This window comes from Budorcas taxicolor, chromosome 1 (assembly GCF_023091745.1).
Source record: "Budorcas taxicolor isolate Tak-1 chromosome 1, Takin1.1, whole genome shotgun sequence".
In the NCBI taxonomy this organism is placed as follows: Eukaryota; Metazoa; Chordata; class Mammalia; order Artiodactyla; family Bovidae; genus Budorcas; species Budorcas taxicolor.
Window position 1 is genome coordinate 47,423,245 of NC_068910.1, and position 288,358 is coordinate 47,711,602.

At 44.5% G+C, this 288,358-nt stretch overlaps 1 protein-coding gene across 1 annotated transcript; it reads right to left on the reverse strand.

The window, feature by feature from the left end:
- Positions 1-3,998: 3,998 nt before the first annotated feature.
- Positions 3,999-223,278, reverse strand: MYRIP (myosin VIIA and Rab interacting protein). Its single transcript, XM_052641292.1, has 17 exons — positions 223,206-223,278; positions 193,607-193,750; positions 120,705-120,926; positions 82,288-82,424; positions 75,909-75,989; positions 71,003-71,100; positions 70,703-70,783; positions 69,241-69,384; positions 60,995-61,142; positions 58,463-59,091; positions 44,453-44,692; positions 24,063-24,257; positions 15,693-15,854; positions 10,903-11,007; positions 10,730-10,790; positions 9,238-9,356; positions 3,999-5,775 (listed from the first exon to the last, which is right to left on the reverse strand). Exons 2-17 carry the CDS (start codon positions 193,714-193,716, stop codon positions 5,743-5,745), a joined length of 2,565 nt encoding a protein of 854 aa, XP_052497252.1. The 5' UTR covers positions 193,717-193,750; positions 223,206-223,278; the 3' UTR covers positions 3,999-5,742.
- Between the last annotated feature and the right edge of the window lie 65,080 nt (positions 223,279-288,358).

A 288,358-nucleotide genomic window follows, 5' to 3' on the forward strand; every position in this document is an offset into this window, starting at 1 on the left:
AGGAATAAGCGTCTTTTAATTTCATGGCTGCAATCACCATCTGCCGTGATTTTGGAGCCCCCCAAAATAACGTCTGACACTGTTTCCACTGTTTCCCCATCTATTTCCCATGAAGTGATGGGACCAGATGCCATGATCTTAGTTTTCTGAATGTTGAGCTTTAAGCCAACTTTTTCACTCTCCTCTTTCACTTTCATCAAGAGGCTTTTTGTTCCTCATCACTTTCTGCCATAAGGGTGGTGTCATCTGCATATCTGAGGTTATTGATATTTCTCCCGGCAATCTTGATTCCGGCTTGTGCTTCTTCCAGCCCAGCGTTTCTCATGATGTACTCTGCATATAAGTTAAATAAGCAATGTGACAATATACAGCCTTGACATACTCCTTTTCCTATTTGGAACCAGTCTGTTGTTCCATGTCATGTTCTCATAGTGATTGGCAAATACAAATGGACCAACCCAACTCCATAAACATATTTCAAGTCCCTTATGTAGCTCTTCTTCTATTAATAACATCTCATAAGCCAAAGCAAGTCACATGACCAAGTCCAAACCAAGGGTTCAATAATGCTATTGTCTGGATGTTTGTGTCCTCTCAAAATTCACGTGTTGAAACCTAACCCCTGAGATGTGATATGAGGAGGTAAGGCCTCTGGGAGGTAATTAGGTCGGCTCCACTCTTTTGGCTGGGATTAGTGCCCTTTTAAAGGAGGCTCCAGTGAGAACCCTCTCCATGTGAGGACACATGAGAAGTCTGCGGCAGCCTTTCCCCACAACCAAATATGCTGGCACTCTGATCTTGGACTCTCGGCCTCCAGAGCTGTGGTAAATACATTTCTGTTGTTTATGAACTTCCCAGTCTTCGGTATTTTTGTTATAGCAGCCAGAGACAGAGAAGTGTGCTCCACCAACCACAAGGCAACGCCCAGCTCCAGTGGGGTGAGGCAGTGCACTCCTCCTAGAGTTAGGGGGATAAGGGAGTGAATATTTGCAGAAAAATAATCTCTTCTACGATGAGTAGAAAAATCGAGACATAGCATTTTGCAAAATAAAGCATTGGTGCTGATATGCAAATGTATTTCGTATTCCAAGAGAAAAAGGAGGACATTGAGGACCTATAGTTACCAAGCATTCTGCTGAGAATTTCCTTGTGTGTTACTTCATTGGACCTTTTATCTTTTAAAAAATATTTATTTATTTATCTGTCTTGGTGGGTCTTCGTGGCCACACACCAGCTTTCTCTAGGTGCAGTGAGCGGGGGCTACACTTCGCTGCGGTGCACGGGCTTCTCACTGCGGTGGTTTTGCTTGTTGTGGAGCATGGGCTGTGGGTGTGGGCTCAGCGGTTGTGGCGCATAGTCAGCTTAGTTGCTGCATGGCACGCGGGATCTTCCTGGAGCAGGGATCAAACCAGTGTTGCCAGGTGGATTCTGAACCACTGGACCACTGGGGAAGCCCTTCACTGAACCTTTTAACAATGCCACGAGGAAGCTGTTTTAACTCCATTTTACAGATGAGGTGATAGGTCACTGGGCTGGTTTGTGGGATGTCAGAGAGTGGAGCTGTGTTTTCTGGCAGCCTTCAAATACTATGAATACTGGGTGCCTTTTTTTTTTTGGCATGGCAAATCAAGCTCTTTTTTCTTAGGGGAAAATACTATCTTTACTCTGTTCCTATTTATTCTGGATACAAGAAGAGCTGTAAATTTTCTATAAGTTTAGTTGCCTATCACTCTTGACACCCTAATTGTTGATTCAGACTGGTTCTCTTGAATACTTGGATTGTCAACACACATTGGCTGCTCAATACAAATTTTCTGGGCTTCTGGGTTAGGGTAGCCAAATGCTTGGGTAACAGGAGTGTGTCTGAACCCTCTTAGCTGTTTCCATGTCTTGCTGTCCTATGGGAATGTGGTTGGGGATGGGAGGCAGTGTAGAGAAGTCAGGAATTCTGGTCTGGAAATGCTGCCCAGAGAATATCTCAGAGGGTCTCCTGGTGTTGTTCTCCTGGCCGGCCCCATCTGAAATGCCCCACCAACCTAAGTGTTAACTTGTTGTGAATGTTTAGCAAATATTGTGCCAGACTAATGGGAGCGTCGTCGTTGTTCACTCACCGAGTCGTGTCCATTCTTTGCGACCCCATGGACTACAGCACACCAGCCCTCCCTGTCCCTCACCTTTTCCTGAAGTTTGCCCAAGTCCATGTCCATTGCATCAGTGATGGCATCCAGCCATCCCATCCTCTGATGCCCTCCTCTCCGTCTGCCCCCAATCCTTCCCAGCATCAGGGATTTTTCCAGTAAGTCATCTGTTCACATCAGATGACCAAAATACTGGAGTTTCAGCTTCAGCATCAGTCCTTCCAACACGTATTCAGGGTTGATTTCCTTTAGGATTGACTGGTTTGATATCCTTGCTGTCCGTGGGAGCATAGAGGAAGGTAAACTGAGGATGGGAGGTGACTGGATTTATTCCCTGAATCTGTGTTTTTGCAGGGGATTGTGATGCCCACTCGAGCTTGAATACTGTTGTGTCAGCCTCTCGGGCAGAGAAGGCTCTCAGCTGCTGCTTTTTGTTTAAGCCATAGTTGATTTGCAGTATTATGTTAGTGTCAGGTGAGCAGCTTCAGATCCTTTTCCATTATAGATTATTGCAAGATATTGAGTATAGTTCCCTGTGCTATACAATAAGTCCTTGTTGTTTATTTTATGTACAGTGATTTGCATCTGTTAATCCCAAACTCCTAATGTATCCCTCCCCACCTTCCCCCTCGGTAACCATAAATTTGGCTTCTATGTCTGTGAATCTGTTTCGTTGCTTAGCTGATTTGCATCATTTTCTTTGGACTCCACGTGTAAGTGACATCATATGACATTTGTCTCTCTTTGTCTGATTTACTTCACTCAGTATGACCGTCTCTAGGTCCATCTGCTCTTTGCTGCTGTTTTATCCCCTCATTCATTGCAGTTTTGTTGTGGGCTCCTACTCCCATCCGGGGATAGGAGAGGCCAGTGTGTGAGCAGGCCAGCCTCAGGGGACCAACAGCTGCCTCTGAGCCTGTGAAAGGCTCTGAGAGAGTCACTGCCCTGCTTCCCACTCAGCCACACAGTCCCCGTGGAGGTGGGAGCGGCTTTTCCACAGGCGTCCGGGCTTCCCTCCAGGGTCTAACCCAGGGTTCTCAGACGCGGCACCATTGGCCTCTTGAGTTGGATGACTCTTTGTTTGGGGAGCTCCTATCCTGTGCGCTGGAGGGTGTTTAGCAGCATCCCTGACCGCTGTTTACTCTGTGCATGTCCTGCCCTCAGTAAGTTGTGACAGTGTCCCCTGAGGCACAAGAATCACACTGCCCCTCCTCCTGCTTTGAGAACTACTAGTCTTACCTGAGTGACCCCTCAGTAGAGGTGGTCCTGGGCGAGTCTGTTCTCAGGAAGACAAGCAGTGGAGAGGTGAGTGGTATAACCAGAAGGAACACGGGGTATGGGGCAACCATGGCTTTGAATCTTGGCCCTGCCAATGACTAGCCGTTGACTTCCCTACCCCTTCTTCATTCCCAGTCTTCTGTAACCAAAAAAACCAAAAACCAAACAAAACCAAACAAAAATCACACACCCACAAGCATTATTTTCATAAATGACTTTTACTTCTTTATCATTTTTCTTGACAGTATTTCTCGGCAATGTGCATATAACATGAAGGCAAGCATACTTTCAGAAGTCATCAAAGATATGGTCCTGTTGGCCTGATTTTCTTAAACCTTTAAAATATTTTCATTTATAAAAATTAATCTAAATATAAATATTGACACTGAAGATCAAAATCACTTGATGACAAAATAATTCTTCTGGAACTATAACATATGCTTATGGATTTTAATAGTAAATTAAATCTTTGCACTTATTTGGCACAAGGAAACCTTTATAAAAATTCAAATGCCATAGAGCAGGCTTCTTCTTTTTTTTTTTTTTTTTTGCAAGGCTTACACAGTACACATTTTTGTCAAGGAAAACTGAATATTTTAACACTATAACACAACAGTAGTTGCTTTTCATGCCTCTTAAAGAAAACGCTCTATTTGGAACTCAGATCTTTTTTGTTGTGTTTTAAAATTGTGTATTTGTTTGCTTTTAACCACACCAACAGAACAAAAAGCCAAAGATTTACTTTATTTCAAAGGACTCATTTCTGTTGGATAACACATACACAGCATCAGCAAGGAGTATTACTGGAAGATAGGTAGACCCCCATGAGGAATGGATCATAACACACATTTCAGCAGCAAGTCAGGTCTGGAAATGTGCACAGCAGCAAAAGAACATAGAAGTTGAAAACAACACAGAATGAGGCTTTGTCAGGCGTTCAAATTATACTTAGCTTAAAGGTCTGATTTTGGCAAAGTAATCACTCTGGCCCTCAGTCTCCTCATCTGAAAAATGGGGATACCCACTGAATAGGGCTGCTATAAGGATTAGAATGATAAGTCTATCACCTCCTTCAGAGCGGTCCCTTAATAAACATCAGTCATGCTATTTCTTTACTTCCCATCTTATACCTTCTTCCTCGGATTCAAAATATACAAGGAGAAAATTTTTTAAAAAGTTGCTAATACTCAATTAATTGAGTGAAATTCCAGTTCCATTTGCTTTTATAAACACACTCTGAACAGTCATGCGTTTGAGACCACACAAGGGGAGTTAGCTTCAACTCTTGCGTCTGTTGAATTCATAGTTTGTCCTTGCTTTATTCAGACATGCAAGTTTTCTTAGGGTGTTCCTTAACCATTTTTATCTTTAGGGTCATCTAACTACTTCAGCTGAATATTTACGGGGAGGTAAATTTTGGAGTACAGTATTTCCTTGTGTGGTTGTATTCTGCAATCATCCAGTTACCTAAAACCTCATTTAGACGTGGTCATTGCTAAACCACATCTTACTGATTCTGGACAATGCACTAAAGTTAAGCCAATGGTGGGCTTTCTCAGGCTCCTCTCCCCTTCAGAGCGGGGAGACTCTCAGCAAGTCCAAGGAAGAGCCCTGAACTCTTGATGAGACATTGTTTCAGACAGACCTGGGCATGGCACGGGTGAGTGAGAGCTTTCTGTCCTGTGGCTTCCGACTGTAAAGTGATGGGAGGAACTGGTGGTGTGGTGGGTGAGAAGCCAGCAGGAATGAGGCAGCTAGAGGGAGACTTTGACAGTTGAGGGCTCCCCAAGTTAGACAGTCCCTAGTGCTCACTACAGGGGCATTTCACTTTTCTCCTAAGCATTTGTGGGACAGACATGCCTGTGAGAGATGAATAAGAACTGATGACTTAGATGTTAATACCCTTCCCTTCACTATCCCCTGACCCCAGCACTGTATTTTGGGACAAATTGTTGACATGTAATTCTAGTTGAATCAAAAGGGTAAAAATAAAATAAAGTCTTAAAGACAACACACAGTAGCAAAGTGAACAGGGAAAGGATGCATCTTGAGAACAGGGAGCTCTGCTGCTGGAAGCCAGCGTCTTGGTTTTCTGTCTTGGGTTCCCCTGGGAGCCTAAGGCAGAGAGTAGGCAAGACCTTGGTGCTGACGTCTGGGTCTGCTTTCTGGCTGAGGTATCAGGACAGCCCTGTGCAGGGGTGCACTGCGGCCTCCCCAGGCCCTCTCCTCAGGTGGAAATCCGTACAGTAATTAGATGGCTGTTGGGTCAAGGCACTGTCGTGTATGGCCGGAGGCAGTGGGTCACTGGCAGTGGAGTTCCATGGTGCTAATACATCACAGCAGACTCCAGGGTGGGCTCCTGAGGTGAGAAAATGAGCAGATGCAATCAGCCACTTGGTGAAAGCAAAGCGAGGCCATCAGCAACGTCAGCTGCTTTTTTATGTCATAAAAGGTATGCATGCCCATTGCCCAGTGAAACAGTTCACAGTACTCAAAAAGTGATGCATTTCTTACATGTACTTCTTAATCTATCTGAAATTCATTTTGGTATATGGAATAAGACCAAACTGATTCCCTTCCGACTACATCCCATTGGCTAATTTGCCAAGCACAGCTTTTTTTTTTTTTTTTAATTATCTATACCTTCTCTACTGGTTCCTAAGGCTTAAAAAAAATCATAAAACAGATTTTCATATGTGCCTGTATCTATTTCTGAGCTTTCTATTCTATTTCATTAATCATCAATTTCTTTACAGTTTTTAATTTATTAAAAAATCTGGCAGAAAAACCATTTTAATGTTGCAAATTGCCCTTGTCTATTCATTCATATTTATTCCTAGATGAACTTTAGTTCCAAGAAAATCTCACTAAGAATTTTATGAGAATTAGATTAAACTATAAATTAATTTAGAAAGAAACAAATTTTTTGTGGGATTTTTAGTCATTATCTCAGTATTAAAGGTCTCGTTGCATTCCTGTAAAATTTATCTGGTAATTTATTATTTAAAGTACCCCTGCATTTAATTTGCGAATATTTTATTTAGCATGCCTCATCTCTCTGAAGAAGCACTACTGGTGTGTGATTTGTATGTGTCTGTGTGTGTAAGTAAGCATGGAGATGTGTACACATTTACCAGCCCCATCAGGCTTTGGTTGTTGGGGTTTTAACAGTTTCAGAACATGTGAGATCATTTTGAGGATTGGGGTCACAGAGGATAGTTTTATACTTTCTACCTGTGGGAATTTATTGAGGCTTTCTTTGTAGTCGGTATAAAATCAGTTTTTATAAATGGCCCATTGATGTTTGTAAAGAAAGTGAAAGCTCTGTTAAGTATAAAGTTAGATATGTTTTTTAGATATATTTATTAATTAAAGATTAATAATTACACTATTCCAAATTATCTAATTTGTACATATTTCTGGTGTACTGGGCTTCCAAGGGCTGATAAGAGAATTTTAAAGTCACTAACCATGGCACATTAAATTGCGTTGTTTGCCAGTTCAAGAAAGGCTCGTGATTTCCTTTATTTTATCAATATCTAAACATGCTCCCTCCCTGTTTCTTCTGTGTGCTTCCTGCCTTGGATACTACTTTGTTTGAAAGTAGCATTCCTGCCCTTTCTTTTTTGTTTCCATTTATTTAGCAAATATTGTCTATCCTTTCATTTTTAACCTTTCTGTGTTATTTAAAGCTAATTAATTTTAAAAAATAATTTACTGAGGTGAAATTCACAAACATAAAATTAACCATTTAAAAATGAACAATTCAGGGGCATTTAGGACATTCTCAATGTTACATAGCCACCAGCTCAGTCAAGTTTCAAAACATACCCTCACTCTACAGTAAAACCTCTTATCCTTAAGCATTTCTTTCTATGCTCCCTCCTCAGAGCCCCTGCTGCTGCTGCTGCTGCTGCTGCTGCTGCTAAGTCACTTCAGTCATGTCCGACTCTGTGTGACCCCATAGACGGCAGCCCACCAGGCTCCCCCGTCCCTGGGATCCTCCAGGCAAGAACACGGGAGTGGGTTGCCATTTCCTTCTCCAATGCATGAAAGTGAAAAGTGAAAGTGAAGTCACTCAGTCGTATCCGACTCTTTGCGACCCCATGGACTGCAGCCTACCAGGCTCCTCTGTCCGTGGGATTTTCCAGGCAAGAGTACTGGAGTGGGGTGCCATTTCCTTCTCCAATGCATGAAAGTGAAAAGTGAAAGTGAAGTCACTCAGTCGTATCCGACTCTTTGCGACCCCATGGACTGCAGCCTACCAGGCTCCTCTGTCCATGGGATTTTCCAAGCAAGAGTACTGGAGTGGGTTGCCATTGCCTTCTCCGAGCCCCTGGCAACCACTTATCTATGGAAGGTAATTTATTTATTGTTTTATTTTTAAAATAATTTTAAGAGAGGGGGACCTGGAGCTTTATTCTCTTTATTTTTTTGTTTGATTGAAGTATAGTTGATTTACGATGTTGTATTAGTTTCAGGTGTAGAGCAAAATGATTCAGGTATATAGGCGAGCTTCGGGCTCAGTCGCTCCAGTTGTGTCTGACTCTGTGTGACCCTATGGATTGTAGCTCACCAAGCTCTTCTGTCCATGGGATTCTCCAGGCAAGAATATTGGAGTGGGTTGCCATGCCCTCCTCCAGGGGATCTTCCTGACCCAGGGATTGAACCCAAGTCATGTCTCCTGCGTTGGCAGGTGGGTTCTTTACCACTAGCACCACCTCAGCAGCCCAGGTGCATGTATGTATATATATTTCAGGTTCTTTCCCCTTATAGGCTGAGTTCGGCTCCCTGTGCTATACAGCAGGTCCCTCTTGGTTGTCTATTTTTATATAAACTAGTGTGTATATGTTAATCTCAAACTCCTAATTTATCCCTCTTCCCCACCTCTGACTTTCCCCTAAGGTAATTTGTTTTTAACTGTCTTATTTATAACAGATTCCTTCCTTGGCCCTAGTGGTCTGCCCTTTTCGAGTAATAATGCATCTTTTTAGGTCTTTGCAGTAATGGCCAGGAGCCAGGTAATTGGACTTTGGAAGGTCGGGGTAATGGCTCGCCAGTGCAGCGAAGGCAGTGGGCAGCGCAGTTGCCATCTGGTGCCTAAGAGATGCAGTAACTTGTTATTCAAAAGAGCACGCCCTCCACTGTGCCGTTTCCTGGTGTCTGTGTGCTCACGACACAGGAACAGTGTAGGGGGTGTAAGGGAAGGGAGCAACGGGTGATGCATAAAAGGCGACCGAATAGGTTTGCCTGTGCTTCAGTCTTGTCACCAGCCATCTTCTGCCCCCTCAGCATCATCAGTATCTCAGGGACAGTTCAGCCGGATCTTTACCTCCCACGAAAGCAGCATCGAGCATTTGCAAAATTCTGAAGCGTGTGTTGGTATAATCCCTTAGCCCTCTTACATGATCTCCAGGTTTATGCAAAGTATCCATTATCCCTTCCTTTGCCACGTTTATGGGCAGCTGCTGACTTTTTTGTAGGAACACAAGTATTTAATGGCTAACAAGAAATTTAAGGAAGAGTGAATATGAACCAAAAGCAGAATAAAAACTTGTACAGCTCAATCAGACCTTACATTTTGTCTACATGTTTTTATTTCTCTTATATTAAACCTGGCTCCGAAAAGGAACTGGAGATATAGCTGAGAGAATGTATTCACATACCCAGGAGTTTAGCAATATAGGGAACCCTGTCATTTAACCAACAGACCATGAGATCATGCAGGAAGTTCTGACTGGGCATCTACAGAAAGAATGGCTGCAGAATGGAGGTGCCATCAATAGTGAAAGTAACTGGCATTAAGACAGAGATGACTTACTATCAAATCCTTGGGGTTGCTACTCCTTTCTTTAGTCCCGTTTGTTGAGGAGTCTTGGAGAACGAAGTTGCGGTTAAATGTTTTAATGGTGGTTGTTGAAGACGCCTCAATTTTTTCAGCTAAAAGGAAACACATAGGAATAAGTATCATCTGGAAGCTGGACTGATGGTTAAGGAAGAAGGAGCAGCTGTCCAGTCTACCAGATTTTTGTTCTAGACTTGGCATCTCATTCTGGGTCCATAGGCCTGACTGTGGAAACATTTTGTTCTGTTTATTTATTTTGGGGTGGATCAAATAAACCAAGGCATCATTCATTGGTGGCTTTCTGGCAAAAAGGTAGCTTGGAGATAATCCAATACAGTCTACTAACTCTTATTTGCAATTCTGAAATATAAAAGGCTAAAAAAAAAAAAAAAAGACAAATCTTTATCACTTTGGAGTCAAAACTGCCTAATGGCAAAACCTGACGTAAGCTGACAAGTGGCTGTTTCAGGTCCTTGTCCCACCCACAGAGCATGAGCATTCTCATACTTGGCTGCAGGGCTACTGATGTGTTTATCAGACACTACGCGACACCACAGCACACAGACCGCATTACCTTTCTAATGTCCAAATGATTCTGAAACACATATAGACTCAAGGCTTTCAAAGTAAGAGCTAATGGATCTGCAGTACGTTTTAATTGTTTGGGGCTCCATGGAATATAAAGTAGGCATTCAGTAAATGTTTGTTAAACAATGAAGGGTAGAGCCAGGACTCAAACATGTATCCACCGACTTTCCACTCTTTTACTTTGTAGGTCTAAATTTTTAGTTTGGCATCCCCACTCTGTGGCTTCTGAATCCAGGGAGATGGTTGAAAATGACCAGTAGATAAGGGTGATGGGACTGGCATTACTGGAATCCCTCTAAGTTGGGTTAGATGCCCTGAGTTAGATGCTTTCGGCGTGTGCTCACATCTCCCTGATGGTCACCGTCCCAGCCCACTCTGACAGCATCCTGCTGCAGGCACCACCACTCTCTCTTAGCCCATGAGTGATGGTCAGAAGTACCAGGGAGTCAATGTCCCTGCCCAAAATAACCTTCAAGCAAAGATGAGAGTTGAAAAACCTCATCTTCCTAATTCTTTGAGCAGGAAAGTAGGAGATACGGTTAATACTGTCTCCCAGAAGTCCCCATCAGGATTTAGCATCATTTGCACAAAGAAGCAAACTATTAATACTAATCAAAGTACACTGTATTGGCTTAATTTCCTTCCCTGAATCATTTCTCTCTTCCCATATCCGTGTTTCTTGGAGTTACCTCCCACATCACATCCTTGTCCCAGGGTCTGCCTCTTGGAGGAATCCAGATCAAGACAGACTCTCCACAAGGGTAATTCAGGGTGAAAACACCTCATTAGATCTAGTCCTCAAACTCAGATCTCTGAGTTACTCTAAGTGAATGAGTCAGGCTTGATTCTTGGGTGGCTCTGTGGTCTGATGTAAGCATACCTTTCACCGGTGGAGCAGGCAGTTTCCTCCTCTGCTGCCTCGATGTGTCTATGGTTTGTACCTACAAACGGAACACAGGCATCAGTAGGCCTTTGTGAAGCCACAGGTGTTTCATCTTCTGCATTTTCCAGGTCATGCGGTATTCCAGCAGATGGAGCAAGGGACAAACTCACCTGGTTCCTTTGCTTCTGGTTTCGTTTTCTGGTGAGGCGCCCACAGGGTGCTATATTCAACCCTGCATTGGTCAGGGCTGAAATCCGGCTCTCAATATCAGAAATCTTAATGCAACAGAAAGACAGAATCAGTAGGCACAGTGTCCAGGAGGAGAGAATCTTTATTAGAAGTGTTATGAACCTATAGAAAACAAATCTGCTTTGATATGTGCTCATTCATTCATTCATTCATTCAGCTTCTACCAGGCACGTCTCTACCTGGTACTGTAGTGGAGAAAATAAACCACGGATCCCTCTTTGTAAATTCAATTTTCTGGTTGTTAGCTCTAGAGCATGTCACCCCTGTCAGAGGTCCCTGAGGGATAAATGGAAGCCTGGGGCATGATGGGAACCCTGGCCCAGGGCCACCGGGCTCAGCATAGGGGTTGGGGTGCGGTCAAGGCGGGCTTCCCTGGGAGGCAACACGCTGTGAGTTTCGAAAGGCAAGTAGGAGCTGGAGATCCACCTTCCTTCTTCCATGACTCCGAGTTCAAAATCACAGTGCCAGGTCTTAGGTGGAGGCCCAGCAGCACCTGATTCAAGTCCGTTTCCTCTATGAAGAGGCCAAGTGGCTTTGAGAAACTTCCTCCAGTCTCTGGGCACCGGTTTCTTTCACTATAACATCGGAAGGTGAGAAGGAGCTCAGATTTCTTCTCCAACAATTTGTCTTAAGGTAGATACAGAGAACAAGAGTCCATTCAGTGCTAGGAAAGAATCCCCGTCCGTCCATGTCCCCAGGGGTGAAGAAGACATGGTCCCTGCTCTTAGAAAAGGGCATCACTGTGTGCCATCACCATGCCGAGTGCTTTAAATACGTGAACTCACTCATGCTTCGGTCATAATCCTGTGATGCAGGTACCGTCCTCTTGGTTTTACAGACGAGGAAACTGTGGCTCAGAGGGATGAGTGATGCACCCAACATCTCACAGCAGAGCTCAAAATTAATGCCAGTGCCCATGCCCGCACCATGCTGCCCCATCCTCAGAGCCCTCTTGCCAAGACCTGGCATGGGGGACACTGGAGGAGGCAGGAGGAGGCCGGCAGACCTGAGGGAGGAGGCTATGATGCAGCCTGAGTGTGCTGGGGCATCAGACCGGAGACCTGAAAGTGGGCCCAGCCCAACGTGTGGGCCCTCCACCCTGATGTCTTCACTGCCCTCCCTGTCAGTTGCTCAGTCGTGTCCGACTCTCTGTGACCCCATGGACTGTACCTGGCCAGGCTCCTCTGTCCATAGAATTCTCCAGGCAAGAGTACTGGAGTGATAGCTAGGACATGGAAGAAACCTAGATGTCCATTGGCAGATGAATGGATAAGAAAGCTGTGGTACCTATACACAATGGAATATTACTCAGCCATAAAAAAGAATGCATTTGAGTCAGGTCTAATGAGGTGGATGAAACTGGAGCCTATTATACAGAGTGAAGTAAGCCAGAAAGAAAAACACCAATACAGTATATTAATGCATATATATGGAATTTAGAAAGATGGTAACGATGATCCTATATGCGAGGCAGCAAAAGAGACACAGATGTAAAGAACAGACCGTTGGACTCTGTGGGAGAAGGCGAGGGTGGGATGATTTGAGAACAGCATTGAAACATGTATGTCACCACATGGGAAATAGATGACCAGTGCAAGTTCGATGCATGAAGCAGAGCGCTCAAAGCCAGTGCTCTGGGACAGCCCTGAGGGAGGGGCTGAGGAGGAAGGTGAGAGGGGGGTTCAGGATGGGGGTACACGTGTGCACCCGTGGCTGATTCATGTCACTGTACGGCAAAAACCACCTCAGTACTGTAAAGCAATTATCCTCCAATGTAAATAAATAAATAAATTAGGAAAAAAAGAATACTGGAGTGGGTTGCCATTTCCTTCTCCACGGGATCTTCCTAACCCAGGGACTGAACCTGGGACTCTTGCATTGCAAGCAGATTCTACTATCTGAGCCACCTGGAAAGTCCATTGCCTCCCCTGTCCCTAAGCTATTTCGTGCTGCGCAAGACAAATTCTAATTCCACTGTCATTTACGGAGGGCTTCTTTGGATGAAGCCTATGGAGAAAGCTGCTCTAGGAAATGCAGAGAGAAGATCTGAAAGGGCGGCAGATATGGGAGATGCTTCCCCTATCCCGGCAGTCTTACTCAGAGAGGGAGGAGGAGGCAGCTAAAGGCCAGGACGGTGGCAGCTGGTCAAAGAGCACTAGAGAAGCTGCCCAGCAGCCAGTCCCCATCAGGGGCCACTGTGCAGTCCTTGTCCCTCCCTGCCCCCCAGATGCCTTCCTATTCTGATTCCTCAAATTTCACACTGAGGAGGGCATTCCCTTGGTTTAGAGACAAATAGATTGCTAATAAACTTGTCAGTCATTAGCAACTGGTGTGAGTGAGATGCCCACACTCTCTCCTGGAAGCAGTTTTGATGGAGGGATTTGCTCAGAGGGCTCCGCTCAGAGGGCTCCTCCCCTTGAAGACAGCAAGTTGCTGATCTCCTGATTTGCTGACTGCCAGGCTCTGGAATAAGAAGGGTTAATTTTTCCTGCTTTAGTCCATGGGCAAAGGATGAAGAAAGAGGAAAGGAGATTGCTGAGGGTTGGTTTTGCCTGCATTTTATCTATCTATCTATCTGCCTATCTATCTATCATTTTCTGTCTAGTTGTGTTCCATTAATTCCTAAGACTGAATATCCAGGGACCCTTAACCTCACTCTTAACAGAAGGGGATGACCATTTCAGTTCTGAGTTTTCTGGGAGCCAAAGCAAAAAGATCAGTGTAGGACTCTGTGTTCACAGATAAAGACCAAGTATTTAGGAGAACAGCTTTTCCTGGTATTAAGAGTTAAGAGAGACTTTTCCCAGGAATGCTCACAGAGGTGACCCTGCAGGACACAGTGGCCAGCTGTTCTTAGCACGCTGCCCCGTGGATGGTCCTGCAGTCTCCTTGAGCACCAGGCAAGCCTGTCCCAAAGGTAAACTCCAAGGTGAAAGCGTCCCCGGAATCTGACCTAATCTAAGAACATAATTCAGCACATCTACCCTCCAGGCTGGCTTCCCTGGTGGCTCAGAGGTTAAAGCGTCTGCCTGCAATGCGGGAGACCTGGGTTCAATCCCTGAGTTTGGGAAGATCCCCTGGAGAAGGAAATGGCTACCCACTCCAGTATTCTTGCCTGGAAAGCCCCATGGACAGAGGAGCCTGGCAGGCTATAATCCATGGGGTTGCAAAGAGTCGGACACAACTGAGCTGCTAAACAACAACAACAAGGCACATTCAAACACATGGAAAATAGATATTTTGGATGCCAGGATTTTCTGCCATAAAACATGGCTCCAGTAATTTAAGCCTAGAAAAATTTGGAAGCACAAATAACTAATTATCCAATAAAACCCTCCCAGTCATCCATAAACAATATTACTTCCTGCCAAGCCACTTGAGAAATATTTGCTGCAAAATACACCCCCAGAAAACAAATGATTTGATTCTATTTTATATCACACTGTCTATAAATTGATTAAATGTTGAGGGGCATTTGTGGGAAATGATTTTTATTTGAGGTAATAAACAGTCAACAGGGTCATATGTGATGAGCCCATTCCCAGGCCATTCCTAGCACAGAACTGGTACCCTCCCATTCTCAAGAGTGCTTAATGGTATCAGCAGTTGTGATTTTTGACTCTTTAAAATAGAAATGTTTATTTAAAAATAATTATCACCCAAGACTGTTATCATCTCTGTCCAGAGATGGTTTCTACTGATGCCCATTCTCCAAAGGATGCAAGTTTTGAGATGCAGGGTCTACAAAAATATCAGTGAACCAGGGATCTACACTGAGCTTATGCTGCAGAGACCAGCATTTTTTGTGGGTCCCTGAATATGCATATGTTCACAGACCCCAGTCTGAGAATCAGTTACTTAGTTCACAGTTGATTCTGATCCAGAATCAGAGGCCAAGAGGCTATCCATGAAAACTGCAAACAAGCATCTTCAGAAAGTTACAGATAATATAGTAGTTAGTTCTAAAACAGCCACATTGAAAATCATGCAAAATACTGGTCTGAGAATTCTACACTTCATTTTCCATTCATTTATTCCTCTCAATGTTACTGGGCCCCAAACCCATGTTAGGCACTAGACTTATGGTGTTAAGCTAGATAGCCAGAGTCTTGTTCTCAAGACACTTTCAGTCTATCGTGGGGAACACTGGCATTAAATAGGTAATCCACAGTGTGATAAAGGCTAGGGAGGCTGGTCTTGGGGTGGGGTGGGAGCCTCTATAGCAAGGGTCAGAGAATTTGTCAAAGAGGAGGATGGCATAGGTTTGGAAGACAAATATTATCAAGGCTATAATTCGGGGAGAGGAGGGCTGTACTTTGAAAAGGAGGATTTGGTGGCATCCTGGGAGGACCATGCTGGGAGGGCTTCCCTGGTGGCTCAGACGGTAAAGCATCTGTCTACAATGCGGGAGACCCTGGTTCGATCCCTGGGTTGGGAAGATCCCCTGGAGAAGGAAATGGCAATCCACTCCAAAACTATTGCCTGGAAAATCCTATGGACAGAGGAGCCTGGTAGGCTACAGGCCATGGGGTCGCAAAGAGTTGGACATGACTGAGCAGCTTCACTTTCACTTCACTTTGAGAGGACCATGTCCACGAAGTCTGCTGGAGATGGCAGGAACGGACAGATACAAAGGCTTAGAGATGACTCTTGTGGGAGATGAGGTACCCCCTCTTTTTGCCTCCACCTGGGCGTAGAGGAGAGCTCTTACCTGGATCTCGGCGTGATGGACCTGGGCCGCTGCCGTGGCCACTTGGTCCTCCAGGTCCGCCAGCTCGGTCTCATCCGTGCCGCTGTGGATGCACCGGGCGGCATCCTCTAGCTCGCTCAGCTGGCCTTCAAGTCCGTACACAGTGCCTGCAGCCAGGTACACCTGCAGAGGAGGCATGGCCTTTGAGCTCAGGCCTGTGGGCCCGGGACTGGTGGGGCCCTTTCAGGGGATGCTACAATTCAGGGGAGTGAGAAAGAATTAGACTGAACGTTGGGAAAAAGAGACAGGGAATCCCCCATTTATAAACATTCTTTACACGTAAGTGGTAACATAAGGTCTTGCCACCCCCTCACTGTCAGCCACACCTCCTCTTCCCCCAACCTTTCCTGCAAGAAAAAATAGTTTGCAAATTCTAAAAATATGATAAAATTGTATAAAAATACACAATATAAGCTACATAAATGGTGAATTTGTCCAGCAACTATAACAACCATAGTATCAAGACAGAGGAAACAAGGAGAAAAACTCATGATGCAGTTTTTCCAATAAAAATTTTGCTTCATTTTAGTAATTTAGTTTTCCCAATTTAGTAATTGGGAAAAATTCAGAGAAGACAAAAGAGGTGAAATTAATTTCAAACAACCACAAATTTTGAGTGAATCCTCTCTGAACAGGTACTATTAGCCTGGTTGAATCAGGTTAAGGGAATGAAAAGGAACCTGAAATTTGTAATACTCTATTTCTGAGAAAATAGTATGATGTTGAGAAGCATGTACAATCTGTTTAATGTAAGACAGCTGGTAGCGAATCCGCCTGCAATGCCGGAGACCTGGGTTTGATCTCTGGGTTGGGAAGATCCCCTGGAGAAGGGAAAGGCTGCCCACTCCAGTATTCTGGCCTGGAGAATTCCATGGATTGTATAGTCCATGAGGTCACAAAGAGTCGAACACGACTGAGTGATTTCCACTTTCACTTACACTGAAAATTAAAGAGAAAATAAGATAAAGTAATTTGAGGGAAAATTAAAGGAAAAATTACTTTGGCTTATGAGTTTATAACGTGATTCTCATAAAAGTGGGCAAAGACTCCAAGCTTCCGCTGCAGGGGGCACAGGATTGATTCTGGGCCAGGGATCTAAGATCCTGAATCCTGCATACCACATGACGAGGCCAAAAAACAAAAACATAGGCAAACGGAAAATAAATCGCTGGAATAATTCAGGCCGAGGGATGCCGGACAGGGTGAATGAAACAAATGCCCCTTCAGCCTACTTAACAATGTGATGAAACAACAGACAACACAGGAACCAGATGTATCTAGAGAAGGTAATTAATTAGAGAGAGATTCATGAGGTTTAATCAATGTATATAAAGCTCTAAACATGGAGAAGGAAATGGCAGCCCACTCCAGTATTCTTGCCTGGAAAATCCCATGGATGGCAGAGCCTGGTAGGCTACTGTCCATGGGGTCGCAAAGAATCAGACACAACTGAGCAACTTCACTTCACTTCACTTCAAACATGTAATCACAGTCATTTTGAGTTGATCTGAATGATATGCACCGCCCCTTCTTTAATGGTTCTTTTAACTTGAGGTAAAAATATAACAGAGTTAGGCAAGCCAAGAGCCATGCACGGAGATCACTTGCAACTGAGTGATGCTGAGTGTTGACGAGGAGGGCAAAGACCCCTGAGATAGTCCAACTCAGTCAATTCCTTGGCATGATTCGTACATCTGTGTGAAAACTGGCAATTTGACAAAACTTTTCAGTGTGGAACGAAAGCAAGTGCAGGTGTGATGAAAGCAAATTTGACTGTGCACCGCCAGACACAACTAGCTGGGCTGTGGGAGCTTCCAGCGGTGACTGCGTCTGGCGTCACTCCGGGTGATTCACCGCTCACACCGGGGTCATACACTGAATGTCTGCTGGCCACCGCCCTATTGCAGTGTTCCCTTCGTGTCATATTTCTTTATCACAGGCAAGTATTAGAGAACTTCTGTTTCTAAGAGATCTTCACAGTTTAATACGGCCGTATGTTCTTCATCTTCAAAATAAGAAAAACTTTATTTTTGTCCAAAGAAGAAAATGATGAATATTTCAAAGCTATTTGAGGGGAGAAAAAGCTGTGAGCTTGAAAAATTACAGACAGAGAGAGAGGAAAGAAAAAGGAGGAGAAGAGGAAGAGGAGGAGGGAGGGAGGGGGAGAGAGGAGAAAGATCAGAGAGAAGGCCACGACAGTTTGAGTTTGGATATTCTATTTTTGGTACCCACACCCAAAACGGTGAGTTTATTTTGATATGACCATTTAAAACATAAACTGAGAGCTTTTCACAATGAGCCAAAATTTGTAATAATGATTTAAAGAAAATGAAGAATTTCAGTGTCTCAGTGGTTAAACATGACTTGACATAAGGTCTCATAACCTTGATATGTCCAGAAACATGGAAAACTAACTGTCGTCATACCCTATGGCCATATCAAACTCAACAGCATCTTGTTGTTCTCTCGCCAACATAGTCATCCACCAACATTCCGTATTTTCTCTGCCAAGACAAAGCAATATGAAATTGCTCCAAGTCCGCAGCAAGGCCAGGATGTTCATCTTTTACTCTGTGTTCCCTGAGAGCCTGCTTTCCCGGCACTAGTGGGGAGGTTCCGCGGTTTGGCACTGACGCCCGCTCCACAGGAACTTACAAGCACCTGAAGGATTAGAGGAGGGAGATGATGGTCATGACGGTGATGACGATCATCACAGGTATTTATTGAGCCAGACGGCTGGTGCCAGGTTTCATGCCTTTATCCACCCTGCCCTACAACGGTGTGCTCAGTCATGTCCAGCTCTTTGGGACCCCATGAACTGGAGCCCACCAGGCTCCACTGTCCTTGGGATTTCCCAGGCAAGGATACTGGAGTGGGTTGCCATTTCCTCCTCTAGGGGATCTTCCCAACCCAGGGGTCGATCCCCTGTTTCCCACATCTCCTGCACTGCAGGTGGATTCTTGACGACTGTGCCACTGGGGAATCTATGATTACCATGATACTTAATCTCTATTGGAATGTTATGACGATTTGCAGTTCAGACTTTGGCATAATGGCACTAGGGTCACTGTGGTTACAGACGGACATGATACTGGCTCTGTGGCCAGGCTGAAATGACAAAAATTAGCATGCTATATAATGAAAATGTTATTCTACTCTTAAAAATAACCCATTTGAAAACTGTTAACTTGGTATTGCTTGCTTAATTACGGTGCACTTTTGGCAAGAAATATGGTTACCACATCTGAGCAATCTATGTCCCCTCCAAACTCCAGTCACTGATGCCTGTGACCCCACTGACTGGCTCCTGGTTCAACAAGCCTTTCTTAAACCGTTCAATGGACAAGAATAAGTGTTTCATTAAGGAAGGACATTATGGTCAAAGCCCCTAGGATACAGAACATTAAACAGATTTCTTATTGTAGAACTTCTCAGAGTCTTTAATGTGCTAACATGTATCTCAAGTTTCCTAGAAAGAGTTTATGGGTTTCTCAAGTCTGTTTGACCTTAGAGCATCTTGTTGGACTTGGCTTCCATGAAATACACGTTAGGGGACTAAGGTTAAACAGTAGCAGATAGGATTTCTTTTCTTGTTCTCTGAGAGCAGAGAGCTATGATCACTTCCAGAAGTTCTGCCTCACCTGTGCTGTGGGGGCTGTTCAAGGGCTTTGAGAAGGAAGATCAACCTCCTCTGCGTGGTCTTAGATTGTGGGGCAGAGTGGAGTACCCCATGGCTGCCCCACTGAACCTGCTACCACTAATTGCATACTACAGAGTATTTGGTATTGCCAAAAGTTTTAGGGCAGAAGTAAAAAACTAAGATCATGGCACCCAGTCCCATCACTTCATGCCAGATAGATGGGGAAACAATGGAAACAATGACAGACTATTTTCTTGGGCTCCAAAATCACTGCAGATGGTGACTGCAGCCATGAAATTAAAAGATGGGTGCTCCTTGGAAGAAAAGCTATGCCCAACCTAGACAGCATTAAAAAGCAGAGACATTACTTTGTCAACAAAGGTCCATCTAGTCAAGGCTATGGTTTTTCCAGTAGTCGTGTATGGATGTGAGAGTTGGACTATAAAGAAAGCTGAGCACAGAAGAATTGATGCTTTTGAACTGTGCTGTTGGAGGAGACTCTTGAGAGTCCCTTGGACTGCAAGGAGATCAAGCCAGTCAATCCTAAAGGAAATCAACCCTGAATAGTCACTAGAAGGACTGAGGCTGAAGCTGAAGCTCCAATACTTTGGCCATCTGATGCAAAGAACTGACTTAATTGGAGAAGACCCTGATTCTGGGAAAGATTGAAGGCAGGAGGAGAAGGGGACAACAGAAGATGAGATGGTTGGACGGCATCACTGACTCAATGGACAAGCGTTTGAGCAAGCTCTGGGAGTTGCTGATGGACAAGGAAGTCTGGCATGCTGCAGTCCATGGAGTCACAAAGAGCCCAACATGACTGAGCGACTGAACTGAACTGAAAAGGAAGTTGAGGCTGTTCCTCCACTGGGTCTGTGGCTAGGAATTATGGGGTACCCCCGGTGGTCTCTGTCAGAGGAAGATCTTTAGATGGGGGTGTAATGGTGAGGGAGCCCACTCATCCTGCCCCCTCACAACCCTGCATAATCCCACAAGGTGGCCATGGTGGGTTCCCCCATTCACACCACAGGTTTGAGAATGGTCAAGCTGGTTATTCTCTGTTGATCCCTAGATCCATTTTCCATTCTTCTCTGCTCTGTTCTGTTCTCTGTGAGGCTGACTGATACAAACTTTACCATCAAGGATCCCTTGCTGGCAGGGATGGGTTTCGCCAATGAGAAGATCAAAGGCCGGAGGAGAAAGAAGTTGGAGCCTCCCCAGCCCCTTTCCTTCCTGGAGTCCATGGCAATAGCCCCCACTAGGGGGTGCTCTTCCAGGCTCCAGCTCTCCCGGGGCTATAACGGGGGTGGTGGCTGCTTCCTCCTACTGCTACTCTCTGGGCACTGTAGCATCTCTTAAGCTTACCCAGACCTGAGTCAGTACTCTCTTCCTGAAACTCTCCTCTCCCAGCCAGACCCCTACAGGTACAGTAGGACCCTGTGCTTCAGAGGTCCCCAGGCATTCAATCTGAGAAACTGAGTCTCCACCGTGTGTGTGCAGGGAAGGCTGGCATTGGTCTGAGGTTCCTCCCACCTTTAGGTGAGACAGAGCTGACTTTACAACCAGGCAGCAGGTTGGAAGTGTCAAAGTTAAGAGACAAAGGGAATTCTAAAATCTGTGTGTGGTTGTTCCGTCATGTCCAGCTCTTCGCAGCTTCATAGGCTGAAGCACGCTAGGCTCCCCTGTCTTTCACTGCCTCCTGGAGTTTGCTCAGTCTCATGTCCACTGAGTTGGCGATGCCAGCTAACCATCTCATACTTTGCCACCCCCGTCTCCTTTTGCCTTAAATCTTTCCCAGCATCAGGGTCTTTTCCAATGAGCCCATGCCCTGCTTCCTCCAATTAAGTGGATTAACAAGGCAGTTCATGAAACAGATTTCACATGTGGATGTGACATATTCCATTTTATGTAGCTCTGAAATCTTCCTAAGTCTACATAAAGGTGGACATTCTCTTGCAAATCTTCTCTTTTATCTCAGAGTCTTGGTCTGCAGAGGCCAGTGTTCAGAAAGCAGACCAAGTGTGGCCGTTTCTATTTCTGCTGGTCCCTGGGCTCCTTGACACAAAGGAGAAAGGCAGCAGAGGATGAGAGCAGGAGCGCTCTTTAGAACACAGACCGACGGAAGCCCTGGTTTAATTAAATCAGCTGCACCCAGAGGCCAGTTTAAGAGTCAGCTCTGCCCTTCTCCTGCTGCTCGACTGAATTCCATCCTGGAAACAGCAGAGCAAGCGACCTGCCCACGGCTCTGTGATCTGGAGAACTGAAGAGATAAAGAAAAAAATCATCCCTTCCATGACTCAAAGACCCACAGAATTCAAAGGAACACAGATGTAATAATCTCTTTAGAGGTGAAATTTGAAAAGCTGGATGGGGTAGGGAAGGAGGTGGAAGTAGGCAGTTAACTCTTTGTGAGCAAGAGATGCATCTTAGAGGGTCCGTACAGGGAGCAGGGAGCTGTAACCCCCAGCCTTCCACTGTTGGCCTTTCTGACATCCTGAATCAGTGGCTAAGAGGATGAGTTTTGGACTCAAAGTGTTAATGCACCCACGAAAAGAAACATGATGTACAATAAAAGTATCTTACATATGAAAACTCTGCCAAGGCCATTGTATTTTTCAATACACTCCTTAGAGGAAAAGAACAAGGCATGCTGTCTTTGTTTTCAATGTGCCATGGGGACTGGCCGTTGTCATTTAAATCTGGATTATTTCATGCATTGTAAGTTTTTTGACACCATACTTTGTAAAAAGAAAATTCATCCCTTCCTGGTTAACTACATCTTTAATCTTTTCAACTCTGTGTGTGCAGGATTAGGGCTACTTGAGGACGAACAGCACCTGAAAGCATTGTTACAGGCATGTTTAAAGAACAGAGACCTGCACATTAGAAGTAAAACAGTGCTTTTAAAAATGTACCATGTTCATCTGATGTAGTCATGTATTGGGCTTCCCAGGTGGCACTGGTGGTAAAGAGACCATGGGAGGGGCCAATGCAGGAAACATAAGAGCCTCAGGTTTGATCCCTGGGTTGGGAAGATCCCCTGGAGAAGGGCTTGGCAACTCACTGCAGTATTCTTGCCTGGAGCATCCCATGGATAGAGGAGCCTGGCAGGCTACAGTCCATAGGGTTGGACACGACTGAAGCGAATGAGTGCACAGGCACGCATGCAATCATGGATCAGATAAGCATTTCTCGGGCACCTCCTCTGTGTCAGGCGCAGGACCAAGGGCGAGGGCTATTGACAGGGAAGGCAGCAGGCCCAGTTCTGTGGGAATTTATATATCTGGTTTCCAACTTGGGCATGACCGTGCCATAGTCTTCTCTCATGCCCCCGCTAAGATTTGACAACGTCTGGAGACACTTTCGACTGTCAAATCTCGGAGGGTGCAGCTTCCAGCATTGAATGGGCAGAGACCATTGGATGCTGCCAAACATCCTGTCCTACAATGCACAGGACAGCCGCCACAACAAAGAATTAGCTGACCCAGAATGTCATTGGTGCTGATCTAATGGGAGATATATGAGTGAACTGAAAGGGCCATGAAGTGAGGCAGACACATGCGCAGGTTTTATGGGAATCCAAAGGGAGAGAGTCTTCCACTTTTCAAGTAAAACTAATCTGGTTTTTATTTTTATTTTTTTAACTTTGAGTCATTTAGATTTGTTGTTTCAACTTCTGGCAAAAAATCTTTCTAATAACATTTTCTGGTTTCTGAGAATGCCATTCATTAGAGCATCTCCAAATTAGGGTTGATTCTGCGGGTGGAAAGATAGAATCACCTGACTGGCTTTGATACTGGGACTATGCCAGTTGTGATGGTAATGGAAGGACAGAAAAATCCATTACAAGGAGACCTATCTGTGAAGCACAGCAGACCAGTTGCAGTAACCTAAGCCCTGTTGGCAACCACTCTTACTCTCTGCAGTGGCACTGGCAACATTCCACATGGATCCCCACGGATCCCTTATATAATTTCTGCTCACTGCCCTCCCCACTCTCAAGCTGGGGTGTGCTTTTTTTGTTCTAATAACTCAAACCTCTGCAGAAGACTACCTTTGAGCTACTGTAGACACTTTGAAAGTGAAAGTGTTCGTCACTCAGTCGTGTCCTACTCTTTGGGGCCCTTTGGACGGTAGCCGGCCAGGCTCTGCTGTCCATGGGATTCTCCAGGCAAGAATACTGGAGTGGGTTGCCATGCCCTTCTCCAGGGGATCTTCTTGACCCAGGGATCGAACCTGGGTCTCCCGCATTGCAGGAAGATTCTTTACTGTCTGAGTCACCAGGGAAGCAGACAGTTTGCCTGCATGCAGAGAGACTGAGGTGCCTGCTGGCTGTAGGAAGGGCGGGTTTCTTTGCCTTAGGTCAGGACAACTCTGAGATGCAACTCACACTCCCGAGAGTTGCCTGCAGGTTTGGGCTTACTTGCTAAAGACATAGCTTTGCTTGATTTCTTCCCTCTCCCTACTCCCTTATAAATAAGTCTTCCCTGGGAGCACTTCCCTAATAAATCAGTTGCATAGGAATCCTCATCTCGGGGTCTGCTTGCGGGGAACCCAGTCTAAGACCTTTCTGAGAATATATATGCTACGGCAGTGGTGTGTCTGTGTCCTTGGCCTCTGCAGTGAGTTACGTCATCAGCTCCTCCTTCACACATGTGTGCCCTAAGCAGAGCACATCCACATTGCCTTACATTTTCCTCCAGGGAAGTCAGCTGCTCATCCAGTCTCGCTTGGTCTGTCCCAAGAGGAAATGTCCCCTTCTCTCCATCAGGAGGGACAGGCGGGAACTCCCAGGGCCCTGCAGACTCAGCGATCAACTCCTCCGTGGCGTTGATGACTTTCAGGACTTCTGTGGAGATGTTGCAGAGAGAAACAGCAGAATACTTCTGTTTGGTCCAATAACAGAAGGGGACAGAAGACAAGAGCAACATTAACAATGACATGGAAATTCTGCATCATCATGGTGCTCATCATGAGACTGATTCTGTCATAACACACACCAACATCAATGCGCTGAAGGAATGAGGATCTCTAAAATATCTATCCAGTCTGAGGGGACTGAGAGGAGGCCTGATGTGACTTGGCTGAGCTTCTGTGGCTCACAGTGAATTATTTCAGATTCTTAGGGAGAGAGGAAGGGGAGCCCAAGTGGAAGTTACTAGGTCCTTTGCCCACTGCTGATAGTTTCATATTCATCACCTCATTTTCTGGATAATATTCTCTTTCCTCAGCAGACCTTCAGTCACAGACTCTGTCAAACTACATTCATGATGTAGTCCAATGGGTCGCTTTGTGGACAGGGAGTGAGGAGGCCTGGGCTCTAGATCTGGCTGCAATCTCATCCAGACATGGGACCTTGGTCAGGCTACTTCCCATTTCTGGAACTCAGTTGTGTCATCTGTTTATTGAGAGGATCAGAAAGAGTTTCTCTGCGGCCGCTTGGTAGCCACTGTGTTGTTAGCTCACCCACATCTATTCTCAAGCCTATTCCTCCTTGCCTTCCTTCACCACTGAGGCTGAACAAGAAATACACTCCATTTCCCAGCCTCCCCTGCAGCCAAGGGCAGTCATGTGACATGGTTCTGCCCAGTGAGCCTGCAGGGAAAGCCCACTGGGGTTTCTAGCAAAGCTTTTGTTTTCCTAATCAGGTGAACAGATGCAGATGCTTTCCTGCCCCTGCCTTGATCATAGGTGTGCAGTTAGGAAGTCAACATGAGTGAGGATGATATCAAAATGCTGAGTCAGGTGGATCAGAAAGACTGAAAGAGCCTGGCCCACATAGACCCTGGATCAGCTGTACTGCTGCGACTCTCCCTGCCTCTGAAAATGCATGAGAAAAATAATTCCCTGCCTGGTGGAACCCTTGTGGGCCAGATTTTCCATTATTTATGGTTGAACACATTTCTGACTGATGCAATTCACTTCTAGTTTTTGTGTTCGTGACTCAAAGTTATAATCAGTCCAGATCTGGGCCAAGGTCTTTGATGGAGTGGAGGTGCTTCAGCCACAGAGAATCATCTGCATCTTTGAGTTCATCTGAACATATAGCACCAAGAAATAAGAAGGAGATCAATGTGGCTTGGCAGTAATGGTGTCCATCTATAATCAGTTTCACTTAGCCCATCACAGGGTTTGCGAACTGGAAATTCAAATACTGCCCATTTCCAGGAAAGCCTGGAATTTTAATGCCTTTGGTACCTCTCAAGGTATCTATCTGATTCATATAATCTGGACCAAATATTAATGATAGCTCTGGCTTGATCTTGCAAAGTTTGTTTTCCCAAGTAAATTCTACTGCAGGTTTTATCTCACTAAAGGAGGTTTTCAGTGCCTCTGCAACTTCGCTAGGAAATCAAAGTGTCTAAGTGACAAGTCTGTGGCTGAGTTCACAGTCTAGAAGCTGGCTCTGGGCTCTGGCACATGGTCTCATACTAGAGTCTCACCCTGGCATCTATCAGCCAACCTAGGGTTAAGGCACATGTGCTCAGGGGGCAGCTCTCCAGTCAGTCTGTTCTATAATAGCTGCTTGACTCATCCAAGAGTTATGCTTCTTTTGGTTCAAGGGACTTCATTACATACCAAACAATCAGTCTGAGTTATCAGGAAAATGAGAGGGAGGGAAGGCAATGCAGATCCGCCAGACGAAGGGTAGTGTCCAAGCGAGAACCAAGCCAACTTTTCACCTTAGGAAAGACTTGCAAAGGCTGTACTCCATTATCCAGAATCCTGTCACTCAATGTTTTAGAGATGACCTGGACTCAAACTGTTTTGGCATGAAGTAACCACCATTGTTTGCTGAAGTCCATTTTAGAAAAGGCAGCACTGTACATATGAAAACAGACTTGTTACCCTTCTCATAATAGATAAAGCTTGTATTTAGAGAGCTTGCCCTTTATTTGGTAGAAGAGGTGCCTCTGTACATCTTTTGAGAGAAAGACATGTAACTAAGGGATTCAGAAAAAAAAAAAGGTTAGATGGTAGCATGATGGAAGGGCAAGTATGAACATTAACACACACCTCCCATTGGTCCCGGGTCATTAAAGGGTCAAGGACCTAAATGAGAAGGACATAAGAGGTGCTTAAACAGAGTTATCTGCGTCTTGACACCCGCAGAATACACAATATCAAAGTGATGAGCTGGACATCAGTGTTGCTTGGTAGGCATTTTTCCTTTCCATCCATAAATAGCCTTGTTTATTCAATCATAGGAGTTGCCAGCTGGAAGCCAAATAGTGCCTAGAGGCATGTGGGTTTTTTTTTTTTTTTCCCCTGACGAGAATGCTTTCTGTGAGATAAGCACCTCCCAGTTCTCTGCAGTCCCTGCCACTAATTCGTCTACATCTTTTATTGGGGGTTGGTGATGTGCTGACTCTACCCCAGGTGCTGGGAAAAAGCACTGAACAGTCGGTGAAGTCCCTGCCCCCATGGTGTGCCTTCAGCTCCACCCAGGTGACTTGACACGGTGACATACTTTCCTGACCCCCTGAAAGTATTTGGGTTTGTCATTAATTGAGAGTGAGCCGTCACTGGCAGTTGGTCTGTGGAGAGCGCCAGAGTTTCGCTCACAAGGTCTGTGGTCCCATTCAGAAGACAACTAGCCTCCAGCTTGGCAAGGGACTGAAAGAAAAAAATTACATGGAAACTGGACAAGATCACTCTGGTTGGTTGGTGTCCCAGTTCAGCTCTCTACTGGGAAACACAAACTGGAACCCATGAGCACTTGGAGGGAATTGATCCCATCTCTAGGAAATCGGATGTTTCTTGCCTGTTCTACAGGAGTGTTCCTGACTTGCTTAGACGTGAGCACAGGGCAACTACTGGGAGTGAAGATAAGTGGGATTTAATTAGCTGTGTGCTAGGAGCAGGGCACCCAGCCTCCTCATTCCTTAGTTAACTCACTAGCCCAAGAAGAGATTTGTCACAAGGCTCACACTGTCTTGTTATGTAAATGTCCCGTTCCCTGCTCAGTCTAGATTTAAAAGTCGCAAAGCACCGTCTACAATTGTGTGAAATAAAGCTATATTTAGCGCCGGACAGGGTTTTGTTCAGATGAAAAAGCTGGTGAGGATTCAGAGGTGCTGGCAGGGAGCCCTGTATGGGGGAGAAACGAAAATCTAAAGCAGCCTTCCTGCTTTATTGCTTACAGCCCCAGAGACATGAGCTGAATGGCACAAACAAAGCACGATCCCAGAGCCAGAGAGGGCTTTCTACGATGGCAGCTGACACTACTCCACACTTTCATTGTAAGATGGATCAAATGTGACAGGTCCATGGTATCAGATAACGGAGAGGGGAGAGTGTGGAGAAACTCAGCTGACAGAATAGGGGCCACTGCAGAACAGGAAGGCTGGACTCAAAGACACTCATGGCCAAGGGCCCCACAGATGGCAGAATGAAAACGGCCAGTGTGGGCAAGTTGTAACCAAATTCAATCTTCTGGCGATCAAAGAAACACCAACAACAAATTTACTAAGTGCCAGGTAGATGCAAGATTCCTTTTCAAATGCTCCGGGTAGCCAATCCTGCTTTTCCAGGGTGCAACAGGAGCTTTCAGGTGTTGACCTGGCAGATATGTATTTCTTGTGAGGCACCGACACTCCCCAGTCTCTTGACCACATGTCACCACTGAGAGCCTGGGTGTCCACCTCTAGGGTCTGGTTTGTGTCACAGCCCTTTGTGGAACACTGAATCCATAATATCAACTTCACAATCACCAGAGTATAACCAATAGTCGATGCTTGGGGTACAGAAGGTGATGAGAAACCTCCAGTGTTTCCTCCATCACTCACCAGTGAGGCAATGAAACAAGTGTCCATCTCAACAAAGACTCAGCTTCCTGCTTGACCATAACCAACAACAGGACCAGTTCAGACCTTTAAGGAGCCGATGTACCACTCTGAGGTGGGAGCCCGCCCCAGTGGCCATGTCAATGGACTGGAGGAAGAAGACCATGTCAGGACCCAGTCTTAAATCCCACCTGGATCGTTTCTCTTCTCTCTGAGGACCGTGGGGCAGAGCAGACTCTGCCTTTACTTTTTGTCTCAGTACCCACAAACTGATTTTTGCCTTTTCATACTGTTCATGGGGTTCTCAAGGCAAGAATACTGAAGTAGTTTGCCATTGGACCAGTGGACCTCGTTTTGTCAGAGAAGACTCTTGGAGTGCGAGGGGAGCAAACCACTCAATCCTAAATCAACCCTGAATATTCACTGGAAGGGCTGATGCTGAAGCTCATGCCCTTTTTCTTCCTATAAAAACATGTTTCTGGAACAAATTCTCCCTCCCTTTACTCTTCCTTATAAACAGTTTTCCAAAGACTCGCAGCATGTAAAGTGTCACCAGGCGGAGATTCTGAGTCTTTAGAATTCAAACGAAGAAAATATCTCCATCCTAAACACTAGATATCCCTGCTTATTTGCAACCCTTGCAAATTCTCCTAAGAATGTTCCAGTATCATCATTCATTTCAAAGCTTTGTGTTGGACAAAGAACTACAAACTCATTCCAAGCTGGGATAAGCGTGCATGCTCCTTGCCAGAGTGGCTCAAGTTTGTGAACGTGTGGGCAGCAGGGGCTCCTTAGGTGCCTGGCTTAATAGAAAGAGAATAGGGTGGAATGTCGGGGGGCTAATCCCAGGTCCAGCTCCACCCTTGGGTGTGTGCGTGCATGTGTGTCTGCCAGTCTCAGCTGCACCAAATCAGATCCAGTGTCTGGCTGTGTGGTGAACTGGGATAGTGACAAAGGCCTGGGGCATCTATTCATGTGACCTGATGTAAGCCTTGATATGACAGCGCTTAATACAATGTGGGGAAAAAATGCTTTGAGGATTAAATGATATGTTCAGATTTCTGGGGCAGAAGAGGGAATTTCTTAGTTCCACTTCAGGGATGGTTCTGACAACTATCAGTTCAGTTCAGTCACTCAGTTGTGTCCGACTCTTTGCGACCCCGTGAATCACAGCACGCCAGGCCTCCCTGTCCATCACCAACTCCCGGAGTTCACTCAGACTCACGTCCATCAAGTCGGTGATGCCATCCAGCCATCTCATCCTCTGTCGTCCCCTTCTCCTCCTGCCCCCAATCCCTCCCAGCATCAGAGTCTTTTCCAATGAGTCAACTCTTCGCATGAGGTGGCCAAAGTACTGGAGTTTCAGCTTTAGCATCATTCCTTCCAAAGAAATCCCAGGGCTGATCTCCTTCAGAATGGACTGGTTGGATCTCCTTGCAGTCCAAGGGACTCTCAAGAGTTTTCTCCAACACCACAGTTCAAAAGCACCAATTCTTCGGTGCTCAGCCTTCTTCACAGTCAAACTCTCACATCCATACATGACCACAGGAAAAACCATCTGACACCTATAATAAGCCCTAAACACGTAGAAGCTGAAGGGGCATTGATATTAGGGTTTTTGTGAGATTTAAAAGCGGGCAAAATGCTTTGCGGTCCATGGATCCATGACACATCAGCAAGGTCTTGCAACAGGCCTCCTTTATCCACTGGGCTCAGCAGGTATGGCACTTAGGGCCCATCATTCTTTTAGGGGGCCCATGAAAATGTCTTACCTTCTTTGAAAATCAGAAGGAAAAATGAATTCTTAGGTCTCAGCATGTGTCTTAAATACATTTTGTTGTTGTTCAGTTGCTCAGTCGTGTCTGATTCCTTGCAACATCATGGTGACTACAGCACACCAGGCTTTCCTGTCCTTCACATCTCCTGGACTTTGCTCAAACTCATATCCATCGAGTCGGTGATGCCATCCAACCATCTCATCCTCTGTAGTCCCCTTCTTTTCCTGCCTTCAATCTTGCCCAGCATCAGGGTCTTTTCCAGTGAAGTCAGTTCTTTGCATCAGGTGGCCAAAGTACTGGGGCTTCAGCTTCAGCATCACTCCTTCCCTTCCAGTGAATATTCAGGGTTGATTTCTTTTAGGATTGACTGGTTTGATCTCCTTGCTGCCCAAGGGACTCTCAAGCGTTTTCTCCAACACCACAGTTTGAAGGCATCAACTCTTCAGTGCTAAGTGTTTTTTATTGTCCAGCTCTCACATCTGTACATGACCACTGGAAAAACCATAGCTTTGACTAGATGGAACTTTGTTGGCAAAGCAATGTTTTTGCTTTTTAATATGCTATCTAGGTTTGTCATAGCTTTTCTTCTGAGGAGCAAGCGTCTTTTAATTTCATGGCTGCAGTCACCATCTGCAGTGATTTTGGAGCCCCAGAAAATAAAGTCTGTCACTGTTTCCATTGTTTCCCCATCTATTTGCCATGAAGTGATGAGACTGGATACCATGATCTTCGTTTTTTGAATGTTGAGTTTTAAGTCAGCTTTTTCACTCTCCACTTTCACCTTCATCAAGAGGCTCTTCAATTCCTCTTAGCTTTCTGCCATAATGGTGGTATCATCTACATATCTGAGGTTATTAATATTTCTCCTGGCAATATTGATTCCAGTTTGTGATTCATCCAGCCCAGCATACGTAATACATAGTATTGATCTTTATACCAACATAGTTGTAAAATATGGTTTTCAATGTTTTTTGTGGAGGAAAGTGTTCACAAAGGCAGAAGTGCTCAGGCCCACAGAAGTCATCAGCTGGCTCTGGTCCTGCTGATCTGGAGCCTCTGTGGAGGTGTCTAGCAGGGCCGGTTCCCGGGGTGGATGTGGGCAGCAACAGCCTAGTGAAGGCCCTGAGCAGGCGGGCCCCTAGAGGAGGATCATGAACACGTGGGAGACCCTCGCCCTAGATTCCCACACCTAATGGAGAGAGATAGTGGGAATGAGTGAGTGCACTGGTCTTGTGGTTTCCTAGTGGAGATGGATCCTAAGGTGACCTCCTCACTGTGTACACACCAGGCCATGAGGCTTAGGAAATTCAGGTTACGCTGTATGACTTCAGGGATATAATCTCTCTGAGCCTCAGCTGTGAAATGGAGATAACACCATCCAGCTCAAGGGGTTTTCCAGAAGATGGAATCAGTCCGAACACAGAGCTGTCCACATCTACGCAAACCTCTCCCCCGTGCCCTGCTGGCTCAAGGTGGGCATATGACTGGTAAGGGCTAGTGGCTTAGACACATTTTATTATGTACTGTGTTCTTGAAACAACTTTCCTTGCTTACTTGTCTTCTTTTTTTCTCAATACCTTTAAACATTATTTATTTGCTTATTTTGGTGCGTGGGCTTTCTCTAGCTGCGGCGAGCAGGGGCTACTCTCTAGTTGTAGAGTGTTGGCTGCCCATCGTGCTGGCTTCTCTTGCTGTGGCTCCCAGGCTCTAGAGCACAGGCTCAGTGGTTGTGGCACACGGGCTTAGTTGCCCCGCAGCACCTGGCATCTTCCCAACCAGGCATCAAACCGGTGCCTCCTGCATTAGCATGCAGATTCTTAACCACTGGACCACCACAGAAACCTTTACTTGGTGTTTCGAAAAATGCTTTTTAAAACTTTTTTTTACCAAAAAAAGTTACACTTTGCTGCTGTTTCCCAATTTTTTTCTCTTGCTGAGTAAGAATATTTCTTTAAAAAGCTGCCATGCTGTAGCACTGTCTGCCCTCAGCATAATTTCATAAAGAAGAGATACCATAACACCTGGAAGTGGAAGACGTAATATCAGAATACAGAACAGTCTGTCTTAAGAAGCAATAGGAGGCAACCTGCCACTGACACACACATGTGCGCAGGACCCCCTGTTTCCTGGTAGTGAGCACACAGAGCCGTGTGTGCTGACAGGCAAGAAAAACCAGGTACGCCATGGCCTAGCTGGGCAACTGAACAAGCCAGGCACTCAAACATCATCTGCTGTTTCCTATCATCACTAATTTAATTCAGGCCTTCAGGAGGCATCTGCTCTCTGCCAGGCACTGCCCTGGGCCCTGCAGGGGATGCAGAGTTGAGTAAGCATGGCCCCTGTCCTCAGGGGGCAGAGACAGGAGATGGGTAGGAAGACCCCCAGCAGACAGCAGGAGATAAGTCCTACTCTACCCTGGGAGCCACAGGCTGAGACCTGTAGAGAGACAAGCAGGTTCCGTTAGCATGTGTCTTTGGAGTGTGTCTGGAAGCACTAGAAAGATGAGCAGGATACTTCCGGCTGAAGGGAGGAAAGACCTTGGAGATGAGGTGGCATGACGCGCACCAGGAATGGCACCGCAGTCCAGGGTGTGCAGAGGATAACAGATGGGAAAAGAGAGGGAGGCCTGGTCCCACAGCACCCTGAAGGCCAGGCTCAGCGGTTTGCATCTTGAACAGCTGGCGATCCGGCGCCTTCGCAGGTTTCCGCTGCTGTTATCCAGAGCTGTCATTTTTGTGGTTTAGTCTCTCAGTCTGTCCGACTCTGCGACCCCGTGGACTGCAGCACGCCAGGCTTCCCTGTCCTTCACCATCTCCTGGAGTTTACTCAAACTCATCCATTGAGGTGGTGATGCCATCCAACCATCTTGTCCTCTGTCATCCCCTTCTCCTCCTGCCTTCTGTCGTTCCCAGCATCAGGCCCTTTTCCAATGAGTCAGCTCTTTGCATCAGAACTGAAGAATGAAGAGCTGTCATTTACTGAGTGCTTACTGCGTGCCAGGCTCTGAGAGCCTCATTTAATCTAGGAACCTCCCTATGATGTAGGAACTATGACTACTCTATCTTACAGATGAGGAACTGTGCTTAGAGAGGTGACGTGGTTTGCCCTGAAGGAGCCAAGACCCACACCCAGGTCTGCCCCATTTCAAAGCCTAAGTTCTTAACATGCCAGCTTGAGAGGCTGAGGCTTTAGGAAGGTAATTCGGATTGCTAAAGGAAGGACAGACTTAGGGCCTGGGAGAATCAGAGGCAGAGATGAGCGTAGGACATGATTGCTGCAGCTTGACTCCCAGGTTACAAGGGCTGAGGTGGGGCAGCTGCCGTGGGAAAAAATGGATGAAAGGTACACTGTTCTGTCAGGAGAACGGGAAGAATACTGTGGCCATGGACCGAACAGGGACAGGGCAAGATGCTGCTGTGCTTTCCAGCTGAGGGGTCTGGAAGAAACTCATGCCATTCAAGGAGATTTAAACATCGAGAGAGAGAAAATCTCATTAGACTTTTGAAATAAGCAAAAAAACATAATATTCCAAAGCTCCTTTCTCACAGCCCAGGAGGCAGAGTGATTGCCAGATGTCAAACTGGAATAACCCCCAAATCACTGATTCAGTCTGTATTTTGAATCTAGCTATTTTTCTCTCTGCCTGTACGGCATGCGGGATCCTAGTTCCCTGGCCAGGGATCAAACCCACAGCCCCTACATTGGAAGTATAGAGTCTTAACCACTGGACCACCAGAGGGAAGTCCCTGAATTCAGTAATTCTGATGTCAAGGCTTCTGTGCAGGTTTTGGGGGTAGGGGAACAGTCTTCGTAGTTGGCTTTAGTAAAATCAAGAACAGGGTACACAGGCGGGGCTCTCCAGTTTTCCTTTCAGCCCTGTGACAAATGGATGTTCTTTAAGGGGCGAGCAGGGGACTGTGGACATCCCAAGTAACAGAAAAAGCTTTAACAGAACCTTCTAAAGACATGTTGGCTCCCATGAAGGAATTATAGGCAGAGGAGAAAAGTCTTCAGTGTTCAGGTTGCGTAAAATGCATACAGGACCTCACCTTCTCTCCTGGGATATCTTGCTCCTGAGAAAGCCCTTTGAGGGGAAGCGAGAATGAAGGAAGGATGCCAGCTCAGCGTTAATGTACATCCCCGCTGTGCCGGGTCTGACCCCAGATTGTTCAAGGTTTCATGTAACCCTCACAACAACCTTACGTGGAGGCTGTTTTCATCCCATCTCGAGAGAGGAAGAAACCGTGGCTCAGGGAAGAAGACGCATGGCTGGGACTGGAGCCCAGAGACTCTGGTCTCTGAAGCCCACCCACGCTCCTTCCCACCAGCCACACCACCTCCTCCACCAGCATAATTCCCAGGATGTAACAGACTGCAGAAAGTGATGGAAGAACAGAATCTAACTGAATAATGAAATCCATGAACAACAGACAGACGGGCCTGCAGCCTCCACCAAGTGACACCAATCAGAATGAGCTTGTCGATTTGTACGTGCTGTGTGCTAAGTTGCTTCAGTTGTGTCCGACTCTTTGCGACCCTATTGTAACCCACCAGGCTCCTCTATCCATGGGATTACCCAGGCAAGAATACTGGAGTGGGTTGTCATGCCTTCCTCCAGAGGATCTTCCTGACCCAGGGATCGAACCTGAGTCTCTTACGTCCCCTGCATCGGCAGACAGGTTCTTTACCACTAGCACCATCACGAAAAAAGTGAAAGTGAAAGTCGCTCAGTGGTGTCTGACTCTTTGCGACCCCATGGACTATACAGTCCATGGAATTTCTCCAGGCCAGAATACTGGAGTGGGTAGCCTTTCCCTTCTCCAGGGATCTTCCCAATCCAGGGATCAGACCCAGGTCTCCCACACTGCAGGCAGATTCTTTACCAGCTGAGCCACAGGGAAGCCCATGTTGATTTGTACACCAATGAGCAAGCCACACACCCAAACCTGAGATCTCCTGAGGGACCAGCTCCTGCTCTGAGCCTTGCTGAGCCTCCCTGAGGTGGAGCCTCCAGGGCAACCAGAGTGAACGAGAATGTGGTGTCTGAGGAAACCTGCTCCAAATGTGATCCAGACTTCGCAGCCTGCTCATTACTGTTCTGTCCCACGTCGCAGGTGCTGCCTTGAGTCTCTGAAATGCTCCTATCAAACCACCAGAGCAAGCAAGGAAATTTGTCCAAATGCCCTGATTTCATGTATTTTTTCTTCCTCAAAGGTAAGAAAAGAAACTCCATATGTCATCCTAAATAGATGACAGAAATCTGTTAGAAAAATTCAGTGCAAATATGTTTCAGTTCTCATGAAACATAAGGCGCTCTGGCGATGCCTCTACCACCCGTCAAAATATATTCTCCATGAACAGACTCACGTCCCCAGAGAGTGACTTGATGAAAGAAGGTGGCACAGAATTGTGGAAAGAAATTGGAGCACGGACCTAATAAATTAGCATATGTAATCAAGTGCGGCATGAAATGTAACAGAGATTAGAGAATGGACCTCTAGGGGTGTTTGGGTTCTGAAATCATCTAGATTTTGATGGTCAAAGTTATATGTGAAAAAAGTAAGATTATTTTTGATGGTGATGATTGAAATGAAAATTTAAAAGTCTGTTATTTGCACATTTAGTTTAGTTACGGAGTTAAACCCACTGGTCTGTATGTCTCTCCGAGGTCATTTTCTCTCCCTTCCTGGGTGGAGTCCCTGTAGTCTGATGTAGGCACCTGAGCATGGCTGCTCCAGGACCTGGTGACGATGAGAGGGGAAGGGAACGCTGGGGCCACTGCCTTTGACCAAACCTGCCCGGGGCAAGTCTTCAGCAGCAGGACTCCCTCCCTGACCTCGGTACTCATGGTCATCCATCTCTTTCACTTTTTGCCCTCTGGCTGTTCTTCAGAAAATCAGTTCCTGATACTCACTGGAAACACTTCCCCATGGCTGTCGGTAAACAGGGTTCTTCCAGGGCGTGTGCTTGGCTCTGAAGTAGCCTGGTGACACAGGAAACCACCTTCCACGTTCACTTGGAAAGGAGGTGGCACCTGGCAACCAAGGGGATCTTCATAAATAATAGGATCCTCCTGCTGAAATCTTCCTGTCTCATGCAGAACAGAAGCTGATGTCCTCTGCACGGCCCACGTGGCTGGCTTGCTCTGGCCCCTATCTTCTCCTCATCTCTTTCCTTGGCTACGTTGCCCCAGCTACTCTTCATCTTTAGGCGGTTCCTTGAACTTGTCAAGGTCATTTCCACTTTAAGGCCTTGCATGTATTTGCCTGGAAAGCCTTTCCTTTAGATCTTTGCCTAATGTTTTTCTTCTTGTCCTTTGGGTTTCAGTGGAAAGCACAGTCGGTCAGAAAAGTCAGGACCATCCAGGACACATCCTCCTCCCAGCTCTATTCATGACTGTCCTGCTGAATCTTCTCTTGGGCACTGGTAACTGTGCACACCTTCCACTGTGTGTGTTTACATACTTCTCAGCTGTCACCCCTCAACAGCAGGGAAATTCCACCAGAGCAGGGACCTTTCCTCGCAAGTCCCTACTGTATTATTCTAGCTCTTAGAATAGTTCAACAATTATTTGTTGAACAAATGGTAAATGAATAGGGATTCAAACTCTAGAACTTGTGCTACCACTTCTCACGGGAAGTTGGCATCTTTTCCGTTAGTGTCTCCTGTACACAATGCTGGGCCTGCCAACCAGGGATGGCCATTCATTCCTTCGTTTGGGTGAACACTAAGGACCTTCCTCTCCTGCCACATCACGTCCTCCCAAAGAACAAGTGCACATATGTCTCAACACATTTATTAAAAATTGATCTCTGCCTGACCAGGGGTAAGAGGTGGGTGGGTGGTAAGTAGGAGATAAATCATGAGTTAAATTAAGAATATTCTAGACCATACTTCTGAACTAGTTCATTGCATCCTCTACTAATATCTCATAAGTTTAATTACTCTACCTTTAAAACAAAATGTACTATCGCAATAGGTCCTCTTTATTTTTCTAAAAATTTCTAAATTATTCTTTATTTTATCAGATGATTTTATGAATCCTTTTGAAAAGTTAAAAAACTTCTGGTTCAGATTTTTATTTGAATTACACTAAATGTCTATCCTCATTTTGGAAGAATTCTTCTTTGCATGGTCTTTCCTACCAGCAAACTGGTAGGTTTCTTAGAGATCTGCAGTTTTCTTGTGAAGTTTTAACTTCACTTTTTTTTTTTTTCCTATTATGGATGGATTGTTGTTTAGTTGCTAAGTCATGTCCAATTCTTTTGTGACCCCATAGGCTGTAGGCCCCCAGGCTCCTCTGTCCAGGAGAATTTCCAAGCAAGAATACTGGAGTGGGTTGCCATTTCCTTCTCCAGGGGATCTTCCTAACCCAGGGATTAAACCTATGTTTCCTGCATTGGCAGGCGGATTCTTTACCATTGAGCCACCAGGGAATTTCTGTTTTATCTCCCCACCCTTCCAATCTAGTTTGAGATTCATATCTGTAAATCTTAGTTATGAAATGGGGAGTTCTCATGGAAACCCCAGAACCCCTTGAGCTGTACTGTGTATTGTGCTGAATGATCTGGATTTGTGAATAGACCTGCTCCTACTAGACCTTTTCTTTGAATAAGATGAATTTTTGTTTTGCATTCATTTGCATCAAATTTGCTATATTCTATTTTTTTAAATTGAAGTTGATTTACAATGTTGTGTGAGTTTCAGGTATACAGCACAGTGCTTCAGTTAAACATATCTATCTATCCTTTCTCGGGTTCTTTTTCATTATAGGTTATTACAAGATATTGAATATAGTTCCTTGTGCTATATCGTAGGTCTGAATTGTTTGTCTATTTTATATTTAGAGCACAGAGTTGCTGTTTTCTTTTACAGGTTCTTTGTAACTCCGGTAAATGATTTTGATCTCTGATTTTACCCTGGGGATCCTTTATATTTCTCCACACAGTTTTCTCCCATTCTATGCAATAGCTATTTCAAACCCTCTCCACAATCCTGACAATCCAGTTTCACCATCACCTCACTTTCAGAAGGCAAACTTGCCTTCTAGTTTGGGGAGCTAGAGATGTAACCAAGCAGGTCCCTATGGGGAATTCCCAGGACAGACTCTCCCATGTCCTATGCCTGCCTCTCGTTTATAGAAAGACTTTACCTTCCTAAGCCAAACCTGAGTTCTAAAGAGTAAATTTAATACATTTAGAAGTGAGAAAATGCAGAAACAAAGGAAACCAGTCAAGCAAGACAAAATAATAGTTTAGCCATTAAACAAAGTCAAAGACCTTTAGTTCCTCTCAAGGGCTATAGATAATTTTCTGAGCCATGTCCTTTGAGCTGTTTTGCCGACACTAAAACCCCCGTCAGGTGGACCATGTTTACTGCGTGCTGACCACCATCATGAAGGCCCCAGACAGGATGGAGTCAGAGGGTTGATGATGTTGATTCCCGATTACCTCACCAACAACCAATCAGAAGAACGTATACGAGCCGATCATGCACCCTGCAACCCTCTCCCTCACCTTGTCTTTAAAAACCTTTCCCTGAAAGCCAGCGGGAGTTCCCGCCTTTTGAGCATTAGCCATCCCCACTCTTGCTTAGAGCTCTGCAATAAACACTAACTTTCTTTCACAACCCGGTGTCAGTGGGTTGGCTTTACTATGCATGTTGCTTCAATAAGTGGGGCAAGGGGTTCGGGGAGGCTTAGAACATAAAACAAATTTTGTTCATCTTTCTAAACATCAAATTTACCCACTTACTTATATCTGGACCATTCTGACTTTGGTGTTCCAATGCTGACACCCCGCCTGTGTTCTGGACCTCATCCCCTCCATTTTCCCAAAACTCCCTATTGTTGGACACTTAAGTTGCTCCAGAGTTTTCCTAATATAAAAGTATAACACTCAATGAACTGCATTGTGATATACCCTTGGCTGCTTGTCTAGTTATTCCTTAGGATAAATGATCGAAAGTCTATTTGCTGGATCAAAGGGTATGCACACTTTGATTGCTTTGAGTCACCAAGTCACCCGTGCTAATATGCACTACTTTCTGTGCATTAGACTGCCAGGTCCTCTGAACTCTTACCAACATAACTTATCGTCCTTTTTAATCACTGATTTGTTAGGCAAGTGGCATTTCATTATTTCAATTTGCATTTTTATTGCTTGTCTGAACAAATGCTAAACTTTGCCCTGTTCGTGGCTGCCTTCCCATTGCCTCAGTGTGCTTCTGCTGAATGGGAAACATGAGTGCATGTACAGAACATATGCCAAGTTCTGGGCTGGGTGGTGCATTGAATACAGTTGAGATATAATGAAAATTGAATACTTTTTCATATGCTTATTGGTCATTTACCTTATTCTTTTTTGTTTTTGGTCAATTGTCTGCTTATGTAGACTGCCCTTTTATCTACTAGCATTATGAGAATATTAATTCTCAAGGGCTTAGCTCATCTTTTGCCTAGAGAGGAAGATGTTCTGCTGAAGTCCTCATGATCCAGGAGAGAACCCAGAACTCTCTTCCCAACCTCAAAGTCCCCTACCCCAAACACAGAGGACAAGAGTGTGGGGATGAAGGAGGCCAGTGACAACCCGGTGAGATGAAACTTCATCTGTTCAAGCACTGTGGATAAAAGCTGTAGCTCTAAGTGGTAAAGCTTCTATTTTTCCCTACAGCCAGTTGTTTAATAGAATCTTAGAAAAGAGGTGTTGATTCCTCAACAGGCATAAGGCCTACTGAGATCAGTGCAGCTTGTAAGATACAAGTTAGGATTGAACCTTACATTCAAATTAGCACCAACTAAAGACGGAGACATGCTTCTCAAATAATGCTACCTCGAGTGAGAGACACTGAACCCTCATGTGGATGGTGAGCCGTTTTACAAGGATGAGACATGTGTGGACAGTTCTTGACTTTATGTCAACACTGTGATAGCAACAAGTGTTTCACAACATGTTAAGCTGCAGAGACCTTCAGCTCTGGGCTTCTTAGACAACAGTCAATCTGTCTGCTTGACCACTGACCACGACTGTGTTTCTATGTGACTTGATATAATCAAGGAGGAGTGGCAGTGAGAAGATGTACAGATTTATCTCTTATTTGCAGAGAAAGGCACTTATTACTTTTTGCTCAGTACTTTGATGAGAACTATTTCATGAAACTGTGGATAGGGGAGATACCTGCTGGTCTGTGACTCCCTTGTGAAAATAAAACACAATGATTCAGTTACCTGTGATAATTAATAAACAAAGACATTTAAATAATGCCTTTAAGACATTGCATGTATGGATTTGACTATAATGCAAGAAGTTACTAATCTGGGTCTTCAACAAACACTCATTTTCCAAAAGTTTGACATACAGGACATCTTCTGTCATATAAATAGTGTCATAAATGATGCTCGTTTCAGGAAACAAAAATGTATTTAATTCATGACATGTCTAGAGCCATGACTCTTTGGAGCCAGAAGGGACCTTGGGGGTCTCTGCTGTAAGCCTGGGAGATAAGGGGTTTGTGGGAGATCCAGCCCCGGCAGGTAGCCTCCAAACTCCGGCCAGGAGTTCCTGGTCCTTCTTTGCATCCTGCCCTCAGGAACGCAGCACCTACGTATCTAGAGGCAGATGGCTCTAGGAAGCACTTTAGCCAGCCCTTTCTCCCATAACCACGGTTACCTGCCTAGTGGTGGAGGAGAGCAGATGCTCATTCCTGGGCTTGAAGGATCCCAAGGTATGGAAGGTTGACCACTGAGGTTCAATGGAACCAAGATGGCTTCAGTTAAGAATATAACCCCCTAGGAGTCCAGGTTTCTGGACTAGCCCCAAGCTTTACAAGCTGGTTCTTCAGGTAGTTAAAACTCAGATGGCAGTGATCATCCTTAACTCATCCTCAGGCGTGGAACACCCAGCCAAACTGAATCATTTGTAGGGACCAGTTCTGTCTATAGCCAAGGGCTGACTCCCGTCCAGAAAAAACCTATCTCTAAAATGGTTCCTCTGCTGCTGGACAAGACTGTGAAGCCCTAATTGCTACATGGGTTGTCATACTAAGGACACTGACCTGCCGCTGATGTCTCTGTGTTGATGGGAATACGCACATTATTCTGCTATGGACCCCATATTGCAGAATCCGCGGTAGAGGCAGGAGGGACATGAAGTCTGGATGAGGCTCTGTCTGTGTGAGGGATCCTCTGGGTCAGGCAGAGGCTGCTAGCCATCAGCTAGGCTTTTAGATTTCCCCACTGCTCAGTCACACACACTGCAGGGAGTGTTTGTGACCTGGGGGCTCCATGTGTTCTCTGGTTTGGTTACTGTCTCAGTCTGGTTTCCCCAGAAGCAGATCCCAAGACATGGCTTCGAGTGCTTGGAGTTTATTTGAGAAGGGGACCCAGGAGCCAGTGGAGGAGTGGAGAAGAGAGGGAGGGAAGGGAAGACAGCCCGCTTGAGCTGGTCCTCACTGCGGGTGCCCAGAGCAAGATCTACTGGGGAAGTCAGGCATCAGTGGGCAGCATACATCCCAGGGTCATTGCCCCAGCAGAGGCGAAGGAGCTGGAGGATTTATACTCTATCAGTCACTGGATAGGGCTCTTTTCGGGGAGGGGAGCATGGCCTAGACTGTGCTTCTAGACCAGTGTCTAGAGTCTAGATGCTCCCAGCCTGCCTTCTGCACAGGAAGGGGCGCTCCTGCTGTGTCAGGGACCCCCACGCAGGTGGACCGTGGGCCAATGTGCAGCAGCACAGGAAAGAGATGAGGCGAGCACTAACAGCTTCTGGAACAGTTTCTCTAGCCCAGATCCACTCGCCAACCAAGCTGTGTGTGCGTCTGCATGTGTGCACTGCACAGACTAGCTGTGGTCGTACTACAAGGGAAGTCACATTTACTCCGATCCTGAAGGTGGGAGCCTGGGAGGTTCTGTTGCAGTATTTTCCCATCCCATTCTTCAGAGCAAGACAAAGCACCGCATGAGGTTAGAGACCTCTGGCTTGACACAGCATGCATGGATGGGAAACAGGCACTAAGCTCTTCCTTCAGTGCTAGCACAGGGGTGTCATTTCACAGCAGTGAAGTTTCTTTTCCTTGAGGTTGTTAAAGGGGCTCTGAGGTTATTCCTGTTTGCTGGGCTCCGGCTTTGTGTTACCCCTATGCTGTAAAATTCAGTTGTCTCAACTCTATAAGGGGGCATGGTTATACCCATTGTACAAATGAGGCCAACGTGCGTTTGTCCAATCAACCATGAAGACCCAGACAGGGTCCTAGGGACAGATATAAAAACAAGGTGCACATGGGCTTGTTGACATGCTGGGAGCAAGTTCAAGGGCCACAGGGCAGCTCCAGCCGCTGAGTGGAGAAAGGACTGGAGGGGCCACAGAGGGCAGCTAGGAGGCAGTGTAGTGAGCAGACAAGAAAAGGCCTAGACGTAGAACCGAAGTCCAGGGTTTGAAAGCTGGATGGTTGTGTTTCACATGCTGTCTAACCCTGAAGCCTCTCTCTACACCCTTCTGATTCTAAACAACCATCCATAGATGAACCTCTATTTCTGTTTTCCTTTAATCAGAGTAACCCATTCTTGATGGAGAAAGATATATTAATTTTCTCTTTTGGTTTGCTATCTGTGTTTTTATATACACTGATTCATGGTTGGTGGTGGGAAAGACTTTAACTTTGGGAAACTGGCACATTTGGGAGTTTGGATAAAAGCGACGCCCCTAATTTCCTACTCAGCGAGGGCACAGGGCAGGGTGGAGGCAGGAAGGGTCAAGGTGCCCAGGACTTTCCTCCATTTTCTGTTCACAGTCCACCCAGGAGAGCCCAGTACAGATGGGTGGCTGTGCCTCCAGAAGGTGAGGCTCGCAGTTGAATGGGGGTTGAATGTTCCGTACTCATCCCAGCCCAGCACCCCACTGGTACAGCGTGAGTTGGGACCACGAGGCAGAAAAGTCAGTAGGATGTGGAGTCATTGTAAGAAATAACACACTATGCTTCAGTTGCCATCTGGCTCTCGGCCCTAGCAGACAAAGTGTGACTGTAATGGGGCATCGGTTCAAGCAACAGAGAGGATCAAAGCTCATAACCGTAGAGGAGGCAAGGGATTGGAGCCCATGTGCTAGGGAAGGGCTGCTTGTGAAGGCCAGAATCTGCTCTCCACCCACAGACAGGCCAGGGGAAAGAGGGATACGCCATCCCCAGGCACAGGAACTGACTGGTTTATGAGGGAGGATTCAGTGGTTATGGAGGATGGGCTGGGCATGAGTGAAAGGCAGAGTGTGAGGTGTTGGAAGGTTCAGGGGCTCAGCCACAAAGGACGGTGCAGACTCCTCTGTGGTGGTCCCTGCTGGGCTGGCCAGCCCCCTGCTTAGCACCCCAGCTTGGCTGCTGAGCAGATGAAGGGGGCTCATGGACTATATATATGGGTTACCAGCTGTCATTAGCTTAGAGAGCCTACTCGCAGAACAGGGTAAAAATGGATCCTAAGTACAAAGAATTCGAGATATTACCAGACAAGATCTAATCTGAGTTTCAGAAGCAGCAGCTTATGAAGGAAGGTGCCTGTGACTTGAGGCTCCAAGAATCACTAGCTGTGGGCCTCGAGTGAGGACCTTCACTAGTCTCAATTTCTCCCTCTGCAGCACCGGGCTGTGTCTGCCGTAAAGGTTTTACATTAAATGAACTAACACACGCAAAGCACCAGACACATAGGAGACGCTGAACAAATGCTGGCTTCTCCCCTGCCACTGGAGGCAGCAGGGGTCAAGTCTAGGGTGGGAGACATAGGGAGGAGCTGTGGGGGGAACCCAGGCATGTCATGGAGGATGGTGGGAGAGAGGCGGGGATCCCCTTCTGCCAGAGGTAGGGTCTATTTTCTGTGGTTTTCACACCATGTCCCTTGGAACTCGGTGGCCTACTTGGGCTTGGAAGGAAGAGAGGATGGTGGGACTGAAGATCAAAGTGACTGGGGTTTTGGGGACCCCTCGGAGCAGCAGTGTTTGTATCTGATTAGAACCCTGGGATTCCATATAAGGTTTGTTTGGGTAAAGGTTCTAAGTAAGTCAAGGCCAGATCTGAAAACTGCAGAGATAGTGACCTAGAAGGCAACTTTCAGTGCAAAGACTTTATACTATGACATGAAGCTTTAGCACTGGTAAAACAGGGCTGGCTAAATGCCCTCATTCCACAGGAAACATTCCTTGGGGGGAGGGTGGTGTGAAATAACACGGCTCTTACCAGTAAGAGAGACTGTGGGTGCTACGTTACAGACTCGAAAGACAGCAAGGGCTGTCTTGATGAAAGATGGGATATGAGAGGTCTTGGGAGATATCCAAGGACACGCGGGGCTGTTTTCCTGATTGAATAACTCTGCATTAATCAAGTCAAGTTTTCCTGGGCTCTCCCAAGTGCACAGGGATGGGCATTTTAGAGAGTGCTCTTTGGGGTCTCAGCACATCTCAGCACAAATACAGAGCCTCACCCCAGCGGCAAGAGACCAGGCAGAGACTGGGCCGTGTGCTGTGACTGCGCAGCCCTTACCTTCTTCAGCTCTTCCTGGACACTCTGGCTGTTGTCTTCAGAGGACAGACTTTCCTTCTGGTTCTCAGACTCGGTCTTGGGCTCGGATTCCTGATCCTCCCCAGAAGAAGTCTCCTTCTCACTCATTTTCCTTGCTAGCTCGTACAGCCTGTTCCTCCGTTTCTCTTCTGTGGTGTCTGTGTCAGCCCGGGGATGCCGAGCCTCACTGCTGATGTCCATCTCTGGTAAATCACCCGGCACCTGAAGGAAAGCCAGAATCACGAGCTGAAGACCCTTTTTCTATAGCCATGTTGTTCCCGATAATCTCCGGGTAAAGGTCAGTCCTTTACATCAGGCCTCCCTGATGGCTCGGCGGATAAAGAATCTGCCTGCAAGGCGGGAGACATAGGAAACGTGGGTTCAGTCCCTGAGTTGGGAAGATCCTCATAAGAAAGAAATGACAACCCACTCCAGTATTCTTGCCTGGGAAATCCCATGAACAGAGGAGCCTTGTGGGCTCCAGTCCATGGGGTTGCAAGAGTCAGACATGATTTAGCGACTAAACCACCAAAGGTCAATGAAAATGAAGGTAAACTAAACCAGGAGAATGAAGCTCTTGCTTGATCTGCTTTCCCTATGGATGAGCTCTTACTTTTTATTCTTACTTTCTCAAACATATGCATCTTAACACTTTGTTAAAACTTTAGGCAGAACCAATGCAATACTGTAAAGCAATTATCCTTCAATTAAAAAAAAAACAAAAACTCTAGGCAGGTGAGCATCTGTAGTCAGAAAAGTGAATTCAGTGTTTTTCATTTGCAGAATACTTATCCAGTGGCTACTAGGGGCAACACTGTGCTGGTACTGAGGATGCAAGTCTGAGCAAACCTCCACCAGCTCCCAGTGGAAAAGACACTAAAACCCTGCTAAGTGCAGAGAAGCTGGGAGTTAGGGAAAGCTGGCTCGTGGAAGTGGTGTTTGAGTTGAGATTCAAAGTGCAGCAGTTACCCAGCTAAAAGGGAGAGAGGAAAGAACCGTATTCAGGACAGATCACAAAGATTTTGCGATGGTGTGAAGTTCTTGTGCACACGTAAGGAATACTACGCCACCTTCCCTTGATAGTCACACAATTACATCTCTGGCTCCTACCATCTCCTAGAGCTCCCTCTGTGAGCAGAGCCCTGACCGGGCCTGGGAAACTCCAGGAAGACATGGAAATCGTTAAGTCTCACTCCATTCTTCACCTCATGTTGGACAGACGTGTATGGAATTTTAACAAGATAACCCCCAGCGTACCATCAGGGTCCACTGCACACAATATTAGCTTTTGAATTTCCTCTTTGAGTTGTTTTATCTGTTTAAAAGGCTTGGTGTTTCATGACTTTTATTCTTTATTGAAGAACTCCCCAAGAACAAAGAGAAAATGTACTAATTCTGTAAACAAAACTCCTTCCATCTTGCAATTATTATCTGGGTTCATTGGACCCTTTTATAAATCTAAGACACATGATGAGATTTTCATGATCTCATTTTCCTTATCTTTGGAAATATTTTGCTGTTTTATCATCCCGGGAATTATCTTTCATCATTACTCATCAATTTTGCTTAAAAAGAGACTAGAATAACAAAAGAGAAAAATGGAATTACTTAGAAGGATGATTCAACATGGAAATAAATCATCACCATTTTGAGTCTGCTTTTAGCTCACTGTATACAGTTGGGAATTCAAAATTTTTCATAATGGCAAAGGAAAAAAACTGACAGAACAACATTTCACAATTATTAGATGACTCAGAAGATGAAGTTGGAGAGCAGCTCCACAGGCTCTAACGATGATGGAAGAAATTGGTTGTCTAAGTGAAATCTCAGACTAAGAGTCTTCAGATGACAGTGTCCTAAGTGAGTTTTCTCAAACCCAAGAACCAATAAGTAAATAAAGAATCGATGAGTAAGCAAAGAATCAATGCATAAACAATGTATCTATCAGGATAAGAGAAAAGATGGTATTTTCATTCAGTTCATCATTTGACAGGAATGGCTTCATCACACAACATTTCACAACAAGAATCTAGACCATCCTGTTCTGCTAAAAAGGTGTGGCAGATTCTTTATGAAGTTCATGTATCAAATTTGCTTGATTCAGTTTATAATTGGACAAATGCTTAAGGGAGCTGTTTATATAAAGGCAATTAAAAGGAGACAGTTGAAGTGAAGTGAAGACACTCAGTCGTGTCCGACTCTTAGCGACTTCATGGACTGTAGCCTACCAGGCTCCTCCCTCCATGGGATTCTCCAGGCAAGAGTACTGGAGTAGGTTGCCATTTCCTTCTCCAGGGGATCTTCCCAACCCAGGGATCAAACCCTGGTCTCCTGCATTCCAGGCAGACACTTTAACCTCTGAGCCGCCAGGGAAGTCCAGACAGATGATAGAAGTGGAAAAAAAAAAAATCACCGGACTGATAAACAGTGTCCCTTGGATGATGATTTTTTTTTTTTCTGGCCCTGAGTAAGAATCAATGGTGTGGACCTCATGAGAGGTGGCTGATGCCCCCAGGATGCTTGAGAAGGAGGAATCCTATGGTCTTAGGACTTGGGGGGAGCTCCACGGGAAGAATGGTCTCTGAGCAGGTTCTTGAGAGATGAGGAGCATTTTAATATGTTGACATGGGATAGGCATTGTTGGTGAGGAAGCAGCAGGACGGTTAAGACCCAAGGTGCATGAAGCTGCTCGGCACAGTTAGAGGAATAAGGCTCAGAGGTGGAGAGCATGGGGAGCTTTGGGGTGTGGAGAAAACAGGCCTGGGTCAGACTGCAGAGGAGTAAGCGTCTGCCAGGTAGAGCTAGTGGTAAAGAACCCACCTGCCAATGCAGGAGACGTAAGAGATGAGGGTTTGATCCCCGGGTTGGGAAGATCCCCTGGAGGAAGGCATGGCAACCCACTCCAGTATTCTTGCCTGGAGAATCCCATGGACAGAGGAGCCTGGAAGGCTACACTCCATGGGCTCACAGAGTCAGACACAAATGAAGCGACCTAGCACAGCACAGCAGGCGTCTGTCTAAGGAGTGAGCTTTACCTGTTAAGTATCTCCGGGCTCTTGGGTCTCCCCAGGCTGCTGGGTGGCACCAAGGGTACTCAGAAGCTGGCTCATGGAAGATCTTGGGTGTTCCTGGAAGGTGAGCACCCAGGAGCTCCCTAGGGTAGAAATGAGGTAGCTGACCAGGAGCTGCATGACAGGGTTGGAAGTGGATGAAAGTGAGAGCCGAGGTGGGGCCTGAGGGAGAGATCCAGGGTTCTAACTGAGCACACAAGGGGCGGAGCCTTAGACACTGGCGGGATGCCCAGGCTGGGGGGGCAGTGCAGGGGATGACTTGATGAACAGGGGCCCCATCACTGAGAGATCTGCAGGGACCAGGAACACTGCTCGGCTCTCAGAGGACACCAGAAGGCCCCTCACAACCCAAGATGGTGAAGGTGGAGAAAGTGGAGGGGTTGGATGACTGGTTATTTACTTTACAAATACAGCTTTAAACAGAAAGTTGCAAGCAGCTAAGCGTCTGTTGGATTGGCTGGTTTTACATTCCTGGCTCTTCAGATTGGGGAGACTGATGAGGAAATTTAAGGGAAAAAGTTGCCTTTTCTTTGCACACTTATATTTAGTGTGTGGAGTGCGTGTGTACATGCTCAGTCATGTCTGACTCTTTGTGACCTCATGCTCTGTAGCCCACCAGGAGCATGGGATTCTCCAGGCAAGAACACTGGAGTGGGTTGCCATTTCTTTCTCCAATGCGTGAAAGTGAAAAGTGAAAGTGAAGTCGCTCAGTCGTGTCCGACTCTTCGCGACCCCATGGACTGCAACCCATCAGGCTCCTCCGTCCATGGGATTTCCAGGCAAGAGTACTGGAGTGGGGTGCCATTGCCTTCTCCGCCTAATGTGGAGATTCTGGCTAAGTAAGGATGATGTTATTGTTGTTCAGTTGCTAAGTTGTGTCTGACTCTTTTCGACCTCATGGACTGTAGCCAGGTTCCTTTGTCCTCCACTATCTCCTGGAGTTGGCTCAAATTTATGTCCATTGAGTTGGTGATGTTATCTAATCCTCTGCCACCCCCTTTTCCTTTTGCCACCAGTCTTCCCCTGCATCAGGGTCTTTTCCAGTGAGTTGGCTCTTCATATTAAATGGCCAAAGTACCAGAGCTTCAGCTTCAGCATCAGTCCTTCCAATAAATATCTGGGGTTGATTTCCTTTAATATTTGATCACTGGTTTGATCTCCTTGCAGTCCAAGGGAGTCTCGAGAGTCTTGTTCAGCACCACAATTCAAAAGCATCAATTCTTCAGCGCTCAGCCCTCTTTTTGGTCCAACTCTCACCTTCGTACATGACTAATGGGAAAACCATAGCTTTGACTGTATGGAACTTTGTTGGCAAAGTGATGTCTCAGCTTTTTAATATGCTGTCTAGGTTGGTCATAGCTTTTCTTCCAAGGAGCAAGCGTCTTTTAATTTTGTGGCTACAGTCACTGTCCCCAGTGATTTTGGAGCCCAAGAAAATAAAATCTGTCATTGCTTCCATATTTTCCCCTTCTATTTGCCGTGAAGTGATGGGACCAGATGCCATGATCTTAGTGTTTTGAATGTTGAGTTTCAAGCCATCTTTTCACTCTCCTCTTTCACCCTCATCAAGAGGCTCTTTAGTTCCCCTTCACTTTCTGCCATTAGATGGTATCATCTTCATATCTGAGATTATTGATATTTCTCCTGGAAATCTTGATTCCAGCTTGTGATTCATCCAGCCTGGCATTTCTCATAATGTTCTCTGCATACAAGTTAAATAAGCAGGGTGACAATATACAGCCTTGTTGTACTCCTTTCCCAATTTTGAATGAGTCAGTTGTTCTATGTCTGGTTCTAACTCTTGGTTCTTGACCTGCATACAGGCTTCTCAGGAGACAGGTAAGGTGGGCTGGTACTCTCATCTCTTTACGAATTCTCCACAGCTTGTTGTGATCCACACAGTCAAAGTGTAGTCAATGAAGCAGAAGTAGATGTTTCTCTGGAACTCTCTTGCTTTTTCTATTATCCAATGAATGTTTGCAATTTGATCTCTGTCTCTTCCAAACCCAGCTTGTTCGTCTAGAAGTTCTTGGTTCCTGTACTAAGCCTAGCTTGAAAGATTTTGAGCATTACCTTGCTAGCATGTGAAATGAGTACAATTGTATGGTAAAATTTAAAATACCTGATGACAGAATACTCATTAAGATAAACTAGCATACCTTCTTTTCCAAGAGGTTCTCTGTGGTCTGCAAATTCTTTATACTAATCTTTAAATTTTTGTTTTTGTTTCATTGATACCCTAAAAAAAGCACATTGTGGGTTACCGGGGTAACCACCTTGCCACCGAGTGCTGCCAGGGGATTGCCATTCCTTTGATTTATGCTTCTGGTGGCGCTAACAGGTCTCTTACATTGACAGTATTTAAGTTTTAATGCAGCCATCCTCAAACCGGATACCCTCTGACAATTCTTGAGTAATCCATGAATTCCCAAGATCAAGAAACACAGAGGTGGACATAAATGGAGGCGATGGGGACGTGAGGGGTGGAGGAAGGAACTGGAGGGTTCCTGTGGCTGAGCACAGCCGTGTGGCGTGGGTGAACACTGCTCCGGGTGCTGCACACACAGAAGCTCATTCCAGAGGCCCAGTCGTTCCCTCTGTATCCCTGAGGACGCTAACATGAGTAGCCTGTCCAAGGTCACGTGGCTAGAGCATGGCTGAGCTGAAGACGGCCTGACCCTAAAGGCCAAGCTCTTTGCATTCTTCCAGGATAAAGCTAGAAGCTCCACACTAACCCACACTCCTTGGAGGGAGACCAGATTGCAGAACCACAGAGCAGGGGAAGAACCCGAGATGCAAAGGATTTAACCTCTTGTTTCATAAGGGGAAATTATAAAGGGGTGAGGAGATCCATTTTCTAGCGGCACTCTGGCGATGGTACTCTCAGATTTTCTCAGTCCCCTTTCCTTCAATCAGCCTAGTGGTCTGTCTTTATAGACCTTGGAATCCTGCCTGCCTTAGTTCAAAGCAGTTTTTCCCCACCTCAGCCTCATCACCATCATCATCCAGATTCTCCGCACGTTTTAAGGGAGGAAAGTCAATGTCTTCCAGGCTGGACAACCCCAGTCCTAGCATCACTTTCCCAGAGCTTGCCTTTCAACTGTCAGTCACTCGAGGTGGGGCGGTGGGAGCCTCTGGGTCTCCTCCCTCTTCTTCAAAGGAGCCCCGCTAAAGGATTACTCTCAGATGTCACACGTCAGCCTTCACTGAATATACCCGGGTGTCCTGGTGGCCCTCGTCAGCCCCTGACCTAAAAGTCAGCATTTCGGCAGCTTGCTTTTAGATATTATTTCAGTCAACTACAGAGGAAAGCCCCAACAGGCTAACTAACCCTAGAGACTCTTTACACAGCAAATGGCTGTGGTTCTACGTGCAAATTCCTTGGCATACACAGTGATCCCGAGTTCGAGAACAGCAGAAAGAGCCTGGGGCTGGCCGACTCCACCTATGTCCCGTTTCTTCTGCGGGCCTGGGAAAGCTCTTTCTCTGGTGCCTTAAGGTGGAGGTTTATCCTCTCCCAATGTATTGATGTTAACCCCAAAGTAGATTTATTCACATGCTGTACTCTGGTGAATAAGGCATTTTAAAAAATAACTGGTGTGATAAGAACAGTCATACCTACAAAAATATATGTCAAATCCTTGGTCAGCTTAAGAGGGTGGAAATGGGAAGGTGGAACCTGGAATTTTATTAGACTTAATACTGAAATACATCTGCCTGCCTCGAGGAGCACTCCTCCCCATGCGAGGGTCTGAGTTGGGCCAGTGGAGCCGCACAGGGCAGCCCGGGCCTTGGGGACCAGTCTGGTGAAGGGGTTATGTGAGCTCAGCATCTGGATGTCAGCTGGAAGGCTCAATTTTAACTTTTATAGTTACAGGTCGGTTGTCCTGATGTGATTCCCAAGCTGAGTCCTTCTTATTATAAAATTGACTTAAAAATAAACAAGAAAAATGAAAGTATTAGTCATCCAGTCGTGTCTGTCTCTGTGACCCCATGGACTGTAGCCCATCAGGCTCCTCTGTCCATGGGATTCTCCAGGCAAGAATACTGGAGTGAGTCATCACTTCCTCCTCCAGGAGAGTTTTCAGATGCAGGGACTGAACCCGGGTTTCCTGCATTACAGGTGGATTCTTTACTGTCTGAGGCACCAGGAAACCTCAATGAAATCTGGGACCCGGATCCCTCTTCCAGTGCCCAAATCCCTCTGACGGGTGGGCCGTGCCCCTGGTCTGCTTTCCCTCTGGAATCTCCTGTCTGGCAGAATTAACTACGCCATTTGTTGAAATAGCAGCCATTTGCTCCCTGGAATTACGGCAATCCGTACAAAATACCCAGAAAACCATTCGCCTGGACTTCTCAGGTCAGTGTTTATATGAGGAATAGGCATTTAAGTCACAGTTATTTTCATACTGACTACATTGGCCTGTCACTTTGTGGAAGCATCTTTTAGGAAGGAAGCAGCATTAACAGTGAACTTCATCTTTTTCTGTCTCTCTCTGACTCAGCATTGGAACTGGGTGTAGATTCAGTCACATGATCCTTGGATTTTGATAGTGATTCAGTACCTGGGTAGTAGTGCCAGCATGAGGGTCAGAATCTTAGAAGGGGCACGAAGAGGCTCCTAAAGAACCATGTGCTGAACTTCAGGCCAGGGGCGGGGATAGTGGGGCTGAGGGCTGTTCCCGATCCCCGTCTTTTCATTGCCAAGGACCTGCTGCCTGCTGTGAGTGGACTGGGTTCCAGCCCCTGCTGTATTGTCGTTGCTTAGTCACTCATCACGTCTGACTCTCTGGGACCCCATGGACTGTAGCCCTCCAGGCTCCTCTGTCCATGGGGTGCTCCAGGCAAGAACACTGGAGTGGGTTGCCACGCCCTCCTCCAGGGGATCTTCGCGACCCAGGGATAGAACTTGTGTCTCCTGCATTGGCAGGCAGATTCTTTACCACTGAGCCACCTGGGAAGCAGTCCCCACTCTAGAGAGAGCTCAACATTTCCCTCATGGGGTGAGCACGCCTTTACTGCCACAAGGAAGTAAAGGCTTTAACTGACAGGTAGCCCCGCTATTTAATATCCACCCAAAGTAGGGCCATAATTTAACTACAGCAAAACAAAAGTCATCATTTTTGGTCCGTCCATCCTAAGTCCCTTCAGTTGTGTCCAACTCTTTGCGACCCCATGGACTGTAGCCCACCAGGCTCCTCTGTCCATGGGATTCTCCAGGCAAGAATACTGCAGTGGGTTGTCATTTCCTTAATATCCAACAGAGTCCTGGTTAAAAATGTAAAGCTTTGAGCACTTGTGTTCATGCACATTTCTCTTCCCCACTGAGGAGAAAACTTAATAATTCATCAGGGCCTGTGACACAAGAATGTTAAAGAAAAACCATTATATACAGTAAATATCTCATTGCTTTCTAGACTTGTTCTCTGCAACCACCTAGTCATGGAGGCACCCAGAAATTCTCACTAACAAGGGGAATCACTTGACAGATCTTTGTCTAAGATTTTTCTTCTGTGCAGGGGGTATTTGATCATACAGCGCTCTGAACTGTTTCCAAGTTATGATCTGTACTTGTGGAGGCTGCTGTGGAGGTGGGAGTGAGAGGCATGAGGAACCGGCAGCCTTGTCTCAGAGCAGCTCTTTAAGTTTTCATGTAAAGGAAGGTTCCATGCTAACAAGCTATGAAAATCAACGGTAAAGAATTGGGGTGGAGAAGTGGGGACTCTCATCCTTTAGTCTGTGTATCAGAGGAAATTCAGATACAGTTTGAATTAGACCGAAGGGCTTGCTTGGGAGTGTTCTCTTAACACACCTCAGAGGTAGGTGGCTCTGACGGGTGGCTCATTGCTCACAGGTGTGGGGGGTGCTGTCACTCCACCACCAACATGCGTGGTCTTGCAAGATGTCTCAGGGTGCCTCTCTTTGAATTCAGAGCTGTATAGCACTCATGAACCAGGGCTCGGGGGAGGCAGCCATTCACTCCTTTACAGATCCCACAACCCGATCCAGGAGCAGCTCGGACCAGTAGAAGTCAGGTTATTTTGGCCCCTCATAGACCTGAGCTGACTGAGCTGTCCCTAGAGAGATGTACTGGCCCACACTGAGTGACGCCGTGAGAAGCAGCCTCCAAAGTGTGTGTTCCTTTGAAGCAGTTTATGGGGAGGGTGCTGTATTTATTCTGTGTTCTCTCCGTAAGGACCCATGGGATAAATTTCTCTGGGATCTCAGCTCCAGGAGCAGCATCTTTTAAGGAATGGATTTATGATTCTAATGTGACTTCCATGACTCAGAAAACTGCTCATGGTTTCCTGCAGATAGAAGCTTGATTATCCAATAATGATCTGATGACAACAACGTTAGATCTTACCTCATGCTGTGTGCGCGCTGTGCTTAGCTGCTAAGTCGTGCCCGACTCTTTTGCGACCCTTTGGACTATAGCCTGCCAGGCTCCTCTGGGATTTTTCAGGCAAAAACACTGGAGTGGGTTGACATGTTGTGACATTCCAACATGACACTTCCATGTTGGAATCTTCCCAACCCGGGGATCAAATTCGCGTTTCTTGAGTCTCCTGCCTTGCAGGCAGACTCTTTACCACTGAGCCACCAGAGAAACACTTCTCACCTCCCATTATCCCCGAAAGTAAAGTACAGATGGACTAAAGAGCTAAATGTAAAATTCAAAACTATAAATTATTAGAAAAAAAACAGGAAAACATTCTTGAAACCTTGGCAATTTAAAACTTTCTCAAACAAGATGCAAAATTTAAAGGAAGTGAAAATAACTGAGAAGTTATTAGTAACAAAATGTTTTGCCTGTAAAATATACTTAAAGTTAAGGTGAAAGTGATAGACAAGGGGAGAGTGTTTTCAGTGTGTAACCATCAAAGAACAAAGATCTACAGTGCATTAGAAAATAAAACTAATTTCTAAAAATCAAGAAGAAAAAGTCTGACAAAGTAATAGAAGAAACATAAATGTGTCTTTCACAGAAGAAAAAAAAGCAAATAGCTGTAAATATAGGAAAAAATATTCAATTTCAGTAGTAACTATGTCAACTAAAAAGAAATATATTTTTTTCCTCACATAAAGTTGGCAACAATGTAACAGACTGACAACACCAAGTATTGTTGACAGTATGAGAAAAATGTGCGCCACAGTGTGTGGCTCTGCAGACTGCTGGGAAGTTTGGAGAGTTTAATTTGGGGAGTACTCATTAAAATTAAAGATCCATTTCTCCCTCAAGTCGGCAAGTCTACTCCTGTACTTGTATAAAGAGGTTTGCACACTGGTGCTCTCTGCGGAATGTCCATCATTATAGGAACTACTGATTGTGGATTCCTCCCTGCCTTGGAACACTGGGGAACTGGGGGGTTGGGTGGGATGTTTGGAGCAACACTGGTAAAGCTCTTTTGTCATCAGCATGACTTACAATTGTCCGTGCCTGGTGCAAGGTGATCAGAGAAGGCAACGGCACCCCACTCCAGTCCTCTGGCCTGGAAAATCCCATGGACGGAGGAGCCTGGTGGGCTGCAGTCCATGGGGTCGCTAAGAGTCAGAGACGACTGAGCGACTTCACTTTCACTTTCCACTTTCATGCATTGGAGAAGGAAATGGCAACCCACTCCAGTGTTCTTGCCTGGAGAATCCCAGGGACAGGGAAGCCTGGCGGGCTGCCGTCTATGGGGTCGCACAGAGTCGGACACGACTGAAGTGACTTAGCAGCAGCAGCAGTGCAAGGTGATAATAAAAAGACTGACTTGGATTTGATTTATTATTGTTTTAAAATTCCCATCAGGCAATGCCCCCATATTGCTTGCATCCTGGACAAATTGCTCCCACTCCCACACTCCCCGCTGGGGACCACTGGGATGCAGAGATCTGTGTGCTCTGACCTCTCCATCGCTTACTGTTAGGAAGAAGCGGTGGAAGAATAGAGGGAGTAGGATGCCGATTTTGCTGAAACACAGATACATCTACAGAATAATATTTCTAAATGTGCTATACATATATGATGCACAAATACGACTGTAGCCATTTGGTGGGAGAGAGCAGGGATGTAGGGTTGTGGTCAAGGCAGACTATATCTGTGGTGGTGGTTTAGTCACTAAGTTGTGTCCGGCCCTTGGAACCCGATGTACTATAGCCCGCCACACTCCTCTGTCCATGGTATCTTCCAGGCAAGAATACTGGAGTGGGTTGCCATTTCCTTCTCCAGGGGATCCTCCCAACCCAGGGATCGAACTCGGCAGGCAGATTCTTTCCTGACTGAGCTGACAGGGAAGCCCGCCTATATCTGTGTGTTTTAATAACGCCTATGTTATTTATATATTTGCATATATACATATACGTATAAGTATGCGTGCGTGCGTACTAAGTCACTTCAGTCGTGTCTGACTCTGCGACCCCATGGACTGTAGCCCGCCAGACTCCTCTGTCCGTGGGGATTCTCCAGGCAAGAATACTGGAGTGGGTTGCCACGCCCTCCTCCGGGGACCTCCCCAACTTATGGATCGAACCTGCGTCTTGTGTGTCTCCGGCATCAGCAGGAGGGTTCTTTATCACTATGCCATCTGGGAAGCCCTTATAAGTACACAAATAGTTTAAAATATACATTTATATACCTTTTCTTTTTTGAGGGGCGAACTGCCTTAGTAAATTAAACAGAAGGGAGGACAGAGGAGGGCCAGGGTTTTGAAGTCCCCAGAAGTTCAATGCCATCGCCACCTAGTGGGGAGAAGAGGACACTGCCAGAGAGGCAGAGGGCATCGGTCCTGGGTCCTTTCAGCGGGCCCTCGCCTTCTCCCTGTTGATGCCTCCTAAGACTTATCAGCAGCAGACAACTTACAAGTCACCTTAGAATAAATAGGGAACTTCAGGCACCTAGTGGTGATGGATAGGTGGCGTTTTATACCTGCATTTCAATCAGGCAGACAACCTCCAAGAATATCCCTTGAGGCAAGTCACCCAGAGTCCCTGGAAAACTGTCTCGACTTGAGCTAGATGATACTGAATCACAGTTGAACAGAATTTTATAAATTTTTCACTTATGATCATGACAAACTCACATGGCAGATCTGTAATGATCTTATTTTACAGAGGAGAAAGTGAGAGCCTGGACCAAATTTCTAAGTAATATATTAGCAGTTCAGGCAGCACTGATGCTAAATTCTGTGACCTGAAGACCTCTGAGGTCACGACTACCTTAAGGGGGGCCCCGGGATCAGGGACCTGGCTGACACATTCATAGAAGCTGATACATTTACTGTAGCAGATGCTGGTGATGTCCCGGGCTGTATCCCCCTGGACCTACATGAGTTGCCCACAGCTATGGGGGACAATTTCTGACCCATTGATGGTTTTCCACCTCAGATCCAGTCTCTGTCTCCATCTGAGGGATTTCTCAGGCACCATTCATGTAAACCTGTGTATAAAGTTTAGGCCCACCCTGGGTGGGGCCTCTCTCTACCGGTGGGAGATAGGAGACTGGGCAACTGCTGCCCATCTTCTGGGGGCAGAATTCTGAGCTGTGACCCACGTGGCTTCTCAGCAGGTCCCTGGTGGGATGGAGCCCCAGTGGTCTATGTTGTATCTGCACCGGCCTTTCTCATTTCTTGGTTTCACTCTTGGGTTTCCTGGGATTGCTTCTCTCAAAATCTACAACCAGATTTTTAACCCTAGACCTGCTTTTTGTGGAACCCCAACTGAGAATGCAAGACACGGTAGCTGGGTACTATGGGAGACGCAATGATGTTCAGAAAGTGGGTGTGGTTTCCCTAGGGGCCTAAAATGCCGCATTGGTAGTAATGTGAGTGGCACTGATGCTGTGCCTACAGAAGACAGAGGCAGCCGGACAGATCTCCCATAGGCTCGCGGTTCCAAACGGCTCAAAAGGGCACTTGAACTTTCCAGGCTTCACCTGTGTCACTTTAGAAAACATTGCTATGGGGAGGCCTCCGTTGGCATCACAGAGTTTAATACTCAGTCCACGGTGATCACTGTGGAAGAGATCACCATGGAGGGCCAGGGAGAGGTGAGGGCAAGGTCACAGCATGATCTTAGACCCAGAGCTGGGGATGAGCGGGGTGTTTCCAGAGAATAGCAAGTTAATCTGGATGCGGGTCCACGAACTGCCTGACACTGTAAGTAAAAAAAGAGAGAGAGAGAGAGTGTGCATAGAGGAGCGCTTTTCTAGAGAGAGACTCTGTAGCTTTAATCAGATTCTCTAAGAGGGTTCATGAGCTAAACCATGAGGGAGGAGGCACTGAGGACTCTCGAGATGGCTTGTGATGGGAACCAAGAATCACAGAATGTTAGTAAACTGCGCCCTCAGTTATGAGATCGAAACGACACTGACTGTGCCCTTGTTTGTGTTCTAGGAGAGAGCTCAACTCTTTACAAACATATCCACTCATCACAGCCATTCTCTGAAGTGGGTTGTAATATCCCCATTTGACAGATGAGGAAACTGAGACCGAAGAAGATGCCTTGTCCAAAGTCACATGGCTGGATTTGAACACAGGCAGGCTGATGCTAGACCCCATCCCCTTAACTCCATGCCAGGGGCCCTCAGACTTTAACACACAGCAGAATCACCAAGACAGCTTGGGCTCCATCCCCAGAATGTTGGATTCAGCAGCTCTGGGGCAGGGCCCAAGGATGTGCATTTCTAATAAGTTCCTAGGTGCTATGGTTGCGGCTGGTCTGGGGGCCACACTTTGCAAGCCCACTTTGAACTCTAAGCTCTCATCTCCAGAGAGGAGGGTATGCCTCCAAGAGTTGTGACCTGTGTCAGCGGCAAAACCAAGATAAGAACCTGGGTCTATGGATTCAGAATCCAGGACTCTCCATGCCACTCTTGCTTGGAGAGGGGCACAGCTTACTTAAAAATGAGTGGGTGCTTATGTGCACCCTGCTTTATTACCTGATGTGTGTCCAGCTCCAGAAGATGGCCACTGGGGGAAGGCAATTCCTTGGTTAGCTCCTCAGAGCCCCCCCGGGCCCTCCTCCACCTTCTGGCCCTCCGATCTGCAGCGTGGGGGGCCTCCTCAGGCTCGCTGCTGTCTGAGGTCTCCCTGCCAGCTGCCTGAAGGTTGAAGTTCACATCAAGCTCTCCCTGCAGGCGCATCTTCTCGGCTGCGGGGTTCCGGGGGGCCTTCCTCTGCAACCAGGACAGCCTGGCCTGGTGCCCAGCTTCCCGGGATGAGCCCACCGAGGAGGTCTCCGAGTCGGACCACGTGGCCTCGGGGTTGGGCGAGGGCCCAGAGGAGGCAGAGGGGCCTTGATCTGAGCCCGGAGCCTGTGCGGGCTGAGTCTGGGGTTCCCCGGGCAGAGCCCGGGGCTGCAGGCACAGCGTGCTCAAGGCCTCCCTCCAGTCAAAGTCCTCCTCGCTGTCGGAGCCCAGATCATCGTAGGCTGATGCCACACTGGAGGCCGCCTCCAGGGCCTGAAACGTGCCGCTCTTAGGTTTGGGCAGCAGGCGGGTTGGGGGCAGAGCCCCATCCTTCAGGGCCATCCAGTTCCCATCGGGGCTCTGCAGAACTGGGGCCACAGCTGCGGGCAGGAGGGAGAGAGAAGCCAGAGAAGGACTGTCAGCACCTCAGAGCGAGGGGCCCCTCAGACAGCCCTCCTCCTCTGCGCCCCTCTTCCTAGAGCTCTTTCTGGTCTCCCCACCCAGAGTGGGCTCCTCCTTCCCTGAGTTGCTGTGACAGCCTTTCTGGTTCACTCCAGTATCCATCCTGGCTTCTGGCTGACCACGCACAGGGCTGGGCCCTCCTCCCTGGTGACGGGAGCCCTGTGGCAGGGGCTGGGTCTCAGTCATCCTGCACTGTCCCAAAGCCAGCTCGTGCGGAGGAAACAGCAGAGGCTGGGAAGGCTGTAGGGATGCTGTGGGCTGAGTAAACCCGTCTCCAACTCACACTGAGAAACTCAAGAGCAGGGGCTGCCCTCGGATCTTTATTTCCCCACACTGAGCACACATGGTGTGTATACGGCAGGTGCTCAGTCAAGGTCTGGGAAGTGAGAATGTGTCTGGGGGGATGTGAATTTGTCGAAGGCACTGTCAAGTCTGAAGACTGAAGGTGGGTTTACTCAGCGTCCCTACAGTTGACCTCAGCCGTGGACCAACAGGCTCCAGAGCCGGCCGTTTCCCTGAGGCATAAACAGAACCTCTGAAAATAGTCCAGGGACATTAACCTTCTGGGATGACCTCTGTGCCTCCTCTGTGGTACATTTCTGCTCTGCTGGGATGGAGCAGTGCCCCCAAGGAGTAATCTGCTTCCTGCGAAACAGATCAGACATCTTTCAAGACCTCTGGGGTTAGTCTGGACAGCTTAGCATGTCAAGGGCCAAGTGGGCCTCAGAAAAACCAGCTGTTTTCTACGCAAGTGCTTTCTGTTCTTTAAGTCTTCATCCTGAGAGGTGCATGGCGTTTTGAGCTGCAGGTGAAATCATTTTTTGCGTGTGGTGTTGTTGAGCTAAATTTTGTGTTTTAATGCAATGATAAAATTACACATAGGTGCCTTAGTTTAGAGAAATTTATGCACAAAACATGTTTTGAAAACCAAGATCCTTTACAAATTTATTTGGAATGCTCATAACCCAGCAGAAACTGTTTTGCGAAATGGACTGTCTGCTAGAAATGCTTATAAAACCTCCTAAGTTTGTCAGTTTCTTAGTCTAAATTTTGAAATGCTCTTTCTTTGTTGTTTGTTTGCTGTGGAGACACTTGTTAACATGAGTAATTGAAGAGTCCTGACGCTTGGGTCTGGGGGCCATATTAGCTGTGGTATCTTGGACGCTGAAATGAATGCTAGGTTGGATTGGTGTCCCTGGGAAAGTGAAAGTGTCTCAGTCATGTCCGACTCATTGTGACCCCATGGACTATACAGCCCATGGAATTCTCCAGGCCAGAATACTGGAGTGGGTAGCCTTTCCCTTCTCCAGGGGATCTTCCCAACCGAGGGATCGAACCCAGGTTTCCTGCATTGCAGGTGGATTCTTTTCCAGCTGAGCCACCAGGGAAATCCGAGAATACTGGAGTGGGTAGCCTATCCCAACTCCAGGGGACCTTCCCGACCCAGGAATTGAACTGGGGTCTCCTGCCTTGCAGGCGGATTCTTTACCAACTGAGCTGTCTGGGAAGCCCTGGTGCTCCTGGCCTACATATCATAAGACACCTGCTCCTAGTACACACAGAACAGGCAGCTGAAGTGGGGCTGTGCAGCCAGGTGGGCTCTGAACCCACCTGCCCACTGCCTCACAGGTCTCAGCAAGCAAACTGCCCACATGGGAAGCATGCCCGCCTTATATACAGTGTGCTGTGTGAGAGACCTTGGTGGCCCCGCTGTCCCAGATGGGCACACCCCCACCCAGACTGATGGTAGGAGGGGCTGAGCAACCTCACGTCAGCCAAGCAGCCTCCCAACAGCATTTGTGAACCCCGCAGAACAGTTACTTGTCTGGTTCAGCCTGTCCACGCTCTTCCAGCTGGGCAACGCCTCCTCCTCCCTCGGCTGCTGCTCCCTTGGCTGCCTTGACGCAGCCTCCAGCGAAGGGGTCCTCGGGGCATCTTCTCTGCTGAGTGAGAATGCAGACTGCGACCGCTGTGCAAAGAAAAGAGGGGAAGGGGTGACCTCATCAGGCACAGTTCCCAGGGGGGCTGCCTTCCGATCTGTAGGCACCCCACTGCATGGAGATGACACAGCTGATGGTAATGGCTTTTCTCATCTTGAGGTTCAGAAGCTTCACATCAGTACATCCTGCTGTGAAAGTATTAGCTGCTGTTGTGTCTGTCTACAATCCCGTGGACTGTAGCCTGCCAGGCTCCTCTGTCCATGGAATTCTCCAGGCAAGAATACTGGAGTGGGTAGCCAGGTCCTTCTCAAGGGGATCTTTCTGACCCAGGGATTGAACCCAGGTCTCCTGCATTGCAGGCAGATTCTTTACCGTCTCGGCCACCAGGGATGCTACATCACGCCATATAATGGCACAGATGGTTCCCCGTTTATTCCACTGCAAGTGGCCAGGCCTCCCAGAAAGCATCAGAGATGAAATTCAACAGAGCTGATTCTTACAAGGCTCCTACTTACCCAGTCATTCTTCCAGCTGAGATTTCTCAGGGCCAATTGTGTGTGATGAAAATAAAAGCATTTTCCCTTCAGAGACCTTCAAACCTGAGCGTTGCAGCAGTGTATGCAGAAATTTGTAGTACAGTGTAAGTGCGGTGATATGTAAGCGAGCCAAGAGGGCCAGTTCGCAATCCCAGAGACTTTGCAACACGTTCCCGTTTAGTTAAAATGAACTCTAACCTAAGGACAAGTGGTACAAATGACTGGCAAGAAACATGTTCGAACTGTATCATTTCTGTATGTTACGAACGTAACTTTGAGAATTTGTAGCTCAGATGTTCTATACAGGGAATTTCATCAAACAGAAAGAGACCAATTTTTCCATCGTGATTTAATGAGAAAATTCTCTTCTCTTGGGGATTTACTTTGCTCTTTTTATATGGGTGAAATGGAGGAAGGAAAGGGCCAAGCCACAGAAAGCATCTCTGACTGTGGTATGAAGCAAAGTGTTCTGACTCTGGCCTTAGGCAGTCTGGCGCCACCTGCTGGCCAACAGCAACACTAACAGGCCCACTGCCTCCTCTCCTCGGGAGAAACGAATGGGCTTTCCTCCTCTCCCACCACAGACGCTGAGAGTAGGGGACAAACCGAGCGTGTCTGGAGAGTTGTGGGCAGCTGAGGCTGGACTCGGGACTCATCTGTACCTGGGATCCGAGATTACTTCTGGTGCAACACCTTGACTGAGTGACTTAATTTCCTGAGAAGCAGAAACCTAATCTTTGCTCTTGCTCCCCAGGTGGTGCAGTGGTCAAGAATCCACCTGCCAGTGTAGGAGACGCGGATTTGATCTTTCGCGTTGGGAGGATCCCCTGGATAAGGGAATGGCAGCCCACCCCAGTATTCTTGCCTGGAAGATACCATGGACAGAGGAGCCTGGTGGGCCGCAGTCCACGGGGTTGCAAAGAGTTGAATACAACTAAGTGAGCAACTAAGTGCACGCGCGCGCGCGCACACACACACACACACACACACACACACACACACAGAGTTTTGCTCTGCGCACAGTAAACGTATACTAAGTGGGAGCTTTAAAAAGCCATTTGAGAATAACAGAGGAGAATAGCAAACACCAGCTGCAGGATATCTGGGTGAAAAAACAGCATCATGACTAGGGTTTGGGGAGAGGACAGTGCACTCTGTAGCCTCACCCAGAAGGATGGCTAACAGTCTGAGAAAAGAGGGCTGAGGACGGGCCCAGTATCCCCATAGTCACAGGCCAGCCTGGGGCCCACAGCCCTCAGATACTGCGCATCTGCACACTGCTGGAGAGGGTGTTGCAGCCAGTTCTGGCCCAGAAAGAGTCGTAGGAAGCCTCTTCTACTTCCCCTCACAAGACCCTGAGGCTGATCCAGGAGGAAGAGGCATTTGCAGAACAAATACAGAGCCTTTCAAGCTGTGTGCCAAGGGTCACAACCTGACTCCTCTTTGATTACAGAAGAGAGTGCCACGGGCCTCCAGGCCTGCCGTTCTATGCAGCAGTCACAGGTTAATGCAGCCCAGGCGTGGAGGAGCTCTCCCCCTCTTATTGATCGGATAAGATTCTGTGTGCACTCAGTTCCCCCGTCTTATTGATCGGGTAAGATTCTGTGTGCACTCAGTTCAAACAGGCCATGGCCTGTGGTTTGAAACCCCGTTCCTCAAGCTGGGCTGAGAGCCCTGCTGCTTTAATACTGTGTTATATGACACTCTATTGCAACATCTGATTTTCTGCTGGTGTCCCCACTAGACTGCAAGCAACTGAGGGTAGTTAAAGGACAGTTAATGGTGACAGCTCCTGGCACAGTAACTGGTATAGAACTGGGAATCAGTGAATGTTTACTGTGGAGCGAATGACTTGAGGTAGGTTCCGGGGTAGGTTTTTAGAAGCGCCTGTTGATGGTGATGATCTTACTAACTTCTTGGATGATACTGGGGAGCAAGGGGAACAAATAAGAAGCCCACTGTCATCCTCACTTATATCAGGGAGGGTGAGGTCTTACTTGGAGGAGAGCCAGGCTAACACTCATCAAGTGGTTTTTTGGCCCAGCGTCAGTTCCGTCATTCTGAGGGCATGGCAAGCACTGATCCTGTCTCTAGTGCCCTGAACAGCTCTGATACTTGACAACAACAAAGGTTTTCTTGGGGTTGGGTATTCAGGGAGCCATCTATAATTTTGGGAAATCCCTGACAGATGATGAGGGGTGATCATAGAGGAGAGATCAAGGCTGACAGTCTGTTGACAGGTGAAGTTAGTAAAAATGAAGCAAAAAAATCCTTCCGTGTCAAACTGCCATCTATTCAGGGGGATACACCCTTCTTTTTAAAATCTGGCTGTGCTGTGTCTTAGTTGGGGCATGTAGGATCTAAATCCCTGGCCAGCGATCGAACCCATGTACCCTGCACTGAGAGTGTGGAGTCTTAGCCACTGGACAACCAGGGAGGTCTCAGCGGGACATACCTTTGATATGCCTCCCACCTAGGACTGGCAAGACCCCCCCGCCCCTCTTCCACGTAATCACACAGATCTTCCTGTCTCTGCTCCAGTCATATTCCAACTTGTCGTCTTTTCCATGGACTGTGAGTGCCTTGAAGATGGCCTTCTGGGTGTGACCCTCAGTCCCACGTTTGTGACCGAATTTGTAGGATTATAACATGGTTTGAAGACTAGCAAGAAGAGCTAAGAAAGCCTTCCTCAGCGATCAATGCAAAGAAATAGAGGAAAACAACAGAATGGGAAAGACTAGAGATCTCTTGAAGAAAAGTAGAGATACCAAGGGACCATGTCATGCAAAGATGGGCTCAATTAAGGACAGAAATGGTATGGACCTAACAGAAGCAGGAGATATTAAGAAGAAGTGGCAAGAATACACAGAAGAACTGTACAAAAAAGATCTTCACGACCCAGATAATCATGATGGTGTGATCACTCACCTAGAGGCAGACATCCTGGAATGTGAAGTCAAGTGGGCCTAAGAAAGCATTACTACAAACAAAGCTAGTGGAGGTGATGGAATTCCAGTTGAGCTATTTCAGATCCTGAAAGATGATTCTGTGAAAGTGCTGCACTCAATATGCCAGCAAATTTGGAAAACTCAGCAGTGGCCACAGGACTGGAAAAGGTCAGTTTTCATTCCAATCCCAAAGAAAGGCAATGCCAAAGAATGCTCAAACTACTGCACAATTGCACTCATCTCACTTGCTAGTAAAGTAATGCTCAGAATTCTCCAAGCCAGGCTTCAACAATATGTGAACCGTGAACTTCCAGATGTTCAAGCCGGTTTTAGAAAAGGCAGAGGAACCAGAGATCAAATTGCCAACATCCACTGGATCATGGAAAAAGCAAGAGAGTTCCAGAAAAACATCTATTTCTGCTTTATTGACTATGCCAAAGCCTTTGACTGTGTGGATCACATTAAACTGTGGAAAATTCTGAGAGAGATGGGAATACCAGACCACCTGACCTGCCTCTTGAGAAACCTATATGCAGGTCAGGAAGCAAATTTGAGTGAACTCCGGGAGTTTGTGATGGACAGGGAGGTCTGGCGTGCTGCAATTCATGGAGTTGCGGAGTCAGACATGACTGAGCGACTGAACTGAACTGAACTGAACACGGTCTGACTCTAAGGAGCTGATGGCCTGTTGCCAGGCGCAGTATTCCTGCAGCCTCCCCTGAGTTGTTTTCTATACCGTGGCTTCTATTTTCCTATCTTCAAACTTCACACTATAAATCACAACATACATGTTTAAAAGAGAGAGGAAATGATAGCATTTCATTTTGCAGTGGCTCAAACAATGTTTTATTTCTGTATGTGTGTGTCTGTAAGAGGTGGCTGGGTTCCACTTCTATAGGACAAAAATTCTCCCTTACTTATAAAAGCCAAGATCAAAACAGGAAAAGTCCTTCTCTGGTCCCAACAGGGAAGATGAGATCTGTTTTTCATGAGTTAAGGATGCCAGGCTTTCGTAATCTATTTCAGGCAAGCCACTGTTTCACACTAGGGGAAAAAAACTACACCCTGACAGTCACGAAAATCCCTAGAGAGCTGCCTCCAGCGTATCTCAGGACACTGCTGGTCTGCTGTCTCCAGCCAGGGTGGAAAAGCCCCAGTTTTGAGACCTAGACCCAGTTTTGCCACAAGTTCATTGCAATAAACATATGGCCCAGAAGATGGCGCCACCACGACACTTTTACTTGCCAGTTGGTTCAACCTCCTTGCTCTTAGAGGAAAGTAAGTGATGGGATCACTCAGTTAATTTATTTGCTCTGTTATCCTGGCTGGGCACTCTGTGCCCATCCTTCCACTCCCACTCACGGTGTCTGTTTTCTTTCCTCCTGCCCACCCTAGGGTCCATGGAAGAAACAAGGCTGGCGATGTCAGCAAGGGGCGGCCTGAGTTATAGTGTCTGCATGGTAGGTGGAGTCCACGGGTCCAGGAGTGTTATCCTGACAGCAAGGCCTTGCAAAGATGGACTGAGAATTTCAAATCGGCCCCACCTCTTAACTCTTGGGGCATGAAAGTGTAGTATGTTGGGAAAGGGGTCCATGCTAGCTCCTCCTCCTGGGCGTCCCTGGTGGCTCAGAAGGTAAATAATTCGCCTGCAGTGCTGGAGACTCGGGTTTGATCCCTGGATCGGGAAGATCCCCTGGAGGAGGAAATGGCAACCCACTCCTGTATTCTTACCCGGAGAATTCCATGGACAGAGGAGCCCGGTGGGCTACAGTCCGTGGGGTCACACAGAGTTGGACACGACTGAGCGATAACACTTTAACTTTCATTCTAAGCCTCAGGGATCAGTGCGATGCCAAGCACACAGAGTGGACTCAGTAAGTATCAGTCACAATAGCAGCATTTATTAAGCTCCGCCACTGAGCCAGGACAACTCCATTCCCTCACTCTGTCTGAGTGGGGACACACGAGTGACCTGCGGCAGCTTGGACCAACTTGCTCACGCACATGGTCGGTGAGGGGCAGAGGCAGGGCTTGACCTTGGGTCTGTCTGGCTCCAGGGTGATGCTCTGCTGTGCCCTCTTGGTGCTGCACCTGACACCCTTTCCTGAAAGCCTGGGGACAACGCACTCCTGGCTAACAAGCCTCAACCCAGCAGGACATGCCATCCAATCCAGCTGGTTCTGAAGCTTTAGACAAAACTCGCAGGGTGATCATGAGTTACTTTTGTTAAAGCTTCCTCTGCAGTCACTGGTCCCCTGTGTGGGCAGCAGCATCCTGCCTTCCTTATATCTCTTGCGATGGTATATGGTTGCTATGACTGCAATGATTATCATCATCACCAACAGGGCAGACTCCCTGGGGCTTCAAAATAGTCTCTGTTTTCAAGGAGCCCATATCAGGGATGAACAGAGAGTGAAAGTTTTTAGTATCAAGGGTTTGTGGGCAAAGGGGTCAACGACAGTGTTCAAATGAATAACAGCTGAGACATAGCTTTGCTTTGTATTTCGGGGGACAGGCACATCCATTAAATTCAATCCAACAATTATAACAGTAGTGAAAAATCTTCAGGTCTATACTACAGTCATTTAAAGGACAGAGCAAAATGTGAGGGAGGAAAATGACAAAACCACAAAGAGAAATGGGTGAAGAAAATAGAAAAGGACGGAGAAGAGACAGAGAAAGTCAGACAGACACAGCTCAGTCGCTGGGCACACTGCATGCCCAGCCTCTGCCCTCTTCATTGTTATCGTTAGGGTCACCATATGAATACTAAGATGACTTTTTACATACGCGCGCCCAAGGAGACAGGCGCTAAATGAATGATAACCCCCGCCCTGGTGCCTGTTAGGATATTGCATCTTAAGGCTTTGAAAATCAAGACTGCACTGACCCCCTTCCCAGCGGAGAGCCACACAATCAGAGAGGAAATTAAAAAGAGGGACGATCACACTGAATTTTCTTTCAAGAGAACAGATAAGAAATCCTGTCTGACTGGAGATGGATTAAGTTTGGGTTTTGCAGTTAAGCCCAAGGACGGAGTCCTACAGTGTTACGGGGTTCTGCATAGTTACCCCGGAGCCAGAGTATCCACATCTGTGGAGGACTGAGGACACAGGAGGGAGCACTGCCAGGAGGCCAGGGGCTCAGGAGGGAGCACTGCCAGGAGGCCAGGGGCTCAGGAGGGAGCACTGCCAGGAGGCCTGAGGACCGGCACTTCCAGGAGGCCAGTGGCTCAGGAGGCCTGAGGACACAGGAGGGAGAACTGCTAGGAGGCCAGTGGCTCAGGAGGCCTGAGGACACAGGAAGGAGCACTTCCAGGAGGCCAGTGGCTCAGGTGGGAGCACTGCCAGGAGGCCAGTGGCTCAGGAGGGAGCACTGCCAGGAGGCCAGGGGCTCAGGTGGGAGCACTGCCAGGAGGCCAGTGGCTCAGGTGGGAGCACTTCCAGGAGGCCAGGGGCTCAGGTGGGAGCACTACCAGGAGGCCAGGGGCTCAGGTGGGAGCACTACCAGGAGGCCAGTGGCTCAGGTGGGAGCACTACCAGGAGGCCAGTGGCTCAGGAGGGAGCACTGCCAGGAGGCCAGTGGCTCAGGAGGCCTGAGGACACAGGGAGGAGCACTTCCAGGAGGCCAGTGGCTCAGGTGGAAGCACTTCCAGGAGGCCAAGGGCTCAGGTGGGAGCACTGCCAGGAGGCCAGGGGCTCAGGTGGGAGCACTGCCAGGAGGCCAGGGGCTCAGGTGGGAGCACTGCCAGGCCTGAGGACACAGGAGAGAGCACTGCCAGAAGGCCAGTGGCTCAGGGCCCTCCGGGTCTGCAGCTCAGGGTCCCTCCTCAAGATGCCACGAAAGGGTCATCCTTCAGCCCCCAGCCTCTGCCCACCCCCCACCCCCCACACCATCCCCACTGCTGCAGATGGCATGATTTCATTCTCCTTTATCCTGCCTTTCCAGTTTTAAGTTGCCTCTGTGTGTTGCCCGGTCCTCTCCCCCATGCTATGACTTGGGTCCCTGCAGCTGATGGAACACAAGTCCTGCCGGCCAGCCCTGCTCCTTTTCTTGCTGAATCTCCACACCCAGGACCCAGCCTCTATCCTCTGCCCCACATGCGCCCTCGCTGGGGAAGGAGGAACACACACCAAAGGACTTTACGGGCTCAGTGACCCTCCCCAGCTGTGACAGGCCTGGACCCTTGGGTCACTGGACAGACGCTGTGCTTCGTGACTGGGGAGAAGGAACAAAAAGGTCTTCCCACATCCCGATGCCCCATCCACGGGCCGCTGTGGCCTCAGAAGGCAGCGGTCACTCTCTCACAGTCCTCGGTTTCCCTACAGCAAGTGCTCAGGTTGTGAGAACACACACGGCCCTAGGAAAGCCATTCTCCCCACGGGACTCAGTGCAGCTCTTTTCAGAATGAACTGTAAAAAGCTTGTTGACAGTGTTATTTTTCCTAAACTGGTCTCTGTGTAAAAACCCACCTCCGCGTGTAAGAGAACAGGCCTCCTGGCCCCCACCCCTCGCTGCCTGGCGGGCACATGTGCTGACTACAGATGTTAGGCGTGGCGCCCCCGTTTCTACGGGGAGAATGGTTCTGAGCCGCACACAGCAGGGTCCCTGTAGGGGTGGGCCGGGGCGGCATAGGGGCTCACCCAGAAGGTGGCGGAAGCTCGGGGGCCCCGCGGGGCGGCTGCGGGCCCCGCGTCAGCTGCCTCTGCACCGCAGCTCTGGGGCTGCGGCCACTCCGGCTCGTCTTCCACGCGCTGCTCACTTTTGCTCTTCTGTTTCCTTATGATCTGGGGAGGAGGCAGGTGACAAAGGGGACACGTTATTGGCGAGACTTCCAGTGCTATGTGGTGTAACGGGGATCATCTTTGGGAAATTTTTAGCCACGGAAAAGCTTAGCTTCAACTGAATACCAGCCAGTTTCAGACCCACCTTGTGATAAAACAGCACAACCAAAGGTTTGAACATCCTACAGCGCTTTACAGTTTGAATGCAGTCCTCTTATGATGCTGGCAGCCTTTTCTGTTAAGGGCCTACTGTGTGCCAGTCTCTGTGCTCGACACCATGTAGTACAAGGCCTTCCCTGGTGGCTCAGATGGTAAAGAATCTGCCTGCAGTGCAGGAGGGCAGGTTCAGCCCCTGGGTCAGGAAGATCCGCTGGAGAGGGAAATAGAAACCCACTCCAATGTTCTTGCCTAGAGAGTTCCATGGACAGAGGAGACTCGTGGGCTGCAGTCCATGGGGTCGCTTGATGTCATATATGCTTTACATCATTTAATTGTCAGAATAACTCTAAGAGTTACCTACTGTGCTGCTGCTGCTGCTGAGTCACTTCAGTCGGGTCCGACTCTGTGCGACCCCACAGACCCCAACTCTGTGCAGCCCACCAGGCTCCCCCGTCCCTGGGATTCTCCAGGCAAGAACACTGGAGTGGGTTGCCATTTCCTTCTCCAATGCATGAAAGTGAGAAGTGAAAGTGAAATCGCTCAGTCGTGTCTGACTCCTAGCGACCCCATGGACTGCAGCCCACCAGGCTCCTCCGTCCATGGGATTTTCCAGGCAAGAGTACTGGAGTGGGGTGCCATCGCCTTCTCCGAACCTACTATAGCTCCCCCTAATTTACAGATGCAGAGTTTATCTCAGAGGTCATCAGTTAAGGACACACAGCTCATCAACAGTGGAGCTGGATCTCAAGCCCAGAGTCTCCGGCTGTACACCCTGACTTTAGGAAGGGTCTGAAAGCCCTAAGGAGGCGGCAAATACCAAGTGTCATGAAGGAAGGCTTCAGCTTGTCTGCACCGCTTGCTATGCTGGGCACGGCCACTTGGGTTTAATAAGTCTGTTTGTACAGAGATCTCTGGGCCAGGTTCCTGGCTCCTCACCCACTAGCTCAATCCCTAAGGGCAAGCAAGTTCACACTGCTTATTTGTTGCAGTGCAATGCAACCCCTCTCCTTAGCCCCAGAGTACGATGGCAAAAGTGAGAAGGAACAAGACAAATGGTGCCCAAGACAGCAGTGGTACCCTCCGCGGCCCTTCCGCTCACCGAAGGCCCTGGTCTGGACCAGGGTGGCCCGTTGCAGCCGTGTGGTTGCCAGGGCGCACCTACCTTCTGCAGGATGGTTGTGGCCAGCTCCTCGGTCAGCTCCTCCTTGTGGTCCCGCAGGTAACTGGCCTCATTCTGCTTGTCCTGCAGAGGGAAGAAGAGAAGGTTGTGAGCTGTGGCTGTGTTGGGGGGACTTGGCAATCGATTTCTTGGGAGTCCTGACCGCAAATGCAGGGGGAGGATGGGCTCATTTCAAGGATGGTTACATGACGATGGTGTCCCCACAAGCTGCGCTTTCTCTCGGCAGCCAGGACACCACCCACACCACCTTCCAGACAGACACTGTGGGGGGTGGGGGCATACCAGGCTATCCCCATAGGCTTCTGCTTTGGAGATGGCTTCCTCGATGGCCTCTTCAGCCACCCGTAGGGCGACAGCCAACGTGTCCATCATGCTGTGTCCTGGACAGGAAACAGAGCAGAGACCACTTCTAAAAGGCAAGGACAAGTGGAAGGCCCTTGTGTCAAAGTCATGAGCTAACTAGCACGAGGCTAGGCCATAGTCCTCCTGTGCCCTGGCACTAAGGACAGCTCCAAACACACAAAGAGGCTTAAAGACAACGGACAAAGGGGTTAACACAGCAGCTCTTCACCTACCTTCTCCGATGAAGATTATGCTTTGTTGTGTGCGTGTACTGTATCATTTGTAATGATAGGCAGGAAAACTGAAATCTTCTAAGGGCGGTGCTCATGGTTTAATGCAAATACAAAATCCACAAAAGAGTTTTTTAGATTCTAAGCCCATACTAGCAATAGCGTTGGCCCACCTTGCCCAACTCAACCACCTGCTGGGCCACAGACCAAGCATCATGGTTTAACAACGTTGTGTTGCAGATGAACAGCGAGGGGACTCAGCCATATGTAGACCATCCAGGCTGCCACATAACACTGTTAGAGCTGAGACGCGAATTCAGGACTCTCTGTCTCCAAATCCCGTGATTTTTAACCGCAAAAGTGAGATAAATACAAACTAACATGATTTTTAAAAATAAAGCTATCATATATCTAGTGGATGTATTTTTTTGCATATGGCAACAGACAGGAGGAAGTGTCCTTAAACCAAAGGACTTCCCCAGGGGACAGAATTCTCTCTGGAGTCAAGTACTTGGAAGAGTTCTGCTTCCTGGAGGTACTAGATTTTTACCTCTTACTTGAAAGTGAGAATTTCTATCATTCCTCTTAGTTCACCACAGAAGCCCAACTCACACCAGGCATAAGATCAGAGGTCTGCAGGGGCTGGTTGCCTACGTCTCCTCTTCCCCTTCTCAACCTCCTGTTTCCATCTATAATCTGCTAGTCAGGCATTATTGAACACGTGCAAATCTCCTGAAAGCCACCTCGGATGCTTTGTAGAATGAGATAAGGTGTAAATATATCAATTCATTAGTTAATCAGTCCCTAAGCTGGATCATGGAAAAAGCAAGAGAGTTCCAGAAAAAGATCTATTTCTGCTTTATTGACTATGCCAAAGCCTTTGACTGTGTGGATCACAACAAACTGTGAAAAATTTTGAGATGGGAATACCAGACCACCTGACCTGCCTCTTGAGAAATCTATATGCAGGTCAGGAAGTAACAGTTAGAACTGGACATGGAACAACAGACTGGTTCCAAATAGGAAAAGGAGTATGTCAAGGCTGTATATTGTCACCCTGCTTATTTAACTTATATGCAGAGTATATCATGAGAAACGCTGGACTGGAAGAAACACAAGCTGGAATCAAGATTGCCAGGAGAAATATCAATAACCTCAGCTATGCAGATGACACCACCCTTATGGCAGAAAGTGAAGAGGAACTAAAGAGCCTCTTGATGAAAGTGAAAGAGGAGAGTGAAAAAGTTGGCTTAAAGCTCAACATTCAGAAAACGAAGATCATGGCATCCGGTCCCATCACTTCATGGGAAATAGATGGGGAAACAGTGGAAACAGTGTCAGACTTTATTTTTTGGGGCTCCAAAATCACTGCAGATGGTGACTGCAGCCATGAAATTAAAAGACATTTCCTCCTTGGAAGAAAAGTTATGACCAACCTAGATAGCATATTCAAAAGCAGAGACATTACTTTGCAGACTAAGGTCCATCTAGTCAAGGCTATGGTTTTTCCTGTGGTCATGTATGGATGTGAGAGTTGGGCTGTGAAGAAGATTGAGTGCTGAAGAATTGATGCTTTTGAACTGTGGTGTTGGAGAAGACTCTTGAGAGTCCTTTGGACTGCAAGGAGATCCAGCCAGTCCATTCTGAAGGAGATCAGCCCTGGATTTCTTTGGAAGGAATGATGCTAAAGCTGAAACTCTAGTACTTTGGCCACCTCATGCGAAGAGTTGACTCATTGGAAAAGACTCTGATGCTGGGAGGGATTGGGGGCAGGAAGAGAAGGGGACGACAGAGGATGAGATGGCTGGATGGCATCACTGATTTGATGGATGTGAGTCTGAGTGAATTCCGGGAGTTAGTGATGGACAGGGAGGCCTGGCGTGCTGAGATTCATGGGGTCGCAAAGAGTCAGACACGACTGAGCGACTGAACTGAACTGAACTGAAATTAAAATACTTAATTCAAGCTTCTTAGGCTCCTGAAGACACACATGTGAACAGAAAGTAGCATTTGGCAAACATAATAAATCTCCCAAACCAACCCGAACATATATGCTATGCATACTAAGTCACTTCAGTCGTGTCCAACTCTTTGTGACCCCATAGACTATAGCCCTCCAGGCTCCTCTGTCCGTGGGATTCTCCAGGCAAGAGTGCTGGAGTGGGTTGCCATTCCCTTAAACTCCTGGGCATCTTCCCGACCCAGGGATCGAACCAGCATCTCTTATGTCTCCTGGGTTAGCAGGCAGGTTCTTAACCACTAGCACCACCTGGGAAGCCCAAACCAACCCACTTAAAGTCAAAGCCGTCTAGCCAGGCAGCTGATGAGGACATTGCAAACTGGCTGTGAGTCCTGACAGAGACACGCCTAGGGTTCAGCACCTCTCAAGTGTGGCTGAGTGAGGACGCGGTTTCCCCAGTGTTTCTATCAGAAGAGTATTAAATTTACGTTGTCACCACACTCAGGGCTCCCTGGAGACAGACACCATATCTCCCATCTCTCTTCTTTAAGATACCAGGCAATGCATTTTTCACAGAAGTGGTGCCCTACAAATTCTTGTCGATTCAAAGTGCACCATGACCTCCCCAGCTCTAGGCTCCGAGGGCCCCAGTGATGCCCCAGTAAACACCAGCTGAGTCCACACTCTCCGATCAGACACATATGTAAGAGCTAAGAAGGGCGTGGAGATCCTATGATGGGGACAGTCACCAGCTTCCATAGAGCCCTGGAAGGAAGGAACGTGGAGATGTTAGGCTCTGGAGGCCACATTTAAGATTTTGGCACGAGGTGGAGTGGAGCACTGAAGATGCTTGGTCCGAAAGCGAAGGTTTGCGTCAGTTTCAGAGATAACTGGTGGGGTGTGGAGGGAGGCTAAGAGGGCAGAGGCAGAGTGGCCGAAGTTTAGAGGACCAGTCAGGCAGAGGGATGGTTACTTCTGTGTGTCAACTTGGTAAAGCTATAGCTGCTGCTGCTGCTAAGTCGCTTCAGTTGTGTCTGACTCCGCGACCCCACAGACGGCAGGCCACCAGACTACCCCGTCCCTGGGATTCTCCAGGCAAGAACACTGGAGTAGGCTGCCATTTGCACCAGCTGTTTAATCAAACACTAACCCAGGTGTTGCTATGACGATTTCTGTAGGTGTGGTTCACATTGTGGTCACAGTAGTTGACTTTAGGTAAAGGATATCACCCTTGAAAATATCAGTAGGCCCCATCCCATCACTTGGAAGGCCTTAAGAGCAAACACAGAGGCTTCCCAGAGAAGAAATCCTGCCTTAAGACTTGAGGATTAACTCCTAATAGAGTTTCTGGGCTGCTGACCTATTCTACAGATTTGGGGCTTGCCAGGCCCCACAACTGTGTGACCCAAGTCCTTGAAATGAGCGTCTTTGTATGTGTGCGTGTGTGTTATGTGTTCATATTCTATTGGTTCTGTTACTCTGGAGAACCCTGGCTGATTTAAATGGTCACTGAAATTAATATTTATATAGGAATGTTGAGGGCAGGAAGGGGCTCAGGCCCTAGACCTTGGAACAGAAAGAAAAGAACAGGATTGCAAACAGAACTTGGGTGACTGGGTGGAAGTGGGGACAGGGATTGAGGGAAAGGTTAAGTCTTGATGGTGGACTTAACTGGCTGAGGAGCTTGATTAGGATACGCTGAGGGTCTACAGCTACTCAGGACCCCTGGAGGAGCTCCAGCTCCTGATGGTCAAGCATCAGAACTCTGAGTCTAGAACGCGGGCTGAAGTGAGAGTTAGGCATTCAGACAGAGGTGCGCCACGGTCACGTGTCAACCCAGGGAGAAGATTCAAGCAGGAAGGATGAGAGAGGACCAGACTTTCATGAGAAGGTGCCCAGGGAGAGAATAGGGTGAGTGCAGAAGCTGTGAGGGGCACACCACAGAACCAGGGGGACTAGGAGGCACCGGTTCCCAACACCCAGCACTTCTGGGAAGCAGCTGCAGTGTTGGAGGAGGGTTTATTTGTAATTAGAAGTTTGTTTTGCTTTTAATCTCTGTTCTAAGGGAACGATTATATTGGTATAAAAAGTTAAAGTCAATCCATAAATGGTACATTCTTTCTAAGAATATTTCAATATGAATCGCACAAGTGAGTTTGTTGATTGTTATATTCTAACTCCAGAAAAACACACACTCTAAAAGTGAAGTGAAGGTTGCTCAGTCATGTCCAACTCTTTGCAACCCCCACAGGCTGTAGCCAGCTAACCTCTTCTGTTCATGGAATTCTCCAGGCAAGAATATTGGGGTGGGTTGCCACATGGGATCTTCCCAACCCAGGGCCTGAACTCAGGTCTCTTGCATTTCAGGCAGAGTCTTTACTGTCTGGGCCACCGGGGAAGCCGGAAACACACACTAGTTGACCATTAAGTATCTTGAGGCTGGTAGGGGATGCACTTCTCTAGGTTACACTTTAGATATATTCAACTATTTTGATGATGGATTCACACAGATGGCAATAAAAGAAGACCCAGGGAGATGCTCACACACAATAACAGAGTTCCATCAGTGGTCCCAATGCAATGAGGGACCTGACAATCTGAAGGCGTTTGCAGTCCTCCAACCTCCCATTAGGTGTAAACCCATGAGCAGCCTTACCTTCTGACTGCCTATAAAATGTCGAGTCACTGCCTGAAACACTTCCTTCATTCTCCAGGTTTGCCTCAAAAAAGTTTCCTCCTGAGAGAGAAAGAGAGAGAGGATATAAGATTACCCAAGGTGTTCAGTGGGCCTGGTGCACTGTGCCAGTGCATCGGCAGACCACCACTACCCACTGTGATTGTTTGCCTTGCAAATAGGCTTAGGGAATCCCTGGGTTTTTAGGCAATAAATTTAGGAAATTACTGGGTTCTACAATAAGCTATAGATTTTGACCAGTCACATTTTTTTCTTTCTCATATTAATTCCTCATGTAGCATCGCTTCCACCCCCAACTTTCTTCCAGAGCCTTCTTTGGAGGCAGTGTGGAATCAAACATGGAACAAAAGATTGAAGTCTGAGAGATATGAGGTCATTTCCTGGATCTGCAAGGGACTAGTTGTGTAACCTTGATCAAGTTACTTAACCACTCAAACACTTGGTCTCCTTACTAGAAAAACTGTAATAATGACAGAATTCTCCTCATGATGCATGAGGAGACACTGAATGCCTGGTCTTTAGCTACTGTTCATGGCATCGGTCCACACGGTTGCCTTTAGCCAGTGAGTTAACTCTCATTAGCAGTTAGGGGAAAGAAACCCAGAGCAAAACAAAGTACGCCTCAGCATTTGCTCTTTTAAGGCCCACTGCCTCTTCTCTGGTCTTCTGTCTGTTGAATGCACACTCTAGTGTCTTAGTTCCAGGCTGGAAAGTGCAGTTGGCTAAGCCCTTTTTCAGTTGGGGATTTACCATCTGTATTCACATATTAACTCATCAAATGAGACCTTTGAAGGTGTGAGGTCTGTGTCATGGCTCTTTCCTTTTAAAATTACTGTATTGTATCCCCAGTGCCCACGACAGCATGGAGAGAGCAGGAGCTCAAAAAAAATTCTTGAATTGGATGCTGGAGGAAAACACTGATAGAAGCAAGAGAATAAACGTGTGTCTACATGTCTTAGCTCACAAGGGGGAAATGCTATTGATTCCAAGTCAAACTAAGCAGTGGATCTTTGATACAAATAATACAGCCTGTGCTTCCCTGGATGGGCTGCATGGGGCTCTGGTGTGGAAACTCTGAGGGTGACTGCCATAGGTTCCAGCCGTGGGGGCAGTGGGATGTGACCTTTGTGGGACAGGGCATTAGTGTGTGGCCTGCCAGTGACTCTGTCCTACCAGGTACCATTGTCTGTGTTTGTGTTTTTTGGCCAGCCTTTCAAAAGAGCCGAAGTCACTTATTCTAGCTCTGTGACCACAGGAAGTGACTTTATCTTCCTGTGTCTCTATCTCCTCATTCATAAAATAAGCCTTTAGGACAAGTCACCACCTCAGTTCTCAGACTGCACAGCGAAGTGCAGATATCTAACTTTGGCTTGGCTGTATCCAGCATTCATTCATTCATCAAGCAAATGTTCCATGGGGACCTACCCAGCGTTCATTCATTCATCAAGCAAATGTTCCATGGGGACCCAGGAGATGCTTGGCCCTGGGCTGGATGTTAGCGTGACTGGTGAGCAAAGCCAGAAAACTTCGCTGCCCTGACCAGTAGTGCATGAGAATTCAATAACCAAAGGTTTATATAAACAGACATAAAGCTATAGATATGTTGAATGCTATGACTGGGTGGTTCACACAATAGGGCAAGTGTTTAGCAGGGAAGATTGACCTAGATGGTGAGTGACCAGTCAAAGGGGTGTGAGTGGGGGAGGAGCTCCAGGGCAGAGCAAACAGCTCGCATGGGGACAGGTGGTGGGGACAGCAGGGTACACCTGAAGACCTGAAGCAGAGGCTGTGTGGCAGGCTGGGTGAGATGGGCTGGGGGCAGACCATGCAGGTCATGGTGCCAACATCACTGTTCTGATCTTTGTCCCAACTTGAAGCCACCTGAAGCCAGTAAAGGCTGCAGAGGGATGATCTGGTCAGGTGTATGCTTGTAAAGGTGCATGCCGGCTGCTGTGTGAGGACTGCTTGGAAGAGGGAGAGGGTGTGTCTAGAGAGGAAGTGGGGAGCGCAGCCTGCCCTATGGAGTGTCCCTGTGATGAGAAAGAGGGTGGCAGGGCAGAAGCAGAGGAGAATGTGCAGTCCAGGAAGGGTGTAGGAGACAGGAGAGAATGGCGTGATCTCAGATCAACAGGGAGGAGCCAGTTAAGGGAGAGGCTGAAAGGCAAGATGGAAGGGCTGAGTGACCTTGAGCCCTTCGTGGAAAGTGACAGAGACTAGATGTGGAGGTGTACTGGTACACGGTCTGCCCCGTGAAGGAGGCGGCGAGGCTGTGTCCTGAGACAACACGGAGGGCGGTGGGGAGTGTGAGGAAGGGGGCGATCTGAAAACATCCTTGGGAAACTGCGCCAACCAGGACAGGCTCTGGGTTTGCATTATTATAAACTTTCTCGCACAACGACTCTCCCTTGGTCCCTTTGCATTCATAGGTGGGAGCTTCTGTGTGTCGTTTAGGATGATGGGATTTTTCCAAGGGCAGAAAGCGACTGAACTGTTCTGGAACCTGAACGCAGCAGCCAGGCACCAAGTCAGAGCTTTCATGAGCTGGAGGAACCTCCGACTCCACACAGTGCAGTGTTTTTAAGAGTCAAATCCCAGGTGAAGGATGTCATAAACCCTTCCCAGAATCATATCAAAAATAGATATATCATACTAATAAATAGAAGTAGGATTTGCTTTCCCCATTTTATCTAAAACTAAATAAATGAGCTTCCCCGGTGGCTCAGTGGTAAAGAATCTGCCTGCCCGTGCAGGAGACGCAGGAGACATGGGTTTGATTCCTGGATCAAGAAGATCCCCTGGAGGAGGAAATAGCAACCCACTCCAGTATTCTTGCCTGGGAAATTCCACAGACAGAAGAGCGTGGTGAGCTATAGTCCATGGGGCCGCAAAAGAGTCAGACACAACTTAGCAACTAAACAACAACAACTCAATAAACATATATGTTTATCAAATTGTCTGGGATTGAGTATATTCATAAGGGCTACTTTCATCTTACAATAGCTGTTTTTGTTTTTTTTTCCCCTTTTGGTTGCACAGCATGCAGGATCTTGGGCACGCATGATCTCCTTGGCAGTGAGAGTATGCACTGGGGAACTCTCAAGAGTAAACGTTAAAGATATCATGCTGAGGGACCTCCCTGGCGGCCCAGTGGGTTAGACTGTCTTCCAATGCAGGGGGTGCGGGTTTGATCCCTGTTTGGGGAGCTAAGACCTCGCATGCCTCATGGCCAAAAAACCAAAACATACAACAGAAACAGTATTTTAACAAATTCAATAAAGACTTTAAAAATGGTTCACATGAAAAAAAAACTTTAGAAAAAGTCATGCTCAATCTATCAGGTAAATCACATTGAGCATGCCTTCCCATTGGACATTATATTTTTTATAAATCTATTTACTTATTTCTCTGACTTCCCCACTGCAAAGTTGGCTCTGAGACGGCCAGGTTTTGCCCATCTTGTCACCCCCAGGTTTTTAACCAGGCACTCACTAAATGTTTACTGGACTTCCCTTTAGGTCCGATGATTAAGACTCCATGCTTTCAATGTAGAAGACACAGGTTTCATCCCTGGTCAGAGAACTAAGGTCCCACATGCCTTGCGGCCTTCTAAAAATGTTTACTGAAGGTATGAATACATCTAGGATTTATCTGATAAATGGGTCATCATTTAGGCCTAATCTGGTCACCAGGGCTTGGGACAGTTGGTCATGCAAGGTTGAGTGTGATGGGTGATCTGTAAGATTCTGTGAACTCAATGAATTTTCAATGGACTGAATGCTTTTATGGCAAACTATACTGGTCCATGCAGTGGAGCCATTCCATAGATAAAAGGAATTTTCTGCTGAGAGTCCTGGAACAGAGCACTGGTCTAGAGACCCTCAGGTGGAGTTGCAGATGGAACCATCTTATTCAGAACCTCCAGCTGAGGTTCTCAAGGCTTGGCTGCATCTTAAAATAACCTGGAGAGCTTTTTAAAAAGTATCTGTACTGGGCCCACCTCCAGAGATTTGGAAGTAATTGGCTGGGGGTGGAAAATGACTGGTGCTGCGAGTTTTTTTTTTCAGTTCCCAAGGTGATTCTAAAGTGTAGTCAGGCCTGAGGATGGCAGATGACGAGCACATTAAGGTGTGGGGTGGTAGGTAGAAGCTAATGCTGATGACTCCACAGTCATCTAATATAACCAGGAAGCCACTCACACACTGGGAGATTTCTCCAAACTTGAGGTATATGTAACTCAATTTTCTAGGTGGTAGGTAGAACCAACCTCACCGTTTTATGATCACGACTTTACAGATTTGAGTACCACCTTGTAAACTATCTCTTGCCTGCTTGTCTTCATACTGATCAAAAGGAAATCTTAGTTTAAATGGAGATACAGATCAAATCAAAGTAACTGATTCCAGTACTTCTATGAAATGTCCTGGTACCTACAAAGTGCTTTTAAGCCTGAATTGTGCAATACTGAGGACCTAAAAGGTATCAGCCACTGGACCACACTTTTGAAACACAGAGATAAAGGAAGCTATAGCCTCTGCCAGGTCCAGCAGGAGAGCAGCTTTGTAAACCATCCCCTGAATGCAATGTGGTAAGTGGGGTGATTAAGGCCCAGATGAAAGAAGTGGCGAATCACAGAGGCTCCAGGACCTAAACGTGCTTCAATAGTGGCAGAGTTATTCCCAGCAAATGATTCGCCTTTGAAAATAACACTTGAACATTTCAAAGCCTCTGGCTGGCCCACTTGGAATTCGCGTCCCCCGGCTCCATCTGTGGGGCCCAAGGGAGAAACAGGACGAGATCGCAATTGTGCTCTGTTTATAGGATTCTCCAAATGTGTTGGCTCCACCCCTCCTGCTCATTTTGCACGAAGCAGTAGAGAACACCCTCGAGATTTGAATGTGGTGACATGTAAGACAGAACATGAAGCAGAACTGAGGATGAACAAGAAAGAAAAATGGGATGCAAATGATGAGCCAATGCAACTCTGGAACTTTCTTGACATATCTCTTTGGGCTGAAACCCTACTGTTAACATGATTACTTTTAAGCTTCGTTTCTTTTCTTTTGGTCTTTGTTCCTTGAGAAGTGTTTTTAGAAAAATCAGCAAAGAGAAGATGAAAAATAATATGTGGAAGTCTTCAGCCCTGCTCTCTCAGCTACAGGCTTCCTGAGTGGTTTGAACGACACAGTAACAGCTACCACAAAAGCCCTAATGATTCTCCGTGTTTAATGCTTCCACTCTATTTCCCGCTCATCTCAGTGGCTGGCATATTTTTAGATAAGACACGACCAAAGTCTTTATTGACAGCACAGCAATGTAAAATAACGATGATGAAAAAGCTCCAAATGAGATGGTATTTTTCTTCCCTCTTTCTCACGGATAAAAAGCGTTTACCTGTGTCAGCAAAGTTATGGAAAAATCTGCTTCAAGACAGAAAAAACAGCCTTCTGTGGGGAAGACATGCTGTTCATATTCTGATAACCATTTCTTTCCACTGGCTGGTCTATTAGGAGTAAATAAATCCTATCTGTCTGTTTATCCTATTTATCCTTCCTTCCAAGGTGTCCCTCCTTCCTGGGAGGAAGCTGAGACTTTTCTGACTGTCCCATGACATCAAATTCTGGGTCTGGTTGGTACAAAATTTTGGGGTAGGATGGAAGCGGGTGGGGCGCATATCCTCTGCTAGGGAGCAGACCTAGTCTACATGACCAAACAAAGATGACTTTCCAGTGTTTTAATCTTTAGGGGAAAATGGTCAGGGATCTTTCATTCCTAGGGATTTGGAATGAAAATGTCCACAGTGTGCAGAAACACTTCGGTCCTCCCAGCTGCTCACATAGCCAGCCCAGTGGAGATGCCAGAATCACAGGACTTAAAACTTAGAAATTATGGGACTTCTCAGGTGGTCCAGTGATTAAGAATCAGCCTTCCAAACCATCACAATACTGTAAAGTGGCCTCCAATTAAAATTAATTAATTAATTAAAAAAAGAATCCACCTTCCAGTGCAGGGTACATGGGTTCAATACCTGGTTGGGGAATGAACACCATGTGCCTGGACTATGTGTCCATGTGCTCCGGAGCATGAGGGCTGAGAGCATGCCACAACTAAGACCGACACAGTCAAACAAATACATTTTTTTTTTTTTAGTAAATGAATATTTTTTAAAAACTTAGAATCTTTGGTATATGTCCTTGTATTTCTGCTCCTTGTTAGAGTCAGGTATTTAAGCCACTTTCTGTGTCCCAAGTGAGTAGGTCATAGTGTATGGGGCCTCCAAGCCAGGCCTCCTCTATCCCACCAGCCCCCCAAGGACCCCTAGGATGGCAGGCAGCCAGCGTACCCACGATGTCAAAGCAGACTCCGCTCTCCAGCCGGTGTTTCCTGTACAAGTTCTTCAAGACCTTGGCACTGCCAAAGCGTTTGAAGCGACTCTTCACGTTATTGTAGAACCATTCCAGAGACTGGGTCCTGAGAACCCTGAGGACAACACAGAAAATCAGAATTAAAGGAGAGAATTAGGAAACAAGGAATTGCAAAAGCTGCCACAATACTTTGCAAGCTCCTTCCGTCCAGACAGAGCTTTTTTCTCTGCTCCATGGGTCTGGGCTGGCCCAGTGGCTTGCTCTGACCACAGAGACTGGTGGAAGTGGCGCCGTGCAAGTCCAGAGCCTGCCAGCTTCCTCTCTTGCTGCTCCTGAACCGCCCTGCCACTCACTGCCACGTGAACAAGCCCAAAATAGCCCTTGGGATGACGAGAGACACTCGGCCTGATCACCCTTCTTGCCCCAGCCAATAGCCTGGACAGGAGAGCGAGGCCACTGCCTACCAGCTGACTGGAGATGCATGAGTGAGTCTAAGTAAGACAAGCAGGAGAACCGTGCGTCTGAGTCCATCCGAACAGCAAGCTGATAAATACTTGCTATTTGAAGCCACTGGCTGACACATCTGTTTAGTGGCTAGCAGGCTTTATATTTGGTATTCTTACTGCATTAACATTTCTAGTTCAGCTTGGGAAGATAAAAGAGTACAAGTGAGACCCTGGGCTCTATGGCAAAATTCTGCAGCCTCTTACTCATTCAGCCTGAAGCACCGCGGGAAAGAGGTTTCCTGGTCAGCGCTATCACACTTGGTATGAAACGCTGACGCGATTCTTCTCTTTATTGCCTGACGAGAACAAGCTGCTGAACCCCTCCCATTTTAAGAATAGCTTTTGTTATTTTTCTTATTATGAATGGAAATAATGCATAAACTCATTTTAAAAGCTCAGAGAAGCAAGATGAATGTAAATGCTTCTAATTCAGTGGAGGAACAAGCACTGTTTAGCTGCCCTTCTTCCCCAGATGCCAGTGAAATGTGAGAAGATGTCCAAAGGGAAAGAGATTGGTAGAAATGAAGAGTGGAGCATGGAGGAGAATCAGAGATTCTGACAGATTTCTGGAAAGTTCTAAGTGAGCGATAGCATAAAGGGAACAGAGAATGTTGTCCTGCAAAACAGTGAGAAGGACTGGGACTCACAGACCGCGAGGTCAGATTTAATGTTGATTGGTGAATACTCATTGGTCAAAAAGAATGGAATCTGCACAATATGGCCTGCCAATACAGGAGACATAAGAGACGCGAGTTCGATCCCTGGGTCAGGAAGATCCCCTGGAGGAGGGCATGGTGACCCACTCCAGTATTCTTGCTTGGGGAATCCCATGGACAGAGGAGTCCGGCAGACTACAGTTTATATGGTCACGAAGCGTCAGACAAGACTGAGCGACTGAACCCACACGCACACAGCAATATGGGTGGCCTGGGAGGGCACCATGCTGAGGGAAACGAGTCAGACAGAGAAAGACAAATGCTGTATGGTATCACTTACAGGTGGAAGCAAAAAAAAAAGACAATCAACTAGTGAATAAAACTAAAAAGAAGCTAGCTGACTCAGAGAAAAAACAAAGTTGGTTGGTGCAGAGAGCAGGACTGGATGATGAGACAGCTCTCACAAAGCTAGTCTAGTCACTGTGTTGATGATGGTGAGGGCTCTGGGCCTCCATCCTTGTTCCCAGACTGACAGTTGGTCCAAAGACGCTTGGCTCTAGTCAAAAATGGAAAGCGGTTCTCTAATAAAATGGAGCAATCTGCTTGAGGGGGTTACCACCTGGCGGTAAAGCCCTCCTTGTTCAGCACTGGGGGAGCCCCACCTGCCAGCCTACCAGACACCGTCCATGTACCCCAGAGCCAAGCCTGCCAGCTCCACAAACTCAGAGCTCTCTGCACCAATGGCCCCTCCTTGGGAGGCCCTCCCTGACCCCCCTAAAACCCACCACCACCGTGTCAACAAGTCTATCCTCTTCCTCCCATTTTCTCTCCCCAAATTTCTAGGGTGCGTGTCTGTACCTGATGTTTGAAGGTGAAGTCGCTCAGTCGTGTCTGACTCTTTGCGACCCTATGGACTGTAGCCTACCAGGCTCCTCCGTCCATGGGATTCTCCAGGCAAGAATACTGGAGAGGGTTGCCATTTCCTTCTCCAGGGGATCTTTCTGACCCAGGGATTGAACCCAGGTCTCCCGCATTGGAGGCAGACGCTTTAACCTCTGAGCCACCAGGGATAATTATTATTTACAAGACAATCAGTACATTAATATGCTAATTAATAATTATTAAATTGTTCATTATCTATTTTCTATTTCCAGCGGAACATACGCTCATGGAAAACGGGCTTGTTTCCCACTGCAGAGTACATAATAGACACTCAATAAAATCCTGTGATGGAGGGACAGTTTCAAATCTATTTTTCCACTTAATATTCCTGATGGACTTTAATGTTGTTGAAGAGTCTTCCCCACAGCATTTTTAGTAGCCCCAGAATTCACCACAGTATGAACACAGCAGGTTTTAAGTCACTAGTCTCTTGTCTCTGGACATTGAATTTGCCCGTTTCATTTGCTATCAAAGGCAATTCTGTGATGCGTATGTTGGCAGCTAAATGATCAACATATCTACAGTTGTGGGTTCTCGAAGTAGAATGGCTGGGTTCAAACATGTCGGTCTTTCAGAAAGCCTGTACCAATGTCACTCTTCATCTGCAGTGTGAGATTTCGAAGTCCTCAAATTGGGGTGAGGTGTGAACCCCAAGAAACCCCCAAAGGAGTGGCCAGTTTTTCCGTGGAAAAGCCCATGTCTGAACCCCAAGTAAAGCACAGGAAGCAAGACAAAAGGGCAGAGAACAAGCATCATCGCCTCCACTCTGGCTTGGTAGACAAGATAGCAAACAGAGGCTCGTCTTCCCTGAGGGAGAGAGGCAGCTGTAAATGGCAGAATGTACCAAAGGTGTCATCCTTTTACATAAAACTGCACTATATCATCAGTATCATTACTATTAACAAAATGAACACCATTATGTGAGAGCCTGCTCTATGCTGGGCACCGTGCCAAAAGCTTCCCTTGACTCACTATGAAATCTTCATGGGCACTATTGGCCCAGACCCTGACATTTATTGCCCATTGGTTATAAGCAAATTACTTAATCTCCTAAGCTTCATGGGATCCTTCAGCTCCACCATCTCCCACCTCTCCCTCCTCCTACTTAATCCCCTAAGCCTCATGGGATCCTTCAGCTCCACCATCTCCCACCTCTCCCTCCTCCAGTCAGTAACTTCTTGCCTGTTTGCTGGATGCCAGACCCTGTCTGCCAGCTGTTGTCCTGTACTACTGTACTTTTCAAGGTGGTTCTTGTCGTTCAGTTGTGTTCGACTCTTTGTGACCCCATGGACTGCAGTGTGCCAGGCTTCCCTGTCCTTCACTATCTCCCGGAGTTTGCACAAACTCATGTCCATTGAGTTGGCGATGCCCTATATGGTAATACTAACAATATTTTCTGTGCTTATTTTTTTTAATGCATTATTTGTATTAAAAGTATTTTTTTTCTTTTTTGATTAAAAATGTATTTGGCTGCATTGGGACTTTGTTGCAGCATGTGAGGTCTTCATTGCGTCCTGGAAGATCTCTCATTGCAGTGCATAGACTCTCTAGTTGTGGCGCACAGGCTCAGTGGTGGTGGCGCACAGGCTCAGTGGTTGTGGCACGCAGGCTTTGTTGCCTCATGGCACATGGGATCTTAGTTCCCAGACGAGGGATCAAACCTGAGTCCCCTGCATTGCAAGGCAGATTCTTAACCATTGGCCCAGCAGGGAAGTCCCTTGTGTGAAAAGTATTATAAACCTATTACAGTACAGTACTTTTATAGCCAATTGTGTTAGCTGTACCTAGGCTAACTTTGTTGGAGCAAACTGGACTTACGATCACACTCTCAGAATGGAACTTGTTCTTACGTAGGGGATTTACTGTACTTCAAGTGCATCATAGGATGAGCTCTCCGTTCCCTGGTTATACCAAAACTGTATAGCATTTAGAAACACTTTGATGAGACGGAAACTGGAATGCCTCTGCTTGCTTGCTCAAGTCAGAGAGGGCAATCAGGGCACTGCCTGGGCTGCTGGAAGGTGGGAGGATGAGAGGTACTGAATCCTTAGAGAATGACCAGCAAACCTACAGCCTCATTTGGAGACGAGAAAGCTTTTCCATAGAACCGATGCATTTTAGATTATGTTTTGACTTCGAGTTAATGTGGAGAGCTTCTCTGGAAGCCCCAGGGAATGCTCAGTCATGATTACCTTCATTTGCTATTACTGCTTTTATTTCACTTATTTTAAAATTCACGGCTCAAAGGAAACTCACAGGATACGCACGGTTCATAGGGCAGAGGCGTGGGGAGAAGGCTGTGGGGACACCCGCACCCAGGGTGGACCGGCTGAGTGCTGCAGGGTCCCAGCCCACTCTCACATCTCCAGCTGCCTCCTGAACAGAGGCAGCTTCAGGCAAGCGCAGATGAGAAGGGAAGAGCCCGGTGTCAGGGTCCCACTGGGACAAGACGCGTCTGTGCATGAGTTCCTTCGTGTGTCCACTCACTCGTTCTTTCATTCCTCACTGCTTATGAGCGCTCTGCGTGCAGGCACGAGGCTGCCATATGCTGCCAGGTATGGGAAGCGACAAAACCGATGACGCTCGTACCCAACAGTGCCGTCAGACTAGACTCTTCAGTGAGTGCCAGGGGCACCATGCCATGGAACCAAGAGGCACCATGCCATGGAACCAAGATGCCTGTGGCATCTCCAGAATGGCTGACAGGCACTGGGTTCTGTGTCATTCCCGCAGAGGTGTGAGAACAGAGTCTGTCCTGCTTTATGGCTCAGGCGTTATTTTCTGGACTTAAAACACTGAAGTATAGTTGATGAATAACAGTGTGTTAGTTTCAGATGTACAGCAAAGCGTTTCAGTGGTAAACACATGCACACATATAAATATATATATTTATTATTTTTAAGATTCTTGTTCACCATGATTTATTACAAAATATTCAGAACAGTTCTGAATATACAGTAGATCCTTGTTATCTATTTTAAGTGTATTAGTGAGTATCTGTTAATCCCAAATTCCTAATATAGTCTGCTCCATCTCCTTTCCCCTTTGGTAGCCGTAAGTTTGTTTTCTATGAGTCTGTTTCTGTTTTGTAAATAAGTTCTTTTGTATCACATTTTAGATTCCACACGTAAGCTATATCATGTGATAGTTGTCTTGCTCTGTCTGACTTACTTCACCTCGTATGATAATCTCTAGGTCCGTGCATGTTGCTCCTGATGGCCTTGCTTTGTTCTTTTTTATGGCTAAGCAGTATTCCATTGTTCCACACCTTCCGACACAGACCACATCTTTTTTATCCGTATATCTGTTGATGGGCACTTAGGTTGCTTCCATGTCTTGCCTATTGTGGATAGGGCTGCTATGAACGCTGGGGTGCATGTATCTGTTTGAATTGGAGTTTTCATCTTTTCCAGATATACCAGGCATTTCCTTTAATGACCCCCGAACTGCCCCTTCTCACTGCAGTAAACACAGGAGAGGTGCCTTAGGAAGGACAGGGAGCCGTAGTGCTGATGATGAGACTTATGGAGAAAAACTTTCCAAGCTGGAACTGTACAGAGGGACCCTGCTTTATTTCTCTGGCTTATTTTTTAAATGATCCCAATTTGTCCCTAAGGATGACCATACGAAAGTTCTTAGTCCGGGGCAGTTTCACAATCTAACCCTGATAATTTCTCTCAACACTGCTGCTGCTGCTAAGTCACTTCAGTCGTGTCCGACTCTGTGCGACCCCATAGAGGGCAGCCCACTAGGCTCCTCTGTCCCTGGGATTCTCCAGGCAAGGATACTGGACTGGGTTGCCATTTCTTTCTCCAATGCATGAAAGTGAAAAGTGAAAGTGAAGTCGCTCAGTCGTGCCCGACTCTTACCGACCCCGTGCACTGCAGCCTACCAAGCTCCTCCGTCCATGGGATTTTCCAGGCAAGAGTACTGGAGTGGGGTGCCATTGCCTTCTCCCCTCTCAACACTAAAGCTTTAAAAATGTCAACAACCAAGCCTTTGAAATTCACCAATCACAACATAGTGGGAATTGATGACATTTAGTCCTTGGAACTTCAGTTGGTTTGTCTGTAAAATGATGGTCACCCAGGATACAGGAAGAGGGTCGGGTTTGGGGGAAGGTGGTGAGTTCGGTCGGGACACCTATATGTGGGGTGCCCCCATCCCCAGGTGGCAGTGCCTGGCGCTCACTGGGTGTGCTGGTCTGTGGATGGGAATCTGGACTAGAACAATGGATTTGGTGGTCTTTGGTCCACAGGCAGCACTGAAACCAAAACTTGGGGTTAAGGGAGGTATAAATAATCACTATCTCTATTTTACAGACAAAATGGAAACAAGTAACTTGCTAGTCACTGCTGAACTAAGAGCAAATCCGGGAACAGACTGTAGACCTCATTATTGGGTCAGAGCCTTGACATCTGCTTGGCTTATTTTCCTTCCAGAACCTCTAGTTAGCATTCTTACTGCAAATGATGGCTTTTGCTTCAAAGTTTAAGCAAATAGGAAGCCCCAGGGATCAAGAATTCAGAAGGAAATGTAAAATCATTGTATCATTTTCCCCCCCAAACAACCTACTTATCATTCTGTGGATACTAAACACTTCAAGTCACTTGTTTGTATAAGCAGTTTGCTAATTTTTTTCTGTGACATGAATAAACTTATAAACATGGTGCATTCTCATCAGAAGACAGACTGGAAATTACATCACAAGAGCAGCACTGAAATTACAACCCCAGGAATGCCAGACTGATTTCAGCTCATTAGACAAAATAACAGGATTGTGAAGAGGAAGGAACTGCCTGCGCCAGAACTGCTGGGATCCTGCTGCGGGTGATGAAGCAAGGCCGCCTTGGCCCTCAGGTCTGGCTCGGCAGGTGCTGTGCACACCGATGGGGGAGGGTCTATGGATCCCCCTACCTCCTGCGCAGTCCTCAGACCAGCTGTGTGGGCACCGTACAGAGCCTCGATAAAAATGGCAATCCCAGCCCTCCGCTCTCACCCTGAGACCAGTGGAATCAAACGGCACTTTAGCGAGATTCCCAGGTGGTTACTAGGTCCACCAACACTGGCCCAGTGAAATTAGCTGGGTGTTTTCTGAGTCCACATATGGTTTTTATTTTGTTGTTACTCTTGACCACAATCCACTTAGGTAGGACAAGTTGTCTCTCTCAACAGCTGACTTGCCTCCCTCCTTCCTATTTTTCTGGGCTTCCCTGGTGGTTCAGACAGTAAAGAATCCACCTGCAATGCAAGAGACCCAGGTTTGATCCCGGAGTTGGGAAGATCCCCTGGAGGAAGGCAAGGCAACCCACCCCAGTATTCTTGCCTGGAGAATTCCATGGACAGAGGAACCTGGTGGGTTACAGTCCATGGGATCACAAAGAGTCAGACATGACTGAGTGACTAACGCTTTCACTTGCTTTTCCTGCTTTCCAAGGAAAAAGAACTGAACTGGGTGATAAAAAGTTTGGAAGAGGAATAGAATAATTACAGTGGTACTCCCAATTTCAGGTGCTTTCACTACAGAAGTAAATAAAACGCCAGAAATACTGATGAGCCAAGTTCAAATCATTATATAAAGCAAAGTCGCCCAAACAAACTATAACAGTCTAAATTGATAATGATGAACTAACATTACTTTGTGGGTAAGAATTAAGAAGCACAGCAATTAAAACCCATGACCAACTCAAGAGGACCCTGATGATGTGTGGATAACAAAGCATCTCTCCTAAAAACTGTAGACACAACCATGATCTGTGAGCTGTGCCTCACAGAATACAGACTGAGAAGATTCAGCACCAACAACACACTGAATGGACATAAAAGAGAGAAAACTCTAGGTCTTTCAAACAGACAGACTCTAATACAGGCAACTGATTACATAGATGACGAAACCACTGAGACTCCCAAGAGAGGATGGTGAGGCATGCCAGAGGCTAGCAGCGGGGAAGCTGCCACCACCCCAGGGCCAGAAGGGCCAGGGAAGAGGTGGGATTGCTGGGAGGAGCATCCTGGAGCCAGGAGGTGGGGCCACAAAGGAGATGCGGCTGCTGCAGAGATGCTGCCCGAGGCAGAGACACTGATGCACCATCTTCCCTCTTCCTCCCACTTCCTTCACTCCTTTCAGGGAGTGAGGAAATAGTCATTAAACTAAGTTCTATTATAAAAAGACCGTTAGAGAAAACTCTAAGAAAGTAAAAATCGAAGAGCCAGCCCTCCTCCTATGTAAACCACAGTATAGGATCAGGACCAGTAACTGACATCAACGTGGACCTCGGCGGCTTGGCACATGTCTTCTAAGACTGCAGCTGTCCAGGGTCAGACGTCCCGGCATGACAGTGTGCACTCTTACTCCTGCCCGTGGAGGCCCGGGGAGCCCAGAACTTTGCGGCCAGGTCTGCCACCCTGCTGATGGCAGCTCCCCCCAGGGAGCACTTGAGGAAAGGACAAGAGAAAGTCTTGCCGCCAGAATCACTCAGACCTCCTCTGCTGCGTGTGTGTTCCTCAGTCATGTCCAACTCTTTGCGTCCCCATGAACTGTAGACCGCCAGGCTCCTTGGTCCGTAGGATTCTCCAGGCAAGAATACTGGAGAGGGCGGCCGTTCCCCTTCTCCGGGTGATATTCTCAACCCAGGGATCAAACCCGGGTCTCCTGTGGGGAAGCCCCTCTCCTCTGCTGAGTGAGACTCAACTCTTAGGAATCATGATTTCTAAGTAAACTCCTGGGATACAATGTACCTAAAATAAATTCAAAGTATGATCACTCAACTTACTAGAAAAGCCAAACAAAAACCCCCACTGAACAAGCAAACCTTTTTTCTCCCCCAAATCTGATCCTTGGCTATTTTACCTAACAGAAGTTTTTTTTCCCTCCCAGATGCAGAGGAGATAATAAATATTTCATCAGGTTTTTCTAAAGATTAAATGATATAATACATGGGAGGCACCCAGCACACTATCCTGCCCAGTGTAAATCTTCAGGATGTGCTATTTTTTTTTTATTATCATCAATATTATTATTTTCTTTTAAGCCCTCTGCATCTTTTTTGGGGGGCAGGATATGAGTATAATCAATAGATAAAGAGTAAAAGTATATTTATTAGGAAATGTGTTCAATTTTTACATTTCATCTTAAGCAAAAGGTTAGACTTTAGGGTTAGGGTGGTTCTTAACCGTTAGCAGTTCTTAAACTTAAAACCCAGCTTGCTGGGCCTGACTTCAGAGGTTCTGATTTGTTTGGTCTGGGGGGGCCCCCACTATGAGCATCCCTGACGACGTGCAGGTGATGCGAGGCTGCTGTTCCGAGGTCCACACGTTGAGAGTCACTGAGCCTGAGGATAGATCTGGCCTGTTGTAAAGAACACAGGACGATATTACTGATTCCGAGCCGTGGGGAAAACAACAGAATGACAGGCAGGTGTTTGGAAAATAAGACTCCTTCAGCCCTGACAGCACGAAGGCCCTTGAGCACGGAGTCAGAGCAGTCAGTTTCAAGAAGTCAAGAGACGCTGAGAGACGAGGTGGAGAACGGCCCTCACACTGGGAACCCTGAGCGTGTCACTGGGAATCTGCAGACAGTCATGGCCAGGAGGCTGCAAGTGTCATGCTCAGTTGATACGTGACAGTTGCCATTAACGTGAAGTGTCCTGCTAAGGGTGGGGAGCTGGAGGCGACAGACAGCAGCAGGGAAAGCCTGGGAGAGCAGTGAGGGAGCGTGTCTGTGTGTGACGCCCCCACAGCTGCTCCTGGGCCCTCTCTGCACAACTCCTCCAGGTCGCACGGTGGCTAACAGGAGATGGAAGAGGAAATGGGCTGAAGGAGAGAATAAAGGGGTGGATTTTGAAGATTTTTTTTCAGGTTGAATATTTTTTATTGAAGTATAGTTGACTTACAATGTTGTGTTAGTTTCTGCAAAGTAATTCAGTGATCCATTTATATACATTCTTTTTTTTAAATATTCTTTTCCATTATGGCTTATCATAAGATATTGAATATAGTTCTCTGTGCTTTGAAGCAGGGCCTTGCTCTTTATCCATTCTATACACAAAAGCTTACATGTGATAACCCCAATATCCCACTCCATCCCTCCCCCAATGCTTTCCCTTTAGCGGCCACAAGTCTCTGTGAGTCTGTTTCTGTTCTGTAAATGCATTCACTTGTGTTGTATTTTAGATCCCATGTGTAGGTGATATCACATGGTATTTGTCTTTATTTTTTTTGTATTTGTTTATTTGTGGCTGTGCTGAGTCTAGCTGTGGTGATTGGGGGCTGCTCTGTAGGTGCGGTTCACGGGCTTCTCATTGCAGGGGCTCCCCTTGTTGTGGAGCACAGGCTCCAGGAGGCTCAGCCTTCAGTAGCTGCAGCCCCCAAGCTCTAGAGCAGAGGCTCAACAGTTACGGGGCATGAGCTTGGTTGCTCCTCGGCATCTGGGATCTTCCCGGATCAGGGATCAAACCTGTGTCTCCTGCATTGGCAGACAAGAATTCTTCACCAACGAGCCACCGAGGAAGTGCTGTCTTTCTCTTTCTGACTTACCTCATTTAGCATCGTAATCTATAGTTGCATCCATGTCGCTGCAAATGGCATAATCTCATTCTTTCTTAAGGCAGAATAGTATTCCGTTGTGCATTTGTACCACACTTTCCTCATCCATGCCTCAGTCGATGGACATTAAGGCTGGTTTCATGTCTTGGCTATTGGGAATAGTGCTGCTATGAACATAGGGGTGCATGTATTGTTTTGATTTATAGTTTTGTCTAAATATGTGCCCAGGAGTGGGATTGCTGGATCATATGGTAATTCTATTTTTCAATTTCTGAGGAACGTCCATACTGTTTTCCTCATTGGCTGCACCAACTCACATTCCCAACAACAGTGTGGGAGGGTTCCCTTTTCTCCACACCCTCCCCAGCATTTGTTAACTGCAGCCTTTTTTCCTAATTGTTTACTTGTTTGCTTTTCGTGCACTGGGTCTCTTGCTGCTTGAGGGCTCCGTCTAGTCGCGGCGAGCAGGGGCGACTCTGCTGTAACGTGTGGGCTTCCTGATGCACTGGCTTCTCTCGTTTCGGAGCATGGCTCTAGGCCTGCAAGCTTTCGTAGCTGTGGCCCTCAGGCTCAGTAAGTGGTATACAGGCGCAGTTGCCCCATGGCATGAGGAAGCTTCCTGAACCAGGGATTGAACCCATATCCCCCTGCATGAGCAGGCAGATTCCGGTCCACTGTACCACCAGACAAGTCCTCTAGACTTTTAAACAATGGCCATTCGACTGCTGTGAGGCGGTACCTTGAAAATATTATTAGTGAGAGTGCTTCTTCCATTAAGGCCAGGAAAGTAAAATTATAAATAGTTGTGCTTGTTATTTGAATAAAATATTTAAACTTAAAATAACACTGTGAGTTTAACATACATGCTCTTCAGCTTTTCACTATTTTTTCAGATATTTTAATATGCCAGAAAAATTGTCATTAAAATACACAAGAATATTACATAGGGGGAGAATTATTTCCTTTTGTCTCAGTCTCCAGTCAGAGGCATTCACTATTAATAGACCCTGTCTTTAGTCAAAATTTTTGCATTTTGACAGCAAATATTTTATAACCACTATAAATGGTATATAACCTTTAAAAACTGTAAATGACTATATGGTACACCTGTAACTTCTATCATATTATGTATCAACTATACTTCAGTGTAAACACTTATATTTTATTCTTTATGAACTTTTGCATTAATTTTGCTTTTTAAACATACTGTCATTTAAATATTTACCTTAATTACTTGGCTTTGATCACGCCCTTAAATTTTGCACCCAAGGTGAATGCCTTGCTTGCCGCACCCTAACTCGGCCCTGAGAGGGCAGCCCCATGTTGGCACTTTGACAGTAGGTTCTGTGGTGGCAGATGAGTGCCGGGAGGGGACACAGCTGTGTCCCCACATACAGATGACCCCAGGAGGAGAGGGTGGTGCCTGAAGAGTACAGTGGTGGTACCCAGGGGAGTGTGGTGATGAATACAGCACCCAGAATACACTAAGGATGAGGAACCGCTGGGCAGAAAGTGGAAAAACATCCATGGATGTCACGGGCTAGTTGTTGAGACTTGTGCCCTTAAGAGATTCCCATGAATCCATAGGTGTGGGGTGGGGGGAGGAGTTTTGGAGGAGGCTGGGGTCCTGCATTAGTAATTAGGGATAAAAACCAACGAAGCCCCATCACCCAAGAAAGTAAGTGTTAGTTGCTCAGTCGTGTCCAACTCTTTGGAACTCCATGGAATGTAGCCCGCCAGGCTCCTCTGTCCATGGAATTCTCCAGGCAAGAATACTGGAGTCATTCCCTTCTCCGGGGGATCTTCCCAACCCAGGGATCCAACCCGGGTCTCTTATATTGCAGGTGGATTCTGTACCATCTGAACCAGGGAAGCCCAGGAAGGTCTAAATAAGAAGACACTTCTGAGACGGTCTGGAGGCAGATGTGTCAGGGCAGGCTCAGTTGCTCCAGGACTTTCCAGCTGTCGTTCATAGGTCTTGGGCACAGTGGCTCTTCTTTGCAGCCACTCTGGCCTCCCAACTGTCTGTCCCTACCTGTCCCTCAGGAAGCTCTCCTCAGACTCGACGCCCCTGGCACTGACCTGGCCCTGCACTCTTCCATCTCTCCGGCATCTCCGTGGCTCTCGGCTCCACCCTTACGCTTGATTCATTCCTCTCTGGTTCAGCGAGTTGGAATGATACTCAACCAGGCAGTTATCAAGCCTGGGGGATGGGGAACAAAATGGTTTCTTTTAGCGTTGGCTGTTTGGAGGCAGGAATAAATGTCATTGGAATGCGGCTTTTCTTTTGCTTTCTTAATTGTAAAGCTGATTGGGACTTAAACATCTTTCACTTGTCCGAATCAACCTGAAGTAAGAAAATTTAACTGCATTTATTTGAGGAGCCACTGCTCTGGCTCTAGCTACAGAAATCTGCACTGTGAACCATGCGGGCCGAGAAGGGAGGTTTCACATCCGTCCCGTGCTGCTTTGCGTGAACTAGGAACCAAGGCAGCAGAGAAAAGGCAGTCAGCACACGTGGATTCTTGCCCCAGTCACATCGCTCTATGTGTGGTCTGGGAGACACATTTATCTTTCTGCATCTCACTTCCCGCACCCTCAGAATACAAATGATCACAGCTTCCTTCAGCCAAACTTTCAGGGACGCACAGTTACACTGGATCTCGCCTCACCTCCCACATCCTGACACACGGAAGTATGCCAGCTTTGCTCTGATAACATCTTCAGATTTGTATTAAAAAAAGTGTGTAATTTCCTTTTTGGCTTATTGTTAACATAAATGTTGCTATTACTCAAACTGATGAATAAGCCGAAAAAAGAAATGACACACTTATTTTGGGCTCCCTAGGTGATGCTAGTGGTAAATAATCTGCCTGTCAATGCAGGAGATGCAGGAGACTTGGGTTCGATTCCTGGGTCAGGAAGATCGCTTGGAGGAGGGCCTGGCAACCCACTCCAGGATTCTTGCCTGGAGAATCCCCATGGGCAGAGGAGCTTGGCGGGCTACAGTCCATGGGGTCACAAAGAGCAGGACACGACTGAGCGACTTACCACATATGTAACATTATGTCATATAGTGAGGTGTCTTTAAGTTCAAAGGTGGTTGTTGGGACAAGAAGATGATCTATCTGCTTACTGTTTGTATTAACCAATTCTAGACTTAGCTATAATGAACATGCAATGTACTGCTATGAAAATGAAGAGGCAAGGACTTTGTTATATTAAGTGGCTGGTTAAAGATAATGTAAAACATCACTGTTTGTTTACAGTAGATTGTAGTTGCTGGGGCTGCCTTGCACTTGCCAGGATCCATCACTTGTTGAGAGCCTACCACACACCTGGCATGGGGCCAGGTCTTTTTAGTCCTCAAAATTAAATGATGAGACAAGTATTCTTTTGCGAAAACGAAGGCTAGATAGCTGGTCAACAGTGAAGCCAATATGCTCTCTTGTTTTTTGCTTGTTAATTTTCCTGAAGTAAAAAATTTAATAGATGTCTCACAGAGTTTAACATGTATCTCCTGCTCACCCATGATCACCATCCATCCAGTTCGGAGGCAGACAATGCTATCAGTTTCTTGTCACCTAGGCACACACAAGACAATACTCCCTAAAATACTCACCTCTGCTTTTTCTCTGTGCAAATGGTAGTATAGTGCCCCTTTGCACTGTTCCAGAGGAACACATCTGGTGATCATCCCATACCATAAACATAAAGCCTCCTTATTCCTGTTTCGGGGTGTACTATATTTTATTTGGGCTTCCCTGATAGCTCAGTTGGTAAAGAAACCGCCTGCAATACAGGAGACCCTGGTTCGATTCCTGGGTTGGGAAGATCCGCTGGAGAAGGGTTAGGTTACCCACTCCAGTATTCTTGGGCTGCCCTTGTGGCTCAGGTGGTAAAGAATCCACCTGCAATTGGGAGATCTGGGTTCAATCCCTGGGCTGGGAAGATCCCCTGGAGAAGGGAACGGCTACCCACTCCAGTATTCTGGCCTGGAGAATTCCATGGACTGTATATCCATGGGGTCGCAAAGAGTCCACTTTCACTATATTTTATTTGGGGCTTTCCAGGTGGCGCTAGTGGTAAAGAAACCTGCTTGCCAGTGCAGGAGACCTGGGTTTGATCCCTGGGTCAGGGAGATCCTCTGGAGGAGGGCATGGCAATACCTCCAGTATTCTTGCCTGGAGAATCCCCATGGACAGAGAAGCCTGCCGGGCTACTGTCCATAGGGTCACACAGAGCTGGACACGACTGAAGCAACTTAGCAGGCATATTTTACCTGTGCCTAATTGATTGGCATTTAAAACATTTCCTAATTTGCTTTTACATCATTGTGGCAGAGAATGGCCTTCATACACAGGCACACACACACACAGACACACATGAAGGGAGCAGAACATTTGTTAGGAAAAAACTGGGAAATCTTCCTCCTAATGGGTCTAGGCAGGATTTTGAAGGATGTGCTACCCGCTTACCGTGAAGCGGTAGGCAGACTACTGGGCAAATCATCATACCAGCTCCCATCTGTGTGTGTGAGTGCATGCTTCAGAATATTCATGAGGACGCAGGGCACTCTGCTTACAGCACACCACTCTTGATAAAGCACTTACTTAGAAAAGGATCTACAGATAAACCAAGGGTGCTGAGGAAGGGGAGAAACTGGTTCTGTTTTGCCCACTGCCAAATAACTGCAGCCTCTGGAAGTGTGTCTTTCTTCCAGACAAATGCAGGTGCACAAAATTCTGTTTACACTTTCCTGGAATGAACTGCATCAGAATTGGGTTCTCTCCATATACGTGGGGCATAAATGCAAACTTTGAAAAGGCACAAGCCTCACCCACTCTTTTTCATGCAAAAATCAATGGCCACCTCTTACAAAAATGGAAACATTTATATTCAGCAAATCAAAGAAGTTAATGTACTTCAAGTTAATTCAAATGTAAATCTGAAAAAAAAAAAGGCTGCTGTTGTCCTTTGACTTGAAAAGTAAGTTGAAATCATACAGTGGTTTCCCACGGGGCCAGATGCAAGCCAGTTGTTGAGGCTGGTCAGTTGGGGGTGAAAGTGCGAGGAGCTCTGACTTGAAGGGAGCACCATCATGAGCTCAGATCAGAGTTGGCAGGGCTGCTGGGAGAGATGAGAGCAGATAGGAACCACAGGGTTCTCTCACAAATGTGACTGAGTTCCTCCAGTCACATTTCCCTTCTCCTCGAGTTGTCAAGCTCCTCTTGGACAAGGTCCGCATCACCCGCACTGTTGATGCTGTTGATAGCATCCCTAATCCCCTTTCCAGTGTCCCAGTGTGAGCAGAAGGGACCTCCCCAGGGGTTCTGTGGTGTGCCCAGGCCTCTGCAAATTTCTCTCGACAGGGACACTCAGGAGGCTCCGGGCGCCACGCTGCAGGATGTATTCTTCAGGAGTGGAAATTATGCGCAGTTGCTACCAATCCCCATCTCCAGGGTGGGAGCCTGGCCAAAGATCTTGCATGTGTAGGTGTGGGGAGGGGGATATTTTATTTTAGCATCATCCACCATGGTGGACTTCAGAGCTCCTCCATCTGCAAAGAGCCAAAAATATCTCTCCAGAGATGCTGTGAATACATTTCCTAAATTGCCTTTTGAGGGGGCTTTCAACAAAATGCTCCTCAAAACTGAAACCACTGACCAGGATTCAACTAAGCACCCCAGAATGCACCCGATTTTTGAGTTCCTTGAGAGCATCATAGTACAGAGCCAGCCTGTGGAGCCAGCCTGCCTGGTTTAACTCCTGACTCCTCCACTTCCTAGCAAGTGCTGGCTAAGTTCCCTGACCTCTCTTTCCCTGGTTTCTACATCTGTAAAATGGGTGCAATATATCTGCCTTAAGGAGTTATAAGGAGAACTGAGTGCTCAGCACAGTAATTCAGTACAGAATAAGCTCTCTGGAGACGTCCCTGGCAGTCCAGGGGTTGGGACTTTGCCTTCCCGTGCAGAGGGTGCAGGTTTGATCCCTGGTTGGGGGCTTGGATGCCACATGTCTCATGGCCAAAAAAGTAAGGATGTGGAAGAGAGACAATACTGTAACAAATTCAATAAACACTTTAAAAAATGGTCCACATTAAAAAAAATCTTAAAAAAAATGATACAAAGAAACGAATATAACAGAAAGAGACTCACAGACTTACAGAAGGAACTTATGCTTGCATGTACACACTGCTTTATTTAAAATGGATAACCAACAATGACTTACTGTATAGCACATGGAACTCTGCTCAATGTTTTGTGGCACCTGGATGTGAGGGGAGTTTGGGGGAGAAAGAACACATGTATATGTATGGCTGAGTCCCTTCACTGTCCTCCGGAAACTATAACATTGTTAATTGGCTATACACCAATACAAAAAAAAATGTTTTAAAAAATCTTTAAAGAAAGAATAAGCTCTCAATAATGCTTCCCTGGTGGTTCAGATGGTAAAGCATCTGCCTACCATGCGGGAGACCCAGATTTGATCCCTGGGTTGGGAAGATCCTCTGGAGAAGGCAATGGCACCCCACTCCAGTACTCTTGCCTGGAAAATCCCACGGAGGGAGGAGCGTGGTAGGCTGTAGTGCATGGGGTCACAAAGAATCGGACACGACTGAGCGACTTCACTTTCACTTTCAATGCTAGCTCTTATACAGAAAAATAATTTCCCTTTTCCACTGGCTTATTTTGGCGGTGCTTGTGGGATCTGTTTGCAGAGGCAGTGACTCAAGGCCCAGCCTCTGGAGAAGCTGGGAGCCTCCATGGCAACAGATGAGCCTTTTCTCCGGGTTCTGGCAGGGCCACTGACTCCAAGTCACAGTCATGCGGAAAACAGGGAGTCAGGACGATGGCTGGAGTGCCTCGCTCTACCCAAACAGTGCACAGGGGGCCTTGCCAAGCCGCACAGATGCCGCCTCCCAGAGCGCCCAGGTTTTTCTCACAGTTGTCGCTTTGCCTGGCAAAGAGAGCTTTTATCTTTCAAAGATATTGATGGCTTCTGCCCTGTTCTCTCAGCCCCACTGCTCTGAGGTGGGGGCTCTGGGAGAATCTGCTGGGCTGCACCCCACTTCCCAGGCTGCCTACACCCAGCAGCTCACCTCAGGCCAGTCCAGAAAGCCCTCTATTCAGTTCTTGCCATGAAATCACACCGAAATTCTGGGCTGGGCTGGCCACCCCTGTGGCCAGAGGTCACGCAGACTCGGTACACTCTTTGGTTCTGCTGGGCACTTATTTGAGGATTTTGTTGGAGGGGAGCGGCACTTACAGGGTCAGAGGCACTTGCAGAGACCTTCCCACTGGTTTGTCACGCTATCTTTGTCATGAGCTCAACGTGACTCCATCCTCACATTGCCTGCTCGCTAAGATGCTGCAGTTGTGTGGGACTCTGTGACCTCATGGACTGTCACCCGCCAGGCTCCTCTGTCCATGGGATTCTCCAGGCAAAAATACTGGCGAGGGTTATCATGCCCTCCTCCAGGGGATCTTCTCAGCCCAGGGATCAAACCCTCATCTCTTACATCTCCTGCATTGAGAGGTGAGTTCTTTACCACTAGCAGAGTCCCCCTCATTCCTGGGCGGATTCAGGCCTAAGAGGCACATCTTAAGTCAGAAGAGAGACATGGGAAAGACACCAGCCTTGAGGTCCAGAGCGCCGGGTTCCCTGTTCCCCTCTGTCACGCAGTGGCCGTGTGACCAGGCTCAGATCATGTCCCTTCTCTGACATTAGTTTTCTTACCTGAGGCGCTCCATGGGAACATGAGCCCAACCTTCAAGTTGGGACACGCATTTAGAGTTTGACTGCCATGTGGGGTGTATCCAAAGGATACATGGATACAACATGTGGAGGCCAACCTTTGAAGGGTCAGTGATCACAGATGTTGTCCAAGGGTTGGAGTCTGTGTGTGTGTGTGTTGGGGGACTGGGGAAGGCAGAGAGGGGTGGGGTGCTGTGTTGTACAGCCCCTATGTGTGAGAGAAGAGGGGGAAAGCGTACATGTCAGAGGCCCAGGGAGAGACACGGCGGATGTCACTTCTGTGTGTGAGAGAAGGAAGGTGGGGAGAGAAGAGGGCGGGGAAAGAGGAGGAGGGCCTGTGAAGAATTCAAAAGCGTACTGCAAGTGCATGTGAGGAAAAGGGAATGGGGAGAGAGAGAACAAGGAAGAGAGGAGATGTGTGTGTTGGGGGGGCAACTTGATCAGTGGCTGGACTGTACACACAGCTCCTGCCTACACAGTTCTCGAAAATTTCCCCACGCTCCCCAGAGAAACTCTATCGGGGTCTTTGGGGAATTCTCTTCTCCAGCTGGCTCCAGAGCAAGGCTGGATTCTCTCAGTCTGAGGGCAGAGGATCAGGAGGTCCCCCAGGGTCCCGCTCCTCTCATCAGGACCTGATTTCTGGATCTGGGTACCTGGAAGTCTGGCTCTGCACTGGGGAAAACAATCCCCACTGGGTGCTGGGGTGCCTCAGAGCAGCACAGCCTGTGTAGGCAGCAGCTAGAAGCTGGCTCACCCTCTCTGCACAGAGAATGAGGATGCCAGGCTCTGTTTACAGCTCCAGGCCTGGCGACGTCATCCCAGAAGGGATGTGAGGAAGGAGGAGTCGGGCTCTATCGCTGTGAGGACTACTCCAGTTTGGAGGAGGTGCGAGGTCAGTTTGGGAAATCGTGAGAAGAGCCTGTAGTGGAAATCTCCCTTTCAGAGTCTGGCATCCATCCATCTTCTTCCTGATAAAACAGTACCCCAAATATTTGGGGAGCTGCCTCTCCCCACTCCTTTTCATGGAGTTGACCTTGGTCCCAGGAGTGGGTCTGGCTTGAATCAGGCGTCTTCCCCTGCCTCAGCCACAGTGATTAGATCGGGGAGGGACAGGTGAACACACCTCAGGCCAGTGCGAGCCATGCCTAGGACTTTGTTCAACACTTGCAAGACGGGTGATTTCTAAGGATGTGTGATTGAGAGACGAGAGGGTTAGAGTTCCGGCTGTCATCTTGCGATTGTGACAAATGCGAATCTGCAGCCCACCAGCAGAAAGCGACGGAAAGGAAAGAGACAGTCCCGAAGGCACAGTTTAGACTCTGGATCCAGCAGCGCCTGAAGCCACGTTACCCTTGAACATCTCCGATTACATAGCAGTTGCATTCCCTTTTCTTGAAGCCGAGTTGGGTTGGGTTGTGACCCATGGCTGACACAGAAGGGAATGGGATTCCCAGCCCCCTACTGAGAATCCACAATGTACTGGGCAGGTACAGTGACCGGTGCTGGGGGAGGAAGTGACGCAGCACAAGGCTCCTGTCCCTGGGGGCACTCAGTCACTTGGGAAAGCAGACGTCTGGACAAGCCAGGACCCCAGCGACACATATCCACGTGCCTCCAAGGAGAGGCGCTGACAGCCTTAATCCAGAGCCGAGATGGGAAGGCCAGTGGGGGACAGAGGAGTCGGGACATGGGGTTGTCACTGGGTAACAAACACCAGCTTTAGAGATGGAAGGACTGAGACCTGAGTTCCAACACCACCTCTCCAAGTCTCCATTTATTCGCCTGCGAAAGGGGGAGTCTTATCTCCTAGTTTCGTTGTAAGAATTAAACCATTTAATCAGCCACGCAAGATGTATTTGTTGAGCACCTATTATGTGCCAGAAACTGTGGACAATATGGTGTGCCAAACAGAGAGGGAGCTTATATTCCAGTGGGGAAAGCATCCAAACAAGAGCCTACAGATATCCCTGGCGGTCCAGTAGTGAAGAACCCACCTGCCAATGCAGAGAACATGAGTTCGATCCCTAGTCCAGGAAGATCTCACATGCAGCAGAGCAACGAAGCCTGGCAGCCACCAACTGCTGAGCCTGTGAGCCTAGAACCCATGCCCAGCAACAAGAGAAGCCACTGCAATGAGAGGCCCACGCGCCGCAATGAAGAGTAGCCCCCGCTTACTACAGCTCGAGACAAAAGAGTTCAGGCAGCAGTGAAGACCCAGCATAGTCAAAACAAACAAACAATAGAGCCTAGAACGCGTGAGCAGGACAGGGAAGGGCATGGATGGGACAGGAATATCAACAAACACAAACGCTTCTTGATGACCATCTGTGGACTGTGAAGGGAGGTCTGGAAGCAGAATAGGAGGGCAGATTCCAGGTAGAGCGAGACCCCCATTATGAAGAGAGAGGGAGGGAAGGAGGTGGGAGGTGGGAGGTGTGAGGGCAGGTGGCACCAACCCTGTGGGCCTCTGTGGGATGCTTGGTTTTGTCTTTATCTTAAGAGCAAAAGAAAACATGGATGGGTTGCTTCTGGATAATTAGGAGTTCAAAGCAAATTACTGCACTGGTTTTGCGTTCACCTGCAATGTCGTTGGGCTTCCCAGGTGGCGCTAGTGGTAAAGAACCCTCCTGCCAATGCAGGAGACGTAAGAGGCGTGGGTTCGATCCCTGGGTCAAGAAGGGATGGGAGAGAGCACAGCAACCCACTCCAGTATTCTTGCCTGGAGAATCCCATGGACAGAGGAGCCTGGAGGGCTGCAGTCCATAGGGCACAACTGAAGTGACTGAGCTCACAAGCACGCAATGCTGTTATGGCCAAGCTGAGAAGACAGATTAGGAGAGAAGCAACCTGTGCTAAGCTCAGGGCATCTCACCTGCATTAAAGCAGTGTTGTGACAGCAAGGGAGGGAGCAACAGCAGTGTTATCCCCAGCCTGGGCAGGAGCTGCCAGCGAGGAACCGCAGACTTGCTTCCACTGTCCCCCGGGAGGGCCAGAGGGCCCAGGCTCAGGACTCCACTCCATGGTGGGGAGTCATCACTAACTACAAAGCCGATGCATCAAGGGGCCCGGACCTCCTGGGACACGAAGCCCGTTAAGCAGACTAAGCTTCCTGCCGGGGCATCCTTAGATGCCCAGACTTGCCTCTGGGAGCTGGAGGTGGTGTCCTCTGCTCCCAGGTAAGCAGAGTGGGACAGGGGAAAGATGCTGGGCTTCAAAATAAAATAAACTGGGTTCCCAATCCAGGCTCAGTGCCTTGTCAATCACATGACTTTGAGCAGGTCTCTCAGCCCATCTGCTACCCTGTGTAGACTTCTTTAAAAAAGAATCTTTATTTTTATTATTTACTTGGCTATGCCAAGTGTCAGCTGCAGCACCTGGGACCTTCTATCTTCATTTTGGCATGAGAGATCTTTAGTTGCAGCATACACACTCTTAGTTAGCATGTAATATCTATTTCCCTGACCAGGGATTGAACCTGAGCCCCCTGAGTTGGGAGCGTGGAGTCTTAGCCACCAGGGAAGTCCCTCCTACCCTGGAAACTGAGGCTAAGGCTTACCTTGGAGGCTTTCTGGGGATCTGTGAATTTAAGGCAGACAACATGCCTCCTGCTCAGGAAGTGGGCCATGACTTTCACTTCTCTTCTCCAGTCCTTCTTGGGGTTCTGGGTGACCAGCCTGAGCCGCATGTGACAAGGCAGATCCAGGACTGCCCCACGTGCTGCTGGAAGCATCCCAGGGTAGAACGTCTGAGCTGCCGTAAGGACTTACCTATGTAAATAAAACTCCCCTGGGAGAGGGATCGGGAGCTATGCCCACCCCAGATGGCATGTGGTGAACTCCTTTCACAGTCTTTCCTGGCAGCTGGCTGTGATCAAGGGGGAGACAAAGGAGAGCCCAGGAGGGGTGCAAAGCCTCTAGGTGGGGAGGACACTTTTGGAGGCTTTGGAAGTGCTGAACATGGCCAGGCAGCAAAGGCCCCATTCAGGGTCTCTGAATCAACAGTTAGTGGCCGTGAGCATTTGCAGCAACATGGAGGGACCTAGAGGTGATCATCTAAGAGGGGTGAGTCAGACAGAGAAAGACAAGCATCACATGATATCACTTGCATGTGGAATCTAAGAAATGATACTATGAACTTATTTGTAAAACAGAAACAGACTTAGAAAACAAACTTCTGGTTACCAAAGGGGAGGTGGGGAAGAGATGATTTAGGATTTGGAGATTAAAAGATAACACCACGCATGCTTGCTCAGCCGTGTCCGACCCTTTGTGACCCCATGGACTGTAGCCCGCCAGGCTCCTCTGTCCATGGGATTCTCCAGGCAACAATACTGGAGTGGGCTACCATTTCCTGTTCCAAGGGGTCTCCCTGACTCCGGGACTGAACCCACGTCTCCTGTATCTTCTGCACTGGCAAGTCCACTGCACCACCTAGGAAGCCCCTAAACGTTGTATATGTGTGTGTGTGTGTGTGTGTGTGTGATTTTTTACTTTGAATACACACACACACCCGTGTATGTGGGCTTCCCTGGTGGCTCAGTGATAAAGAATCTGCCTGCCAACGCAGGAGACACTGTTCGATCCCTGGGTCAGGAAGATCCCCTGGAGAAGGAAATGGCTACCCACTCCAGTTTTCTTGCCTGGACAATCCTATGGACGGAGGAGCCCGGTGGGCTACAGTCCATTGGGTCGCAAAAAAGTTGAACATGACTGAGTGACTAAGCAACAACAAATACATGTGTGTATATATATAGGAGCTTCCCTGGTGGCTCATGTGGTAAAAAGATACACGTTACTATCTATCAAATAGATAAACAACAAGGACCTACTGTATAGCACAGGGGACTTTATTCAGCATCTTATAATAATGATAATGGAAGAGAATCTGAACAATGCGTACGTATATGTTTAACCGAATCACTTTGTGGTACACCTGAAACTAACACGGTATTGTAAATCGGTTATCAGGGGTTCAATAACAATACATAAATAAATCAATAAAGACAACAACTGCAACAGCAGAAGCGTTAGCAGTAGTTTCAAAACTTCAAGAAAAGGAGGCCTGGCGCCCCTGGCCCCTCTGTGCGGCCATCTGTGGCCGCGCCACGTCCTGAGAGCAGCAGAGGCTAGCAGGTGGGGGAGGCAGCGTGAACAGGGCACAAGAGACACGGCAAGAACAGAGCCCGCGCCAAGGCCCACAGAGTCTCACATGAGCCACTGATGGCTTTGCAAATGCATTTGACTGTGTCTCTGTGCAACGCCATCTCTTTCCAGGCAAATTCAATCCTTGGCCTGTTACCAGGGTGAGCCTGGAAGGCACAGCGCTCCCTGGGCAATGTCAGCATGCAGTCTTCCTTCTGGGAGCTTCTGGGAAGAGGAGAAACAATCAAGCAGAGCCTTCATCTTGTCTGGACTCCCTCTCCTCTACTCAGCCCTCGGTGCCGCTCAGAATCCTGCAGTCTAATTTGTAGATCAAGCGTGTTATTGGATGTGAGAATTAGAAGTGACAACCGAAATGCCCCGTGCCATGATGCTAATACTCATTAAACCATCCCTGTCTATTATTTCAGAGAAAATACATGCTCACTAAGAACACACTTAGCGACTGTCTGCGAGAATACACTCCTAGTGACTTAAATCAAACATGCGGAGGCCTGGGTTGTCCTTGAATTGTCCCACGGCTATGAAAACCACAGTTGCAGAGAAATACTATATTCTTTCACTCTAAAATGGGTTGAAGGGGCTTCCGTCGTGGTCCAGTGATTAAGAATCTGCTTTCCAACACAGGAGACATGAGTTCAATCCCTGGTGGGGGAACTAAGATCCCACATGCTGCAGGGTAACTAAGCCTATACATTGTAAGCAGAGAAGCCCATATACCACAGTGAGAACCGCATACTCCACAACTAGAGAAAACCCACATGCTTGATGAAGACCCAGCATAGTCAAAATCAAAAAAGTGCTTGCACCGGAAGGAAAGGTTTTACCACAATGAAGCATCTGGACTGGGAAGCCTGAACTCCGGGGTCTCACCTTAGTAGACAGACCCTCCTCTAACCTGGCCTCTCTGTTGGTGGCTGTCCCCTTCATTGGCCCAGTTGGGGAGAGCCCCTGGAGACCTGGCTGGAGGGCCTCACCAAGACCTGGATGAAGGCTCCAGAGCTGCAAAGGGGAGGTGAACACAGAGGGGACCTTCGACTGGATCAGCTCCAGTGAAGGTCCACCCAACTCCGCAGGGCAGGTGCCACGTGCACTAGCTTACCTGGGAGCCCACTGGCTTACCTGAGCTTCACACCTGGGAAGCCATGACTGAAAGGAAAAAGAGGAGCCCTCTTTAGTGCTTCCAGAAGGCTTGTCTCTTCTCCACCTGAGTGTCTGAGCATTGACATGGCACCTATGTAAACCTCCAGAGACCCGCCATGCTAGAACACAACTCAACACTGCACGTCCTCCACAGACATCAGACAGGAAGCCTGCATACGGGAGGTGGGACACTGCCACGAAGCAATGGACGGCGTAGGTGCCACATAGATGTCACCCTGTGGCCTTTCATTTCTGAAATGGCTCTGGGCAGAGAAGTGTGTACGCTGGCAGGTTTGGTAGATGATGAGTTAAAAATGAATGAAGCTGGTCAGCTGAGTTAGATTTTCATCTCCTAAACTTGAAAGCCTACACTGTAATACTTATAGATGGCTTGCTCTTTGAGACTAGAAACCCCCCTTCAGCAGATATGGTGACAGGACAAGTCTGGCTGGTCTGTGAGAAGAATGGGCTCGCTCCACCACCTTCAGCCTCATGCCCCACCCAGGTATGGACTTGTCATATGCAAAGGCAGATTCCTCTTTTCGCCAACCATCTTGGGGAGTTATACTGCTGTCTGAGTCCACGCTCAAGATGCTGCCTGAATCACCGTCCTTCACTACACTAGCAAATTTCAGCACTGAGCATCTGGCCAGCTCCTCACTGGCCCATCCCTGGGCACTCTGAGGAAGTGTTGCAGAGGTCCTGAATCCCTGTCAACCTCTCAGGAGGGGCCCAGAAAAGGTCAGGGATTTTGCACAAGGTTTCAAAGCTTGCCAAGCAAGAAAACAGTCTGATTAGAAATAAAGCTGAGTATATTGATTTTTCTTGATGAAGTTTTGAATGCAACAACATTCAGGGCACGTTTTTCAGCATCCAGTAACACCATACGAGGTAGTTATTAATAAAGCCGAGAGAGAGAGAGAGAGATTGTCCCAAGGTCAAAAATAAAAGCGTGGAGAGAGCACTTTAATATTATCATCAGAGGTGCATACGGTGTCGGAAGTGACTTTCCTTGACCTTGTCCCGTGGAAACAGATTCACAGGCTCTCACACACTCCTTGGACTGAAGATCTTGAATGTAATTTTAGAGAAGAAAATAGAAATTGAGAGAAAGTGGTTTTTAGCAAAGCAAGTGCAAGTCTGCATAAATGCTGCCAAGGCCTCTATAATACAATAAGCCCAGAAACATCCAACAAAGAGAGAAGCATTTCCTTTGGAACTAAGGTATAAAAGCTTTATGATTACATACATTCCTGAGACTCTCATAAAAATTCTGTCTCACAACTCCTTTTAGTTTGTTTGTCTTTACCTCTTGTTAGAGTTGACTTTTTTTTTTTTAGCCACAAACAAGTCTAATAACCACATCTAGTATTTTGGCATACTCCTAGTATATCAAACGGCTTCCCTGGTGGTTCAGATGGTAAAGAATTGGCCTGCAATGCAGAGGACCTGGGTTTGATCCCTGGGTCAGGAAGATCCCCTGGAGAAGGGAATGGTTACCCACTCTAGTATTCTTGCCAGAGAATCTCCAGGGCAGAGGAGCCTAGCGGGCTGCAGTCCATGAGGTCGCAAAGAGTCGGACACAACTGAACAACTAAGCACATATGTACTAGGATAACGAGGACCAAAATTTTCCTGCTATGTGAATACACCCAGTCTCAGGCCCAGGAGCATCTCCGAGTCTTAAGAACCTGCACAGAAAGCTACTAAGCTCAAAGATGGCTTTCACTGAGCTTCCAAAGAAAAAGGACGATGTCATAACAACTTCTGTAAACATTAGTTTCTTCAGCTATGAAATTGGAATATGGGCTCCACATACCTCATGGGTGGCTGAGAGGTTAAAACAACATAATGCAAGCAAAAAATGCTTCTTAAATTTAATAAGCCTGGCTGCATCCTTCTTGATGACCTAGACTCTAGTTTGGGTTCAGGCATCGAGATGCTCTCAGCCACAGGATTAGCCACAGGATTAGCCACAGGGTGCCCTCTGGTCCCCTGGCTCACACCTCAGGGCCATGCACGGCCTCTGGGTGCTCTCTCAGCCCCAGTCCCAACTCTGTACAGTTATGGTTGGGACCTTCCTGTCTTCTGTGTTAGACTCTGAGCTCCTACAGGGCAGGGGCCTCTTCCTGTTGTTCTTGGAGACACCCTTCTACACTCCAGCCAGTGCTATGCTGGGCAGGCTTGTTCCAGCTGGGGGCAGCTGACTGTGGGCACCTCTCCCTCACTCAGCATTCAGCGATAATCTGTTGGTAGCTCAACGACACATATGGTGGGGATATTTACACTATGGAAATTGACAAATGCTACAAATCAAGCTCTTTTTCTTTTTATCCCTGGAGAGCCACCTGTCAAAAACTTACCAGGATACTACTGACCCCTAGCCAGTGCTCTCACCTCATCCTTTTAACCTGACACATTCATGCTGGACAAACACTCTCCACAGCAGAACCAAAATCTAGTGTGTCATGACACCCTCCCTTAAAAAAAAAAAAAGAGTATTTATTTATTTGGCTGCATCAGGTCTTAGTTGCAGCATGTGGGATCTAGTTCCCTGACCAGGGATTGAACCTGGGCCCCCTACATTGGAGACACAGATTCTTAGCCACTGGAGCACCAGGGAAGTCCCTACACCCTCCCTTCTTGAAACCTATGTACTCTCAGTTCTATGATCTACGTGCCTGGCTTGTTCCCCAGTGATGGCAGCAATAACCACTGTAATCAGAGCTAACATCTACTGGAACTTACTCTGGGCTGGCTGCTGGCAGATGCCTCTCAGTGAGTCCTGTCCACGGGGCTGTGAGGCTGGCACTATGTTACACTCATCTGACCCAGGAGGAAAGCGAGGCTTTGGAGCCTTGTCCATGGGCAGGTGGGGCCAGCATCAGGTCCCAAGCCAGCTTGGCCACGTCCCCCGCCCCGATCACAGCCATGCTGGGTCACTCACCCTGCTACCTTCCCGTGGCCCCTCTCCCCACGGTCACGCCTCCGTGTGTGTCCAGCCCTAGTCACTGTGGTTCTATTTTCACCCATGTGGTAATGATATGAAGAGATCTTGTTGATTAAGCTCTGAGGCCCCTTATGATTTCCCGAATAGCCCCCAGTTTTATCCCTGGCTGGGGGAATGGGGCTGGCTCCCTGGTTCCCACTGTAGGGGGGCCTCTGAATGTCAACCAGCCTCAGAGCCCACCCTGCTACATTCTTCCTTTTGGACTGAGGCTCCCAGGGGCCACAGCTGTCCACATCGCTTCTCTGAACCTGGCCTTGGGAACATCCACTGGGGGTCCACTGCAGGGGGCATAGGGCTGCCTTGTCTATTACTCCCAGCGCTTCCCTACACCAGCAAAAGCTTGATTTGGTGGATAGCAGACCAGGGAACGGAGAGCTAAGAAGGGGCCAAGCCAGAGTTTCAGTCAGGCGTGCATGATGGCATTTAAAAACATATATTTTATTTACTTATTTGGCTGTGTCGGGTCTTAGTTGTGGCACATGAGCCTCCGTGGTGGCATGTGAGATCTTTAGTTGTGTTGTGACATGCAGACTCTTCGTTGTGGCATGTAGGGTTGAGTTCCCTGACCAGGGATCGAACCTAGGCCCCTACATTGGGAGCGAGGAATCTTAGCCACTGGGAAGACCAACAGGGAAGCCCTAGGGCTGGCATTCTTTCCATAACACCAGAGATCCTGAGCGTAAGGCAGGGGACAGGCTTCTGGGTGGCCAGGGGATTCAATTTCCACTGCCATCTCCCAGCCCCTGGCCCACAGAGCAGCAGGCCCTGCCCTGATAACCCTCTAGGCGGGCCCTGCAGCTTCTTCTCCTGTCCCAGGGCCTGGTGAGTGGGACCATACTGTGGGTTGAGCTGCATCCCCTCCGGGGCTGGGGAGAGCCTGCCCAGGGCATGAATCCCCCCGGCCACATAGTTCTCATCCCTCGAAAGGTGGCCTCCACTAAGTGAAAAGCAAGTGGTTAACTCTGCGTAAAGGTGGTCGCTAAGTTAAGGGCAGTTCAGGTGACTGTGTGTGTGTGCTAAGATGTCCAACTGTTTGCAGCCCCATGGACTATAGCCCTCCAGGCTCCTCTGTCCATGGGACTCTCCAGGCAAGAATACTGGAGTGGGTTGCTGTGACCTCAGGGGATCTTCCCGACCCAAGGATGATGGAACTTGTGTTTCTTAAGCCTCATACATTGCCAGGCAAGCTCTTTACCACTAGCACCACCTGGGAAGCCCAGTTCAGGTAACTGGGGAAACACATTCATCCCTTCTGAGTTGTGGTGGACACCCTGGTTCGATTGGACCTTTTTAATTTTTATTTAAAAAATTTCTGACCTCCATGGTTTCCGTTGAGAAATCTGTTGTCACCTGAATCGATCTTCCCTTATAAAAAATATATTATGTCTGGCTGCTTTCAAGATCTTAACTTTTTTTTCTTTAGTTTTGAAAAGTTTGATTTTTATGTGTCCTGGTGTGGATCTGAATGTATTTGGGTTTCCAAGTCGTGTGTTTATTTTTCGGGGCTTCAAGGACATCATCTGGCAATATTCTCAGAGAATGACCTTTTCTCCTCAAAATCAGCCAGTGAATTTATTTGGTTTTTATTTCCCTTGAGTACTACCCACAAGCCTTATCCAGCAGCTTCTAATTTTCTCCACTCATGCTTACAAAAATCCTCTCCTGCAATAAAAAGTGTAGCTGGAATACTTTTATGAGTGTGGTGAGAAGTGATGGCCTCGTCACAGGAGGCGCCATTCTCTGGCACACCCGCCGGGGCTCAGCATGGCTTCCCCGCTGAACCACCAGAGCCGGAGCCATTAGAGCTAGGGGCTGTGGGCCGCAGATGGTTATAGGGAAAACAATTTAAAGTTTCCTAACCATGGGACAGGCACCATGGTGGGCACAAATCTTCTTCTCTCTAATCCTTTAGCAACCTGCCCAGTGTCATAAATTCCCATTTTTCAGATGAGGAAAATGATGCTCAAAGATGCTAATAGCACCTGGCTGATAGCCACACAGCTGTTAAGTGCCAGAGCCAGTGTAAATGTGCCAATAAATTTTAAAAATTATTTTAGGCAGCATGGCTTACCTGTAGTAAAGTACACTGATCTTAAGTGTCACAGAGAATGTTTACATGTGTGTACACGCATAAGACCACTTAGTCAACATACAGAGCATTGTATTAATAATCAGTGCAGATGGCTTGCTGGGTGATTAATAATCACTCCGGATGGCTCCCATTCAGTAACCCCTCCTGCCCCCATCACCATCATAGGTCAGTCTGACCATTTCAGAACTCTCCATGAATGGGATCATCCAGTGCGTGCCACCTGTACCTGTCTTCCTTGGCTCAGCGTCACATGGTGTTCACCATGGTGCTGCAGGTATCAATAGGCTCCTCTTTTTCATTGCTGTGTAGTATTTTATTATACGACTACATCACAATTTTTATATTCATTCTCTGCTGATAGACTTTGGGGTGGTTTCTAGTTTGGAGGCATTACAAAGAAAGCTGCTGTATCTTTGTGCACGTGTTTTCTGGACATACTCTCACAAAGTCAACGGAGACACCCCTTGCCCCAGTTCCATCACGTGGCAGGAAGTTGCCATTTTGTTCTATTTTGTTTGTTCGCTTTCGCTATAGAAATTATGCTTCCCTTATTTTTAGCCATAGGTGATTCAGGAAGGAAGAATCTTACTGACTTCTCTGAGCAAATTTGTAAAGTTCTCTCCAAGCAGTTTTTAATTCTGTTTGGTAGGTAGAATAGGGAAAAGGAGCCCAAAATGGCGGTGGCTAAAAGACTAGGAAGGGAAAAGCCCACGAAAAGAGAACAGAGGAAGGTCAAAGGAAGGTCCGAGGACCTGAGTGAGGACTTCAGGGAGAACAGCACTCCTGACTAAGCCCAATTTGCATAGGGCAGGCCCGGGAGAAGAAAAAAACATATAAAAAGAGGAGGAGCCAAAGGGCTCTCTCTCTCTGCCCTCCCCCCATAAAATAGAGCTGTAACACTGATTTGTCTACGAGCTGTAACACGGTCCGTTCGAGACCTGAGAGCTATAACACGGTCTGTCCAAGACCCGAGAGCTGTGACACGCCGAGGGCTTTAATGTCCGTCACTCCAAATCTTCATTGTGACGAGACAAAGAGCCGAGGAGCACACACTCGCCCGACAATTCCTTCCCACTGAAACCTTGGAAGTGAGGTGAGAGGGGATCAGTTTTACCTCTTCAGGAGACACATACACCCTCATACCTCTGCACGCTTTTTATCATTTCACACTCTGTTGCCTTACACATTCAAATTCCCAGCATCAACCACCGACTACCCTACTTGACCAAAATAATGCCCTTCCTGCCTCAGCCACACCCGTTCTGCTGTCCCCAAAGACATACTGTTTCACGACCCTTCAGTGCTTTACCCTTCCTCTCTGCCAAATTCCATCCTTCTTTCCAATCCCTGCTTAAATGAAGCCTTCCTTTTTTCTTTCTGGCAAGCTAACAGAATTGTAAATTGATGGGAGCATAAATTCTAAATAAATAAACCTACTATACACACACTGTATTTATATGAGAATATACAACAAATTTTGTTTTGTGCTGAAGGTAGTTTTTAAACATACAGGACACAATTTAATACACAGGGCATTTTTAAAAGGTGAGAAACAAATTACTTCCATTTGATAATGACCTAATGACCATGACATAGACTACCTGCTGAATGGTATAGTCTTTTCCCAAAAGTTAAGACATAAAAGCTAAATTGATTAGAAGCAATGCAAAACTGTTAGCGCTTTAAGATTGTAACTAAAAGGCACAGCTGACAAAGATTTCTTAAAGGTATTCAGTTTATTTAGAATTCGTTACACTTCCTCAGTGTACAAGGCCATTCATTCCTAGATGTCTCTTGAAGAATCTCAGTTTAGAGGTTAAGCAAATCACCTGAAGGACACAGAGTCCCAGAAAATGCAGATGTCTTTATGGGGTTTGATTCTGATGAGGCTTTGGAAGCTACTTAATTGAGGAATTGGGGGATGCTGCCCCCAGAACAATTCTTTAGGAAAAAAAAAAAGAAATCCTCTTTTCTTAATTGTCTCATATCCTACTTCTAGGGGTGTAAACTAGAAGCCTCTCCAGTTCTTTCCTTACCAGTGAATTCCTAAATACTCCCCTGACAGGGCTGCCTTTGAATTACAGAGACCATAATATTCTCTGATGCTTCTACAGTGATTCCGAGAGCAATTCACACCTCAGGCAGGATTCCTAAGAATCCTTCTGACAGTACAGCTTATACATTCCAGGGTGAAGCAGCCCATTTATATGGTAAATGCGTTGGCCCTCCCATCAGGCGATGCTGAATTAGTTTGCCTTCCTTAGGCCACTTGTTCCTGCTCTCAAATGAGAACTCAAGAAATTTAGCAGCAGTCGCTTTTGGTCTTGATTTTAAGAGCTGTTTGTAGTCTTCAGAAATGAATACAGCATCATCTGCTATATTGGTTCCTGCTAAACTTAACTGTCTTCATACTGAATACTGCTTTGTCCAAATTTTAGGGCTTAATTTTCCAGGATCTTTCGAAGAACTTACATTTTGTAAGGTTTCTATAAAGTGAAACAGATGTTCTTCACTGTCTATCCCTCTCTTATGCTGCAGTATCAGATCCTTCTTTTCAGTTCTTAAATTGATTTTCTGTGGACTGTTCTGAGGGAACTTCAAATTTTTAACCACTAGGCTTATCCTGGGCTTTCCAGGTAGCTCAGTGTTAAAGAATCCATCTGCCAATGCAGGAGATGCAGGAGTAGGTGGGGAAGATAGATCCCTGGGTAGGGAAGATCCCCTGAAAGAGGAAATGGCGACCCGCTCCAGTATTCTTGTCTGAAAATCCCGTGAACAGGATGGGTCCATGGGGTTGTAAAGTCAGACACGACTGAAGGAGCATGCAGGCTTATCCGGGGCTTGCGTCTGTACTGTATGCATATCTGTGCTTTAAAAATAAAAAGAGCAAGGTTCCTTCTTCCCTCGTGGTTGGGGGGACGTAGTCCTGTCAAGAATGCATACCCTGGAGGCAAAGATTCGGTTCTGGATCCTGCTCCCACCCCTACTGGAACAGTAAGATGCCTTGGTAAGCTCAGATCTACAACTTTAACAGGAGGTGCTATTCACCTCGCAGGACCATACAGGGGAGAGTGCTGGCATCTAATTAACGTTCTTTTCTGGAAATCCACTCTCTACTGCCTGCAGCCTAGATTCAGCCTTACCTTGCCCAAGCTTTCCGGTCTGCCCACTGCTCACCCTTTCCTTTGTCCAGCCTGCCTTTGCTTCCTTGTCCTCCCCTGCCAAACTCCTACCCCATGAAAACCCAGCTCAGGCAACCCTTCCTTTGGGATACCCGTCCTGCTGTTGCTCTAACCACAGTCCCCCCCGAGGACCTCATGGCCTCCAGCAGAGCACTGTCCACTCACGGCTGCTCATGTAGTACTGAGATCTGTGTGACTCTTTAACCTTGGCCATTAACACAGGCCTGGGCGCTTGCTGATGGAAAGAACCAGTGCCTCTGCTTGCTTATCAGAGAAATTTTAGAAAGATATAAATTTCTGGCTAAGATTCAGTACTTTCATTACCCTATCATGGCCCGGGTTCAATCCCTGGTCAAGAAACTTGAGATCCTGCAAGCTGCAGTCAAAAACAAACAAAGAAAAAAAAAAATGCCAAAAGATCAAAATTTCAGGCTGGCCTCTTCCCCATAATAACTGTCCTGCAACTTATGCAAGGAGGCTTCAGGAAGAAAAGAAAAAAGGGATGTTACAAACAAAAGGCATACCAAGAACTTGTACCAAAAAGTTGTACGACAAACATCGAAAGTGGACAGGTGGACAAACAGTGCTCCAGAAAATCAGTGACGGATGGTAAAGAGCTGATTGCTTCAGCACAGGCCTCCTGTGTGGGCTGAACCCAGTAAGCATTTATGGAAGAAATAAATGCAAAATACTCCATGTGTCTGTGTACATTTCCAGGAAGAAGGAGACGCTGTCTTACATAACCAGGTAAAGTGATCAATTTCAGGAAGTTTAAAATGAACTCAATACTATTCTACCATCATCCAAATGGTGTCAACTGTCCCAGTGTCCTCCACAGCCACGTTCCTCATCTCAAAAGTTGATCAAGGGTTACGCATGCCACTTGGTTTTCATTTCTTGTTAGTCTTTAAACATTTCCTCAGTTTCTTTTTTCTTTCATGACATCAACATTTTGAAGACTTCAGGCCAGTTATTTTGCATAATACCACTCCATGTGCCTTTTGCATTTCCTCAAGATGAGATTTATTCTGAAATCTGGAAGGGTAGACTGTCTCTCACAGTACATGAATGGAACTTAATCACCAACACTCCTCAATTTTTTTTTTCCTTTAATTTTTTCAATCTAGTCAAGAGCTGTGTCAATTGTAAACCTTTTCCACTGAACAGCCCTGGCTAAGATGGGATTTTCCAAGTACACAGTCACTTTCTTTGACTTGCTGCAACATAGCGTGTGATGAAATTGCAAGAGCTCCTTATTCAAAATGACAATTCAATACATAACATTGGCACACAGTGCTGCCAACACAGATAATTATTCCATTGCTCGCAGGTTCCTATGTCGCAGATACTCCACAAAGAGTACATACAGGATAAATGCTCTTCATTCAAAAAAGTGAGATACTTCTTTCACTAAGAAACCACCGCATATATAATTTTTAATATAAGAATTTACCCATGCTAATACACATGATTTTAAATGTCTCCTCATGTTCTGTCAAGTAGAATGTGCCCTAATTTACTTCTTCTGTTCTATTGTTGGACATGTAGATTATTTGTAATCCAGGATGTCTCATTTTTCACTGAAAAATTTTTTGTATTAAAAATATTCCATTGCCTCTTTAGGTAAAGGTTTTAGAAATTACAGGGTAAAAGGACTTGAACATGCTAATGGCTATTGATATATGTTGGTAAAAGGTTATGCCCATTTTGACTTCACCAGCGATGGATGAGAGTGCCTTTTTCAATCTACCCTTGTCAACACTGAGGAGAATGCAGAAAAACAAACATTAATTTAATAAGAAAAAAAGCTACTTGAAGTGTAAATGTCTATTTCCTTGCTTTCTAGTGAGGTTCAACATTTCTCCATATAATTGTTAACCTGCGAATGTCCTCATCTCATAGTGGTAATTTTTTAATATCTTATCTCCTGTAGGGATATTGCAAACCCACTGGGATATCTCTAAAACATACTGTGGAGTTTATACTAAAAGGGCAGCATGCTAATTTATGAATCATGTGGATTGTGTGAACATCAAACATTAAGTGATCAGATAGAAGTAAAGGGTATTTGACAGAAGGGGAAAAGAGATGAAGGCTTAAATTGTCTCAGAAAAACCAAAGCCAATGCCACACGGGTAATAAGGACATATGTTTTGATTTCAGTTCCAACGGTAATTTTTCTCTGTCATTCTCTGAAAACAGTCTCCCCAGTTGGTCTGCATTAAAGGTAATAGCACAAAACAACAAAAATCAGAGGGAGCATTTTTTATAAAGGAGCAAAGAACTAAGAGGCCAACTTGTTTCCAAGGAAAGTAGGAAAGAGATTCCTGAATCAGTTCGACACCAAATGATAACGGCAGTCCTGTGCTTCTAGGCCCTGCAGAGGATCTTAAATGCAATCACTATGTGTCCTTATTTATAACGTTTGACTGCATCTCTGCAGTAAATAGTCAAGAAGGGAAATTTATACATAATTAGAAAATGACAAAGAGAATGATTCCATAAAAGACAGACAACACTCCTGGCTAACCCAGTTTACATAGGGCAGGCCTGGGGGCGGGGGGGTGGGGGGAGATATAAAAAGAGGAGTCAGAGGGCTCTCTCCCCTTCTCCCTGTCCCCCCCGCCCCCACCCCCGCACGCTGGGGCACTCCTCTCTTCACGTCTTTGGGTCGACATGCCCTCACGCCTCGAGGATGAGGATGGATTTTCCTGTTTTTATCTAAATAAAATAGAGCTGTAACATGGAGCTGCAACACTGATTTGTCTAAGAGCTGTAACACTGTCCGTTCGAGACCCGAGAGCTATAACACGGTCTGTCCAAGACCCGAGAGCTGTGACACGCCGAGGGCTTTAATGTCTGTCACTCCAAATCTTTGTTGTGATGAGACAGAACCGAGGAGCACACACTCGCCTGACACTATTAGCTATATTCCGAAGAGACATGTTACTTTATTAAGGCCCTGCGTCCCTGCTCTGAGCAGAATGCAGAGAGAAGCAACGGCTGGAGGAGGAGCCCTCCTGGAGATGTTGGCATCAGGCCAGTGCATCTCAAACAAAGTCTAGGGCCATCTTGATCACGGTGCCTGTGCCTGTTTCCTGGCATCTCACCACGCAGGAGAGCAGAGACAATCCCAAATGGGAAAGAGGCCAGCAGTGTGAAGGAAGCAACATGTTCATAGAGATTAAAGTCAACGTGATGGTGAAGCTAAAACTGCCATGGCTACCTCCTTCAGAGCTCATATGGTGGCCCAGAATTTCCAGGGACCACAGAAAGGATGTGCTATGGACTATGTCCTTTCTCTCATTTGTCACCTGAATGTAAAAAGCTGATCTGATAGCTTGGACACTTTCTCAGTTCAAGACAGTGGGCTGGAGGGATGGATTCTCAGTAAAGCTAGAGCCGCTGGCTCTACTTGCGCTATCCACATTGCACAAGTATGTCACTGACCCGCTGAGAGCAGGTCCACTTGGGCAGGAAGGGAGAATGCTTCCCCTTAATGTCAGTTCTTTAGGGGATGTTCTTTCAAACTAGGGTATCTGATGAAAATGCATGGAATGATCAAAATGATGATGTAACATATCCAAATAAACAGTTAAATTTCAAAAAAAAAAATTCTAAAATAAGTAAACCATCATTCATTGTTATTAATCTCCCAAAGTGAAACATTTTAAACTAACGTACATTTTAATTTGAGTCACACCTGTAGAACCACACCATGGACAGGCCCGGGGTGCTTGATACAGCCATTCGCTTCTCATGCTGCTGCTGCTACTGCTGCTAAGTCGCTTCAGTCGTGTCCGACTCTATGTGACCCCAGAGACGGCAGCCCACCAGGCTCCCCCGTCCCTGGGATTCTCCAGGCAAGAACACTGGAGTGGATCGCTTCTCATGCAGTCAGTTAATAGCACCACACAAAGGTCTACTCTCCACTCCTCGTGCCTTAATTTTCTGAGCGCAGGACTTTTTACTATTATAATTATTCATGGTTCCGTAGTATCTCAAGAACCATATGCCTATGGTAGCTACTGGATAAACAGCTAGAAATCAAACCAGTGCACCCCAAATGGGCTTAATTTACACAGGAAAGAAAAAGTATGTCAAGGGCAACGGGGAGTAAACTATGAGTCTAAAGAGTGGTCATCGCCACAGCTTCACAGAGCTGCTATCCACTGTTTTATTGGGATTTCACACAATATAAATACAGGTGTTCATCACGTAATTTGCCATATACAGTGTTTTAAAATCCAATTGCTCGATTATGAATATGCTGAAAGAATATCCCAGTAATACCCTAAGTAAATCATTTCTACACCAAGACGTGAATTTCAGATTGCACGAGAGGCAGAGAAGCTGATGGTCAAAGCGGATGGAGCACAAAGTGACCCCAGACACCATCTCCCGGCAAGACGCCGGCTTTTGCCAGGCATTTAAAGTCTAAACAGTCCATTGTAAAATAACTGCTTTTGTTTCAAGAAACTGGGCAGATTTTAAAAACTGTCATTTACCTGAAATTTTTCACACTTGATTCAAGTCAAACTATTCCTAAGTGTTTCCTGTGATGAATTTGGCAGTGCATCCTGTATCAGGCTGAGGGGTTATACAGCTTGTTAACTACTACCGTTACTGTTAAGTCACTTCAACTGTGTCCGACTCTGTGCGACCCCATAGACGGCAGCCCACCAGGCTCCCCCGTCCCTGGGATTCTCCAGGCAAGAACACTGGAGTGGGTTGCCATTTCCTTCTCCAGTGTATGAAAGTGAAAAGTGAAAGTGAAGTCGCTCAGTCGAATCCGACTCTTAGTGACCCCATGGACTGCAGCCCACCAGGCTCCTCCATCCATGAGATTTTCCAGGAAAGAGTACTGGAGTGGCTGATACATAAATAAACTCTTCTAGGGAAACCTTCAAAATGTAAAAGACGGTCAGCCCACAGGCCATATACACCTGAGGCACTCTGACTTCTCTATCAAATTGAGCCTTAGAAACATTTCAAGAAGCAAAACCTGCCCCATGGATCTTGGACTTCTTTCCTGGACTGGTTCCAGTGCTGGACTTGAATCATATGGAAAAATAGGAAATGAGCTCAACTTTTCCATCTTTTTTGATTTGGGACAATATTCATCCCAAGACTTCTGGAGATATCCCCACAAGACATCATCACAAGATTAACCCAGCACAATTCCCAACTTCTCCCTAACATCATCTTCCTTCATGCTCTGATTAAAGAAGTTTGGGTGTGTTCTATCTGCATCAGACACACCAAATGTAGAAAACTCCTCAGTAGCCCTCCCTTTCCTTAAAAAAAATAATGCCGGCCACTCAACCACTGGTGGCCCCGCTCGGCTGAAGGAAGACGGTGCCACCGTGAGCTGAGACCCGGAGGGTGCACTCGGCCACTCACCTCGCCTGCTGGCAGACACAGCAGACCCACACCTTCTCGCGCTTCTGGTAGGAGCAGCAACTCTTGCAGACGTTGAACTTGCAGTCCCCACACCGGCGCTTGGTGTTGACGAGGAAGGTGAAGGGCGAGCAGCAGCGTATGCAGCAGTGCTCCAGGAACTTCTGGTGCCTGGAGAGGACGCTGCACTTGCTGCCTTCCTCGTCCAGCCTCTGCTTCATCTCACTGGGGCCCGGAGGGCGGGGGGCGGGGGGTGGGTGAGGAGAAGAAAGACAGCAATCAGCTCAGGGGCTCCCTCCCCAAAGCGCCCCACCCCGGCCCCCCTGTCTGCCAAGCGACCACGTAGGATCTTCCTGTAAAACAGTACAACTCAGGAAGTCCAGTGGCTTGACATACTATCCAGAGAGGAACCCTAATGGTGGGTTAATTGTGTGTTCTTCTACGTGTCATATTTTCTATGAGAAAGCACAAAACCTTACGACTTATATTTCAGACACCAGATTGAAATATAAGTTATTGTAAAACTAAGCACATTAAAAAAGAACCCTTTAGCTTAATTAATGCCTTTTTAAAGGAGCAGAAGATCATTTATGTTAAAACATTAATCCTCACAACAGCCCTGCTGGGAATATGATAAATGCAATCCTGGCCCTCAATATCCCTGGAAAACAAGCACCGAGGATTTTAAAAGCTTTCAAATCAATGTAAGTCAATAAAGATTCTCTGGGTGATGGGCTAATCCTAAACACTGGTGACTCGAGAGCTGGATAAACGTTAACTCCCTTTTTCCAAAGAGCTCATGGGTACTCTGGGCACACAACTGGTCAGTGCGTGCAGCAATGCAAAGCTGCACACACTGTTTTCTCTATACTCTGAGAAGCAAAGGAGAACCCTGAGAGATAAGGAATCCCCCAAACACACTGAGATACCCAGGATAAAACTGACCGGAAGTAACCAAGTTATTCTGACTTGAAAGGTTTTGAATTTGTTTTTTTTCTGTTCAAAGATGGACACCACAGGCAGGAACAGAACATAATTATATTTTTCCATACCCATTTTGTGATTACACAGTTCATCCCAGATGAATCTATGATGTAAGTATATCATGCTAAGTTGCTTCAGTCATGTCTGACTCTTTTGCAACCCCACAGACTATAGCCCTTCAAGCTCCTCTGTCTATGGGATTCTCCAGGCAAGAATACTGGAGTGGATTGCCATTTCCTCGTCCAGGGGATATTCCTGACCCAGGGATCAAACCCATGTCTCTTACATCTCCTGCATTGGCAGGCAGGTTCGCTATTACTAGCGCCTCCTGAAATATGATGTATGTAGCAAATATTTTCCTTCATTTTGCAATTGTTTTTTCAACTTTTCATATGGTGTGTCTCATCATTTAGAAGCGTTTACTTTTTCTGTAGTTAAATCTGGCAGTCTTTTCTTCTATGGCTTCTAAATTTTACGTCTTGCTTATTACTTCTCCCACCCTCTACCAACCACTTATCTACTTTCTATTCCTACAGATTTGCCTATTCTGGCTATTTCATATAAATGGAATCATACCATATGTGTTCAAAGTTCATCCATGTTTTAGTGTGTATCAGAATTTCATTCCTTTTTTACTGTCAAGGAATATTCTGTTTACAGATATACCATATTTTACTTATCTGTTCATCGACTAATAGACATTGGGGTTGTTTCTACTTTTTGCCTATTTTGAATAATGCTGCTATCAACATTCATGGGCAAGTTTTTGTGTGGACATATATTTTCAACCCCAGGAGTAGAATTACTGGGTCAAATGGTAATGTTAAATGATTAAACTTTCAAGAAACCACCAGACAGTTTGGTCGTCTGGCTACTCCTCCTTACATCCTACTGGCAGCCCATGAGGGTTCTGATTTTTCTGCATCCTCATCAACACTTGTTACTGTCTGCCTTTTTTATGACAGCCATCCTAGGAGGTTTGAAGTGGTATCTGTGCTTCTGATTTGTATTTCCCCAATGAGGAATAATATTAAGCATCTTTTCATGTACTTACTGGCCACTTGCATATATTCTTTGGAGAAAAGTCCATTCAAATCTTTCACCCATTTTAAAATTAGAATATTTGTCTTTTTCATTGCTGTGTTATAAGAGTTCTTTATATATCCTGGATACAAGTCCCTTATCAGATATATGATTTGCAAGTATTTTCCCTTTATTATATTAGGATTTTCAGGTGTTTTTAGTACAACGAAGGGCTACGCTAGCTCATCGCAGGCTGCTACTAGAATTGGAAATCTACGTATGGTTTTATAATCTAATTTTTCACTTGACAACAAAACACCGTAAACATCTTTCCATGAAAATTCAAAGAGTATTTACAGCTTTAGCTTTCAGGTGCCCTGGGCTGGCTTACACAGCTGCCAGTACATGCACAGGCTTACTACTCTGCATTGCAGTGTCCAATACCCATTTGTAGCTTGAGCATTGGAAGGGGAGAGAGACTATATAAGGCCTGCTGATGATTCTACAGGGTAAAATATTATATAAGTATACTTGGCTGAATGGGGGCTTCCCAGGTGGCTCAGCGGTACAGCATTCTCCTGCCAGTGCAGGAGATGCAGGAGACCTTGGTTCAAGCCCTGAGTTGGAAAGATCCCCTGGAGGAGGGCATGGCAACCCAGTCCAATAGTCTTGCCTGGAAAATCCCAAGGACAGAGGAGCCTGGTGGGCTACAGTCCATGGGGTCATAAAAGAGTCAGACACGCCTGAAACGACTTAGCATGCATAGTTGGCTGAATATAATATTTACAGGGAAACAGGACGGAAGGTTTTTCCTTAAGGCATGATGATATTGTTATCCGGTCCCTCAGATTTAAAACAGAAGATGAGCTAAGTTATCAACACTCTGACCTCTGTAAACAATATAAGAACAGCCTCAGCAACTGACTTTCTTCTATTGACATTTCAAAGACACTAAATTAAATGTGATAAAACATCCAGGAAAGAAAGTCTTTGGGGATTAAAAAAAAAAAAAGGAAAAAACTCTGTGAACTCAACGCACAAGATCACTTGAGCTTTATGAGTTTTGATTCCTGATATACAAAACACCAATGGCATTTTAAGAAAATGACTGAGAGTCTAATAATAAAATTTACCAACTCCTCCAAAGTTTGTCCCTAAGCAAATTGAGGATTTTTAATCACAGACTTGGAGGAGGAAATAAGGATGCCCTTCTTCTGGATCACCTCTCCCTTCTCAGATTCTGCTACCCTATAGGACCTCCTGGCAGAAGTCCTTAAAGAGAATTGTATGGGATAACCTACAGTGACTGACTGCAGGATCAACCAAGAATCACAAGACCAGGTATCTGCACCGAAATGTCCTGGGAGGGAGCAGGCCCCCAAATGGTCAGCCACGCTGGAAACAGTGATGGGTTTCGTCACAGGCGAAGGTGCAGAGCTGAGCTCAGTTACTACCAAAGACCCTTCCAACGTTTCTGAGCCTCTACCTTCTGAGCAGCAATAGTAATTCCTACTTCATGGAGTTGCCAGATATTTCAAATGAGAAAAGCAGCAATGAGCAAATAGAGCTTATTCATTTGGATCAGCAAGAAATCCAGTAGTCTCAGTGCACGTAACATTTGCTCACACTTGCTTCTGTGTGAAGAAGGCGTGGTGATAGTATCTGGGCAGGAAGGCTCAATGTGTGTTTGTTGCTTGAGCACTGAGTGTGGGTGTGAAGTAGTATCTTAACTGTGGTTTCATGTTTTTTTGTTTGTTTTACTTTTTAGCATCTGAGATCTTAGTTCCCCAACTAGGAATCAAACCCGCACCCCCTGCAGTGAAAACGTGGAGTCTTAACCACAGGACTGCCAGGGAAGTACCTAGCCTCTTCTTAATACATCACTCTGGGATGGATATATGAAAAGCTGTCAACATTTCACGGTTTCTGGATCCACTGTCATGCCATTTCTGACTCTCACCACATGCTGAGACTGCATGCAGGCGCAGTGAGGCTAGAGTGTCATAACTTAGCAGCATCCACCGTGGGCATAGCAGGGAGAAGTGATGGCGTATGCGCCACTTGTTTGCTATCAAAAAGACAGTAATTCTGCCCATAGCCACAATTCTCCATGTTACAGGCACTATTATCTAGACTGCCAGCTATTCACTCAATTCACACTAAGTAGCTATAATACTATTCTGACATGTGCACAGGCCAAGTCGCTTCAGCTGTTTCCGACTCTTTGTGACCCTGTGGACTCGAGCCCGCCAGGCTCCTCTGTCCATGGGATTCTCCAGGTGAGAATCCTGGAGTGGGTTGCCGTGCCCTTATCCCAGGGGATCTTCCCGACCCAGGGATTGGACCTGCATCTCCTGTGACTCCTGCATTGCAAGCAGATTCTTTATGGCGCAGCCACCAGGGAAGCTCATAGTACTGTTCTAGGCACTAGGGATAAAAAGACATAGGTCCCTCCCTTTCATGAAACATGTATTAAAGTAGGGATTCAAATGATTAAAAACTAAAGAAAATATAAAACAATTATAAGTTGTAAGACATTCAATAGCAGAATAGGCAGGACTGAGGACGACATGGCAACCTACTTTAGGCTGGGTGCTGACAGACGTCCTCTCTGGGGAGGTGACATTTTAGTTGAGAAGGGGCTAATCCAAGAGGAAAAAACAGCAAAGGAAAGAGCTTAATGTTGGAGAAAGGGGAGGGAAGATAAGACACAGCCCCTGGAAGAGTGTCTGGATTTTATCCTGCGTGCAGTGGGAGGTTAATGAGGGTGGTGAGCAGGAACAGAGCAGGATCCACTCTTCATTGTAAGAGCAGCTGCTGTTATCCTAAGGTGGACTTTTCGACAGCCATGCGAGGAAGCCTGGAGGGCAGTGCAGTCATCTAGGTAGATGGGTGAGGTCTGGGCCAGGATAGGAGACAGAGAGGGTTGGGCAGAGGCTTGGCACACCTGCTGAAGGATCCGATACAGAGGTGGAGGGAAAGGATGAACCAAGAACCAGTCTCAGCTTTCCAGCTTTTGCAGCAAGTGAAGCCACTTATGGATCAAGGGGAGATGACGATGATGCAAGCATGTTTTAGTGAAAACTGTGAGGCATTTAAGGGGATTTGCCACGTGGACAACTGATCGGTATTTGTGCATCTCCGAGGATGGATCTGGGCCAGCTGTGTAAGTTTGGGAATCATCTTCACACACATCTCCATAAATACGGGAATGGATGAGCCACCCTACGGGAGACAGGGCATCAAGCAGAAAACAAGAGGGCCTAGAAACAAGCCAGGGATACCCCAAATGTTTAAATTCAGGCTGAAACATTGACAAGGTGAAGCCAGACAAAGAGACTGAGAAAGACACCAGAGGAAGATGTTTCAGAGAGGGAATGACTGGCTGTGTCTGCCATGAGGGTAGAGGAGGGTCCACCGGCTCTGGGAACATGGAGGTCAAGGGGGGCCCCGACAAAAGCAGTTCCACTGCAGGGGGGCAGGTGTGGGGGGGTGGGGCAGGAGTCACTGTCATGGGCTGCAGAGTGAACAGGAGGTGAAGCAGTGAATCAGTCACTGAGTACCTCTGCCAGTAATGGCATAAATGCTTTTAAGAGCCAGGCTCCAGAGGGTGAACCCAATTGATAGGATAATAACAGTCATGGTCATTTAAAAGTATGTTTTGCTTTTACTATGCCATGGGTAATCTCCCTCTCACTGTGTAATTTCAGGCAGAATCATTCTGCTGCCCCCTGACGGTGTTATCAAAATTCATTCAAGGTTAACAGAGTTCAGCATATCGCAGTACAGAAAATAAACACTTAAAAGATTCCCTCTGGACGGTAGAGTTAATAGACACACACCAGGTACATGGTGATTACCAGCTCTGCAAGGAAGCAGACCATTTTAAAGCAGAACTTTCAATGGTCCCTTTAGCCCCATAAACCAGAGCGTCAGGTTTCATATAAGCATTGTCTGTAAGGAGTTGTGGGAGCCCCATCAACCTGAATTTCTGCAGGCAGCTTAGTAAACGGTGGCTGTTGGGGGTGCTGAGGTGTGTTGACTCTTTTCCTAATGGCTACAAGATACTCAGCTCTTCTAAACCTCTTTCTTTCTTTCTTCTTTGTCAAAGAAGGATAGCAGCAGTATCCTGAAATGTCTGTTGCAGAAGTTAATGAGAAAAATGTAACTAAGTTGACCAGTAGGTGCCTAAAAAGTAAATGTGACTCCACAGAAGTCTGGTATTATTTCAGTTCAAACCAGCTAAGCTTCTGCCCCACAGCAGGTTCTTAGAAAAGGCTCCCACTTCTCCACTGGATCTTCTTCTTCTTGTTTTTTCTTTTTTAAATATTTATTTATTTGGTTGCACCTGGTTTTATTTGCAGCACTCAGGTTCTTTCTTTCTTTCTTTTTTTTTAATTGTAGCATTCATTATCTTTAGTTGTGGCATGTAGGATCTAGTTCCCTGACCAGGGATCGAACCCGGCCTCCTGCATTTGGAAGGGCAGAGTCTTAGCCACTGGACCCCAAGGAAGTCCCATCTTCCGGAATATTTGAATAAAGGTCATTTGTCAGAAATCAGCTAGCCCGTACCAGGTCAGGAAACTAGATAATTTGATTGAAATGGTTTAGACAAAAAATTAATGTCTCCAGTCACTTTTAAAAAGAACTAATGATTTTTAATTATTTTTTGTTTCCCAAGGAGGTGAGGGTTGGGATGGTTAAAACCTTCCTGTATCTTGACACATTTTTGCTGGTTACCATCACCATATAAAAAAAAATAATGATATTGAAAAATGTGGGGTTACTGAAAAGAGTCATAGTTTATGTTTAACATCTTTAGCCTATAATCTATGAAGGAATTTACCATCACAATTCAGAAAAAAATGTAAAATGAATGTACATTTATATAAACCATCTCTGTGGAATCCACTAACGTAAGTTAAAAGAATGGAAACAGACAGTAAGCTCTATGTTTCATAAAATGAGGGAATTCCCACATCCCCCTAGTTTCAAAATAGACTATGGAAGACGCTTACAGACTTTCATTTGCAATCTGGAGGGAAGATGGTGAAATCAGACACATCCGTCCTGACCTTGAGCAGATAGAGTTATTGAAAAACAAACGAAGGCACCCTGGGGGCATTATAATTCTTTTCTCAAAAAGAAGAATGGCCAGGTCACCAGAGAAGCTGAGACCTTCACGCTCTGGACTCACGTCAATATCACAGCATATTAGAGTTTCATTACAAACCCAGGCTGGCTGGGAGCATGTGAAAAAGGAAAACCAAAGGGCATCCAGCTTGCAAGAGGGGTCTCACCTCCATGGTGGTAGGCTTGTCAGATCAGATGGGAAATGTCTGGGAGAAACATCCCCACCTGAAGCTGCTTACTGACCCACTTACATTCCAGGATCGTCCCCTCACCTCCAAACAGCCCCAGCTGTGTCTGCCCTCCTAAACCTCATGATGACTTGGGGCAGGACCCTCCTGCGTCTTCACAGAGCCAGTTTTTCACTCATTATCTACACAACTCAGGAAAGTAGGGACGGCAATCATACTTTCCACCTCCTCGAATCAGCCTTAGTGCATGAAACAGAAGACCCTCCGATTAATAGCTATGAATGACTTCTCTCAAGCTGTAGCCCAGGAAGAATGGTGGTGCAAGGGCTGAGAATCAGGGAGGCTGAGAGACAATGTTCTAGATATTAATACAAAATAAATAATAGAAAATAAATAACAGAAAATAAAGCAAGCTCTCCTTTCCACCAAACTCGCCTCTTTATTGGCTTTAGAGCCACCTGGGCCCACTTTCGCTAACGGAGTTTGGCTCCCAAAGTGAGGCTACGGTCTCGTGATATCTGGCTCCCGGGAGTTTTCCTTAGTAGAGTTGCTGCCATCATGATGCCCTGGGATCGCCGTGAGAAGTCCCCTGCTCGTGGTTCACTGACCCCAGGAGAAGGATTTAGAGGGACATTCCCAGCAGCGGCTGAAACCAATTCAGGGATTCTCCCTGTTTCTTCTATGCTGGACACTGAATGCCAGTGGCACGTGAGCTTATCCTTGGAGGGACGGAAAGACGCCTCTGGACGAGCTGATGAGCTCCAAGACCAAGTAAGTCCACCGGTGTCCTCCTGGCTAACTTCTCTTTTGAGCATGAAGTGCTATTTGGGCTTTCTGCCAACTGGTTCCGACGTGTGTCTGATGTTGAAGCCTGTTTATGAGCACTGAGTGTCCTTTGAGCATTTCTGCCATTGGTTCTGACATGCTTTTGATGTTGAGGGCCATTGTGAGGACGGGTTGCTATTTGGGCCTTTTGCCCATTGGTTCTGACTTGTGTCTACCCCTGGTTTGTGACTATGAGATGCTATCTGGGTGTTTTTGTGAGTCAGTTCTGACATGTCTACCTAGAGGACCCTTTGTGTTGGGGAAGTGTTTATTTGGGACTCCATATTGGTCATTGTTTGGGGGGATTTACGACAGTCCTGTCTTCTGGTATGTGTGTGTGTATTCCATTTGTGTGATTGGTATTCTCGTTCCCTTTTGTAAACTGGGAAATTCAGGTTCAATTCATTAAGAAAAGTTTACCTATACAACTATGACTAAGAAAAAGAAAGATTTAAAACAAGCAAACAAACAAAAACATTGTGTGGCCAGCAGTATTCTTCAGACTCCAGAGAAAACTGGTTAAGATAAAACTCTTTTGAAACTCCCAAACTGGTTCTTTTTGCATATGTAGTTAGAGACAGCTAGTTTGATAAAATATTGTTTTCAGAATTCTGACCCGAGAGAACAAAAATATGGCTAGGAGAATGTTTGACATTAACTCTTAACATGTGCTTGAGATAACAGACACAGCCCACTCTTCCCAAGACTTCAGTCTTGGGTTAATTAGTAGAACTTTGAAAGATGTCTGGGTTATATACCCACATTTTATACCACATTGAGAAATTGTGTTATGAGAAAAATGTATGTTATAGGTTATGGAGTATGTTCTTAAGTTTGCCTATCAGAGAATGCCGATATAACACATAGTTCAATGACTTGTTTCTTGGTTTTGTTAAGATATTTTAAAGGTTAAAAATTGTAATACGTAAAAATGATAAGGGAAGCATTTTAGTGTGTAAAGCAAGTAGGCTATGTGTTGGTGAGAGAAGGTATAAAAAAACTAAAGTATTTTTGCTAAGGAATAAAACAATAATTTTAGCTTCAGCTGGTTGTTCTGGATGAGAAAAAAGGGACAAATTAATATGGAGAAAGCGATAAAAGATTTATATATAAAAAAAGAAACTGAGAAAAGAACTTTGCACTTAAAGATAGATTGAATTTAATTAGACAAATCAATTTTGCTATTACTAAATTGATATAAGACTGAGTTTGGGTTTCTCTCTGTTAAGAGAACAAAGGTTTTCTAAATGAATGAGGATTATTTGGTATATTAAATTATATGGAAAACATGGTCAAATGATAAACATTCTTAAGTTTTACTGTATGGGTAAATATCATTAATATAAGTGTTCTAGAAGTTCTATGGTGTTTCTAAAGTTAGACTATGTTCTGGTATGATGTTGTCGGTCGTATTTCTAGTTGCAAACTGTGAAGCTGTCATGGAGTATAACTTAGCCACTTATGATGTGTGGCACTGTTGGCTTTAAGTCTGATGCTTGAAACACACGTACAACGTGTGTGTGACAATGGGGTACAATTGATAAAACGTATAGGCTATCAAATGTCTCCCCATCAGCATACCTCTGTACTGGTTTGTTACATCTGATCAGTTTTCTCCCAATGTGAATAACCAAGTCAATACATAATATAAACAAACAGTAAGCCTAGCACCGAGGGACATGAAAGACCCAGAGCAGGCAACTGAAGCACTCTGGCCATGTTGAAAAAATATATTGATTATCAGTGCTTTCTATGGAAAGGTGGGCTATTAAAAGGGGAAAATGATGAAATAAATTTTCACATATTGAGGCACGGGGAAGTCATCCTGGCTTATATATGATTTAATGTGACATTTAGGCTAACCAAAACAGGCTGTTTGTGGCCTATTAGAAAAACATCTATTTCTGCTTTATTGACTATGCCAAAGCCTTTGACTGTGTGGATCACAATAAACTGTGGAAAATTCTGAAAGACATGGGAATACCAGACCACCTGGCCTGCCTCTTGAGAAACCTATATGCTGGTCAGGAAGCAACAGTTAGAACTGGACATGGAACAACAGACTGGTTCCAAATAGGAAAAGGAGTATGTCAAGGCTGTATATTGTCACCCTGCTTATTTAACTTCTATGCAGAGTACATCATGAGAAACGCTGGGCTGGAAGAAGCACAAGCTGGAATCAAGATTGTCAGGAGAAATATCAATAACCTCAGCTATGCAGATGACACCACCCTTATGGCAGAAAGTGAAGACGAACTAAAAAGCCTCTTGATGAAAGTGAAAGAGGAGTGAACAAGTTGGCTTAAAGCTCAACATTCAGAAAACGAAGATCATGGCATCTGGTCCCATCACTTCATGGGAAATAGATGGGGAAACAGTGGAAACAGTGTCAGACTTTATTTTTTTGGGCTCCAAAATCACTGCAGATGGTGACTGCAGCCATGAAACTAAAAGATGCTTACTCCTTGGAAGAAAAGTTATGACCAACCTAGATAGCATATTGAAAAGCAGAGACATTACTTTGCCAACAAAGGTCCATCTAGTCAAGGCTATGGTTTTTCCTGTGGTCATGTATGGATGTGAGAGTTGGACTGTGAAGAAGGCTGAGCACTGAAGAATTGGTGCTTTTGAACTGTGGTGTTGGAGAAGACTCTTGAGAGTCCCTTGGACTGCAAGGAGATCTAACCAGTCCATTCTGAAGGAGATCAGTTCTGGGTGTTCATTGGAAGGACTGATGCTGAAGCTGAAACTCCAGTACTTTGGCCACCTCATGCGAAGAGTTGACTCATTGGAAAAGACCCTGATGCTGGGAGGGATTGGGGGCAGGAGGAGAAGGGGACAACAGAGGATGAGATGGCTGGATGGCATCACGGACTCGATGGACGTGAGTCTGAGTGAACTCCGGGAGTTGGTGATGGACAGGGAGGCCTGGTGTGCTGTGATTCATGGGGTCGCAAAGAGTCAGACACAACTGAGCAACTGAACTGAACTGAAACATAAATTGTTTATCTGCTTTAACCATTCTGGGGGAAATAACAGATTCAGAGAATAATCCAAAACTGCATCTTGATTATTATCCTCATTGTAATATGTCTACTAATTTTCACATGTTTGTCCAGGTACTATGACAAAGTAATCAGAGAGAGAGGTGTTTTCATAATACAAAATACTGATGCTAAGCTTGAAACTCAAGATTATTTCCAACTCTGTGTCCATTCCCCAAATTAGGCAGGACAATGCCCCACTTTGGCAGGAAGGATCCACAGCAGTTGTTGCCCTATTCCCTCAAAGATTTGGGGAAAACTTGGAACAGTCATGGAACGAACACCAAGTTCCTCTGCAAAATTTATGATTAACCTCTCTATCCAACACTTTATTCCCTTTCTGGTTCTGCACCTGTCCCTCCTCAAGACTGAGGAGTATCAAAGAAAAGGTGGGTTTGAAATGGAGCGGGACCCTATGGTCCTTCCCCTCCATGTTCTCTGTTTGCTTTTTGTCTATGGAAAAACTTAAGCCAAAGAATAAGTTTAATCAGAGAAGTGAGAAAATGCAAAACCAAAGCAAAGCAGTCAAGATTCAATACTAATAGTTTAGTCATTAAGCAAAGTTAGGAACCTTTAGTTCCTTCTCAAAGGCTATAGATGTATATCTAAGTCATATCCTTTGAGCTGTACTGTGGATACTGAAACCCCCACCAGGTGGAAGACATTAAGTACATGATGACCAGCCTGTAGCCACGGCATAAGCTGCCGCTTGAGTCTGCACCCTGGCCCAAGCCCCCCGCCAACCCGTTCACTGGCCTCCAAAAGAAAGCAAACTTCCCTTTCCAACAACTTGGCCTCTTTCCTGGCTTTTGAGTGGTAAGTTGTTGAATTCCACGTTTGGTAACAGTATGTACTATATTTTAATATTTTTGAAGCCATTAGTAGGTTAACCTGACCTATCCAGGCTCACTGACCATTGTGTGCTCGGCGGATTCACAAGATAGCTGCGCCTGCTGTGTACGCTGGACAGAGGAGCGTAACTGAAGTGAGACAGACCGGAAATAGGGTGACCATGTGGAAGTGCTAATCCACGCACCTCCAGATCTCACCATGTCATGAAATATGTATGAGAAAATATATACAAAGTAAAGAGGCTGGTAACATCATTACTAGACCACATCTATAAGTCCTGATTTCAGATAGTTTCACTCATTAATATGGCTTCATTTCATTAACTCATGGGCTTCATAAGTAAATATTTCTACATCTGAATGTGAAGTAAGTTTATGGAAATAAAAAACCACTTTTATATCTTTACATATTAGGAACTAGCCTGAGGTTTTATTTTTCAGATGGTTCCCTTTACTTAGATTTGAAGTCGCTGCATGAGGATGCCTTAAGGCTGTAGCTTTTGAGATTTCTCGTTTTATGTATTTAATTGTTTTTTTGCCTAAAAGCGCTTCTAACATTGGAGTGGGGATTGTTTATCTTCCCCATGCCCCAGAATTTCTACTTTCTTGCTTTTAGTTCTGTCAGTAAAGGTTGGTTCATTAAACAAAAAAGGGAGAGCACTCCAGACAGAAACTGCAACCTCCTTCAGCTGCTGCAGCGCTTTGCCTCCCCTGAGCGTAATCACAGGAGGCCTGGGCACACACGGTGGGGGTGACACTGTCTCTGCAAGGAGCGGGAGGAGGGGGTAAGCTCACGGCCTGGCTATGATCTTGGGGCTACATTAAGGTCAGACATGTGTTAATTTTCTCCCATTCTCAGAAGTCTAAGACACTAAACCCAGAAAAAAAAACAAACCCAAACCATGATTGATAGCAAGCGTGGAATTGCAGAGAAGGAGGGACAGAAGGAGGTAAGGGAAGATAACCACTCTTCTGTCCTTCCTCACTGAGCGAACACTGACTTTGAGCTGAGCCACTGCCTCCTAGAATCAAGACTGGGCTTCCCAGTACCCCTGGCGGCTACATGGGGCTGTGTGACTAAGTTCTGGCCCATGAGATAAAAGTGGAAGGACGTGTGGTAGGTACACAGGGTGCTCAGAGGAGCTCACTCAGCCAGGAGGGGTCTCTGTGGTTTTCTGCAATTCCTCCCCATCTCACTCTGTGTTCATGGCAGCACAAGCTCTAGCCACCAACTCCATCTGTGATTTGACCGTGGGAACCTATGTGGATCAAAAACAAAGGCTCCTGGGTCCTCATGATGTGGGGGGGGTGGGGCACCGCACTGGTTCTGATCCCACCCCTGCATTTCTTCTATGTGAGAAAGAAACACCTTGTTTCAGCACTGTGTATCTATTGGTCTTTTGGGTTTTTCCCTTATAGACAGATTGACCTGACTCTGAGAAAGGAGGGCAGGGCCAGGTGTCAAGCAGAGTGAGGGCCAAGTAAGAACAGGGAGGGGAGGCTGAGTGATGAGGCTGAGAGTGGCAGGACTCTGGGCGGGTCAGGAGGAAAAGGAAAGCAGGATGACACAAGTCCAGAGCAAAGACCACGCATCGCCAAGGTGGTGGCAGGCCCAGGGGAAGGATGTCAGCTTGAAGTCACCCCACTGGGCTGGGGACCCAAGACAAAGCACAGTGTTGTATGTAGAAACAGGCCAAACCCACCACCGCGTGGGGCTGGGTGTGAGGATGGTCTAAAAGCGACCCAGACAGATGGGCAGCTTTGTTTGCAAGAGCCTCTGATACCTCCTAGCTCACCGTTCACAAGGCGCTGCTCTGTCCTCCTCCTGGAACCAGAGGGAAGCATGGCAGCCTGTCCATCAGGACCATCACTTCATGGGCCTCTGGGGTCTATCACTGGTCATTGCTACTTGTCACCTCTCTGACTCACTCCTTCTAGAATGTGCAGGGTGGCCAGGGTTCCTCTGCCCTGATTCTCCTCCCCTCCAGGCACTGGGTGCCAGAGGTATTTCCACCATCACCTTGGCAGCCACTTCCTGAGGCCAGCTTCCCGTGAGTCCCTGGTGGCCAAACTCCTCACGTCTTGGCACTCCTTTTTTCCCTTGGCCTTGCTGTCCAGCAGGATTCCCAGAAAGCCCCCATCTCTGTTCTTCAAAACAACCAACACTGTCCCTTTCCCACTATCGTCTCCCTGCCTGGACATACAGCTCCCTTGACTGGTTTGCCCTTAAATGGCTGGCAATCTTCCCAGGACTCTTCTCCTTTGCTATCTTTCCTTCCTAGTTTCCAGGATAATGTTCCCTTTCCTATACTCATCCTCCCTTAGATGAAGAAAGGAGAATCATCTTTATTGAGAAAGTGCCGTGTGAAGAGCACAGGCCTGGCATCAGGAAGCCCAGGAGAGAATCCTGAGCCAGTATTTCAGCTCTCTGACCTCAGTTTTACTCCTCTGTAACGTGGGGCCAATAATGTTCACCTCACAGAATTGTTGCAAGGACTAGAAATACACAGTCATAGCACCTGTACATCATGGGCATGTGATAAAATCACTTGCCATTTTTTAAAATCACTGTAATGATATTTGTAGCATCAGTATGACCTCTTAATGGGACCCCTGAGAAAGGCAGTTTTTCTAGGACATGGCATCTCCGGTGATGTGAAGGATTTCTGATCTCAGGAGACAGTCCTGTCGATCCAGAAGACCTATGTCCCCTGGAAGCCCATCTCAGGTTGTGTCTCAGCAGGGCTACTCAGGAAGCCCTGGGCCATCCTCCACCGTGGTGACCTTGGACAAGGGTCCAGCTGGCTCCACACGGGGGCTGTGCAGCTCTGAGCTCCCATCTGCATGACACCACAGCTCGTGACGCTGCCGGAAGCCTCACCCCAGCAAGGAGCCCCTGTGTTGCTACTTCCTCCCCTTCCATCCCACTCTTCCATCCCCTTGGCTTCCCTACACTGAGTCCTGCCACCCCACTCCCAGTCCTGGGACCAGGGCGGGCAGCAGGAGCTTCCTGCAAGGAGACAGAAAAGGCTCAGGAAGCAGACTGACTGGGCGGAGTCTCCGCTGGAAACGTCTGCCCAGGTCTGCATCCCCGCAGGCCGCCAGCTCCTCTCTGAGCACAGGGAAATGAGAAGATGAGAGGCAAAACCGACCACAGAGAATCCGAAATTCTGTCCACTGCCCACTCCCTTAATAATACTGTGGGGGGCGGGTGTTGATTGGAATAAGTGTGTTTTCTGGCTGTGGAACTGTCAGACCTCCTGAGGTTGAGTGTTCGCGTGGAGAGCTGTGATGTCAGCTGTCCTGCAGGGTCCGGCTGTAATTACCAACACCACTGAAGAGCTCTCTTCCCAGCTCTACTTCCAACCCATGCGCCTTTGTGCCTGAGCCATCTCTTCATTCTGGAGTCACAGCGACAGTCCAGTCCCTACCTAACCCCCTTCCTACTGCACTCCCCTGTTTATCTACAGAGAAAACTGGGGCCGAGGTGGGGACGCAAAGCCTGGCTAAGCCAGAGAGCAGGGTCTGAAATTGAACACACAAAAGACCACTTGGGAAAGAAGGACAGTGTTAGTTTCATGGCCTGCAGAGCCTTCAGGTACACATTTCTGTTTCAATAATAGGATAAAACGTGTGTCCTGAAGCCTACATCTAAATTTATCCATTACTTTAACATTTTTACCGAATAAGCTCTTCCCTGTTGACATTTCCATCCTTTGCTTTTGTAAATGAATCTTACATAATTTATATGGCCCTTTATTACGCATACATGGAGATGCTACCTGGTGCCATATAATATCCTAAATGCAAGGTGATTCAGACATAAAAGGAGAGAGTCATGAGGTATTTAATAGGGAGCAAGAGAGCTCTACGTGAAGGTCCTTCTGAGGGTGAAACAGCAAGGAGAGCTGGAAAAGTCTAAAATGGCATTTTTGAGGACCTGTGTGATGGTTAATCTTAGATGGCAACTTGCTGGTCACAGGGTACCCAGATACTTGGTAAAACACATCTTGATGTCACTATCAAAGTACTTTTTAGAACATCTGAATCAGTAGCCTTTAGGTAATGTAGATTCCATAGTGTAGGGGGAGTAGGCCTCATCCAATTAGTTGGGTTCATTTTCAATTTTCATTTTACATTGGGGCATAGTTGATTTAAAATGCTGTGTTAGTTTCAGTGTCCAGCAAAGTGATTCAGTCATTCATATACATACATCTCTTCTTCAGATTCTTTTCCCTTATATTTCATTCCCTTATGTATTACAGAGTATTGAGTAGAGTTCCCTGTGCCAATCAGTAGGTCCTTGCTGATTATCTGTTTTATATATAATAAGTGTGTATACATTAATCAGTTGGATTTTTAACAAAAAGACTGACCTTCCATGAAGGAGAGGGAGTTCTGCTAGTAGACTGCCTTTGGAGTTGAGCTGTAACTCTTCCCTGGGTCTCCAGCCTGCCAGCCCACGCTGCAGTTCAGTTCAGTTCAGTTCAGTCACTCAGTCGTGTGTGACTCTTTGGGACCCCATGAATCGCAGCACGCCAGGCCTCCCTGTCCGTCACCATCTCCCGGAGTTCACTCAGACTCACGTCCATCGAGTCCGTGATGCCATCCAGCCATCTCATCCTCTGTCGTCCCCTTCTCCTCCTGCCCCCAATCCCTCCCAGCATCAGGGTCTTTTCCAATGAGTCAACTCTTCGCATGAGGTGGCCAAAGTACTGGAGTTTCAGCTTCAGCATCATTCCTTCCAAAGAAATCCCAGGGCTGATCTCCTTCAGAACGGACTGGTTGGATCTCCTTGCAGTCCAAGGGACTCTCAAGAGTCTTCTCCAACACCACAGTTCAAAAGCACCAATTCTTCAGCGCTCAGCCTTCTTCATAGTCCAACTCTCACATCCATACATGACCACTGGAAAAACCATAGCCTTGACTAGAGGGACCTTAGTCAGCAAACTAATGTCTCTGCTTTTGAATATACTATCTAGGTTGGTCATAACTTTTCTTCCAAGGAGTAAGCGTCTTTTAATTTCATGGCTGCAGTCACCATCTGCAGTGATTTTGGAGCCCAAAAAAATAAAGTCTGACACTGTTTCCACTGTTTCCCCATCTATTTCCCATGAAGTGATGGGACCAGATGCCATGATCTTTGTTTTCTTAATGTTGAGCTTTAAGCCAACTTTTTCATTCTCCTCTTTCACTTTCATCAAGAGGCTTTTTAGTTCGTCTTCACTTTCTGCCATAAGGGTGGTGTCACCTGCATAGCTGAGGTTATTGATATTTCTCCTGGCAATCTTGATTCCAGCTTGTGTTTCTTCCAGCCCAGCGTTTCTCATGATGTACTCTGCATAGAAGTTAAATAAGCAGGGTGACAATATACAGCCTTGACATACTCCTTTTCCTATTTGGAACCAGTCTGTTGTTCCATGTCCAGTTCTAACTGTTGCTTCCTGACCTGCATATAGGTTTCTCAAGAGGCAGGCCAGGTGGTCTGGTATTCCCATGTCTTTCAGAATTTTCCACAGTTTATTGTGATCCACACAGTCAAAGGCTTTGGCACAGTCAATAAAGCAGAAATAGATGTTTTTCTGGAACTCTCTTGCTTTTTCAATGATCCAGCGGATGTTGGCAGTTTGATCTCTGATTCCTCTGCCTTTTCGAAAATGAGCTTGAACATCAGGGAGTTCACGGTTCATGTACTGCTGAAGCCTGGCTTGGAGAATTTTGAGCATTACTTTACTAGCATGTGAGATGAGTGTAATTGTGCGGTAGTTTGAGCATTCTTTGGCATTTCCTTTCTTTGGGATTGGAATGAAAACGGACCTTTTCCAGTCCTGTGGCCACTGCTGAGTTTTCCAAATTTGCTGGCATATTGAGTGCAGCACTTTCACAGCATCATCTTTCAGGATTTGAAACAGCTCCACTGGAATGCCATCACCTCCACTAGCTTTGTTCGTAGTGATGCTTTCTAAGGCCCACTTGGCTTCACATTCCAAATCTGCAGCCCACCCTGCAGATTTTCTATTTACCAAGCCCCTATAGTTATGTGAGTCTCTTCCTTAAAGTCTCTCTCTATACACACACACAACACACACCACCCATCATTCTGGTCCTGCTCCTCTGGAGAGCCTATCCTCTTATGGCAAGGAGTCATGTTAGGCTTCCTATGCACCTTACCAGCATGAGCAGAAGGAGAAACCAAGGTCCGTGCAGGTTGAACTTAACCTTCTCTCGTCTCAGAGTCAATGAGGGATTGAGAGAGGGTTTGAACCCAGGTCAGGAGCACTAAAGGCAACAGGACACCTAGGCTGGGCTGGGAGAATTCCTGTACCTTTGCCTCTCTATCCCTTCCCTCCCTTGAGGATCCCCTGTTTTAAAAATGGCTCTCTGTGCATGTTTTTGAAACATTTAAACAAACGCAGAATCAGAGGACAGCTTGCTCAGTAGCTCATAGAGGAATGCTGGCTGGCCAAGGCCTCAGGGCTATTATCTCAAGATGAATTGTCCCCTGACAGCTGATCAGGTCTGTTTTGAAACTGCTTTCTCCATGGCTGGATGCATTAGCTTGAGACAGAATTCTGCCAAAAATAGAGGCTGCCGCTGTCTCCAAGTGACCCAGAAGGGTACACCAATATGAGTTATTTCTCCAAAGCAAACAGATTTTCCTGAAACGTGCTGAGGCCTTACGCACACGCAGAGGAGAAACTGGCTGTCATGTGTACACATTCCCCACTCCACTCGTACATAAGGGAGACCACCGTGGTGATTTTCCACTCAACCACACAGCTGTTCTCATGACTCAGATAGAACCCACAGTGACTGCAGATGCTAGACAGTGCCTGCTGCACATGTGCGACATTCTGGGGTTACCCTGTTAGTCTTGAAACTGATGGGGTAGTGTGATTCATGTTTAACAGGAAACCTAGGAAGGGTGGGTGCTCAGTCACATCTCCCTCAGGTGAATTCGTGGATGTCATCTCATGGGGGGCCTCAGATTTAACCTATTTCAGATTGTTGCTCTGTCCCTGCAAAGCTGCGCTCACGCCAGGCTTGCTGAGCTCAGTGAAGGTCTCCTCCATCTTCCCCAAAGGCTAAAGCCACAGAGATCTTCTTGATCTGGCTCCTCCTTACGCAGCGTAGTCAGCCCAGGTTCTACACATTCGTGATCCTAAGCAGAAAACAATCTGACATCTATCTTCTTGTCTCCATCTTTGCTGCCGCCACCCACGCCCAGTCCAAGCCAGTCTCATCTCCCCTGGAACCAGGGCAACAGCTTCTTTCTGAACTGAAGACACTTTCTAATCTTCCCGATTTCCATCTCTAAACCACACCAAAGGAGGACCCTTTAAAAATGAAAATCTGATTGGGTCACCCACCTGCTAAACGCATGTTCACAGATTTCAGTTTTTCTCAAGATATACTAGGAGCCCACATGGCCTGTGTGCCTCCAAACACACCCCCTCCCCTGATGCTCTAAACACACCACCTGTTCAATTTCTGGCTGTTCTTTGAAAATGCCTTGGTCTTGCCTTTTCTGAGGCTTTTCCATATGATCTCTCATCCTGAAAGCTCCTCTAGCCAGTGTTCACTCAGCCCAAGTCCATTCACTCTTCGCCATTTCCCCACTGAAGGCCTTCCCTCATCCTTCAGAGTGAACTAAGTCTTATTGTAATTCTCTCTCATAGCACTTTTCTCCTTGACAGACGTTTCACAATTTCTAATTATAAATGTATGTATGTGCATTATATTTTCGTGTATTTGGTTTGTTTCACCACTATAGACTCAATTGCAAAGGAGATTTGCAAAGTATTGCATCATATTACACATACTTTGTTGCAAAATATGGTGGAGATACTCAGCAGATGAGCACGACGACGTGTGTCCAACACAAGCGGCATGCTCAAACCTGGGCCCTTAGGCATGAGGAGCTACACTGCTATGCTCCCATCACAAAATATTTCATTTTGATGTCCATGAAGTCAAATCATATTGTTTCAAATCACTTGCCTATGAAGCCTGTTTTCTACATTTTGATACTCTCATCTGTATCATTTTGAAAACCATGATTGTTCTGACTTGTTAATTTCATGCATCTGCTTTGACATTGGAGCCAGGAGCAAAGAGAGGGTGTGCTGGCCAGTGAGGCCAGAGAATAGACATACTTAATTACAGAAATAACACCTGATGATAAAATGAGGTTTCAGATATAAACAAGTGTTATTTCATGCACTGAATAAGTATTGACATGGTACTGACTTTCTCAGAGCACCGTGTCAGGTACTATGGGTCACAGAGGTGCCTTAGTAAGAAGGAGCCTGCGATGTACAGGAGCAGATGAACTGGGAAGACCCAAAACAAGGGTGGGGAGTAGGAAGAAGCAGGATGTGGATGACTTGGCTTGAGCCCAACACAGGCGGATAGCCCACAGTGGAGCTCTGACCCTCCAGCAGGGGTCCCCTGCCTCCAGGCTGCAAACTGGTACTTGCTGTCAGATCAGCGGTGGCATTAGATTAGAAGTAAAGTGGGGGAGATGGTTTCAGGATGACTCAAGCACATTACATTTATTGAGCCTGAAACCATCTCCCCCACCCCCGGTCATGGAAAAATTGTCTTCCATGAAATTGGTCCTGGTGCCAAAAAAGGTTGGAGACCATTGCCCGATAGCACAGACACCTTTCATCTTGTCCCAGCATTATGGACAGAGGGTGGAAACCCTTCCTGGGCATTGCAGATTTCTTTCTGGCAAGACTCCTGCTTTGCAGCTCAAAGTTCTATCAAATAGACACTTTTTAACATTTTGATGGTTCCTTTGATTAGTGTCAGACCCTCAGGTAAAGGTTAAAGAGGATAGTACTTTAAGAGTTCAGAAGAGAAGAGAAAGTTTAGGAACTCAGAGCCAGACATGCCTGCTCTGAAATCCACTGAGCTGAATCACGCTCATGGACACCTAAGGGGTTTCAAGAGGCAGAGCTCTAGGACAGGTGTAAGCTCTCTGACATTGTCTGGGAATTTTTGCATGATAATAAAACATGTCCAAAGGGAAAGATGGCAGATGGGAAGAGGAGGGAGTTCATAGACGTCACAGTCAGACTTCAGCTGCATCAGCTATGCCGCACTTACTTGGCCCTGGGCAAATTATTCAAGTATAAACCCCTCCAAGCCTTAGTTGTGGTGGAGGGTCAGAAAAGCAGTATGAATTATACAACGTGGCCAGAGGTGTGAGCTTTTCAGAAACAGAAGAATACAAGATTCTCAGTACTAAATTAGTGCGGTCCTGTCTTGGTGGGCTCCAAAATCACAGCAGATGGTGACTGCAGCCATGAAATTAAAGGATGCTTACTCCTTGGAAGGAAAGTTATGACCAACCTAGGTAGCATATTCAAAAGCAGAGACATTACTTTGCCGACAAAGGTCCATCTAGTCAAGGCAGTGGTTTTTCCAGTGGTCATGTATGGATGTGAGAGTTGGACTATAAAGAAAGCTGAGCGCCGAAGAATTGATGCTTTTGAACTGTGGTGTTGGAGAAGACTCTTGAGAGTCTCTTGGACTGCAAGGCGATCCAACCAGTCCATCCTAAACGAAATCAGTCCTGGGTGTTCATTGGAAGGACTGATGCTGAAGCTGAAACTCCAGTACTTTGGCCACCTCATGTGAAGAGTTGACCCATTGGAAAAGACCCTGATGCTGGGAGGAATTGGGGGCAGGAGGAGAAGGGGATGACAGAGAATGAGACGGTTGGATGGCATCACCGACTCAATGGACATGAGTTTGAGTAAACTCTGGGAGTTGGTGATGGACAGGGAGGCCTGACGTGCTGCAGTTCATGGGGTCGCAAAGAGTCGGACACGACTGAGCGACTGAACTGAACTGTCTTGGTGGAGGAGGCATCTTCATTCACATCAGGGTATGCCAAAGATGTGAGGAGGAAGAGCATGTAAGAGCAAGCCACAAAGGTATAGAATCTCCAAACAGTGTTGGAATGGAGAAAAGTGCATTAGGGAAGCCAGGCCGCCATGCTTCCTCCACAGCGATCATTATAAGTCAGTGTGTTAAATATTCAATGCTTCAAGCAGACCGATTTCTTAAGTCTGGTCTCCAGCTCTAAAGCTGTTCTGAATCAGTGAAACCCTGAGTCCAGAGTTTCAACCTGTGCACAAGCAGGTCTTCAGTGGCCGTGTCATTTTGGGGGGTGCCCCAGGAGGCTCTCACTCATAAGCCTGTTCCCTTCCTTTGGCCCCGCTGCCACCTGGAGACGTCCACACTCCGCACAGTTCTCAAAGACGCCTCACGGGCTGCCACTCCAGAGAGAGGGCACCAGCTTCCGCGCAGAGCAAGACAAACATGCGGGTACAGGTTGCTGCCTTACGTCTTCCCAGTGTTCTCAGCTGTTACTTTGAGCGTTGTCTCTCTCTCACCTTCTCAGCCTTGTCCCGGTTGGCCATCCTCTTTCGGATTCTACTCTTGCTGCACCTTCTTTAGCTTCCAAATGCCGTTTACCTGCCCGAACTGCCTATGTATCAGTGAAGATTCTTGTCACTAAGTCAGCTGGATGACTTACATGGATTGACTGAAAAACAGAGGTGACATTTTATCAGCTAGTAATTGCTAGAGTTTAGTTTCATGGTGCTAATGAGAGAAGTACCTATCTAAAGGTCTTCCCTGGTGGCTCAGGTGGTAAAAATCTGCCTGCAGTGGAGGAGACCTGGGTTCAATCCTTGGGTCAGGAAGATCCCCTGGAGAAGGGAATGGCAACCCATTTCAGTATTCTTGCCTGGAAAATTCCTGGCAGGCTACAGTCCATAGGGTCACAAAGAGTTGGACACAACTGACTAACTGAGCTTGCATTGATATATGGATATAAATACATAGATACATGTAAATACAGATATTTCTTCTAATAGTTTATGGCTATTGATTGGCTTTAATATATGGCCTGGAATGGCTTTAATTTCCCTCTATGGGCTTCCCTGGTGGCTCAGATGGTTAAGAGTCTGCCTGCAATTCAGAAGACAGGGCTTCAGCTGCTGGGTAAGGATGATCTGGAGAAGGAAATGGCAACTCACTACAGCATTCTTGCCTGGAGAATCCCATGGGCAGAGGAGCCTGGCAGGCTACACACAGTCCATGGGGTCGCAGAGTTGGACGCAACTGAGTGACTAACACACACACACACACACACACACACACACACACTCACACACACACACACTCACACACACTCACTCACTCACTCACTCACTCACTCTCCTTCCACTCACCTGGTCTCATCTCTGCCTGTCATGAAGCACATTCTTATGTCCCTGAGGCAGAAGGGTATGGCTTCTGTTGCTTTTGCTTATAGGCCCTTAGAGTGGTAGGGTAATAATGGAGTCCAGTTTCAAAATCATTTCCTTAAAATGAAATTTTAAATGGGCAGAGGGGAGCACTCTCCACCATAGGTCAACTACCCTTGTGTTTCCATGCTGCAAATTCTCAACTTTCGTCAACACTGATCAAACGCCTTTGACATGCTTGGCCTCATGCCAGAAGAATGAGGCGCCATTTGTCCCCGTGAGGAGGAACACATACACTAGCCACAGGCTGCAGGATTTCCTAGATGGTTTATTACTGCACCCCCAGCAGTGCGTGCTGTGTGAGCTCCGAGGACCTGGGATCACCTTCCATGGGACTCCCGAAGCCAAAAACCTAGTGTTCTCCCCAACTCCTCTCTTTCTCTGATCCATGATGTCCAATCAGTCACTATCGCCTTTTGGATCTGCCCTGGAATACCTCTTGAATCTGCTCATTTCTGTCCATTGCCGCAGCCAACATGCTGGTCCAAGTCACCTACTGCAGTCACCTCTTGTCAGTCTACGCCAGCTCTGCTGCCTGTCGTGGGGACAGCCAGGATGATCTTTCAGATATGCTGATATGATAAGTCACCTCCAGCCTTAAAATCTTATGATGTCTGGCCTTCTCACTCCTCTAAACCCAGCACCTGGCCCAGAGCCTGCCACAAGAAGGTATTGAGCAGTGTTTGTTAAATGCCTGACTTCAGCTGTAGCTATCATGAGGCTATTCTCTCACTCTGAATGTGAAAGCACTCAGTGTTTCCTACCATTTCTTTATGAGACAAGAACCCAGTAAGAAAGGCAAAGTAACCTCCACTCTAAGTGGATAATATCACTGGTAGCTGCACTTTTCCAGAGGGAGAAACTTGAGTGAGAAGAAAATCTCTCAATATGGGATTATGCCAAGTTATTATTGTTTTATGGAACTGTCTCAAAGAGTTTCCACATCCTTTACCATTTAAGAAACTGTGTCTGAAGGCCTCTGTCCATTAAGCATACATCACGTTCTCATTGTGAGTCTACAGGCAACCACTTTCACAATTTTTACCAAAAGTCTGTATCAACTTTATTACTATCTATTTAATATTTTTCTTTTAAGCACCTCACCTACAAAATCTTAAATATCATCATTTTGACTAATTCTCAGCCTTCATATCCATGAAATCCTGGACTAGATATGTATTTTAATTTTTTTATAATATACATTAAAACCAAAACATAACTATTAATAGAAACAGTGTTTAGTCCCACACCACCCACATTCGTCTGGACTACCAGACACAGTCCACACGCTGTGTACTTTGGGAAACACTCCTACAAGAAATTTACGGAAAACATGACTGAAATGCAGAAGCTTCTCATGTGTCCCAGACGTTCCCTTCTCATGTGTCCCAGGGTAGGAGGAAGGAGAAGATAACCTTTCATGTTTCTAACCTAGAGCACTGTTAGAAAAAATGAACAAGCGTATATCATGTCTACCTGGAAAACCTCGCAGGATACCTCCCATCACGGCTGCGGCCTGCCCACGGCCATCTGTGGGGGTGACCGGCCACACGAAGGAGACAGTATGACGGTCTTATCAGGTTTCTTGGTTTATAATCTGGTTTTCACCTCACAAAATGAAGACTCACAAAAAATTAAGGAAGGAAAAGAAAGCAACACAGAAACCATCAAGTCAAGTCCCACAGGTATCTCCAGGGTGAGTGTGTGTGTAAGGATACACTGAGACTGCCCTGGGGACCAGTGACATGGCCTTGGGACCAGTTTCATGCATGATTGGAGAGATCCAGGGGCCATCTGCACGGGTTTTCTACTTGACTCTCTGACTTTGGAACTTAAGACACAAGTCAGCCATGCCCTGGGAAGGAAGGAGCCTTTTCTGGGATGCGCAGATGTTGTTTGTGGCATAGCTTCTACAGTGAAATGTCAATAGCAACTTACTTGGAAACACTCAGAATCATCGTTATGGGTGATAATATTTCAGATTGCAGTAAGCAAGTGGTACACAGTTATTTATAACATTTATAAGTTTACACCTGTAAGTTCTTTTTGCTTTTTAAAATTCTGTGTCTTTGACATTCCACTTTGTCTATACTTGAAGTCAAGTCAGTTAAATTTATACTTTGTTAAAAACACTGTTATAAAAGAAGTGTTTATGCTTTAAGTTATACTCAAAATCATCTTTTCAATTATTAAGTTAAAAGCAGGCAGATTCAGGATTCAAAATTATGTCATCATTATTTTATATTGGAGTACAATTGATAAACAATATTGTATTAGTTTCAGGAGTACAGCAAAGTGCTTCAGTTATACATATACACGTATCTACTGTTTTTCAGATTGTTACAGAATATTGAGCAGAGTTCCCTGTGCTATACAGTAGGTCCTTGTTGGTTATCTACTTTAAGTAAAGTAGTGTATATATGTCAACCCCAAATTCCCAATTTATCCCTTCCGCCTTTCCCCTTTGGTCACCATAAGTTTGTTTCCTAAGTCTGTGAGTCTGTCTCTGTTTTGTAAATAACCTCATTTGTATCATTTTTTTTTCTTTTTAGATTCTGCATATAAGCAGAATGTCCTGTGTCACCGGACATTCATTTTTCTCTGACTCACTTCTCTTAGTAGGATAATCTCTCGGTCCATCCATGGCGCTTTCCTTCTTTTTAATGGCTGAATAATATTCCATTGTATATATGCACCACATCTTTATTCAACCTGTTGATGGACATTTAAGACTGCTTCCATGTCTTGACTATTGCAGTGAACATTAGGATGCACGTATCATTTTATGTACAGAAGTGAGATTGCTCAGTCATACGCTAGTTCAATTCTCCTTAAGAAACTCCATACCATTCTTCATAGTGGCTGTACCAGTTTACATCCCCACCAGCAATGTAGGCGGATTCCCTCTTCTCCACATCCTCTCCAGCATTTATTATACTTTTGATGCTGGCCATTCTGACTGGTGTTAAGTGATATCTCATGGAAGTTTTCATTTGCATTTCTCTAATAGCAATGTTGAGCATCTTTGCATGTGCTCTTGACCATCTGTATGTCTTCTTTGTTGAAATGTCTATTTAGTTCTTCAGCTTGTTTTCTTTTTTTTTTTGATTGGGTTTTTTTTTTATATTGAGTTGCATGAGCTGTTTGCAAACTTTGAAAATTAATCCCTTGTCAGTCTCATCATTTGCAAATATTTTCTCTCATTCTGTAGGTTGTCTTTTCATTTTGTCTATGGTTTCCTTTGCTGTGCAAAGGCTTTTCAGTTTAATTGGGTCTTATTTGTTTATTTTTGTTTTCAGTTCCATTACTTTAGGAGATGGATTGAAAAAGATATTGCTGCAATTTATGTCAGAGTATTCTACTTATGTTTTACTCTAAGAGTTTTATAGCATCAGATCTTACATTTAGGTCTTTAATCCATTTTGAGTTTATTTTGGTGTCTGATGTTAAAGAATGTTCTAATTTTATTCTTTTTTTTACATGTAGCTGTCCAGTCTTCCCAGTACCCAAGATGATGTCATAATTTAACTGAAATCACGGTAAAGGGAGTAACTGGAAGGCTGACAGTCTTTGAAGACTAAGTTAATTAGCACTAAGTGGAATAAAAATCTTATGACCCAAAGGGCCAGGCCTGTTGCACCCACCCCTCTCGTGCCCTGAAATGCTGGGGTAACTGCATCTGCCTACAGATGCTTTATTGCCCCCCACACTCACTGTCTGCTCATCTGCTCTTAGTGGGAAGACAGAGCAGATTTGGTGGAAAGAGGAAGTTATTTGCTCTCAATTGTTTCTGTGTTCTTACTGGATTAAGAAAAGATTTTATTTTAAAAAGCCATTAGAATAACACAGATCAAAATGTTAAGTGTTTTTTTAGCCCTTACTCTCTTTAAAGTGGAAGTTGCTCATCTCCAAAGAGGGGCAAAGATTAGACTAATGTGACTTAAGCCTTAATTTCTCTATTAAAACAATCAGTAAAGGAGGAAAACTTTGAGTGGTGGCTGGCTGACTTTTCTCTTACGGCCAATTTACTTCCAGTTGAAATTTCAATTATTGGTTCATTATTAATAGGTAACCATGTCTGGGGAGAAGGCAATGGCACCCCACTCCAGTACTCTTGCCTGAAAAATCCAATGGATGGAGGAGCCTGGTAGGCTGCAGTCCATGGGGTCGCTAAGAGTTGGACACGACTGAGCGACTTCACTTTCACTTTTCACTTTCATGCACTGGAGAAGGAAATGGCAAGCCACTCCAGTGTTCTTGCCTGGAGAATCCCAGGGACGGGGGAGCCTGATGGGCTGCCGTCTATGGGGTCGCACAGAGTCACACACGACTGAAGCGACTCAGCAGCAGCAGCAGCAGAAGCAACCATGTCTGGGAGGATGGGGCTCCTCTATTAATAAAACATCAACTTTATTTCTTAGTTCAAAATACATAAATAATGTTTGTCATCAGACGAAAAAAGAAAAGGTTTAATTAGCTGAGAGTGAGGAGGTGATGGGTGAAGAGGGCTGTAGAGGGAGGACGAGGCAGGAGTAATGGGCGTCGTGGAGAGTGGAGACTGGCTAGGAAAGTGAAGGAAGAATGAGAGCATCGTGGTGCCTTTGCCTCCACCCACTCCCAGCTGCTCAGGTGCAAGGGGAGGTTCAGAGGGAGACTGGAGTCACCCAGGTGAGAACAGGTGAAGGAACAAGAGCAAAAGAGCTGAAGGTGAGTGCAAAGAAAAGGATTGACTCATGGAGTCCGAGCTAAGTAAAGGTGAAACCAGGACAGGAGGGGGCCTCAACAGTGAAAAAACAGAAGTCACTAGATGCCAGGGATGAAGAATTATGGACAAGGGGTCACGACAAGACAGAAAGCAGTGGTTGGAGACTAGGATGCTTGAGGTCAAGAGTTCGAAATCTGGACAATGATGAGGATGATGAGGACTAGAGAAGGGCCAGGGACGGGAAGATGAATGGAAGGCAGAGAACTGAGAGACTAGGATGCTCTCTGGGTCACTGAAGGGGAGCTGAAATCACCAAAGAGAAGTAGAAGGGCCACGGGAGTATTGAGTGAGACTAAGACGGATGTCCAGGTAATAAAAGGCTGTGAGAATGAGGGGGACTGGCATAATGCTGACAGATGGCTGGAACAAGGATGGGTGGTGGGTATTACATTCACATGAAAGTGCTTCAAAGGACCCAAGGTTCTGGTCTGGAGCAGTCCCAGAATTACAATGGGGAAGGGAAGCAACAGCCACAGTGTGAAGAAAGCTCTGGGGTAGCGGGGTCTCTGGGGGAGGGGCAGACTTCAGGGCAAGAGCCATGGCAGCTTGCAGAGGCTGAGGGACAGGCTGGCTCTGCTGATGATGGGGGCAGGGCTGGGGGGTAGAGGCGGAGGCAGAAAAGAGACTGCACTGCACTGCATGGGGGCAGATTCCACAGACCGAGGAGGCTTTGCACAGGAACATGGACATGAACATGAGGCAGATACAGGGTGGTGAGAGGCTTGATGGGATGGGTCCTGAGACCTCTTTGGGGAGAGAGAATCAGAAGGTCTAAACTGGTCCCTTGGGCCAACCGTGACGGCAACGGTGGGCGGCAGGTGCAGTAGGCAACAATGGCCTGGTCTTTCATGAGGCATAGGAAATTTGCTCAGCTTCTCCCAGCCGTCGCGTAGAGCTGAACGTCCCTGCTGGAGCGAGTGGCCCTTCCATTAGGTGACATTCATTTTGGGAGGTTAATCTGACACACGTTTACTAAGCCCCTTTTGTGTGCCTCACACTATCCTAGGCACGTGGACTATGTCCATGTGACAGAAGAGCAAAAGAGACAAAGATTTCCGCTGTCAGGCACTTACGTTCCTTATATTACATGATGAATACAGATGGTGATAATTACTATGGGAAAAAAGTGGACCAGGAAAAAGAGCGATCTGGAGTGCTGGTGGGAGCCTGTGTGTTACATAGGTGGTCAGAGTGAGAAGGTGACGTCTGAGCAACGACTTGAAGGGAGTACAGGGAGGAACATGGCAGGCAGAGGGAGCACCCAGTGCCAAGATCTGAGTGTGGGAAGCCTTGCCCGGTGTGCTGGAGGAACAATAAGAGAACAAGGTGCCTAGGGAAAAGTGAGTGAAGGGGAGAGAGGTAGGAAGATAGTAAAAATAGTTCAATAAATTTGATCAATAAACAAGAGATTTCCAGAGAAAGAATCACATTTACAGTTTAGTTCTCATTCACCTTGGGGCAATGACCAAGTCATCTTACCTCTCTGAATTCTGAGTTTCTTCTCTAGAAATGGGAAGTAGGAGCAGAGAACTAAGTTTCCATCTGGTTCTAAAACCCAAGCCTCAAGGTAATAGGGACATATATCCTGAGGACAACTGGTTATAGGAGTTTGTCTTTAGAAGCCTGCTGAGACTGAAGCTTAGACAGACCAGTCTTCATACAGTTTGCCATTTGGCTGCAAGTTTTGTATTTTATAACCTATTATCTTCAAAAATGGCACCCCACTCCAGTACTCTTGCCTGGAAAATCCCACGGATGGAGGAGCCTGGTGGGCTGCAGTCCATGGGGTCGCTGAGGGTCGGACACGACTGAGCGACTTCCCTTTCACTTTTTACTCTCATGCTTTGGAGAAGGAAATGGTAACCCATTCCAGTGTTCTTGCCTGGAGAATCCCAGGGACGGGGGAGCCTGGTGGGCTGCCAGAGTTGGACAGACTGAAGCGACTTAGCAGCGGCAGCAGCAGCAGCGACATTTATTCAGAGTCCACTAGAGGGCAGCCCTGCACTTAGAACTGGGAAAAGGTCCGCCACCTAGCAATCTGACTGTGTCATCTACTGGGCCATGATGACTAGAACAATCAGAATGAATAACAAGACACTCTGAAAGCTTTCAGCAATGTTTCAGGTTTTCAACGTTTCTTTGGTCACAGGATGTGGCCTTACATCATAGACATACCAGAAGGCAGCATTTCCTGGCACCTAATTCTAAATTAAATTTCTCATGGGTTGTTTATATTGGGGAATCAAGGGACATAAAGGTTCTGTCCTCAAACATTTTGTAAAGAACATGTCCTCATTCATGTCCATTAGGGAGCTCTATTTCTTTCTTTCCCACCCTTTATCACAATCTGTAACAAATGACTTTACATATCTATTCCTGTGTTTACTTGCTAATTGTCTGCCCCACTAGAACATAACCTCCAGAAGGGCAGGGCCCAGCCCTCCTACAGAGTCCAGTAGCAGGCTGTTGGCTACTTGTTGAATAAATAGATAATTGGAATAAGTCAAGCATCATGGTGATCATAGCAGGTCATAGCAGGAGAGGCCTCAGGAACTAAAATTAGTAGAGTCAAAATAGTCAAGCATTATAAACTGAATAATTTGTGACAGAAAATATTCCTAATCAGTAACTCATATCACTTAAACTCTAGGATTAAAATTCATGTTATACAGCAAAGAAGACTGTATATATATACACATATGCCGAAGGAGACATTTTTGACCAAGGAAACCAATACTACCTCTTGTTTGTTTTAGATTTTCTTCTATTGCAGGACTATTTCACATTTTCCTGACGATGTTTAGTTAAGGGCACCGTATACTGCATGGGCCCTGGGAGGGATAAAGAAACTGGATCATGTGAAGACTGAAATGTAATCCAGGCCCACCTTTTCAAATATCAGGAACCTGTATTTCAGGTTTATATTTAGCAATGTTATTTGGTTATGGATTAAGCCTTGTCTGAAGTAAAATTTCAAAAGGATTGTTGAAGAAACAAGTTTCTATGATTGCTTTAGATTTTAAATATTTCTGATCTTTGGTTAAACACTTGCTACCCATTCATCATCACAATAAATGCTCTTCCATACTACTCTAGATGACTCAAACTTATGGAAAATGGAACTATGAGTTTGACATTACTGGGTAAGTAATCCTGAGGAGTTTTGCCAAAATACCACTTTATATTTTTCCTTCAAAAGCTAGGAAATGGTTTTAAGATTCCATTTTCAGAGGAAACAAGGTCTAGTAATTAGGATCATCATTTAAGCAACAAAAAAGTGGAGCTGCAGTTACTGAAAAACTGAAAAAATGTAGTCTCTAGAGCAGGTCCTAAAAAGACACCTGTCTTTCTTTAAAATACATAGTTTTAAAGATTAATAATGTTTACTGGTTATATGTCACCAGTAGATATTTTATGATGTTGAAATTACTAAATTTTAATGAAAATATTTTGTGTCATTCCCAAGAGACTTGGCAGTCCCTGGACTTCTGAAATGCAATCATTAGCAATTATTGTTGTTTAACACAATAGAGGCCATCGAGTGTTTGTAAATAATACTTAACTGAAGCTGTAAGTGGTTCCTTTCATAATTTCCTTTGGTAATAAAACTGACTATTCGATTCACAAAAATGTCAAGCAATATTAGGGGATCAAACCTATCTGTCAGCTCAGTCGTTCAGTCATGTCTGGCTCTTGGCAACCTCATGGACTGTAGCCCACCAGGCTCTTCTGTCCATGGGATTCTCCAGGCAAGAAAACTAGAATGGGCTGCCATGCTCTCTTCCAGGGGGGCCTTCCCAACCCAGGGATCAAACTTGCATCTCCCGCACTGCAGGCAGATTCTTTACCCACTGAGTCATCTGAGAAGCCCCAAGCCTATCTATATGGTCCAGGGTCCAGTTTCTCGTCCTACACAAACGTGTATGATACCACCAACAGACACGGGTGTTGCTGCCAAGACAGATTGTGATGGATGTGACAGACCCACAAAATCTGGTTCAATTCTCAAGACCAACCTACTAAGTTTTCTCAGATACTCTTGTCCACACTACTCTCTATGGAACTGATTACTTTCACCCTGTGCTGTACGCAACTTTACTAAGCAGTGTTCTGATACCATTGTCTGCCGTTCTGTTAAGCATTTTATACGCAACCTTTCATTTAACACTCTCCAAAGATAGGTCTGGCCCCTAGTTTATAGATGAGTTAACTAAAGTATGTAATTATAATCATGTGTTTTTTTAAACCTTGTGTTCTCCACCCTAGCTACTTTTAGTCAACCTAGGTATATTTTCCCAAGCTCCTCCTATGTGCCAAAGTCTTCTACCCCAGCCCCTGGCTGGCAGATACTGGGTCCCGCAAATAGAACACATCCATTTGCTGATACGTGGTGGCCTCCTATGTCAAATCAGTCATTAGATGTATGTCTTGTAAGCATTATACATTCCTGTGATTGAGGAAAGATGGTCAGATAAAATCGTCTCTTCAGGAACTTGGCAGTGTTTCAGACCTAGCCTCTGGGTTGTTCCTGAAAATGATTCAAAACATCTCAAAGAGAGGATCAGATCACAGTGTCATCAAGAGAGGCCTCTCTGCACCCTGACCCCAACAACAGAAACAGCTAGGAGGCAGCATCTTATTTTGACAAAGAACCAGGTTCCCCAAACCTCCCTTGATTATGGAAACTAAAAATAGAACTCAGAAAAGTGAAGGATGCAAGGAGGAAAAAAACTGATACCAAATAATAAAGTATGAATGTTGGGAAAGGTTCTGAAAACAGCCAAGACAGCAGAATGTTAGAGACAAAGGCAGAAGTTAGGTCCCAGAATAGGAATCCCATGGTATCCAGTCATCGTTTTGTGTGAAATCAAAAGCAAGTTTTGAGGAAACTCCCTGAAGGTCCAGGGGTTAGGACTCAACACTTTCACTGTGGGAGGCCCAGGTTCACTCCCTGGTTGGGGAACTAAGACACCCCTTCCCGCCACCCCCCGCCACGTGTATACACAGAATTTGACCTTAAAGATTCTCTATTTTTCTATCCTCAATCCTGGGCTGATTTCAAACGGAGATAGTAATGTGATCATGTTTGGTTTAGGAGAAGAGATTTTTCTGGAGCCAGAAAAGCCATATTGTATATTAAAAGTTTTAACTTAAAATTCTAGGGCACTTATAGTCTTTGAAATAAAAATGTATGACCACCTACCTGGGAGCCTCAATACACAGTAATGAAGTGCAAAGTAATGCCCAAAATATACATTGCTGTTTCAACACCTGTGGCTGATTCATGTCAATGTATGGCAGAAATCACCACAATATTGTAATTAGCTTCCAATTAAAATAAATAAATTAATTTTTTAAAAAAGGATAACCCCAGCCAGAGCCAGGTTAACTAGGGTAACAGTGAGTATCATGTCGAACAATAAGTACTGACTCGAGGACATGCATGAGGTGAGGTCAGAGTGGGCACCAGCGCCCACGGGCCTTGAGAGTCTTTGTCAAGAGATTTTCTGCCTGCGATGGGAGGCCACCAGTGGGTTCCGAACAAAGAAGAACACATGTTCTCTCAGAATCTGTAGTGCCCCCAGCCCCCCGCCCATGACTCATTGTACTCATTCTCCTAGTTACCGCCTTTCTTCTCTGGAACATTGCCCTTGGCCTTACAGAAGTCCCTTTGCCCAGGAGCCATACTCACTGAACACAGTTCAGACCCTGGTTCATATCTGACTAGCATGAGGTCGAGGAGATTGCAAGATGCCAGCCTTGTGCCTTAAAGTGAGGCAACTCTGGTACAACTCATGCCTCAGAGCCCCCATGGGATCAGGCTGACACCCAGTCCAGCTGAGTCCTCACTCTTCCATGCCTCAGCCTGAGCTGGACATCGGCTTCTTCCAAGAGCACCCCTTCCCCCCAACAAATCATGGGCACTGAAATCCCTGCCTCAGGCTCTGCTTCTAGAGAACTGGTCTTAAGCAGCATAGTGACCTTTCTCCTCCATAACCTGTGCCACAGTTGGAATTTTACACTTTCTTCTGTGCTTCTTTGCCTGATTTTTGCCTTCCCACTGGGCTGTGAACTCCTGTGTTCACTTTTTTTTTTTTCTGTTTTAACTTATATTTCCCATGGACAGAGGAGCCTCGTAGGCTACAGTCCATGGGGTCACAAAGAGCTGGACACGACTGAGTGACTTCACAGACAGCTTATATTTATTTTGTGTGTGGTGAGTTGAACACTGTTCACAGCTTTGAAGTTATTTGTCTCTTCTGTCAAATGTTTTTGTCTCTTATTTTTCTAGAAAATTTATCCGTGATTTAGTCAAAATACTGGAAATTAAGACTACATCTTTTTTTAATTTTATTTTTAATCGGAGGATCTTTGTTTACTTTTGTTTCCTCAGCACCAGCCACAGTGATCTTCATCCACCAAAAGCTTTACAGATCTTGTGAAAATCCTTTTCACCACTGACATTGATTTTCATTATGAAAATATGGCACTGATGCTAATTAGAGAAGACCAAGTATTTTAGTGGTGGTTGTGTTCACTGGAAAAAATATAATCAATTGCCCATTTACTTGCCATTTAAAAATTACCTATTAAATGCCATGAAATCAAATGTTGCCTTCATCTTCCAGTAGAATGTGCGGCAAAAGGTTGTTCATCTGACCATATTGGGCAAGCTAGTTACTTAGTATTAATTACTAAGTCCTGCAAATCCCAAAAGAGACAAACTCATTAAAAATCTGGGTTGAGTTCACCACAAATGGTATATGAAAAATTTAGACTTTAAGTATTGGATAGCTATTGAGTTTGTTTTCGTACAGCAGTCAACACTAATGTCAAATGAACCCATAGGCCATTTCTATGAAGAGCCTTTCTCTCCGCCTGTGTAATTTCCTCCTAGTTTACACCATTTTAAAAAAATGGTGATAACAAGCAACTCCTGCATCAAACATCATGTCAAAAGTGGGGAAATGCTACAAAGTAAAAGTGAAAGTCGCTCAGTCGTGTCCGACTCTTTGCAACACTATGGACTATATAGTCCATGGAATTCTCCAGGCCAGAATACTGGAATGGGTAGCCATTCCCTTCTTCAGGGAATCTTCCCAACCCAGGGACTGAACCCAGGTCTCCCACATTGCAGGAGGATTCTTTACCAGCTGAGCCACCAGGGAAGCCCCAAGTGCCACAATTTAGGACATAAAAGAGGCTGGAGATTTAGGTAACATATGTGAGGATTCTGGTAACATTTTTAAAAAATCAATAGAATTCAATAAAACACAAAGCTATAAAGTATTTTTTTCTTTCAAATTAATGCCTTTGACAAGATTATGGAGTACCCACTTAAAGATTAGAGGCTAAACACAAATACAGTGATGTGATGCTGGAGCTGGAATTGATTTCTTGGTGATCTCTAAGAATCAGCACATGGCCAGGCTTGTGCCAAATTTCTGGGAAGACTATTTATGTCAACACAAACATATAGCATAGAGAAATCATAAATTCTAGGTGGAACACAGAGTCCACAGTAATTTTTACAACCTAAGAGAGACAAGGTCTATTTAGTCAGAGAGGGCTGCAGCTCACTTTGCAAAGCCCCAAGGCCACCTAATGGCAGGCAGATAAGACAGACTGCTGTGCGAGACTTCAGCCAAACCTCCCAGTGCAGGCACCCCCAAAGCCACAGAGCACATCATCCACTTATAACACGTATCAGAGTGAAATGCTGCCTGTTCAGTGCCTTTACACCAGCACCCTTATCTAGGCAAAATCAAACCTAGAGATAATCATTCTCAATATTTAGCAATACTCCCTCCAGAACTTCTAAAACCAACACAAAAATCACACACACACACACACGCATGCATTTGATTATCTTTACTTTCAAAATCTCAAGACAGTCCAACAGAATCACGTCACTCCTTAGTTGAAATGGGAGATAAAATCAAGACTTGCAGAGCATGAATTTCTTCTGGTTCAAAAGAGGTGTCTCACCAGTGGAATAGAGCTCTAGTGCTGCTGTGAAGGGAAGGGTCCATTCTTCCATTTATTTTCCTTCTTTCTGTGTTTTTTTTTTTTTTTAACCTTTTATTTCATATTGGAGTATAGCCAATAAGCAGTGCTGTGATAGTTTCAGATGGACAGCAGAGCGACTCAGTCATATACATAGACATGGATCCATTCTCCTGCAAACTGCCCTCCCATCTAGGCTGCCCCACAACAATGAGCAGAGTTCCCTGTGCTATACGATATGTCCTTGTTGCTTATCCGTTTTAAAGATACCATTCTGCCATTTCTGAAGGAAAAACGGGAGGAAAGAGAAGTGACTGGAAGGCTAGTGACAAGCCCTGAGGTCTGCACAACACACATCTCTGTTTCCTAATCCATTCGGGTGAGCTTCAATTTCTTCTGTGAAAGGGTAATCAGAACACATGCCTACATCCAAAAAGTAGACAGGATATTCAAAACTAAAATATCAGAATAACAAAAATCTGATTCAGGTTTGATACTTTAAAAAAATGTATTTATTTTCTTATTTTTTTCCCCCAGCACGATCAGGATGTCATAAAAGGCAATACTCATGATTTTGTGAGATAACTGAGAATCATCACAAAGTTGAACTCTATGTTAAAATCATTTTGTATCATTGATACTTTAACATCATATCCCTCTGCCAATATGGTGCTATTTTCACCCAATAACAAAGAAGTTAAATTAAAATGGGAATAATTATATGCTGGGAAAGACAGCGGTACTAATAATAATCCCATCTTCAGTACACTCTGAATAAGAACTAAACTGCCAAAAATTACTACCTCTGAAACTAGTGTTGTTAATAATTATTGCCATTGAAAGAGAAAATTCCAGGGTGCATATCCATATTTATTTCAAACTGTCTTGTGAGTCATTAAGTCTTGCTCATGTGAACATGAGATACTATAAGAAGTAACTGAAGTTTAACATGTTGCTAGCATTTTGTAACTAACAGTCCCAGAAATGCAGATAGCTGATACTGTCCTTCGAGGTGATTAATGCTTAGGAATAGCAAAGACTCATAATTGTCAGTCATATTTTTACCAGCATTTTATTGTTCAGAAAGGTTGTAAATGCCAATGCTGCTTTACCCCAGGAAGTAGAAATCATGCATTTATTAGAATTCCTTAGCGGGCTTTATGGTCAACAGATGACTCGTGAATTATTCATAGGTGTAATATGATAAACTGTTGCCGAACCTCCGACCTGGTTTTATTCACAGCCAGGAGCTTCATCCGTGCAGACAGCACAGAATGCTTGCCATAAGGAATGAGTAAGAATTTCTTTTCAAAACCAGCATGTCATTGCTTGTGTCCCCAGAACCTTGATGGTCCAGATCTTTCTTGTAACGACGATGGATTCCCTTTGAACTTCCTCTGAGATGAATTTTTAAGATGTTTCCATGTGGCTTTCTATTTGACTTATGATCTAAATCGTCCTGACATACAAAGCATAGTAATCCATACTATCTATAGATGCACTACTATCTGTACTGTTATATTTATATATCCTCTGTTATAATCCTAAATACCAGAGAGAAGAGAAGTTACATATGTGGGCACATTTATGATATCCCAATGCTATTATTGCCTGCCTAATACTCACAGTTTTATGAAATCACTTCAAAGGTAGCAACAGCAAAGTCAGATAACGTGCGTTAGTCTCAGTTGCTCCCCACTGATGCCAAATTTGGGAGCGATTTTCTTCGTCTCTAAATTCTCCACCGTGAGGTAGGTAGGCGGGGAAAGGAATTCAAATCGGGGTAGTTTACCAATGTTCTTTTTTATTCAGGCAGATAGGTAGGGAAAAGTGAAAATGCATGGTCCTCAGGAGCACCTAGAGGAGATGGGAGTTTTGTCTTATCAGAGTTTAGGTCAGACCCAGGTGTTCTGCATTGCAGGCAGATTCTTCACTGTGAGCCAACAGGGAAGCCCAGATTAAAGTAAACAGTATATATAAATATATACTATATGTAAGATGCTATAGTTACTCTAAAACAGTTTAAAATGCTTCTTGCGTATCTTATCTCTTTCCCTACTGGCATGTGAACCTCCTGCCTATAACAATTACAGTAATGGTGTCAATTATAATAAACAGTAGCAGCTATTACATTAAATGCCACCTATTGTTAAAGGAAATTTGCATGTACTATCTGTCCCTAAACTAACTTAGCCAGCTAATTATAATGACCCTATTTAAAATGAGAAAACTGAGCCTCAGAGAAATTATGCCTCTAGTTCAAGTTCATGCACTTGAAGCTGTTTATAACATTAACGGAGGGCTTGCCCCTGCGGACCTACCCTTCACTGTAACCACCAGGTAACTAATGTGGAGGGACCACATTAGAAGACTCCGTGGCCCTGTGACTTTTGATGGGTTCAGTGGTTGGGGAACCCGCGCAGGGGACAGAGGGAGACAGGGAGGTGTATTTTCAGGGTCAGGACATTTCAGGGGGACATTGCTGTCCCCCCAGCTCCTTCTCCTGAGGACTGGTTTCATCGCCTAACCAGGAGTCACAGTACCTGTGAGGGTATCCCCTCATCCCAGGCTTGCCTTCAGACTTCCGGTCTCTATCCTCCCTTAATCCCAGACTGGGGCCCACCCACAATGGTGACTGGGTACTATATAATGTCATTGGGGTTTCCCTAGAGCTCAGTCCTTTATAAATAGGCCTTTTTGTTAACCATTCCTCAAACTGCCCTAATTTGAGTGCACTGTTTATTTCCTGGTGGGATCCAAAGTGACGCCTATACAATTCACATGCTCCAAGAATGTAGAGTCTGTGTCTTCAAGAAACTTTTTTTCTGACAGTTAGAGCATGCTCAGTCACTCAGCCATGTCTGACTCTTTGCAACCCCGTGGGCTGCAGCCCGCCGGGCTCCTCTGTCCATGGGATTTCCCAGGCAAGAATACTGGAGTGGGTCACCATTTTCTTCTCCAGGGAGAGAGGTGGAGCAGAAGAAAACAAATTTAGTAGTCATTCAGTGTTTTCAAAAGCCCAGTACCTGTATCCCCCCTTTTTTGGGTAACTTCACAAGTATTCTTGCTAAAACTCAGAGTGCCTTCCCCTGGTTTCCAGAGCTTCTAGGCTTAAGCCTGGTTGTCTTGGATAGTCAGTCAGCCACAGACACACTCGGAACAGCCAAGGAAAGCCCTCTTATTAGACAGAGTTCTTCAGAAAGGCTAGTTCTCAGGAGCTAGAGAGAAGACAGAACACACTGGGGTGAACTTACCTTGAAATCCTGTAATTGTCCAACTGCCTGCCTGCTGTGTCTGCAGGGCAGACAGTCCCTGTGACAATCACCCATGTCACCTCTCTACTGCCCTATTCTCTCAGCCAACACAGAAGCGACTTGAATTTTTACTTTTACAAGGGTGCATTTCACTGCAACACTGAAGGAACAAAACTGGATTCGACTGATATCAAAGAAATACAATAGCACATAAATCTGTATCAGTCTTCTTGAATTTGAAATGTTTTGTTTTCACGTGTTATGATGGTCCATGTCAATTACATGTCAACTTGGTGAGGCAACAGTCTCTAGTTATTCAAACATTAATCTAGCTGTCACTGTGAAGGTATTTTGTAGATGTAAGTCCAGTAATCAGTTGACTTTAAGTAAGGGAGATTATCTTAGATAATCTGGGGTGGACCCAATTCAATCAGTTGAAAGGCCTTAGCAGCAGAACTGAAGCTTCCCTGAGAAAGGAGAAATTCTGCCTGTGGACAGGAGGTTCAGCTCAGGCCTGAGAGTTTCAGCCTGCCCTTCATGATGATCCACCATTTGGGTTTTGGACTTGCCTATCCAGCTCTTGCAATCATGTTCTAGGTCTTTGCAATAAATATATATCCCCTATTGTTACTGTTTTTCCACTTGATCCTGGCTGATACAAATATCTACTAGGAAGAGTAAACAGTTGAGATTCTAAAACTATTCTCAATTGCTATAATTAAGTAAACAAAAAGTTGATTCAGGGAAAAGGGAGGAGGAGACAAAATAGCAAATCATTAAGTGCTCCAAATGGGAAAGTTACAAAGTTTAAATGAACAGAAATCACATTTAGTTCATAAAATGCTTTATGTACTTTAATGCAATTCAGAGTTATGTGGCATTTATAAAATGGTCTTAAGGAATGTATAAGAGTTCTTTCAAAATAAGTTCATTCCAATCCCAAAGAAAGGCAATGCCAAAGAATGCTCAAACTATGACACAATTGCCCTCATCTCACACGCTAGCAAAGTAATGCTCAAAATTCTCCAAGCCAGGCTTCAGCAGTACATGAACCGTGAACTTCCAGATGTTCAAGCTGGCTTTAGAAAAGGCAGAGAAACCAGAGATCAAATCGCCAACATCCGCTGGATCATGGAAAAAGCAAGAGAGTTCCAGAAAAACATCTATTTCTGCTTTATTGACTATGCCAAGCCTTTGACTGTGTGGATCATAATAAACTGTGGAAAATTCTGAAAGACATGGGAATACCAGACCACCTGGCCTGCCTCTTGAGAAACCTATATGCAGGTCAGGAAGCAACAGTTAGAACTGAACATGGAACAACAGACTGGTTCCAAATAGGAAAAGGAATACGTCAAGGCTGTATATTGTCACCCTGCTTATTTAACTTATATGCAGAGTACATCATGAGAAACACTGGGCTGGAAGAAGCACAAGCTGGAATCAAGATTGCTGGGAGAAATATCAATAACCTCAGATATGCAGATGTTACCATCTTTATGGCAGAAAGCAAAGAAGAACCAAAGAGCCTCTTGATGAAAGTGAAAGAGGGGAGTGAAAAAGTTGGCTTAAAGCTCAACATTCAGAAAGCTAAGATCATGGCATCCAGTCTCATCACTTCATGGCAAATAGATGGGGAAACAGTGGAAACAGTGGCTGACTTTATTTTTTTCGGGCTCTAAAATCACTGCAGATGGTGATTGCAGCCATGAAATTAAAAGACGCTTACTCTTTGGAAGGAAAGTTATGACCAAGCTAGACAGCATATTAAAAAGCAGAGACATTACTTTGCCAACAAAGGTCCATCTAGTCAAGGCCATGGTTTTTCCAGTAGTCATGTATGGGTGTGAGTGTTGGACTATAAAGAAAGCTGAGCGCCGAAGAATTGATGCTTTCGAACTGTGGTGTTGGAGAAGACTCTTGAGAGTCCCTTGGACTGCGAGGAGATCCAGCCAGTCTATCCTAAAGGAGATCAGTCCTGGGTCTGATTGGAAGGACTGATGTTGAAGTTGAAATTCCAATACTTTGGCCACCTGATGTGAAGAGCTGACTCATTGAAAAAGACCGTGATGCTGGGAAAGATTGAGGGCAGGTGGAGAAGGGGATGACAGAGGATGAGATGGTTGGATGGCACCACCAACTCAATGGACATGCATTTGGGTAAACTCCGGGAGTTGGTGATGGACAGGGGTGGCCTGGCGTGCTGCCATCCATGAGGTCTCAAAGAGTCGGACATGACTGAGCGACTAAACTGAACTGAACTGAGAGGCTTCTGGGATCCAAACTATGTATAGAAAGAGGGTTAAATCCAATTGAGTCATAATACTAATCAATTCAAAAGAACAAAATTTAATATGCAACGTGTTCACTTGAGGGACTTATGGGAAGACATGAAGAAAATATTATGAAGAATGATTTCCACTAAACTCGTATATAAAATACCAAATTGTTACCCTGTACCTCAAAGTAGCTGAAAATATGAGTTTTATTATAAAGCTAGAGTGTCTCAAAGGATATGGTATTAAAACATTGTGAGTTTGCAAACTGACTTTTTATTACCACATCTAGCAAGTATACCAGTCCTCTTTTTGCAAAACTAAAAATATCTCTGTATCAAAATGACTTGAAAATACTCATTCTTGGCATGATTCTCCAAGCAGTTACACTGATCAGATATATACAGAGTAAATGAAGATTATAAGAAAAACTTAAGCTTATTCACACATTGTCATCTCCCATAAAAACTATGATGAACGTCTACAGCAGTCTAAAGTATCCTCCAAAGCAGTACACAATTCCAAGTTATTCTTGGACCAGTTTCATGACAATTTCTTGAAAAAACAGCTCTTCTGGATGATGTTTTTTACCTGCAGCCTTGCCCTGAAGCAAGGGTTTCGTAAGCAGCACCCCAGGCATGCCTCAGAGTAATCCTGTCATTAGTTTAACATCCAAACAACACTTTGCCATGAGCAAAATTCAACCTGCATCCAGTTTTAAAGTGGGGAGCCAAAGACTTTGAATTATCTACAACTCAACAGTTGTTAATAACAGAAAGGACTCAGAGAATAAAGAAGTTGTCTCCTCTCACTTTCAAGCTAGAATAACAAATGCAGCTGTGAGGAGTCCCATGCGGCACAGTCTTTGTTAAATGGTCCACTGTGTAAGATCTTTTATTGTTTCATCTGGAATTCACACCAGCAATTTCTTAGCTGCTATGGTGGTTCAGTGGTAAAAAAAAAAAAAAAAAAATCTGCCTGCCAATGCAGGAGATGCAAGTTCAATCCCTGGGTCAGGAATATCCTCTGGAGAAGGAAATGGCAAGCCACTCCAGTATTTTTGCCTGGGAAATGCCATGGACAGAGGAGCCTGGTGGGCTATAGTCCATGGGGTCACAAAGAGCTGGACACAACTTAGCAGCTAAACCACGTGCAGCCATCTTATGTATACCACTGAAAAACTCTTCATACTACTTAAAATACTCTGGAAACAGTTGTTTTGTTTTGTTTGTTTTTTAAGTTTTTTCTCTAAAGTGAAATGAACAGAACAGAACCCAAGTTGTTCATAATGGTAGTTAAGAGCTACAAATTCATCAGGGAGAAGCCAGCTATAGGAGGATGAAAATGAGTATTTTGTCATTTTGAACGTGCCAGGTGGCACACTCGGGTGAAATGTCAGGCTCTGGCACAAGAAAGGAATTTAAATGCACAGCTAAAGAAGAAATCTATAACAATGAGAGCTGCTCAGCACCACATACTGCTCCAGATGGAAGATAGTAAAGTATTTTAATACCACATTTTAAAATTAGCAATAGCATGTAATTGCCTAGACATACAGTCTTTCTGGACTTAGTCTCAATCTTAAACATAAAATAACTGACCTTTGAAGATGTATATTTCTAGTAAATAATATGAAGATGTAGGTTTCCAGTACACAATACGAGGATTGATTGGTAAAATAAGCAATTAACGATGAACACATGAGATCACGTGGGAAAACAGCACTTTTAAATTTTGATATTTGTTGTTCAGTCACTAAGTCGTGTCTGACTCTTTGCTATCCCATAAACTGCAGTGTGTCAGGCTCCTCTGTCCTTCACTATCTCCTGGAGTTTGCTCAAACTCATGTCCATTGCGTCGGTGATGTTATCCAACCATCTAATATCTCTGTCAATCCCTCCTCCTCCTGCCCTCTCTTTCCCAGCACCAAGGTCTCTTATACACACACAGACACACACACTAAATTATGGACATATGTACAACACCAAACTTCTAGTATCTTTGATTCTACAGCTAAGCTTTATGTTTTTAATGTTGTCATGTTTTTATACCTAAACACCAACACACAAGATAGTGCTTAAGGAAGCAAGGTGCCATCTCTGCATTCATGTAATCAATTTAATTCCAAAAAGTTCCCCCAAAACCCCCAGCTGTTTCATTCATCTCTGTCTCAACAGTATCTTGCACAGTGCAAGATACTCGATGGAAAAAATGGCTGGATGAATGAATTAATGCACAAATTTATGAATAAATAAGGTGGATGGATAAAAAGAGACCTGACATGCCTAACTGAAAATGAAGTGAAAATTCTCCGCCCATTTTCCACTCTCATACTTCCTCAGCAGTCTTGATGAATTGTCCAAGGCTCACCCCTCCCATCAAGCAACCCCTACACCTTTCCCAACCCTGGCTGGAGAGAGGGGGTGAAAACTGACATTGCCAGGCAGTCTCATTTAGTCTGCACAACTGGCGAATCAGGCAAATACCACGCCTTTAACAGATAAGGAGACTGAGGTTCTCAGGAGTGACATACCCGGGCACTGGGTGCTCAGAATGTGCTGCAGGTGAGTTCAAATCCAGGCCTTTTCTGACACAAAGTATGTGCTTTTTCTGTTCACATTTGTATGGCACTGAGGTGCTATGAGGCCTCTTTCTATAAGGGTTTATCTAAGTATTTGCACATAAGTGTATTAATCTACCTTGGCTCATCTTATGCATATGTCCTCTTAGAAGACTGAAGTATAACTTTATAATATGAAACTAAATTGAAAAAAATCAATCCTCCATAATTCTACCATTCTAACACAGAAGTTGTTTCTAAGGCAAATGATTTTGGCTTCTGTAACTGAGCATCTTAGCCAGAAATGGCTGGCAGACACTCTTCCATCTTCCTACACGGTGAGTCTAAGTCACGGCCACAGTCAACAATTTTAGGGTTTTAAAACATGAGGCCTGATCCAAGACTTAGGAATGCTTTTGGTCCCTCCTCCCGGGACGGGGATGTCCTGGGGAGGGGAGTGCTCTGGGACAGTGTCTCCTGCAGAGGGACCTGCATCTGACCCCCTAACCCCTCCTTTTGGAGGGCAGCTGAGGCTCTTCTTAGAGAAGATGTGTCTCCTGATAAGCACGCAGCATCCCTTCCCCCACGTTAGAAAGGGCTGTACAGGTGCTCCATTCCCATCCCTTCACTGAACAAGTGAAAAAGCTCTCACTCAGAGAACACAAACACAATGTGTTTCTGGGTTCTTCCCACCTCTGTTTTCCAGCAGATTGACAGGCAATTTTATTCCTTTTACTAGTCAGTTCCTTAAACAATGAAAATGAAGGTTTACAGAGTGACAGCAACCCCCAGAGGTTCAGGACTTTATACACAGTAGCCATTGGCATTAACCAGGGATGACCACACGTCAGTGATTCCTAGAGGTTTCATGTGCATAGTCCTGCTTGACTCTCATAACCACTGTGAGATTGGCATTATTACAGCCATCTTACAGATGGGTAAACTGAGGCTCTGAGAAATGAAGTTACTTGTTTAAGGCCATGCTGCTGCTGCTGCTGCTAAGTCGCTGCAGTCGTGTCCGACTCTGTGCGACCCCAGAGACTGCAGCCCACCAGGCTCCCCTGTCCCTGGGATTCTCCAGTCAAGAACACTGGAGTGGGTTGCCATTTCCCTCTTCAATGCATAAAAGTGAAAGTGAAGTCGCTCAGTCGTGTCCGACTCTTAGTGACCCCATGGACTACAGCCCACCAGGCTCCTCCGTCCATGGGATTTTCCGGGCAAGAGTACTGGAGTGGGGTGTCATTGCCTTCTCCATGTTTAAGGCCATATAACTAAAAAATGGTGAGTCCCCGATGAATAAGGAGCTTAGACGTCACGGGCGTGCTCTACTACCCTGATCATAACTAGCCTCATGAAGTCTTCCAAGAAAGTCTGTGCATTCTCCGTTCATGCAACAGAATCACACAATGAACATCTAAACCCTGATACTCCATCCCAATGCCCTTATGCCTTGGGCCTACCTGAAACATTTGCCTTTAGTTCCTTTTAATGCCCCGCTTTCTGATCTAACAGGTCTACTACAAGACATGGGGCTGACTGCTATAAGGAGAGTTAAGTATCTCCCAGCAGAATAGGAAAGTGTGCCTGACTGAGGGAGCTAATTCAGAACCTAGGCATGATGCAATAGGACTGAAAGACATAGCTTCGTGACCCTCTGACACTACACATCTCTGCTAGAAATGGAAGGATTCATTCAAAGCCCACCTCTGTAATCCTCCAGAGAGTGAGGCCAGGAAACGAGGGCGTTGTGGCTGGTCTTGTCCTCCTGTGCCAGTGTCTGACCCTTGGACCCTCAGCTGTCCAGATGCAACACTTTCCTTTCCTGCCTGGACTCCCAGAAGCCCAGAGGAAAATGGGCTGGAGAGGCAGGACTCTCCAGTGACTCCCTTGAGAGGAATGTCAGCTGACCCCCTCTTGCATTTCCACTGTTATTTCCCTTTGCCAGCTCTTCTGGAGGGACTGTGGTGACATCCGTAAGCCACTTCAAATCCTTCCTGAAGTGAGACTGAAGTGTAAATGAATAGAATAGTTACTGTCAGGGAGATGTGTGTGGATTCCTTTACTCTTTGGGTCTCCTAGTATCATTTCCCCTCTACCTACAAGAACCATTCTAGGTTCTACAGGGGCGGGGGGTGGGGGGGGGGAAACCTTGAGAAAAACTGTCAGGAAAACAACACATGTGGGAAACTAGATCCTTGATTTCAGTCCTGAACACAATGTTCTAAGGTTTTTTTTTTCTTAAAGCTAGGTTTCCTTCCAGAATTCAACTTGCACAGGTCTGCCAGATAAACATTATGGTCTGAAACAGTAGTTAGGGAAATGTTTGTATGCTTGGATTTGAATGAGAAGGGGAAACTGCTGTGGATGAGAGATTGCACTCAGCGTGACATTAAAAGCACAGCAACAATCAAAGTGACACCTCTCCTCCCCAGGAGGTTCCTGCCTGCACAGCCCACCCCTCACAAGGGGGAAGGCATCATTTTCCAGGAGGAAGATACAATCCACCACTGGCTTCCTAAGAAATGTAATTGTTTGAAACCAGTGCTGACGAATGTGACTTATGTAAGCTCACGTGTAAGGCAACGTCAGCCTCTGTCTTGATTCCCTTGCTAGCAACCTGTTATGGCTAAACCACCACATGGTACCCCAGAATACTCAATTTTTTAAAGTGATAATTTTGCCAAAAGAAACACAAGTGTGTGTGGTGCCAGTACATACACTGAGACATAAGCTATCGCTCCTCTGCAAAGCTGGATGGATTTCTTAAAAATTCTGTTTGGTGGATGAAGGAAGGAAAGCAAGTCAACCACTTAATGAACTACATATGATTAGGGAAATAAAGGAAATGCTATCACTAAACTTGGCCTCCCTAAGTAACATTAAATAATTGCTTTATTATCAGGGTTCATGCCTTTTACAAGAGGGTCACAGGAATAAGCGCTCAGTGAGAACCGATTCCCACTTTTGACATGATGGACTTTTGGTAACAAGATCGGGGGTGCAGGAAAGAGTGGAGGCAGGAGAGGAACACTGAACAGACCTGACCATCCACCAACTTCCCTCCCTTCCCCCGACCAATCACATGACAATCTTGGGACAGTGTGGTTTTTGCAAAGCTCTCTAGGTGATTTTAATGTTCCACTGGGACTCAAGAGTAATGTTCTAGGTCATCCATAGAGCTAAGATGAGGGGGCTGGAGCTTTAATACACTGGACTTCCCGGGTGGTGCTAGTGGTAAAGAACTTGCAGGAGACATAAGAGACCCGGGTTTGATCCCTGGGTCGGGAAGATCCCCTGGAGCAGGAAATGGCAACCCACTCCAGTATTGTTGCCTGGAGAATCCCATGGACAGAGGAGCCTGGCAGGCTACAGTCCGTGGGGTCACACAGAGTCAGACACGACTGCAGCAACTTAGCACACATGCACACGGAAATCACATCAAGTTTTTAAAGTTATTGAACAAAAGAGCTTTAGATCAGGGATATAAATCTAAACCACTGGCAGATTAAATGGGGCTATCTGTGACAAAACTACCTTGTTCTTCTGTCACCTGAAGAAAGGAGACCCATATGGCCACTGTTCCTCAATCAATATTTCCAAAGTGCATTAAAAGGTTATCATTAATAACCAGTCTCTCTATGCCAAAGCACTTCCAGAAGGAGGATTTCTGCTAAGAGCACTAAACCTGAAAACTAAAGGTTTAATTGGCAATGGTCTAATGAAATGGCAAGATTTTGATGACTCCACTGCTTTTACTCATTTTAGATTTATGTCATTTAGCCCAATATAATCAACAGCTACTAAGAAAATAAGTGAAAATGGATGACAAACGGCATATATGGTAAATTAAGTATGGCCACCAGTCTTCTGCATGTACTTTCATTAAGAGTTGAGTCTACTGGAGTTAGCATGTAATTCAGCAATTCCACTCCTGGACACATATCAGGAGAAAACTCTAATTTGAAAAGAGGCATGCACCCCAGTGCTCACAGCAGCAGTATTCACAATGGCCAAAACGTGGAGGCAACCTAAGTGTCCATCTAGAGATGGCTGGATAAAGAAGATATGGGGTGTGTGTGTGTGTGTGTGTGTGTGTGTGTGTGTGTGTGTACACACCACAGACACAATGGAATACTACTCAGCCATAAAAAGAATGAAATAATACCTTTTGCAATAACATAGAGATTATCATACTAAGTGAAGCAAATCAGAGAAAGACAAATATCATATGACATCACTTATAAGTGAAGTCTAAAAAAAGATATATATTTATAAAACAGAAACAGACTCAGACTCTAAAAACAAAGTTATGCTTCCAAAGGGAAAAGCAGGTAGAGGAGGGATAAATTAGCAATTTGGAATTAACAGATAAAAACTACTATATATAAAATAAACAACAAGGCCCTACTATAGAGCACAGGGAACTATATTCAGCATCCAGTAATAAACCATAATGGAAAAGAATATGAAAAATAATATATATGTATGTAGACACATATGTATATAACTGAATCGCTTTGCTATACACCAGAAACTAACACAACATTGTAAATCAACTGTACTTCAATTAAAAAATTAAACTAAAAAAAGAGTTGGGGGGGGGTCTATTATTTTAACCCTGATCATTTATTTCAAGAGCTCTTGCAGCTTCTACTCATGCTTTCCTTAAAATCCGGAGACTCCCCCACTGTAAAGAAGCTCAGGATGAAAGACCAAATAGGGATAAGAAGCCTAGGTGTCCCAGCTGAAACCAGCCATGGTACTGAAGTGACAGAGAGGTGAAATCAAATAATTGTGTCATCCTGGAATTCATAACAGTGAAGAAATGAAAAGTGAAAGTGACAGCTGCTTAGTCGTGTCCAACTCTTTGAGACTCCATGGACTGTAACTTGCCAGCTCCTCTGTCCATGGAATTCCCCAGGCAAGAACATTGGAGTGGTGGCTGGTCTCTTCTCCAGGAGATCTTCCCAACCCAAGGACTGAACCCAGGTCTCCTGTATTGCATGCAGGCTCTTTACCATCTGAGCCGCCAGGGAAGCCCAAAGAAATGAAAATCTGGGAATAGTTAAATGCATAAAAGGACCTCAGGAAAGCGTGCTTTTCTTAAAACACTGTGGAAAAATGTGTATTATCAAAAGGTCAAGCCCGTGATGGAATGAATACAACTCAAAAAGGAACAAAATATAGAAATGAAAACTGATAATTGTGAATAACCTTTATAAGGAAGAAAGGGGAAGAAATCTTAACCAGTGTGGCTATATGAAAAATTCTCTGGTTCATTCTTTCATCTACTCATTCACACACACACCCACACCCACACCTACCCACCCACCCAACAAAGGTCCATCTAGTTAAAGCTGTGGTTTTTCCAATAGTCATGTATGGATGTAAGAGTAAGACATAAGAGTTGGATCATAAAGAAAGCTGAGCACTGAAGAATTGATGCTTTTGAACTGTGGTGTTGGAGAAGACTCTTGAGAGTCCCTTGGACTGCAAGGAGATCAAACCAGTCCATCCTAAAGGAAATCAGTCCTGAATATTCATTAGAATGACTGATGCTGAAGCTGAAGCTCCAATACTTTGGCCACCTGATGTGAAGAACTGACTCGTTGGGAAAGACCCTGATGCTGGAAAAGATTGAAGGCAGGAGGAGAAGGGGACGACAGAGGATGAGATGGTTGGATGGCATCACCGACTCGATCAACCTGAGTTTGAATAAGCTCCAAGCACTGGTGATGGACAGGGAAGCCTGGCGTGTTGCAGTCCATGGGATTGGAAAGAGTTGGTCATGACTAAGCGACTGAACTGAACTCATTCACACAAACAAACAAACATGGAAAATCGGCCACGGGCCAAGTGTTATACACTAATGAGGTCATATTTTTAAAAGCACAAGCTAAAAGTGAAAAACCCCATATTTTTGAAAAGTATATACTAAAAGCTTTTTAATGGCCAAGGATTATAAGAATATTTACAGAAAAGTTCAGAATGAGCTAAGACATTCAAAAGAAATGGTGTCTAAAATTATGTTCCAGGGCAATAGAAATAAGAAACAAAATGTGGTATTTCTTGGAGCAGATGGTATATTGCTATTTAGCAGATGCTAGTGGGAAATTCAGAGCTCTTCAATGTCTTTTTTTCTTCCATCTTCTCCACTGAAGATACTATTTTCCAGTTAAAATAAGAAACTGGAACCCCAGACAAGAGACAAAATTAGTTAAAATGAAAAAAAAAAATAAAGAAATGACACAGGTGCCTTATTTACACTGACCTCAAGTTGCCCACCTTCAGGAGGCAAATCACATCCCGGGGTCCAGAAAGAACTTGCAAATCAACCACTGTCAGTAGTCTCTGAGGACAGGCATCAAAAGCTGTGAATCAGGTTAAATGACTCCACTTTTCAAATGAGAGAAGAAGGTGGATTCTGTTTAAATATAAAGCTTGGAACCAATGCCTGCTAACATTCTAGAAAGACAGCTAATGAAATAGGTGGCTAAAGAGCACTGGGAGAAAAAGTCAAAGACATTTGACTAAGTCCTTCTTCATTTGTTGTTTTAAGTTTATTTCCACATTTATTATTCATTTCATTTTTGGCTGCGCTGGGTCTTCGTTGCTGCATGTGGGCTTTCTCTGGTTGCAGTGAGTGGGGCCACTCTATTTGTGGTGTGAGGACTTCTCATGGTGGCTTCTCTTGGTGCAGGGCGTGGGCTGTAGGGTGCACAGGCTCAGGAGCTGCAGCCCATGGGCTCTGGAGTATGGGCTCAGCAGTCGTGGTGCCTGGGCCTAGTTGCCCCATGGCATGGGGAGTCTTCCTAGACCAGGGATCGAACCCACGTCCTCCGCATTGGCAGGCAGGGTCTTAACCACTGAGCCACCGGGGAAGTCCAGTCATATGTTTTTAGACAAGATAGACAGACAGAAAGGAACTGTATCTTCTTTCGAATGTCTCAAAGCATCTCAAACTCATCCAAAAGCAAATTCATGAATGTCTCCATACAAACCTGACTTTCTTTATTCCCTTTCTCAGTGAAGGTATTGTGTGCATTCTGGGAACTTGATAGTTACTCTTGAAAAGTTTGCTCCATGACCTCTCACCAAAACCTGCCAATTTTATATTGAAATAGCTCTCTACACATGTAAGGTATCATTTTTGGTTGTGAGTCTTCTGAAGTATACCTTTTATCTCCGGCTGCTTTTGAGATCTGTTCGTTTTAACTGGTCTGCAGCTCCCCTAAATGAGCCTAGGTATAGATTTATTTTTGGTGTCCTGCTTGGGAATGCTGGGCTTCATGAACATCTTGATTGGAGCTTTTCATCTCTTCCAATGTTGCCTCTAACCTATTTTAACCTTAGTAACAACACTGCTTTGCTGCTAAATTTATTATCTCAGTTTCTGTGGGTCAGGAACTGAGGGTTTTAGCTGAGGCCTCTGCTCAGGATCTCATAAGGCTGAAAGCAAAGTGCTGGTCAGCTGTATTCTCAAGGTGATTGCACTTAACTTTTTTTATTATTATTAAATTTGAGGGTCTTTACGTTTCAATGAGTTTAACAAATTCACATTGACTGGGATAATAAATTTGATCTTCTTGTGTCATTTTATCTTGTGCTCCTTTCTGCTCCCTTGTCCCTCCTACCCCTCCACCCCAATATCTTTTTCTGTAGGGATCAAAACTTCCTTTGATTTTATTTTTCTCTTTCTGTGATCATCCAGAAGTAATATGTAGTCTCTTAAAACTTTTAAGCAATGACTTGCATATTTTTAAACCATCTAATATTCCTCTCCCTATCCCCATAAAGAAAAAAACAGAATCTAAAGATATGTCCATGTGACTTTCTCGCTTCTTTTTTTCCCCCATCAAGTAAAAGAATCATAACCTTTATATTCTGATTATTAATGCTTTATATACTTTTTTCTTGCTTAAGAATTATTTCTTATGTCACATTAAGTTGTACAATCATAAGAACAATTTTTTAACATTAACTCAAATTTTAAAGGTTTAATTATCACCATTTATTTTATATTTCATTTTCCCTTAATCTGAGGTTTGATGAGTTTCTTCATTGTCTGAACAATTTTAAGTAATTTTGAGTTCTTGCATGTCAGAGAGGTCCTTTGGTTTGAGAATGGAATGTGCCCCCCGTACCCCTGAGTTTCAGGTTTGTTGATGGAATAGCTATTATTTCAACAGGCATTTGGAAGGAGGCTAAATGCATATGGATACTTGTGATTTCTTGAGCCAAAGACATATTCTTAAGGTAGCCAATGAAAACATATAAATCACCAGTGATCCCTGCCTAGCTGCAGACCTTACCCACATCCTTTAACTTCTCTGAGCTCCTCCTTCCTGGATAGGAAGGAGGCTTGTCCAGACCCCCTCAGACACTCTTCCAGGTGTTCCAGTCAACATTTTATGGAGCTCATAGAAATGCCAATATTTAATGAACACCATAAAAGCAGAAGAATTAATTTCCAGCAAAATATTAATGAAGTCTACTATGTGTTTAAAGTTTCAAGGTTACATAATGATAGACAATAAATACAAAAATAAGTGTTTCTCTCAGTGCCCTGGTTAGAAGAAAAAGTAGAAACTCATAAATAATATTTCATTCACATATATGTACAACCACATTATTTTCGAGTGTCGGGAAAAAGAAATATACTTTTGATGAACCCTCAGTATTCATTCAGCAGCATCAAACAAGCAATTATGATACTTATGAATGGTTTTTAGGATCCACTTAAAAATGTCTCACTAGGTTTTATATTGACGTGGTTCAAAAATTAGAAAATATAGAAAAATTTACTCTTAATTCTGATTTTTGCACCCAATTCCCATCCTCTCAAAGTTCTGTATCCTTCCAAAGATATTTCATACATATACAGAGTATCGCTCCTTCCCTTCTCCTCCTTTTCCCTTCTTTCCCTATTTCTCTCTGTCTCTATTCTATTTTTTGCTTTTAAAAAATTTTTTGTCCCTTTTAAATGTATTATTGTATTGAAATTGTATTATTTCCATTTTCCTGAGGCTTATTTTTTACTTAATGTATCTTGGAGATCTTTGTACATCAGTATAAATGCTTCCTCAGTCTTTTTTTAAAGAAATAACTACTAGCATTCCATTGTCTGGATATACCATGATTTGTTTTCTCAGTAACTTATTGGTGTATATTTTAAGCAATGTTACAGTTATAACCCCAAACATACATCACTTCAAACATGTATGAAGTATATCTCTAGGATAATTCTTAGAAATTAAATCACTAGGTCACGAACTATATACATTTGTAATTATGAGAGTTACACCCATGTTGCTCTCCATAAAGGAAATAATTTATGCTCCAACCCAGGAATATATGAGCCTACTAGAGCAAGATTTTTAATAGTTCCAAAGCATGTTACAGGGGACTTTCAAATTCCTATTCCCACTTTGTTTTGATTTGGTTTTGTGGGATTATTTGGAACAGGAGTATGAGTCAGATGAGTTCTGGTTTTTGTCCCAAATGATACTGGCTCTCTTTTCCTGGAGAATTTCATGGACTATATAGTCCATGGGGTTGCAAATAGTCGGACATGACTGAGCAACTTTCACTTTCTTTTCCCCAAAGCACATGAATACGACAAACACACACTGTTGCTATAAAGATTCACAAATTTAGACATACTGAAATGACCAGGATCCATTACATTTGAGTGTCTCTACAAAGCCCATCTAAATACTAAACTGCATTGCCACAAGAGAGAACGGGTAAACTCTTGGCCCTATGAATCAATGTCTAATGAGAATTGATTTAACAGGCTCCGGGGGACCTTATCTTATTGCTAATAAAAGAAATCCCATCTGGCACTTTCCTACACTGCCTAGATATTAAATAGGGCTTATGATGATTAAGCACCAGAAAAGTTAATTAAGAGGTAATTCCAGGGGAATGCACAGATCTCAGAGGGCAATGGTCTTCTACCGGGCGACTTAAAGAAAGGAGCCAGGAGACCAGCTACTGGACTTCGAGCGCCAGGCAGAAGCCTCGCAACACACAGGGTCATGCTGGCCAGAGCCCACCCCCGGGGCAGCCATCCTTAGCTGAGGGCTTCCTCCCACACGGAAAGGATGCCCACTTCCACTCCAACCCTAAAGACCTGCTCCAAGAACAGGACCTCCCCCAGGTGAAAGGGACACGAAACCATGATGAGGTATTTCAGTTTGTTTTTCCTCCCTGGATGGGGCCACGACAAAACTTTTATAATATTAAACAGAAGGACAGGATTTATTAAAAAATGTAGAACAAAGGAGGATGTCATATATTGTGGTCAGCCATCAAACAATTATGTCCCAAGTTTAATAAATTTATATCATCCAAATCTGAATAAATCCCATCCATATTCCTAAAGCATTATCTTTAAACACATTCTCAGTCAAGGGTGCCCTAGATACCTCCTAGAACACAAGAGTCAAGGTCATTAGAACAAAAAGTCTGTTCACAGCAGCTCCATCACCGTATCCACAGCAGGAAACCTGCTCCAGAGCAAACAAGCACCTCATTTAATTTTCAAAAGATGATTTGTCTTTGTTGATTAAATTGATATACCTAAGATACAAAACAAATTATCTAATTCCTGTTTCTATAAAATCCAGACATCTGGCATGTCGGGCCTGAAATGAACAACACTAATTCCTAGGAGATATGTAACACGTGAGGCTTTCAGCAGGGTTCAGAGAGCACACTTTTTATTCTGGCACCAAGTCTCAAGGGCTCATTTGTTTCTTAGAAGGTCCGTGGTGGTCCCTTCTGCCTTTCGGTCCTGACACACAGTGAATTCAAAGGAAACTCGAGTGACGTGGCTCTCTTCTGTTACTCTGACCAGTACTTAACACAGGTTTCCTATTCTGAAAGCACCAGAGAGGTACTAAGTCCATTGGGCTGTTAACATTGTTAGGTCTGACGTGGAACTCAGCTGTCTATTTGCTTAATTGACTATAAACAGAGATCCTTTGCCAAACAGTGCTTGCCATAAAGAACTCAACGTGGGGCGCATTCACTTGGATGCTGTCCACAAGTTTCAGGAACAAACATGAAACGTACCACAGTGAGCAAACAAAACTGGCACGACCCTCTGGAAACCAGCTCAGTGGTGTGGCTCAGTGGCCTGGGAAGGTTTTATTTCACATATTTAAGTTGGCCATCCTATTTTTAGGGATAGGTTTTAAGGATAAAAAGACTGGATGCTGTTGCTGCTGCTAAGTCGCTTCAGTCGTGTCCGACTCTGTGAGACCCCATAGACGGCAGCCCACCAGGCTCCCCCGTCCCTGGGATTCTCCAGGAAAGAACACTGGAGTGGGTTGCCATTCCCTTCTCCAATGCATGAAAGTGAAAGTGAAGTCACTCAGTCGTATCCGACTCTTAACAACCCCATGGACTGCAGTCTACCAGGCTCCTCCGTCCATGGGATTTTCCAGGCAAGAGTACTGGAATGGGGTGCCATTGCCTTCTCCAAAAGACTGGAGAAGATGACAAAATTTCACAAAATACAGAGATGTTCCCTGTGCCATTCTTTATATTATAAAAATCATAAACCCAAATATCCAGTAATCAAGGCATGGTTAACTAGATTAAGACACATTCATATGATTTTACATGATGTGATATGAAATGATGTGATATTACAATATAGTTGGGCTTCCCTGGTGGCTCAGATGACAAAGAATCCGCCTGCAGTGTGGGAGACCTGGGTTCGATCCCTGAGTTAGGAAGATCCCCTGGAGAAGGGAATGGCTACCCACTCCAGTATTCCTGCCTGGAGAATTCCATGGACAGAGGAGCCTGGTGGGCTACAGTCCATGGGGTTGCAAAGAAACGGACATGACTAAGTGACTTTCTCTTCATGGTATAAAATAGCCTTATATAATGACACAGGACATTACTCAATATAATATTAAGCAGGAGGGAACTATGTACACAGAATGCCAGTTTGCTTTATAAAAATCTGTCTACTGGATGTACACATGCACACGGTTTTATAAGGCTGCATTTCCCTCATAACAGCACCTCTCACACTAAACTGCCAGGGTACTTTTCTGTTTTGCTTCCCATCCTTCTTTCCCTGGTTCTTGTGCACCTCCGATTCCTCTGATTGTTGGCAGGCCTGGAACACAGAAGCACCAAGTGGCCCACATCACAGAGACAGGTGTGTCTCTGAGGATAAAGAGTAGGAGTGTGTCTGAACCCCAGTCCAGGGGCTTCACCCTGGCTTGAGATGTTGTCAAGGGGATGCCTGGCACAGAAAAGGCACTCTGGATGTTCACACACCCTTCCTTCTTGAAAGTTTGGAGACAAAGATGTGAGCAAAATGCATTGAATCCCTGCCTAGAAACCCTGGTGAAGAGAGAATGTCCAAGACCCTGACTTGTAAGAAAAGAAGATTGTTTTTCAATAGGGATAATATTCCAGTCATAAGGAACACCCTTTCTGTTGTCCTGGCAAACAAGCATCTTGCCCCAAGAATGCTGAAGGTAGCTCTGTCTGTGGAAGACTAACACACCAGAGTCAGACTGTTGTTATTAGGGGAGTGGAGAGGTTCATGCACCAGTTTTAAACTGTGGCTGAAAAAGGAAGCTTCAGGATGAGTGGACCAGAACCCAGCCATGTTGTCATGCCGAGCAGTGACCGGCAAAAGGAAAGGGCAAGAACAAAGAACAGTCTGATCTGTGATGACCTTTTCAAATTATATGTTGATCCCTTAAGCTACACTGTTCCTTCTTAATGGTGGAAGTCAAGAAAATTTGACAGAAGGAACTGCAAGACTCGTTTCTCCTTTACATTTTGCTCTTTGTCCTTGTGCAAAATGCTAATGTCTTAATCTTTTTGAATTTTGGTTTCCTCTAGATGTATGCCCAAGAGTGGGATTGTTGGATCATATGGCAGTTCTAGATTCAGTTTTTTAAGGAAGCTCTATAGTGTTCTCCACTGTGGCTATAACCGTTTACATTCCCAACACCTTTTCTCCACACCCTCTCCAGCATTTATCGTTTGTAGACTTTGATGGTGGCCTCTCTGACTAGTATGAATTGATACCTCATTGTAATTTTGATTTGCATTTCTCTAATAATTAGTGATATTGAGCATCTTTTCATGTGCTTTTTTTTTTGGTCATCTGTATGTCATCTTTGGAGAAAAACCTATTTAGATCTTCAGCCCATTTTTGACTAGGCTGGTTTTCTGTTTATATTGAGCTGCATAAGCTGCTTATATATTTTGAAGATTAATCCCTTGTCAGTTGCTTCACTTACAAATATTTTCTCCCATTCTGTGGGTTGTCTTTTCAGTTTATGATTTTCTTTGCTGTGCAAAAGTTTTTTAAGTTTAATGAGGTCCTGTTTGTTTATTCTTGTTTTTATTCATTACTCTGGGAGGTAGGCCCAAACAGATGCTGCAGTTTGTCGGTGTTCTGCCTGTATTCCTCTAAGAGTTTTATAGATTCTAGTCTTACATTTAAATCTTTAGCCCATTTTGAGTTAATTTCTGTGTATGATGTTAGAGAACGTTCTAATTTCATTCTTTTACATGTACCTGTTCAGTTTTCCCAGCACCATTTATTGAAGAGAGTGTCTTTTCTCCACTGTATATTCTTGCCCCCTTTGTTGTAGATTAACTGACCATAGGTACACTGGCTTTATTTCTGGGCTTTGTATCCTGTTCCACTGATGTATATTTCTGTTTCTGTGCCAGTACCATAGTGTTTCGATGATTGGAGTTTTGCAGTATATCCTAAAGTCAGGGGCCCTGATTCCTACAACTGATTCCTGATTCTTTCTCAGGATTGCTTTGGCTATTCAGGGTCTTTTGTGTTTCCATACAGATTTAAAAATTTTTGTGTACTAGTTCTGTGAAAAATGCCATTGGTAATTTAATAGGGATTTCAAAGAATCTGTAGGTTTCCTTGGGTAGTATAGTCATTTCGACAGTCGTGATTCTTCTAATCCAAGAACGTGGTATACCTTTCCCTCTGTGTCATCTTCAATTTCTTTCATCCGTGTCTTACAATTTTCAGAGGACAAGTCCACTGTCTCCTTAGGTAGGTGTATTCCTAGGTATTTTTTTCTATGTGATGATAAATGTGATTGCTTCCTTAATTCCTCTTTCTGGTCTTTTGTTGTTATTGTATAGAAATGCAGGAGATTTTTGTGTATTAATTTTGTATCCTGCAACTTAACTGAATTCACTGATGAGCTCTAGTAGTTTTCTGGTAGCCTCTTTTGGATTTTCAGTGTATAATATCATGTCATCTGGCTTATTTTAAATGATGATGAGTTGCATTTAAGCAATGCAGTGAGTTTAAATATTCCTGTGAAACTAATTGTGGAGGGGAGGGAAGGTGTAGATCTCCTGACATTTAACTGAATATTTAACTACACTGGAAAACAAAACCTAAACAAGAGACACACTGTCACGATTGAGGAAACAGGATGAGACTGCCAGTGTTCATTTGCTGTGTTGCTTTACATAACATGCTTAACTCCTGGAGACTTAATGCTTTGTTGATAAAACAAGCAGGTTATACTTGAATTCAGGACTGATTTTTAAGTTTCACTTTAGCTCTAAAATTCCATCATCTATCCTGGGATATTCTTTCTCAACTTCAAAGTTTGATACTGTCAGTTCTAGGACAGGGTTCCCATAGTTAAAGGGGAGGCATGAAGAACAGATCAAGTTTTTCTGACCAGAGGCATCCTCCGCCATTCTCAATAACAACAGCAGTTCAGCAGAATCTCCTGTGTCGGGTGATACTGTGAGCACATCAGCAGCACTATAGCCTTTCATGGCAGATTAGAGCAGAGTGAAGGGGCTCAGGGGTGGGGACTGGCCTGTGTGATTCACGAAGCAGCAGCCCGGGAGGGAGGCCCGCCATACTATGGCTCTGCGACACGCAAGACTTTGGAAACCACTTCCATGGCAGAAACGTGCCTCCAGGAGAAAGCAAACACTCTGAGTGGTTGCACCTAAGGCCAGTTAGTCCTGCTAGGGTGGCTGTGTATGTTCAGAACTTCTACCTCTATTTAAAAGTTTCCCCTTTGTGTTTATTCTGTCAAAGCAGAAAAGTGTGATTTTCGCAAAACTCACTCATGTGCCCACTGGCCCGTTTTCTACTTCATACAGAAATGCTTTGTTTCTATAATCAGAAAGAAACCAGAAAGCCTGCGGGGAAACATAAACACACAGAACCACCATCCCAAATAAAAGGCATCAGAGTTTCTGAGTCTAAAGAAAAAACAAAACAAAACCATCCTGTCAGCCGAGAGTCTTCTCTGGCACAGCAGGTCAACACACAAATGAATGTACAAATGAAGAGAGACATCAAAGTTCTAAATAATTAAGCATCAGCTACAAAACAAACACAAGCATTTCTATTCTGCCTGTAGAAAATCATCTAATAGCAAAACAAGGGGAAAGTCTCTTGCTTTAGGAAAAGCTAAACCATAAAAACCATTTGAATTTACTAAATAGATATGAATGTTTAAAGAGAACTTTATTTAATTGATGAACCAGATACACCAGCCTAGAATAAGGCACGGACAGACCTCACCCTGAGTTCTCACGAGTCTTTACCATGCTCCCCGGGGCTGTCCACGGGGCTTCCCATCTGCTAGTTCATTTAACCTCCCCACATTCCAGGCAATGGGACCCCATTCCAGTACTCTTGCCTGGAAAATCCCATGGACGGAGGAGCCTGGTAGGCTGCAGTCCATGGGGTTGCTAAGAGTCGGACACGACTGAGCGACTTCACTTTCACTCTTCACTGTCATGCACTGGAGAAGGAAATGGCAACCCACTCCAGTGTTCTTGCCTGGAGAATCCCAGGGATGGGGGAGCCTGATGGGCTGCCATCTATGGGGTCGCACAGAGTCAGACACGACTGAAGCGACTTAGCAGCAGCAGCAGCATTCCAGGCAGATACGGGCTTCCCTTGTGGCTCAGCTGGTAAAGAATCCACCTGCCAACTCAGAAGACTTGGGTTCGATCCTTGGGTCAGGAAGAGGAAGAAGAGAAAGCCCAGGACCTGCAGAGACGGGACTCAGAGATGTAGCGCAGGGAGGCAGACAGCCCACAGCCATGGGAGGGCATCTGGCAGGAGTGCCCAGGTAGGCTCCAGCTCTGGGGAGGAGGGCAGTGGGGCAGGGGAACATGCAGGTAGGCTCTGGGAGGCAACACAAAGCCAAGTCCCTCCAACTAGGCCACCTTGGGGAGTAAGGAAGCCCAGGCTCCGGGCATGTGCATACCTGACATGGAATGGGGCAAAATCACAGCCCAGGCTGTGCAGGGAATGGACCCTGGTGGCTGTGAGGTGCTTAGCCAGGAAGATGGAAAAGGTAAGCTGAGCAGGGCAAGGAGGGAGCTGACCATGGATAACTGTTACAGATATGGGGGCTGACCACATACATAGGAACTTTGGGGGCAACCTGGCAGAGGCCAGCGATACATCATTCTAGTATTAACTCCAGAGGTGGCTGGAATCACAGATCCCGCCAACCTCCTAAGATCACCACACCTGGAAACCCAGGATCTGGATAGATATATAGGAACCAGGTACTCTGAGTAGCCTCAGGCCTAGGGGATAAGAATTAGTCAGAGGAGGCTTGGGTCCTAGGTCCACACGCATGCATAGCTGATGCACGATAGGAGCCCATGAGTCAGGCCAGCAGGGGGTGAGCTGCAGAGGACTAGGACTTCCTCTGGGGCCCAGCTCCTCCAGGAATTTAAGGCATCAGTCAGATATCCAGCAAAGGAATCTCAAGGCTGGAGCATAAAACTCCAATCTCAAAGAAGGCACTCATTAAGAGTTATTCTGAGAGAGAGAGAGTGGTTCACAAATTTCCTTCACAATGATATCAGCTTAGAAACTGGTCAGGAGATGGGCCTACTTTCTTTTTTCCCTCTATCTTTACTGACATTTATTTTTTGGAAGTATAGTTGATTTACAATGTTGTGTTAATTTCTGCTGAACAGTAAAGTGATTCGAACACACACACACACAGAGGCATATACATATATACTCTTTTTTAATATTCGTTTCCACTATAGTTTATCACAGGATATTGAATATGGTTCCCTGTGCTATACAGGAGGACCTTGCTGTTTATCCATTCTATATATAATAGTTTGCATCTGCTAACCCCAACCTCCCAATCCCTTGACAACCACAAATCTGCTCTCTCTATCCAGGAGTGTTTCTGTTCTGTGGATAAGCTCATTTGTGTCATATTTTAGATTCCACATGTAAGCAGTATCATATGATACCTGTGTTTTCCTGTGTCTTACCTCGCTTAATATGATGATCTCTACGTCCATCCATATTGCTGCAAATGGCATTATTTCATTCTTTTTTACGGCTGAGTAGTATTCCGTTGTAGACTCGTATCACATCTCCTTTATCTGTTCATATGCTGATGGACATTTAGGTGGCTTCCGTGTCTTGGCTATTGTGAATAGTGCTGCCATGAATATGGGGGGGGGGTGCATGTATCTCTTTGAATTACAGTTTCGTCTGGGTATATGCCCAGGAGTGGGGTTGCTGGATCATACGGTAATTCTACTTTCAGTTTTCTGAGGAACCTCCATACTGTTTTCCATAGTAGCTGCACCAATTTAACATTGCTACCAACAGTACAGGAGGATTTGTATATAGTATATTTTCTTCAGGGGCTGAGTAAGGAGATGAAGGCAAGGGACAAGGCCCCCAAGGCAGGGGCCTGTTTTCAGGAACTGTAGAAGGTCAGGGGGACAAGGATGCTGTCATTCCAAGAGCACAGGGTGAAGGTGAAACTCTGATTCCCATACAGCCCATTTGTGTTCACCAGCTCTGCATTTCAGGCCATTTCTGGCTAACTGTGGCTGTGCCTGAATTACTGCGGCTGAAGGAAGCTGCCTTCACAATAGCTGCGGAAACATTCCTTCTTACTCTCTTCCAAGTCCTGAATTCTGTGCACACCAAATGCCAGACAAATGCTTTATGGAGCCAGAGATCTGAGGAATGAAAGTCCAGCCAAGAATTCACACCACAAAAGCTTTATCAGAGCCCAGCAGCGTTGAGCCTCTAACATTGGGAGTGGAAAAGTAAATAATATCAGGAACTTTGAGCTACAAAAGCAATCTAGAATATTGTTATTAAAGAACACGGGATTATAGGGAGGAAGTATCCAGAACTGACAGATTAGTAACTGTACATCTTGAAGGGTGACAAATTAAAAAGAGCATCAGTATGATTCTTTTTCTATGTTATAAGCACATCTGCAGCATCTAGCGAATTTAAGATCCTTTAACTCTCTTGGCCATTCTTAAAAGCAGGCCCCCACAGGCAAATATGTGATAACTTATGGTTTTATGGTGCCAGAGACATTATATGAATCATGAATATGAGGCCATCCTAAGGCCACTTCATTATTTCAAAAGTCTTGACATAGACTTACTTCGTCAACCATTAATTCCAAAGAAATATCAAAGGATTTATTCTCTCCTGAGATGTGCAAACTCTCCGTGGTGAATATGGCATGATCATAATGTGCTGTCCTTTCAAACTGTACAATAAAGCCAATACCAGGCAATCATTCTGAGATCACCTTCACATGGCAGATATGACAGTTCTCCACAGCAAAGGCCAATGCACAATGAGGTAGTGAAGACTTCCACTGGACCTTTCAGATACCTATAAGCCTCATAAAGAAAAGGACTAGCCTTAAACAAAATTGGGGAAGAAAGCTTACTTTCTACTCCTGTAAATTCCAAATTGCTTAACACAGCATTCCAAACTGGTGTTGGCCAATAAAAATATAATGTGAGCTCTCTCTCTCTCTCTATATATATATATATATATAATATATATATATGGTCTTCTAGTAGTCATAGTTTTAAAAGTAGAAAAGAAACAGGTGAACTTAATTTTATTATACATCTGACTTGGGCTCCAAAATCACTGCAGATGGTGACTGCAGCCATGAAATTAAAAGGCGCTTGCTCCTTGGAAGGAAAGCTATGATAAACCTAGATAACATATTCAGACAAGGCAATGGTACCCCACTCCAGTACTCTTGCCTGGAAAATCCCATGGATGGAGGAGCCTGGTGGGCTGCAGTCCATGAGGTTGCTAAGAGTCAGACACGACTGAGCAACTTCACTTTCACTTTTCACTTTCATGCATTGGAGAAGGAAATGGCAACCCACTCCAGTGTTCTTGCCTGGAGAATCCCAGGGACAGAGGAGCCTGGTGGGCTGCCGTCTATGGGGTTGCATAGAGTTGGACACGACTGAAACGACTTAGCAGCAGCAGACAACATATTAAAGAGGAGAGACAAAAACTTTAAAGTTTGGGGAAAAAAATAAAAGGCAGCGACATCACTTTGCTAACAAAGGTCCATATAATCAAAGCTGTGGTTTTTCCAGTAGTCATGTACTGATGCAAGAGCTAGACCACAAAGTAGGCTGAGCGCTGAAGAACCGATGCTTTCGAACTGTGGTGCTGGAGAAAACTCTCGAGAGTCCCTTGGACAGCCAGGAGATCAAACCAGACAATCCTAAAGGAAATCCATCCTGAATATTCATTGGAAGGACTGATGCTGAAGCTCCAATACTTTGGCTACCTGATGCAAAGAGCTGACTCATTGGAAAAGACCCTGATGCTAGGAAAGATCGAAAGCAAAAGGAGAAGAGAGTGGCAGAGAACGACATGGTTGGATAACATCACTGATTCAATGGACCTGAATTTGAGCACACTGCAATAGACAGGGAAGCCTGGCATACTGCAGGCCATGGGGTTGCAGAGTCGGACATGACTTAATGACTGAATAACAACAAAACATTTTACTTAAAATGTAATTTTAGATTCATTTCAATGTGTTTTCAATATAAAATTATTAATGAGACAGTTTACATTCTTTTTCACACTAGAGCTTTGAAATCCAGAGGGTATTTCACATCTAGACTACACTTGACATTTGGATAAGCCAAAACATTAAGTGGCTAATAACTAGTGTAATGCCCCAGCTACACTTCCCCATATCCTGACTTAAACCCTACTAGATTCCCATCCCTGGGAATGTTACCCCAGGTTCTAGGAAGTACAGGTACCAGATTTTCTAAGGCAGCCCTAATTCCACCCCTTCGGTCCCCGTAGCGCCTGGGTCACCTTCTTTTCAGTACCAAGGCAGTGTGCTGTCCTAGTTCTGGGGAGGCACTATCTAGGTTTGATTCTACCTTTCACTGTGTACAACCTGGGCCAGTTTTTAATTTCTTTTTAGACACTCATTTTGGAAATGGGTAGACATAGTGCTTCTCCCAGAGTTTGCTGGGAATGAGAAGAGCTCATATTCCTGGAACACCGCATGCTGTTCCACATGATTAGCTGTGGTGCAGAAAGAACTGTTGGCAAAGCAGTCACTTCGCCCACTGTCCCCACCACAGCTCCTGATTGGGTTGAGGAAATATGTCCTTTTTTCCATCCTGATGGCATCCCTGGCAAAGGGAATAGGCTCAGATGGCAAAGAATCTGCTGCAATGTGGGAGACCTGGGTCAGGAAGATCCCCTGGAGGAGGGCCTGGCAACCCACGCCAGTACTCTTGCCTGGAGAACCCCATGGACAGAGGAGCCTGGCGGGCTGCAGTCCGTGGGGTCGCAGAGAGTCAGACATGACTGAGTGAATAACACACAGGATGCTCCCTGCTGCCCAGACCTTTGTCTCAATCCACTTTAAAAATCCTGTCTGTCTTCCAGGATCAAATCAAACGCACCTCTCCTTCAGGACGCCCTTCCTTTCTCCTACCCCCACCTCCAAGATGAAAGTATTCCCATGGGTCTGTTTTCCTCACTCTGCATAGCATCCTAATTATTCATATCAGACTTAGTTCACCTTCTGGACTTTTCCTCAGGGGTTAAGGCACTTACTAATTTTGTGAACCTTTCCCTCCCTCCCCTCCCCTTTCATCCCCCTCACATTTCCCCAGGAGGCTTCTGACATTCAGTATATGATTTTGAAGCAAATGAATGGATATCCAATAGCTTTGATTTAATATATGTGACCTTTTCATTATTAAAAGTATCAGTGCTAAGTAAAAAGGCGATTTAAAATATCCGCGCAGTCCCTTATAGCTTTGAGATTGATACTCTTTACTCTACTCACGTCCCACTCCTGAGGTCCCCACACCTGCCCTCCACAAGCCTCCAGGACCGCTCCCGGTGTCTCTGAGGTGCTGGGCCTTCCCCGTCAAAAGGTGACTCAAACGGAGCTGCGTCTGACCTTCCACTCCACCACAGAGTGCTTTCGGCTCTGTCATTTCGGAGCCCCGCCAGGTGACTGGCCAGTCAACCTGATCCGGCAGTGCAGAGGAAGGAATCCTGCCTTGCAGCAGCCCCTCTCTGAGACAGCAGATGCATCACCTGGACAGGTGACTGCCACAGCATTCCTGCAGCATCTCAGGGGCTACACGGGGCAGTGAGGAAGTGCAGGACAGATGCACTCTGGGAATGCAGAGTTATTTCATAAACCACGGGGCCTGTGTATTCCAACTGAGCGAAGACGAGGCAGTCTGACCTCCAGCTTCAAAGAAGGACATGACCAGGAGTGTTTGTTAATTCATTCCATAAGTTTAAATGTCCAGACTAGGGACCCTGAGAGCGAAGGGGGTTTACTTTTTGAAAATGAAACTTCTTGAAAAATTAAATTCATGTGATAAAATTTTAATTTGTTTAAAATGAATTTTGAATGAAGAAAGATCACTAACTCATTTCATTAAAAGCTCTGTGTTCTTTCTACTTAATAAAATCATAATTGAACCTTAAAGGGGTTTCTGTATAACAGACTAGAAACACAAAGCTTTTCTAATTGAGGGAGATGCTCTGCTTTCCTGCAGTGGGCCTTCCACACACCCTGGCAGCTTTTAGTTGCTTTCTCACAACACTTAGATCTGACTCTTGGGGGATGGATGATTGCCCTCACACCCTGTCACTGAGGTGCAGAGAGGGTGCAGGCTGTGTCAGCAAGTGAGTGACAGAAACAGGTCTCCAAGTGCATCAATCCTCTTCTTAACACAGGCCAAAGGAGGAGTTTACATACCGTAGCTGCTGGGCTGCAGGCACTGAGCCTCTCAGAGAAAGACTGGACGGGAAGTGCCCTGCCACTCACGCTCCATCCTCCCCTCCCTTCCTTCCCCCGGCCTGGCCTTGCCTGAGCCCGGCAGTCCTTGGCAGGCAGAAGCACACCCTCAGTTCAGCAAACCCTGACAATTAACGGCCAGTCGCATTACGGGAAACCATTTCATCAAATCTAACCCCTGCTTCCCCACAGACCAAGTCCATTAGAGCAGCAGCAGATCCTTGGAAGTTATCCAGATGCTAACTAGCTTCTGGCCAGCACATTTTAAGTGAGAAATTTTAAACGCTGTGGCTATCTCATAAACATCTCAGTCTGAACACCAGAGTGCCATGCAATTAACACTCATTTTTAAAGCCACTTTGTAAACGTGCCTGACAATATAAAATCACAGAATATAAATTATGCTCCTACTGTAAGTCAGGAGATTCCACAGGTGTCTTATACTAATGAGATGGCAGAAGACCAGGAGCTGAGGGTCCAGGCCAGGATCTACCCACTAACAGCGTGTTCACCTCACAGGCCTCCTTCTACAGCTGTAAAGTCTCAAGGGTCGGGGCATAAAGTCAAGGTCCCTCCCAGAAACTGTATTCGTCAAAGTCATACTAGGCTATGCTGCTGTAACAAATAAACCCCAAGGCCTCAGTGACTTATCTCACCAAAAGTTTCTTTCCAGCACAAAGTTCCCTGCTGGTCATCAGGAACTCCCCTCCATCCAGTGTTTTGGAGGTCAGGTTCCCTCCAGCTAACAATGAGGTAAACAGTGGTAGGAGGACCTTTAAGGTCCACGTCTGTGTGACCCCAGAGCATGCTCTGGGTACACGCTGCACACAGGGAGTGCCCTTTATGTCTGCACCTCCCCAGGCTCCTCTGTGGCCCTGACCAGCAAGGAAGTTGCTGTGGCCAGTGAGTTCCAGATGACAGACTTAACACATGGTGGTCTTTCCGCCTTCCCAAGACTTATTTAAAATGACAGCAAGGAAATACAAATGTAATTGATTCATAAAAGTAAACAGAAAAGGAGGACACCAATCAGCCACCTACAGATTTCAGTGAAGTTCTGAAAGAGGAAGCAGCGAACACCATTTTCAATCATAATGACTATTGATTTTCAACAGTAATGTCAACCTCTGAATAAAACAAGAAAGGCTCAAATTGATGTTTGCAGAACAGCACCTGAATGGCCTCAACCTTGAATACATAAGAATAAAGGTACTGCGTGGACAGATGTGAGATGAAGAAAGTGGAAGGGGTGGTTGACAGAGGTAGGAACATCATATGAATACTCGTGCTGCCAGACCAAGGAAGGAGGGTGAACACGCATGGAACAAGACAGGGTTTCTGTGTACTATTTGTGTGAAAGATGACCAATAGAAAACCAAACCACAGATAACAAGCAAGAAACCAAAGGTAAAGTACTCTAAGTAAGTAAGCAAAGTCCCCACTATTCAGAGCAGAGAAATGAAAGACTACCTAAAATTGATACATCAAAAAATAGCAACATACCCACATGTTTTAACTTTACAGATTTAAATTTAAGGCTTTACAGGATTAAGGACAAAACTGATTAAACATGGAGCAGAGGACTGCCGCTTTTCATCTCAAAGTGTTCTTTCCCATTTTGGTTTTTACTATTTGCATGAAATCATCTGACGAAAGACAAGGAATAAAATGAATCAAGTATAGTGTGTGTTTTCGACACATTTACCTGATTCATCTAGACCCCAAGCACCTGGAGGAAGGAGCAGGGTCGACCTGTCTTTCGTTCCCTGCTGTGCTCTATCCATAGCTTTAATACTATGGTGTGTCCTGGAAAAGGAAATCAACACGGTATTGAAGTTGTACATAAGTGCCCCGTCCTCTGTCTGCTGCTGCACGTCCACAGTTCTCAGGCCTGCCCAGTCCTCTGTCTTCCCCCAAATTGTCCTACTATACATATAGTCTTTAATGGGTTTAAACGTTCGATACACCACATCCCCAGTGCTTCAAGCATATGGTTTCAGTGATACGGGGCCCACAGAGTCACGTTATATAGGAAGACCCCTGACTGTGTATATACGCAGGAGCTGATACACCCTATGGTGGTGTGACTCTGCTCATTAGAGGGTGTGGTGGAGAGTGGGAGACAGGAGTCTCCTATCTGCACCGAAGAACAGTTTTGAAAAGGCTTGATCCAATCTATATAATTCAGAGAATGTGGGAAACAGACTCCTGGCTCTATCCCAGTTAACTGTGTGATTCTGAGGAAGCTCTGTAACCTCTCTGTGCTTTGGTGCCTTCATGTACGTGGGGACCCTCCTTACGGGAACTTCTATGAGGAATCAATAATAACGAAACAATGATGGATAATAATAAAGGAAACTGCAGTGCACCCAGACTGCTCCATTCCTTCTAGTTATCTTTCCATGAGCGTATTTCAGTGACCTAATGGTGTTGAACTCTTCAGCCCCTGCCTGCTCTGTCTCACCATCATGTGTTCTGAGGGCATTTAATTCACACTTTCACCACCTATATATTCACCACACTTTATGTCAGCACTGAAGAACAGATCATTAGAAACACTGTGTGACCTCTACCCCTGAGACCTACCCTCACAAAAACCTAACCAGAGAAACTGGGTAAGTAAAGAACAGCTGTCCACGAGAAAAGAAACACAATTCAATTTGACACCTTAGAAGAAAAATATTCTATTCTGAATCCTATGCTCATTGCCGCAAAAATTAAAGATTTCAAAAACACCTTCTGTATCGTAGCTTCCAAGACTCTTCCACGTCTCCTAAACCCAGGCAATGCAGAGAGGCAAGGAAAGGACTGCCCACTGCAGTGCTTCTGAGTCTCGATTTCCCACGTGTGGTTCAAACTCAGGATGCTGCTTGGACTTTGTTCTACCACTGCACTCTCCCCGGCTCCCTCCCTTCCAGCTTCTCTGGAAACACAAAGGCGCATTCCAGAATCAGAAGCTGACGTCTGTTGTTGCCTCCCCCTGCTTGATGTCACCCCAGAGAGCAGTCCAGCTCCCTCCCTCACCCCCTTCAAGACCGCAGAGGTCTTCCCTGAGCAGCCCATGCACGAGAGAGGCCCCTGCCCAGCCCCGGCCAGTCTCTGCCCCCGTTTCTCCGCTTCATTCTTTTTCGTGGCTCTCATCACCTAATACATACAAGTATATTTTTATTTATTTACATCTTCTCTCTCTGCCCTCCCTCTAGGGCAGCACTAGCCAATTGAAATATAATGTGAGACATGTTTAATTTTAATTTTTCTAGTACCCAAACTAAAAAAGAAGTAAACATAAGCAGGGAAAATTAATTTTAATGTTTCTTCTTTAACCTCATGTATCCAAAATTTGGTGTTTCAAAATGTAGTCAATATGAAAATTATTAATGAGATAGCTTACATTTTTTTGGTACTAAAATTTGGAGATCCGGTGTGTATGTTACAGTTATAGTGCATGTCAATTCAGACTCACCCCATTATAAGTACACAAAGCCATATGTGGTTGATGGCTATAGTATGGGTAGTGTAGCTCTGAAATATAAACTCCATGGGGTGAAGGCTTATTTGGGTCACTATTAATGTACCCAACAGCTAGAACAGTGCCTGGCACATGGGATTTTTTAGGTATAGTTGATTTATAATGTTGCATTAATTTCTGCTACATAGCAAAGTGACTCAGTTACACACACACACACACATACATGCACACACACACATCTTCCTTTTTAAGTATTCTTTTCCATTATGGTTTATCATAGTATATTGAATATAATTCTCTGTGCCATATAGTAGGACCTTGTTTATCCATTCCACATACAAGAGTTTATACCTGCTAACCCCAACCTCCCATCCCACCCAACTCCCCTCCCCCTCAGGCAACCACAAGTCTGTTCTTGTGAAAGTTTGAGAGTCTGTTTCTGTTTTGTAGACAGGCTCATTTGTCTCATATTTTCGATTCCACATACAAGTGATGTCATATGGTATTTGTCTTTCTGACTTCCTTCAATTAGTATGATAATTTCCAGTTGCATCCATGTGGCTGCAAATGGCATTATTTCATTTTTTTAAATATTACATTATATATATGTACCACATTGCATTTATCCACTCATCTGTCAATAGACATTCCACTTCTTTGCATATTTTGGCTATTTTGAATAGTATTGCTAGGAACACAGAGGTGCTTGTATCATTTTGGATTGAGTTTTGTCTGGATATATTCCAGGAGTGGGATTGCTGGACATACGGTAATTCTATTCTTAGTTTCCTGAGAATACTACTTTCCACAGTGGCTGGAACAACTTACATTCCCCAACAGTGCAAGAGAGTTCCCTTTCTTCCACATCCTCTCCAGCATTTGTTATCTGTAGACTTTCTAATGATGGTCATTCTGACCAGTGTGAGGTGATACACACTGTAGTTTTGATTTGCGTTTCTCTAATAATTAGCAACGTTGAGCATCTTTTCAAGTGCCTATTGGCCATTTATATTATTTCTTTGGAGAAATGTCTATTAATGCCTTCTGCTCATTTTTCAATTGAGTTGTTTTTTGTTGTTGTTGTTGAGTTGTATGAGCTATTGGTATATTTTGGAAATATACACCTGTCAGTCACATCACTGGCAAATATTTTCTTCTATTCTGTAGGTTGTCTTCATTTTGTTTATGGTTTCCTTTGCTGTGGAAAAGCCTGTAAGTTTGGTTAGGTCCCATTTGTTTATTTGTGTTTTTATTTCTATTGCCTTGGGATACTGACCTAAGAAAACAGTGGTATGATTTATGTCAGAGAATGTTTTGCGTATGATCTCTTCTAGGAATCTTATGTACCGTATCTTATATTTAAGTCTTAAAGTCACTCTGAGTTTATTTTGTGTATAGTGTGAGGGTATGTTCTAATTTCAGTTTACATGTGGCCACCCAACTTTCCCAACTCTACTTGCTGAAGAGACTGTCTTTTTCCCATTGTATATTCTTGCTTCCTTTGTCGAAGACTAATTAACCAGAGGTCTGTGGGTTTATTTCTTGGCTCTCTATACTCAGAATTCCATTGATTCATAGTCTGTTTCTGTGGCACATGGGTTTTAAATCAACTGACTATTTAACATATTTCTTGTCTTCCGTCTAACAAGCACCTATTGAATATATACAATATGGGAAAAGAAAGCATGGTAGAAATAAAGTTAACTACATGAGGGTGCTTACAAGAAATAGGGGTTACTCTTCTACAGAAACAGAAAGACTGAGAAACTCCAAGGGCAAAAGGAAACAACCCACGTCAATTTAAAGCAGAGTGGGAAAGGGCATGATTCGAACTGAAATGGGGCACCAGTCTGGAGAAGTAGGGAGAGGATCGTAGAGAAAGTTACTGCAAAGACTGGGATGAAGAGTCATGAAAGCTGGATTGGAAAGGGGTCGGGAGAGATGCTGAGGAGGCAGAAATAACAAGGTCTGGCCCCAGCCTGCGTGAGAACCAAGTCAGGGAGGAATTATAAAGACAGGTTTTGGGCTCAATGGCCAAGGAAGCAGATAGTACCGTGACAAACCTGTGAGATCCTGAGAGATAAGGGGTTTGTGGGGCTCTACCTGGTGGGCCAGTATTGAAGATTTCACCTTCTAATGCAGGGCATACGAGTGTGATCCCTGGTTGGGGAACTAAGATCCCACATGCCTTGCAGCCAAAAAAAAAAAGAAACCCAATACATAAAACAGAAATAATATTGTAATAAATTCAATAAAAACTTAAAAAAAAAATGATCCACATCAAAAAAAAAAAAAAAAAAAGAAACCTTAAAAAAATTCAAACATAAAAACAGGTTTATGGAGGACAGGAGCTCATGAGGGCTTGACATCAGGTTCTAACACACAAACTCCAGCACATGACCGCACTTCCATCACTCTGACTTCTTCCAAATTTAGGCAGCACAGTACTTCCAAGAACATCCCACGAGAAAATATCAACTGCAGAGGAGTCAGAGGACCCCCTCTCTGGGTCTCAGTTTTCCCTTCTATAAAATGAGGGGGCAAGGGTGAGCCAGGTATTCCCATCCCAGCCTGGAGATCACTCTCCTTGAACCGGGTCTTCAGAGCTTTCTTTCTGTGCCATGGTAGCCGAGAGCTCTAACAGAAGAGTGTACAGCTATGAGTCTAATTCTCCCATTTATATAGCACTTTGGTTATTTTTCAAGAGTACCTGGACAAGAAAATAAAAGCCAGGAGCAGGCTCAAAGCAGCTACCGTCATCACAAACTCCATCCATTCTACAGCTAATGTACAGCTAACGTACAGCTAATGTACAGCTAACGTACCAGGTGAACAGCCAGACAACAATGTTGACTGCCAGTGTGAACAGTCACATTTCCGAGCTGACATTGTGATGCCCAGCAGTGAGGCTAGTCAGCCTAACTACAGAGGGAAGGACATTCTTTTTACATGTGTTTACATGATATAAACACTTTGAACCCAGGGCTGACAGCAAGGAACCTCAGGAAGCCTGTTTCACTTGTCCACACGTGGTTCAATGTACCCAGGTGCAAAATAGCATCTCACCTGAGACGCTCTTCCTCTTTTTTTCGGAGATTGAAGTCTCGCTGGACCACCTGGAGAACATGCTCTGTTTCATCGTCGGTCAGACCAGACAGGTCCAGCTTCCTCCCCATGATTTAACACCAAACACAGAAGACGAGACAAGACCTGAGAAATCAAAGGAGAGACCACAAATTGAGGGCAAGAAAAAAGTTCTCCATGGATAAAATCAACCAATGTTGTTATGAAACAGAATTCAACAGTGTTTATATAAGGTGGTGTCCTGCTCTGCTCCCATACTCAACAAATACTTAGAGACAACTTCAGCAAGGCTGCAGAGGAAAAGAGATGGTAACTGATCATCAACACTGTTATTTATCCCAGTTCTTAAATTGGGGAAAAAAAAACGATAAATTATTCTTTTCAATAAAATGAGGTGTACATGAGATCTGCTGTAAATTTCTGCAAAACGCCAAAACACGATATCCAAAACTTCTCAAGTTCTGTGATTTGAAGTCTCAAATTATAAATATTACACATAGTTGCAAGATAAAAATCATACTTTAAAAAATATCCTCTATATCTCCTGAAGCTTTTATCACATGACTAAAATACAAACTAGAAATTGACAAACTCTCTTGACAAAAAAAAAAAGTAAAATAATACTTTTAGACATTTTCTTAGCACCAGAAAATATATTTCAAAGAAACACCGCCCCAGAGGTGCATACCTAAAAGTTATGGGAAACCACATTTAAAAAAAATAATAATTTTTAGTGAATGGTCGCACCCAATGGTAAAATTAAATAAATAATTCCAGAAAAGTGCCCAGCATTGAAGGGCGTCACAAACATAAATTCAAACATTCTCCACAAAAATATCTGTGGAACCAATGCAGCAAGATTTCAAAAGCATTATTCCATACCATAACCAAGTGAGTTTTATCTAAGCAATGTAAGGTGGTTCAGCACTCAAAAATCAATCAGAGTAACCCACGACATTAGTAGAATAAAAGGGAAAAATTATCCGATCATTTCAAGAGATACAGAAGAAGCGTTTGACAAACTTCAGTGCCCATTCATGATAGAAACCCTCTGAAAACTAAGACTAGAGAATATTCCCTCCATCATATAAAAGGCATTAAAAAAATAAAAACAACAAAAACCTAGAATTAGCATCAAATTCATTGATGAAAGACTGGCTGTTTCCTCCTAAGATCAGGAAAAAGGCAAGAATGCCCACTCTTACCACCTCTGCTCAGCACTGAATGTCTTTATTATAAAGCTACATTCATCAAAACTGAGTGGTATTGGCATACACGTAGGTGTAACAGTTGTCTAGTAACAGAGTATCACAGATGAGGTGGCTTAGATAACAGAAATGTATTTTCTCCCAGTCTTAAAGGCTAGAAGTCTGAGATCAGGATGTTGGCAGGGTTGACTTCTCCTGAAGTCCATCTCCGTGATTTACAGATGGTCATCTTCTGCCTGTTTCTTCCCATGGAGTTCCCTCTGTGCACACCTATGTCTTAATTTTTCCTTCTTATAAGGATTACCAGTTGCATTGGATTAGGGTCCACTCTAATACCATCATTTTAACTTAACTGCCACTTTAGATATTCTGTCTCCAAATACAGTAAAAATCTGAGATGTTCAGGTTAGGACTCACTCCAACATATGAATTTGTCTCGGCTTGCAACTCTTCACCCTTTGCACCCCCTCCCCCAGATACCACGTCCTTCTCACGTGTACATTACAATCACTTCATCCCAACAGCCACAAAAGTCTTAACCTATTCCAGCATCAACTCAAAGTCCAAAATCTCATCTCATTATCATCTCCATTAGGTATAGGTGATTCATCCTGAGGCAAAAATCCTTCCCCCTTGTGAACCTGTGGAAGCACACAAGTTATCTGCTATCAGAGCAGAGCAGTGGGGCAGGCATTGGAGAAACAGTCCATTCTAGCGGGGAGAGGCTGGAAAGGAGAAAGAAGGCTTAGATCTCAAGCAAGTCTGAAAGCAGGGCAAATTCCATTAGGTTTTTTTTTTTAAATTAAGTTATATTTGACATACTATACTATATTAGTTTCAGCTGTACCACACAGTGATTCGATATTTTTATACATTATGAAATAATCACCACAACAAGTCCGGTTACCATCCAAAGTTGTTACAGTATCATTGACTATATTCCCCATGTGTCCTTTTTTCATGCCTAATCTATTATTTGTTTATTTTTAATATCTTTATCCCTATGTGTACTTTACATTCCCGTGACTTCTTTATTTTATAATTGGAGGTTAAGCCGATTCATCTGTTCCCTCCACCCCCTCTCCTTCAGCAACCACCAGTTTGTTCCCTGTATTTATGAGTCTCCTTCTGTTTCGTTCGTTTAAGGCTCAAGGATAGCTCTCTTTGGCTGCGTGCTCTATCCTCCGAGTGCAGCAGGGTGGGGGCTCACCCCCTCGGCCCTGGGTGTAGCCGCAGCAGCGTGGCCCACTCTCAGGAACTGAGGAGGGACAGCGCCCTCACCAGGCCATGGTGACAGTGACGCCCCTGCAGACCTCTGTTTTGTCTTCAGGATCATTCTTCCCTTTTCCTGATGGATGATGCATGTTGGTAGCCAGATAGCTCTACTGGTCCATCCTGTAGCCTCTCAGAAGTCCAGCAGCCTTCCCTCAGTTATCCTGTCTCTATTTAGTTTAAGCTGGCAGTGCTTCTATCGATGTAAATTCTCCAAAACTTTGTCAGCTTCCCATGCAGTTCTCAGGGGGCCAAGCCATCAGACAGGAGGACCCTCTACAGATCTGTCCTGGGTAACCTCTGTTTCCGGTTTCTGCTGCCATCATAACTGGATCTGTGAGCCACAGTCTAATCTCATAAGCAAGTGGTTGTCCAGTCACACCCTGCTTGCTCTCCATAGACAGACTTTCTCATTTTTGCAGTATGGGTATACTGAGAATTTTCCAAATCTGCAAGTTCCGGTTCCTTTTGTGGAACAATTCTGTCTTCAGTTTACCTCTCTCCTCTCACGTCTCATTCTAGCAGCAAGCATAAACCAGTCTTTAATACTTATTTTAGAATTCTCAGGTAACTATCCAAGTCCATAGTCACTGACACGTTCTACTTTACATAAAACACTGGAACACTATTAGACCAAATTCTCTGCCACTTTATAACCAAGAATGCCTTTCCTTCAGTTTCCAATGATATATTTCTCATTACTTTCTGAAAGCTCAGCAGACACTGCTAACATTCATATTTCTATCAACTTTTTGTTCACGATGATATATGCGTTCTCTAGTATAAGAGAAGCTTTCTCTCCATCTCTCCTCTTTTCTTCCTAAGTCCTCACTATAATCACCTTTAACATTCATATTTCTACGAACAGCAGATCAATTGTGAGCTGCTGGGTCAGAGGTTAAAGCATCTGTCTGCAGTGTAGGAGACCCGGGTTTGATCCCTGGGTTGGGAAGATCCCCTGGAGAAGGAATGGCAAACCACTCCAGTACTCTTGCCTGGAGAATCCCATGGAGGGAAGAGCCTGGTAGGCTACAGTCCACGGGGTCACAAAGAGTTGGACACGGCTGAGCTACTTCACTTTCTTTCTTTCTTTCTTTCTTTCTACTAACAGGCTCCTAAGGGAAACCTAGACTTTTTCTAACATGCAGCTCAAAACTCTTCCATGCTCTACCCTTATCCAGTTCTGAAGTCACTTCCACATTTTTATACAGAAGAAGAAACAGACATGGCAGATACATATATACAAAGATGCTAATTTCATTGGTGGTTATAGAATTGCAGTTAAAACCATATTTCATACACACCAAAACTGTCTTTATCTAGTGTTGCCAGGAGGTGGGACAATTTTGATACAGTGAGTACAAACTGGTACAGTCTCTTTGTAACACAATTAGGCCTCATTTTCAAAACTGAAGATGCATGTACCTCAGCATTTCTGTAGGTATATTTCTCAGACATCATCTTGCAAATATGCACCAACAGACAGGAATTGGGTTGAATCATATGAAATAATAGGGAACCTATAAAAACTCCTATTTCACATAGCTCATCCTAACAGAAGAACATTAGTAACAGTAACATTCAAAAGAGCAAAAAATATAAATATGTAAAACCTGTAAACCACCTCAAACAATCATAAACAGGAAGAAGGATAAACAAATAGTGTAGATGCTTGTTTCATACCAATGGAATACTGCACTGCAACGAGAACATCTGAAAGGTATATGGGGGCGGGGGAGAAGGGGACGACCGAGGATGAGATGGCTGGATGGCATCACCGACTCGATGGACGCGAGTCTGAGTGAACTCCGGGAGTTGGTGATGGACAGGGAGGCCTGGTGTGCTGCGATTCATGGGGTCGCAAAGAGTCGGACACGACTGAGCAACTGAACTGAACTGAAAGGTATATTCCACATCCATGAATCTCTAATAAAACGTGCTGCTGAGACCAACAAGCCATATGTATACGCATGTACAGCATGCAAACTGTATGACTCATCTTTACATAAAGTTCAAAAGCACAGAAAACCAAGAATACATGTATTTATTTTTCAGAATGAATGTGATAAAACAATACAGAACAAAATGGGCCCTCTGTGAAGGAGAGAGAAGATCTGGCCGGGGATAATCACATGTGGGTGGGAAGAGAGCCTGGAGCACCTGCTGGTCTGAGGAAGTGAATCAGGAATAAAACCCCACTGCTGGGCTGCTCAAGAAAGGGGAGGCTTCTTAGCTGCCATCTTCTAGTCTTCCGGTGAGCAGGAAGAAACACATCAGGAAGCACAGGGAAGATGCAGACTGACTTCTCCCTTTAAAACACCTCATTAAAGGTGATAACGGCACTTTGGAGTCTCCCAGAAGGTGATAAGTCTGTCCCCTTCACTTTACCGGCTTTTGCGTTCTGAGAATTCAAAGTGAGATTCTAAGATGCCCAGTTTGGACAAGACAGAAGTGGCAGCTTTGATCATATCAAATCTAAGTGATCAGGACTCAAGAGGCATAAATGGTTTCTGTAGAGAAATAAACAAAGTAGCTGTAAATGGATAAGACAGAGAATAATGAGAAACCCTTTGGGGGAAATAGTAAAAGCGTCTTCCCTTTTTTACAGTAAACACAATTAGATTTCCTGCATCATAGGAGAAAGAACATCAGTAGGGCTGGAAAAGCCTCAGTGTCCATGAGTCAGAGGTCACATAGGTTTGACTCTTTCATTTACAGATGAGAGAGTGTAAGCCCAGAGGGAAATGATTTCTCAGACACAAAACTGGTTCAGATGCTCTGACTTTCAGACCTGGTCCTCCCACTCCTGGATTTCTCTGGTTTATACTCAAATATGAAGGTAGCAGAGAGAATACATTTTAAAATTTAGTAATGAGAAAATTAATAAACTTCTAAGATTTAATTACATCACCATTTCCCTAACATGTATTTCTCAGGTCACTGTTCCTGTTCTGAGTGTTCTGAGAAAGGAGAGCTCAGAGATGAAATAAACTAGAGAGGAGTGCCTCACACTGTATTGCCCTCTTGGGGATGCACAGTGCATATAAGCTTATCAGAGCCTCTAAAGAAGTCTGTCACTGAAAAGCCAGTCCGCGTTTAACTCTGTATTTATCAAATGCATGTGTCTGCAGATACCTCTTTCTTTAATAACAACTGCCTCTTCACATCCAAAGAAATGAGTATTTGAGAATTATTGCTGTAAGTCCATCCCATGATGACAAACTACAGTAGCTACTGTAATATAATTAACTGAATTGATTTAGCTGGGGTTTTAAAAATGCAATTATGATAGGAAACTACAGAGGGATATGAGCTTTGGAAGAAGCTGAGGACTTAAAAAGGAAAGCAGATGGATACAATTTTACGCATAGAAAACCAAAATAAAGGTAGAATTGTCTACACGGTTCCTGAACAGAACAACTAGAGGGAGGATCCAGATAATTCTATAGGAAACTAGGTAGCACAAACCTCAAATGGAAAACAAAACAAACCAGACATTCCAAGGATACGGAATACACACACAATGGGAAGCTCATGGTGGAGGGCCAGTGTTTACACAAGGGGCATTCTAGAAAGGAACCTAGAACTGTGTGTGTGTGTGTGTGTGTGTGTGTGTGTGTGAGTGTGTGTGAGTGAGTGAGTGATGCCCCTGATACACACAGAGAGGTAAAGAGATTAACTTGGAATATCCAAAGTCCTACACATAGGGTAAATACTGCTGGGGCTTCCCTCTTTGACCGTCACTAGATCTTGACTAGAGCTGAAGAGAAATTTCTTACTTCCACAAAGGAATCAAGATGTTCGGGCTGTCCCGTTTAAGACTCTTGTTATCAGGTGGTGAAACACAAAGAAAAGAAAAGAACTTGGCCTGGGAAGGAAAGAACGAAAAGTGCAAGTGGTCTGAGATGTACTTGCATTGCAACTTCTTTGCAGTAAGTGGCGCTTGGGCTGTAGGACTCACTTTCATTCCTTCACCTTCGAGGGTGTTATCCCTGCCACGAGTAGCCCCCTCTCTGCGACTCATTCTTTACCTGTACACAGGAAAGGCCCAGGGCAGACATGGTCCAACCAACAGGGCGTAGTTGATTGGACCAGGGGCGTTACATCTCTCTCCTGGGAATGATATTAACAGGAGGAAGAAAAAGGAATAGACAAACAGCGAATAAATTACGGTAGATAACTTTCCAAATGTGATGAAAAGTGTTAGTCTTCTAATTCAGGACGCTCCACAAACTCTTCATTGTTGTTTAGTTGCTAAGTCATGTCAGACTCTTTTGCAACTGCGTAAACTATAGCCTGTCAGGTTCCTCTGTCTATGGGATTTCTCAGGCAAGAATGCTGGAGTAGGTGGCCATCTCCTTTTCCAGGGGCTCTTTCCGACCCAGGGGTCAAAGCTGTGTCTCCTGCACTAGCAGGTGGATTCTTTACCACCGAGCCAACTGGGAAACTCCAACAAATTCTACATAGGAAAAATTCAAAGAATGCACATCTAGACATATCATAGTCAGTCAAAAGTCAAATACAGAATCTTGATGGTAACAAGAGAAAAATGATTCATCACACACAAAGGATCTTCAGTAAGATCAACTGCTGACTTCTTATCAGGAATCACTGAGGTCAAAAGGCAGAGAGGTGATATATTCAAAGAACTGAAAGAAAAGGATTATTATCCAAGAATTCTGTATCCAGAAAAGTATCCTTCAAAAATTAAGGATAAATTAAGACAAGACATTCCAGATAAGCAAAAATGGAGAGATTTTACCACCGACTGACCTGCTTTACAAGAAATACTAAAGGAAGTCTATTCAGCAAAGACTGACAGAATTAAAAAAAAGAAATGGACAATTCAGCAATATTAGAGATTTCTATATCAACCTTCAATAATAGAGCAATTAGCAAAACATCAGCAAGGATATAGAAAAGTTGACCCATATTATAATCTACGTAGCTCTTACAGACATCTATAGAACACTCTACATGACGGCACAACATACATTCTTAAGTACACATGGAATATTCTCCAGATAGACCATACATTAGGCTGTAAAATAAATCTCAATACATTTAAAGGAATTGAATAATATAAAATAAATTCTCTAATTATAATGGAAGGAAATTAGAAATTAATAACAAAGAAATTTGGTATATTCACATGTATATGGAAATTAAACAATGTACAAAAATAAATAATCAAGGGGTCAGGAGAAATAAGAAAATACCTTGAGATAAATGAAAATGAAAACACATATACCAAAACTTATGGAATGCAGCTAAAGCAGTGCTTAAGGGTAAATTTCTAGATATAAACACCTATATTAAAAACCAACCATGACAAATCTATAACCTCATCTTCTACCTTAAAAGATTTTTAAAAAAGGAAAGCAAACTGAACCCAACTAAGCAGAAGGAAGTAAATAATAAAGACCAGAGAGGAAACTGATGGAATAGAAAAACAATACAGAGAAAATAAAATCCAAAGTCAGCTCTTTGAAAAGATCAACAAAATTGACAAATCTTTGGCAAGACTGATCAAGAAAAAAAACATAAGATTCAAATTACTAAAACCAAGAATGAAAGAGGGCCATCAATACTGACCTTACAAAAATAAGAAGGATTAGAAAGGAATACTGTGAACAGTTGTATGCCAGAAATTCAGATAACCTAGATGAAATGAAAAAAAAAATTCTAGACAGCTCACCAAAACTGACTCAAGAAGAAATAGAAATTATGTATAAATCTATAACTAGTAAAGATACTGAATTAATAATACAAGCGTCCACAAAGAAAATCAAACATTAAAAAAAGAAAAATTAACACCAACCCTTCCCCAAAAGTAGAATAGGAGGAAATACTTCTTAATCCATCTTAAGAAGCCAGTATTATCCTGATACGAAAAGCAAACAAGGATATCACAATAAAATAAACCTATAAACCAATATCCCTTATGAATACAAATGAAAAAATCCTCAACAACATATTAGCAAACAAGATCCAGCACCTACAAAAAAAGGATTAGGTACACCATAACAAAGAAGGGTTTATGGCACAAATGCAAGGTTGGTTGAACATGTGAAAATCAATCAATGTAATGTAGCATGTTAATAGAATATAAAGGGCAAAGATCCCATAATCTTCTTAATAAATACAGAAAAGTGTTTGATAATATCCAATACCCCTTCTGATATAGGAAGAGAAGGGAGCTTTCTTTTTTAAAATAAGTTTTATTGGAAAATAGATGAGTTACAATGTTGTGTTTCTGCTGTAGAGCAAGGTGAATCAGTTATACATATACCTATATCCATTCTTTTTTAGATTATTTTCCTATATAGGTCATTACAGAGTATTGAGTAGAGTTCCCTGTGACACATGGCATGTTGTTAGTTATCTATTTTATGTATAGTAGTGTGTATATGTAACTTCCAGTCTCCCAATTTATTCCTCCATCCCCTCTTCCCCTTGGTAACCATATGTATGTTTTCTCCAGCTGTGACTCTTATTTCTGTTCTGTAAATAAGCTCATTTGCACCATTATCCTAGATTCCACATATAACCTACCTCATATGATATTTGGCTCTCCCTGTCTGACTTACTTCACTCAGTGTGACCGTCTCTAGGTTCATCCATGTTGCTGCAAATGGCGTTATTTCATTCTTTTTTATAGGTGAGTAATATTCCATTGCATATATTACCACATCTTCTTTATTCACCCCTCCATCGACGGACATTTAGATTGCTATGACCGGGCTATTGTAAAGAGTGCTGCAGTGAACACTGGGGCACATGTATCTTTTTGAATCATGGTTTTCTCTAGATATACGCCTAGGAGTGGGGTTGCTGGATCATATGGTAGTTCTGTGTTTAGTTTTCTAGGGAGCCTCCATATGTCCTTCATAGTGTCTGCATCAACTTATATTCCCACCAACTGTATAGGAAGGTTCCCTTTGCCCTGCATCCCCTTCAGTGTTTATTGTTCATGGATTTTTAGATGATGGCTATTCTGACTGGTGTGAGGTAATACATTGTAGTTTTGATGTGCATTTCTCTAAGAATTAGAGATTTTGAGCATCTTTCCCTGTGCTTTGTAGCCATCTGCATGTCCTTGGAGAAATGTCTATGTAGATCTTCCACCCATTTTTTTTATTGGATTTCTTTTTAATATTGAACCGCATGAGCTGTCTGTATATTCTGGAGATTAATCCCTTGCCAGTTGCTTCATAGAAGGGAACTTTCTTGGATTAAGGCTGTCTACAAAAAACTCACAGCTGACATCATACTTAATGTGAATGAATAGATGCTTTCCCCTCAAATGTCATGAATACAAGATTGTCACTCTTACCACTTCTATTCAGTATAGTACTAGAGGTTCTAGCCAGGTCAATTAGGCAAGAAAAAGGACTAAAAAGCATCTAAATTAGGAAGGAGATTGGGACCATAACTATTCAGAGAAAACATAGTCCCATATTGAAAATTCAGAGGAATACACATACACAAAACCAATTAAAACCAAAAAACTGAGATCAGCAAACTTGCAAGATACAAGATCAATATACACAAATCAACATGTATCTCTTCAAATTATGGTTTTCTCTGGATATATTCCCAGGAATGGGACTGCCAGATCATATGGTAGCTCTATGTTTAGCTTCCTAAGGAACCTGCGTACTGTTCTCCATAGTGGCTGTACCAGTTTACTTTCCCACCAACAGTGTAAGAGGGAACCCATGACTTCCTGTAGTCTGAATGCCATCACTCTGAGACTGCCAGGCACCAGCTCCCATAAGCCTGACGAGATCCATCTGAACCATTGACCCTCCTGATACCTCATGGAGGCTCCAAGTTGATGCTATTTTAAGCAAAACTTCCTTCCCCATCAAACAGAATTAACACTATAATTTTATTTTTGGCAAATGAGAGCAGTTCTAGAAGTTGAAAATTAGTGGGAGGTTGGAAGATCTCATTATCCTCCTCCGTTTGAGATTTGATGGTGTTTTCTACCTATTGGATCTTGATGGAAACTTCTTCAGAGGTAAGTATGGTAAAAGTGCGGGAGCTACTTTGATAGCCTCTGCTAGCAGCAGGTATTGGGAGATGTTTCAGATGGTATTAGATGGACACACACATACCTACCCAGCCGCTGAGCACAGAGTGGATGGAGTTAGCAGGAGAGAAGGGTGGAGGGGACCTAAAATGGAAATCTAAATCAGCGGTTCTCAACTGAGTACCCTATACTGCCTCCCAGGAGATAATCAGCAAGGTCTGGGCAGATTTTTAGTTGTTTCTAATGGGAGTACGCTACTGGCATCTAGCGGGTAGTGGCCAGGGGTTGCTACTAAACATCCAATAATGCACAGGACAGCTCTCGGCAACAAAGAATTATCTATTCCAAAATGTCAATAATGCCAAGGCTGAGAAAACCTGATCTAAAGTGAAAGCTGCACAGCGGCCAGATTCTTCCTGTGTGCTTCCCAGTAGCCCAGGTATGCTCCACGAGTTCACAAGGCGGGCTTCACTATTGCCTCCACACTGAAATTACACCATTGGTTCTCAGGCTTCGGGCTCAGACCGAAACTAAATCACTGCCTCTCCTGGGTCTCCAGCTCCCTATCTTTGGATTTGTGAGCCTATATAATCATGTGATCCAATTTCTTATAATAAATTTTTTATGTGATACATATGTGTACACACACACACACACACACACACATAGACACACACATCCTACTGGTTCTGTTTTTCTGGAAACTCTGGCGAATGTAGACACATATACACATTACGTGTTATTGGCAAATAAAATGACCTGGTTTATATACCTTGATTGCATTTTTCTGTCCTCATCTGCAATGACCAAACTGATAGGTCTGTAGAAGATCTCGGTGCATTTCTCTGCCATCTTGAGTTAGAGCAGTGCCTACCATCCCCTGCTTTTGTTTCCTGAGCCTTTGGTCACAGTGGCAGCCCTGTGATGCCTCTCTTGCCTTTTGGACTTTTTGGTCTGTCTGCTTCCCATCCTTTGGGTATTTTCATGTTGATCCCCTGCACAGAGGACAGCTAATGAACACTTGATAAAAATACACAGCTCTTCAGCCCACTAAGAATTTCCTTTTCAGTTTCAACTAGATAATGATGCTCTCTGCTTCCTCTGTTATATAAAATCTGGTAAATTTCTTCTGACTATAATAAAAGTGTGTCAAGATAGGAGTTGGCGACTGGCTGCATTTCAAACTTGAGCACATAAGACTGTGAAAAAATGGACATTAAAGCTTCACTAATTCAGACTTCATCAATTCCAAATTTGTGATCACACAGTACGCTAAAATGTACTATTCTCAAAACAAAGGGATTAAGACAAAATTTATAGTAGGTGAGAAAAGGAGAATATTTACCTTCTAAAGAGAGCAAATTATTATCAAGTACTTACTCAGAAGTATCAATTTATATCTAAACAGCACAATTACAGTGAAAGCAAATAACAGCTGCAGAGCCTGGGTCTGTAGTATGCAAACCTCAGAGGGTTACACTGGAACTTAATCTCAGGACATGGGTTGAGCACTGTGTACACCTTCACTTAGTAGAGGCTGGGACAACTAGAGATAAAGGACAACCAGACACAAAGTGGTGAGGGCTACCTCAGGAATAAGCCGGGAGCCATTGCCCCAAGATTGGGCAAGAGAGAGGGCAGGAGCCAGAGATGGAGAGACTTCTGGTGTTGGTCTTGTCTGGGCCCTGGCCAGGACGGGCAAGGGTTGGTAGGTATCCAGGCTGAGGGAGGCTTCCCTTGGCGACATGCTTGCATTGGTTCAGCATGTCTGCTGCAGGGTTGCAGATGGCATCTGTGAAGCCCTGTTAAAGAGCGTCGACTTCTCTTGAGGGCCCTGGGGGTCACTGCAGAGTCCTAAATAAGTGAGCAACCTGATATCCACCATTTGGGCTCAGCAGTAAAGAATCTGTCTGCAGTGCAGGAGACCCAGTTCGATCCCTGGAGCAGGAAACTCACCTGGAGGAAAGCATGGCAACCCACTGCAGTACTTCTGCCTGGAGAATCCCATGGACAGAGGAGCCTGGCGGGCTACAGTCCATGGGGTCACACAGAGTCAGACACGACTGAAGTGGCTAAGCAGCAGCAGCAGGGTCACTTAGGATGGGAAGCTGGGGTGGACATGGACAGGCACAGAGGCAGGCACCTGAAGCCACTGTCGTGCTCTAGGTGGGAGCTCAAAGTTGAGAAGAAAACAGAGACGATGACTCAAAGCTGCCTATTTAGTCCTAGGTTAAACTTTTTCCTCTTGGAAAATATTCAGGCAGGTCAATGTTCAACTCCCAGTGGGCAGCTCCTTCCTTCTCCCTCCTTCCCAAGATGGCATCTGGCAGGAGGGGCAGGCTCTGCTGTTCTTGACAATAAAGACGAGTACACACAGCCTTTTTAGGCTGGGCCCTGCCATGGGGGTTCATTGGGCAGCTGGACTATAACTACCTAAAGGGAGACCAGTCTTCTCTGTCCTTTGTCACAAGCGGCAGCTCAGTGGTTACTCATGAGTTGATGGCATTGGTTTGTTGATTGATCTGTTGCTGTTCAGTTGCTAAGTCACGTCCGACTCTCTGTGACCCCGTGAACTGCAGCACATCAGGCTTCCCTGTCTTTCACTGTCTCCCGGAATTTGCTCAAACGCATGTCCATTGAGTCGGTGGTGCTATCTAACCATCTCATCCTCTGTCACCCCCTTCTCCTCCTGCCCTCAATCTTTCTCAGCATCAGGGTCTTTACCTCCTTCTATCAGGAGGCCAAAGTATTGGAGCTTCAGCATCAGTCTTTCCAATGAATATTTAGGGTTGATTTCCTTTAGGACCGACTGGTTTGATCTCCTTACAGTCCAGAGAGTCTTCTCCAGCACAATTTGAAAGCATCACTTCTTCAGCGTTCAGCCTTTTTTATGGTCCAGCTCTTACATCCACACGTGACTACTGGAAAAAACCATTGCTTTGACTATAAGGACCTTTGTTGGCAAAGTAATGTCGCTGCTTATAAATATACTGTCTAGGTTTGTCATAGCTTTTCTTCCAAGGAGCAAGCATCTTTTAATTTTGTGGCTGCATTCACCATCTGCAGTGATTTTGGAGCCCAAGAAAATCTGCCACTGTATCCACTTTTTCCAATCTATTTGCCATGAAGTGACAGGACCAGAAGCCATGATCTTAGTTGGCTTAAAACTCAACATTCAGATTGATTTGAGAGCAGCCTATCAAAAAGAACCCTTGCCGAATCTCACCAGGTCCTGCCACAAGTGGTGCTAGTAAGTGCCAGCTATTTTGTGCCAGATTAAGATTATCCAAAATGCCTACTCAGTATCTAAAACTCAATAAAGGACTTTGAAACTCGAAGATATAGTCTATACATGAATGAACAATGGCCTCAATATGCGAAAGAAAGTCAAAGAAATGGAGATAACATCTTAAAGAATTTGGGTTTTGAAGCTGACACGTGGAAACATACGTGTATGCAGCTCTCAGCCATTTTCTGTCATCATCCAGTTTCAAGAGGGGCCCAGAGCAAGAGACGGCTCTGTCGCAAGGCCAGGCAGTACTGCCAGAGGCTGTCTCTTGGTTTATGCAGGACCCAACAGATCCGATGGCATCCAAGTGCCTACAGCAAACGGAGATGCCATGCAGGGCCTCAGAGAAGCTCGAGGAGGAGCACCACAAAGGCTTTCAAGGGTGTCAGAGCAGAGCGCCTCCCTCCTCCACAGGTAACTGGTCTCCGTTTGAGAATTAGCTCCTGGGGGCTACCGGGCCCTGGTATTGAGTGCCTAACTACAAGACATCAAGTGACCATGTGCCCAGGAGAAGCTAGCTTTGAGCCTCTTGTTAGGCTCTGCATGAACAGTGTGGACCCACTGTCAAGTGGAAATGCTATATAAGAAATCAGGCCCAGTCAGTTCCAGAAGGTTTAAGTTGCATGACCGGGTAACTCAGACTTCTCCCCATCTCCTGTGTCTGCTGCTTTGTCGCTGCCCTCAGTCCACACCTACATCCTCACAGGACGTTCTTGATGATCAACCAACGTAAGAGGAAAAGCCTCAGTCTGGATTCATGCATGATTCTGTAAAGCATCACTGACACCAACTGGAAGTGGACAGCTGTAGCGTTACAGCCCCACTCTCGGTGGTTCTGAAAGATAGCAGTGAGGGTCATCCTGCTGGTGGGCAGGATTTCAAGCCATGTATTGATCTTCCACTTTGTCTGGACCATGAGACATCTGGAAGAATGGGCCTGACATTAACTCACGGACAGTAACCAACAGAACGGCAGCATAGGAGAGAAGAGAATTGGGAGATCAGTGACAAGGAGGTCTGAGGAAGAGGGGTGTGGAGACCTTTCTGAGGACCCGAGTGTGATGTCATTTGAACATCTCTGCAGAAGTTCTCAGTCATCAGGTAAGGAAGGCTATTCCCCTGTGTTTATTCAGTGAGTCCTTGTACACCATGAACATGGCAGGAGGCTCCAACAACGTGGCTACTCGTGGGTACAGTTGCACAGACTTCCTCTTTGCAGGCCTAATCTGCCTGTCGCCAATGTCTGGGGACACATCTTCCTGACAGCAAAGACCAGTGCTGAGCCCCGCCCCTGGATGTGGAGGGGAGGAATCCAGCCAACCGCCTGCTGGCAGTGATTACAGTAGGCCTTTCGTCATGGAGTGGGTAGTGAGTCCTTCCTGGACTACATATGTACGTACTTCCCATCTCTGCCTAAACCTTTACCCATCACTTGCAGAATACTTGGGGATCACAGCTCCACCCCCCCAGCATGTTGTGATTGACCAAGAAACTCATTTACAGCATATGAAGCTTGGCCATAGACTTATACCCATGGAACCCACTTATCTCCCTGGTGTACCACATCACCTGGTGAGCTCGAGAGAAGATCTACTGATGACTTTTGGTCCACCAGTTTTCTACCTCTGAACTAGATGGTCTTCAAAACACCTCTCTGATCTGATCTTTTTGGATGCTGTGGTGTCTGCAATGACCCAGGGCCCAAGTGGAATAAATAGGTTTCTTTCTTCTTTTTTGAAGCCTCAAGATAGTGAAAGTTGAAATAAATGTTTGAACTGGACTGCAGTGTACATTTTTCAAAGTGAAAATAGTTTCAAACAGAAACACTTACAATGAAATATTATGCTCAGCTAGTAGGCCTTTCAAACTGTGGTTATAGTCAAAGATAAACAAGCAATAACATTAAAAAGAGATTTGATCCTAGATAATGTCCTATTGGATAGATTAAAAAAGAGGAGAGCAAAGTTGCTCTAGGCAAAAAAAAAAAAAAAAAAAAAAAGCAGAAAGAAAAGAATTCTACAATTCAACACCATGGCAGGAGGGTAATTGTTTAATGATCTTTAACATTAGCCTGCTCCACGGTGAGTTTCACCAACCCAGCTATACTTCAGTAATATGTCTTCCCATCTACAGGAGGTTCAGAGACATATACTTCTTTTTAATTAAAGTTAGATACTTCAAAGATAATTAAAGGTGTGTTTTAGAAATCTATAGACAAGATTACAGAACTCTAAAGCAGAAGATAACCAAAACACTACTGCTTTATTTTAAATAAAGTGGTTCAGCGTTTGAGAAGGATGTCAGGGAAGGTAGTTGAGCATTGAGTAGTAACGCCCATGGGTATTTAATTCAAATTGAATAGAAATGGAAAATGAATTGTCTTCATTTTTAAAATTTTTATTGAAATATAGTTGATTTACAATGTTGTATTAATTTCTGTTGTATAGCAAAGTGACTCAGTTATACATATCTTCTTTTTCATATTCTTTTCCATTATGGTTTATCACAGGATAGTGAATATAATTCCCTGTATATGTAGTTGGAGAAGGCGATGGCACCCCACTCCAGTACTCTTGCCTGGAAAATCCCATGGACGGAGGAGCCTGGTAGGCTGCAGTCCATGGGGTCACTAAGAGTCGGACACGACTGAGCGACTTCACTTTCACTTTTCACTTTCATGCATTGGAGAAGGAAATGGCAACCCACCCCAGTGTTCTTGCCTGGAGAATCCCAGGGATGGGGGAGCCTGGTGGGCTGCCGTCTCTGGGGTCGCACAGAGTTGGACACGACTGAGCGACTTAGCAGCGGCAGTATATGTAGTAGGACCTTGTTTGTCCATTCTATACATCATAGTTTGCATCTGCTAGTCACAAACTCCCAGTCCTCCGCTCCTCTACCCATCTCCCATCTCCCCCTTGGCAGTCACAGATCTACTCTCCATGTCTATGAGTCTGTTTCATAGGTAAATTTCTTTGGGTCATATTTTAGATCCCTCATATAAGTGATATGGTACTTGTCTTTCTGACTTACGTTTCTTAGAATGATAATCTCTAGGTGCATCCATGTTGCTGCAAATGGCATTATTTCATTCTTTTTCATGGCCAAGTAATATTTCACCACCCACACCCACACCCACACCCCCCCCCCCACACACACACACCCACACACACACACCCACACACACACACACCCCCACATCTTCATTCATTCGTCTATTGATGGACATTTAGGTTGTTTCTATGTCCTGGCCATTGTAATTAGTGCTGATACAAACAGAGAGGTGCATGTATCTTTCTGAGTTACAGTTCTGTCTGGATATTCGCCCAGGCGTGGGGTTGCTGGAGGCCAACTCTAGTTTTTTGAGGAACCTCCATGCTGTTCTTCATAGTGGATGCACCAATTTACATTCCCACCAACAGTATAAGAGGGTCCCCTTTTCTCCACACCCTCCCAGCCAAACTGTCTTCATTTTTTTCTCAAAAATCCAAAGGTAATGCACTTAAAGTATAGTGGAAATACCCTACAATGTGGCCAGTGGAATTTGCTGTAGTCTCTGCCCACTGATTCTAAAGTCAGCAAGCACTGCTTGGTGCCTATACGGACCCAGAGAAATGCCAAAGGAGAAACCGGAAATAAAGCACGTGGCCCTGCTCTAAATTTCCACAGCCAGGGATGGGACATGGGGTCTGCAACAACATGTACTCCTTCAACTTGGTCTAGCAGGGCCCTTTTCCTGAGCCATCTCTTTACCGTCTCTTGCTTCTGGACCCTCGATTCTGCAAAACACTTACTGAAGGGCCCAGTCAGGCACTCATCAGTAAGAACCTCTAACCGCCGTCTGCCCACCTCATTCTTTTTCCTCTAGAGCTTTTGTGTAGTTTTCAGTACCTCAAATTCCCATTTATGGACATTTGAAAGATCTGATAATATCATAGAAGAAATTAATCACCTGACATCATCAAACAAGTACAACCAGTGCTAACCCATTGGTTCATTTAAGTCTCATTTCCCCCCTTTTGTAAGGACTGTTGTCATTTATCTCTTATTATGCAGAGAAGTATGCTATATGTCCATTTCCGCTAAACTCTTTTATCTCCAGTATTTTTTTTTTCATGTTAGCAAGATCACTTTCAAGTCTCACTCCTAATGGCTCCATTATATTGTATCAAGTGGATATACCTGTTGACCTGTTCCTAGTGGTGAACCTCTGGGTTAATTTCAATTCTGGACTACTTCATAGAAAACGACGATAAACATCTTTGTGCATAAAGGGTTTTCCACATTTCCACATCCTTTCCACAAGGATTTTTCCCCCTTCAGCTAGATTCCCAGAAATAAAATGACTACGTTTAAGGTTAATAATATTAAGGCTCCTGAAACACATTTTCAGGCATCTAGGTGAAGAACAACAACAAAATAGTGAGGCCATGTGAATGGCAAAATTGGCACAGATGCCAACAGGCCTACCACTGAAAAGTCTCAATGGGGGCACCACTTTACGTTAAAATTGTGTCTGTTCCTCAGAACAGAGAAGAGAGGTGAACTGGTGGACAGGGCTGAAATAATAACTCAAATGCAGCACTGAGAAAGGAAGAAGAACATGGAACAGAGATTAAAGGACAGAGATGATGCAGGAGAAAGATTCCGCATATCTAATTAGAGTTCCAGGAGCAGAGAATGAGGAAAAGCAATATTCAAAGAAATAATGACTGAGAAATTTCCAGAACATGAACTAGACATCAATTCTCACATGAATGAAGTCCAGAAAATCCTGAGGGAGATAATTAAAAAGAAGCATGGAACTCAGAACAACGAATACACAGGAAAGGAACTTGAATCACCCAAGATGAAAAGATAGATTACTGCAAAATAGCAACAATCAGATCGCTAGATAAATTCTTAAAATGAACCAATGAAAACTGGAAGACAAGTGGAATTATACTGTCAACAAGTTGCTTACATTGTGGAAAAAATAAAGATGGAGTTTTCAAAAAGTCTGACTAAAACACCAGACAGTGTTAACATATAAGTTTTGCAGAGTGATCAGAGTTTTAAGTATAAAGTCCTTGAATTGCTCAGGAGGACAGAATGACTGATTCAGTTTGTATTTTGTTAAGGTAAATATATATGCTAAAATTACCATATAATAAATACAAGTAAATAGAAATAGAGTGTAAAGCTTTTGACTATGGAGATGAGGGAAATGTGATGTGGGGTAGGAAAGAGAATCTAAATTAATACAAGAAGCAATTAGATAAAATAACCAAGTATATTAAAAGTGGGACAATGAAAGCAATCAAGAGAACAAAGTAAAATGGTAAATCCAAATATATTAATAGTAGCATTGTAAATGAACGTAACTTTCACGTTAAAGCTTACAGATTGGAAAAACAAACTCTATCACTTTATGCTCTTTATAACTGTTTCTGTTTATATAAGTGACATAAAAATGTACAGAACTGTTGATGGTGAAAGGATAAGAAAATGATAAGAAAGGCAAGTACTAAGTAAAAGAATGTTGGTATAGCTCTATTAGAAATGGGTCTATTTTTAATGATTTATTTTTTATTGAAGTATAGTTGATTTACTGGGTTTCAGGTAAAGAGGAAAGTGATTCAGTTTCACACACACACATATATTTTTTCAGGTTCTGGTTTATTACAAGATACTGAGTATAGTTCCCTGTGATATACAGTGGATCTTGTTATTTTGGTAGTGTGTATCTGTTAATCCCGAAGGTCCTAATTCATCCCCCCCACCCCCCGCAAGTATCCCCTTTGGTCACCATAAATTTGTTTTCTATGTCTATGAGTCTATTTCTGTTCTGTAAATAAGTTCATTTGTTTCATTTTTTTTGGATTCCACATATAAGTGATATTATATGATATTTGTTCTTTTCAGATCTAGAAACAAGAACATTGCTAGAGACTAAGAGGGTTGTTTCATAATGACATATGCGTGACTGACCAGGAAAAAGTTAAACTATAATGCATCTAATAACATAATACTTCAAAAAATACAAAGCAAAAACTGAAAAAGCATAAGATTAAACTGAAAATTTCTCTGTATTTCTCCCTCAGTAACTGACTAATCAAACTTCAAAAAAATGAGTAATGAAGATGGAAGATTTGAATACCACAATTAACTAGTTTAAGCTAATGAAAATATATGGATTACTGCAAACCAATAACTTCATGGAAATCTAGAACACTTCTGAAAACTATGTACCAGGCCACAAAACAAATCTCAACAAATTTCAAAGAATTGGAATCATGTAGATCATATTCTCTAATCATTATTAAAACAGAAAATATTCAAACTAGAAAAAAATTTTAAATAAAAAATAGAAAAAAATTTTAAATGTTATCTAAAATAGAAAATTAAAGTAGATATTATTAAAAATGTTAAACTAGAATAAAGATAGAATTAAACAAAAAATAATTGCTAACAGGTTCTGGAAATTAAAAGATAAATTGAAATAAAAGCTTACAAATAAGTCATAACCCAAAGAAAAAGATCATCCTGAAAATGTTAAAAATCTATATGTGAACAGTAATAAAACACTGCATATGAGAACATGTGGAATACAGATATGGCTAAAGCAGTACTTGGAAATTTATTGTGCTAAACGCATACACGTAAAAGAAGAAAAGCTGGAACTAAATGAGTAATCATGTACATTTAAGAGATGAGAAAAAGAATAAAGCAAAGAAAGTATAAGGAAGGTAATAAGGATGAGACAGAGAATAAATAAAATGAAAAATAATGACACAGGTGAGAAGTTCCTTCTTTGTAAAGTCTGAAAAGAGCCTGTAACAACCCTGGTGAGATGGACCAGGTGGCATCACCCCACGGGGGCTTAGAAGGCACTTGAGAGTGGTGCCCCAGGAGAGCCCCTGCCTTCCCGAGAAGTGTTCTTGACAACGTGCAAGGCACATCTCCATGCCTCCTCCCCCTGCACCCCAACTTGATCTCACTTCTTCTGGCACCTCTTCCATCTTCCAACCATCTCCCAGATTTGCCAAAAGTGATGTTTGGTTCTCTCATTTTCGTTATTGCTTTTGGATCATTTATGGAAGGGAAGGGGAAATATTAGCATTACTTCAGCATCCACCACCAGCACCAGTCTGAGGGGAGGGGAACTGAGGCAGAAAGCAGGGGTGGTGGCAGCGGAAAGAAAAGCATCAGGTACCTGGAAGCTGTGGGAGGAAGGATTCAGATCTGGGAGCGCAGAGGATGGGGGGTGGGGGTGGCACGCACCCAGACTGCAAGATCTGCTGTCCTGGGAGAGGCACCCAACCTTCACTGAACCGTGGGTGGAGCTGAAAGACCCACTGACGGATTTCTAGTAGGTTTTCAACAAGGATTCCATTAAAACAGCATTTAAAACTCTTCTTCTAATTAGCCATAAAAAAAAGAGATGAATCTCAAATACTCTGCTTACATGTCATTCTAGTAAATCAAAGTCCCTAATGATCAATAAATTGCTTTTCAAAGAAAGCAAAACAACAAAACCACATTTATATAACACAAACACAAAAACAGAACCTGCCAGATTCTCAGAGGCTGAGCTACGCAGATAAAAGTAAAATGATGATTGAGACAGAGGTTTTCACGGGAAGGTTAGGAAGAGCTTTGGGGCTGGAAGCACTGCTTATGCAGATTGGACTATCTTCAGAAAAAAAAAAAAACTATGTAAAGGGGCTTGGGTCATTTTTCTTTTCTCCAGGAATATCCAGGCTTCCAAGCCTAGGAAATGACCCACTATACTTTTGGTAGTTAAATTTCATACCAAAAAGGGAGAACTATATAAAATAACAATCATCTGAGCCGTGAGTCAGTGTGGGATTATTTGGAGACTTTGGCAAATAGCCACACTAGATCCTGGGAACATGGATCTAGAGGGGGCCATGACCTCTGTCTTGTAGGCAACCCCCTTCCCCCTCTCACCTTCTTGAGTTCTTCTCCCAAGTGTCTGCTCAGTGAGATTAAACTGTCAGCCCACAGGATGGATTTGTGCATCCCAGCTGCAGATCACATATCTGTGAGATCAGTGGCATTACGCTGTAAATCATAGCCACAAAAGGACTTTCCATGGAGTGGGTTTCTTTTCTCAGCTGATGATATATAAACATACACCAAAAAATTTAACTCATATTTACCTAGAGAAGGTAATGGCGGCGAATAACACACGGTTGAATACAACCCCAAAAGCGGTTTTCAAACAGCATTTATTTTAGGCAGTTTCATCAACTCTCCCTACACAAACGCAGAATCGATTCTCAGAGTTAAGTCTGAAGTGAGCGAGGTCTCCGGCAGTAAAGTAACCAGCCCGTCCCCAAATAAATCTGTCTTTGAGCCTTTTCCTCAAGAACCATCTGGTGGTTTCAGGCTGTTCTGGTCTTACGGTCACTAGTAACCGATCACATAAGGTCATTAGCAACATGGTGTTAATGGTACATTATTATCTCAGGCTTACCAACCAAGGTCTTCGAAATTTTAAAAGAGGAGATGAAGGCTAGAGCGCCTGCCCTGGGGGGAGAGGCCAAGAGCTGGACGGAGGTGCTTTTCTGGTTGTCAAGCGCTCACCCCATTGTATAGACTGCCCCGAATAATGGAACTGCAAAAACCACTCACCTTTTAAACTTGCCTCCTAAGCCAAGTAAATATTTACATGATGTTTATGACTTATATACTTAATCATTTATGTGATGCAGGATTCAAAATGAAAAGGTAAAAAAGAACTCTGAGATTTCTAAATGAACTTGGTATCTATATACACTACAAACACATACTTTTCAGTTTAGCATCTTTGTTCCTATTTCTCTAGTATTATTATTATTTCCTTAAAGTGACAGATACTATCATACGCACTGCTAGGGATGTTTAAGTGAGTAGAACCATTTGGGGAGCAATTTGGCAGCAGATAGTCAAGTTTATATATAAATATGTAATATATGTATATTACATATATAAATATGTAAGTTTATATTATAGATATGACCCTTCAGTTCTACTTTTGGGCATACATTCTCAAGAATTTCTTTCAGTGTGCATGAATACATTTCAAAGATATTTACTGTACACATCTGTGTCGTAGTCACAGAAGAAATACAGAAACAAGCTAAAATTCACCATGGAGGAGACAGATTTGTAAAATACAGTATTTTCATATGGTGGAATGATGTTTAATAGTTAAAAAATATGAACATAATCTGTATAAAACAATCCGATTGTTCTCTCAAAAACACTAAGAGATAATGCAAGATTCTTTCACAGAAAGTAAAAGAAACCACCCTTATGGAAAATTCTGTAGCAAAGTGGGCTATGAATAAACATGGAAGTATATTCTGTCCCACCAGAAAAGAAAAGCAAAGTAAAAATAAGATTCTTTTTTTCCCTTTGCCTATAAAATTAACAAAGCTGATGAATAATTACATCTCTCACTAACAAGGCCTGGGGATCTGGCCCACTCAGACACTACCAGTAGCAACACAAGTTTATATACTTTCCTGGAGGGTCATTTGGCAATATGTATCAAATATCTAAAGAAAAGTAAGTAAATCTTGACAAAATGATTCATCCTAAGAAAACAAAAATGCATGCAAAGATTAGGCTATAATTAAAAAGCATAAAGTGCTTAATGTTTTAAAAGAATGATTTTGTTGACTAAATTACAGTACACAGATGAAATGGATTATTAAGAGGATAAAAATAATGACACAGAAGAATAATCATTGACATTAATGCTGCTCACATTTTGTTGAGTTAAAAAAATTCTCATTTGTGTTTAAAAGAATTATATTTATCTGATCCTTATTATTCAAGGATCTTTGGTACCACAGAGGAGTTACTTGGAGTAAACCCACTTAACATGGGGACCAAAATTTCAGACTAAATAATGAGAAATAAAATAGCTTGATTAGCACTATATTTGAAGAAAAAGAAACAAGAGAACACGCTTTCATTTTCTATTTTACCAAATTGTGATAATAGTATTTTTCATAGGAAGTGATATTTAGGATAGATCCTAAAACTCATCTGAAGCCTAGAGGATCAAGAATAGCCAAGACAATTTTGAAGAAAAAGGCTAAGAAGGGAAGATATATTGTAAAACTTTAATAATTAAATGAAAGTGATATTAGCTCAGGAATCACAGAAAGATTAATAGAACAGAGTTAAGAAAAAGATCCGAAAAAAAACCAAAACAAAATAAAATTGGTATCTGGCAGAGATGGCAACAAAATAAATGAGAAAATAGTTAAATATTCAGTGATAATGTGGTAATGGTTTTCAACATGGAAAACATTAGATCCCTGCCTCACACAGTACAGAAATATAACCGTCAAATGAGTTTTAAGATCTAAAAGTTGTATTTACTAAAAAATGGTGATGTATAGAAAAGAAACTTGGAAATCAAAACATTTTTAAAAGCTCTCTAAGGGAAATGCAAAAGAAAAGCAGTGAAATACATTGCATGCTTATCAAATTAACCAGAATTAAAACATCTAATTAATGTCAGGCATAGCCAAAGATACAGGCATACAAAGAACTCCAGGACAGTGTTGGTGGGAGTGTGATACAGCAGCTCTAAAGGGCAACTTGCAAAACCTCAAAGGGCTGAAGTAACAGCCAGAAGGTTATGCAAGGATATCCTATCACCCAGCTACTCAACTCCTAGGGATATACACCTTAGACACACTCCTGTACATTTCCACAAGAGCCTATCAAGAATATTCCCTGCAATACTTTTGACACTAGCAAAAGGGATTTTCTCAAGTTGTGGTAAGCAGGGGCTAGTCGCTAGGTGTGGCGCACAGGCTTCTTGTTGAGGTGGCTTCTCTTGTTGCAGGGCGCGGGCTCTAGGGGGCACGGGCTTCAGTAGTCGTGGCACATGGCTCTAGAGCACAGGCTCAGTAGGTGTGGGGCACGGGCTTAGTTGCTCTGTGGCATGTGGGAGCTTCTGGGATCAGCGATTGAACCTGTGTCTCCTGTATTGGCAGGCAGATTCTTTACCACTGAGCCACCAAGGAAACCTATAATTTTTTATAATGTATGTTTGTGGCTTTTTATATTTATTTTTATTTATTTGTTTGGCTGCACCAGGTCTTAGCTCTGGCACACGGGATCTTTAATTGTGGCATGCAGGGTCTTTAGCTGTGGCATGTAGGATCTAGTTCCCTGACCAGGGATCGAATCCAGGACTGCTGCATTGGGAGCACGGGGTCTTAACCACTGGACCACCAACAGAGTCCCTGTTAATTGTTTTAATTTTTAATACATCATTTTATTAAAGGATGGACACAAATAGTCCTCTATGCACTTCTCCCTTCCACCTTCAATCCTCCAGGTAAACATGGAGTTCTTCTGAGAGCATCTTTTTTTTATAAATGAAGTATAATAGATTTACACTGTTGTATTCATTTCAGGTGTATAGCAGAGTGATTCAGTTATACAGACATATACACACACACAAATATGAAAGTGAAGTGAAGTCGCTCAGTCGTGTCCGATTCTTTGTGACCCCATAGACTGTAACCTACCAGGCTCCTCTGTCCATGGGATTTTCCAGGCAATAATACTGGAATGGATTGCCATTTCCTTCTCTAGGGGATCTTCCCAACCTAGGGCTCAAACCCAGGTCTCCCACATTGTAGACAGACGCTTTACCATCTGAGCCACCAGGGAAGTCAAATATATATATTTTATATATATATATATATATATATTCATACACACAGACATATATATATATATATATATATTCCTTTTCAGATTCTTTTCCATTATAGGTTATGACAGGTATTGAATATAGTTCCCTCAGCTATACAGTAGTAGGTCCTTGCTATTTATCTATTTTATATATAGTAGTATGTATCTGTTAATCCTAAATTCCTAATTTATCTTCCCTCACAGTTTCCCTTTTGGTAACTGTAAGTTTGGGTTTTTACATCTGTGAGTCTTATTTCCGTGTACATAAAATTTTAAACACAAAATAAGACTACACATTCTGACAGGCACACACTTAGCCTCAGTGTTACAGCTGTATGGACTCAGCTCCAAATCCCCATCCTTCACTGTGTGGATTTCCCCCTCACTCAGCAGAGAAGTTTCTATTTATGGCAATCCCATACTTGGATTCAAGAAGCTACTACAAGAAGCTCTAACAAGAAGTTACAACCTGCTATACCAGGGGCCAGAGAGGGCAGGAGAATTATGCAAGACTCCTCTCACCCTGCAGAGGGTACAACTCAGTGAGGGAAGCTGTCTGAGAGACTGGCTCTCAGTCCTCACTCTGGCTCACACAGTGTGAAGGCTGAAGAGTCTTCGCAATAAAATGGGAACATCACTCTCCTCCTGTTTGGGACAGTAAGTGAATACATACACAGTGTCCAGCATACGCAAACACTCAACATCTCAGCAATCAAAGGCACAGCAGGCATCCCATGAACAAGGTCTTCTGAGTAGAGTCTCAGTCACACGGATGGTGAAAAGGCAGTGGATGGGAGGAGGGTGCTAAACGGGTCTCCCTAGCCCTCTCTGCAGCTGGACCCAACGCGCCCAGCCCCAGGGGGTTCCCCTGTGACTTGGCCCCTCCCTGTGGAACACGGGGCACTTTTTCTAGCAGCAGTTTGGTTACATTCAGGCCTATTGATTCTTCCGAGCTCGCCATAGACAGTGCTCTGTCAAGAGAGCTATCTGACTCAAGATAAAGAACTCCTTATCTCACACCCTTGGAAGAATTCTGGGGTGAAATGAGACCAAAAGCATCACAACGCACCTAAGTTAGCTTTCTGGTTGACCCCTTTAGAATTCCAAGGACATACTGCAGCTTCATAGTATTGAAGAGAAGGCAATAGTGTCTCAGGTCCACTCACTTCCAACACATAGCTGCCTCTAACCCACAAGTCACCCTTCTCAAAAGCTGGGAAGGAGTCTACTCAGAGACTTAGTAACAGGCACCAGAGAGGAGGCCTGTCTGCCAGACACAGGAAAAACCACAGTGTTTGTAAGTCACTTTTGGAGATCCTGAGGAATTTTATTCCTGGGACTCCTTCCCGAGGATTTCGGAAAGGATGGTGGGTATGTCAGTTACCCCGCCAATGTGGCGCCACCATGCGGCAACAGCACAAACAGCTCCTGATTCATTCACCAAATTTTAACTTTGAGGAATTCAAAATACTTCTATTTTCATATGTCAAATGAATTCACTCATATCTTTTCTTCATTCATATTTTATTATCACTATTTTGGATTTGCATTAGTCAGATACGCTCTGTGAATAAACCGTCCTCAGCGTCAGCACTGTTATATGTGGGGTTGGGATTGTTACATCACCCAAGAACTGATAATCAGATTGTCCCGGGACAACCAGATCAGATTCCACCCAGATCTTAACACCAAATTCTTCCTTCGAGTTTTTTGGACTAGCTTAGGTATAATTACCTTTGGTTTGCATATATTAAAAAAAAAAAGGAGGTGAAAACCATTGAGCGGTTTTGAAACTAAAATGATGGCTTTGCAACTAAAATGATAAATAATAATAGGAATAAAAAACAAAACTGATCCGACAAACCTAAGCAGGATGGTGGTTTACCTTCAGGGGAAGGGGACTGATAGTTTCTGCAGGGGATAATCTGGAAGCTGGGAATATTCTAGGTCTTAATCTGGGCACTTGTTACACAGGCGTGTTCAGTTTGTGAAAATCTTCAGATCTGTGCAGTTTTCTGAGATGATAGTATCCCAGAAAGGTCTGACCATTCAGTCCACTCTCCCTACCTTGCCTTTGAGACAAACACAATAATAACCAGGAAGGCAAAATGAGGGGCATGCCTAGTTCTCCACAAGGCGCTTCAGTCTGTGTATGAATTGCTGTAAGGGCCATGGCCGCAGACGAGCTCTCCTTCTGTCCCTCTGGACAGGGAGGAAGGAGACAGGACACAATCGATACCACTGTTAGCTTAAATTGCTGAGGGTGGTTAACAGTTGACTTTTTCAGATCCTGGAGCAGACCATTCCCCCTCCGCCTCCACACACAACACCTAGACCACGAAGAGACTCCTGCCACGGAGATGGACGCCATCTCCACAGAAACAGCCCCCCGCCCTCACACACATGCTTCGCCCCACCCCCAGACTCAACTCCCAACTCCAGACATATCCCCCAGACCCACAGAGGGCAGCCAGCTTTCAGCCCATAGAGACGAACCACAGATGAGGTGGATGGGGCTGGGGAGGGAGGGGGGGATGGAGGTTGGCTAATGAGGCAAGAGGGGGCTGTCCATGGCCAGACAAGGAATTAGCAACAGGAAGATGGAAAGTAGTATTTTCAAAGTCTTAAACTGAATTTGTCAGGAAACAAGGATTTTTAGACCTATGAATACAGTCCCAAAGTCGCTGGGAAATGTATTTAAATCGCCCCCATTTCCATCTACAGCTCAGACCCTCTTGGACTTTTACTTTCACATCTATCAGGTACCCTGAACCCCAGCGGCTTTGGGAAGTGGGGGGCAGAGTTATTCCATTGTATAGAATTTAAAAGTTGAGGCTCCAAGATGTTTGTCAGATATCACAAAGCTACCCTACGTGGTCATCTTATCCCTGAGATGGGGCAAGGGAGACTGAGTTGGAGGGACAGGGTGATAATGTCGACAGAAGGGGTGACCCTCTCCCGGACCCAAAGCTCTGAGAACCGCCCACACAGCCCCACCAGAGCTGTGTAGCGATATTTACATACATTCTGAGACTAGGCTCCGCCTTCCCCTGGGAAAGTGGGAAACATCCAGATCAAGGGGTAGGGAGTGAAGCGAGCAGAAATAATCCAGACGTAAAGCATTTTCTAAGAGCAGACGGGAGCCGAGCACAGAGCCTGCAGCTTCTGTTAGGAAGTCCCGGGACCCACACTGGTGTGTGCAGTTCGAGTCTCTTAGATACTTACCCTGGGGATAGGGTTTATTTGGGAGAAGGAAACGGAACAGGGCTGACCCTAGCAGGGGAATTTTCAGGCACCCAGCAAATTCCGCTACTGCGGGGTCGGGGGTCGTAAGTAAATTAAGTTATGGGGAACGGAGGGGATGCTGCTAATGCTGCAGGTCCCTGGGTTTCCAACACGGGACCGCTCTGCCTCCTCGGCTACCTCCTAACCTCTGAAGGATACCTTAGAATTGGCTCCTGACTTCTCCAAAAGCAGCGGAGTTGGAGGGGAGGGAGCAGGAAGGAGAAGGGGGTGGGGAGTGAAGCTGAAGTGAGCACCCCCAGACCTGCAACAGCCAACCCTCCCCAAGCAGTCCGAGAACCCTGCCAGACTCCTATCGACTCTGGTTCTTAGACTGTGCACTGGCCATGACCTTGAGCAAGTCCCCGATTAGTCCCATTTTACAGAAATTAAGAGTGGGAAGAATCAAGTCGGCCACGCTGGGCTGCTCCCGGCACTTACCTGATGGTTTAAGGAGCGTAGTGGGTGAGCGGTGAACCGCAGCCCAAGAGCTACGTGGCCAGTGGAATCGCAAACCTCGAAGGAAATGCAGAGCTGAGCTCCGACCCGGCAGCAGGAAAAAGGTGGTCCCGATTCTGTGACGACCCCCTAGCAAGTTTGATGGCCCCCCATGCCCCTCCGCAGAGGTTGACTGGCCGTGCCCGGGGGCCCTGGCTCAGGACACCCACGGGGTGTACTACGGGGACATGAGAAACACCTCCATACACCCACCCCCGAAGTTGCGGCAACAGAAGGAGCAGAATGGTGCAAAGCTGCCAGAGAGGAGGGGACGGTACTCACACGGGGTGGCCGGGCTAGAGTAGGTACGTGACCGGGGTCATCGATGGCCTCCGGGCTCAGGCCACGGCGCTTTGGGATGCCTGGGGCACCTGCCGCAGCGCACCGCGTGGATTAGGAAGCTGCGAGCAGCTCGGCAGGGGCGCGGGTCTGTCGGCGTGGCAGATCTGAGCTGCAGCGCCGCCGCGGGGGCTCGGCCGCCAGAACCGCAGCCGCAGCACGAGCCCAGAGCAGGGGCGGGAGGCGTGAGCGCAGCGGCGGTAGCGGGTGCGAGGGAGGCGCCCGCGCTGCAGGCAGCGAGGGCCAGCGGGGCCGCAGCCCCAGCCGACACCTGCTGGCCGGGCCGATAGCCAATCAGAGGCGCCGGGAGCGGGGCGCGTGCGGGGCACCAGGCGGGAGGGGGCGCGTGCTCGCGCCTGCGCCGGGCCGGGGTGCCTGCCCAGCGGGCTGCTCAGGCCCTCCTCCCTGCACGCAGGCGGCACGCGCCGGAGGGGCGGGGCGGGGCGCAGCAGGAGGCGGGGCTCGGGTTGCGCTGGGGTCGGAGCCGCGTGCCCCTCGCTCACCAGCTCAGTGCGGTGTTGGGGCCTCGGCCACAGAGTTCCCAGACAGACCCCAGGTCATTCCCAACCGTGAAGTAAGAGTTTTCCTGCCCCTACAGCCCGGGCGACCAGAGCCTCCCTGACCTCCGAGTGACTGGTCACCCGAATCCCGGCCCGGCGTGGCTTCCAGAGTGTGGGCGCCCTCCCTTCCCAGCCTCACCGAAGCCGGCGGGTCCCCAAAGACAGCTCTTCCTCACTTCACAGTGCCCGGGTATTGAAAGTCACCGTGGTGACCCATCCCCTGGTCTGGGTTCCTTTCGTTTTTTCCTGAATTTACTGCGCTAGCGACGCTCCTTCGTTCAACACGCATTAACTGGTCTGACGCTTGGCACTCTGAGCCAAGGCTTTTGCGTTCCCAAATGCCCCAAAGCCCGATTGCTGCCAGTGAGGACTGCATTTGGGCTCTTGCCTGGAGTTCCAGATGCTGGAAGAAAGACTGGGAGTTGAAAGGTTCCCCTCCAGGCCAGGGCTTCGTTGCTTTTGCATCCATTAGGGCACAGGACCCGGAATCTTTCTAAGACGGACTGCCTCAGCGCCAACAACTCGGCTGTTACATTATGAATTTTCGCTGCAGGACGGAAGTCGCAGCGAAAGACCTTTATTCTGACAAAGTAGAATAAAGCTACATGGGTGATTCCTAAAACCTTGGGAATCTTTTCTCAGGACCATGGATTGAGCCTCTTCTCTCTGTAAATTTGCGCAGTAGAAACGGACGGCTCATTTGCTGACCTGTGTGCAGCAGCCCCCCCAAAACACCTGTAAGAAGGGAACTTGGAAGGTAAAGGAGTTGTTTTCTCTAAAGATCTGGTTTCCTCTCTCAAACCGATTTTATTTACCCACAAACTAGTAAAATGAAAGAAAGTTTGTGTTTTGTTTCTGTTTTATTTACATTCAATTTTAATTTTACGTATCTGTTCTTAATTAGCATTGGCAGTGGTACGAAAATTTAATGGTGCAAATGAATACAAAGTTAACAAGGGTGATCTCTCTGTCACCCTTATCCCCCAGCCTCTCAGTTTCTCTTCCTGGCGGCAGCCATTGCTGTCTCCTCCCTGAGTACCCTCCTAGAGAGAATCTACAACCAAATGAATTTCTCTAATGTTCTTATTTTTGCCTATTGTTATATAAAATGGTAGGTCTAACTACAGGTGAAGATGAATTCAGGAGCTCTCAAGTGATGTCAGAAGTAGAACTGGAATCTCAGCCCCTACTCTTAATTCCTCTCTCCCTCCTCCTTTTCTCTCTGCTTTCCACTGTGGGCTTCATTTTTTTTTTTTCTCATGGTAAAGACTGCTTTATTGGTGGCAGCTAATACAAGTCAATAAATATTGATCCCCAAAGAACTCAGTTATGTATCAGATTACTGGTCCACAGAGAGCTGAATGGAATTGAACCAACTGATTGCTGGCAGGATAAACTGAAGTCAATCCTGCTTCTTGGGAAATGAAGCCACAGCCAGTTCATACATGGCATATGCCGTTCCACCAACTGTAAGAATCATGGTGGCTCTACACAGGAGGGCATCAGCTATCCCACCCTTCAGATGCACTGGAATTCCATTATCCTCCTGAAACAGCTTTTGTTTCTCTGGAACCTTATTTTCAAACTGCCTGCGTGAAGCAATACTTATGGTCCTCTTAGCAATCTGACGGAGAGCCAGAAGATTCCGCAGCATCTTGGCTCAGTTACTGCCCACCAACCGCGGCAGCTGACCACCAACAACGAGAACGCCCCACGCTGGAACCGGAACTACCTTCTCTGGGCTTCATTTTTAAGCTGACTTGCTCCATGGTGGCCCTGGACAGCTTCAGTCTTCTCTTCTCAGTGATCAGAATTCAAGAAGGAGGCAGTCTTTTCTTTCCCAGAATGCACATTAAACCACCCACGAAGACTTATTTGCCCTGTTTAAGTCATGCTTTACCCCTTGAATAGTCTGGGACTTGGATATTCTGCTTGTTTGCCTGGGGGATTCTGACTGTTGGCAGAGACAATGAGATGGACATTGTGTTGGGAGTAAATTTGCCCGTATGTTTGCAGGTGGTTCATGACTGGTCACTGGTCAGCCACATGTTAATACTCATGTTCATTTATGTGCAGACATTGTGAAGACCTCTGCTTCTGCAGCTGGATCCCAGGCCAGCAGGGTAAAGTTTAGCATGTAGAATGTGAAAGCATTACTCTCCACATATGGCCTGCCAGTGGCTGTGTCATGACAGAATGGGGGCTGGCTTCAGAGGTTATTTGACGTCATACAAGTGTTTGCAAAACTGACCTAATATGTAAATCCACCTCTTTACAGACTGTTTCAGAATCAAGGTCCTAACGTCTTCCCTAAGTTATAAACATTTTAAAAGAAAGATAAATAAGTAGGGAATAGTTCAGTGATTTGGTTAAGGTCACAAATAAAACAGGAAGAAAATACGGATGGATATCCAGAGACATTATGAGTGAGAAAGAGCCCCAATTCCCTATCTGTCGCCCTTTGGGGCTTCCCTGGTGGCTCAGACGGTAAAGAGTGAAAGTTGCTCAGTCATGTCCGACTCTTCGTGACTCCGTGGACTATACAGTCGATGGAATTCTCCAGGCTAGGATACTGGAGTGGGTAGCCTTTCCCTTCTCCAGGAGATCTTTCCAACCGAGGGATCAAACCCAGGTCTCCCACATTGCAGGCGAATTCTTTACCAGCTGAGCCACAAGGGAAGCAATCTGCTCACAATTCCAGGAGACCCAGGTTCGATCCCTGGGCCAGGAATATCGCCTGGAAAAGGGAAGAGCAACCCACTCCAGTATTCTTGCCTGGAGAGTTCCATCGACAGAGGAGCCTGGTGGACTACAGTCCGTGGAGAGGCGAAGAGTTGGACAGGACTGAGCGACTAACGCTTCACTTTCAGGTCAGAAACAGGCATGGCTTTAGTTCTTCACCAGAGCAGAGCTCTTGTTGATCTTTTAAAAGCACTCCCCAGGGAAGGTTTGGCATTTGAAGATGATTTGGCTAACAGTGAACTGATAAAAAGATGACCTGAAATACTACCTCCTTGATGAGTCCATCCTGAGCTGTCATCCAGCAAAACTTTTACCAGCAAACTTTCCACCAATGTCTATCTCTTCTTTTGCCCCTCACGGCTCAGCAGCCATGCTTGCTTTTCCATTTTCTGCATGATCTTGACCACTGTAAGAGTTTTAATGGATCCTTCCTTTATCAAGATCTCATTGACTTTTGTGCAAAGGAAATGTGTTGCATCTTCTTTTAAAATGTGTATCAGACCTTAGCCACAAGATTGATGAGTTTATACTGGCAGGAAAGGACATATCTCAGGAAGATTCTGGGTAGAATTAAAAGAATCCCAAGACCAGGGTGCCAGTCTGACCTTACCATTTGCTGTCTGTGAGCTTCGGCAAGTTACTTAACTGTTGAATCCCAGATAGAGTGTAATCCTCTCCAGTGCCCTTAATTGTTATTAATTGATATAAGATTGTTATTAATTGACACAGTGTATATGAAATTGCACATGATGAGATTTAATATATGTTAGTTATCTAAAAGTTGTAATTATTAAGCTGGGTAAAAATTAGCTTGTAAGGGAAATTTCTATGCTGTTTTGTGGCATTCTCTGGCATAGAAATGGAGAGCCCTTCACCTACTACTACCCTATCAGCCAAAGCATGCTATCTGATTTTCCAAAAAATGTATCTCTCCCTCTTCAGTGCCACTTAGCCCTTGTTAGGTAATACTAGTTATCTGGATATATCTCCAGTCTTCCCAACTAGACTGGAAATGCATTGAGATTGGGACCATGTCACATCTTTGTTTCCTCTGGGTACCTGGAACATTTGACACATAACATTTGACAAAGGACTTGTATCTGGAATATGTAAAGAGCTCTCAACATTTGGCAATATAAACCTGCAAATAATCCAATTTTAAAATGGGCAAAAGACATCAAGATATTAGTATATGTAGTTGGCAAATAAGCACATGAAGAGATGCTTGACATCATTAGCAATTAGGAAACTGTAAAGTAGAGCTGTATAAGATATCACTACATACCTATCAGAATAGTGAAAGTGAAAGTTACTCAGTCGTGTCCGACTCTTTGCATAGTCCATGGAATTCACCAGGCCAGAATACCGGAGTGGGCAGCCTTTCCCGTCTCCAGGAGATCTTCCCAACCCAGGGATCAAACCCAGGTCTCCCACATTGCAGGCGGATTCTTTACCAGCTGAGCCATAAGGGAAGCCCAAGAATACTGGAGTGGGTAGCCTATCCGTTCTCCAGCAGATCTTCCCAACCCAGGAATCAAATTAGAGTCTCCCACATTGCAGGCGGATTCTTTACCAACTGAGCGATGAGGGAAGCCCCACCTATCAGAATGGGTAAGATTAAAAAACAGTGACACCTAATGCTGGGGGAAAAGACAGAGAAATCGTATCACTTAGGCACTGCTGGTTGGAATGTAAAATGGCGCAACCACTCTGGAAAAGAGTTTGGCTATTTGTTTTAAAACTAAAATCAGTGGAGGAGGAAATGGCAACCCACTCTAGTATTCTTGCCTGGGAAATCCCATGGACAGAGGAGCCAGGTGGGCATCAGTCCATGGAGTCACAGAGAGTCAGACCTGACTAAGCACCCGTGCACACACACAGCCAACTTAATCTTGGGGCAGAGCCCCCGTTGCCTGCTGGCTTGCATCTCTCACAACCATCCTATATTAATAAATCTACATCTTGCCTATCAAAGAAAAAACTAACCTAAAATCAGACCTATCATAGAACCCAGTACCTTCACCTTGGGCATGTATCCTAGAGAAGTGAAAACTTATATTTACACAGAAGTTTACACAAACCAAGCCACACGGGACCAGCCCTGAACAGGCCCACCCTGAGATGCCAAGAGAGGAGAGTGCCGTGCCGTACATCTAGCTTGTTTGTTGAATGAGGGAACAAGACGGACCTGGCTGGGCTAAGGACACACTCACGTCTTTCAGCAACTCAAGGCAGGTGAAAAACTTCAAACTGGAAATATTGAATTTTCTGCTCTTCAGTGATGAATTAGAAAAATAAAAAAAACATATGACCAAATGTATATCTTGAGTTATGAAACATCTCCATACTGGACTAAACAGAAATAGAAATGCAGAGAAAAGAATATGTTTCTAGTACAGTATTTTTCTTTTTTTAGAACTATTTCCATTTTTTTTTTTTGGAACAGTTAATGTTTTATTATACAGCTATTTGCTACTAAACAACAGCTTTTAAAAAGCTTTGCTGCTTTCTGTAGTCAAGTTGATTCCATCTTGGAAGGACAATGTAGATGTAATAATAGAAAATTTGTCATTCACTGACTAGGGCATCTAATAAGGGATCCTGATGCTGCTGATAGGTACTGATAATAACAGTGTTATTTTACAGGCATATATGATGATTACTGACTTACAAAGTCTTGATTTGTGATTCTCTCCTGTTAGGGTTTTTCTTACTATAAATTGGATCCCTAAGAGGAAGCCCAGAGTTGGTTATAACTTCTATAGCCAAATCAGATACACTGTTTCTCTGAATCCCAAATCAGTTCAGATCCTTGGCAGCTGACTCAGCCTGCAGCTAAGCTAAGGATTAATAAAATTAGCAGTAATACCCACAAACTTAGCCTGGGCCCTCTCTGTGTGAGCATGCATCTCCTTCATAACAATGCTCAAACCCTGGGGGTTGGTTTAATTGTCTTGATCTTATTCACTGAGACTTAGCAATAAGGTTGCTATTGACATGGCAAAGGCAGGCATCACCAAAGAAAAGGACATAGATGAAGCCGCCCTCTTTCCCTCTGCCTGATCCTCCCTACCCTGTTCTGCATTTTCTTTATTCCATAGGACTTGTCACCCTTTAACACACTATTAACTCACTTTTTCTGTGTCCTGTTTATTGTTTGCCTTCCCCTTCTGGAATGTAAGCTATAGGAGGACAGAGCTCTTTGCTTTGTTCTCAAATATCTCCAAGTGCCCTGGATGGAGCCGAACACAAGGAAAGTGCTGGATAAATATATACTGAATGAACAAAGATGCCAGGGAAAATTTACACTACATTCACAATTCAAAACTGTTCAGAGACTTCTATGCATGCTGAATATTCATACCGATGTATGTTAATCAGGTGACCTGAATTTTCATGTATTTGTAAGTTCCTTCCAGAAGTGAAGAATCTGTAGGCTGATTGCTGTGCTGGAAGGTGTTTCTGGTCTTGGCACTCCCCCTTCCACCAGCATCACCACCACCTTTAAGAAAGAGCCCAGAGGCTTCTGGCTCCAGGAGACAGAAGCGTGGATCCTACCCGGAACAGAAACATTTCTAAGGGCGAGGGAAAAGAGGACTTAATGTAGGGGAGCTCCTACTCTGTAGGAAGAGAGGAAAAAAAGCAGCACTCTCACTTGCAGAAGGGGAAGAGAGTAATTTGGAAGGAATGTATGTGAATACCCTGGAAAAACACTGTTTGACTCTCCCAAGGATCTCAGGCTGAATCTTTTCTTGGTCCTTTCAGAAATGTGGGAGGGTGGTGAGAAAATGGCATTTGAGATGGACCCTGCTGCATCCAGGAGCTAGTAGAGCTGAACCCCTAAGACACTGAATACAAATGGACAACAGCCAGACCATATATGATAACACGACTCTGACCCCTGACTTCTCCAGCAACCAGCACAGGAAGACAGACCATGACTTTTGTAGCAGTCAGTCGTCAGAGAACTGGATCCGTGGCTACCAGCTTTCTTATTTTTTAGCCCCTGTTTCCAATTAGTTCAGTTCAGTCACTCAGTCATGTCCAACTCTTTGTGACCCCACAGACTGCAGCACACCAGACCTCCTTGTCCATCACCAACTCCCGGAAGGAGCTCAGACTCATGTCCATCAAGTTGGTGATGCCATCCAATCATTTCATCCTCTGTCATCCCCTTCTCCTCCTGCCTTCAATCTTTCCCAGCATCAGGGTCTTTTCCACTGAGTCAGTTCTTCACATCAGGTGGCCAAAGTATTGGAACTTCAGCTTCAGCATCAGTCCTTCCAATGAATATTTGGGATTGATTTCCTTTAGGATGGACTGGTTGGATCTCCTTGCAGCCCAAGGGACTCTCAAGAGTTTTCTCCAACACCACAGTTCAAAAGCATCAATTCTTTGGTGCTCAGCTTTGCTTATAGTCCAACTCTCACATCCACACATGACTACTGGAAAAACCACAGCTTTGACTAGATGAACCTTTGTCGGCAAAGTGATGTCTCTGCTTTTTAATATGCTGTATATGTTTGTCATAACTTTTTTCCAAGGAGCAGGCGTCTTTTAATTTCATGGCTGCAGTCACCATCTGCAGTGATTTTGGAGCCCAAGAAAATAAAGTTTCTCACTGTTTCCATTGTTCCCCCATCTATTTACCACGTAGTGATGGGACCGGATGCCATGATCTTAGCTTTTTGAATGTTGACTTTAAAGCCAGCTTTTTCACTCTCTTGCAGTTTCATCAAGAGGTTCTTTAATTCCTCCTTGCTCTCTGCCCTAAGGGTGGTGTCATCTGCATATCTGAGATTATTGATGTTTTTCCCAGCAATTTTGACTCCAGTTTGTGCTTCATTCAGCCCAGCAATTCATATGATGTACTCTGCATCTAAGGTAAATAAGCAGGGTGACAATATACAGCCTTGATATACTCCTTTCCCAATTTGGAACCAGTCTGTTGTCCCATGTCCGGCCTCTTAACTGTTGCTTCTTGACCTGGATACCGATTTCTCAGGAGGGAGGAAAGGTGGTCTGATATTCCCACCTCTTGAAGAATTTTCCAGTTTATTGTGATCCACACAAAGGCTTCAGCATAGTCAATGAAGCAGAAGCAGATGTTTTTCTAGAATTCTCTTGCTTTTTCTATGATCTGAAGGATGTTGGCAATTTTATCTCTGGGTCCTTTACCTTTTCTAAATCCAGCTTGAACATCTGGAATTTCTCAATTCACGTGCTGTTAAAGACTAGTTTGGAGAATTTTGAGCATTACTTTGCTAGCATATGAGATGAATGTAATTGTGCAGTAGTTTGAACATTCTGTGGCATTGCCTTTCTTGGGACTGGAATGAAAACTGACCTTTCCAATTAAAGTGAAGTTGCTCAGTTGTGTCCGACTCTGTGTGACCCCATGGACTGTAGCCTACAATGCTCCTCCGTCCATGGGATTATCCAGGCAAGAGTACTGGAGTGGGTTGCCATTTCCTTCTCCAGAGAGAAACCCAAATATGCACCCAAACGAGTCATACAGGCTGCCCTGCTCCTAGTTAACCCACTTTCAGCTTCCCCATGCCATCAGCCACTAATCAGACTGAAGACTTCCCTTTTTCTCATTATAAAGCTTTCCTAGTCCCCCACTTGTCTTTAAATTTCTCCCAACCACAAGCTCTAAATAAAAAACTTCTGTTTGTTCTCATTTGGTGGTCTTCGTTTATTTCCACAGTTTTCCTAAAGCTCCCACCCAGACATTCTGCATTGGTCATCAGTACAGACCCCAACCTTCAGCCAGGCTCAGTACCCACAGCGGTTGCTTGTGGCTTGTCATGTTCTCACCAATTGCAAGACAGCCCCATGTCTGAATCCTGCCGTCTCTGTTGAGTTCATTGGTGCCTAGGTTTTGTTAGTGGTCTCCATTTGTTTGGCTTCCTTGGTGGAATCAGGTCATTCTTTTCCAACCCATGTTGCTCTCTTTGGTGGTTCTATTTTGCATTGTGTCGTCCTAAAGTGTCCCAAGAGTATGAAGAAGAATCACAGTGTAGAACACACACATAGGGCCTGTAAACTTAAATCTGTGGTTCTCAGCAAGCCAGAGTCCAGTTAAACAAATTTTGCCAAGTTACAAACAAAACTAGTTGTGGTTCTTCTTCTTCAGCATTTGCTTGTTCTGTGAGCTTGGCATTTATCCCAAGAGAATGTTCTCTCTGGTTTTCCACCTGTAGTCAAAGGCAGCCAACCGTCAGGCGGGGGTTGGGGTGGGGGATCTAACAGGTGCACACGCATCGCTTGGACTCACTGTTGCTGCTCTCAAAGGATCATTTAAGTCGCAGTCCTCTCCCCTCCTCCAGAAGACGCTGCTCCTTTCTGCTGAACTCTTGTTACAGTCCTAATTTTTGTACCTATTGTTCTAAGTAGCGTGACTTCATGATGATTTGAATTTTCAGTAGCCACCCTGGGAACACTTGGCTTGAACAAAATTGTTCATTTGAGAGACATCTTAGAAAATAAAGGACTAGGATTTCTCAGTTTTAATGGGCAGTATTTTTTCAGGCAGAGGCCTCCAAATGAAATTCTGATCCAAAAGTTGCCTCACTGAAAGATGCTTTGACCAAAGCTAAAAGCAATTTGACAAACTTAATCAACAACAAACTAGATTTGTTTCCTGAATAAAATCTCCCACTCTGTCCTCCAGTTGCTTCCTTGTATCCAGCTCTCCCGCCTCCCCCTTATCCTTCTGATCTCCACACGTCTGTCAACTCCTCCCTCTTCATTCCCTTGTCCAGACCCCCTCCCTTTTCCTACCAACTCTCCTAAAACCTCATGTACCTATTGCTTCTAAAACTTCATCCCTCCCATGAGTCAGGTATGCCTTGGACCTGAGCTGAATCAACAGTTATAATTCAGAATTTCCCTAACCCAGACAAGGCCAGCTGCCATTTGTAGAATTTAGACTTCCTTTGGATACGTATGTCTTAGGGTTACTGGAACTATGCTAACTTGTACACATGTTGGTTTAAATTCCATATGCTCGATCCTGGATGGCAAAACCTGATTGAACTAACGCAGAAAGGGATTTGCAGAGTCCCTCTGTTGACAATAAACTCAAGAGTCAAAAGAAAGTGAAGTCACTCAGTCGTGTCTGACTCTTTTTGACCCCATGGACTGTAGCCTACCAGGCTCCTCCATCCATGGGATTTTCCAGGCAAGAATACTGGAGTGGGTCACCATTTCAAAAGAGCCATACCCAAAGCATTCTCAATAAAATTCAAGTAGATGATAATTTAGTCATGCACACAGAGAAAATATGAAACTGTAAGAGATTATGGCCGTACAATCTACTCCCTCGGGGACACACCAGTTATCCCCCTACGATCTGGTAACTGGAAGACCCATGCCTTTCGAAATTGCTGACCCTGCTAGCGCAGAGGTGGCAAAACGTTGCAAGGGATTCATGCACTCAATCTTATCATCAACACGTTAAACCTACCTTCCTGCAACATCTTCCTACACAGCCTCAGCCTCCTCATGATCTGAAACCAGGAGATTTCATGTATTAGGAGAGACATCAGAGAAAACCTACTCTTGAGCTTCACTGGAAAGGACCTCATCAGGTACTGTAACAACAAATACAGCAGTGAAACTCCAAGGAGTCAGCCTTAATTCAGAATTCCAGATAGCTGACAAGCTGGCAGCCTGTTCTAATAAGGGACCTTACCTTTAGGATTCTCAGAAATCCTCTACTCACAGCCAACCTTTGGAAGTAAACAGTTGACGTAGGACCTTTGGAATATGCGGATGACTTGGGATAGTAGGCAGCTTCTGCCCAGGGTATGGTGCTAAGACTCCAGACTAATTCCTATCTTGTTATTCATCTACTTGTTTAGTCTTCTCATTTTCTACCTGGTTGTTGTCTGTCCCTCCTGGCCCCTTTTCTCTCCTCTTTGTTACAATTTGTAGATCAAAGCACACTTTCTAACACCCGAATAGTCACCACTAACCTGAATCTTACTGGCTGCTGTATATTTCATCCATCACCATGATCATCATGATAAAAACCTCTGGACAATTCCAGTCTCATCCAGCCAGATCATAGGGAATCATGGCCAATGGCCTTTGCATCTACATAATGAAATGAACTTAAATAAATCCACATGTGAATTTGGTAGTGTTCTCTCTTGAAGAAAAAGAACCAGTTATTACAGTTGGTTCTACATTTGCATTCTGCAACCTTTATGGAATGATGAGCCAGCTATTTGTCACCTGGAAGAGATTCATAGAGATCTAAACCTGTAACTCAGTCACTGATCTCCTGTTGCCAAGAGCTGCTTTTCTCCTGGATTTCCACGTGCCCCCTACTGGGTACCACTTCCCTTGCGACCAGGATGTCTGATCTTGTTTTCCCCAGACTAATACCTCAAGCTCTTCAGGACTTGTCTATACAGGAAGACCCTAATTCGATATATCACCAACTTAGAAAATTCCAGCTCAGATGCAAGTTCCCAAATGAGCCTACCCTTGATGACTCAAGCATTCCAACTGGGGAGATTACTGACTAATTGTTTATGTGAACAATCAGAGCAGTGTTCCCAATGGTGTGAGTCATTCAAGTAGAAAGTACTCGAAGAAGCTTATTAACTTTGGCAGAAGTTATTAGCATCACCATCTCCATCCTAAATGAAATACAGACTGATCTTAACTCATTGGCACAAGTTGGTGATGAACAGTTGCACAGCTCTAGATTTCTTGTTGGCTAGTCACGGAGGCATCTGTGCCATTGCTAACACTTCTTGCTCTGCTTAGATTAATGAAACAGGCAAAGCAGAACAGGCGATACAGTGCCTTCAGAAAAAAACTACTTGGCTTTTTTCATGGCCAGTGGGATTCATTCACTTGGCCTAGGTTGGGCAGTTGGGTTCTTGGTTCTAAGACATCTTATCTTATAGGGACTGTTAATTATTCTTGTCTTTGTCAGAGATCATGATACTGGCCTAAGGCATTTTATCCAGGATCATAACTGGATAAATTGCTCTCTTGCCAGCAAATCACCATGATGCTACAACAACAAAAAGGTCAGGATGATCTTACAATACAGTTGACCGTGGAGACAATCGAACAATCGCCAAACAGTGACCCTCTGGATACGTAGCCTTTCCTGAAATTGGTCTGAACATCATGCGAGTGAAAGGACGACCCAAAGGGGGACTGAGAGGCTGAATAGACAAATAGACAATGACTGGTGCAGTAAATAGGACAGTAGAATACTGACTTATAACCTCTGCAGCAGCCAGTTCGGGCAGTGAAAACACAAACTCTATAGCAAATGGCATAGAACAATTAGCACTAAGCTAATAATTGCCACCTTTTCTATTTTTTGCTCAAGCTTCCAACCGAGGACCAACCAGAGAAAGCCAAATATGCTTTCCAAACCAACCACATCGTGTTCCCACTTCTAGTTAGCCTGCAGCCAGCTTTCCTATGCCAGTAAAACCTTCAGTCAGCAAATTCTTAAAGCTTTCCTTTTTCCTTTTAGCATGAAGCTTTTCTATACTCCAGCCTGCCTTGATTCTACCAAACACTGGTGATGGTGGATTCTTATTTACATGGTCTCAACTTATTTCCACAGCCCCGTCTGGAATTCTAGAAAGAGACAGCCTCACTTGGATCTCATCTGGCAACACAGAGCAGCTGCTGCCAAATAGAAATGGAGCTGTGGCAGACTGAAGGTGAGAAAGAGCAGGAGGTGGCACCCTGGTCCTCCCTTGGCTCTTATCCAGGAGAGAAGGAATTCATAGATCTCTATATACTCCCTGTGAAAGAGTATGGAAGGCAGCGGGAGTTGAGAGCTAGCGAGCTTGTAGAGGTCACTGCTGGGAAGGACTGGGCAATACTGCTGCAGCGGATATGAGGTGGTTTGCCGCAGGACCTAATGCAGGATTTGTCTGAAATTCAGAGGATCAGTGATGACCTTAAGAGCCAGAGTGGGGTTCAGTCATCAAGGGAAAGACCCCAGATCCTCACCATGCCACAAATACTGACTAGTTAGTTGTTGTATAACAAATCATCTCAGAATTTAGCAACTTAAAACAGTAAGCATTTATTTAGCTCATCATTCTATGGGTGGGCTGAGTGGTTCTTTGAATTGGGCTGGCTCAACTTGTATTGCTGGGTCCATTCAGGAAGTAGGTTGACTGATGGCTGGATGATGGAGGATGACCTAACTCACTAAGCTCATCTGGCAGTTATTTTAGTGATTTTTCTATGCTTTCCCTTTGCTATTTTTGTTCTGTCTCCACTATTCTGAAAATAAACCACTATTGCAATTTTAAGGCAATTATAAAATCATTTTTGAATATTTATCAGCTAATAACAGTGATGCTCCTAGTTGTAATTTACCTGGCAGTCCTCTTCTAATATGAATTATCAACATCTTTCCATGCATGACCTTAAAACTGAAACACTACAGACTCTACAACATTTTTTCAGATGAGCAGGAAACAGGCTCTGGGAAGGGCTGTCCACACTGACGTTTGAGTTATTTGAAGTTCTCTTATTTCTTTGCCATATGATAAATAAGAATGTAGCATTATTCCTATGTAATGGCTATCATGTCTTTAAAAATTTTTATTGCAGTATAGTTGCTTTAGGAGAAGGCAATGGCACCCCACTCCAGTACTCTTGCCTGGAAAATCCCATGGGTGGAGGAGCCTGGTAGGCTGCAGTCCATGGGGCTGCTAAGAGCCGGACACGACTGAGCGACTTCACTTTCACTTTTCACTTTCATGCATTGGAGAAGGAAATGGCAACGTACTCCAGTGTTCTTGCCTGGAGAATCCCAGGGATGGAGGAGCCCGGTGGGCTGCCATTTATGGGGTTGCACAGAGTCGGACAGGACTGAAGTGACTTAGCAGCAGCAGCATAGTTGCTTTACAACACATCAGTCAGAATAGCCATTTTCAATAAACTTATGAGCAATGAATGCTGGAGAAGCTGTGGAGAAAAGGGAACCCTCTTATACTGTTGGTGGGAATGTGGATTGGTACAGCCACTACAGAGAACAGTGCAGCATTTTCTTAAAAGCTACACATGCAGGTAATATGTAATGTAGCAATCCCACTCTTCAGCATATACCTGGAAGAAAACATAATTCCAAAAGATACATGCATCCCAATGTTTACTGCAATAGTATTTTCAACAGCCAGGACATGGAAGCAACCTAAATGTCCATCAGCAGAGGAATGGATAAAGAATACTTGGCCATCAAGTCTTTTGACTTAAATCTCTAATGATGAGCTCTTCCATATGGTAACTGCGTGTAGCATTAAGGAAGTCCTACAATTCAGTGAACCAAGTTCAATTAATATTACTGGAAGGAAACACTGCTTCATTAACAAAAAGGCTCCCAGGGTTTGCTATACAAGCAGAGAGAGAGATCCTGGAGGACTGGGTGACCTTTTAGACATCATTTTAGTCTGTCACCAAAGTTTATTTCCTGTAGGTGCTCGTGGCTCTATCTATCATGTTGACTTCAATAGATTGCTACTTTTCCTCTAGTAAACATATCCAAACAGGGATACAAATCCTTTCCTTATCTCCAGAGGACACTTGAGATAAGATTAAAAAAAAATAAAGATCAGAGGAAAATGGAAATTATAATAAACAGAGTACTATTATTTGAGACCCATGTTTCCCAAATTTTGTTCCGCAGAATAGTAACTTGGGGAACTTTTAGAGGATGTTCCACGAGAAAGATGCTTTGTGGTTGAACAAAGTTGGAAAATGGTGAATACTATACATACTCCATAGATACTAAAACATAACATGAGCACAACAAAGGCTCTGAGAAGTCCTATGGCAGACCTCTAGCTTTTCCTCATCCGCTGATTCTCAAGTTTACCAAAGCAGAGAATCTTTTAGTATATAACCAGTATTCGATGGAATAGGACGTCTTATGATATAGAGTGTCTCATGATATCAGTTTGGACACTTGTACTGTATGTCCTTCCCTAGTGGCTCAGATGGTAAAGAATCTGCCCACCATGCAGGGTACCTGGCTTTGCTCCCTGAGTCGGGAAGATCCCCTGGAGAAGGAAATAGCCACCCACTCCAGTATTCTTGCCTGGAGGATTCCATGGACAGAGGAGCCTGGCGGGCTGCAGTCCATGGAGTTGCAAAGAGTCAGGCATGACTGAGCGACTAACACACACCGTATCTCAACTATTACAAATGGGATCCTAGAAGGCAGAGGTTGTGCTGGAGTCTCTTCCACATCCCCCTTCAGCTAGCCTTGAAAGTCAAGACGAACTTCTCCTTGAATAGACAAAGGGAAGGAGTTCAAGGCCTTCTTATGACTACTTGACCTCTGCACTCACAGTTCTTGCTTTTCTCTCTGAGAAGCCCTTCCTTTTCTAGATGAGTAGTGCCCGGAACGTCCTCTCTCACAAGACAGGAGAGAACGGTACAATAGTCGTGAGCAAGAACTCTGGAGTCTGACTTCACCCATCTTAACTGAAATCTCTGTGCTTCAATTTTCCCATGTATAAAGTGGTAATAATAGTAACTACCTCATAGGATGTTATGAGTATCACGTGGGTTTAAGCATGTGAACTATTTAGAACAAGGTCTGCCATATAGGGGACATTCTGTAGATGTCAGTAATTATTTAGTTTCACTTAGATCTGCCAGTCCACAGAATATCGCCTTCAGACTGCAATGCTGATTTCAAAATTCATACAAGAGGGACACATCTTGCGGAGCTAGAGAACTGTTTTATTCTGGTTGCAAATATTTTGACAGCATGGTTTTCTATGTAGTACTACAATAGTTAATTGACATATTTTCCATTTTCATTTTTATATTTCATAATTACAAAAGTAACACTTCATAACATTGGGAGGCTGTAAAACATAAAGAGGCATTAAAGGGAGAAATGTGCTCAAATTATCTGTCTTTAGAAACTCCAGTGTTCATACTTTGTTTCATATACATATACATACATATGATATACATCTAGAAATATTTTTCACTTGGCAAAGAATTATGTACACTTATCCATGTCAATTAATATTCCTTAGAAATGCTACTTTAACAGTTGCAGACTAGCCCATCCTGTGAATATAGTAGGGTTCATTCCTGAATGGTTTACTCACGAGGATGATCTGGTGAATTACCCATCATAAGACCAGTGTTTTAGCAGGAACCCAGACAGTGTTCCTCAGCTGAAAAATTATTAAACCCTGTTAGTTCTGTCCATTGGATTTTCCACTCACATACCATGTCCACCTCCTAATCGTCATTATTTTTGAAGGTAAATGAATTCAAGTCAAGCACATCTGCAAGTCAGCTAGAGAAAACCAAAATGCTTGAAGACATGGCTTATTAAATAAGATTAAAGGAACTAGTGTTCTTTTGGCCATTATCTGTTGATTCTTTCTACACTTATTCAAGGATTAGCAATATTTCTTTCTTCACATTTTGCTTACTGTCCTTCTACTTTATATAAAAATGGATGCATCTCATTCCCTAACATGTGAGGACAAAATATTGGCCAACACATCCCTCCTTTACTCTGGGGAGAAATCATGAAGAGCTCTGGTATGTTTCAGGGCTAATATATGGTAGGAGATAAGATGCTCTTAATGGACTTTTTTCCTCATGGTCTTCTGTGTTTCAAACTATGCAAGTAGAATAAAGTAATGAGGGAATTTGCTCTGGTGCCGTGATGATGGCAGAATCTACAAAGCAATGATCAATCAATTGGAAACATCACAGCAGCCAAATTCTCACATTAGAGGCAGGGAGATACAGAGCATATCATGCACTGAACATTATTATTTTTTATGTTTTGCCAACTGTCACTTCCTCACAGTCCTCTAGGAAGGACCTGGGTATGGCCCCCACGTGTCTCACCCCTGGCCACAGTGGTAGAGCTAATTACCCAAGCAAGATCACTGATATTCGGTTGAGGGACTTTCACTCCACTATTGAAAAAGAGGGACTATTAATAAAACCAGACCTGACATGGATAGAATAAATGCCAGAGCTGCTTACAGCCATTTTTCTGAGAACAAAGGCATGTGCTGCATACGAAATCATTCCAAATTATTTAGTTCATGATTCTGTGGGCTGCCATTGTGAGCTCCTTGGAAGGAAAGCTATGACAAACCTAGACAGCATGTTAAAAACCAGAGACATCACTTTTCCGAGAAAAGTCCATATAGTCAAAGCTATGGTTTTTCCAGTAGTCATGTCCAGATGTGAGAGTTGGACCATACAGAAGGCTGAGCACCAAAGAACTGATGCTTTTGAATGTTGGTGCTGGATAAGACTCTTCAGAGTCCCTTGAACAGCAAAGAGATCAAACCAGTCAACCCTCAGTTCAGTTCAGTTGCTCAGTCATGTCCGACTCTTGGTGACCCCATGGACTGCAGCACACCAGTCAACCCTAAAAGAAATCAAGTCTGAATATTCATTGGAAGGACTGGTGCTAAAGCTCCAATACTGTGGCCACCTGATGTGAAGAGCCAACTCATTGGAAAAACCCCATCAGGGTTTCTGGGAAAGATTCAGGGAAGGAGGAGAAGGGGGCGACAGAGGATGCTATGGTTGGATGGGATCACTGACTCAATGGAGGAGTTGGAGCAAGCTTTGGGAGACAGTAAAGGACAGGGAAGCCTGGCTTGCTGTAGTTCATGGGGTCACAAGAGTCAGACACGACTTAGTGATTGAACAACAGTGTGAGCTGGGCTCAGCTACATGGTTTTTCTGGTCTTGACTGGACTCACTCCGTACACGAATGGGCAGCCCCTGGATGAGCCAGGCCTGGCTGGGCCAGGATGGCCTCACTGGGGATGGCTTGTGTCTAGTCCATGTGGCCTCTCGTCATCCAGCAAACTAGCCCAGGCTTATTCACATGGCAGAGGTATGGTTCCAGAAAAGTGACCAGTAGCATGCAGGGCCGCTTGAAGACTAGACTCTCAACTGGGATGGCCTCAGGCTCCCCACCGCATTCTAGTTGTCAAAATAAGTCTCAAGTCTAGTCCAGATTTAGAGCAGTGAAGAAATCAACTTCATCTCCGTGTAGAAATAGCTATCAAGTCACATCACATGGAGGCCTCGATATAGGGAGGGAAATCGTTATGGCCATTTTATAAATAATCTCCATCCATGTGTCCATCATCTGGCCACAATTTTCATGTCCTTTTCCTGTGCAAAGTACACTTGCTGCTGCTAAGTCACTTCAGTTGTGTCCGACTCTGTGCGACCCCATAGACAGCAGCCCACCAGGCTCCCCTGTCCCTGGGATTCTCCAGGCAAGAACACTGGAGGGGGTTGCCATTTCCTTCTCCAATGCATGAAAGTGAAAAGTGAAAGTGAAGTCACTCAGTTGTGTCCGACTCTGTGCGACCCCATGGACTGCAGCCTACCAGGCTCCTCTGTCCATGGGATTTTCCAGGTAAGAGTACTGGAGTGGGGTGCCATTGCCTTCTCCAAAAGTACACTTCAGTTCAGTTCAGTTCAGTCACTCAGTTGTGTCTGACTCTTTGTGACCCCATGAATCACAGCATGCCAGGCCTCCCTGTCCATCACCAACTCTCCTCCCAATACCTCCTTCCTTCTGGATTGGGGTCCACAGTCTGGGGACCTACATTCTGCCATGAGGCCTCCCTTGATTGGAGGCCATTGAATTAAAAAGACACACCCAACACACAAATGTGAAATGTGGACAAAAATGACCAAAATAGAATTTCTCATTCAAAATACCATGTCGAGGATAATTCATGCTGTGAAAAACTTTGTAAATTTCAAGGAGCAAAAGACCCCATCCTTGCTGGAGAAGGCCATTGAGAGGATGTGACGCTGAGCCTCAAGTTGGGCCTGACCTTGGAATGTTTATTCTGCCCAGCATTCCCACACCAGGAGCTGTTTCAAGGATACAGCCTTAAGAGCATAAGGTGTTGAGACCATCTGGATAGTTGACGTGATTGAGCCCAGTTAAGGCTCCTATATAAACTTTTAACATTCTGGCAAGCAGATGAAATCTGAGATCTACTCGTCTTGAGCTGCCAAGACAAGCCTCCTATGTAAGTTCCCTTGCTTGTTAAACCTGCCAACTACTTATCTAGAATGGTCCTCCTCTTTTTTCAGTCCCTCCTTGCCCTTTGTATGCAGGGCCCAGTTTGCAAACCAACTATCACCAGCAGGAGAGTCTGCATATATGCAAGCTGCAGAGAAAGTCCCAGCAAGAGGCACGCAGGCATTCTTTAAGAAGCTGTTTTCTCCTTTGGTCTCTGCAGGTGCTGACAATACAAATCCTGATTCTAAGTGACTTGGCCCGATTCCTATCTGCAGATCACCAGGATTTTCTGGTAAATAAAACATTCATGCATTTTTTATTACTGCATGATGCTTTTTTTTGAAGTTGCGGTTGCCATTTTAGAGTACATTCTAAATCTTGATGTTTAGTACAAGATTTGATGAGTGAAATAGTCACACTGTTTTATCATTAAAATTTAAGGTTTTCTGTAAAGTGTCAGTGATTTTTTTCTGTTTTCTACTAAATCTAGATTTAGTACAGTCCTAGGATTAATTGAGTCCTAGCATGTATTTTTGTTAACTCAAGTTTTTCTAAATCTTAGGTACTTTTAACACTTTTTAAGCTTTTTGTTAAGAGACAGTATACCTGTAGATGAGTATACATACCATGTGTGTGTAACTTGATGAGTTTTCCAATTGCGCACATTTGTGTAAACAGCATGCAGATCAAAACCCAGAATGTTACCACTATCCCTATGGTTGGTAGGGTTTCTCAACCTCAGTATTACTGAGGTTTCAGGCTGGACAGTTCTTGCTGTGGGGAGCTGTCCTGTGCATCCCAGGATGTTTAGCCACACCCCTGGGCTCTAGCCACTAGCTGTGAGTAGCAACCCTCCTTCCCAGCAAGACACCCAAAAGTGTCTCTCCAGACATTGCCGATATCCCTTGTGGGTCAAATTATACCCTGTTGAAAATCACTGCCTCTAGGGTAACTATTATTATGACTTCTAATAGCGTACATTAATTTAGCCTGTTTTTTACTTTCTATAAATACTCCACTTGTATTTGGCTTCACTCTCTATTATCTTTGTGATAGCCACTCATATTTTTATGTGTAGCTGCAGACTGTTTATTCTTGTTGCTATGTAATACTCCATGACAGGAATATATCACAATTTATTTATGCATTCAACTACTGAAGGGCATTTTGGTAACTGCTAGTTTTTATTTTTACATGCTGTGTATTTCTTTATTTTGGCTGTATTGGGTCTTTGTTGCTGCTGGAGGCTTTTCTCTAGTTGCAATGCACAGGCTTCTCGTTGAGGTGGCTTCTCTTGATGCAGAGCGCGGGCTCTAGGAGGCACGGGCTTCAGTAGTTGCGGCACATGGCTTTAGAGCCCAGGCTCAGCAGCTGTGGGGCACGAGCTTAGTTGCTCTGAGGCATGTGGGAGCTTCTTGGATCAGGGATCAAACACATGACTGCTGCATTGGGAGGTGGATTTTTTTACCACTGACCGCCAGGGAAGCTCCCTGCTAGTTTCAAACTAATTATATAATTTTTAAACTCATTTATTTCTTATCATACTTTATATCCTGAATTACATAGCATACCATCTAAAAAATTTTTTTTTGCAGTTAAGGCATCTACATTTTGGAAATTTTGCTAACCTGTATTCAATCACGTGCTAGGCATTGGAATAAAGTATTTTTTTAATGGTAGCTTCATAAAGAAACTCACAATTGGCCACTGAGCCTGAAGATGAAATCGAGAGGGGGAGAGGAGGCCACGTTCAGAGCAACCAGCGTTTGCTGCACACCAATGACTAGAAGGCACCGTGGGTGGCTCTGGAAATGTAGACGAGCAGACAAGTTTCGTGCCTTTGAGAAGTGTCAGCCCTTTCCTCCTATTGATGGCCAGTGTTTCTCCCCCGGGACTGATGTGATCTAATGGTACCTCCTGTTTGGAAGTTTGCCTCTGTCGCGAAGACGTGAGGAGTGCCAGGAGCTGTACCTGCTCTAGGTCTCTGTCAAGAAGGTTGAAAGCAGGGGTCCTAGAGTTATAGTCCCTCTCACCAGGGAAAGAAAACAGGGGGAGAGGTTTTGAACAGAAACTTTAGCCAAGACTAGGCAGGGTGCAGGCTGCACGCACACATGTGCCCTGTCTTCCAGCAGCCCTAATCACAGGGGAGACTGGACGGGCACGGGAGCAGAATGGTCAGCACAGTCCCCAGGAAATCCAGCTAACAGAGGGGGCTGGAATCGCTTCATAACTAAGTCTAACATGTTCATTTACATTCATAGTATGCACCCTTCTAGACGAAGGAAATGTCAGCCTAGAGAAAGAATGACTCTGCAGGGCTTCTTTAAAAAAAAAAAAAAAAAAAAGGCTAATTTGGTCTTTAATAGGTTTTAACCAAGTTAAGCGACTGTCCTTTTACAAGAAGAGTTTGATCATCAATATTTTGTGAAGTGTCTCTGTCTCGTCTTTACTGCTCAGTTATTTCCCTATCTACAAGTTCAATACGGTGAAAACTAAGGCCAGTGGAACAGGTGTCATCCTTCCTACTTATCTGTCCTGTCAACAAAAAGCAATCAGTCCATCTAAGAAAGAATGGGAAAATTTTATTCAAGCCAAATTTGAGGATTATAACCCAGGAAGAGCATCTCAGAAAGCTCCGTTCCACCCATTAGAAGTCAAGACACGGTTTATGTAAGTTTTTTGAGACAGAGGGCTGTACATTAGATGACGTCTTATTGACAGTTTCTTTCTTTCAGACTGGAGCATCAACATCTAGAAGGAATGTTATCTTTTATGGAGTTGTCTTGTTGGTGCTGGGAGAATGTTGCCGTTTATGGTTGGGCAAGTATTCCTGCTGGTGGGGCTGGAGTGGTCCATGCATAATGTGAACATGTGATGTACTGTGTGGGGATAGGGGAGGGCAATGGGCAGAGAAGAATTTTTATGTTTAAATTTTTCTTGTGTTGCCATAAATATGAATTTTATTTCACAATTCTTCTCAAGCTTCTGAGACTTTCACTTCTCTTCCTCAATTTCTGTTTCTTCATTATTACTAACTTCGCTTTAAACCCAGTACCATTTAATCAAATCGACCAAAAGATTATGTTGAGTTTATTTAGGATTAACCCTTCAGTTAAGGTCTCATTATCATTACCAAATTATAAATACAAAAAAGATTAAAGAATTTCAGTCCAACAGAGTTAAGTTTCTAAATTTTCTCTTAAGTAAATCAATAGGAAATAGAAGAATATGTTCACTTTCATTACCTCATTGTTGAACAGATCTTGCAATAATTCCAGGCCTTATTTCCAGGAAAATTTTAGATGGTATTTGTGAAAATGTTATTTCAGCTACTTTACCGGACAATCCGTTAAGCATCTTGCCTAATTCATTAAAAAAAAAACAACAGTCGGAGCAAAAGAAAACAAACCCAAACTCACGCAAGCTTTTTAATGGTCCTGTTGTGCAGGCAGGAACCTACCGGCCTCCCCAGCGCCACCCCAACCCCCTAAGGCCAGTTAGCCAATTAGAAGCACAATGAGTCATTCAGTCACTGAACTGCAGCCCTGATATTCAAAAGGCAGACCTATTTTTGTTTCTCGTCCAGCAGCAAAATCCCAAAAGAATACATTTTTCACTGTATTTATTCATCACATGCTAAAATGACCCAGAACAAATATGAGATCTTTCAGTGAACTACTTGTGCCTTCCTGTTAATCTGTCTCAAAAAACTGTCACCGCAAGGGATTTGTGATGGGTTATCACACGGTAACAGAAATGTTTTTCTCTTTAAATTTCTTGCTTTCTTATTTGTAAGCTCCAATATTATAAATTATCATATAAATATGTATATTTATTATTTAAAGGAAGCTGCATATTTTTGTAAAGCAAAATGTGTATATATGTTCATTGTAACAATCTACACATATAAATATTGTTTATATGTATACATATATACACATTGTGTGTGTGTAGTCACACACAATAGTACATATCTACCTATCTAGTATGTTAGACACCATGTGCTGGTGCACAGTATGTGTAACATGTACATATATGTGCACACATGCACACACATATATTCATATATATTCACATGCGTACAGTACAAAGGAATGGTTAAGAGAATGGACTTTGCAACCAATGTTGTTCGGTTGTTCAGTCACTCAGTCATGCCCAGGTCTTTGTGACCCCATGGAGTGCAGCATGCCAGGCTTCCCTGTCCATCACCATCTCCTGGAGTTTGCTCCAACTCATCTCCATTGAGTCAGTGATACCATCCAACCATCTCATTCTCTGTCATCCCGTTCTCCTCCTGCCTTCAATCTTTCCCAGCATCAGGGTGTTTTCTAGTGAGTTGGCTCTTTGAATCAGGTGGCCAAAGTATTGGAGTTTCAGCTTCAGCATCAGTCCTTCCAATGAATATTCAGGGTTGATCTCCTTTAGGATGGACTGGTTGGATCTCCTTGCTGTCCAAGGAACTCTCAAGAGTCTGCTCCAACACCACAGTTCAGAATCATCAATTCTTTGGCATTCAGCCATCTTATGGTCCTACTCTTACATCCGTGCATGACTACTGGAAAAACCATAGCTTTGACTAGATGGACATTTGTTGGCAAAGTAATGTCTCTGCCTTTTAATATGCTGTCTAGGTTGGTCGTAAGTTTTCTTCCAAGGAGCAAGCTTCTTTTAACTTCATAGCTCCAGTCACCATCTGCAGTGATTTTGGAGCCCAAGAAAATAAAGTTTCCCACTGTTTGCATTGTTTCCCCATCTATTTTCCATGAAGTGATGGGACCAGATGCCATGATCTTAGTTTTTTGAATATTAAATCTAGGCCAGCGTTTTCACTCTCCTCTTTCACTTTCATCAAGAGGCTCTTTAGTTCTTCTTCAATTTCTGCCATAAGGGTGATGTCATCTGCGTATCTGAGGTTCCTGATATTTCTCCCGGCAATCTTGATTCCAGCTTGTGCTTCATTCAGCCCGGCATTTTGCAACTAGCGTAGTTATATTTAAATTCCAGATCTATATGGTAACAAAGGCAAGTTACTTAACCTTTGAGTGCCCTAAATTCTTACTTTAAAACAAGAATAATATTTATATCAATTTCATAGGATTAGTATAAAGGCTAAATGAGTCAATATATGCACAGCCTCACACAGAACTTAGAACAGTATCCACCCCATGGAAAATTATATGTAAACCTGTCACTAATCTGCATGAATCTGAGAATGTAGTTCAGGTATAAATAATCACCCCCTCCTGCGTCTATTTCACACATTTGAATTTTTCGCATACCAGGTTTTTCTTCATGTGGGACATATGTATTCACTTAAAGACAGTCAGAAATTTTACTACTAACTCTTCTACCTTCTTCAGAAGGCTAAGATCACAGCATCTGGTCCCATCACTTCATGGAAAATAGATGGGGAAACAGTGAGAGACTTTATTTTGGGGGGCTCCAAAATCACTGCAGATGGTAACTACAGCCGTGAAATTAAAAGAAGCTTGCTCCTTGGAAGAAAAGTTATGACCAACCTAGATAGCATATTAAAAAGCAGAGATGTTACTTTGCCAACAAATGTCCATCTAGTCAAAGCTATGGTTTTTCCAGTAGTCATGTATGGATGTGAGAGTTGGACTGTAAATAAAGCTGAGTGCCAAGGAATTGATCCTTTTGAACTGTGTTTTTGGACAAGATTCTTGAGAGTCCCTTGGACAGCAAGGAGATCAAACCAGTCCATCCTAAAGGAAATCAGTCCTGCATATTCATTGGAAGGACTGATGCTGAAGCTGAAATTCCAATACTTTGGCCACCTGTTGCAAAGAACTGACTCATTTGAAAAGACCCTGATGCTGGGAAAGATTGAAGGCAGGAGGAGAAAGGGACGACAGAGGATGAGATGGTTAGATGGCATCACTGACTCAATGGACATGAGTTTGAGTAAACTCCGGGAGTTGGTGATGGACAGGGAGGCCTGGTATGCTGCAGTCCATGGGGTCACAAAGAGTCAGACATGACTGAGCGACTGAACTGAACTGCACTTCTACTGACTGTACTTTCCCAGGCCAAATCAATATAATTTTTGACTTTGCCTCACATATTTTGTATCCCAAACTCCTCAAATCTTTTCATTCATTCTTGAGCCTTCCTGAGTTTTCCACACCTCTAGAGTCATCATCAAACACCAGTATTCACATTATATTCTAACTGGGATGAGATCTTGCAACTGTGATGCCCTCTCCAGGGCTGTGAGTCCTTCAAGAGGGACTGAGGTCTCATCTCTAAGTGCCTTGTAATTGCCTCTGCCCAGAACGTCCATTCATTCAGTGTTACACTGGCCCCACTGGGTTATACACCAGCAATTGATCACCTAGCTGAACATCAAAATCACCAGGTTAGCTTTACCAATGCTTGAGTGCCCCCAGAACAATGAAGTCAGAATCTCTGGGGAAGTGGCTATACAGTTCTATTTTAAAAAAGCTCCTTTGTGGATCTCAGATGCAGTCAAGGTTAACAACTAGTGCCATATAGAAAGGACATCACTGTCAAACATGTGCATATATTTGCTCTGCTGCCCATAAGGTGCTCGCATGTACATTCCTCATGGAATATAGGCAGCAATACCATCTTACCTTCTCAAAGAAGGTGAGTGGACAGCTTTCTGGGGCTGTGCCCCACACCTTGTCACCAAATGCCTCCAGAAAAATATTTCTGCACAGTGAGGCTGCAGACTGTGTTTTAGAGCAACAGTTCTCACATTTTTCTTCTATTGCCACACATGTGATAGATGGTATTCACAGGCATGACACTCTCCTGCTGTGACAGTTGAGGGTCAATTCCCAGCTGTAATTCTATTAAAGGATGTATTTTAAAATGCAAGTTAGCGGCAGTGACATAATTACAGGGACAATTTGGGCTGTTGTTAAACCGAGTAAAATTTTGCAACCTTAGATACTTCAGTTGCTGTGCATTCACTCAACAACTACGTATTGAATGTCTGCTCTCTCTGCACATGGATCTAGATGCTGGACATGAAAAAAGTTCTTGCTCTACATAGATATTGCATTTTAGGGTAATTACAGTTAAGAGTCAGACAGTTAAGAGTCAGACAGTAAACAGATGAATCTACAAATGTGTATGAGGTTAAGTTAAGAGTCAGACAGTAAACAGATGGATCTACAAATGTGTATGAGGGTGAAGTGTTTACAGGTAAATGTCATGAAGTAAAGGAGAAGATGAGAGAGTGCTTTGTTCAATAGATCAGTCAGGAAAGACCTCTCTGAGGAGGTGGTATTTGAGTGGAGAGAGTTCAGAAGGAAGTGAGAAGGCAACCTGCGGCCGGGGAGGAAGGGGAAATGGTCCCAGCAATTGCAGAGACCTTGAGGAGGGAGCCTACTGTGCAGTTCAAAGAACATAAAGTGGACCGAAGTGGCTAGGGTGGGACAGGAATGAGAGAGTGAGGCGGTTGAAGTCAGAGCAATAGCAAGGGTTCCAGAGCCTCTAGGGTTTCTGGATTTACTTCTTACAGCAATGGAAACCGCTGGAGGGTTTTGAATTAGGGATGCTCAGATTTACTGTCTAAAAGGGTGTATTACTCAGGTTGCCATGTGGAGCACTTACTGTACTGTGATAGGGGGATGGAACTGGAAGCAGTGGTCCAAGTAAGCTGTTGGTGATCTGGGCAGAGCTGTAGCAGCAGAGGCGGAGAGACGTGGCAGTATTTTAGAAATAGAGTTACCAGGCTCTGCCGATGCAGTGGAGGTCAGGTGTGAGAAAAAGGGAAGACTATGGGGGTGGGGATGCTATTTGCTGAGATGGAAAAAGAGGGTGTTTGAGGGAAAATCAAGGGTTCAGTTTGGGCTATGTTAAACTTCAGGTGCATTTTATATATTCAAGTAAAGATATTGAGCAGAGAGTTGAATACATGAGCTGCAAGGGAGAGGTTGGGACTGATTATTTCAATTTGATAGTCATTGCTATGATATGAGATTATATATTTTATCTGTTTATTTTTATGTCTCTTTCTCCCCCAAGAGTATGAGTTTCATAAGGTCAGAAAATTAATCTGTTTTGTTCTTTACTGTGTCCCCAACCCCTGGAACATTGATAAGCACAAAGATATTGTCCAATAAATATTATTGAATGAATGAAAAATTCAGTTCAGGACAGTATAAGATAAATGAAAAATAGCAGGACATAATAAGTGCTGAAGGATGACATGGTATGTGGGTTGAGATTGGCTCCGTGATCAGTGTGTGGGCTATAATGATCAAGAAAACAAGTCATGGAGGAGCTTGATCTTTATCGGGTCTTAAAAAACCTTAAGGTTTATAGGTAAGATAAGTCAAGAAGAGGAAAATGATGACTGTTAGGGACCAAACGACGGGCTCTAGGACCTGAGTCATGTTTCCTTAACAGAACATTCCTTGACCAAATTAGGAAGACTTCCCACACACACCAACCAGAAAGAGACAGGACATGCGCTCATCCTGCCTGGCCAATCATGGAACGCCAGCTACTCCTGTAACTGAGACAAAGAACTGCCTGTATATAAGCCGCCATACTCCTTTGTTTGGGGCTCTTGTCGGATTCCACTGTGCTGGATGAGACTTGGGCCCTAGCGCGCTAGAAATAAACTCCCTTCTTGCCTTTGCATTACTGTGGTGGACTTGCTCTCTCGGTCAGTTCGGAGATACGGGCTCGGTGCATAACAATGACACTGGCTATGTTGAATTTGAAGTAACAGAGGGACATCTGAATTTGACAGAAAGACATTTAAGTTAGTTCTTTAAGCAGCTTGAGATGTGGACTTGGAAAGGACAGACACAGGCCCTTCTGCTTTCTGAAATTAGAACCCACGCAACTACAGTACAATATTGATCTATACATGTGGTAACAAGAAATTAACTAGGAAATTTTGAGACACCAAGAAAACTGAAAAAAGGTAACACTTTTCAAAATTTAATGTGCATACAGAATCACCTGGAAATCTTGCTAAAATTCAGATTTTGATTTTGTAGATGTGGGGGGGGCCTGAGCGTCTCTGTTACTAACAAGCTCCCAGGGGATGCTGATGCCTCCAGGTCCTTCGACCACATAGGTGCTTAAGTGAGGTGTGAAGCCAAAAGGAACATTTTCAAAGGAAATAAATGAAAACCCGTTATTAACACATGACTCTTCATCTCCTCATAGACACAGAGAGTATAAAAGGATTGAGTTTCTGGACATCAGAAGAAGCTTATTTAGATAGAACTTATTTGCAGGGAGTTAGGTTGAGTATGAGCAAGGGTCAGGTGCAGAGCTTATGTCCCTCTTAATCTCAAATCAAGAAAGAGAATTTCACTGGACTCTCCAACAGCACTGGGTTACCTACTGTTAGAGAGACAAAAAATGGACTGTGTCTGACCCCAAAAAAGCAAAGGATGAGACACAGGCCTGGCTGGCTGCTGTCTTACAGGTTGAAGTGGCTGCTTAGTAATCAGACTGTGAATGCAATTTGTCAGGGCAAAGGAAATGCAATAGGTCAGAAATCAGATTACTGGGCAGAAGGAGAGATAGAAGGGAACAATTGCAGAAGGTCCTCATTAGGAAAGTCCACAAGATTTCACTTTAAATCAAGTCTGGAATCTGGATGATTACATGGGAAGAGAATTTTAATTTCTAAATTGAGATTCTGTTTTATTTTTAAATGTTCATCAGTTCAGTTCAGTCAGTTCAGTCGGTTAGTCATGTCGGACTCTTTGCGACCCCATGAATCACAGCACGCCAGGCCTCCCTGTCCATCACCAACTCCTGGAGTTCACTCAAATTCATGTCCATTGAGTCAGTGATGCCATCCAACCATCTCATCCTCTGTCGTCCCCTTCTCCTCCTGCCCCCAATCCCTCTCAGCATCAGGGTCTTTTCCAGTGAGTCAACTCTTCCCATGAAATGGCCAAAGTATTAGAATTTCAGCTTCAGCATCATTCCTTCCAGTGAACACCAGGACTGATCTCCTTTAGGATGGACTGGTTGGATCTCCTTTCAGTCCAAGGGACTCTCAAGAGTCTTCTCCAACACCACAGTTCAAAAGCATCAATTCTTCAGCGCTCAGCTTTCTTCACAGTCCAACTCTCACATCCATACATGACCTCAGGAAAAACCATAGCCTTGACTGGACCTTTGCTGGCAAAACAATATCTCTGCTTTTTAGTATGCTATCTAGGTTGGTCATAACTTTCCTTCCTTCTTTTAATTTCATGGCCGCAATCACCATCTGCAGTTATTTTGGAGCCCCCCAAAATAAAGTCTGACACTGTTTCCACTGTTTCCCCATCTATTTCCCATGAAGTGATGGGACCAGATTCCATGATCTTCGCTTTCTGAATGTTGAGCTTGAAGCCAACTTTTTCACTCTCAGTTTCATCAAGAGGCTTTTAGTTCCTCTTCACTTTCTGCCGTAAGGGTGGTGTTATCTGCATATCTGAGGTTATTGATATTTCTCCTGGCAATCCTGATTCCAGCTTGTGCTTCTTCCAGTCCAGCGTTTCTCATGATGTACTGTGCATATGTTAAATAAGCAGGGTGACAATATACAGCCTTGACGTACTCCTTTTCCTATTTGGAACCAGTCTGTTGTTCCATGTCCAGTTCTAACTGTTGCTTCCTGACCTGCATATAGGTTTCTCAAGAGGCAGGTCAGGTGGTCTGGTATTCCCATGTCTTTCAGAATTTTTCACAGTTTATTGTGATCCACACAGTCAAAGGCTTTGGCGTAGTCAATAAAGCAGAACTAGATGTTTTTCTGGAACTCTCTTGCTTTTTCCATGATCCAGCGGATGTTGGCAATTTGATCTGTGGTTCCTCTGCCTTTTCTAAAACCAGCTTGGGCATCTGGAAGTTTATGGTTCACATATTGCTGAAGCCTGGCTTGGAGAATGTTGAGCATTACTTTACTAGCATGTGAGACGAGTGCAATTGTGCGTTAATTTGAGCATTCTTTGGCATTGCCTTTCTTTGGGATTGGAATGAAAACGGACCTTTTCCAGTCCTGTGGCCACTGCTGAATTTTCCAAATTTGCTGGCATATGGAATGCAGCACTTCCACAGCGTCATCTTTCAGGATCTGAAATAGCTCACCTGGAATTCCATCACCTCCACTAGCTTTGTTCGTAGTGATGCTTTCTAAGGCCCACTTGACTTCACATTCCAGGATGTCTGGCTCTAGGTGAGTGATCATACCATCGTGATTATCTGGGTCGTGAAGATCTTTTTTGTAGAGTTCTTCTGAGTATTCTTCCCACCTCTTCTTAATATCTTCTGCTTCTGTTAGGTCCATACCATCTCTGTCCTTTATCGAGCCCATCTTTGCATGAAATGTTCCCTTGGTATCTCTAATTTTCTTGAAGAGATCTCTAGTCTTTCCCATTCTGTTGTTTTCCTCTATTTCTTTGCACTGATCGCTGAGGAAGGCTTTCTTATCTCTCCTTGCTATTCTTTGGAACTCTGCATTCAGATGCTTATATCTTTCCTTTTCTGCTTTGCTTTTCGCTTCTCTTCTTTTCACAGCTATTTGTAAGGCCTCTTCATACAGCCATTTTGCTTTTTTGCATTCCTTTTCCATGCGGATGGTCTTGATCCCTGTCTCCTGTACAATGTCACGAACCTCCGTCCATAGTTCATCAGGCGCTCTGTCTATCAGATCTAGTCCCTTAAATCTATTTCTCATTTCCACTGTATAATCATAAGGGATTTGATTTAGGTCATACCTGAATGGTCTAATGGTTTTCCCCACTTTCTTCAATTTAAGTCTGAATTTGGCAATAAGGAGCTCATGATCTGAGCCAGTCAGCTCCTGGTCTTGTTTTCGTTGACTGTATAGAGCTTCTCCATCTTTGGCTGCGAAGAATATAATCAATCTGATTTTGGTGTTGACCATCTGGTGATGTCCATGTGTAGAGTGTTCTCTTGTGTTGTTGGAAGAGGGTGTTTGCTATGACCAGTGCGTTCTCTTGCCAAAACTCTATTAGTGTTTGCCCTGCTTCATTCCGTACTCCAAGGCCAAATTTGCCTGTTACCCCAGGTGTTTCTTGACTTCCTCCTTTTGCATTCCAGTCCCCTATAATGAAAAGGACATCTTTTTTGGGTGTTAGTTCTAAAAGGTCTTGTAGCTCTTCATAGAACCGTTAAATGTTCCTAGGATCTTTTATCATCTATGGGTGGCCTGAAAGTAATTTTCTGAGTTAGCTTTTTAAAATGTTTCTTGGTTATTTTTGGCTGTGTTGGGTCTCTGTCATGATGCGGGCTTTTTCTCTAGCTGCGGTGAGTGAGGGGTCCTCCCTGGTTGGGGTGCTCAGGCTTCTTTCTTCGGTGGCTTCTCCTGTTTCAGAGCACAGACTCTAGGGCCTGCAGGCCTCAGTAGTTGTGGCAAGAGGGCGCGTTCTGAGTTAGTTTTTATCTCAGGGTGGAGAATTTCTCCCATGGAGCAAACTTTAAAGAGACAGTGGGAAAGAAAGTAAAATTGGCTTATGGTGATGCCCATGAGTTATGCTCCTTCCGTGTTCTGATGATAAGAGGGTTTCCGGGAGAGGAGGCAAGTCAGCCTTGGATCTGCATATCAGCTACAAGATACCCTTTAATCATGTCGCGCTTGAGCTCCTTTGTCTGACACCACCACCCACAATGAGATTATCTTCTAAGTGCTGAACTCAGATCTTGGACAGCCCTCCTGCTGTTGAGGCTACTCTTATAGATTAGGCCCACTGTGTCTGCACATACTGAGCAGAGTTGAAAGAGCTCCCATTTGTAACAGACTTGCTAATTCCACTAATTCTGCTTCTCTTTGGATAGACAATGGCAGTTGAGAGAGCAGCCACCCCAGTCTCCTAGCAGCTACAAACACCAACAGGGTTTTCATATCCTGCACACATTAGAGTTAGGACAAAGGAGACTTGGAGCAGTTGTATGTCTTGTATTGTTATCGATGCCCAAGAAAGCCATCAATATGGAGATCGAATGAGTTCTCACCGCTGCAAAGCACTTACAACCCCAACACAATCAGAGATGATTTTTCAGGTACCAACCTTGAGCTCTGTGAGTTATCATGGGAGATAGAGGAGTGGAAGGACCTACGCACCCTTCTCAATCTTCCCTTCCTGGAATCTTCCCTTTGGGTTCTCAACTCATATCTCATACACCAGCTACACTAAGATTCCTTGCTGTCCATGAACATGAAGGCTTCCTTTAAGCTTCTGCCTCAGTCTCTCTTCCTCCTCGTGGAGAGCCTTCTTCATCTTGTCTTTTTCAGGGAAGATTGGCCAAATGAGACAACCCTCTGAGTCTCCATGACGCCTGGGACAAAACTCTACAGCAGCTTCTATGTGTGTGGTGATTTCTTGCTGCATTAACAGACGTGTGTGAGTGGCTTCCTATTATTGAGTAACTTTTCTTTTATTGGATATTTGAAAAATAATGTAGTTAAGACAGTGTTAGATTGCTCCAATGACTTAAAAGTTAAGAAAACTCCTAGGTGTACAGCAGAAAGTCACCAAAGGGTCATGTCCAACAGCAGACTGTGGGCAAGAAGGGTCGTGGGAGGGAGCCAGGCACACTGTCTTCCAAGCTACTCTGTCCCTTCAATGCTACAATGGCAGCATCTCAGCCTGTGTGGGCTGGAAGCCTTCACAACTCCTGTTCGCTACCTTTTTGTTTTCTCTTACAATTTAGCAGATTTTAAAGTATCCCTCTTTTTCTAATTATAAACATAATACATTTTTATGGTCTCATAATACGTGCTGGTTTTTTTTGGCATCAAGCCCGTTGGCACCTATGGTCCTGGTGTATTATTAATAGCTCTGCCTTTCATTCTCAGAAGTTGTCTTGTTTGAACTGGGACTTACATTGCCACCCTCCTGATGGTACAGGATTGGGACTGTACACAAATTGTCGTGTGTACATCTGATTACCGTAGAATAGATTCCAAAAGGTAAAATTCCTGAGTCAAAGGTTATGAAGGCATTTCAGGCCTTTGTTACATTATGTCATTTTTCTCTCCAGAAAAGTGGCAATGGTGTACTCCAACTGGCGTTTCATGAGAGCCTTTGATATTACTAGACTGGAGTTTGGTTATTAAAGTCAAAAACCTCAGCACCAACACCAATGGAACAATTTCAGAAACCAAGACATTTCTGTTGCCTCACAATTAAGATGGGAAAATTAGCAACTTGCTGTTCTTCCCACCTTTGTCTGTTTACCATGATTTGCCAGTATCCTCGGAGCTATGTTTCTGTCGTAAAGATAAGTTATTTTTCATTTTATTCATCTTTTTACTTAAGAACTATATACATTTATTATGTTTATAATCAATGTGACTCTAGACTATGATGTGTATATTGAATTATATATTAATATATAATTTGTGCATTAATATGTCTATCATACATAGATATCTATTTTTATATAATATTCAAATGGAGCCAAGAACCCCTGTGCCCTTTAATGTCCAGCTTCTCCATTTGTGAGTTCTTACCCATTTGCTGCTTTCTTTCCTTTCTCCCTCATCCTCTAAGACAGCTGGGTTGTATCTTGAAGCAAATTCTTTAGTTAGGGAGCATTGATTTTAGGTTTCCTGTCATATCTGATCACATCTTCCTCGGGTCTTGTTTAGTGGATGACCTTGGTCAGAGTGGAGTCACAGATTTCCTGTTTTCTTCCCAGTCAGCCTTAAATATATAAAATGGAACTCTGTGGACAGCCAGGCTTTGGGGGCACCAGCACATTTATTGGAATCATAATACAACCTCACCTACTGTTTCTTTCCTCAGTTCAGTTGCTCAGTCATGTCCAACTTTTTGCAATCCCATGGACTGCAGCACGCCAGGCCTCCCTGTCCATCACCAACTCCCTGAGCCTGCTCAAACTTATGTCCATCAAGTCAGTGATGCCATCCAACCATCTCATCCTCTGTGGTCCCCTTCTTCTCTTGCCTTCAATCTTTCCCAGCGTCAGGGTCTTTTCCAATGAGTTAGTTCTTCACATCAGGTGGCCAAAGTATTGGAGCTTCTGCTCCAGCATCAGTCTTTCCAATGAGTATTCAGGACTGATCTCCTTTAGGATGGACTGGTTGAATCTCCTTGCAATCCAAGGGACTCTCAAGAGTCTTCTCCAAAACTACAGTTCAAAAGCATCATTTCTTTGGCACTCAGCTTTCTTTATGGTCCAACTCTCACATCTACACATGACTACTGGAAAAGCCATAGCTTTGACTAGATGGACCTTTGTCAGCAAAGTGATGTCCCTGCTTTTTAATATACTGTCCAAGTTTGTCATAGCTTTTCTTCCAAGTAGCAAGCTTCTTTCAATTTCACAACTGCAGTCACCACCTGCAGTGGTTTTGGAGCCCAAGAAAATAAAATCTCTCACTGTTTCCATTGTTTCCCCTTCCCGTTTTTCAAGACAGAGAGTAGTCCTTTGGTTGAAGTTCCACGATCTTGAGGAACTGTGTCTTTTCCAGTCTGATCTTGGCACCCAGACATTGCTGGATCCCATAATTTTTCATCTAGGAAGCCACTGAGGGCCCATTTCAATCTTCAGTTGTGTGTCCTAAAACTATCAGACCACAACAGACAGACAGCAAAGGATACATTTGAATTGGAATAGGGCTTTAAGTCTTTAATTCTTTCACTTGAGAGGGTTGCCTAGATCAGGTCCTTGAATAGCCCCTGAGCAGAGATAGATCAGTTGGCAAATCCTGTCACCTAATGCCTTTGGAATTTCTTTGTTCTTCACATTTGTCTCACTCTAAATTTGAGGTTTAGATTATTTTTGACTCACAGCCATACCCATTTGCCTGACTCTCCCTTGTTTCTTTTCATCAGAGATCTCTGAATCCATTTACATACCCGAGGACATCCCAGTACTGGTGACTCAAGGCAAATTAGTGCTAGGTTACAACCACACGGTGTGCATCCACCTTCAAATATATCATAATTTAACAAGTCATAAATACAAGGCACACAAAAAATAGGATGTATGCTCAATACTCGCTGTGTCATTTTAAATTCCAGTATAGCGTCTTGGTGTGTGGCTGAGACTCGCTGTAGAATTCTTGGGCATCTTCTCTCGTCTCTTCTGCCCTCTGCACGTGTTGTTCCGTTCTCTTCTGAGGCTGCTCTAGTTCATTTTCCTCTGTAAAGGTACCCAGGCCAGCATATAAAGGTTGGTGATGGCTCCAAGCTTGCTCTCCCTTCTTCTCTTGGCACCTATAGATCCATTTCCTCTGCAGGCACAAACTGTCCTTTTATCTCAGCAAGTTTGCTTTCTTCACCCCTTCCTTCTGAATGCTCTGTGATTTTCACCATCAAGCCTGTACTCCATGTCCTTGATATAATTTCCTGTGCTGTCAATTCTACTTCTTGCTGCTTCTGTGTTGAAGTTTTAGTTTTGAGACAGTTTAAAGTTTCTCTGCCCTCCTTTTATTTTATTCCAATCACCTTTACATCCCATTCTGTGGCTTTATTGTTTATTTGAAGTGTTGTGTCTCTTTAATTTCTGTTTCATTGAGTCCCAGGTCTCTTTGACTTCTTTTTCCAAAGTAAGTTTCTGTTAGAAAAGGTTCTGGTTGCAACTGATGGAACTCCAGCTCAGAGTAGTTTAAAGATAACTGGGGAATGTAAGCAAACTCTCAGAGAAGCAAGATTGGAGCTAGCTTTAGGAGCGTGTGGAGGTGAGAGTACAGTCCCATCAGCACCCCCTCTGGCTCTTGCCTGTCCTTCTGCCCCTGTGTTAGTTTCTGTCTCTCTCACTGTGGACCTGGTCCCTACAGGCTCTCAGCCCAACACTCTGTTATCACAGGAGAAAATACAATTTCCCTCTAGCTGGAGTCAAAAAGTTTTTGCAGAAACAGCTTGGTTACATTGCTACCCCTACACCAATGAGTGTGCCTAAACGATAACAGATTAGCTCACCGTGGGCCAGAGCTCCGCCTCTGTGATCAGGGATGTGGGGTCTCTTACGATCACCCATACACTTTCTCCTTCTTTCTTTTGCAAGCTATTTTGTCCTTAGTTTTGTTGTAGATGTTCCTGCTTGTCACTCAAAAAACAACAACAACAAAAAAGTAGAAGTTAAATGGTTCTAACTGGGCTGGCTGTTTGTCCAGTAATAATGTGAACAGATTCTTCTTAATCATGTTTTTGCCTACCATGTCCAAACCTCTTTGTATAATTGATATTAATGGTTGGGGCTTTGTTTCCAGTTATTTTGTTGTGTATGGATTGGTGAGTATACAGTATTGGAGGAGGGAGTGTGTAAAGGGAAGGATTTCTACCTGGTGAGTACTCCCACATGCCTGTGGAAATGAGTAAACCATCAAATGAGAAGCAACTCTCATTGGGTGAATATAGTTGTAATTTAGTCTTAGACTTCAGTGAGGCATCCAGCACTATACAGACCCCAGCAATGTGAATATAGGACAGTCTGATTGTTTGGTCTTTTCAATATTGTATTAATATTTTTAACAGCTTTATTGAGGTATAATTTGCATACAGTGATTTTTAATAAATTTACAGAGTTGTGCAAACATCACCATAATCTTAAAATATTCCTATCACCCCAGAAGTCTATCCTGCTCATTTGCAAACCTATTCTCACAACCTAGCCTCTAGCAATACTAATCTGCTTTCTGTCTCCATGAAGTCATTTCTGAACATTTCATGTAAACGGGAACAGAATATGCGGTCTTTTCTATTTGCTTTCTTTCACTGAACAGAATTTATTTTAGGTTTATTCATGAGGCAGCGGGTATTAGAAGATGGGTCCATTTTATGCTGAACAGTATCCCCTCATATGGTTTTAGCAGCCATATTTATTGAACCTCTAAGTGAGATATATTATCTGACAAAGCTTGTTTTTCTGATTTGTAAGGGGAATGAAGTATTTTGAACAGAGACTAGCCTGGTATGGTCTGAAAGCAGGCTTTCTCCCTTGCCCCTGATAGAGTTTGACACGTCTGCTCAAAACAATCAATGTTGCCATTTGGACAGAATTGGTTGACCAGAACAAATACATTCATATGCCAGTGCAGCATATGAGACAGGGGACCAGAAAGAGATGACAGCAGAGGAAGGTACAATTCCTGGACTAGTGAGAGCCAGCACCTCTTTAAAACACGCACAGACACTCATAGGCACACAAAGAAAACCCCAGACACATACAAAGACACACCTATGCAAACCTCCAAAGAGACACATGATAGCATCGGCTTTCTTCCAGCATTGCTCATGCAGAGTACAGAGTGTCTTGATTTCATTTAAGGTAAAAATAATCATGATATATTCTTTCTGTTTCTAGATTGTTAAGGACAAGAAGATCCTGGTCTTCTTGGGGTTAATGAAGTCCAGATATTTATGAAGAATTAGTTTTCCGAACAAAGGATCTCAAAATATAGAAACCTTGGCCAAATAAGTCATCAGGAAAAAAGTTCATTATTTGCATCGCTCATCTTCCTGCGTAGTTGCTTATATTTCTAGAATTGCAAGGATAATAATCATGTTAAACGAAGAGAAGACAATAAGCACATCCCCCATCTATCTGTCTACCTGTCTATACCTTCCATCTACTATCTCTTCCCTACTTTTAAGACTTGTGTGCTATTTCATAGATTTATTCACTTATTTATTTTAAATGTCCTCTTTTTCGAAAGATTGTGTTCAATTTTCTGAATAATTTTTTCCTTTTTGTGGGCATTTAATTTGCTTACAGTTTACTGAACCAAACTTACAATTAGCGTCCTTGTACACATACCCTTGTGCGTGAGTGACAGCGTTTCTCTGTTTGCCCAGTTGCCGGATTGTTCAGTAAAGGATGCCTGTGTGCTGTATGCTCAGTGACTCAGGCGTGGCCAGCTCTGCGTGGCCAACTGTTTCATGACCCCGTGGACTGTAGCCCGCCAGGCTCCTCTGTCCATGGGACTCTCCAGGCAAGAATACTGGAGTGGGTTGCCATTTCCTCCTTCAGGGGATCTTCCCCACCCAGGGATGGAAACTGCAGCTTATGTCTCCTGCATTGAGAGGCGGGTTCTCTACGGCTAGTACCACCTGGGAAGTCCCAAAGAATATACCACGTTAAAATTTTGATAGATGCTGCCAAAGTGCCATCTAAAAATGCACCAGTTTATAGTCCCATGGTTTCCTAGCTCAGTAAATTTACCGCAAACCTCCTGAAATGTATGCTTTTAATAGGTAAAATTTATGTTTGTAAATTTCATAGCAATAAAGCTGTCCAAAAATATGTAGGTAACTTTTGCTAATTTTGTCATCTGATAAACTTGGAAAATTAAAATAAATACTTTGAGGATTTTGACTAACATTGATTTTGCTTTGCAATGAATTAAATCATGGATTAGTTTAGTTAGCTCTACATTATTGAGTTGTCCCATCAGCGTCCTGATGGGCTGTGTCTTTCTGCATAATTGACTGGTTTCCTCCATATGAGTCTTGCACATAGCCTAAGTGTCATTTGTGTTTGTTATAGTTTTTATTTCCTTGTGAATCAATCTCTTTATTACATTTTCTGATATGTAGAAAGTGATTAAATTTTTAGATTGTGGATTGTTTCAGGCTACATTATTGAATTCTTTTAGTGGTTAAAACAGCTTTTCATTTGATTCTCTTGAATTTCTAGGCTCATAGTCATATCATCAACATACAGAGTTTAATCTTTTCAGAAAAATGTTTACATCTCATATCCCTATCTCTGTATTATTGCAGTGATAGAGGTCTATATTATAATCTTGTGTGCTAAATAAGATAGCCAGCCTTTCTTTCTTAATGCTTCTCCTTTACACATGCTATTTGATCAAGGTACTTCCTTAAGCAAAAGTAGCTTCTGTCTATCCCCCATTCTAAAGATAATTTTCTCCCTTTGCAACTGAGTAGTTTGCAGGGAGATAATTTGAAACCATTTGAATATTCTGTTTCCCAGGAACTTTCCTCTGAATAATGTTTGTATTCATTAGTGATTCTTATGTGAATCCATTATTACACTGAGGTTGCAAAATGGTATTTCCCCTGCCCCCAATTTGATTATTCCTTCTACATCAGAGAGCCAGCATACACTGGTAAACAAGAGATTTCTCCTCATGTCTCTATCTTGGCTATCATGTGGAGTCACAGATTCTTTTCTAATTCAGTGTGTTCCAATCCATTACGTACTGTTATTATTCTATTTGGCCCTCAAATGGTCCCGTATTTGACCGGGTGCACACCTTAGAGTTAGCTCTTATGTAATTTCAGCATGACTATCAGTCTTTGAGCACTTTCTTGCTTTCTGGCACAACATAATGTTCAAGGCTCATTTTGTACTCTCCTAGTGCCAGTCATGGAATCAGCCATTTCTCCAAGGAGTTCTGGTTTCTTTTATTAGAGGATGATATTTAGAATCTAAAACCTGGGCATCGGATATACTCACTGCTCTTGTTGTAATGTGGTTCTAGACTCCCAGTGCACAGAACTGGGAAATATACGTATAAACACATATATATACACACATCTATCTACTACTATGCTAGAAACCATGAGTTTATGCTGGTATTTTCAATTTCAATCCAAAACCACAGATTTGATTTTAGCTCCCCCATCCTTAATATATTTACTTATCTTCTCAATCTTAGAATGTATGGAGAGCTGTTTTAGAATTGCTAACACACCCCACTGTGGGGGGTGGCGTTCTATTGACTACAGCTCAATATTTGTTTAAAGTTCTCTTCTAGTTTAGTCTAAGGGAGTATTGTCAAAATACTGTGTTCAAAGTTACATGAGTTCTTTTTATTTTCCCTTTCAGATTGGTTATGTTATTAATATTTGAAGTATAGTTAACTATATTTGGTTTTGTTTATATTTCAATTAGGGCTTCCCTTCTCGTCCTTGTTAGTTTTGTTGTTGTTGTTGTTTACTTTTTGTGTATATAAAACATGACCATAGTTTCAAAATTCAAGACTATATAAAACCAGAAACTCAGAGGAGTGTCAGTTCATGTGCCCAAGCCTCCCACCCTATTTCCATACATCTCCTTTAGGTAAGCTATCACATTCATTTTTGGTTTATCTTTCTTGTGTTTCATTTTGCAAAAATAAACAGGTGTTTGTATAGTGTCTTATTTCATTATTTCTCTCACACAAAGAAGTGTACTGTATATAGCCTTTTGTTTCATTTGCTTTTTTGCTTTAATAGTATTCTATCATTACATTATACATAGTAATTTCATTTTAAAAGGTCAAAGCTCAGAGAAGTTGAACTTTTCTAGGTTCATGAAGCCAACGAGCAGAGGAACTAGGAAAATACACTTGCACCCAGATACCTTCCATCTTCCTTATGATCTTTTCTTTTTGTTTGTAATTAGTTCGTATTGCTATTTCTTGATGTTAGCATTAACTGGCGAAAAGAATATTCACCTTTTTATTTTCTGGAAATATTACTGCTTCCTGGAAGCAATCTCAGCTTTGTTCAGACAGGTCGATGATACGTTTAATGGGTGTTTGGAATAACTCTAATAGTTCTGTTGTGGCAAAGCTTACTTTCAAAAAAATTTTTCTTCAGAGTCGAAAATACTCTGCATGATTATTTGCTTCCTTTCCATCCCACACTCCTTCTGTTTATTCCTACTTTAGATTTCCCAGCTGAGATGCATACTGCCTTCAAAATCTTTACAGTTTAATGTATTAGGGAGTTGACATTACCACCCAAATCACAGCAAAGGAAGCTATTATATGTTTCTCTCTCATTTTTCCCCCCTCATAACAGAGAAGATGTATTGCTTGCTCTGGTTATAGAAAGGGACACAGCTGGCAACACTGTATTTTACTAATATGCAGATAAATCTGAAATATCCATCAATCACAGAAGCAGTTTGAAAAGGGAAGGGTGGCTCAGTTAACCTCAGGCCCCAGGAACCCACCTCTGAGAATATTCACCAGTGTTTCTGCCATGCAGCTCTTCCTCTGAGAACTCACTGGTGTTTTTCACCACCTAGCTCAGAAGATCCAAATGCAACAATATAAAACCACTGTGACTGTAAAGCTTAAATGAAGGAAAGTGAAGAGAAATGTAGATTAGAAAAAAAAAAATGCCTTCAAGGAAAAAAATATTATTATTGCGTTGTAAAATACAATGGGTTCTCTTAAACTTTCAGATACAAGATTATATCACTGACACATAGTAAATTTTTTCCTTTTTGATATCCTGATATTTATATCTCTTGTTCTTTCTCTTGTCTAATTGTATTGGGTATTAGTTATATTACATGTATTTGTTGTATAACTACAGTGATAATAAGGATTCTTGTATTTTTCCTGCCTGTAATATTTTGCCACTGTAAGTGAGATTGGTCTGTCCCTTCTTCCCTTCCTCCCACCTTTCTTCCTTCCTTCCTTTGTGAGGTTGTTGTATCTGAGCCATACTGGTTTCAGAAAGAGTTTGGAAGTCATCACTTTTTTGTGATTCAGAGTGGTTTACTTGGGGTCTAATAGTACCTCCCCTATGTGAATGAGAGCTAAATGCAATAATGCATGTAAAGATTTTAGATGAGTGGCCAGCCTGTAATAAGCACTGACCCAATATTAGCTATGATGGAACATGATTAGATGTCAATTCCAGGTATCAGTTGTTTTTGACCTGAGTAAAAAATGCATCATATACAAGTCTCGAGAATCTAAATGTCCTAGGGCTATAATTTCCCCTTCATTCCTGCCTCTCACTCCCCCACCACCCTAGGTTTCCGTCATCAAGACCTGCTGTCCCAGTTCCAGAACCTCATGTGTCTGCTTCACAGTCAAGCTCCCTGGAGGAAGTGCAAAGGTGTAGAAGAGGCAGGTGGGTCCTGGGTTGAGGAGAGGGAGGGAAAACAGAGAAAAGGGACTCACACATGGTTACTAGAGGTCTCCATACAGACCAGTATATAGCATTCAGAAAAAGTAAAAAGCTGTTGGTAATTTTCTCTGGATTCTGGAATGTACCTATACATTGAGCCATCAATGGTTTTCTGTTGCCTTCAACTTGAAATTCAGCTTGACAAAATGAGAGTCCTTGTGATCTAGCCCCACCGCACCTACGGCTGAGGCAGGCTGGACCGCGGGAAATTCCCTAACCCATCCAGCAAAGAGCTACACCGGCACATGAAATTGTTTCATCCAGAATGCCAATTTTAGTAGCCTAGAGTAAGCCTTACTCTCTCAATCCTCTTTTCTAATTCTTCATGTTCTAAAAGCACACCAACGCCAGGGAATCTCTGTCTAGAGGTGGCAGTTGGCTATTTCTGATTGCTCTCCTGAAATAGCTACTATTGCTGTTGAACAGGGATGTGCTGGCTATTGTTCATTTTGGTTCCTGCCCATGGTTAAACTCAATTATGAGGAGAGGCTAAGTAAGGTTTCTGTAACATGTGGCTTTCAATACCAGTTATTGTTCCAACTGTCAATGACACCATCTTTCGTTTGGAACAAGAAGTAATTTCCACGCACTGGTTCTATTATCCAACAATTCCATGCCTAAATATTTATTCAAGAAAAACAGAAATGCTTATGCTCAAAAGGACAGGGATTTTCATACAATAGAATACCACCCAGCAATAAAAAGGATGTGCTAATGATACATGCAGAACCAAGGATAAATCTCAGTGAATTGTGTTAAATGAGAAAAACTAGACACAAAATAGCATCCATTTATATGAAGTTCAAGACCAAGGTAGTCTGTGGTGAAAGTAATGAGAACTGTGGTTGCCTGTGGAGGAGGAGGGTTTGAGAAATGTGTGGGAGGGGCATGAGGAAACTTCCTAGGTTGATATTAATATGTTGAAACTAATCAAAAGAAAGTGAAAAGTGAAGTCGCTCAGTCGTGTCCGACTCTTTGCGACCCCATGGACTGCAGCCTATCAGGCTCCTCTGTCCGTGGGATTTTCCATGCAAGAGTGCTGGAGTGGATTGCCATTTCCTTCTCCAGGGGATCTTCCCGACCCAGGAATCAAACCCAGGTCTCCTGCATTGCAGGCAGACGATTTACCATCTAATCAAACTGTCCACTTAATACTGTGCATTTTATTATAAGTAAATTAGAGCTCGATTTCTAAAATTGTTAAAATAAGGGGGAAATTTGAAATTAACTAGAAAAATTAATATTAGAAGTATTTTTCAAGTCATTTAGATTTTTCTTGTGTGGTAAAGTAACTCCTATGGAAAACCATTTTGAAAGCAAACCAAAAAATGTCGACGAGCACTGTTCATGCATGTTTCATAAGTATATGGAAGAAAGATATCAGATAGTAAGGCATACAAGTGGCTTAGTCATGAGAAGCTGGAGGTGGAAGCAGGCACATTAATTATGTTCCACTAAAAGTTAGTTTCTGGTGTAAAATGACATCTAGCATGCAATTTCTGACTCAACCTTTCACATATTCCCTGTAACATACCACAAACTAGACAGATTGCGAGGATCCAGGAGGTTTTTCACTAATTCCAAAGCTCTGCAGCAGACTCTGGAATAGCAATTGATGCCGCACACCACCTACATCAGGCCCTGGCTATATTGAGGGAAGTGATGCAAATACATGCTTTCTTCCCAGGACCAGTCCCTCGGTTAGAACCCCAGGAATCCTAACAACCAAAGAACCAGGAATCATCCCTCCATGGCTTATTGCAGTGTTCAGAGTTCCCCAGCCCCATCCCCATACTATCCCTTCGCAGTTCTCCATAAATCCCTCCAAACTCCCTCCCACAACCCGCCACCAGAACCAAAACGGGAATGGAGTCCAGGAATCCTGGGTGAGAGTGGAAACCTACTGAAAGAGCCCTGGTAGCCGTGAACGCTGGGGAGAGTTTTCCCTCTAGTACAGCATTCTGCCTGTTCAGGATGCTGTGGTACCTGGTCAGGGGAGGACAAGAGGATCTGCCTTTGGTCCAGGGGAATCACCTTTCAGTGGAGACATCCAAGGCCACAAAAATGGTACTAGGTTCAGGCACATCGCCCAGCTTCAACTAACCGTATATCTTAGAAGAGAACACAATGGCTGAGTGGCTTCAATAATGAGAGAACCCCCTCCAGCATTCACATAATCTTTTTAGAAACACTGTGTCTAGATGGAGCATTTCTTGTTCAACATCAAGAACTTGATTTTGTTATTTTTCTGTAGCTTAGGGGATTTTAGGCAAATCCATATATTCAGTCTGCCATCATGATACAACCTTTTCTTTGGAAATATTTGCATCACTTTTGTACAAGTTATTTTTTGCTTATGAATATTGTATTGCAGTGATCTTTTTCGTGCTTATAAATGGAAAGAGCTTTAGTTTAACTAGAGGATATTGTTTTGTAATATATTTGAAAAAAAATTTCTACTCATCGTGATGATGACTGGGGGACGCCTACTTACAGGTTACTAGCTTTGCATAATGAGCTTCTTGTCCTAAGTTGTCCTGCCTTTATTCCTTACAACTACCTCTGCTATGCAAAATACTGTCTCTGAATGTGGCAGTTAATACCTGGGAGAGTGGTACACATTCCTTCTTGTTTACAGGTAGTTGTCTCTAGCTTTACAGAATCATTAGTGGGTCTTGCTTTGGACCAGAGTGAGTTCAAGAATGACTAAACCCTCTGTGCATTGTCATCTATTTACAGAGACCATCTGTCTTTATTTTATTTCAACAAAATTGCAATTACGCTGAGACACTTCCCAGGCTCCAGAGATGGGCATTCTTAAGGTCTTGATTGTTGTCCATTTCATTGAAAATGGGCTTGACGGAACTGAACTGAGAGGTATTAAGAGGCGGGGCAGGAAATCTTTGAGTTGTGCCATTAACAAACTAGGGGTTTCCTGCCTGTGCCTGGCGCTGCCCTGGTTCTCAGGATACAAGATGAGTGGGTCAGGGTCCCAGCTCACAAGGAGCTCTTGCTCTCAATGTGGAAACAGGCGCTGACCATAAAACGTGCGAACACACCCAAGGGCTGCAGCAGAGGTATGAGTACAGAGATAGGAAAAGCCGCCCCAGGGCTCCAGCAAGTCCTGAAGAAGGAGAGCATCACCTACCTCTCAGCTGCACTTTCTACACACACGTGAGGAAGAGGCTCCTTGACTCTGCCGGGCTCCTGCAGTAGGTGCCGTTGGTGCCCAGATCCCATTTATCTGTCCCCAGCTTCTGTGAGTATTAGACAACTATCCCTTTATTCTAAGACTTGCCCTTGGTCTGCTGGGGGCCACTCTTTGGAAATGCCTGGGATATTCTGCCCTTCTCATCAGTGACCCACAGTCCATCTCTGACTGATCATATACGGTACAGAAGGCTGCCCCCTTGCCTCAAGAAAGGAACACCCTGATATAACTCACACTCCAGAGCTCCTTGTGGAATCAGGCTGAGGTGAGACTTCAGCTGAACTCATACTTTGGTTCGTTTCTTTCCCTTTTCTCTGATTTTCTTTTCTCTGAGCTGAATTGAAAGGGTTCCCTCAGTCATTTGGTTAGCAATCCCTCTCAGGCTTTGCTTTTAGAGAACCTACGCAAGACCATTTCCTGTGTTTATTCTCAGCTTCTCCATTGTATGGCTCTCAAAAAAAAATCATGGAGCCAGAAGAAATGGAAGGGAGAGAGTAGTGTCAGGGAATAATCTTATCAAGGCATTTCTCAGCTCTATCCCCTTTTTCTCAATGAGAAGACCACTATTTAAGGAGAAAGAAAGCCTGCATGGAGGAAGGTTGTGGGAAGGAGAGCATATAAACAGAAGGCTGGCCTCCTCCAAGAATGTTGGAGGCCCTCAGTCTACATTAGATGCTAAATAGAAAAATAAAAAATTTTAAAAATTATTTTTCTTTAGCACATTGCTGAACTCTAGTGTTACTGATAATCTCATTCTCATTTCTTTGTTGTATGAGTGTCTTTTTCCTCTGATAGCTTTTACTTTTTAAAAATATTTTTTCATTTATTGTTTATTTGGCTACTCTGGGTGTTAATTTGGGCTCATGGATCTTCTATCTCAGTTGCAGCGTGCAGGATCTTTACTTGCAGCATGCAAAGTCTTAGTTGCAGTATGTGGGATCTAGTTCCCTGACCAGGGATTGAGTTCAGGCCCCCTGTACTGGGAGCTTGAAGTCTTAGCCACTATTCCCAGGCCAACAGGGAAATCTCTTGAAATTGATTCAAGTTAAAAGTGCAGTCACTTGAATTCTTGAGGTTGTGAAATTCACTTTTATGGCAACAAAAAGTGCTGGAGAAAACTGAATTTGTAATCATTTTACTTATGGTTCTCTTTGGCTGTACCTCCTGATATTGGCAAAGGATTTAAATCAACCTGGGAGACCATCCTGAGTGCCACACAGGCCAAAGTCATCCATTCCTGAGACACCTGAAGCTTGCCCCAGGGAATACCTGGAACAGGAGTTTTACTTTCTAAGGGATGTTCTAGCTGCCGAGGCGAGCAGTACAGGTTGCTGAGTCCATTCAGGAGAGAACATTTATGCAGAAGAGTTTGGTCTCTGAGCACAGGCCCTGGAGGAGGCACTTGGAAGCTGTCTTTGATGAAGTGTTCTTGCATGCATTAGCTGTCCTTCATTAAGAAGACCGGAGCAATTAGTGCTATCTTGATTAATGAAGCTAAATTAGCTTTGTAATCTCTAATACTTCTTCCTAACAGCTAGCATGCAAGAATTTGAAACTGATTTAATGCAGCCCACCGGCCAGACTTTTATATAATGCTGGGGTTCATCTACAGTGAAACGTTTGGTAAAGTCAGGCTTGGTCAACTTGTGTACAAGATGAGGCAAATGGGGCCTAGATTTTAAGAATGTGGGTCACAGAGCTGAGGGCAGGTTCTGGCCTGGTCATCACCAGCCCTCAGTTGATCAATGTGAAAAGCGGAAATCACTCTAACACCATCCTCAGTGTCGTTCTAAACCATGCATGCTCAGTCACATATGACGCTATAACCCCATAGACTGTAGCCTGCCAGGCTCCTCTGTCCATGGGATTCTCCAGGCAAGGATATTGGGGTTGGTTGCCGTTTCCTGCTCCAGGTAATCTTCCAAAACCCAGGGATCGAACCAGCATCTTCGTGTCTCTCACATTGGCAGCCATATTCTTTACCACTGAGCCACCTGGGAAGCCCTTGTCCTAAATCAGTGGTCCTCAAAGGGAGGTCCCCAGACCAGCAGCGTCCGTGTTGCTTGGGGATTTGTTTGAAATGTGAGACTGTAGTCCCTACCTCAGTGAATCACAAATTCTGAGAGTGACGTCAGAAATCTGTTTAATCAACCATCCAGGGCATTCTGATGCATGTTAGAGTCCAGAAACCACTGTTCTTTACCCTGATTGGTCATTACAAGTATCTGGTGACTTTTTAAAATATATTAATGCACTGTTTCAACCCCAGGCAAGTCTAATATAATTTCAGGTGGGCCCAGCCAGTGTTCATATGTTTAAAAGCTCCCCAAGTCATTCTCTAATATGCTGTCAGACTTGTTCTGAAGATTAAGTGACATGCAGAGTATTATAGCATACAGAATTACTCAAATGTTATTTATTTCTCAGTTATTGTTAATAATGTGAATGAATAGGTAGTGAGTGACACTTGGGTAGACACATTTATAGGGTTTTCCTTACCCCTGTTAGCACTGCACCCCACCCAGCTGCCAGCCAAGTAGCAAAGTGGAGCACGTATTGGTTTGGGAGTAACTCGGAGCAGGTTTGAATCCGAGTTTTTTCACTGATGAGCTCAGTCACCTTAAGAAAGTCACTTGACCTCCCTAAGCTTTAGGGATGCCGTCTCATGGGCTGGGCAGCAGGAAACACCATCATTCCTCGCTCCATCTTTCCTTCTTCCTCTTTTCTTCTCCCTTCTTCCTTCTTCCATACCTCCCTCACTCTCCTTTGAATTCTATGAAAGTGACACTGCAGTTGTAGGTACATTTCATTCTTAGTTCGGTTCCCCCTGTGGATCCCTTTCTACATTGTTCTGCTCTGGAGTGACCCTGGGCCACACAGGAACCTCCGAGACCCTCCTCCATGAAAGGCTCTACCTGAGCAAATCCTCAGGTGCCAGAGTCAACAGTCAACTCTCCAGAGCTGTGCCCTGGTCCATCTCAACCACTTAGCATGAACGACCCTCAAAGGCAAAAGGCACTTCCTGCAGGAGAAGACTGTGCAGTGATGCCCCTGCACTCTCTATGGCTTCTCTGCCAGATGGTCAGCTCACAGCATGGAGAAGGGACGCAGGGCGCCGTATCTCTATGGAGTTCCCTTTTGCGCATCATACATGTTGAGGCAGGCCCTCCTGTAGATCAGAAGGTTGTGGGATCCGTTTCCCTAAGAAGCTTAATTCTGTGTACAAAGGGCACCATTGGTCAGATGTCACCTTGGGAAGTTTCCAATAACAAACTTGGACCCCTCTATTTGGTTTAGTGGAGCCAATGAAAGAGGAAATAGGATGACTCTCAGGTCTGAAAATGATGGAAAAACAGGAGGCATAGGAAATAAATGAGCCGGGCAAATAAATGGAATATGTTCCAGATTGTTCTAAACTGACCCTGAATATGAAGAGAGAAGACTCCAGACTTTTGCAGGACTTAAGATTCAAAGACATACTATCAGCCTCTTCTTGAGACCAGAGGCAAGACCCAGGACACACCCTTTTCAATTTTTTGCTGCTCGTCTTTTCTAAAATCTGGTTTCCATCTGAGTATTGAGTCTTAAGCACAGAATCTGGTGTTGCAGGGAGTAACAGATGCTGTCAGTGCCTCTCTGAGTATTCCCTTGGGCTTCACCATTTTAGTGCACGCTGGCCAATGGCCAGCTGCCAGCATCTGCACTTCTAGTAGCTAAGGTCTTCTGCCTATGTGCAGGGCAGGTCAGAAGAATATGTCAAGAATTCCTTCCCAGGAGTCAGCAACCCCAGGTGGGATAACTCAGTGCATTCTATCCTGGTTTCCAGAGCCCCCCTGCACCCCCCACCCCGCAGTGGAACTGAGTTTCAGTAAGCCACGTGCTCATCAGCTGGATAACAAACCTTTTATTAGCTGGCTGTCCTGTCTCACTTCCCCACATCTTGCTCAGGGTCTCCTGGCAACATCTCTTATGTTGTCTTATATCCTTGTCTCTGGGTCTGCTCCTGGGGAACCTGAAGTAAAGCACAGGGAACATCAAGGGTGCACTGTGGTCACTACTTCCAGTCAATGTGGAGGCCCTTCTCTGCTGAACTTGTGTGTGTGAGTTGCGTGGTCATGTCCGACTCCATGCGACCCCGTGGACTGTACCCACCAGCCTGAACTTACGACCCCAGCTCAAATCCTAAACTCGAGGATGCTCACAGGATAGCCTTCTTCTTTCAGCCTACAATGAGTTAATTTTCTTCTAGCCTACAATATTGCAGTGCAGACAAAACAAATTGAGCTCCTAGAACAGGCATAGTAAAGATAAATTTATTAGGACCCATTGAATTAGGAAGGAAGTTGACTCCTTGTCCTGCTTCTCTCCGCCTCCGTTCTGGGTGATGATTCATGTCCTGAGGTTCCTTCCTAGGGTGAACGTGACTAACAGTGGCTTAGATGTCAGTGGCTTCTGAAACTCCAGTTCTGAGGAAGACCTTAAGAATGAAGAGATGTCATCAAGGGTCAGTCACTCAGCTACTCTGAGTGTTATAGAATAAGGGGCTGGATTTATGATAGAAATTGTGTTAGTCACTCTTTGCGACCCCATGGACTGTAACCCTCCAGGCTCCTCTGTCCATGGAATTCTCCAGGAAAGAATACTGGAGCGGGTAGCCATTCCCTTCTCCAGAGGATCTTCCCGACCCAGGGATCGAACCCCGGTCTCCTACATTGCAGGCAGATTCTTTACTGTCTGAATCACCAGGGAAGCCATGATAGAAATTGCGTGTTATCCACTTGTGGGAGGACATGGGGAAGTGAAGTTCTGGAAGAGGGATCATGGGTGGACAAGTCCAAGCCTGCAGGGAACTCTGAGAAGCCGAGAACCCCCAGTGAGTCACCCAAACAGAGCTGTCACGGAAAGCTGTCACTGTGAGGCTCCCATCTCTGCACTCTGCAGTCACGTTTCTGGTGGGGAGCTGGCGTTGCTGGCGGTCAGCAGGACCTGCTGTTGCGAAGAGCTGCGCAAGTAGAGGAGAATGAGAATTAGCTGGAGTCAGCAGTGCAACTGTCCATCACCAGATCAGACACCAAAGTCCTGAGAGTAATGGCCAGCGCTTCCCCTGCCTCCTAGACTTCATGCAGGTCCCTCTTATTTTTTTAATATTTATTTTTATTTTTATTTGGCTGCTCTGAGTCTTAGTTGCAGCATGTGAGGTCTTTAGTTGTGGCGTGTAGGATCTAGTCGTTTGAACAGGGATTGAACCCGTACCCGATTGGTTCATTGGGTGGGTGGAGTCTTAGCCTCTGGACCACCAGGGAAGTTCCGGGGTCCGTCTTCTGACCAGCCTTACTGGAGCCACCCAGGATTGGGCTTCCGGGCAAGCTAGTTCCAACTTGACACTGGCAGCAGGACAGTACAGTCAGATCTTGGGCAGAATTCCTCTGCCCAGATGACCCACCCAGACTCTGATCAAGGCTCAGGCTAACTTTGTTTTTGTTTTCATATATTTTCCCCTGTCCTTAAAGGCAGGGGGGTGGGGGGGGGGTGGCATGGTATTTGTAATAATTTATCTACTCCAAATGCTATGTAATTCTCAGATGAATTTACTAGAACAGAAGTTCTCAACTGGGGTGATTTTGCTCACCAGGGGACATTTGGCAGTATCTGGAGACGTTTGTGGATGTCATGACTGGGGAGGCAGGGTGGCGGTGAGTAGATGCCAGGGCTGCTGCTAAACATTCTACAAAGGCACATGTTGATGGATGACAAAAACCATCACAATATTGTAAAGTAATTATCTTCCAGTTAAACGAACAAACAAAAGCACAGGGCAGGCCCCCCACAGCAAATACATATCCCACCTGCAATGTCAATAGGGCCACAGTTGAGAACCCTGCACCAGATGTAAGAGCCTGCTTCTAGTTTATTCAGTTCCTTTATTTTGCTCAGTCTAGCACATTTAGAAACACTAAGAGAATAAGAAAGTATCTATTGATAGCCACTGGTTCTTACCCCAGACCGTGCATTCCAGACCTTAACTTGTATAGTAATCTCAGGATGCTTATTTCGTGTTTTCCTAACTAGATATAATAATGACCTAATAATGACCTCATTCTTCAATGAATTCAGTTCAGTCGCTCAGTCTTGTCCGACTCTTTGCGATCCCATGAATCGCAGCATGCCAGGCCTGCTTGTCCATCACCATCTCCCGGAGTTCACTCGAACTCACGTCCATCGAGTCGGTGATGCCATCCAGCCATCTCATCCTCAGTCGTCCCCTTTTCCTCCTGCCCCCAATACCTCCCAGCATCAGGGTCTTTTCCAGTGAGTCACCTCTTCGCATGAGGTGGCCAAAGTACTGGAGTTTCAGCTTTAGCATCATTCCTTCCAAAGAAATCCCAGGGCTAATCTCCTTTAGAATGGACTGGTTGGCTCTCCAAGGGACTCTCAAGAGTCTTCTCCAACACCACAGTTCAAAAGCATCAATTCTTCAGCGCTCAGCCTTCTTCACAGTCCAACTCTCACATCCATACATGACCTCAGGAAAAACCATAGCCTTGACTAGACAGACCTTAGTCGGCAAAGTAATGTCTCTGCTTTTGAATATGCTATCTAGGTTGGTCATCACTTTTCTTCCAAGGAGTAAGCGTCTTTTAATTTCACGGCTGCAGTCACCATCTGCAGTGATTTTGGAGCCCCCCAAAATAAAGTCTGACACTGTTTCCACTGTTTCCCCACCTATTTCCCATGAAGTGATGGGACCAGATGCCATGATCTTTGTTTTCTGAATGTTGAGCTTTAAGCCAACTTTTCACTCTCCTCTTTCACTTTCATCTTGTTTCCAGCAATCTTGATCCCAGCTTGTGTTTCTTCCAGCCCAGCGTTTCTCATGATGTACTCTGCATAGCAGTTAAGTAGGCAGGGTGACAATATACAGCCTTGACGTACTCCTTTTCCTATTTGGAATCAGTCTGTTGTTCCATGTCCAGTTCTAACTGTTGCTTCCTGACCTGCACACAGATTTCTCAAGAGGCAGGTCAGGTGGTCTGGTATTCCCATCTCTCTCAGAATTGTCCACAGTTTATTGTGATCCACACAGTCAAAGGCTTTGGCATAGTCAATAAAGCGGAAATAGATGTTTTTCTGGAACTCTCTTGCTTTTTGCATGATCCAGCAGATGTTGGCCATTTGATCTCTGGTTCCTCTGCCTTTTCTAAAACCAGCTTGAACATCAGGGAGTTCATGGTTCACATATTGCTGAAGCCTGGCTTGGAGAATTTTGAGCATTACTTTACTAGCAAGTGAGATGAGTGCAATTGTGCGGTAGTTTGAGCATTCTTTGGCATTGCGTTTCTTTGGGATTGGAATGAAAACTGACCTTTTCCAATCCTGTGGCCATGCTGGGTTTTCCAAATTTGCTGGCATATTGAGTGCAACACTTTCACAGCATCATCTTTCAGGATCTGAAATAGCTCACTTGGAATTCCATCACCTCCACTAGCTTTGTTCGTAGTGATGCTTTCTAAGGCCCACTTGACTTCACATTCCAGGATGTCTGGCTCTAGATGAGTGATCACACCATCGTGATTATCTTGGTCGTGAAGATCTCTTTTGTACAGTTCTTCCATGTATTCTTGCCACTTCTTCTTAATATCTTCTGCTTCTGTTAGGTCCAGACCATTTCTGTCCTTTATTGAGCCCATCTTTGCATGAAATGTTCCCTTGGTATCTCTAATTTTCTTGAAGAGATCTCTAGCCTTTCCCATTCTGTTGTTTTCTTCTATTTCTTTGCATTGATCGCTGAGGAAGGCTTTCTTACCTCTTCTTGCTGTTCTTTGGAACTCTGCATTCAGATGGTTATATCTTTCCTTTTCTCCTTTGCTTTTCACTTCTCTTCTTTTCACAGCTATTTGTAAGGCCTCCTCAGACAGCCATTTTGCTTTTTTGCATTTCTTTTCCATGGGGATGGTCTCCCTGTCTCCTGTACAATGTCATGAACCTCATTCCATAGTTCATCAGGCACTCTATCTATCAGATCTAGGCCCTTAAATCTATTTCTCACTTTCAGTGTATAATCATAAGGGGTTTGATTTAGGTCAGACCTGAATGATCTAGCGGTTTTCCCTACTTTCTTCAATTTGAGTCTGAATTTGGTAATTCAATTTGAGTCTGAATTTGGTAATAAGGAGCTCATGATCTGAGCCACAGTCAGCTCCCAGTCTTGTTTTTACTGACTGTATAGAGCTTCCATCTTTGGCTGCAAAGAATAGAATCAATCTGATTTCGGTGTTGACCATCTGGTGATGTCCATGTGTAGAGTCTTCTCTTGTGTTCAATACCTCATTCTTCAATACCTCCTTCCTAACATGTGAAACCTCCTCTGGTGCTCCCGACCAACCCTGATCCCTCTTCTCTGGTACCTTGAATATTTCCTTTTCCTCAGGATCACAACGACTTACCACTTACTAGTAGAATCATTTCTTGTTGTCTGCTTTCCCGATTAGAAAGTAAACATTATCTCAGGTAGTCCTCACAATAATTCTATAAGGAACACATTATTATCCCATTTTACAGATAAGGAGCCTGAAATTTAGAAAGGTTGAGTGCATTGTATAAGATCACCCAGATAGTGTAGAGGAATCCAGAGGCTGCCATAGTAAACAGTCCTGTGAACAGATACACCATCCTTAACAAGGAGGTGGAATAGCTGCTTTTTATGTGTTTTCCCTTAGTATTTAAGTTGATAAGGCTGCTGAAATCCCTTCCGCCTTCTGTGGCTAAAAGCAAGCCCAGCTCCCAGAATCATCAGCCAGTATATCTAAAGTTCTTCTCTAAATAGCTGTTAGTCAGAAAAATGCAAATGAGAACTAATTGCAAATTGCTCCAGCCTCACTTTGAGACCTTCTGCGTTGACTGAGCCAAAGCTTCCTCGGAAGCATGCAGATGTGCTGCTCCTCTGTTCTGGAGCTTAGCTGTTCCCTTGGCTGGGAACCAAGCCTATGGCCGCCCAATACTGCCAGGTCCACTTCAGGGCTTCTGAATAGTGTGGTCCCTGCTGGAATCTGCCCACTGAGGGCAGAGCTGTGAACAGGAGCCCTCCATGTCTGCTGAGAGTGCAACATCTAGGTCCTTAGCTTTTTAAATTAGAACCAAATATGTCCTCATATTAAAGGGTAGTCAGTGAAAATCACATGAGCAGGTATTAAGACATATGTGTTTACACACATTCCCACACATACCCTCACAGTCACATGTATACTTGAGAATGTACAACATTACACTATGGCTTTCCAATCATGTTCTCTGTCAATGAAAGTACAACTCCAGGAAGACAAGCTTGCTTCCAGATTTCACGCAGTTATAACTCAACAGTGTTGAGTGTCTTCAAAAGTGTTCACGCAGGGCTTTCCTGTATTAAGTTAAATCAAGCGAAATTGACATTTTTGTAAGTCACAAATAGGATCATGTGGTTTAACCACATATGTAACCAGCAACCAGCAGGGCTTTTCTTTCTTCAGGAAAATTAGAGACACCAAGGGAACATTTCACGCACAGATGAGCACAATAAAGGACAGAAACAGTATGGACCTAACAGAAGCAGAAGGCATGAAGAGGTGGCAAGAGTGCACAGAAGAACTATACAAAAAAAAATCTTCATGACCCAGATAACCATCATGGTGTGATCACTCGCCTAGATCCAGACATCCTAGAGTGTGAAGTCAGGTGGGCCTTAGGAAGCATCACTACGAACAAAGCTTGTGAAGGTGATAGATTTCCAACTGAGCTATTTCAAGTCCTAAAAGGTGATACAGTGAAAGTGCTGCACTCAATATGCCAGCAAATTTGGAAAACTCAGCAATGGCTACAGGACTGGAAAAGGTCAGTTTTCATTCCAATCCCAAAGAAACGCAATGCCAAAGAATGCTCAAACTAATGCACAGTTGCACTCATTTCACATTATTGCAGAGTAATGCCAAGATTCTCCAAGTGAGGTTTCAACAGTACGTGAACCGAGAACTTCCAGATATTTAAGCTGGATTTAGAAAAGGCGAAAGAACCAGAGGTCAATTTGCCAACATCCGTTGGGTCACAGAAAAAGTAAGATAGTTCCAGAAAAACTTCTGCTTCATTGACTACACTAAAGCCTTTGACTGTGTGGATCACAACTGTGATCCACAAGTTGGAACTGTTGAAAATTCTTTAAGAGATGAGAATACCAGACCACCTTACCTGCCTCCTGAGAAATCTGTATTCAGGTCAAGAAGCAACAGTTAGAACTGAACATGGAACAACAGACAGGTTCCAAATTGGGAAAGGAGTACATCAAGGCTGTATATTGTCACCCTGCTTATTTACCTTAGATGCAGAGTACATCATGTGGAATGCCAGGCTAGATAAAGCACAAGCTGGAATCAAGATTGCCGGCAGAAATATCAATAACCTCAGATATGCAGATGACACCACCCTTATGGCAGAAACCAAAGAAGAGCTGAAGAGCCTCTTGATAAAAGTGAAAGAGGAGAGTGGAAAAGCTGGCTTAAAACTCAACATTCAAAAAATTAAAATCATGGCATCTGGTCTCATCACTTCATGGCCAATAGACAGGGAAAAAATGGAAACAGTGAGAGACTTTATTTTCTTGGGCTCCAAAATCACTGCAGATGGTGACTGCAGCCATAAAATTTAAAAGACATTTGCTCCTTGGAAGAAAAGCTATGACAAACCTAGACAGCATATTAAAAAGCATAGACATTGCTTTGCCGACAAAGGTTCGTATAGTCAAATATGGTTTTTCCAGTAGTCATGTATGGGTTTGAGTTGGACCATAAAGAAAGCTGAGTGCCAAAGAATTGATGCTTTTGAACTGTGTTGTAGGAGAAGACTTTTGAGAGTCCCTTGGATTGCAAAGAGATCCAACCAGTCAATCCTAAAGGAAATCAATCCTGAATATTCATTGGAAGGACTGACGCTGAAGCTGAAGCTCCAATACTTTGGCCACCTCATCGAAGAACTGACTCATTAGAAAAGACCCTGATGCTGGGAAAGATTGAAGGCAGGAAGAGAAAGGGACTTCAGAGAATAAGATGGTTGGATGGCATCACTAACTCGATGGACATGAGTTTGAGCAAGCTCCAGGAGTTGGTGATGGACGGAGAAGCCTGGTGCGTTGCTATCCACCGGGTTGCAAAGAGTTGAACACGACCGGACTGAACTGAACTGAACCAACAGAGGGAGTCAAGAGGCAGGAACCATTTCCCAGGAGGCCCAGCAAGGAAGAACCTAGCAAGCGAGTGGCAATGGTGTGAATGAAGAGGACCTGGATGAGAGGGGAGTGTGGAGTGACTTGGAAAACTCTTCTGCAGTGGGTACCACAGAGGTATCTTCAGACAGTCAGGAAACCTGCTACTTCAGACTTGCTTTCAACTAGCTGTGCTCCTTGGCAGATGGCTCGAGTTCTCTGAGCCTCAATTTCTTCATCTGTAAAATAAGAGTGCAGTTCAGACAGTTTCTGGGCCAAGGTCAGCTAGCAGAGGACCAGATTACTTGTCAGAAAATGGTTCACTGCGGGAAAGAAATTGACGTTCCTGAGGATTTTTGTTATCCTGCCTAAGGATAGAATTTTAGGGCATAATTCCAGAAACTAAGTCATAACATGGAAGCATATGTTAAATAGATTTCTTAGTGTCCTAATGTTTGTATATGACCGCCATTGCATTTGCTGGGGTTTCCTTTGTTCCCTGCTGGCTATTACGAGTGTAGTGAAAGTGTCAGTCATTCAGTCATGTCGGCTCTTGGAGACCCCATGGACTGTAGCCCACCAGGCTCCTCTGTCCATGGAACTCTCCAGGCAAGATTACTGGAGTGGGTAGCCATTTCCTTCTCTGGGGGATCTTCCGGACCCAGGGATGGAACCCAGGTCTTCTGCATTGCAGACGATTCTCTACCACCTGAGCCATGAGTAGGGGAAGCCCAAAATGTGTCTTTTTGGCATGAAGATTATTCTAGACTGATTGTTTTTAGGAAACAGAAAACACAGGAAGTCTTTCTTTTTACTGCCACCCGCCCAGCCGCCCCCCGCCCCCTGTCCTTAACTACCTGAAAGAATTTAGATAAAGGGTCTGGTCCAGGAAAGCCCTGTAACCAGAGAAATCTACAAAGAATGTGGACTTAGCTGTGGTAGGGGCAGTTTAACAGGGTGTGGAGGCCTGAGTCCTCTCTGAGTCCTCTCTGCATAGCACAGCAAACATTTGTTTACCAAACGTTTGTTTTTCCATCTCCATGTAGAACTGCCTTCCTCCGCTTTGAAGTCTAAGCCCCTATCCCCTCTTTTTCTCCCAGATGGCATGTAAGTCTCAATTAACTGACTTGTCCTTTTTTTTTTTCTTGTGGGGTCCCTGTAAGTGTGTAGCTAAATTTTATTTTCTCCTGTTAGTCTATCTTGTGTCAATTTAATTCTTAGACCAGCCAGAAGAACCTAGAAAAGGTAGAGGCAAAAATTTTCCATTCCCCATCATGAAGCACAGGCCTGTGATTTAAGGAACATGTTCAGGACTTTTTTTTTTTTTTTAAGATATCTGTATGGGTGTAGATGAAAGAAGTTCCCTTTTCAGAGAACAAAAGAGGTGCCCTAAACAGCAGCTCCCTTCCCCAGTGAAAAGCTGCAGCAGCCTTCTCTCTATTTGGGATTCAGAGCCACCTTCACAGTAGCATTCTGCAGATGCTGAAATGCAGTCAATTTCTAAGAGGCATTTATGCAACCTTGAATTTATGTGTACCAATAAATTATAGCCTAAAGTGATCTATGGGAAATCTAAATAAGGTTTTCTATATACAGGAAAAAAGCCCTCTTCATTTAAGAATTAAATTGATCATGATTTTCAAAATATTTAAACATTACATAGTTATATTAAAATATACTCTTAATTTTCCAATTTATGAGACTATCAATTTAATTCAGAAATCTTGGGAAGACAAAAAGGAAAATGCATCTCCTGGTCCCACCCTCACAAATTAACCTTTGTTAAAATTTTGGCATGTAAATTTCTGTTCTTCCATTCATGCCACAAATATTTATTGAGTGACTATGCGCCAGGCACTGTGCTGTGTGCTAAGGAGAAATAAATTGAGAGAGAAGTTGTTGGGGTAAAGATTAGCAACTTTATTCAGAAAGCTAGCCAGCTGAGAAGATTGTAGACTAGTGTCCCAATGAACCATTTTCCCTGAGTTTGAATTCAGGCTTCTTTTATACCAAAAGGGGAGTGGTGTGATTGGTTCCTGCAAACTTCTGGTATAGGAATCCTTTGCTCTTGCGGCTACCCATGTAGGTCCCATCACAACATTGCTGTAAACCTCCAAGACAAGTGTTATTCTCTGATTTGCAACTTTTTATCTCTATATTAATGGGAAAGTGTTATACCTTTAAAGGTCAGGGCCTTGAGAGCTGGGCTGTCCTGCACATTTCAGGCTATAGGCAACAGTTTCGTAACACAAGGGTTAAAGACAAACATGCAGTATAGAGTTAGATTTGCCCTCCCCTGTTACACTAAGGGTTCCATTTCTCTTTTCCTGCCTGTTCCAGGCTATTCTTTCCTACTGTGAGTTTGTAATGGAAAAAGAGGCAACAAAGCATTGTGCGGAGATGGGTGTTGGACTTATTCCAGTCTCACAGATTTTGTTGCAGGGATTATGACAAATAAATGTAAAGAACCTGGCACTGAGCCCCACCCTTGGCAGGTGCTCCATCAGCAGTAGCTATTGTTACTTTTTATTGCTGTTATTTTCCTGTAAAGGTTCTTATTACCAATTGCAGCTAATTTTAGTTCTGCTTCGACAGTTGTTCCAAATGCATTTTTAAGCTCCGAGTCTTCATCCTTGCTCTTCCTAAGGAGGATTGCATCCTTCAGTGCTGTCTCCAAAGTTCTGGCTGCTGCCTATTTATTTCCCCCAGAAATGGCTTTTCTTGCTATTCAGGGTTTTTTTTTAGCTTTTAAATTCTGTGCTTCCTGCTTAGCCAGTTGCATGCCCTCTCCCCGTGGCGGAGGGTGGGGTTGGTGTAAATGTTACATTTCATGCTTAACTTCATGGCAGTTAAACCATGAAGCATGATCTCTGGGAAAGAAACACCCTCTTTTTGATAGTTCCTATATCCTCCTGCTCAGCTGTCTCCCGTAGTTTCAACAGCTTCATTTAACCACCCATCAATGGTAAGGAAATGGTGCCTATCCCTAGAGAGAGAAGAGAACTCAGCCTTCCAGGAAATTCCAAAGCAAGGTCCCTTTGGCCAAAAGCACTTCTTGCGGCCAACATTCACGGCAGCTGGGAGGTGCGGCCACTTTCTCCAAAAGGGGATCTGGGGCAGGCAACCCCAAAACCAAATATGCCAGCCTAATGCATGGCTCTCTTTCCCCCAAGAATGAGCATAAGGAACTCTAACTATTCCTCAGTGTCATTTGTTGGAAGTGATGTAACTCAACTGTATGCTGCTGCTGCTGCTGCTGCTGCTGCTGCTGCTAAGTCGCTTCAGTTGTGTCTGACTCTGTGCGACCCCCTAGATGGCAGCCCACCAGGCTCCTCTGTCCATGGGATTTTCCAGGCAGGAGTACTGGAGTGGGTTGCCATTTCCTTCTCCAACTCAACTGTATAATTTACAACAATTATAACTACAGTTATTTCTAGAACTCCACTTAGGGAGCTGGATCTGAAAATAGGGAGACTCAGGAATTAGGGGTGTGGGCAGAATGGTGCTATGTTAATAAGTGAATAAATTTGATGTTACTCTAGTAAAGGAGAGAATGAAAAAGAAAACAATGATTTTCATAGATTATTGTCAGGTACTACAAACCTCTTTCCCAACACTTTGAAAATTATTTGAAACATGGGGAAACAGTGGTTTTTTTTAAATTTATTTATTTTAATTGGAGGCTAATTACTTTACAATATTGTATTGGTTTTGCCATACATCAACATGAATCCGCCACGGGTGTACCCGTGTTCCCCATCCTGAACCCCCCTCCCACCTCCCTCCCCGTACCATCCCTCTGGGTCATCCCAGTGCACCAGCCCTGAGCATCCAGTATCCTGCATCGAACCTAGACTGGCGATTCATTTCTTATATGATATTATATATGGAAACAGTGTTTAAATAACAGAAAACACTTCCCTTTCTCTCCCTCTCTCTCCATATATGTACACAATATCAATTATATATATATATGTATGTATAAATACATAGCTGACAATGTGTGTATCTATGTGTGTATATATATACATATATAAATATATATGTCTGTATAGTCAATGGAAATAATAAACAATCTATAATAGGAACAGAGCAGAAGTTTATCGAAGCTAATAGATTTTTTATAGCCCAGAAGGCAGCATGTACACAGTGAGTCACTGTGAACTTGGCACCTGGAAAGGGGGTCGTATCACTGAAGGAGTATCCACATTGTCATCCCAAGAAAGGAGGCATTTAAGAACTTTATTTTCAATATAGACATTCTTTAATTCTGGTCAGCGTGCCCTCTTCTTAACAATGAAAGAAGATGTACAATGTATATTTGACAGGTCACCAACAGGTTGTTTTAGTTAGCTAAAAATTCAACTTATGTATAGGTCAGTATGACTTCCCCATACTTCAATATGTGAAAATGTCTTTTATCTATCTATCTATGTGTATGTAAAGAGCTGACTCATTTGAAAAGACCCTGATGCTGGGAAAGATTGAGGGCAGGAGAAGGGGATGACAGAGGATGAGATGGTTGGATGGCATCACCAGCTCAATGGACAGGAGTTTGGATAGACTCCAGAAGTTGGTGATGGACAGGGAGGCCTGGCGTGCTGCGGTTCATGGGGTCACAAAGAGTCGGACACAACTGAGCAACTGAACTGACTGACTGATGGAGCCACTAGAATTTCTGGGTGAAAGCTTACAGAACTCACCTCACATGTAGGGGCCCCATGCAGAAGCTCACCCCCCTCCCGCAGGCATAGAATTGTACTGTATCACTCTGATCCTCCCTGTGACCAGACGCCTTTTCATGACTGTCTTTTCCACCTGTGGCCATATCATTCTTAGCCATGGTTGCTAATTTTTCCAGTTCTATGAGTCTATGAGTCTAGTTCTATGAGCATCATGCAAGTTTTTGATGTTTTTTTTTTCTACTTGTGGTCTTGTGCCAGGCCTCTTCCTGATTCCCCAGTGGTCTGGAGAGGAACTTAATTCATTTCCCTGTTTCTTTACTTTTTATTGCAGGAAGATGCTTTGGATGCTGGAAATATTCATTATGCCACTGGTTTCTTAAAAGAAGAGAAAAAGACTCTTCTATACATTTTAGCTAGGATAACTTGATTCTCAGAGTTCCTGGACCCATTGTAATTTAAAATTATGAATAAATGTTCCCCAAATTATTTATCAAATTCTTATATATCTTTATATTGAAGTTATAATGCTGTCATTACAGTTTGGGCTGATCCCAAATAAAATCCCATTTAGCTCACGAAGTCCGAGTCTCTTAGAGATTTCTGTCCCTATTGTGGATGTCTTAGAGCATTGAAATAGTATTTGCTATGCCTGGCAACAAATTAATTAAAGCATTAGGCTAGGAGAAAAGTGGCCCACATTATTATTATTTTTTTTAATCATTGCCACACTGTAGCTAGACACAATACATGTCTAGCAACTAAAAAATGGAAGGTAGAGATGTGTGACTGGGCTGCCATACAAGGTTAGACTGGTTATTTCAACCTTGTTACCCTAGCTTTGGGATGCTATTCCAAATGGAAAATGCTGAGATAACAAATGAACACAAATATATGATCCTCTATTTAGTGACCGAGGAGACAGTCCCTATTACACACTTCTTGGATTCTCTTTGCTGATCATTATTACTGAGTCAAGCACATGTTAGTCCACTAAAAAAAATAAAAAATTATTAGTTATTTTCCGTTTCACAAGCATTTATGAAGAAACATTTGGGGAAAGTGCAAAAAAAAAAAAAAGGGATTCATTGGAAATTGTTATAGAACTGTTTTTATTCTAAGCTATCTGACCACATGTGATTGCAGCCCATGGTGATAATGCTGGATGAAACAGGTGGTAAAGCTGCTTGAGTCTCTAATGCTTCAATCTATCTTCAGATTCAAAATTGTGTGTTGTTCTTTTAGGCAACAATATTTTTATTAGCATTCTAGTAATGCCATGTAATTTTAATAGGTAAGCTATGCTATTAAAAATTAATTATAGTAACATATTTTGAGATGGCTTAAACACTGGGGTGTTCACTCACTTTGGATCAAATATTAGAGTCCAGAAGGATAGTGATAGTTTATTCAAATGTATTCAATACAGATTTACTGAGCATTTACTATGTGGTAGGAATTGTTTATACACTGGAGACACAATAGTATAGGAAGTATAGTATATGAAATATTTTTCCTGCCTTCACAGAATTTACAACCTAGCAGGAGTAGGATGCCAAAGAAAAGAACACAAGTGGATATGAAGCAACAAATCATGCTGCAAGCAATAAAGAAATAGTATGAGGTGTTAAGAGAAATGTAATGGAGAATAATTCCTAGATGGAGTGGAACATTTTTAGAACAGATATCTCTAAGGAAGGCATTTAAGCTGAGTTGAAGTATGAACAGGGGTTAGCCAGGTAGTGAATGAGAAGAACATTCCAAATAGAGGGAACAATGTGTCTGAAGGCATAAGTTTTATGAAGGATTTGTGAATCCGAGGTAGCTCAGCTGGTAAATAATCCGCCTATAATGCAAGAGACCCTGGCTCGATTCCTGGATTGGGAAGATTCCCTGGAGAAGGGACAGGCTACCCATTCTAGTACTCTTGGGCCTCCCTGGTAGCTCAGATGGTAGAGAATCCACCTGCAATGTGGGAGACCTGGTTCGATCCCTGGGTTGGGATGATCCCCTGGAGGCGGACATGGCAACCCATTCCAGTATTCTTGCCTAGAGAATCCCCATGGACAGAGGAGCCTGGCTGCCTGCAGTCCATGGGGCTGCAAAGAGTTGGACACAACTGAGCGACTAAGCATGCGTGCATGAATTTGAGAAACTGAAATTGTGACTGGAGCTTAGAGAGCAAGGGGCAGAATCACAAGAGAAGGAATTAAGAGTCTTAGGGCCCTGTGGACCATAGCAACTTTGTTGTTTTTAAATTAGAGATTAATTGCTTTACAATGTGGTGTGGGTTGCTGCTGTACAACAATGTGAGTCGGCCATAAGTGTGTGTGTGTGTGTGTGTGTGTGTGTGTGTGTGTGTGTGTGTGTGTGTGTGTGTGTGTCCGTCCGTGTCCCTTCCCTCTTAAGCCTCCCTCCTACCCACCATCCCACCCCTCTAGGTTGTCACAGAGTACCAGGCTGGGCTCCCATTTTGGTGGAAGTCATGAGTAAGTGAACGGAAAGACAGACTTCAGTTAATTGCAAGCCGTTATTATTAGAATAGGGAACTTCCCTTGTGGCTCAGATGGTAAAGCATCTGCCTACAATGTGGGAGACCTGGATTCAATCCCTGGGTCAGGAAGATCCCCTGGAGAAGGCAATGGCAACCCACTCCAGTACTCTTGCCTGGAAAATCCCATGGATGGAGGAGCCTGGTGGGCTGCAGTCCACGGGGTTGCAAAGGGTCAGACACAACTGAGCAAATTCACTTCACTTCACATTATTAGAACAGATCCACTGTGAGCCCTTCTTCAGGTATTACTGGAAGACACTCTGCTACTATTCTCAAAGGCCAGAATAAGAGCATGTAGTCCTGAGGCTAGAGGGGAAAACATTCCAAAGAAAAGAGAAGGATTTCACCAAGGCAAGTGTTTGGAACCTATCAATGCCCTCTTGTAACAGTCTCGTAACAGAAGAGGAAGTCTAAACAAGTATTGTTCAACTTAGCAGAAGGACTTATTTAAGTCACAAAATGGGTTTGATAAATCTCATTAACTTATTATAAAAAGTTTGAAGGTCCCTGAGGTATTCCAGTCTTTTCCTCTATTCTTTTTTTTTTTTTTGTCTAACACTTGGATCTTGTAAAATGCTGTCCCACTTCTTCCTCTCCTTGCCTCCATCTGTAACAGAGGGCTCAAGGAGCTTTATTTGGAAAGATTATTACCTGGGTGATATCCTTATACCCATGCAGTACTTGTTGGTTAAAACACATAAGCAAACACAACTCACCTCTGGCCATGTAAATATCAGCCAGATGATTGGGTCTTTTTGCTCTAAGAAGTATATTGACCTGAGGCCACTGCTGGGTATTATTGAGATGGAAGCATCAAATTCTTCTTCTCCATCTGCTGAAATGATCATATTAGTTTTCTGTTTAGTCTATTATTATGGTAAATTATATTGGTTATTCTTAAAATGTTTAGCCAACCTTGCATTCCCATGATATATTCCACTTGGTTGTGACGTGTTATCCTTTTTATATATAGCTGGATTTAACTTGCTAATTTAGGTTTGGTGGCATATCTGCATTCATGAATGATATTGGTCTGTATTTTCTCATGTCTTTGAGAAGTGTTTCATTACTTTTGTAAACTAATTGTGTGGAAACAGTGCTATTTCTTCCTTAAATGTTTGATAGAATTTGCCAGTGAACTCTTCTAGGCCTGGAGTCTTCTTTATTGCTTTAAAATAAT

Bases quoted from the DNA above. Each gene is read 5' to 3' on its own strand.
- MYRIP (XM_052641292.1), bottom strand. From the start codon at position 193,716: ATGGGGAGGAAGCTGGACCTGTCTGGTCTGACCGACGATGAAACAGAG. The intron at 75,990-82,287 runs GTACGCTGGCTG...TTTCTCTCTCAG, and splicing joins AGTCTGCTTTGACATCGTGG to GAGGAAACTTTTTTGAGGCA. The intron at 11,008-15,692 runs GTAAGAGCTCTC...TGTTGCATTAAG, and splicing joins TCCATCACGCCGAGATCCAG to ATTTCTGATATTGAGAGCCG.